The following is a 255,924-nucleotide window of genomic DNA, read 5'->3' on the forward strand; positions in this document are numbered from 1 at the left end:
GTGTATTAAAAGTTCGGCTCGGCCGAACTTAGCTGCTTTTTTACTTGTTTACTATTAGCCTAGTAACATATAAATTGACAAAATTGAATTTTGGGCCAAATTCTGCCACACATTCCATACTTCATTGAAATTTGATATGTATAGCGTGTTTGGTACATCAAATACACAAAATCAAACGAAAAATGTATATAGGAACTATATCCAAATCTGCACCGATTTCCATATATAAAATTTTACACATTTGTTTCCAGATTTTATTAAAATTAGAGACATATAAAATCGACCAAGAATATGTATGTGAGCTATATCCAAACGTCAACCGATTACAATATAATTTGACAAATTTATTTTTGTACCAAATTCCGTCACTTATTCCAAATTTCATTGGAATCAATTATTCATATCGTGTTTGGTGAACAAAATATATGAAGTCGGCAGAAATCGTATATGGGAGCCAAATTTTAAGCGATTTTAATATAATTTGGCAAATTCATTTTAGTTTCGAATCCCAGACGAATTTGGACGGTGTCCAAATTTCATTGAAATTGGGGATACATAGCGCGTTTGGTGCATCAAAAATGTGACATCGGCCGAAGATATGTACTGGACAATTGTATCGTATCGAATTGTATATGTATCGACAATTTGTGTTTGTACCAAATTCTGCCACTCACTCCGAATTTCTTTGGAAGCGAACATACATATCGTGTTTGTGAATCCAAAGCATAAAATCGGCAGAAAATATTTATGGGAGCTATATCCAAATCAGTACCGATTTCAGTATCCGATTTAGTATATGAAGGTAGTTTTGGAAATGTTTACTAAGTGTGCGAACTGTACTAAATGGTTCAACATTTGGGAGGCTGGAGTTTTGTTTTGAGGGTTGATTTGTGATGGGGAGGTATTTTTGGAAATGTGTACCACAAGTGCACGAAAAGTAGTAAATAGTAATATCTGTGGTACAATTTGGTATTGGTGCTTGCAGTTTGTAATTTTGTATTAGGGTCGGTCATCATGTGTAGACTTGACATATGGTGATAGTTTTGGAAGTGTGTATCATAATTGTACGAAAAGTAATAAATGATAATAGATTTGTTCCTGATTTAAGCGATAAATATTGAATCTAAAATTTGATATTTAGATAGCAATTTGTATCTGAGGTTGGGATTTGGAGATGAGTTTGGAAAGCGTTATAAATTTGTACGAAAAGTACTACACTAAATTTGGTCTTGGTTGAAGGAGTAAAGATAAAATTCTGAAATTTTATATTTGGATTTCTTATGGTATTTGCGTTTGAAATTTTGTTGTCGTTTGGAAATCTAGTGTTTACATATGGAGACGCTAAAATAGTTTTGGATTTGAAGTTCGTAATGGGTAGGAAATTATTTATATCGTTCCATGTGAGGGATATATGAAACCCTTATATAACTTTTCTTTTGTACCCTACACCACATATTGGTAAGGGTGTAATGTCTTTGTGCATGTGTTTATAATGTGGAGAAGGAAGCGAGATTGATCTATGGTTATTTTTGAGGATCTTCATAGAATCACTATCTAAGTCGATTTTTGCATGTCAGTCCGTTCGTATGTCTATGTATTTTTGCGAACAAAAATAGGTTGCATTTATTATCCAAAAGATGCAATTTTTCAAACAATATTTGTTTGGGCCAATGGCGAACACTATTGAAATTGGTGAGAATCGGTTCAAATTTAGATATAGCCCCCATACATATATATCTTCTACCGATTTCGGCACAAAAATACGTCTGTCAAATTTAATCGAGAGCGGATGAGATTAGTATATAGGTACCATATACATATATAAATATCAGGTCTGTTGTGCACCAAATAGCTAATATCAGCTCAAACGGACTGAGTTTTGGTAATTCAGACTGAATCCATCCTAGAAACAAGGACTTCAAATTGTATGAAAATCGGTTCAGATATATCTATAGCTGCCATATATATGTTTCTTCCGATTTGGGGGTTTAAGTTTCTCACATGCGTAATATGCACACCACAACAATCGTCTTTAGTACCAGATCGGTTCAAATTTGGGTTTTTGTGCACGATTTTAGGTTTTTTGTGCAGCAAATGGCTAATATCAGCCCAAATGGACTGAATTTGCGCAATTCCGATGGAATTCAGCCTAAAAGCAAGTGCTTCAAACTTGGTGAAAATAGCTTCAGACATAGCTATAGCTTCCATGTATCTGTTTTATCCACAACTGATACTGGGCATCAGATACTGCTCGAAAATACCTCTGCCAAATTTTATCGAGATCAATTCAGATTTTTATATAGCTTCGATATACATCTTCATCCGATTTTACGGTTACGGTTTAATAGATTTTTTCATATTCAACCGATTTTTTCCATTTGGTGAAACTCGTCCGGTATATCTATCGCTCCAATAAATTTCTTCTTTTTAATATAATCCTTATTGAAGTCATATCATGTACTATACAGCAATATTCTTTGATTCATACTTGGTATGATCTACTTCATATAAATTTCCAATATAAACTTTTTTGTTACATGAGCCCTGCTAAATACGCATAGTGGTGTATGGTATTATATAGTCGCCCCGCCCATTCCTTACTGGTTTTTAATTTGGCATCGCAAGTTGCCATTTACACATACCGCTCAAATACTGTACATCGGCCCTTATAGACATCTTTTACAACCCATATCTTCCTTGCCCATGGTCGTCTCTTTGCAAGCTAAAATCCAATGCTATAAGCAATAAGGGAATTAATCAAGGGAATTTTTCACGCAAATCCCAAGCGCTCCCCTCAACCCGATATTTCATTGGCAACCCTATAAAAAGTGCGCTCATATTATGCATGCCTTTGCATAAATTCTTTAAGTTCCGAAAAAATGTTGCAAACTACATTTTTCATTGGCCATTACTAGTGCAACTGGGTGCTTGCACACACACACACACACTCACGTACATTCTCGCATGCATGCACGCGTTTTGTGCAGACCGACCACCAAACACATCTTCCCCGCCGTCACATAAAAATAGCCACCACAATGTTTATATTTTATTTGACAAGCGGACACGTTTTGATCGATTCGTTCATGCGATTGACATTGCACTGTGGTTCAATGCGCCGCAGGTACCTTGGCTATCTTCTTGATTAAATATTTATGAAATAAAACTTCTAAATTCAAGTGCTTAGATAAACAAACAAAAGTTAATTCTTACGTTTGTGACCACCATTGAAGAAACTGCTTTTTTTGGTTGTTTGTAATAATCGGCACGAGTTTATACGATCAACTGATTACAGTTATTTGTGTCGCGCGTGTATTCGCTAAGGTCGAAGACCGCTCAAGAAACACTCTAATTGTTGGTGTTCTTGTGAACTTTTGTGATATGTTTTAACGGGAAGGCAATGCCTCATGGCAATAGATTGGGCGATGCACACGCTTCACTTCTGGCATGAGATAATTAATGGCTACAACAGTACCTTGTGCATAACTTTGTTTGTAGGTACACACGGAGCATAACAGTCGAGTTAGTTTTCCACACAGTCCCTTCTGTAACATTATCAACATTATTTTGAGGTAATTCAAAACCAAAAAAAAAAATAAAAACCAAGTGTAAGGTCGGTTAACTTGTGTCTTGGATCCTAGGCCCTGTGAAAAAGTATACAAAAATTGTTTACATTAAAAAGTGAGGTTGGTGGTAAAAAAATTGTTTAAAAATTTCGAAAAACAAGTTAAATAGTATCATCAGCCGGTATTGCCGACAAATGTATACCCTCAGCCAATGTTCCATTATTTAACTATATTTGGACTTCTGTTATAATTATTCAAATTGTTGAACCTCTATGGAGTAGGTTCCGATGGAATGGGCCAGTATTGTCCATTTCGTATCGGACCTAAATAAATATGATATAAATATTGCGACGTGACAGTTTTGGACAACATCGACTACCTGCTTCACTTTATATGAGATATGTGATAATTTTTAGAAAATGTGACGAAGTATTTCATTTTCAGACTTCATCTGATACAGGTAAAAATATTAGTATCCATTTTATGCGAAATCATTAATTCCGATAAATTCCATGTTCATAGCAAGTTGTGAGGAATATCTGACTTGTCTCGCAAGTTATGGTCGATATAAGTATTGAAAATTGTGGCCCCTTGTGGGTGAGGTACCAAAGGGGATGGCAGATATCCATCATCTTCACAACAGATCTTCTTCAAAATGTTGACCCTTTGTGGGGGATGTACCAGAAGGGGTGGAGCGATACACAGCAGATCTTGCGTTAGTTGAAATAATGGAATGTGTGAAATATGAAGAGAACCGGATGATTATTTCGGATTTTATAATCGTTTCGGTTATTCAAATCTTTGACTTTTTGTATGGGAGGTACCAGAAGGAATTGTCCGATCTCTACCATATTTTTAACAGATCTTGTGTTGATCAATGGATATTCAACATTTCATTATTTTGTGGGGGAGGTACCAGAAGGAGTGGACCCATATATTCCATCTTAACACCAGATCTTGGGTTTATAAAAATATTGGGATATGGACATTTTAAGACAATCGGGTTTTTACATCACATTTTAAAAGGGTTATAATTATTCAAAATTGTTACCCTTTGTGGGGGAGGCTCTTGATGGAGTGGGCCTATATTATCCATTTTTGCAATTGACCTTGAACTGATACAAGTATTAGGATATGCAAAGTTGGAGCAAAGTCGGATTATTACTTCTCTTTCGGTGCAGAAAATATTTTTTTGTTTGTTTTTGATTAATTGCGACCTTTTCGGGGGAGGTGCCACAAAGAGCGGACCGGTATTGCATCTTAATACCAGCCCTTGGGTTAATAAAATTATAGGGATGTGTGAAATTTGAAGACAATCGGACTCTTACATCAAATTTTATAAGAGTTGCAGTTGTTCAAAATTTTGACCGTTTGTGGGTGAGGTACTTGATGGAGTGGACCGATATTGCCCATTTTCGCAACTGACGTAGCACTGATGCAAATATTAAGATTTGCAAAGTTGGAGCAAAATGGGATTATCGTTTCTCTTTCTATGCAAAAAATAAATTTTTTAAAAATTTTCACATTTTCTGGGGGAGGTAGCAGAATGAGTGGACCGACATTGCCCATCTCCGAACTCGATTTAAGTTTGACAAAAATATTACGATATAGGAAGATTGGACCAAATCGGATACTTCCTTCGAGAATTATCGTGCGCACCAGCCAGCCAGACAGACGGACAACGCTAGATCGACTCCAAATGTTCTGAAAGGGATTTGGTCCAAAGAGACCTATGGTCTAAAACCGTTATTTCTACTAGGCACGTTTTGACCGTATCAAATGATATGTACCCTCTGTAGCCATATGCCTGAGGGTATAAATATTGTGATATGTGTAATTTGAAGAGAACCGGATGTTCATTTCGGATTTTATGATCGATTTTCAGTTCAAAACATTCACCCTTTGTGGAGAGGTACCAGAAGGAATGGTCCGATCTCTTCCATCCTTATGATAGATCTTGTTTGGATGGAAATATTGAGATGTGCCAATTCTGAATGGAATCGGATGTTAATTTCGCGTTTTATGTGTTGCATAGATATTAAAATGTTGACCCTTTTTGGAGGAGATATCAGGAGCAGTGGAGCGATAATGCCCATCTCCGAACACGATCTAAGTTTGATAATAATATAACGATATACCAAGATTGGACCAAATCGGATACTCCCTTCGAGAGTTATCGTGCGCACCAGCCAGGCTGACAAATGTCCTGAAACGGATTTGCTCCCAATAGACCTAGGGTATAAAACCGCTATTTCGATGAAACACGTTTCTAGGCTAAGGGTATAACAAGACGAATTTAAACTGACTACATCTACACCTTGCTTAACCACTGTGCGATATGATATTAGTTTTCTTTAACATTCGGAAGTTTTGCATATTTAATGATAACGTTAAAAAAACAGTCGAACGCATCATATCGCCAAAGTAAAGGCATGATGAAATATTTACCATTTCTTCATTATAATTTACTTGCCATACTTCATATTATTTTTTTGTCCAACGTAAATACTGTGTAGCGCACTTTTTTCTCTTTACTTTGCAAACCATTAATTATGCGCATTTAGCAAGTTTATTTTAGTCTTGGTATTCACTTGCTATTACAGCATTGCGGCGCTTAAAATTTGGCGTATATCCACCGGACACATGTACGTACATACACATATGTATGCAAGTGAATGTGTAATAAAAAGAGAATCATACGGACATGTGCATGATAACTAGCAGGTTGCAGATAATTAAATAGCCTCTGCTACAGAGATTTGCTGATGGCGTTTTCACGACACTTCAAACACAAATTGGTCATTGATCGGTCGAGGGATCGATCGATCGGCAATTAACCGGTGTCGATGTCGTTGGCTTTGCGATTTATACATTAGAACAGCATTTGTGTGACGAAAATGCATGAGCGTTGTGTGTGTATGTAAATATGTATAAATCAAAATTACACTTTACAGTGTAGGCTCGTTTACCCTTACAACACATTTCGTGTGCAGATAATACATCGCATCGCACTCGTACTACAAATCGAATTTAAGACAAATAACCCCTCCCGAACCCCAATTGTCGACGTAGGCAAATTAAATGTAATAGGCACGAGCCTGATTCCGGCCATTCAACAAAATGCATAGTTTGAGATTTTTTATCAGTTCGAATCGAACGTAATGCAACTTGTGCCTATACTTTGTAACACTTTTTGTTCGCATAAGCATGTGCAAGATTTACTCTCAGTTCTTATCTACACGTGTAATCATGTAAATATTTTTAATTGTTTGCGACAATAGATTTCCGCAAATATTACAATAGGGATTCATTTGGGGAAATACTGACGTCTTGTCATGTCTTTCCATTCAAATAGCAGCATGTTTACTCAATGAGCCACTGCAATATTTCAAATTCCTTTCTATAGCATCCACCATAAAGTTCGTACTACCGCCTATGACAAAAAAATCGAGCATGCAGTACAACGTCTTCGTATAGCCCCCATATAACGTTACCTTCCAATATTCAGTATTTTTATGAAGATTTTTTTACCGGAATTGTTTTACATTTTATATTTGAAGTTCGTAACAGTTACTACAACCTATAACAAGAAATCGAGTATACAGGTGCTTGTTTTTGTATAGCCCCTATATAACGAAATCTCCCTAAATTCGGCTACAGGCTATGACAAATACTTACTTTTAAAGAAAAAGTCTTCGTATAGCCCCCATATAAGGGGTCTCATTTGAGAGGTAGTTTCCTACGGAATTTCTTTGAAATTTTTCAAGTTCCTTTAAAATGGTGAAGTGTATTGAAAGTTCGCTTTTTTACTTGTTATATTTCACTCCCTATTTTTCAAATTGCACAGAAAAATTGAAAAAAAAAAAAAAAACAGTCACCAAAATTAACCCTTTCTTTGTTCGTATTTCTGTCATATAGGTTATTAGAGTAGAGTAGTCAAAAGGCTTCCGTCGATTCCAACTCGAAAGACATTCAGTTTGGAATTTAAAGAATCCTAATTCCAATTTTACTAGTTACTGCTTTTGTTTCATTTTCACCTCGATATAAATATACATATATATATATATAAGTAAGTATTGCAACCTATGACCGAAAATTCCATACACAGGTATATCCCCATTTAGCGGTACCTCCATATATTCGGTATTTTTCTGATTTTAGCAGTATTTTTCTACGGTTTTTTTTTGGGTGTTTGAAAATTCCATCGAAGTGGTGGAGGGTATTCAAAGTTCGATGCGGCCGTTCAAATGCGCTGCCCGAATGTTGCTTTGCGGTATTTTGGCCCATTCCCGGCGAAGCGCTTGCTTGAGGTGATCGACACTTTGGTATTTTATAGTGCCAACTTTGCTTTCCAAAATACTCCAGACACAATAGTCCAACGGATTGGTATCAGGAGATTTAGGTGGTCATTGTGCGCTGGAAATGAAATCAGGAACCTCATTTTGTAATCATTCTTGGGTGGCGCGTGCTGCGTCCTGTTGGAATGTCCAAGGTATGCGGCCAAAATGTTTGCGTTCCCATGACTTTAATACACCCTCCAGAATATTTTCGCGATAATATTCGGCATTTATTCTGATGCCACGGTCGATTAATATGAGCTGATAGCGGCTGTTGTGGCGGCCCACACCATCGCAATGACCGGCGCTTGAGTTCTGGTGGCCAGCCGCAGGTGCACATTTTTAGCTGACCTCTTTGGCTAACACCAAACTGCTGGACAACGAATGTTTTCTCATCGGAGAAAACCAAATCGGCTAAGCGAAGCAGCTCTTTTCAGTCTATTTCCTTTTGTTGTTCGATCAAGTCGCTTCTTTACTCTTCGAATCATTTCTGCTGATGTTGCTGTTTTCTTCCGTTCACTTCCTTGACGTCGGGCTACGCTATCCGTATCACGGTAGCGAGCGATGGTACTAGACACAAAAGATTTATTAACATTCAAATGCTGAAGTGCTCTAACGATAGCCACTTGTGGTTTTCCAGCCAAATATGAAGAAATCACACTATCACGCTTGAATTCCATCATGAATAACTTCTTTTCTGGAAAATTCTCACCAAAATGCTTTTGTACACTTGTAAACAAAATAATTTTCAGGAATAATTTTAATGATTTTAATAATAATTGTCGGACGAGTGGCTTAGAAATGGCAGCAGTCTGAAGTTGGTTGCAGTTTTTTCATCTCACCCTGTACCTATAAACAAATAGTCGGGCGGACCGATCCTGTATATCCTACTACTCAACTGGATCTCAAATTCCTAAGATATTTGTATACAAATTCGTACTATGTTAAATTCGGTAGTATGTGTCAAAAAGCACCCATTTTGGGTTGATAATTCACATTTAGTGCACAGTAGATGTAAAATCGAATGAATATACATATGAGAGCCACATATTTCCAAATTTTAACCGATGTCGATAAAATATTTCAAAAGGTATTTCTAAACTGTTTCTGATATCCAAATATACCAAATATGTAAAAGTTTCATCCCAATAGAACAATTAATTGGCTCTGTATTTTGATTACAAAAATACATTTGACAAACAGACGGACATGCATTAATCGACTGGTTCAAGGTGTTAAAAATCTTTTGTTGTGGGGTACTGATATTAAAAAATGTAAAAAATACTCATCACCATATATATTAAAATCAGAGTGGTCGAATTCGAGTAGTAAGTAAAACTCGTACGTTCACTCTATTTTTCTATACTACTTGAATAAGAACGAGTTAGCTTTGTCTTACACACAAATCAGCAAATAAATTTATTTTTCTACTCGATTATGCGTTTATTCTATTTCGAGCATTTCAAACCGAACTCTACCACATAAAACAAAATTCGTTCTCTTCGAATTCTCTTAAGTAATTATTAATCGCGATTAAAATTGAGCAAATCGGAGCTCTGAATTTAAACACAAATATTTAAAAATATTTATTTATGTCGGATAAATGTTGGAACGAACATCAAAATATAATTGTTTTTTCCTTGAAAACTGTAAAAGCTTAAAAATAAAGTAAACATATGTAAGAATGTTTTCATATAATGTATGTAAAATATATTTATATGTTATATATGTTACACACATGTACACATTGTCTAATTTTTGCATCGGAAATGTGTTAAAAATATTAGTCCAAATCTCTTATTGTTATATATGAACCATGCAAGCTTATGAAATTTAAGGGAGATTCAACCACTACTGGTAATATATTAAGTTAATTCAAATTTGTGATGAAATGTTATAACAGCACTTTATGAATTTAATAGCCGTTCATGTAGAACGTCATATGACAATCTTCTTTGAAATTGTATTGATATTATAATTCTAAGGGTTGTCAACCTCAATTAGAAAATTTAAAACGTAGAATTAGACAATAGCCAATTATTTAAAAATTATAATTACTTATAACAAAATCATCACTATTTTCTTAAGATTAATGCTGATTCATGATTTAAAGTAAATTGTGACCGAATGTGGCGCAGAAGTTTTTAATGTACGTAATAATTGGTAATCATTCGTCGAAATTTTTGAAATTTTTTAAAATAATTATTTTTAATGAATGTGAATTAGGTGTTAGATTATTTATTGATATTTTATTCTCACATCATTGGAAGTTATATTACTTGTTAGTATATTTAGCACGTTTTCTTTCAGGTCATGTGATGTAAATTATCAGATCAACAAATCATTTACGTACGCTTTGTACTTGCCGTGTCATTGATTAAAAATTATGAATTATCATTGAATTCGTATTTTAAATTTTACAAAAAATACGGAATTATGTAACAATCTATCTAATGTTCCCGGGTTAGTTGCTTTTGCATAAATTGTAAAACATCCGTTAGAAAGGGGTGAGTGATTATGACAATCCGATTGCATCAATAATTGTGATGAACAGTGGTTTTAAATAGATGGAAATGGTGTAATTATTATTCTTAACTTTAAAGTCTTTTCTTGTAAAGGCGAATATCATGGGTTTATATTTTTATTTCTCCTCCGAGATAAAATTGGAAAATTGTAATGAGAAGGAAAGCAAAATATACACTCCTCAATCTGCGACGGGTCTCGGTGTCGGTTATGTGGCTTTTTTGGTATCGATGGCCTTCAAGGACCCTGCTTTGGAAAGTTGTATTTCATTCTTGCACACTTTTTGTGCGTCTAAGTAATGTACTTTAATTTCAGGGACTGACTCTTCTAATGTGGACATGTGATATTAGATAAGGCCATATTTACGAATATTTAAAAGGGTTAAATATTTTACTTTTAGAGCCAAATTTTAAAAAATGCCTAATTAATCTGACTACGCAATACACTGTACTGTCACATTACCCAAACGTTCTTCAATTTATCATGGGATTACTTCTAGTCTGAAATGTCCATAAACTGCAGTATATCTAAATATATAATTTGTTCTAAATACTAAAAATATTAGGTACTAAATACTTAAAGTGGTTTTGGACTCAAAATTCTTCACTTGTAGCGTTTTAATCTCAATATTTAGTTCTTCTAATTTAGTTATAAACTAGCTGAACCCGGTGCGCTTCGCTACCCCTTTTGATTTTATATGCATTCAAAATTTTATTTACGAATATATGTTGGATAAAGAAAAACAAATTTAAAAATTAAAAAAAAAATATTGCACTAATTTAATGCGTTAATAAACAAAATCATTATAAAAGCAGTAACATGACATGAATACACGAAGGGTTTGTCCTTAAGATTTATTTATTTCATAGCAAATACCAAGCGTGCAGTAAACTGCAATTTTTTTAAGTAGAGTGGCATTTCTATTGCAATTAGTGATTTCGAGATAGCAACATACTTCGCCGTAATAAGCGTATTTCAAATAAATTGTTGTGTTGTTTTTTAGTGTTAGCCTAAACCGTTGTGTGAAAATGGTTCTTATTAAAATCATATCCCAATCTGATCCGATTTAAATATAATTATAAAAAAATTACTTTTACACCAAACTCCGCCACACCTTTCATATTTCATTGAAATTGGTGCGTCAAATATGTGAAATCGGCCGAGAATATATATATGGGAGCTATATCCAAATCTTAACTAATTTTCAATTAATTTATCACATTTATTATTATAACCAAATTCCGCCACACATTCTGAATTTCATTGGAATCGGTCATATATATCGTGTTTGGTGCATAATATGTATGAAATCGGCCGAAATATATATGTTAGCTATACCCAAACCTCAGCCGATTTCAATATAATTTGGAAATTTTTTTCTGTTGCCAGATTTCGTCTCTCTCGCTTTGGGTGCGTCAAATATGTGAAATCGTCCGAGAATATGTATGGGAGATATAATCAAATCTGAGCGAATTTGAATATAATTTGTGAAATTTATTTTTGTACCAAATTTAGTCACTCATGGCGAATTTCATTGGAATCGGAAATACGTATCGTGTTTTGTGCATCAAATATGTGAAATCGGCGGAAAATACATATGGGAGCTATATCCAAATCTGAACCGATTTTAATATAATTTGACTAATTTATTCTCGAATCAAAATCCCGTCACATATTCCAAATTTCTTTGGAATTGAACATACATATCGTGTTTGGTGCATCAAATAAATGAAATCGCTCGAAAATATATATTTGAACCTATTTCAATATAATTTTGAAAATGTATGTTCGTTTTAAATTATGTTACACATTCCAAATTACATTGAAATTAGAGATACAAAGCGTGTTTGGTGCATCAAATACTTTAAATCGGCCTTAAATATATATGGGGGCTATATCCAAATCTTAACCGATTTTAATATTTAAATGTTTATAAGTGCGGTTGTAAGATTTAGAAGATTTTCCAAAAGAATTTTAGTTTTCTGTAATTCTTTTGTTCCTCTTCTATTGAGCTTACGATCTCGTCACTTGGGTAAAAAATGTTTTTTGTCATAGAAGTTATTTTTTAAATAACTTCTGGGGAGAATATCCCAGACAAGAAACAAGGGAACTGATGAGGATTGGTGGCTCTTTCCGAAACCTAGGTATTCCCTGCCTTACCCCTGGTAAACATTACCATCGTTCTCCACTCATAAACAAACGTTGTTTTTATAAAAACAACAATAATGGGATTTCGCCTGACGATTTTGCAACAACAAAATACTATGGTATCCCAAACAAGCAAGCCAAACTCTGTTCTATAATTAAGCAAACTAATTTGTTAGACAAATTCCATCACACATTCCAAATTTCATTGAAATACATGAAATCGGCTGAAAATATTTATGGGAGCTATATCCAAATCTGAACCGATTTCAATTTAATTTGACAAATACATTTTGGCTCCCAATTCCGTTACTTATTTTAAATTTCATTACAATTGGAAATACATATCGTGTTCGGTCCACCAAATACATGAAATCGGCCGAAAATGTATATGGGAGCTATATCTAAATCTGAACCGATTTCAATATAATTTGGGAATTAAATTTTTTAGATAAAATCTATCACACGTTTCAAATTTCATTAAAATTGGGGATACATAGCGTGTTTGGTGCATCAAATGCTTGAAATCGGCCGAAAATATATATGGGAGCTGTATCCAAATCTGAACCGATTTTAATATAATTTGACTAATTTATTTTCTAATCTAAATCCCGTTACATATTCCAAATTTCATATCGTGTATGGTGCATAAAATACATGAAATCGGTCGAAAGTATATATGAGAGCTATATCCAAATCTGAACCGATTTTAATATAATTTGACAAATGCATATTTGTTTTAATTTCCGCTACACATTCCAAATTTAATTGCAATTAGAGATACATAGCGTGTTTGGTGCATCAAATACATGAAATCGGTCGAAAATATATATTGGAGCTATATCCAAATCTGAACCGATTTCAATTTAATTTGACAAATTTATTTTGGCTCCCAATTCCGTTACTTATTTTAAATTTCATTACAATTGGAAATACATATCGTGTTTGGTCCACCAAACGCATGAAATCGGCCGAAAATGTATATGGGAGCTATATCCAAATCTGAACCGATTTCAATATAATTTGACAAATTTATTTTCGGATTAAATCCCGTCACACATTCCAAATTTCATTGGAATCGAACATTCATATTGTGTTTGAGGCATCAAATGAACGAAATCGGTCGAAAATATATATGGGAGCTATATCCAAATCTGAACCGATTTCAATATAATTTGACAAATTTATTTTCGGATTAAATCCCGTCACACATTCCAAATTTCATTGGAATCGAACATTCATATTGTGTTTGAGGCATCAAATGAACGAAATCGGTCGAAAATAGATATGGGAGCTATATAAAAATCTGAAGCAATTACAATATAATTTGGCAAACTTATTTTTGTTCCAAATTCCGTTACGTATTCCAAATTTGGAGACTGTATCTTCAACCAATCAATAGATATGTGCATATAAAATCTACATTTTTGGGAGGTACCTCCGATTCTGATGCTATATCTCCAGTTCCAAGTGGAAATTCAAAAATGTATGTAGCCTATGTTACTTTCAGGCGATGTTGCAGTATATATGGAAATTACAAACAAACAAACATACAAACATTTTCCTCTTTTATAGATATAGAAGAAAGATATATTGTACTGTTAGAGCTAAATTTCTGAAATACGGACTACAGATTTGTCAGGCTGTATTACAATAACTGTACCGGTGTTCACCTTGAAAAGGAGGGTATATCAATTTTGTCCTTCCGTTTGTAACATCCCTAAATATTCGTCATAGACCACATAAAGTATATATATCATTATCAGCATAAAAGTCGATTTAACGAAGTCCGTCTGTCTGTTGAAATCACTATACAAACCACATTGTTTGACGCAGAGCCTCAAAATTTGGCAAAACAATTTGTATTGTTTCTAGGATGGTTGATATTGAAAATGAGGTATATCGGTCCATGTTTTGGTTATATAACGGCACCTCCCGATATTCGGCATTTTGATGATTTTGGGCCAAATTTGTTCACTGATTTGTCTAAAAATTGGTATTTTTATGTCATAATGGGTCTAGCTACGGTGGCGGAACATTGTATGTATAGGTCCACGTTTTTGCATAATCCCCATGTAACGGTACCTCCGGATATTTGGCATTCTGATGATTTTTGCCACATTTTTTAAAGGATTTGTCTAAAAATTGGTATTTGTACGTCATAATTGGTGCTAGCTCTAGTGGCTAAACATTGATACATAGGTCCTCTATAAAGGTAAAGGTGATTTTCGCCACATTTTTCACGGATTTGTCTAAAAATTGGAATTTGTTGGTCAGGATGCGTTCTAGCTGGTGGCGAAACATTGTATGTATAGGTCCACGTTGTTGTTTAGCCCCATATAACGGTACCTCCCGATATTCAATATTGTGATAATAATTTTAATTGCAGTTCATAATGAGATCCACGTTTTCCTAAAGCGCACATATAGTCACATTTAACCACATAATTGTTTCAAATTTGGTATTTTAGAAGATTAAATTTAACTACATTATGCAAACGGTCTTATGGTATATGAAGTTTAAAGTGAAACACATTTGAATTCATATACCTTTATATAAAAATATTTCCTTTACCCTAAGGTGAAGGGTATTTTCATACCAAATCTAGAGTTATTTGAAATATTGTGCTCTGCTAAATTTAAATTACAAGAAGAAAAGACTCAATAAATTTGATAATTAGAATTTGACTTCCTTAAAGGGTTTATCAAAGTGGTATTTTGGGAAATTCGTGCTAAAAGTTCACAAATGTACTTCAAATTTAATACTTCATATTAAAACCAGTAAAGAAAGTCTTAAAGTCGCGCGGGGCCGACTTTATGATACCCTACACCACTTTGCTACTTTAGTAGAGCTTCACATAACAATTAAAAGTTTTTATGGGAGAATTTAATCATACACACCATGATTATAATTTAAAGTTCACAAGACTAAATATTCCGAATTGGTGCACAATCTACTGGGATAAAGATATAAATGGGAGCTATATCCAAATCTGAACCGTCCGTCTGGGCCCTTTCGAAATGTCATTCTTTGACATTTGAACTGTTGTTATTGCTTGCTAGTAGAAGGTACGAGCTTGGTAAAAACAAGTAAAACAAGTTAAAAAGCAGTTAGTTCGGCCGGGCCGAACTTTGAATACACTCCACCATTAGGAACGAATTTGGAAACTTCCAAAAAAAATAAAATCTTCATAAATTTCTGTTAACATTTTAAAAATACCAAATATAGCTGTTTTATTGGGGTCTATACGACGTGGACCTACATAGGCATTGTTTATCATAGACATTGCCATATTCAAATTCGAACTTGAAATAAACGTTGAATAATGTAGCTAATATCATCAAAATATCGTATATAGGGAGGTATCGTGATATCGGAGCTGTGCGAAAACCTGGACCAGCATAGACAATTTTCTGCCACAGGCTGTAGCATCCAATACGATATCTCAAACAATTTCGGTGGGTATTGTACCCAAACTCGTCAAAATACCGAATATGCGGAGGTACTGACGTATGGGGCCTATACGAAGACCTGGACCTGCATAGACAATCATCAAAATTCCGAATATCGGGAAGTTCTGTTATGTGGGGGCTATATTAAAACGTGGACCTACATGGCCTATTTACGAACTTAACCTGCCTACTGGAAAAATAAACATGTTTGCAAAATTTAACCTTCTATCTCAATTCGTTCGAAAGATAGCGTGATTTTAACAGACAGACGGACGGACGTCGCTAAATCGACTTAGAATTTTATATATACTTTGTTGGGTCTGACATAAGTATTTCGAGGAGTTACAAACGGAATGACAAAGTTAATATACCATCCATAGTATGGTGGAGGGTATAAAAACATTAAGTTCGGCGGAGTCGAACATTTAATACCATCCACCATTGGGTAAAAAAAATACATTTTTATATAAAATTATCTGAATTCAAACACAAATACCAGTAAGATCGTTTGGAAAATGCTTTGGTGGATAAATATGACTAGGATTATCAATACCGAATTTCGGTGGGTATCGTTATATGTGCGCTATAGGGAAACGTGGACCTATATATTTGTTTTCTCTTTCGAGACGAGCTTAATGATCTGAAATTTGCAGTGAAAAGGAAAGCCAGATAGACACTATCACACACTCACCACTATGCGACGCGTTTCGCCGTTGGTTAAGCGGCTCATCAGGCATATTAGGTGTGGATGATGGCTTACAAGGGCCATTCTCTGGAAAGAAGTATATATTTCGAACTTATTGCAAATTAGCATATGCGAATTATACACTAGAAACTCTCCAGTTTTGTTTTTGTAGTGATATATTTTTATATATTCAATTTTCTGCATCGTAGCTAGAACCCACTATGAACTACAAATACCAATTTTAGATAAATCAGTGGGGTAATGTGGCAAAAATCATCAAAATACGGAATATCCGGAAGTACCTTTATGTAGGGGCTACACGAAAATGTGGACCAATACATACTATATTCCGCCACAGCAGCTAGAACCCATAACGAACTACATGTACCAACTTTTTAGACAAATAAGTGGAGGAATGATAAAATTTACATATAAGATGGGATTTAAGGGTAGGGAGGGATACTCTACGCAAACGAACAACGCATTCATATTGTGAATTTGTTTTACCAAACTATTGAAAGTTTTGCGGAATCCGCTTATTGCGTATTGGAGAGACGCCAGGGAAGACAGGGATTTTGCCGATAAAATCGTCTTCAATAACGAGGCCCATTTCCATCTTGATGGCTTCGTCAATAGGCAGAATAGACGCATTTATGAATCCTCGAGAGATTCACAAGAAGTAAATAAATCCTCAAATTGTCACTGTGGTCTGTTCCTTTTTGGCTGGAGGAATTACTGAAAATGAGGCAGATCGAGCGCAAAAAGTGAATGATGTTCGGTATCGTGAAATGATAACCGTGTTTTCTTGCTTAGAATTGATGAAATTAATGTGGAGGCCATGTGGTTTTAAAGAGACAATGCCACATATCATAGAGCCAGAGAAACGATTCAATTGCGGCATCAGTTATTTCGTGTATGGTCGTGTTATTTCGAGTTACAGCATTTGTGGAAAACTGTCACTGAGAATTTCATTAAAAATTCACATGCCTGCCAGCAAAGCCGTGGCGACCATCTGTACGATATCTAGCTCCATACATAACCTCATTCTGTCTACTTTACGATATAACAAAGTTTCACGATTTCCTCTATTCTTCTGGTAAAGAACACTACAATAGAAATTTTGTCTACTTATTATTGTTTCCAACTACAGTGAAACATTTCTGCATTAGCGATCTAATAGCAATGTTCCGGTATGGAACATATATGTGTATGTATTTTAATTGTATGTAGCTATGCTAGGGGTGAAAAGAACACACGATTATGTCCTAATTAAAATGTTATAATCAGAATTATTGATTAAAATAAAATAAGTGTCCAGCGAAGAATGAAGCAAAAAATATTGCGCAGTTTTTTTCGGTTGATGCAATAACTTTTCTTGGCAAGGTGAACTAAATGTACTGCAGATAAAAATTGAGGTTTTCATATTTTGTAGATTCGGTAAGTCAACGGAAGTTTTGGAAGGAATTGGGTATACGATTCAGAATTCTATTGTGTGGATCACAGAAATCGGCAATTGCTTGTGCTCAGGGTTAATTTTTTTTTCAAAATTTCTAAAGCATCTGTTAGTGCAAAGTTTCTGCATACTTTAGTGTGAGCCAGTCGCTCCAAATTCCAGAATTTTTAAAAATTAATTTTTTTTTCTGATATTTTCACATAGGGTGATATAATTTTCATGGAAGAAAGGCCAATGCAATATTACGACAAATGTACACAAGCATGCCAATTTATGAAACGACGATTTAGTATTAGAATATCAATTTAAAATCTAGGACATTAATCAATATTTTACAACACTGCCAATTTATCTGGGTTTTTACTTGTTCTTATGTATATTTTTACACAAACAATTGCAATAACTACCGTGTCTGTGTGCGTTTAAGAAGAATTTTCGAAAAAAATAAATGCTGACAGTTCAATATAAACAAATAAAATAATTACTGATTGTTTCTTGACCCAAAATGGGGACCTCTCGATGTTTTTGTTTATTCCACACCTTTTCGGCTGTGCAGTTCCATATAGGCGAATACAAAATAAACCAGCTGTAGCTGTTCTTAAAGTCCGTTCAACTCCCATCTGAACAGTCCCCAAGGGAATGTCCACACTGCTGTCACGCAGATGATAACTCGAAACGAATGAAATTGAAATATTTCTTTTTGTTAATTAATTATTAATATTATCACTGAAATAGGGTCCAATGGTCCACCCACAAGAGCAAATGTTGCGGCACAATGCGATAAGATTCACTTCTGTTTATTTAATTTTTTCTTAATTAAATACGTGGTGATTGTCATTAAAAAAAAACAATATGGACCATTATTTTTTTATTTTATTTTCAATAATGAGGTGGTCGTGATACGCAGCGATTTTGGGCACACTTCTGTGCCATATTGCGTTAATAATTATTTGAGTTTAATACTTTTTAAAAGTCTCTCTTTGAAACGAAAATATTTGATAGGGTTTAATACAAATTGAATTGGGAATTTGTAATCAGTCCAAATTTAGTCCACTACGATGAAATATTTTTTGTTATTTTTAAATTGACTTATTTAATATATATAGTCCGAATCCGAGTTTTTATAATTTGCCATTATGTTTTATATAATATTTGTGAAAACAATGATGGGGCTTGATAAAATAGTTTAATGTAAACGTAACATTTGAAGAGAAACACTTTAAAGTATTGTATATATTAATATATCCATAGTAAAAGAGAATCATAAATATACTATAAGTATGTAGCATGGCATTGTGTATTATATATCTTATAAAGTATGGCATTTCGTTTATTTTAAACATTTTTGAGTGCAGTAAAAATATCACTTTTCACATGACTCTAGCACAATGTGGAAACTACCATTTATGTTCTTGTTATACCCGCCACCATAGTATGGAGGGTATATTAAGTTTGTCATTCCGTTTGTAACACCTCGAAATATACATTTAGACCGCACAAAATATATATACATTCTTATTCACCATAAAATTCTATGTCGATTTAGCGATGTCCGTCCGTCTGTGGAAATCATTCTAGCATCCGAAAGAAGTGAAGTACAGTGATAAAATTTTACTCAAATGTATAGTATGTCTGCAGGACTTTTGGTATTTAAAATGGGCCATGTAGGTCCACGTTTTTGTATAGCCCCCATATAACAGTACCTTCCGGTATTCGGCATTTTGACGATTTTGCATTCGGCATTTTGACGATTTATCGGAATTGTTTCAGATTTGGTATTTGAAGTTCGTAACGGATACTACAGCATATGACAGGAGATTGTCTGTGCAGGCCTACGTCTTAGTATAGCCCCCACATAACGGTACCTCCCGATATTCGGTATTTTGATGATTTGAACGACATTATTCACCGGAATCGTTTCAAATTTGGTATTTGAAGTTCGTAGTGGATACTACAGCCTATGACAGAAACTTGTCTGTGAAGGTCCACGTCTTCGTATAGCCCCCATGTAACGGTACCTCCCCATATTCGGAATTTTGATGATTTTAGCGACATTATTCACCGGAATTGTTTCAAATTAGGTATTTGAAGTTCGTAACGGATACCACAGCATATGACAGGAGATTGTTTCAAATTTGAATTTGAAGTTCGTAGTGGATATTACAACATAAGACAGAAAATTATCTGTGCAGGTCGTAGTTTTGGTATAATCCCCATGGTATCTCCATATATTCGGTATTTTGATGATTTTCGCTACATTATTCACCGATTTTTTATGACAGAAGTTGTCGTCATATAAACCCTAATATAACGGCTGCATTCGGTATTTTTAAGATTTTAACAGAATTTTTAACGGATTTTATCTTTTTGAAAATTGTCAAATTCGTTCTAAATGGTGGAGTGTATTTAATGTTCGGCCCGGCCGATCTTTCAGCTTTTTACTTGTTTTTTTTTTCAACAATATTTCCATTGTTCAATAATACAGTAAGGTAGAGCTACCAAATGATTACAATTTTTTTCTAAAGGTGAGGGTAGATGGAACAATTTTTTTGGAATGACTTAATTCAAAGAAGTGCAGGGCCAAAATCGAATTAAGTTAACCTAAAATCCTCTTGTTCCTTTTCGAAGAAGCCAGCCAATGACTTTAGCCAGTCAAAAAAGCCTTTCATTTAATCTCACATTTAAGGTGTTCCTTTGTTATTTTCCGAAGAAGCCAGCCGATGTCTTAAAACACCCAAAAAAGCGTTCTGTAACCTTAAGTGTGCCCGACTTTTAAAATTTTTGTGTACGTATTTATTGTTTTGGAAAAAAAAACTAGATGGGAAATGTTAATACTAATTATCTTAGAGGTTTAACTATTAATTAAATATCGTCTACTCAATTAAATATCGTGACTATGAGAGAAACCATAATTTTTGAACGAAGTATAGTTTTTTCCATCTGAATTATTGTAAGTAATCAAAACTTATCATAACATGAATTTTGTTGGTTGTTTGTTCGGGATACCATAGCAATTTGTTGTACTGATGCGGATTGGTGGCTCTTTCCGAAGCCTAGGTATTCCCTGTCTTACCCCCTGGTAAACGTTACCATCGTTCTCCACTAATAAACAAACGTTGTTTTCATAAAAACAACAATGAAGGGATTAAGCCTGACCATTTTGCAACAACTTATCATAACAATCTAAATCGACGGACCAGCAACAAGCGACGGGTCAGAAGGTATAACACATTAATTCTATCCGATTACAAATTTTAACGACTCTAAAGCCGTTAAATTAAGATAATAGTCGATATGATTTACTTTATGCAAATTCCCAATATATATTTTCTTACACCTACGGTAGGGTGTAGGACATCAAATAGTCAGTCTCGTACGATTTTTATTCTTTCGTTACTTATTCTGTTTACCATAGAAAATATGAAACAAACATCAGTGTTCATTATTGCTTCTTCAGTTTGCATATTTTTTCAATGCTACTCCCACTGAAGGACTAGTTTGTGTAATTTGTCGGCATTCAAACAAAAATGATTTATAAATGCATCCATAGATTAATGTTTTTTAATTTGTTTGATTTGAAATTGAGAGGCAAATTATAGCTCATCTCTTAAAGTGATTTTGAGAAGAGAAAAATACTATGCTCTTCGAAAGATAACAGTCTCATTTTATTTGCTCCCTTTGACAGGCGTCTAAGAGAAAAGTGAAAGAGATTTAAAAACAAGCATTCTGCGGTAATAAAAAATCTATATAATTGTTTAATGGACTGCTGTAGTTAATAACAATAATAAATGTGTTGCTCACACTTCCATTCTGTGATAAGACCAACTCAAATGTTATGATTGGTTAGCACTTTTGGAACTCGTGCTAAAAAGCGGGGCAATTGATATTCTAGACATTAAAACTATATTATTAAAATCATTTTTAATCAGATAAGATGTTAATTATCCAGCAATGTGTTGGATTTGAATTTTGCCATAGGTTTTATCATGGCAACGGTTTGGGAATTACCAGAGACACATGACTCTATTCAATTCTCCCAGGTTCGTCAGCACCATATGTCTTTGTTATTATATTTCAAAGGCACTTTTAACAAGATAGTTCGTATCAGTTGGTTTCGTCAACTGATACATGTCCTCAGCCAATATACATATGTATAAACATAAAAATTTTTATGTTGATTTTATAAATATATGCTTTATACATGCAATGTCTATCTAAAAATTATCACCTGACGTCTTTTTAATATACTATAAAGATAAATATAATATTGAAGGATTAGGACAAATTATTAATGATTAGGTTTCAAATTCAAAATTGATAGAAGTCCCACAGAAATCTTTGGTCTGTTCCAGAACTGCATGAACGTGAATTTTTTACTACGATATCCGATTTTGCCTTTATGATATCGAAAAAAAATGGCAAAACTAGTAGATTCTTGTAGGTTCGGGAACAGAGCTCTTGTGAGCGAAACTTTCACCATACTGGGGTACTCAGCAGAAGATTTGCGATTTAGTTAAATAAGAAATTCTCAATGCCGTACTTATTTCACAAATATCTCTAGTCGAAATGATATTATATCCAGCAAAGATTTCCGATATCAATTAATGAGTTTCCTAAACACTTGTCAGCAATAGTAACTACTTACAAATCCATTTATCAGTCCATTATTCTTAGAAGGACACGCCAACCCAAATTAAGTAGTTTATCGTTAGCCAATAAAAATCGGTCTGCCAAATCATTCAATGTGACGCTTATTGACCATAAGGCTGGGGTATTTACTTACTTCTAATATACTTGTAACTATTTGTTTTGCCAAAACGTACAGGGTGAGATGAAAAAATTTCAACCAACTTCAATTATTTCACTGACAGCTCATTGTATTGTTTACAAGCGTACAAAAGCATTTTGGTGAGAATTTTCCACAAAAAAAGTTATTCGTGATGGAATTCAAGCGTGATAGTGTGATTTATTTATATTTGGCTGGAAAACCACAAGTGGCTATCGTTAGAGCACTCCAGTATTTAAATGTGAATAAATCGTTTGTGTCTCGTATCATCGCTCATTACCGTGTTACTGGTAGCGTGGCCCGACGTCAAGGAAGTGGACGGAAGCAAACAGCAACATCAGCAGAAATGGTTCGAAAAGTAAAGAAGCGACTTGATCGAAACCCCCGTCGCAGTGGTCGAAAAATGGCTCGTGAGCTGAACATATCGCAATATTCCATTCGGCAAATATTCAAAAATGAACTCGGGGTAAAGCCATTGAAATTCCAAAAAGTGCAAAAACTTACAATGCAACAGAAGGAAACCAGACTCAAAAGAGCTAAAGAATTGCTTCGCTTGACCGAAAGTGGTGAACTGCCGAATTTGGTATTCTCCGATGGGAAAACATTCGTTGTCCAGCAATTTGTAATCAAACAAAATGATCGTGTTTACTTGCCAAAGAGGTCAGCTGAAAATGTTGGCCACCAGAACTCAAGCGCTGGTCATGGTGATGGTGTGGGCCGCCATAACAGCCGTGGCATCAGAATAAATGCTGAATATTATCGCGAAAATATTCTGCAGGGTGTATATAAGCCTTGGGCACGCAAATATTTTGGCTGCAGATCTTGGACATTCCAACAGGACTCAGCACCATCACACCACCCAAGAATGGTTACAAAATGAGGTTCCTTGCTTCATTTTTAGCGCACAATGGCCACCAAAATCTTCGGATACCAATCCGTTGGACTATTGTATCTGGAGTAGTTTGGAAAGTAAGGTCGGCACAAAAAAATGCCAAAATGTCGATCACCTCAAGCAAGCGCTTCGCCGGGAATCGGCCAAAATACCGCAGAACAACAGGGCAGCGTATGACGGTTTCATTGGCCATTTGAAGGAAATAATTCGTGCCAAAGGTGACCAATTTGAACAAGTAAACTTATTCTAAAATTTGATGCTATTTCCGACATTTTTGATTTCATTTGAGCCAGTGTTGAGAGGTCCCCAAGAACATCCTAAAAGCGCCGTTCTCAGCAGTTGGGCATGGCTCGGCCCACTTTACAACGGATTATTCGCATTGATTTGCATTTGTTCCCGTACAAAATTCAATTGACGCAAAGAATGTTGTCTGCGGACAAGCCTCGTCGATTGGAATGGGCCGAAGATGACGAGCAATTTTGGAACAAAATCATCATGTCCGATGAAGCCCATTTCACATTGAATGGGACCGAAAAGTGGTGATTTGGACTGGCCACGCGTTCGCCCGATTTGACGCCGCCTGACTTCTTCTTGTGGGGATATTTGAAGTCAAAGGTCAACGTTAACAAGCCAAGGACCGTAGAAGAGCTCAAGGACAACATTCGTGAAGAAATAGCCGCTATTCCGGCCGAATTGTTGGCAAAAACGATGGAAAATGCAGCAAAAAGGGCACAATATGTCATCAACGCCAGAGGCCATTTGAGAGATATCATATTCAAAAATTCATGTAAACAAATCTACTTGGAACAAATTAAATAATTAACATTGCCAACAGCCAAATTTTTATTTTTTTCTTTGATTTAAAAAAAAACATGGGTCCGTCGAATATAAACCCTGTACATTATGGGGTCTACGACGAATGTTTAGATATGTTACAAACGGAATGACAAAGTTAATATACTCTCATTTCCAAGGTGGAGGGTATAAAAATTTTAAAATTATGGCGTTTGACTTTCTTGCAGTCTGCAAGAACGGTGATGTATTAACGTACTCATAATATACTAGCAATTATTTGTTTTGTCGAAACTTATTGGACATGTAGCATTGAAAATGAAAATATTTCAATAAATTATGATAAAAGTTTTTACTGTAAACAGCACGTAACTGTCAAAAATGGACAATTCATTATACAAAACACATACGTTTGCATCGATGTACGTACGTTCTTCTAATTATGTATGCTAAAGCATTTTTGTGCAGTTTCTTAAAAATAATCTCAAGATTGTCAATGGGGTTTAAAAATAAGACACACGATCCTACTATTTTCGCACTATTTTGTTTGCATGAACAGTGATAACGATATGAATGATGAGCTCAATATAAATCGTAAATTTATTCAGTTACTAACCAAAATTTGTCTATGATTTTGAAAGTGTCTGGAAAGGCCTATTGAGACATGTCAAGGGAAACCCTGAAGTTATGATGATTCTTTCTTGTATTTAAAAAATATGATAGAGTAAAACACTGATGCCTTACATTTATTCCCCCCAATATGTAAACTATTCAATTCATTATTCATAAAAGTTACAATATTTCTTAAATCTACTTAGCATAATTTTCGTATTCTAAGTTTATCTATATACTGCATTCTCTTTTTTAAAATACATACCAGTCAATAGTTGTGCTCTTGCCAATGAACCGAACCTGAAGAAATTCTCGTTATGTCGTTTATGAGAAATGAATATGTCAAATGAATTTTTATTTATGTGTGCTTCTGAAAATGTCTCAAATACAGATAAAGAAATCAAACAGTCAGTCCATCAGCCATATGCAAATACCTATAAAGATTAATGTCCATTTAGTTGTTCTAGGTCAACAATGAACTTTCTTTCCGATTGATTAGGAAATCGAAATGCATATCTCCAATCGTTAAAAAAAAAACAATTGCACATTTGTTCGGCTATCGATTGCGCTTGCAGATAGGTTGCACAAACGTTAACTTTGTTAGTCACTCTAATTTCGAAGACTTCAATGTCCAATATTTATTTAACAGCAGCGGCCCATCAAAGTAATCAACGTTTAAAGAAAAGAAAGATAAGAACTCAAGCAAAAATTAATCTCCCACTTTTTTGAATATGTATAAACAGTGAGTGATAGGCCCTATGGAAATTTTTTGTGCCACTGAACTTTGGCTTTTGTCAAATAAAAAGGTATTGTTGTGATGGGACAAAAAGTTGTTATATTTTTATTGACATAGTACAGTCCAACGTAGATATAATTGTTATTTTTGTTTGGATCCCAACTGCTGGGTCTTCAAATTTTTATTCGATATTATGATCCCCATGAGTTCGTTATAACATTGCTTGCCTGTATTATTATGCTTACAGATCTCTAAATCAGGAAGAGTTCCACAGGGAACACATTTTGGTTTCAAAGTTAACAAAAAAATATGAAAAAAATAAACAATTTAAATTAAAAACAAAATATACACAACAATGATTAACTTTATGATTAATTGTTTTTGGGGCGGAGAAAGAGGTGTATAGACATAGACAATTAAAAAAACAAATTCCAAAATTTCAGAAATTAATTATGTAAATAAGTTTAAAACTAATCTACCAATTTGAACACTTAGAAATAAAAATAATAATAAAACTATTTTTAGAAATGACATATCAAAAAAAGCGTGGCTGAATGATTTATATAGGAAAATCAAAAAAATTAAAAATATTAGAAAACAAGTAAAAAATCAGCTAAGTTCGTCCGGGCCGAACTTTTAATACCCTCCATCAATTTAAGAAAACTTGAAAAAAAATCCAAAAAATTCCATCGAATAATGTCGCTCAATCGAAACCCGTTATATGGGAGCTATACGAAGACTTGGTCCTGCATATTTTTTAAACAATTTCGGTAAAAAATATCTCTAATATCATCAAACTGGAAACAATTCTTGTGAATAATGCCGCTAATGTCATCAAATAAACGGAGGTTTTGTGGGCTATATGAAGACGTAGACCTACATAGACAATTTCCCGTCATAGGTTATAGTGGCCATTACGAGCTTCAAACTCGAAACTATTTTGGTGAGTAATGCTCTTAAAATTATCAAAAATCATTAAAAACCTAATCTCGGGGGTACGGCGGCTATACGATATCGTGGACCGATGTAGCCCAACTTCGAACCCGCCTGCAGACAAAAGACTGATCTGTGCAAAATTTTAGCTTCCTAGTTAGTTTTGACACCTGTGTGATTAACACAGACGCACGGACGGCATTAGTGCAGCATTTCATCAAAATCGGACAATAAGGGTTGCATTACTTGTTGTACAAGAATACATGAACAGACCGACATGCATAAATCTACTCAAAATGTGAGATCACCGAAAAAATCAAAGCTTAAAGATTAAAGATCAAAGCTTAAATCATGACTTCATGACATGAGTGACTACAGTGTCTTATTTTCACGCCGAAGTTACGATTAAAGCTTCGATCTATTTTAGCCTTAAGGGTCTATCCATTTGCATGTTACAAACAAATGCCCACTGTAATACAGAGTGGTGTAGGGTTTGAAAATAATTTCCACAAATTTCTGAAATTTCTGTAAATTGGTTTGAAACTAATCTAACCATTTGAACTTTAAGAAAAAAAAATAAGAAACTATTTTTAGAAATGACATATAAAAAGAAGCGTGCTTTTATGATTTACGTAGGAATGTCAAACATATAAAAAACTGAGTTCTAAAAATACGAATAACTGATTCGAAGGCCACAGCCTTTATTTATTCAAAAATCTAAGCGAGCGAAGATTTCGAAGTCTTTCTGTCGATACTGAACGTATTTCTGTGATTATTTTTTTACCGATAATATTAAACGCGTAAAGTGGTTCAACACGTACATTTTCTTTAAATTCGAATTCCTATTACCTTGGAATAGATTGAACATTCTGTCCATACTGCTGTCTTCAATTATAAAGAATAATTTGGTAAATATCCCTGATGCATTTTAGGCGGATGTGAGATCATTTTTCTTTTCTAAATTTGAGACTTAGATTACAAAAAAAGTTTTTTTTTTTCAAATTTGGGAAAAAATTATTGTCATTAAATGTGAAATAATTTAAACAAATGGTAGTTTGACGTTAAATAAGTTAGAGCCCACTATTTACACCCTAACAAAGTATGCAATGTTTTCAATATTTCACAAAGTTTCTTTAATATTTATTCAATATAGAGAGACGGTAGAGATCGGACCATTGCTTCTGGTACCTCTCCCACAAAGGGTCAAAGTTTTGAATAACCAAAACGATTATAAAATCCGGTTTTCTTCATATTTCTCACATCCTATTATATCTACCAACACAAGATCTGCTGTGAAGACGGTCAAACGTCAAACATTTCAATATCCATTAAGCTCATAAAACGCGAAATTAACATACGATTGCATTAGGACTTGGCATATCTCAATATTTCCATCAGCACAAGATATTTTATAAAGATGGGAGGGATAAGACAATTTCTTTTGGTACCTCCCCCACATAGGTTTTAAGATTTTGGAAAACCAAACGCTCAAAGAAAGCGTAATAAGTATCGAACTCTTTTCAAATTTCACATTTACATACATTTTTGCTAGCACAAGATCTGTTGTAAAGATGATATATATCTGAAACCCCCTCTTGTACCTCACCCATAAACAGGGTAACAATTTTCAATACTTTTATTTGTCAAAATTTCCGAAAAAAAAATCAGCGATTCTTTACAACTTGCTATATCAAAATATTTCTCTCAACCGGAAACCTGAGATCTTGTATTGATAGAAATATTGAGATGTGCCAAGTTTAAATGGGGGGGAGGTACCAGAAGGAGTGGACCGATAGTTTCCATCTTCACACCAGACCTTGGGCTAATAAAAACATTGGGATGTTTGAAATTTGAAGGCAATCGGACTCTTACGACACATTTTATAGGAGTTATAATTATTCAAAATGTTGACCTTGTGTGGGGAGGTAATTGATGGATTGGACCATTTTAACACCTGACTTAGAACTGATGCTTATATTAGGATTTGCAAAGTTGGTAAAAATCGAATTGTATTATCTTTATCTGTACAGTAAAAATTTTTCCTTGAGGAGGAGGAGGAGTGTTCCCATATTGCCCATCTCCGATACGATGTACCAAGTTTGGACAATTCGAATACTCCCCTCGAGAGTTATTGTGTGCACCAGCCAGAGACAGACGAACAGACGGATGGACGGATCGACTCCAAATGTCCGGAAACGGTTTTGGCCCAAAGAGACCTCGGGCATAAAACCGCTATTTCGATGAGGCACGTTTTGACCGTGTCAAGTGATATGTACCCTCTCTAGCCATATGGCTAAAAGTATTAAAAATAGTGAAAAATGTAGCTAAAATTATCCATAATAACGAATATCCTGAGGTTCCGTTATATGGGCGCTATAAGAACACGTGGACCTATATATACCTAGAACCCATAACGAACTACAAATACCAAATTTCATAGAAATTCGTTGGAAAATGTGGCTTCAATCGTCAAAATACCGAATACCCGAAGGTACCGTTATATGAGTGCTATAGTAAAACGTTCAGCTACCAAAGGTAGATCAATACCAACCATCCCGGACACAATACACTCAATTGTGCCAAATTTCAAAGCTCTACCTCAAATAATATGGGTTGTATCATGAATTCAAAAGACAGACAGACGGACATCTTTAAATCGACACAGAATTTTATGCCGATCATGATTATATTTATTCTTCATGGGGTCTACGACACATTTCTAGAAGAATAACGAATTTAATATACCCTCCTTTCTAAGGGTGAGGGTTTAAAATGATGAAACGTTATTGTATTGTGAAGTAAACAGAATGAGGTTATATATATATTCCATATTCGGTACCACACATCAGTCAGTCAGTGCAAAAATTTCAGATCTCTCTTAATGATAGTATGCCCTCTACTCTATGATGAAGGGGTATGCACCGTTATCTAGGTTATCTCTTTCAAAATTACTTAAATTCAAAGTACAGTTATATTTCTACAAAATGCCAAAATCCCACTATGCAACAATTTTAATGAGTATCTTAAAATTTTAGCTTTGTCTGTCCCCATGTGTTCTTAACATGTAAGGAATAAATTAAGATATCGCTTCTTTTTTTCTTCTTAGGATCACCGCACATTATTCTTGTTATATGATTCAGCATCCGAACTCATTGGCGATTACATTAAACTATCTCTATTTCCTTTTGGTTTCGTTTCACACACACGCAGACACATGCCATACAAAGCAGAGAGACTGATGCTCTCTTTCCCATTTACACATTGGATATGCTGACGTTGTACCAGATCCAAAGTCCAAAGTACGTCGGAAAGTATCATGCATATTCAGTGTGAATGGGTGCGTATTTTAATCTTGTCCCCCATTACCATTGCTGATTTTTTTTTTTAATTTTTTTATGTGCACATTTGTGCGGAATTTCTTAAATGAAGTACAAACATATGTGTGTCTGTATATATGTGATGGGGGGTTTGAGTTTTTTACTGATTGGATGGAATGTTTGCTTTGGCGTCGGAACAGTGGCACAGCATTAACTATTTCCGAGAATATTTTTCGAAGCGGAATTTCATAAATGTATTAATTTTGTATTTACATAGCAATCTTGATTGTTGCCCTATTTGCGACAAAAGGGTATGAAATATAATTAAGAAATATTAGCATTCACTTGTGTCCCTATTCATCGTCTTAAAACCTCGTTTATTACCACATGGTAAATAATTCACTCTAACATATCAGCAATAAAGTAGAACTGTTGGGGAAGTACCATCTGTAGTGGGATTCTCTAACGCATTTTTTGAGTTACAGACAAATATGGTTAAAATTAAAATGCTTTTAATTTCGGTAATTAACGAACATTTTTCGCAATAAAGAGACCAAAATAAAGTAGCGTACGGATACAAATAGTGCTGTCAACTTTAATTTGAACATTTCATTCATAATTTTTAAGTACATTAAGTACTTTTGGTTCACATATGCCTAGTTCTAAAAAGCCAGATTCAGCTCAAATAAATGTTAGCCCTTTAACTATGTTCACAACGGATAATAGAAGATGTTTTCAATTCATGCACCGAACCTGGTTTTAATCGAGCAACATTTTCTATAAATGAGCCAAACCATTGTCTGAAAAAAAAAATTAAACCGAACCAAAAACCAAATTTCAATTTAAAAGTTGTTCGATTCACTATGTTGTGCCTCCAAATTTTGGAATTTGTGTCGGAACGTAAACAACACTTTATTATTTTGTATTTGTTCCTTATAACATACGGCTAAAATCATATAATTAAATATATTTTTACTATAAAAATGTTGAAAATTTCTTGGAGGGTAGCCACTAATTTAATGAATTTTTACAAGCAGTTTCTGTGCGGAACTTGATGTGTACAGGGTGAGATCAATAAACTGCAACCAACTACAGTCTGCTGTTATTTCTAAGATTTTATATTTGACTGGTTCGAAAAGTAAAGAAACGACTTGATCGAAACCCACGTTGCAGTGGACGAAAAATGGCTCGTTAGCTGAACATATCGCAACATTCCATTCGGCAAACATTGAAAAATGAGCTCGGGGTAAAGCCATTGAAATTCCAAAAAGTGCAAGAACTTAGAAAATAGACTCGAAAGATCCAAAGAGTTGCTTCGCTTGGCCGAAAATGGTGAACTACCGTGGTGTCCAGCTGTTTGTAAACAAACAAAATTATAAATAAAGAGGTCAGCTGAAAATCTGCACCTTCGGTTGGCCATCAGAACTCAAGCGCCGGCCATGGTGATGGTGTGGGCCGCCATAACCGAACGATGGTCGCTCTCCGCTCGTGTTAATCGAACGTGGCATCAGAATAAATGCTGAATATTATCGCGAAAATATTCTGGAGGGTGTATTAAATCCTTAGGCACGCAAACATTTTGACCGCAGACCTTGGACATCCCAACAGGACTCAGCCCCATCGCACTCAGCACGCGCCACCCAAGAATGGTTAAAAAATAAGGCTCTTCGCTTCATTTCCAGTGCACAATGGCCACCAAAATCTACGGGTACCAATCCATTGCACTATTGTGCCTGGAGTATTTAGGAAAGCTAAAAAAATACCAAAGTGTAGTTAACCTCAAGCAAGCGCTTCGCCGGGAATGGCCAAAATACCGCAGAGCAACATTCGGGCAGCGTATGACGGTTTCATTGAACTTTGAATGCCATAATTCGTGCCAAAGATGACCAATTCGAACAAATCTAAAATTGTTCTAAAATTTGATGCTATTTCCGACATTTTTTGCCTTTGTTGCAGTTTTTTTATCTATACCCTGCATGAGAGCTATATCTAAATTATCTCCAATATCAATAGGGGTTTTTGGACCAAACAAATGATTTGTGCAAAATTTCATCTCGTTTTTTACAAAAATACATGGACACACGATCGGACATTCATAAATTGACTCAGAATGTGATTCTCTGCCGTTCCTTTTGATGGAACTATGGGTCTAACTCACTTCCGTCTGTATGTTACGAACAAATGCATAAAGCCTAATACTCTGACCACAGATGGTGTAGGGTATAAAAATGCTACGATGTGCAAAGTTTTGATAAAATCAGATACTCATTTCTAGTGTTATCGTTCGCGCAGATAGGAGGACTAACATGGCTAAATCAAATCCAAATGTCCTGAATGTATGTTATATATTATTTATTATATACATATTATATTTTTTTATATTACTGGTTAGTTAAGCAATGTTTTTATTTCATAATAGGTGAAAATACATTTTTTTAATGTAATTATTGTAGCCAAAACTTACTAGTGCACTGAAAAACTTAATTTCATAACTTCCTTTCCCAAAGTATTTATGGTCTTAACATGTTGGTCACAACGGGAAACAATATAAGTTGATAATAATAGGTGGTTTTTGTGCACCCCCCAGGACAAGGCATAATTGCTGATATTTGATTTCACATAATTCAAGTGTTTATATGTTTTTTGATTTGCAAAATGCGTAAAAGAAGTCTGATATGACTTTTCAAGATAAGTGGCCGCAGAACTGTTGCCAGTCTGTGCGAGTGAAGTTTAATTTTGGAATATTGTCGAATCGTTCAAAGTACACTTCAAAATTATTGGCAATACTTGTTGTTGGTGCCCTATTGAAAATAGTCCGTGTGTGCAAACGATTTAAATCTTTTTTTGTTTCAATTGCTTTCGCCAATATCATATAGCGGTCAATAAAAAAGAAACAGGGCAATAAAAAAACACTTGTTGTTTATTAAACAATAAATCAATGAAATTATTCGAAAAACTCATCGCATTAACTTAAGTGCCCACCCGCTCGAAAGTTTATGAAGAGAAAGCAAAATGCTGTTCTTAATAAAAGGGGCAAAGATCAGTTGAAGTCTAATCGAATTAATGATTCAGCAGCAAATCGAGGAAACAAAATCAATTCATTTCATAGCCATTTCGACGGTGAGATACCAATTATGATTTTTCCCCGAATTTGCTTGAGTTAGGTTGTACCGAAAGCAGCATATTTATTTGAAACATTTTTTTTTTATTTTTGTTCTTATCAGCGGCTAGTTTGTATTTGAAGGGACTACCCACAATGTTTAAACTAAAAAGAAAAATTTTTTATAGTATAAGTATATTTTCTACGGACGGTACAGCCTATGAAAGGAGATTGTCTGTGCAGATCCACGTCTTCGTATAGCCCCCACATAACGGTACCTCCCGATAATCGGTATTTTGATGATTTTAGGGCCATTATTCACCGGAATTGTTTCGAATTTGGTATTTGAAGTTCGCGATGAATACTACAGCCTAAGACAAAAAATTGTCTGTGCAGGTCCACGTCTTCGTATAGGCCCCATAAATCGGTACCTCTCGATATTCCGTATTTTCATGATTTTTGCGACAGTATTCACCGTAATTGTAACAAATTCGTATTTGAAGTTCGTAATGGACACCACAGCCTATGACAAAAAATTTCGTTAGCATGTCCACGTCTTCCTATAGTCCCCATATAACGGTTTTCATTTAAGCGGTTGTTTTCGGTTTTTTTTTTTTAATTTTTCAATTTCCTTCGAAATGGTGGAGGTTATTAAAAGATCGGCCCGGACAAACTTAGATTAGTTTTTACTTGTTAGTACTTAAAATGCAGAATCAGTTTGAAATTTCTTTTTTTATCAAAACTCCATACATCGTACTAAATTTTCAGCCTTTAAAGGTTTTATTTATAATTCTAGTTTTTGGCTTATCGGAATAAATAATAGGAAAAAAAAATGTTTAACTTTTACGCCAAAAAGTTTTCAAAATCTTTCATTTTGAAGTTAAGCGAACATGATATTAGTAAAACCATTGCACAATGGATCCACATCTAATTTTTCTGTTTAAAACTATTTCAATATCTCCATATGTAAACCCTAGATACCAACAGTGATCGTAATATACAATTGCAGAATTTTATCTCTATCGCATAACATATCCGAAACAATCTACATCTCCATCCTAGACATCAACAGCGATCCAAAATTAGTACTATTTTGTGTTTTTCTTTCAATTACAGTAAAAATTTTCAAAACATTTTCTCAACTTAATACCATACGAAATACCAACAGTGACCACAATAACAAATTTCAGCTCTACCTCTTCACCCATTACCAAATGTAGTAGCATTTAGTACGTATATCAATAACAATCTACATATATCCATCCTTGACACCAACAGTGACCCAAATTTGGTGACACATATTGATTTTCGAACAATTATACTACGAATTTTCAAAACAATCTTCATATCTCAACCTTGGATACCAACAGTAGTTACCTTAATATCAAATTTCAGGATTTCAGGTCTTTAATTTCCCCCATTATTAAATTAAATACTATTGGTATAATTATAGTACGCATATCCAAAAACAGTTCTTTCCGCTCGTATTGATCGACTGTGGCATCAGAATAAATGCCGAATATTATAGCGAAAATATTCTGGAGGTTGTATAAAAGCCTTGGGCACGCAAACATTTTGGCCGCAGACCTTGGACAATCCAACAGGACTCAGTACCATCGCACTCAGCACGCACCACCCAAGAATGGTTACAAAATGAGGTTCCTCGCTCCAATTCCAGCACATAATGGCCACCAAAATCTACGAATACCAATTTCATTCATTAAAATTTAAAAAAATGTAAAAAATTGTAGCGTTTGACTTTGTTGCAGTTTTTTTATCTCACCCTGTACGTTATAGCACTTTTCGTTCGCCAATGGTGCGATTTTGGTACATTCATCATACATTTCATCAGTGACACTCATTCTAAAATTAAAATGGTCAAAAAAATTTAAATGTCTTACCACAAGCTGCTGATTCTTTCAACCGCCATTAATGGACGACTGGTACTTTGAAAAAATTAGCATTTCTGCCATATTTCTCATTTGTTCCCTTTTAAAAAAAATTAATTCGATTTCCAATACATTTATTATAACAACTTTGTCAACATTGTCAGAAAAAATTATGTTCATACAGGTTTGACACAACAACAACCAGAAAAATTTGTAATCAGCAGTTACCTATACCCTACCTTGTAAATAATTGTGCCACGCATTCAACTTATTTCAGTCGATTTATGGCGTAGAACACGTAAAATGGTAACGCTCATATTCGGAACTTTAAAAGTTTTTGCAGATGCAGTTAAAATTTGTCCTACATTGTTGCAGCCTTGTTCGATCAGTGAAACCATGCTTAGAATTATCCCGGTGCATATTTACAACTGGCCTATTAGAAAACATGCAAAATGAGAATATCTACCACAGTCTCTGTTAGATAAATAAAAACTGTCTGTTGAATAACTTACATTTTAATCAATTACTCCTTCATTTCAATCCATTAATAATCGTCACCAAGAATTCGGATAACATACATACATATAATCAGTCTTATTTTTGAGTACTACAGTATCAAATGCAGTGCACGTGTCATGTTTGTTTGCTATTGAAAAATCATAGACGACGGCTGGCATTTCGTTGCCTTGTTTGTGGTTTCTTGACCTAGAGAAGAGTACACGTGCCGCAAAATTTGACAGCTAATTAACTTTGTTTAAATTTTAAATAACTGTTATCAGTTATGGAATGCTTCAGCTTAACTAAACATGTAAGGCATTTTGTTTTTCTACACAAAAGCAATTCTTTCCCCAAATATGAGGGTAGTACAATGCTAAATAAAATAGGTCACGTGCGCGTGTTTATGTACAGAGTCTACGTTCTATGGTACCTCAAAATTTTCGGTATTTTGAAGACGCCGGGCGCGATTTTCATGAGATTTATTATTTTTCTTTCTTGCTTTAAGAAAAATTATCAAAATACTGAATATCCGGAGGCTATACAAAAACGTGGACCTATACATACTATGTTCCGCCACTGGAGCTATAAAAAAATCATCAGAATGCCGAATATCGAGAGGTATTTTAATATGGGAGCTAGACAAAAACATGGACCTAAATAATGAATGTTCTGCCACCAAAGCTAGACCCCATTATGAACTACAAATACCAATTTTTGGACAAATCCGTGAAAGTTAATATACCCTCCTTTTCGAGGTGCAGGGTATAAAAATCATGTAAGTTTTGTAAAACGACTATTTCACATTTTATTTTTATCATATTTACTAGCTGGCCCGGTCCGCGTTGCCGGCCCCTACTTTTAGTCTATAATGCATATTTTTTTAAGCATTATAGAATTATGAAAGCGGCACAATTTTTATTATAAGTAAAATAACTCCATAGTAATTTCTAAATAGAAATAAACATTCATGGGAAAAATTATAATAGATAATAATCTACCGTCGGTTTTAGATATTTTGAATAGCCTGATCTTATTTTTCAGCCTAAGGCTATAATTGAGTGTTAAAAACCTGTATGATATAGAACTTCTATAATAGCCCCATGTGAAAACTCAGCTAAATTTTTGGTATTGAATTTCCAATGTTAAGAATACCGTGCTGCGTGGTATTGAGTTTTGTCCACCTCATAATTGAGGGCGGAATGATTTCAAAATAGTCAAAGATAATTGCTTTTTTACACCCATTACCGTGAAATATTAATTAATTTATTTTTGTCATTTAAATTGTGAGTTGGAGAATCCATAAAGTTCATATTTTTCATCATAGTATAATTCAATAACGAACAAAAAAATTAATATTCGTGATTTTTTAATGTTTCTGCCACAATTTGATATTTCGGAGTTTATGGCATGTAGATGTTAATCCCACATCTACGTTCCCAACCAATATTCTCTTTGGAGTTTCAAATTCAATAGTATATCAAATTTTCTTTTCTGACCAAACATTGGTTAGGAAAGCGGATTTGTGGGTACACTAATGTGAGAACTATATTCGAATAAATGCCTATGTGGACAATTATCTGAGGGACGATTCTAAATACAATTTTTTAGCCAAATCAATTGATGAATGTGGTCAAGACCAAGATGGACTCTACTCCGAAAATTGAAAATGTTATGAGAAGAGGTTTTTACACCCTTAGAAACAAAGATGCCAAATAAAGGCCTAAAGATGAAAAAAATGTCGAAGACCCCGAACATGGCTTAAATTATATGATGGTTATACCAAAACATGATCATATTTTGCGAGGATGGTTTCTTATCAAATTAAAATGAGTGTAAGAAAAATGTGGTTAAAATGTAAACAATACTTGAAATAGGGTTGTACCCTTATCCGGGGGTCATATATCATGACCTGCAAAAGCGATTTAAGACATCTTGAAAGTTTAGGAAGAATTTCTTTCTTTTTTCCTAAATGTCCAATTCGCTCTACCATTTTGCACCCTTTATATTCGGTATTTCACTGACTGCAGTTCCAATGAATTGCATTTTGAGTTCTCATTGGGCGGATTATTGCCATATGAAAGATGTAGGTCCACGTAGGTCACTCATTTTATTTTAAATATTATTCATTCAGATTTCAAGGCAATAAAAAATGTTCACTTCAATATAGTATGTCAAATTGAAACAAATCACACCAAAAAGAAATTTTTTATTAATATTTTTATTGGATACCATTCTAAAATTGTATGAATTGTCAAGCCGTTCTTTAGTTATACCTTATGTTATTTTTCCCCGATTTGAGAATTTTTGCAATGAGATCTCTTTTTTCAAGATTTTTAGAAATTTTGACTTAAATTTGGTGTGACCGCGTTAAATTATTTCGATAACATCTATTTCGTTTCGCCACCACATAATTTGGTACTACACTTCAATGTAACCCGGCTTCTATTTCAGATCTCAAGAAATCGAGTCAAAATAAATTGGTATTAATATTCGAATCAAAAAGAAAAAAAAATATTATAAAAAACACTACAAATGTACATTCGAAAAAAGTAAGTCAAAATGAAAAAAAAACATACAAAATAAAACATTACGATTGTACATTTCAGAAGTCAAAATGAAAATGTTAATATATCACATTTTTACGCGATTTTTTTGAATATTATCCTTTTCGGAAAAGAGACAATTCAGAATTTGTATGAATCGTTAAAATCAGATCAGCGGTTCTTGAGTTATAAGCGTAGTAACTAACACAACTTACATTTATATATATAGATTTATTATAAGTTATTTTATTTATAAGGTTAAACACATCTAAATCGATTTGAACTAAACTTGACTGAGTTTATTCCAGTTGGAACTTGATCGTGTTATCCATAATTCTACCTTTCCATTTGGGCAAACGTAGCGTGGTTTGTGTATAATTTACGTTAATTAGAAAGATTAATATATGTGGGTGCTATACTTAAATCTGAACCGATCTCGACAAAAAGGAGGAAAAGTATTTGAAGGATGTATCTTATATTTTTCTTTTGGGGTATTTAAATATTAAATTGCATGAAACCTGAACCGATTTTCATCCAATTACATAATCTTGTTTTTAGACTGAATTCGTTCCTATGCGACAGAATCCATTCAATTTGGGTCGGGTTACCCATTCCATAACAAATAAATTGAAATGGGACAAATGTATATATAAGAGCTATATCCAATCTCGACAAAATCTGGCAAGGGTAAGCTGTACTTGAAATCTGTTATTAGCTATGTGTATAGCTAAACCAATTTTCATCAAAATACACGCTGAATTCGGCCGTATGTGCCAAGATCCCCTCAATTTGGGCTAATATCACACATTCCGGCACAATTAACCCGAAATCGGATTAAGATATACATGGGAACTATATCAAAATCTGATCAAATGCAGCATATGTATTTTTGAACTGTATTTGATGTTCTGTGCCGAATATCGTTGTTATGGAGTACATATTACGGCTTAAATATCAAATCGCATGAAAAAAACCGTGAAAATATTTCAATTTTTTTCCTTGACCTTTTTTGCAGTTGATGCATGAAAGTAATATAAAATTTCGTTTTAGTCCGAAAGTGTTAAATGATAAAATATACTATTTCGCTAGGTATAAGAAGAAAATTACATTTGAGATTTGTCTATTACATTTTTTTTAATTTTAAAAGTTTTTTTTTATCTGAGTCTATATCTCTCGTAATTTTTGGGTGAAAGCTATCATAATTTTTTTTAGGTGGAAAACTGCAAGTGGATTTGAAAGTATTTGGTGTTGAAATCACATTGGGTGTTGAAATCACACTTCAAACTGCAACCAACTTCAGACTGCTGTCATTTCTAAGCCACTCGTCCGACAGCTATTAAAATTATTACAGGGACAGCTCATTATGTTGTTTACAAGCGTACAAAAGCGGTTTGGTGAGAATCTTTATATTTGTGTGATTTCTTTATATTTGGCTGAAAAACCACAAGTGACTATCGCTAGAGCATTCCAGCATTTAAATGTGAATAAATCTTTTGTGTCTCGTACCATCACTCGTTACCGTAATACTGGTAGCGTAGATCGACGTCAAGGAAGTGGGCGGAAGACGAAAGAAAACAGCAAAAATGGTTCGAAAAGTAAAGAAGCGACTTGAACGAGACCCGCGCTGCAGTGGCCGAAAAATTGCTCGTAGGCTGAACATATCGCAATATTCCATTCGGCAAATATTGAAAAATTAAATTCCAAAAAGTGTAAGAACTTACCCCGCAACAGGAAGAAAATAGACTCAATAGAGCTAAAGAGTTGCTTCGCTTGGCCGAAAGTGATGAACTGCCGAATTTGGTTTTCTCCGATGAGAAAACATTCTTTGTCCAGCAGTTTGTAAACAAACAAAATTATCGTGTTTACTTGCCAAAGAGGTCAGCTGAAAATGTGCACCTTCCGTTGGCCACCAGAACTCAAGCGGCGGTCATGGTAATAGTGTGGGCCCCATAACAACCGATGGTCGCTCTCCGCTCGTGTTATTCGACGTGGCATCAGAATAAAGCCGAATATTATCGCGAAAATATTCTGGAGGGTGTATTGAAGCGTTGGGCACGCAAACATTTTGGCCGCAGACCTTGGACAATTCAACAGGACTCAGCACCATCGCACTCACATCACTCCACCCAAGAATGGTTACAAAATGAGGTTCCTCGCTTCATTTCCAGCACATAATGGCCACCAAAATTTCCCAATACCAATCCATTGGACTATTGTGTCGGGAGAATTTTGGAAAGCAAGGTTGGCACTAAAAAATACCAAAGTGTCGATCACCTCAAGCAAGCGCTTTGCCGGGAAAGGGTCAATATACCACAGAGAAACGTTCGGGCAGCGTGTTACGGTTTCATTGGTCGTTTGAAGGCCATAATTCGTATCAAAAGTGATACGTGTTGCGAATTTGGTACATTCATCAGTGACCCTCATTCTAAATTTAACAGTCCTAATTCTACTAGTTCCAGGGTCGTCAAATACAAGGGTTACCATATTTAGTACCTTTTTGTACTTTTAGTATTTTTCGTGCCTTTCTAAACATGGTCAAAAAATGTATATGTATCACCACAAGCTGCTGATTCTTTTAACCGCCATTAATGGACGACTGGTACTTTGAAGAAATTAGAATTTTTGCCACAATTTCTAATTTGTTCCCTTTTTAATAAAATTTAATTTGATCTCAAATACATTTATTATAACAACTTTGTCAACATTGTCAGAAAAAATAATGTTCATACAGGTTTAACATAACAAGACCAAAAATTGCAATCAGCAGTTACCTATACCCTACATTGTAAATAATTGTGCCATACATTCAACTTATTTCAGTCAGTTATTATATACGTTAAAAGAAAAGATCCGATTTATGGTATAGAACTCGTATAATGGTAAAGCTCATATTCGGAACTATAAAAGTTTTTGTGGTATAGGAAAATTTATTCCGGCAGATACAGTTAAAACTTGTCCTACATTGTTGTAGCCTTGTTCGATCAGCGAGACCATGCTTAGAATTATCGTGGTGCATATTTACTACTGGCCTATTAGAAAACATGCAAAATGAAATTCACACAAGGAGTCCCTTGGGAGCACTTTATCCCTTGGAAAAGAATTATCTATATGGGTCCAAGATATCGTATAGCCCCCATGACGGTACCCCCCGATATTCGGTATTTTGATGATTTTAGCCACATTTTTCAATGGAATTGTCTGAAATTCCACACAAAGAATCTCTTGTGAGTATTTCACCCCCTGAAAGAGAATTATATATAGGTCTACGATATCGTATAGCCCCCATATAACGGTACCCCCCGATAATCGGTATTGTGATGATTTTAGCCACATTTTTCAATGGAATTGTCTGAAATTCTACACCAGGAGTTTTTTGTGAGTGCTCCAGACATAGCATTGTCTATATAGGTCCACAATATCGTATAACCCCCATATGTCAGCACCTTCCGATGTTAGGTATTTTAAAACTTTTAACAGAATTTTTAATGGATTTTATTTTTTGAAAATTTTCTAATTCGTTCCAAATGGTGGAGGGTATTCGAGGTTCGGCCCGGCCGAACTTCCCGTTTTTTACTTGTTAAGTACTACAATCGCAAATAAAGTGCACGTGCCATGTTGGCTGGCTATTGAAAAATCATAGACGACCGCTGGCCTTGTTTGTGGTTTCTTGACCTAGAGTAGTGTACACGTGCCGCAATATTTGACAGCAAACTAACTTTGTTTCAATTTTAAATAACTGTTATCAGTTATGAATTGCTTTAGCTTAACAAAACATGCATGGCATTTTGTTTTTCTATACAAAAGTAATTCTTTCCCCAAAAATGAGGGTGGTACAATGTTGAATAAAGTAGATCACGTGCGCGAGTACGTGTAGAAGAGCCTTCGCGCGATCTTTAAATGTTTTATTTATTATTTATATTTTTCTCACTATATCTTCTGCTATCTTCCTGAAAAACTTGTGCCTGTTTCCAGTTTTATCTGGTAAAAATAGATATAGTTCGTAATTCTGTTTTCCATTTTTTGAATTCAAATGTGAGTCTAATTCACTTTGGATATTAAATCGAGAAAAGTTAACATTATTTTTTGAATTTTCTTGACTCTATTGGTGTCGACATTACTTTCCGATAAAACTATACTAATATGATTTTTATACTGTTAGTCATTTGCCAAGTTACTATTTCACATTTATGTTCATCATTCTTATAGCATACTTTTAAGAGCTCCTAATTTTTAAACCTTAAAGCAGGGCAAGACAGAGAGCCTCAATTTTTTTTGTGATTGTATGTGTATTGAAATAACAAAATGTTACAAGTGTATATTTTGCCAAATTCGTTCCAAATGGTGGAAGGTATTCAAAGTTCGGCCAGGCCGAACTTACAGCTTTTTACTTGTTTAATTTTAAAATGAATCATTATTGAAATAATTGTGCAAATATATCTCCGAATTGTCTGATCAAATTGTTTTGAAAACAGAAAATTTGAAACTGAAAATTTAATAGTAACAAATTATTTCTCACTGTGTAAAGAGAGGCAAAAAACACCTGTAATATTTTGTTATTTCAATACACGTACAAACACAAAAAAATTGAGGCTCTATGCCTTGCCCTGCCTTAAACAGAAATTACATTAAAGGTTTCAAAATATCTGAACAGAATTGCACCAAATTTGACTGAGTTTAATTAAATTAGAAAGAAATATATGTGGGACCTATACTTAAATCTTAACCGATCTTGACTAGATCGGTTATGACAATTATATAAACTTGTTTTTAGTCTGAATTCGGTCCTATGCGACAGAATCCATTTAATTTGGATTGGATTACACATTCCGACATAATTAACTTGAATTGGATATCCAATCTCGACAAAAAATGGCAAGAGTATTTATAAGCTGTACCTAAAATCTGTTAACAAACATAATTGTTGTGGATGTGAGGCACTATATATGGAAGCTATGTCTATATCAAAACCAATTTTCATCAAAATACACAGTTGCTTCTAGTCTGAACTCGGCCGCTAAAATCCCCTCAATTTGGTCTAATATCACACATTCCGGCACAATTAACCAGAAATCGGATTAAGATATACGTGAGAACTATATACAAATCTTATGGAACACCTTGAAATATTGGTCTCCGACATAAGAACTATATATGGATCTTCCTATCTCGTTGAGCTGAGTCAATCTAGCTGTTTATATCCGTCCGTCTGTCCATGTTAATTTGTAATCACACTACAGGTCGCAATTATGGCCCGATACTAACGAAATGGAAGATCGGATTAGAAGGCTATTGTTTTTGGATGATCGCAAAATATTTAGGAGACCAATGGACCCAAAACCCAAAAATTTCCGGAATTTCGCATGGAGTTAGAGTTTAGGTCTGGGGAAAAGTATACAAATTTTGACGGTCATCAGAAAATATTTAGCGGGTAAAATAAAGCATAACTTTTATGTTACATCTAAAAAATCGCGTAAAAATTGGAAAATAAACAAGTAAAAAAGCAGGGCCGAACTTTGAATACCCTCCACCATTTGGAACGAATTAGGACATTTTCAAAAAATAAAAATAAAATCCATTAAAAATTCTGTTAAAATCTCGGAAGGTGCCTATATATGGGGGATAGACGATACTGTGGACCTATATAGACAAATCTATGTCTAGGGATAAAGTACTCACAAATAAGTCCTTGTATAGAATTTAAGAAAATTCCGTTTAAAAATTTGGCTAAAATCATCAAAATACCGAATATGGGGGTACCGTAATATGGGAGATATACGATATCATGGACCTATATAGAGAACTCCCTTTCACGAGGGTAAAGTGTTCACAAAGAACCCCTTGTGTAGAATTTGAGACAATTCCGTTGAAAAATGTGGCTAAAATCATCAAAATACCGAATATCGGGGGGTACCATTATATGTGGACTATATGATATCGTAGACCTATATAGATAATTCTCTTTCAATGAATAAAGTGCTCACAAGGAACTCGTTGTGCGGATTTTCAGACCATTCTATTGGAAAATGTGGCTAAAATCATCAAAATCGCGAATATCGGTGGATACCGTTATATGGGGTTTATACGATATTTGGACCTATATAGACAATTCCCTTTCAGGGGGTAAAGTGCTCACAAGTAACCCCTTGTGTAGAATTTTAGACAATTCCTTCAAAAACTGCGACTAAAATCATCGAAATACCGAATATCGGGGGGTACCGTTATACGGGGAATATACGATATCGTGGACCTATACAAATTTTTTTTCATACAATTCCATTGAAAATGTGGCTAAAATCATCAAAATACCGGATATCGGGGGTACCGTTATATGGGGGCTATACGATATCGTGGACCGATATAGCCCATCTTCGAACTTAACCTGCCTGCAGACAAAAGAGAGATCTGGACAAAATTTTAGCTTTGTATCTTAATTCGTTTAGCCTGTAGCGTGATTACAACAGACGGACAGACGGACGGAAAGGGCTAAATCGTCTTAGAATTTTACGCTGATCAAGAATATATATACTTTGTTGGGTCTAAAATTATTATTTCGACGAGTTACAAACGGAATGACGAACTTAATATACCCTCCATACTATGTGGAGGGTATAAAAAGTGAATATATTTTGGTTAATTTACAATTTTGATTTGTAAATGTTGTAATATTTGTTTACCTTATAACACTATGTGTTGTGTGTATTATCTATATATAAAAGGAAGTTGTGTTAGTTACTACGCTTATAAATCAAGAACCGCTGATCTGATTTTAACGATTCAGACAAATTTGGGATTGCCTCTTGGCAGAAAAGTATGAAATCAAAAAAAAAAATCGCGTAAGAATGTGAAATTTTAACATTTTCATTTTGACTTTTGAAATGTACAATAGCAATGTTTTATGTTTCATGATTTTTTCCATTTTGACTTACTTTTTTCGAATGTAATTTTTTTTTTTGTTTTTTGATTTATGCATGATGTGTAGTCTGTTTGGGGAGTATAAAGCGACAACGTACTAATATTATATGATAGATTTTATTGATTTATGTGGAACTAAATCTCTAAAAAAGAAATTTAAAATCTTTTTAGGTTACTTTGCTATGGAAACTTTTCCTGTAATGTCCATCAAATTCCTGTTAGCATACCGGTTGAACATATAGCTAAGACTTTAAAATATATAAAATTCATTATATAAGCTAGTAACCCGTAACCCCAAACATAAAATACAAAATTAATAAGCCATTGGAGATTTAGATATGATCTCCAGCATACCGTTATCATAAATTTCTTGCAAGTATGTGACAAACTATGTGAGAAGGTCAGGTACTGAAGGCTTTTATTCTCTTTAAACCAACCAGATTCCCAAGTAACAGGCAATCCCTTTGGAAATTGTGATTGAGGACTCCAAAAGATTGAAAATCACATACCACCATTTTTTTAAGATGTTCATTAAGATCATCTGCTTTTCTTTAATCTTCACATATTAAATTTCGTCTGGAAAAAATTGAAATGATATGTAATTTTCAATCTTGTATACCTTTATATAGACTTAATTTATAAAAATAAATGCGAAAATTGATTAAGTGAATATATGAAAAGTTATTTTGTTTGGGGAAGTAAATGTTCTTTGCAGAATCATACTTTAAGGACATTACTAAGAACAACATATTTTAGGTGTACTCGCTTTAGTAGTTACTTGTAACATTTTCTTTGCAATTCGAAAATTTAATTTGCCATCACAAACAATTGTACTGCAAATTCGTTCGATTTCAATATGTTGAGCCGACAACTGAAGAATATTAAAACTTGCACTTCACTAGTGGCCAATTGCAAATGAATGAACCATTTCGGAAGAAATACAAAATCTTTCTAGTTTTCGTATTCATTTTATGAGAACTTTTTAATTTCAGTACCGACTCTTACTAACCGAACTTAAGCTGCTTAAAGAGAATAGACAAATTCTCTTAAATTGCGTGCTAATATCAAACTTGGCCTTTCACGAGATCAATATTTTATAATAAATTAAGAGAGATTTAGATCTTGGAAAATTTTGCTTCCGAACGCAAAACAAACAAAAAAAAATAAAACCAACAGTTCACAATGTTGAATTGGTAAGTTTTGAATAATATTGCATCATTTCTTTAGAGGGCTTCCCTCATTCAAATAAAATATGAATTGTCATGTATTATTTAAATATGTATCTGTGACACACAAACTGAATATGCAAAAAATGTTATTATATGAATACTATGAAAACATTTTTAATGGGTAATAAAAAAACATATGCTTAAATCGATCTGCAAATTATTAGAGCTTAGTAAAGTTAACCTCAGCAGCAGGATTTTGTCACTTTCCATTTCGTTAGTACCTAACGATGTCGAAAGTTAAAATAATTTTAATTGCAGAACCAAATGAAGCAATTATCATTGCTTCCATTAGCCTTAAGCTGGTAAGCTGTTACGTTTCATGGATAGAGGGTACTCCAAGAACCACATTCATACAATCCTTTGTAGATCTCCGCAAATAAAAATTGGTAGGCATATTTTTCACACTCAGCATTGCTAGCAAAATCTAGATTAGTAGTAGGATGGAAATAATAATAACAACTGTACCTTCTGCATTCTATAAAATTTAAATTCTACAATATTCTACTTTTATTTTAAGTAGTAATTAATAACAGCGGAGCAGATATTGCCCGTCCGGCTAAAAATCCAAAGGTTCGTGGCTGAAATAGCCGAGAATTAGCGGAATATTCATTCAAAGTTGTTGAAAACAAGCTACTACTAGTTGTGACTATTAGTGTGTTGAGTTGAGATTTGAAGGTGATTTTGAAAATACGAACCAAAAAAATACGAAAAGTATTAAATGATATTAAAAGTGGTATTTGGGAAATGAATAGGCTGTAAATCTGAAATTTGGAATGAGGGTATTGGGGGATGGATAGGATAGACGTAGCAAAGGGTTTTAGGAACTTAATCACATACAAGCTTTTTATGTTTAAGCGAATTTTCCATATCTTTTTTAAGGCATCGCTCTTAGTTTAGCTTTTTTTATGAATTTAATAACGAGTTCCAAAAGTGCGTGGAAGAGGCTGGCACCTTTGGCACACTATTAAGTTTAAGTCGTAAAAAGGTTGAATACATCAAACGATTTGCTCATCCCTACTAATCATTTAAAATCAATTATAAATGCGAACACTTTAATTTCAAAAAAGCAGCTAAGTTCGATCGGGCTGAACTTTAAATACCCTCTCACCATTTTGAAGGATATTGAACAATTTAAAAACAAGTAAAAAACATTAAGTTCGGCCGGGCCGAACTTTTTAATACCCTTCACCTTAGGGTAAAGGAAACATTATTATATACAAGTATCTGAATTCAAGCGTGTTTCACTTTAAACTTCAAATACATACCAGTAAGACCGTTTGCATAATGCAGTTCAATTTATCAAAAAACCATAAAGTGAGTGGGGCTGTTTTATTGGGCCATACCAAAACGGGAACCTCTGTAGGCAATGATATACTTCAAGGATTGTCATCATTTTCAAAATAGGAAAATTAGGAAAACGCGGAACTAAATATTCGATGTTCTGTCATTATATGGGATCTATACCAAAATGTGGATCTATACATACAATGTTTCGCCACCGGAGCAAGAACCCATCATGACCAACAAATTTCAATTTTTAGACAAATCCGTGGAAAAATGTGTCAAAAATCATCAAAATACCGAATATTGGGAAGTACCATTATATGGAGGCTATACCAAAAGGTGGACCTATACATAAAATGTTTCGCCACACGAGCTAGAACTCATTATGACATACAAAGACCAATATTTAAACAAATCCTTGAAAAAAATAGCAAAAATCATCTTAATACCGAATATCGGGAGGTACCCTTATATGGGGTCTATGTTTCAGTGGTTCAATGTTTCGACACACGAGCTAGAACCCATTATACCCTACAAATACCAATTTTTAGACAAATCCGTGTGAAAAATGTGGCAAAAATCATCAAAATACCGAATATCGGCTATACGAAAACGTGAACATACACATGCAATGTTCCGCCTGTGAAACTAGAACCCATTATGGCCTACATATACCAATTTTTAGACAATTTCGTGAAAAAATGTGGCGAAAATTATCAAAATGACGAATATCGGAAGGTACCGTAATATGGCGGCTGTACCAAAACGTTACAAACCATCTTAGATACAATAGAAATTGTTCTGGCAAATTTTGAAGGACTACGTCAAATAATGTGGGCTGTATCGTGATTTCAACATCGTTAAATCGACTTAGAATTTTATGCTGATTATGAATATATATACTTTTTGGTGTCTACGATGAATATTTAGGGATGTTACAAACGAAATGACAAAGTTAATATACCATCCTTTCCAAGGTGGAGGGTAAAAAGTCCGTAGAAAAATACCTCTCAAATGATAATCCTTACAGGGGGCTATACTAAGACGTGTTCCTTCATGGGTATTTTTTTAGTCATAAGCTCTAGTACACATTACGAACTTCAATTACAAAGTTAAAATAATCAAAATACCGCATAGAGTAAGTGTGCCTAAGTTCGGCATGTCCCAGTAGTCGGCAGTTTCGAAATTTAAACTTAAATAACTAAGAATAGAATTGATCATATAATGAAATAATTGCAAAAAATGTCAACGGTGTTCTCTGCTCTCAAAAATATACAAATCAAGCATTTTTCTGTTATATTATTTAAAGCCGACATTAAGGACAGAAAAAAAGAGATTTGCCATTAGTCGGCAGGGGGTGCCGATTACTAGAAAAATATCATTTTTGACCAATTTCACCAAAACTTGAGAAAAGTATTAAAAAAAGTAGGTTTTTACATCAACTATTTGACGTTTTAGATAGCGGTGGCATTAAAAAAAATTGGCTATCTAAAGGAAAAAGATCAATTCACAAATTCCAAATATAAGAAATGTACTTTTTTCTGTTTTTATTAAATCTCATTTTCATTTTAACTGAAAATCCATACGTTACTGAAGGTAATGATAATTAAATAAAACACTATTTAAAAACGAACTTAATTTCAAATTCTGGATTAAACTGTGAATTAGTAATATAGCATTGTTTTATACTATTTAAAATAAAACAAGTTAAAAAGCAGTAAGTTCGGCCGGGCCGAACTTTGAATACCCTCCACCATTTGGAACGAATTTGGAAATAAAATCCTGAAAAAATTTTGGTAAAATTTTAAAAATACCGAATATTGCCGTTATATTTGTGCCTATACGACGTGGACCCACACAGGCATTATTTGTCATGAGTCATTACCAAATTCAAATTCAGAACTTGAAATAAACGCGAATAATGTAGCTAAAATCATCAAAGTATAGAATATAGGGAGGTACCGTTATATCGGAGCTGTGCGAAGACCTGAACCTGCGTAGACAATTTTTTGTCATATTCTGTAGCATCCATTACGAACTTCTGGTATATGGGGCCTATACGAAGACCTGGACCTGCATAGACAATTTTTTGTCACAGACTGGAGTTTCCATTACGAACTCTAAATGCGTAATTTGAAAAAATGTTGGTAAATAAAGACGCTAAAATCACCAAAATACCGAATATAGGGAGGTACCGTTATATGGGGGCTATACGAAGACGTAGACCTGAACAGACAATTTTCTGTCTTAGGCTGTAGTATCCATTGCGAACTTCAAATACAAAATTTTGAACAATTCCGACTACTAATGTCACTAAAATCATGAAAATACCAAATATCGGGAGGTACAGTTATATGGGGGCTATACGAAGACTTGGACCTGCACAGACAATTTTCTGTCTTAGGCTGTAGTATCCATTTCGAACTTCAAATACCAAATTTGAAACAATTCGTGTGAATAATGTCGCTAAAATCATCAAAATATCGAATATCGGGAGGTACCGTTGTAAGGGGGCTATATGAAAACGTGGACCTACATGGCCCATTTACTTAACTTAACCAGCCTACTGTAAAAATAAACCTGTGTGCAACATTTTAGCCTTGTATCTCAATTCATTCGAAAGATAGCGTGATTACAACAGACGGACAGACAGACAGACAGACAGACGGACAGACAGACAGACAGACAGACAGACAGACGGACAGACAGACAGACGGACATCGCTAAATCGACTTAGAATTTTACGCTGATCAAGAATATATATACTTTGTTGTGTCTGACATGAGTATTTCGAGGAGTTACAAACGGAATGACAAAGTTAATATACCCTCCACAGTATGGTGGAGGGTATAAAAATATACAAAATAATATTTTTTTGCTTTTTTTGCTACTGGTACACTTACCCTATATGGATTAATCGTTATATTGGGGTTTTACGAAGACAAGGACCTGAATACGCGATTTTTTGTTAAAGGTTGTAGTTCCCATTACAAACTTTGAATACACAGTTTGATACAATTCTAGTAAAATTGTCCCCACAATCATAAAATTACCGAATATTGGAAGGTACCGTTATATTAGGGATATACGATATCGTGGATCTATATAGATAATTCTCTTTCAGGGGGTAAACCACTTAGAAGGAACTTTTTGTGTGGATTTTCAGACATTCCCATTGAAAATTGAAATTAATTGAATTATTTGAAATTACAACCTAAAATATTTTTTAAAGGAATTTCTAAAAATTCCCAACAGTTCACACTAAAAAATATGAATAAAATAAAAAATAAAATCCAATCAGCAGCACTTTTACATTGCTATCGCTATAAATCTTTGCGAAAATGGGAAACTATTTTCCCTTATCATTGGCCAACGTAAGAAATTAAAATTAACAAAATGTAAGATTAAGCGTTGATAATTTATTGTCGTTTCAATGTAATTTTAATTACTAGTAATTTTTCTAGCAAAAATGATTTTGTAAAACACACGCTCACTTCCACAGAGTTGATATACTGTTAGGCATCACATGTGATTTAATTTACGTTAGCACGGCACTTGCTGTGTCATTCATTAGAAATTGTTATGACAATCAATGAATTTGCAATTCAGATTGAATGAGATGAAAAAATGGTAACTACTGCTGCTATTTACTATCTGCTAACATATGTAAATGTAGTACATGTTCCCGTTAAGGCGCCTTCGCATAAATTAGAAAACTTCCGTTACAATACGGTGTATATTCAAAACAGTGGTTTGAGTTCGAAAAGTGTAAGGGACATGTTCGAGAACTTTCAGATTTGCTTAAAAATTAATGAACTGATTGGAAATTTGGGAATATTATTTTACCATGTAGCTGTTCCCAGACCTACTTGCAAAATTATTTTAAGTTGCCCATACCTTACAGCCTTATACCTACGACAAAAATGTTACTAAAACAAAAGAACTGGTTTTGTCCCCTATGTCTTATATGTTGCAATAATATACCACTCTCATAAAGAATCAAATTTTTCAATAAAAACAGTAGAGAAAGTCTTAAAGTCAAGCTATAATTATAATTTAAAGTTCAAAGGACCAAATATGCCGAAGCATTTGTAACTTTACAATTCGGGTTTGTATTGTCCATTTGGTGCACAATTAAATTGAAATCGGATAAAGATATATGTGGAATCTATATCCAAATCTGAACCAATCTCGATTAAATTTAGCAAAGATATTTCTGAGCTGTATTTGATATATTTCCCTGAATATCGTTGTTACGGAGTATATATTACGGCTGTGGGAAACATATATAACAAATCGGATGAACAATGAGCTTCTAAATTCAATTCATAAGTGCCAAATTCCGTGGAAATCGGATGAAGTTATATATGTGGGATCTAATCCAAATCCGACCCGATCTCGATAAAACTTAGCGAAGGTATTTCTGAGCTGTATATGGTATGTTTCCCCAAACATTGTTGTTACAGAGTGCATATTACGGTTGCGGAAGAAAAAAAGTAACAAATTGGATGAACGACCTTATTTACAAAAATACATGGATAGACGGACGGACATGTATATATCGACTCCGAATGTGACTCTATGCAGATTATCTAAATGAACTATGGGTCTATTTCGTTTCCTTTTGCCCGTTACAAACAAATGCACAAAGAAATACAGCGTGAGATAAAAAAAATTGCAACAAAGTCAAACGAAATAATTTTTATATTTTTTTTAATTTTATTGAATGAAAGCAAAAAATGTCGGAAATACCATCAAATTTAGAACAACTTTAGATTTGTTCGAATTTGTCACCTTTGGCATGAATTAAGGCCTTAAACGGCCAATAAAACCGTCACACGCTGATCGAATTTTGCTCTGCGGTATTTTAGCACATTCCCGGCAAAGTGCTTGCTTGATGTGATCGACACTTCGGTATTTTTTAGTGACAACTTTGCTTTCCAAAATACTCCAGACCGATTTTGACCGATTATCTCTAATTTCAATAGGGTTCGTCCTTGGGCCAAACAAATGATCTGTGCAAAATTTCATCTGGATCGGGCAATAAATGCGACCTGTACTTTGTTTACAAAAATACATGGACAGACGGACGGACGAACATGCATAAATTGACTCAGAATGTGATTCTATGCAGATCATCAAAAGAACTATGGGTCTATCTCGTTTCCTTCTGCCTGTTACAAACAAATACACAAAGACATAATACCCTGACCACCTTGTGGTGTAGGGTATAAAAATATTGGCCCTTTGTGTGGGACGTACTTGGTTGATTGGACCCATGTTGTCCATTTTCGCAATATCGGATTATCTTTTCTCTTTCTGTGCAGTAAAATATTTTTTTACCTTTTGTGGGGAGGTACCAGAAGGAGTTGACCGATAATGCCATCTCCGAACTTGATCGAAGCTTGACAATAATATTCCGATATACCAAGTTTAAATCAAATCGGATTCACCCTTCGATAGTTACAGTTATCTATCCGTCGGTCCGTCTGTAGAAATCATTCTAGCTTCCGAACGAATTGATTAAAATTCTACCCAAATGTATATTATGCCTGCAGGACTTTTGGTATTGGAAATGTATCATGTAGATCCCCGTTTCCTTATAGTTTTCTTATATTATTCGGCATTTTGATAATCCTAGCCACATTTACCCAAATGCTAAAATGACTACCAATTGTTGCTGGGTAGAGTTGTAAAAATAAAAGAATCCATTTATTTGCATATAATACCACTGTGCAACGTCGGAATTAACATAATTTAAATGTTGATAGTGGTCGGAACTATGATGCTGAGGTGAAAAGATCACATGATTATGTCTTAATTAAAATATTATAATGTGAAACATTGATTAATTTGATTGAAACCGCGATCAGCGAAGATTGAAATCCAAAAAAATACTACGCAGTTAATTTTTACTGCAATAATAGCACATACTATCTTCGATCTAAGATATGTGATAGAAATACCGGGTGAGATAAAAAAAAAACTGCAACAAAGTCAAACCCCATAATTTTTATACATTTTTTTTTTTGTTAATGTTATTGAATGAAAGCAAAAAATGTCGGAAATAGCATGAAATTTTAGAATAAGTTTAGATTTGTTTGAATTGGTCACCTTTGGCACAAATTATGGCCTACAAACAGCCAATGAAACCATCACACGCTGCCCGAATGTTGTTCTGCGGTATTTTGGCCCATTCCCGGTGAAGCGCTTGCTTGCGATGATTGACACCTTGATATTCCAAAACCTTGCCTTCTAAAATACTCCAGACACAATGGTCCAACGGATTGGTATCCGGAGATTTTGGTTGCCATTGTGCGCTGGAAATGAAGCGAAGAACCTCATTTTGTAACCATTCTTGGGTGGGGCGTGCTGAGTCCTGTTAGAATGTCCAAGGTCTGTGGCCAAAATGTTTGCGTGCCCAAGGCTTTAATACACCCTTCAGAATATTTTCGCAATAATATTCGGCATTTATTTTGATGCCACGGTCGATTAATACGAGCGGAGAGCGACCATAGGCTGTTATAACAATGTAATGGTTGCAGTTTTTTCATCTCACCCTGTAAAATCAAAAGGGGTAGAGAAGCGCACCAGGTTCAGGTAGTTTTGTATAAAATGAATCGTGAATATTAGTATGAATGTCAGAATTGGCAGCCACTTTATCAAAATATCCGATCGAAGACAGGTAATTGTATTCGCTCACCTATAAGATCTTTGATCATCATATATGATAGATACATAGCTGGATAAATTTAAAAATCAAGTCACATAAATACAAACCAACAAATGTAATGTTGGATTCTTCATAAACTACCCTATTGGAATATCCTGATTCATATAATTTAACATTACAATGTCTGAGAACTTGTGGTTCAAAATTGGATTACTAATGACAGGGGATATGCCAAATCATATGGGAAACCCGTACAGAAATACCGTTCATATACTGGTTTCATATATTAATTTGGTCCTAGTCGGAAGATCCTTATTTACCAAAATTCTAGAAAAAGACGAAGTATACCATAAGCCTCTCCGAGAACCTGCAGAACGTGCTTGTTAAATTTAAACAAGTTATTGTATAAAAAACCTAAATATTTCATAGTATTTTAAAAATGTTAATTGGATTACTAATGACTGCGGATATGCTAAACCAGATGGGAAACCCGTACAGAAATACCGATTATACGTGGTTTCATATATTAATTTGGTCCTATTGGGAAGATATTTATTTACCAAATTCCAAAAAAAAAGTGTAAGTATACCATATGACCATCCTAGAACCGGCCGAGCGTGCTTGTTAAATTTAAACAAATTATTGAAATTATAAAATCTAAAGATCCAAAAGGGATATCTACACCAATTGTTGATAAATCTAATGTTTTACTTTCAGGAGTCACACATTTTTAGCATTTCCCAGACGCATTTCTTATGCAAATGGTCTACGTTTTTTGATTTTTAACTTTTTTATGGTGATTCGTCATGAGCGTATTTTAGGGTATCGTCTGCATATAAGGTCCCACAAGAATATCTTTGTAAATGAGGAAAACCATACATAAATATACCATATAAATGTTGTTAAGAGCGACACAAGAAAGTCGTGGGCAGACAATAAAACTATTTTTGGAACCGCCTAAGAGTTTATAAGACCAAACGAAACAACCACTACAATGTGTATCAAAGTAAAATGAAATAATACCGAAAATCCCGTTATATGAGGGCTATACCAATTTGTGGACCTTAATCGAACAAGTTTCGCAAGGAGAGAACCGTTCTTTTAAGAAATCCAAATGTCAAGTTTCAGCTGATTTGGTTGGAAATTGTGGCAGAAACTTTCAAAATACCGAAAATCGGGAGGTATCGTTATATGGGGCTATACCTAATCGTGAACTAATATAGCCCATTTTCAATTTCAATCAGCCTCTATATAATACTATCTATTGCGTCAAATCTCAAAGCTCTAGATTAAAAAATGTGGACTCTATCGAGATTTCAACATACTACAGGCAGACGGACGCTAAATCGGCTTAAATTTTATTCTGATCACAAATATATATACTTTTTGCGGAACGGATGGATGATATAAAAAATAGAAGACACGTGTGTCGGCGTTTACATCGCATAGTAACTCAAATAGAGAGAAAAGTTCCCTCCTCTTCCTCTTTTCTCGAAATTTTCGGATTACGGTTCCTTAAGATCCTTGCATTTGAAGTATATAGTGTATTTGCAATATTACAGATAACAATATGAGGACTATTTTGGGGAACATTTTACAAGTGCATAACCAAAGGTGTCTTTGAGGTCCTGTTCTAAAAATATGGTTAAAAGAGATTCGTCCATTTTCAATCGAGAGCGAAACTTGCTCGAAAGGGTCTATAAGACGACGTGGACCTGCATAGGCAAATATTTGTCACAAGCTATTACAATATTCAAATGCGAAACTTGAAAAAAAATCTGTTTAGAATGTAGCTAAAATCATCAAAATACCGAATATAGGGAGGTGCCATGGGTGTTATAAAACGTGGACCTGCACAGACAATTTTCTGTCTTAGGGTGTAGTATACATTACGAACTTCAAATACGAAATTTGAGACAATTCCGGAAAGTAATATCGCTAATTTCATCAAAATACCGAATATCGGGTGGCACCGTTATATGGGGGCTATACGAAGACGTGGACCTACATATCATTTTTCTACATTTTCTGTTTTATGCTGTATTATCTATTACGAACGTCAAATACCAAATTTGAAACAATTCCGGTAAATAATGTCGCTAAAATCATCAAAATACCGAATTTGGGGACTATACGAAGTCGTGGACCTGCACAGTCAATTTTCTGTCATATGCTATAGTATCCAGTACGAACTTCATATCCCAAATTTGCAACAATTCCGGTGAATAATGTCGCTAAAATCATCAAAATACTGAATATCGGGAGGTACCGTTTACTGCAAAGTTTTGCAGAACTTTTGTTAAGTAAATTTGCCAAAATCTTACGAACGGCAATCCGTAAAATTCATCAAAAACCTATAACTACTATTGAAGTAATCAATATATTAAATTCATTCGGTGTATACGATAAACCATTAGTTTCAACAAAATATTAAAATAAATATATTACCCAAGCGAGCAGTAAACGAGAGCGAGTATAGAGAGCAAATGCCCAGCAGTCCGCTGGTCATTACAATTCCAAATGTATGCTGTTTTGTCAATAGGAAAAAATGAAATAACAGTGATAGCATACAACTAGCATCCGATTTGGATGAGTCGCATTGCTATTACATTGTGGAACAAAATCCATATTAGAATTAAAGAACAAAACAAAATATAATAAAATGTGTCCATCGCACTTGCATCTGAATCGGATGCCTTTGTATGGTTTTCTAAAGTTTTTTTGTGTGTTGTTGCAGCCGGTGTTGTACCGTTATTAATTTTTGATGCTTCTTTCTTTTTTAAAGCAAAAATAAATTAATAAAATAAGAATATAGTAAGTGTTGTGTGTTAAATAAGTTAAATAAAATGTCAGGATTCAGTAGAAGAAATTTAAGACGATTAAAGAAAGTGGAAGCAGACAATTTAAAAAGAAATGCACAGTTGAGGACGGGCTGTTTGGGAAACAATGATATTGTACTAAATGAGCAGAGCAGAAAATATGTAAGAATATTAAAAACTCTCCGTTATAATCCATTAATAATTTAATTTCTTTCAGGTTAGTATCATAAAAATTATAATTTCACCAGTTGGCCTTATTAAGAACTTCTGCAAGATTATTGACATTTCTATAAACTATGATGGTACCCAAAATAAAAAGGCGTATAAGGAATATAAAGTTTTAAACATGGCCATTTTCGGTAAGTTAATTTTTTTCTTACATATTTATTAAAAAGTGATATTATATTACCTTGAAATCTAGTCCATTAGTCTCTTCTATAGTATAACTGTTTAATATTAAAAAAAAATTCCATATTTCCTATCCTTATTTCAGAAGTTGTCATATGTGAAGGATTCACTGAACAGGATTACGCCAAAAAAATTAGAAATTGTTTCAAATTCCCTAAGGCCAGACACTTCCGAACAATGTCCTACAATAAAAAAAATTGGAAAAATTTTTTTTTTTTTTCCTTTAGTTTAAGCTTTGTTTCTTCCCACGTCTTTTGAATAAGTTTTATGAATTTCGTTTTTATGCATTATTTCTAATTATAATAAGAATATTTTATTGTTGAAAACACTGTTCTATAATACGAATATTTTAATAAAAAGCAGCTGAAATTTAAGTTCCACAATCTAAAATGTTGATGGAATCGGACTCATCCAACTTCGGTTACAATGTTGATGGATTTCGGACCCATCCAACATTCGCTTACGTTGTCGGTCGATTTCGGGCCCATCCAACATTCGCTTACATTGTCGGTAGATTTCGGACTCGTCTGACGGCCTAGGCCATCGCTGTGTAAATGTAAGTAGAAATTGTATACAGGCTTTGGATGGGTCGCATCAACATTGTCTGTGGTCTCAGATGGAAGATGTATGTGCTGTTTTGTGGCCAATCTAAAAATGTTTACAAATTTTAGGCAAAAATTTGATTATTTTGCAGATAATAAAAAGTTCATCAACGTAAAATTGTTCATTTTTATTCTGGTTTTCTCAGTAACGATACATTAAAAAATATCCAATAAATTGTTTACACATTTTTACGCTATTAAACACTCTTATTGACCAAACCATTAACATAAACTCTGTTAAATCATATATGGTTATCTCCGAGAGGTAAGCCGAGCTATAGAAAAATTGTGGATTTTTATTTCTTTCAATACGTTGAACTCTGTATTTGTTTATTAAATCAAATAAAGAACATTGATCTTTATTATGAAAACAATATAAATTCTAATAGGTTCAAATATTAACCTGAGAGATTTTAACATTGGTGTAGACCGATTGATTAAGGCAGGAGTATTCTTAAATTGGCTCAACTTCATGTTACTCTCTATTACAGAAAGTAATGTTTTTCAAAACGAAAGTGGCAGCTTTGTAATATTTGCAAAATTTCATCCGGGCGAAGGTAATTATCCCTTGGCTTTCTTATGACGGCTTTAGTTCAAATTCAAGTTTATTTTTTCATCTATGTATATCTAAATATAGCTATTCAATAACTCATTATCTAACAATAGCTTATAAATTTATGGCTTAAATTTTCATAGCATAATTCTTATTTTTCTAAGGTTATATAATTAGTACAACAAAGGGGGTCACAAAGTTAATGTTACCTAACATTATTTCAGGATTTTATTTACTTTAATAAATTCCCATAAAAAGAAGAGCAAGAAAGGGACTCTAACATTTTTTTATGTTTCTGTTTCTTATATGTTATATTAAAATTAATCTTAAGTCTATTTATATTACTTATACTAATTTACATACTGATACCTTCTTCATCTAGTGTAACTAAGCTACTCGGTGGGCTATAATTGTCCCAAATTAGCCTTTGTATGTCAGTTTCGTGCAATAGGCTCTGTCTAATTAAACTATTGTCCAAAGATGCAGCTCTATCTAGGAATTTTAGAGAGCTTGCAATTAGGAAGTTATCTATAAGGGTGAAGTCGATGATATTGTATACTATCCTATTGGGCGATAGACGCCATATCCCATCTTTCTCTTGTGTGGGCCTTAGGCCCAAGCAGGACCGTCTTTCCCATATGCGAAGTCTTTCCATTTGATGGAAAGAGATCTCAAATCAAATAGGAAAGGCGTATATAATTAGCGGCCTGTTTATAGATTAATAACCTAACTTTCACAGTCAGTCCTTCTCTTCTGCCGATGGCACGTTGATAGGACCAAAATATACCTTTGACTTCTAGGTATAAAATTAATATGCCTAACAAATTCAAATTTGCTATGAAAAATAACACCTAAGAATGACTTGGTCTAAATTTCTAAAAGCTTCCCCTCCAATTGCAAGTGAAGGTTCGTACTGTCTGGCGCTACGGAATAAGTATTTTTTCTTGCCTTAGAAGATTACAGCCTCACACTTACCGACATTAAAAGGCATTTTCCAAGTTTGAAAGTATTCAGAGCGTTGCTCCAAATATGCATGCAGTCTGTTATTAGTATTCCCAGCGTGAGCTCATGTAGGAGCGACAAATATGTCGTCATTTCCAGGCAGCGCCATCGGTCCTCTTTAATACAATATCAGGGATTCCAACTTGTCCTGCGGATTTACGATTAGATCTTCTTTTCAACCCTGCTCCGATATTGGGAGCTTTTAGTCTCTACTACCTTAGCAGTCTTGATTCTCCATGCGCACTTCACGCATCAGCAAGGCATTCCACAATTAGTTAACGGATGGAAGTGCCGTTGGCAGTTATGTGTCAACCCTTTCTTTTTGTCTTTCCGACCGACTATGCCGTCGTGAAAAGACGATTAACCTTATACGTACAGTCCGTTGATGTCCGAGCCCTTGTCGAGGTGTACCAACCACTTGCTACCATCCAACTTCACTAGACGTTTTACCTCTAAATAAATTGGTAAAGCTTTAAGCCCTGCTTCTACGTCCTTAACTTCGTAAGAGTCAGACAACTTCTCGATGACAACCGAATAAATCGATTGTCCCTTTGGTGTAAAGGTATAGAAATGTATACTTTTTTCACCCAAAACTCTCGTACCGAATTATGTTCTTCTATAGTAAGAACTTGAAAGTTCGAAATTGTCCTGTATATTAGGGTAATGTTTCATTGGCCTAATTTTTTCACTAACAAGTCATTCAACATTTTGCGTTATATACTGAGATAACTGGAGGCAAAGACGACTTGCCTCTCGTTTGAGGTGTAATGCTACATTTTAGCTGCTTTGCTGGCTTTATCCTTGGTGGTTGCTGCATTCTTAGATGTTGATGCAGCTTCCTCCTTTATTTCCTCAGGTAGTATGGGCTTCTTGCCTACCTGTGATGGCGCACGGCATGCTACCATCGATACCTGTGGCACTTTATGACGGCTTTAGTAAAGAGCATTCTATTTAAGCAACGAGTATTCTTAAGTAAATGAGAATCATTTCCTTTACAAACACACATTTACATATTATCTCTAATGTAAGTCGAAGCAGAGAAGATGAAGTAAAAATGATTGCTCGTAGATAATCCGAAACTGGAAACTAAAATGGAAGAGAATTTGTGTATTGAAAATAAAAATTTAGTAGGAAACAATTTTTAGTGCCACCCTAATACAACACTTTGCTCTTAATTTAAAAACGAAGGTCGTTATTTCTTACGACGAAATTTCGCAAACAGAAGCAATTGTCTCATAAATATGTATAAGCATACAATACAAAAAATATAAAGAATAATGAACAATTGTTCCTTGACCCAAAACCTCTTCATAGCTTTGTTTGTCAAACAACTTCTTGGCAAAGCGAATATGGAGCAACCCAGCAATATCCGATCCTGGTGTTCGTTGAACTCATACAACACGTATTTTTTAGAATCTGTCATAGCAGATTTATTGAAAGCAATGGAGATAACTCTATTGTTTTGTTAAATAATTGAAATTATCTCTATGTCAGGGTCAAATGGTCCACCCACAAAAACAAATGTTACAGATAAGACTTATTTTTGTTCACAATGTTTTTTACGTGCTGGTAAACATGCTCCTTTCAAGACAAATATTCGAAGGGTATTTGTTGTAAACTTTTATAAAAGAACTTCTTTCCGATTTCATCTTTTGGGCATGATATCTTTCATTTAAATTATTGTACGGTACGGAAAATTTTACTTTTCTTGCATATGTTCAATAAAATAGATTTGAAAGAATTAACGACGCGCATCCTATACCGCTGGTAAATAAAAAACCAATTCGATGGTGACTTTGACCTTAAATCGAGATGGTCGTGGAGAAAATTCATTGGAATGCGTTTACTCAAAAAATGTTGGCTCCAGCCATTTGAAAACATTTGGCTGAGTATTGGAAAAAAATGTCCTGACTCTAGTATTCTATCAATTAACGAAGTATACAATGAACTTGGTGATAGTATCACTTTGTCGATTATTTTATATTTGTTGGTTAGGTTGATAAGTTCCACGAATTTAAATGTTAACAGGGCTGATTTACCATTCGCTCTTCATTCTTTTTCTGTTTGGGTTGCCCGAATCTGGTTACACTTATCTATAGTTTGCAAATTACTGAAATTATCATTACGACAGGATCGGATGGACCACCCACAAGAAAAAAATTTACAGATAAGTTTTATTTTTGTTAATGATGTTTCCTATACCTTATAGAATACGAGGCGATTTGTTATTAAAATATTTCAACTATCTAAAATATTTATTATAAACTTTGTATTACGAATTTCGTTTTGTACTAATTTATTGTGCATTGATATTGATTATTTCCATTTATTGTGAGGTACAGAAAATATTATTACTTTGCAAAGAACGAATTCTTTGGTGAATTTTAGCTTGAATCTGGATAGTTGCGGATAAATATTATTTCAGTGCGCTTTCTTAAAAATGTTGGCTCCAAACAAAGTCATTAAAAAACATCTATTGTATTGCTGGGTATCGGGAAAATTACGCGACCCCGTTATTACACCATGTAACCGACAGAGTATAATCAAGTAGCATCTCCAGCAAATGGTACAGCTCCACAATGTAAGAGTATCTAACATTCATTGGTCCAATTTGAATACATCGACGAACTCCACTGTAGTTTACTAAACAGTCGTAATACAATGTTCCATAATTTCCACCCGAAACATTTCTTCTTGCTCATTTATCTATGTGTTATATTTGTTAGTTCGGTTGTTAAGATCGACGACTTCTCATTGCTTACAAGACTGTCTGGGTTGCACGAAGTTTGATAACATTCATACTTCCCATTTTATGTATTGTCCTAATGAATTGATATTCTACATTTCAAAATATATCATTTTAATTGTGAACCAATGTTATACTCTGGTTCACTTATCTTTGGGCTCCACATTTTTGTCAGGTTAGCCGTACTCATGTACAGAAGATATCCAGCTATGTCCCCAAGAGGTTTTTAATCTATTAATATAAAATTTGTCATAACCACTGCATTGAGTAATGACCACTCCCAAAGATCCTAACACAAATACACTCGATGAGTTCCAAATCAAGCGGGACTCTCCCACTCTTTAGATTTTGCTTGTATAAATTAAGTTTTTAAATGATTAAAGATTAAAAAAAAATATATTTTTTTATGGTTGTTAACACAACCTTTATTTATGAATTTCCAAAACCGACTGCAATGAATTTACAATTTTGATTCTTAATGACAACTACCTAAACTTCCAAACTGCTTAGTCTGCATTTCCCACCATCAGCTCACTCATGCACCTGAGGACACAAATTTCATTTGGACTTCTTGCTGTCTGTGTGGATCATATTTCGTCGGGGAACATCATTCGACAATTTGATGTTGCTAAATCGGCAGATTTAGCATTGGCACGTTTGGTTGGTTTGACTTTGTGTTGTTTGTTAAAAATGCATTATGTTCCGGTTGTTAACTCCTCCCCCTCTAAGTTCATGCCTCCTCGCATGATAAGTCACATATTAGAAGAATGGAAGGTCGTGAATCTTCTTACTGTTAGGACCTCTTGATGGTAATGATAGGTTTGATTTTGAATGGGTGCTTAGTTGAGTATTTTCCAAAATTTCTATTTCCTGCTCTGAATTAGAGGACTCTGGTTTACTTTTGGGTGAATTATTTTCATTTTTGGGAGTTTCATTTCTTTTCCTTCTTTTTGTTAAGTAGATGATGGTAGCCAAAATTATAAAGATTATTAGCAATCCAATGTTGATGGAAAGGTTTATTTTATTTTCGATTTTTAGTCTATCGATTATGTGGGTATTGTTAACATTTACTGCTTCCATTCTTTCCAAAGTTATCACTTGTTCCTGAATACTGGAACTACTTGGCTGCAATAGGGCAGGCAGAGGTTTGGTAAGAGAGACCTGATTTGTTAGATATGTTTGGTTTCCAACTCGAACTGTAGAATTTAGGTGATTGATTATGAAAGTGACATCTATATATTTATTGTTGAATTGTCGATTTCTATTTGGCCTTTGTACTCGTTCAGTAATATCATGCTGTCGTCAATTTCTTGGACTAGTGCCACATGTTCATCGTTGGTTGTTGTGCAGCGGGATGGTTTACTCTTTAGCAAATTTGGAATACATTCAGATTTACTTATGTCTAGGATATTATCAATTTCGCAAATACTTATCTTATTATAATTCTTGCAGTCATTCTTAACACAAACATCTTGTCATTACAACTTAAAATATTTTTAAATATTGTCTTAATTATTTTATTATTTTTTCTTACGGGTTTAATTAGCAAATTGTCACAATTTTCATTATTAGTTGTAGGAATATTAACAATATAAATTATTTCATTATTATTTGAAATTTGTAATTTGGGGTGTCGTTTATTTCAAGAAAAATTTGATTTTTAAATGCATTTATTGGCACTTCAACACTAGGAATAAGTTTTTCTGGTGAGCTGTCGCTACTATGCACTGTTCCCGTTAAAGAGTTAATATTCGTTCCAGGGGGTCTAGAAAGTGCATCAGCCACAACATTACTTTTACCTGGTTTATATTTCATTTCATAATTGTATTCTTCCGGTATTGCTTTCCATCTTTTCATTTTCGCGTTGTTGTTTTTATTGCTCAAAGCATAAGTTAGCGGTTGATGGTCAGTGTAAATTATAACCTTAGCTGATCCATATAAATAGTTTCTTAAATGGGTTAAAGCCCAGATTATAGCTAACATCTCTTTTTCATTTGCCGCATAACTCTCTTCTGCTGTTGTTAGTGTTCTTGAAATGAAGGAAATAGGTCTGTCATCCTGGCTTAACACAGCTCCAATGGCAACATTGGATGCATCTGTCGTCAAATGGAATTCTTCCTGGAAATCGGGATATGACAAAATGACTTCCTGGGATATAAGGGCATTTTTCAAATTGTCAATAGCTTGTTTCGCTTCACTGTCCATTTTTATTTTCCTCTTGCTTGATTCTTTTTTAGATATTAATCCCCCATCTCCTCGTAAGAGTTTCGTAAGTGGCTTTGCTATGTTTGCATATCCTTTTATGAATCTTCGGTAGTATCCCGAAAGACCAAGAAAAGATCGAAGTTCCTTTACATTATTAGGATAAGGGAAATCCACGATAGCCTGAACTTTCTTTGGGTTAGCTTTTATACCGTTATGTGAAACAATAAACCCAAGAAATTCCACTTCTTCTTTGAAAAACTCACATTTGTCGAGTTGTACTTTCATATTTGCACTATTAAGTGTTTCAAAAATGGCTTCTAGATCCTTAAAATGTGAATCTTCGTCTTTGCTAAAGATAATAATATCATCGATATAAACAAAGCATCTCTTACCTATGTGTTCCCTTAAAATGTCGTCTAAAGTACGTTGGAATATCGATGGCGCGTTTTTAAGTCCGAACGGTAACCTCAAGAATTCATATTTTCCATTATTTACAGAAAATGCAGTTTTTTCTACATCTTCCATCCTAAGGGGTATTTGGTGAAAACCACTCTTTAAGTCGATAACTGTAAAATATTTATTTCCTCCCAAATGAGAAAGAACGTCATTTATCTCGGGAATTGGATATCTATCTGCGATAGTTACTGTATTAAGTTTTCTAAAGTCCACAACAACTCTATATTTGTCTTTTCCGGATGCATCTTGTTTTTTTGGAACAATCCATATTGGTGAATTATAGGGAGAACGCGATGGTCGGATTATTTGATCTTTTAGTAACTTAGATATTTCTTCGTCAACAATACTCCTTAAAGCCATTGGATAGGGGTAATTTTTTGAATAAACGGGGGTTTTAGTTGTTGTTCTTATCTCGCCTACGACCCTAGTCGTGTACGTAAGGCTTTCGTCAGGGTCTGCAAATAAACTCTTGTGCCGATTGACGATGTTCTCCAATAACTTCTTCTTATATTCCGAAAGATGGTTTGTCCTAATTTCGATATTGTTTACGCTCTGAGAAGTGTACTGTTTAATTGGGACTTTTCTACCTCCCTTAACGGTGAAATAATCCTCGGCTGTATGAATCACAGCTGAGAATTCTTTTAAGCTATCGTTTCCTAATATTGCATCAAATGTTTCTAATTCTGGAAGAAGAAAAAATTTTATGGGAGTATCATCAAACAATTTTATAAATTTATGCTGTGTTATTTCGATGTCACCCTTAATGGACTTTGCTTTAAAATTTCTTTCGTTTTGTTTCGGACTTTTTATAAATTTTGGGTTAATGTAATTTTTATTGCTGCCAGTGTCTAGCAATATTTTTAATTTTTTGTCGTTCCCCATTTTTGCTTCGAAATATTGTAATGAGGAACAGTTTAATCTAAAAAATTAACAGCAAGCTGAACATCATCAGTTTCTTCTTCCTTCTTTTCGAGCGTTGTTACTTCCTCAGGAATTTGATGAAAGTAATCAGCATCATATTCAAAATCCACATTCTGGTTATGATGGCTCATATTACCATCTTCTGGCCGATAGTAATCATAGAAGGTTTCCTTCGGCATACAATCAGCATTTATATGGAAATTTCGCTGAAATTTACTCGCTGGAATTTTAAAAGATGTTGCTGGTCTTTTTACTGCTAAATTGTTAGGTGGTCTGTTCATGTAATCGACCTGGCGGGTTTGGATTGAATTATCGACATCCATGGGCTCTGGTCGCCGATTTTGAAGACTATTTGTGAAAGCTGAATTCCTTCTAAAGTTTTCAGGAATGTTACGGTTGTGATTGAAACTAGTATTACTATTGAGATTTGGATTAACGTTAGGATGAAAGTTTGGGTTGTGGTTTAAATTTTGATTGCGACTTAAAGTCGGATTAAATTTCAAATGATTGTTTGGGTTACGGTTAAAGTTTGGGATCATATTACGTCTAGGTGGAAGAGGTGGTCTCAAGGACGGTGTTCCACCAACATAGGCAAGTTCGGGATAAAATATTCTCCCATTTGTAAAAGTCGCCGCCCCGATCTTATCCTTTTGTACATTATTTCTGATGGATTGTCCATGGGCATAATTTCTCCTAAATGTCATATTGTCCAACTTTAGACAAATATGTAATGCTTGTGGCAAGGATGTTGGTTCGCGTACGCTTAATAATTTCGGTAAATCTCCATTCAAACCCCTTACAAACGTATCTAATGCTTTTTCTCTGTAGATGTTTGTCATGGCGTGAAGGCTACTTTCTTCCAGGTCTAGGGAAGAGACTTTGTCAAGTAATAGAGAAAGGTGCTGGTAAACAGCTTGATAAAATTCTGTTATACTCCTATTACCTTGACACAATGTCATCATCTGGTATTCCAGCGTTCCAATGTCCCTTTTGTCCGAATAATGCATTAAAAGACACTTTTTAATGCGTGACCAATCTAGTGGTGTCCGATACGACTCTAAGGCGGTATCTGCATCACCTACGATTTTAGTGCGAATTGTATGAAGAATTGCGTAGTATCTTCCAGTTCCTTTTACCGAGTCATAGAGCTTCAAAACTCTTTCTACGGACTTTCGCCAAGAGTTAAACTCTCCCGGCCTACCAGAGAACTCTCTCAAGGACCTAACTATGTCGGGAACCTTATCTAATTCTTCTAACCTTGCAGTGACTGTCCCTATGTCCCTCTTTTGAGATATCTGTTCCATTTGTAATGTGGTAAAACCCGTTGATGATCCTGTTGTTTGTAATGTTGGTTGGGTCATTGTCAGTGTTCTATTTAGTCTGTCCGTAAGATTATTGATCGTTTCGTCAGGCATTGTAATAAAAGGACAATCAGTTTTAAGGAATAAGGAAGCAAAACAATGAATATTTAAGTGTTACAAAAACTTTGTGTGATAAAAAAAATTTGTACAATCTTAATTCTTTCTATTTCTTTTAATTTAAGCAAAATAATAACTTATTATTATGATCTTACGCTAATATCTGGAACATAGCTGGATATTTGTTGATTTCTGAGCGATTCCGATGTTGTTCTGTTTTCTTCTCGTTGATTGTTCAATAATTTTTGCTTCTCAGTGATTTTTTCTTTGTTAGTTGATTGTTTAATTTTTCATTAACAGTTATTTATTTTTTTTGTATTCCTTTTATTTATTTTATAAATGTTCACTATATGGTTCTTTTTTCTTTATATTTTTTTTCTTATTAATATTATTTTTTTAAATTGTAACTGTTTCTTTATTTTTTCTTCAAATTTGATTTATTGTTTCTGTTTATTTTTTCTTATATTATTTTTTAAATTATTAATCACACTCGAATATTTATTATTTCATTTTTTTATCAATTAAGTTTTGATTTACCTTGAAATTTTTCTTTAATTTATTGTTTTCATATATTTTTTCGTCATTTATTTTTTATTATTTGTTATTTTAAAACGTTTCTCTTTTCCCTTTACTTTTGTATGTTTTTTAAAAAATTCTTTTTTTTTCCACTTTAAACAAAACTGTTTCTTTTAATTTTTAATAATTTCTATTTGTTCACTTAAATTTTGTTTTACTGTTATTCACTTTGTAAAAAACTGTTTCTTTTATTTTTTTATAATTCTTTTTTGTTCATTTTTGCCTTTTTAATTTTTTTACTGTTCACTTAAAAATTGTACTTAAAATTTTTTCACTAAGTTCCTTACACTACATCACGACCGCTGATCTATTTTAAGATCTCCGATTTACCTCTTATTTTCCGAAGAGGTTACTAGGGCACGATACGTGATCTATTAATTTTTTTCCGGAAAACCCTTTTCCCAAGGGTTTTTTTACGAATAAGGACCTTTTTTAAGGGTCCCTGCTCGGGCGCCAATTAAGTTTTTAAATGTTTAAAGATTAAAAAAAATATATTTTTTTATGGTTGTTAACACAACCTTTATTTATGAATTTCCAAAACCGACTGCAATGAATTTACAATTTTGATTCTTAATGACAACTACCTAAACTTCCAAACTGCTTAATCTGCATTTCCCACCATCAGCTCACTCATGCACCTGAGGATACAAATTTCATTTGGACTTCTTGCTGTCTGTGTGGATCATATTTCGTCTGGGAACATCATTCGACAATTTGATGTTGCTAAATCGGCAGATTTAGCATTGGCACGTTTGGTTGGTTTGACTTTGTGTTGTTTGTTAAAAATGCATTATGTTCCGGTCGTTAACTTCTCAAATAACCCTTCAAAGGATGACATTAACCTGGCTTGTTTTAATTTAGTAAAGAGCTTTGGGCGAGAAAGGCAATCGCACTACATCGGTACAATTTACGCATTTTAACACGTAATTCGATTTTATGGCAACCTTTTCTGTCACTGAGTCGTTAACAGGTGCCATTGTTGTCTTATAGCCGTCCTTGGGAAATTTGCACTTTACCCAGCAATATGGCCTTTTCTTGATTATTAATTTGCTTGGTCCAGGTAGATTTATTGATTTGGGTTCTATTAAGCTTATGGACCTAAGTTTTGTAAATAAAAAATCCTCTGTATTTCATTGATCCCGACGTTTCGTCAATGTTTGTTGACATCTTCAGGGGATACGTAATAAAATTGGATTAAGTTTACATTAAGTATTTCGTCAAGTTCAACAACACAAAACCTTAATAACAATGCAATGCGATAGCTAACACTTATGTTGTTTGTGTCCTCTTTGAGATTCATCGTCCGTTTTATTTGTTGTTGTATTCGTAAATTTTCTATCGTGTATCCTTTATCGTCTTTGCTTTCTTTGTCTAATATTTTGACATTTTCAAAATTTGCTTTGTGTCCCGTTTTTGAAATATGTTGCGCCAATGCTGTTTTTATACCCTCCACCATACTATGGAGGGTATATTAATTTTGTCATTCCGTTTGTAACTCCTCGAAATATTCATGTCAGACCCAACAAAGTATATATATTCTTGATCAGCGTAAAATTCTAAGACGATTTAGCCATGTCCGTCTGTCTGCCTGTGTGTCTGTCTGTCTGTCTGTCCGTCTGTCTGTCTGTCTGTTGTAATCACGCTATCTTTCGAACAAATTGAGATAGAAGGCTAAAAATTTGCACACATGTATTTTTTTCCAGTAGGCAGGTTAAGTTCGTAAATGGGCCATGTAGGTCCAAGAAATCATATAGCCCCCATATAACGGTACCTCCCGATATTCGGTATTTTGATGATTTTAGGGACATTATTCACCGGAATTATTTAAAATTTGGCATTTGAAGTTCGTAATGGATACTACAGCGTAAGACAGAAAATTATCTCTGCAGGTCCACGTCTTCCTGTAGGCCCCATATAACGGTACCCCCCGATATTCGGTTTTTTGATGATTTTAGCGACATTGTTTACCGGAATCGTTTCAAATTTGGTATTTGAAGTTCGTAATGGATACTACATCCTAAGTCAAAAAATGAGCCATGTAGGTCCACGTCTTCATATAGCCCCCATATACCGTAACCCCCGATATTCGGTATTTTGATGATTTTAGCGACATTATTTAGCGGAATTGTTCCAAATTTGGTATTTGAAGTTCGTAATAGATACTGCAGCACAAAACAGAAAATGGGTCATGTAGGTCCACGTCTTCATATAGCCCCCATATAACGGTACCCCCCGATATTCGGTATTTTAATGATTTTAGCGACGTTATTTACCGGGATTGTTTCAAATTTCGTATGTGAAGTTCGTAATGGATACTTCAGCCCATGCCAGAAAATTGTCTGTGCAAGTCCACGTCTTCGTATAGCCCCCATATAACGGTACCCCCCATATTCGGTATTTTGACGATTTTGCTACATTATAAACAGATTTTTCTTCAAGTTTCGCATTTAAATATTGTAATAATTTATGACAAAAGTTGCCTATGCAGGCCCACGTCGTCGTATAAACAATCGGTATTTTTAAGATTTTAAAAAAAATTTTAACGGGTTTTATTTTTTGGAAATTGCCAAATTTGTACCAAATGGTGGAGGGTATTAAAAGTTCGCCCTGGCCGAACTTACAGCTTTTTTACTTGTTTGTGTTCCATTTTCTTGTTTTACTGAAGTGGACATCACTGTTGAAGTAGTGTCGTATTTTATACGTGCCTTTAATGTCTGATCCCTTGCCGAAGCTCTTCCTTAACATGTTTAGTGTCACACGAGTCCCATAGCCTCTACGATGTTTCCCGTTTATATGATTGGTTCTAAAAGTTGAAAACTTTTTCCTTCGCAAAATACCTCTTTACAAATGTTAAAGTTAATCTGTCATGTCCTAACATTCTAAGTATCTTAAGATTTTACTTAACATAAAGTTGGTATTTAATACCGAGTTTATCCACCAATGACTTGGGTGCTGCTGGTTTTTCAAAGACAGTTGCCGGACCATCTTAGTTTTATGTTTGGCTGTCCTCGCCTTCTGATTTGCGTCAACATCGACATTCTTCTTCCCAAGCAGGGTGGGCTTATAATAGCTACGTGGGCAAATGCTTTCATGTTAATGCTCTTTTATTGTAAAAGTGGTTTTGAATGAATATGATGCCATTATATAGACATTTTTTTAAAAAATTGAAGAATACGATATTCAAACCGGCAATTATTTATTTATTTTTTTTTGGGTGGAATGTATGGTATTACCCTTCGAAACGCCTGCTTGAAACCGGCGGTTAACAACAACCGTTATACTATTGCAAATTTCCAACGAAAATCTGCTGGCATCCCACACTGCTGTATTTCAAATCCGAATGATTGTAATTTTAAGCAAAGCCCTGCAGCTATTACGCTGTTCGTAAATGCAGCTAATACATTCGTTGACTGGTTTGGGCTGGAGTCAAACCGAACATTTCTTATTATATTTGATATTGAGTGGATTTTTATTTATTTTTTTTTTTTTAAAATGCGAAGTACTTAAACAACTTAGAAATGGCATTTCCTTAGAAATGGGATTTCGTTTCTGTTTACATTGCTGTGGGCAATAGTAGAATCCTATTCAAACTGGGCAATATTCCTCTACTCGATGAAAGCTACTGATAGTAATAAACTATACTACTCTACTCAAACCAATTCTAAAAACTAGTCTTTATATGATTAGAATAAGTGTGTTGCATGTGTTACGAAATATCAATTTCATAACACGCGTATTGAGGCCGTAGCCTTAACAGTTATTCGAAAGGTGATTCCTACATATGAGAAAGTATTTCCAAATGATTTTGTTTTTCCTTTTACCCAAAGAAATTTATATAAACTTGCATTTATATTGATGGGTGTATTCAAAATGTTATCTCTTTCAATAGAATTGTTTGTCATTTAGATGACTTGGTCTTTGGCTCGGCTCAAGTCAATGGATTTGATATGCTAACATTTTTGTTGCTAAAAGATTCCCCAAGTACCCAGATTATTCTTTTTGCTGACTTTGGTTTTGTTTATTGAAAATAATCTCATTTCTGACAATTTTGACATTTTAAATGAAATATGGATGATGAAACGGGTCAGCAGCAATACCCATTGCAAAATTCTCTTCATTCTTTCTTTGTAATCTCGAAAGAGAAAATTAATTTATTAATGAAAAGAGAATAAATCGAAGAAAAATAGAAATGTTATTAAATCTTAATCGAAAATCTCATAAATGCTACCGTATACATATAGAAGAGATCAATAGTTACGCACACTTTCATACAAAAAATACGATTTTTGTGATTGGTTGAAATTTTTTGGGCTCGTGCCTTTAACGGAGCTTTAAAACGAAGCGGATCTAAAGACGCGGGAGACAGTGAAACAGTTGTAGCAGATTTTTAATTACTTGTGAATTCGCACTAAACCACTCCTTTCTGCAACAAAATTTGAAAAACGCCTATTTTTACGATAAATATTTAAAAACCAAAGTGTATTTAGATAACGTCAATTTCAGCGGTGAAAAAAGTTGCTCTATTACAACAATGGGCCAACAAAAGTGCGCGCAAGGCATTAGAAATACAAGATATATTCTCAATTAAATATATCCGAAAAAGGCCGATATTATTATCATTAATGTTTTTTTTTTATTATCATATCAGTGTGGTAGTGAATTTGGCATTTACTAAGTATAAAGTGGACTCAATACCTACGAATTCTAAAAACACATTAGCCGTAGTATTAGAAATGTAGGGTTCATAGAAGACAATAGGGCGCAATTTAAATTTTAGCAAGGTAATTATCTCTCTTATAAGTCGCATATGATGCAAATCTTGCTATTATACTACTGGTAAAGTTATTGATACGCCAGCCCGAAGTCCAGATTTGAACCCTATTGAAAATGAAACAAAATAGAGACAAAAAGACGAACAAAAAAATAAGAATTTCCTACAAAATTCTATATTAAAAATTACTTTGTTATCAATATCTGAGTTTTCGCTCATCACAAACATGATTTTATTAAAGATCTCTAAAAATTCAGGGGTCTAATTACCGCATACGATATCGAGAAGTTCCAATATCGCAATCTTATTTTTGGATAACGGCGTTCGATATCGAGTACTTGGCATGGAAGTGTCGAATGCAACCATGCGAGTTTCTGCCCGTGTCTATTTTTGTATCGTATACGACAATTTATAATGTTATAATTCTGAATGGAGCCAATTTGTGCATTAATTCAAAAACAAAATGTAAGTTTCATTAAAAATATTAAATAATTGAATAATTATTATTATTTCAAATTTTACTCCAAGCACGAGTGCACCTCGAAACAAATGTCAAAAGTCACAAAAAGAACACTCTTGGAAAAATGTGAAACAAAATCAGAGATCCGAGCTGAAAGAATTATAAATTTCAATTCGTGAAATAAAAGAGAAGAACTTAAGATTAAGGAGACAGAACATGCTTTGAAAATCCACTTCGTTTAAAATACCATAAAATGAGAGCAGAAGGGCAAGAATAAACGTGAACAAAGTGGATCTGGAAATAAAAACACTAGAACTGGAAATTATTTTTATTTTTATACTTATTATTATACTTCTTCTTCATTTCTTTTAAAAGTCGGTCTGCGGTTTTGCACACAGCACTTTGGCTCAAACCAACCAAAAAGTCCTTCCCGACACAGTGCTGGAAGCTGCCGCTAGCCGCAGGTGATGTAGCTGCTAACTGTAGAGTAGGTGATACCGCTGTTGACATATGGCCAGTAAAGTGCAGTTCTGACAAAATATATTTAAAAGCTTCCTTTGAAACTCGAAAGCGTTGTTCAAACCTTCAATGTGAAGAAAAACTATAACAGCGGTTGTGGTTTATTAAAATGAGTGTACTTACATATTTCCTGGCAAAGATAAAGGATTGCTTTTATCGCGAATTTGTTTTCTTAAGATGTTTACATCGAAATCATCTGCTGAATCCGACGATGACATAAAAAAAACACAGTTCCTCATCCATTTTTGCAAAATTTCACTTTTTCACCAAATAAATAACAACATGTTTTGTTTATTCTTAAAGTTGGCAAATTTGACATTTTCAAATGTAACAAAATCGATAAATTCGATACTAAATTGCAATCGAATGCAATCACCCCACCAATAATAACGAATCGTAGGAGGTCGAGCGGTAGATCCCTTATCGTTTGGTTGAATTTTTTAAGCGCTCTTACATTTTCGTGAAACTATTTAAATCATTTTTGAAAATTAACCTGCCTTAGCAGGTATTCTATCAGATGTCACCCACTCTGATGATACCTGCAACAAATTCAATAGCACCAATGGAACAAGGAAGACCTTTACCACATAATCAGCAGCCAGTTTCAGCCAATGACTTAAACAAAAACAACAATTATGGCAAGCGTCTAAGGTTAGAAGACTCTACACCAAATATCAAATATGATCCTAATAACCAGAACAGGTATGCAATGTTTGCAGATCTGGAATTTGAAAATATTCAACAAGCACCGCAAAACAATAACATCGATCCAGAAAAGTCACCAAAAAAAGAAGAGACGTATTTTTGCTCACCAATATTTTTATATAATATCAATGTCCTACTCCTAATTAAACAATTAGAAGAAAGATCGCCACCAATTAATTTCAAAATCAAAAATTTTGGTACAAATAAATGTAAATTATATCTATCTGATCCCATGTCATTTCCAACAATTATGCTACAGCAGATAAAACATTTGCAAGTCATTTTCATCATACGACGAGCCATAGTAGTAAACCATCAATTATTGACGAATTTTTAAAATTGTCAACTATTTTCTTGCAACCAGAGGAACTAACCCTAGAGCAAGAAATAAACATATTTCTGGCAGAATTCAACAATATGTCAAAGAGTAAAGCTAAAGACGAATTCATGAGTCTTTTAAAAAAAGTTAAGGATACTTATGGTCCATAGGTTCTTAAAATGTTTAACCTTCAATGTCCGGTCTCTTGTGGATCGCAGTCGTCAGATCGAGCGACATAAATATCTCTCCAAAAACAAAATTGATATTGCATTTATCCAAGAATGCCATCTTCGAAGAAATAAAAAAGTTTATATGAAGGGTTACACATTTTTATATGACTACTCAAATATTGGCGTGGCAGTACTTTTAAAAAATGACATCAATTACAAGCGCACTACAGTTGAGGATATAAATTTTAATGCAGTCTTTATTGAGATTGAGACAAAAATGAACAATTCAATGCAGAAATGTTTACTAGGTTCGCTTTATATTTCAACCAATTTCAACACACAACACTTAATCAATGGTCTAAATAATTGTCTGCAGTTTACTAATAATTATGATGGATTCATTTTTGGAGGGGATCTTAATTCTAGACACACGACATGGGGTGATATAATGGACAACACCAATGGAAGGACACTTTACAATTGGTTGCTTGATAATGCCACAGACGTTACTCGAATATGTGACTCTTCTCCTTCATACCCTAATGGTCCATCTTATTTGGATCATTTTTTGGTCAGCTCAAAACTGATAGATACTGATGCAGGCAACTACAAAATAACCAGTATTCCCTCATTTTTTGACCATTACCCTCTCAAATTGGATATTTCGTTCAATACAGGTGGTATTGTCCTCAAAACTCCCAGAGTGGTTGTTTCTTATAAGTCCACGGATTGGAGTATGTTTCGTCGACAGTTTGATTCTGCATTGGAATCCATTTTACCACCTGCAAACAGAAATCTTGTTAATGATGAAGTTGACAATTGCATAAATATCTTTGAAAATACCTTTCATAACATACACAAACAGCACTGCAAAACAATTGAAGTAAAAAATCAGCAAATCCTTTTACCTGAAAATATAAAGAGGTTTTATAAAATAAAAGATCAATGGCAAAAAGACCTAAAAAAATATTTCATCGAAATGGCAACAGAACAAATTTTGAATATAATATATTGTCCAAACAAATACAGCTACTCAAAAACATTATACGGGACCTTCTTTACAAAGAGCAGGCTAAAGTTTTTAACTCTAAATTAAAAAATATAAAACCCAGTCCATCAGCTTTCCAACAAGTCAGCAAACTAATTGGAAAATCTAAAACACAATTTTGCCAACAGCTACAAATAGATAATGTGGCTTTTACTACAGGTGGAGAGATCTCAAACGCCTTCCATGACTATTACAGCGACTTTTTCTGTGAAAATATTCCAGAGTTACCACCACCTAACATTGAATCCCGAATACAAAGTTATTTCACTCCAATTGCTAACCATATATACACATTTGATGATGGATTTAATTCATTACACAATTCAGACAATTACCACTTTTCAAATGTCTCATCTATAAAAAAGCACATTGTAAGTCTGAATAGAAAAAAATCGTCCGGTCTAGATGGAATATCAAACTATGTACTAAAGAATTTTTCTGATGAATCTTTAAAATTCTTAACAATTATATTCAACAACTGTTTGAATAATGGATACTTCCCTAAGTCATGGAAAATTGCAAAAATTATACCAATCAAGAAGAAAATAAACAGTATAACACCTCAAGAGTTCCGTCCAATATCTATGTTATCCAATATTGGAAAAGTTTTTGAGAGAATTCTACGAGAAAAATTAGAGAATGAGTTTGTGATACATCCGATTCCCGACTGGCAATTTGGCTTTAAAGCGGCACACTCAACAAACCATGCATTATTGAAGTTTCGTGAAGACATAACAAGTAACCTGAGAGAAAAGATCTGCACTGTAGCGATTTCCCTTGATATTCAAAAGGCTTTCGACTCTGTGTACCACAAGGGGATAATCTATAAATTAATACAACTTAGTGTGGACCCATTCTTAATCAAAATTCTCCAAAATTTCTTGACAGATAGGAAATTTACTGTCACAATTAATGATTGTCTGTCCAGTTTTGGATCTATATCGAGTGGAGTTCCTCAAGGTAGTGTCCTGTCGCCCCTTCTATTTAATCTTTTCCTTCACGACTTCCCCCATCAAACAGAAAATTCAAAAGCCATATTGTATGCTGACGATTGCTTGGTATATAGTCACCATAACTCACCCACTGAAGCCTTAAAGCAAGCCGCTCTTCACCTTGGCGATATAAGTAAATATTATAAAACATGGGGAATCACAGTAAACGCATCTAAATCGGAAGCAGTATGTATTAGAAACGCATCTGGGAAATGTCATAGAAGCGTTGTTCCCGAAGCGAAGAATCTGCGTCTCTTACTGGATGGCATAGAAATTCCATTCCGAGATTCCTTCAAATATTTGGGAATACATATAAATAAATTATTTAAATTTAATGAACACGTCAGAGCATCATTGAAAAAGGCCAAGATAACTGCTGGACGTTTGTCCACATTAATGTGCAATACTTATCTGCCGCAAAATACTAAGCTGCTACTTTATAAAGTTGCAATCCGGCCAATTATTGGATATGGATTCCCAATTTGGTTCACCATTTCGCCATATGTAGCTAAAGAAATTGAGACGTTTGAGAGGAAGATTCTAAGAAAATGTGTTGGTCAAAACTTTCAAAATCCAACTAAAAGGTTCTCTAACCACCACATTTACAGCACCGCCAATATTGTGCCATTTTGCAGCTATGCCCTAAACCTGCAAAAAAGATTTGTAGAAAACTTAGCTGCACATGACAACATTCTGTTGAATGAATTATTTACTGCTGAAGAAAATACAAATTGGACAGAAGCTGCTTACCTTTCTACTATAGGTATCATAAATGTAAGATTTGACAATGATTCTGGGCAATATTCAACACCAAACTTTTTCACCAAGACAATACCTGGAATGCACAGGGGATAATAGTATTAAATAACAAATCTGTGATATTTACATTACTAGGCTTAAGATCTCCCACAACAGTACTTTATTTTATTGTGTATGTCACTTCCTTTGTCATAAGGTATCGAGAATGTATGATTAGCATACTTTTGCAATCACTGTTTTTATTAGCAAATCGCTTTTCGATGTTATTGCATATTCAATTTTTAATTTGTACGTATGTACTTTATTTTGTTTATTTTAAGTTCATCGTAAGTCAACAATTTAACGATATGTTTTTTATTTATTTTAGCTTTAAGTGTTAATTATTTGTAAGATTTTTGCAGACAATTCGCTCTGCAAGTCAATTGAAAGATTGGGAGCAAATCTTAAAACAAAATTTTCACGTTTGTTTACATCATATTTTTATTACAATTTCTTCAAAACTTCAAATACCACATTTCAAACAATTTCGGTGGGTATTGTACCTAAAATCAGTCAAAATACCGAATATGGGGAGGTACTGATATATGGGGCCTATACGAAGACCTGGACCCGCACAGACAATTTTCTGTCACAGACTGTAGTATTCATTACGAACTTCAAACACTAATTTCGAAACAATTCCGGTGACTAATGTCGCTAAAATCATCAAAATACCGAATATAGGGAGGTACAGTTATATGGGGGCTATACGAAGACGTGGACCTGCACAGGCAATTTTCTGCCTTAGGGTGTAGTATCCATTTTGAGCTTCAAGTACCAAATTTGTAACAATTCCCGTGAATAATGTCGTTAAAATCACCAAAATACCGAATATCAGGAGGTACCGTTATATGGGGGCTATACGAAGACATGGACTTGCACAGACAATTTTCTATCTTAGACTGTAGTATTCATTACGAACTTCAAATACCAATTTTCAAACAATTCCGGTGAATAATGTCACTAAAATCATGAAAATACCGAATATAGGGAGGTACTGATATATGGGGGCTATACGAAGACGTGGACCTACATGACCCATTTACGAACTTAACCTGCCTATTGGAAAAATAAACATGTGTGCAAAATTTTAGCCATCTATCTTAATTCATTCGAAAGATAGCGTGATTACAACAGACAGACAGACGGACATCGCTAAATCGACTTAGAATTTTACGCAGATCAAGAATATATATACTTTGTTGGGCCTGACATGAGTATTTCGAGGAGTCAGAACTTACAGTTTCTTTACTTGTTTTAATTATACCACTATTTGAGTAATTGATCGATATGATAATTTTTGCTTTCGGAAATATTGCGAACAATTAATTAACGTAAAAGTATATAAGGATAAATTGGACAAACGCCTACGAAGAAGGACAATTAACAAGAATGTGTGTTCATAGGTAAAATTTAAATCTAGCTAAATTTCTTTCATTGTATTAGCTTTACTCTATTTCTATTTCTACTACTACTACTACACTATTTTTGACCATCGATTTTATGCATATGCATGTCACCAAATCAGGAAGTACCGAAAGTTCTATTTTCCTTTCATGTGATAACAGAACAATATAATTGAAATACTCGAAAGCAAGAAACAATATAATTAAAAACATAATCATTAGCATTATAATTAATTGTTATGATGCAGATTGTTGACAAAAACATAAATTTAGTAGATAAGAATAAAAAGTAACAATAATTTTAAAATGTTGTTTGTCAATACTTTTTAAGCAGTGATTCTGATTGTTTGATATACTTGGTTAAGAAATGTTTAAACATACAATTTCCAGGTACGTCCTCAGTTCATCCACCGAATATTCAAATATTAAGACCTATTAGGTATATCCAAGGCAAGAGTTTGCATTACTTTCTTTGCTTTTTGTCATAACGTTTTGGGAGATGATGTCGGTAAAATACATATGTCCCAAGTTAAATTTGTTAGAAGAAAATAAGGATGGATTTATAATCCTTGGATTTCCATACACAATTTAATGAGTTTGGTATGAATACATTTTGCTGAAAAATTAACTACATTTTGGCCAGATAAATTTAAATCTAAGTAGAATGCTTTTGATACCCAAAAAGGACTTACAAAAGTGAAAGTTTTTTTTTTTTTTTTTTGGTTTTACAACAATGTATTACATATTACTTTACACACTCCAGAAAATTTATATTTTACAAAATGAGTCTTAATGGAAATAAAAACAAGTAAAGAAACATAAAGTTCGGCCGGGCCGAAATGTGACTAGATTATCAATATATCGTACATCGAAACGGAAAACGTGGACCTAAATATTCAATATATGGCCACCGGAGGTAGAACTAATTTTTAGACAAATCTGTGAAAAATGTGGCAAAAATTATCAAAACGCCAAATATTGGAAGGTACCAATATAGGGAGGATATACGAAAACGTGGATCCACATATGTACTATGTTCCGCCACCGAAGCTAGGACCCATTATGACATACAAATAACAATTTTTAGACAAATCCGTGATAAAGTGTGCCGAAAATTATCAAAATTCCGAACATGGGAACTAATTCCTTGATATGATATTGTTCTGCCAAATGTTGAAGCTCTACGGCAAATATTATTATAAATTATTACGAATATTTAGGGATGTTACAAACGGAATGACAAGGTGGAGAGTATAAAACCGATACATTGTCGATTTGTATTGCTTTGTATTGCTATCTCTATCAGGGACCTCTAATAATGATGTACAATTGTAGCATTGCATTAAATAATTCAAGTGATCGTATAAAATTAAAGAAAAACATTGCACCATTACGGTCGACAGATGTGTACGCATTTCATTACGATAAAAAATAAAAATGGATTATATCGATTTCTACATGGTCTATACTTGTACTTTTTAGGTCCTTTAAGGTTTATCAAACTATAATTTCAAGAAAAACACGCAAAATGTTCGCTACACAGAACTGTGGGGCAATGATACAACTTTGTCGTGTCCATTTTCCACTACTTATTTCGACGAAGCAAACACAGCAGGAAGTCCCATAGTACCCAGACTTTAATTTCATATGATCTCTCTAAGGAGAAATTAGCTTTGGACCACAGTGAGAAAATAGTCAAGGATACATATGGAGATGGTCCATTCTAGAAAAAGTATAGAAAATTATTTTAGACAGACTCAAATTTAATTTGTCTATTATAAAGTGCCTTCTGGAATGGTCTATTTAAGGGAAGAAGCTTTTTCTACATGGAATGACAAAATATTTAACATTCCCTATTATTTATTGATTGCTTCATTGATTTGTAACAAAAAAAAAACATAAATTATTAAAAAAATCGCAATTAGAAATAAATTGTTCCCTTCATAATACTGTATTAAATAATATAATTAACTTCGTTAAATTTAATGATTTATTAATTATTTAATAATATATTCTTTTATTTAATAATTATACCTAGTAATGATAATTATTATTATATTTAATAATTTCTTTTTCGTATTTTAAATACAAAAATAAATTATTGTAAACGTCTAAATGAAATTCAAGAACCTGTGAGAACATGACAAAAACCCGACATTATGTTATCTATATGTGATAATATCGATTTTTTCGGTTGATAGAAAACGTACTCCCAAGCAGTGTTGCCGTTTTGGGCGTTTCCGTCCAAATTTGGGCGGAAAAAAGATAAATTTTGTGGTTTGGGCGGATTTTTTCCATATTGTGTACAAATTTATTTTTCATTGTTTATTTATTTTATATTAGCCGCTGGCTAGTTCTTATTTATTAACGTCGTTGCAAATAACATGGCAGCAATGTACTCTATTATGCTTCATTGCCTGTTTTCATAATTTGTAAACAAAGTGAAAAATTTTGTAAACAAAGTGGACGCAATGGATAGATAATCAAACAATATTTTATAAAATAATTAACAATTATTAATAAATTTTTATTGCAGGTTTATAACAAAAAAAAACGAAACCTAATGAAAAAAATACAGACATACTTTAATAGGGAACAACAAAGGAAAATGGATCAGGTAAAGCATGTGGAATTTACTCTTGTTATGTTTTGGGACACTTTACAATTGGTTGCTTGATAATGCCACAGACGTTACTCGAATATGTGACTCTTCTCCTTCATACCCTAATGGTCCATCTTATTTGGATCATTTTTTGGTCAGCTCAAAACTGATAGATACTGATGCAGGCAACTACAAAATAACCAGTATTCCCTCATTTTTTGACCATTACCCTCTCAAATTGGATATTTCGTTCAATACAGGTGGTATTGTCCTCAAAACTCCCAGAGTGGTTGTTTCTTATAAGTCCACGGATTGGAGTATGTTTCGTCGACAGTTTGATTCTGCATTGGAATCCATTTTACCACCTGCAAACAGAAATCTTGTTAATGATGAAGTTGACAATTGCATAAATATCTTTGAAAATACCTTTCATAACATACACAAACAGCACTGCAAAACAATTGAAGTAAAAAATCAGCAAATCCTTTTACCTGAAAATATAAAGAGGTTTTATAAAATAAAAGATCAATGGCAAAAAGACCTAAAAAAATATTTCATCGAAATGGCAACAGAACAAATTTTGAATATAATATATTGTCCAAACAAATACAGCTACTCAAAAACATTATACGGGACCTTCTTTACAAAGAGCAGGCTAAAGTTTTTAACTCTAAATTAAAAAATATAAAACCCAGTCCATCAGCTTTCCAACAAGTCAGCAAACTAATTGGAAAATCTAAAACACAATTTTGCCAACAGCTACAAATAGATAATGTGGCTTTTACTACAGGTGGAGAGATCTCAAACGCCTTCCATGACTATTACAGCGACTTTTTCTGTGAAAATATTCCAGAGTTACCACCACCTAACATTGAATCCCGAATACAAAGTTATTTCACTCCAATTGCTAACCATATATACACATTTGATGATGGATTTAATTCATTACACAATTCAGACAATTACCACTTTTCAAATGTCTCATCTATAAAAAAGCACATTGTAAGTCTGAATAGAAAAAAATCGTCCGGTCTAGATGGAATATCAAACTATGTACTAAAGAATTTTTCTGATGAATCTTTAAAATTCTTAACAATTATATTCAACAACTGTTTGAATAATGGATACTTCCCTAAGTCATGGAAAATTGCAAAAATTATACCAATCAAGAAGAAAATAAACAGTATAACACCTCAAGAGTTCCGTCCAATATCTATGTTATCCAATATTGGAAAAGTTTTTGAGAGAATTCTACGAGAAAAATTAGAGAATGAGTTTGTGATACATCCGATTCCCGACTGGCAATTTGGCTTTAAAGCGGCACACTCAACAAACCATGCATTATCGAAGTTTCGTGAAGACATAACAAGTAACCTGAGAGAAAAGATCTGCACTGTAGCGATTTCCCTTGATATTCAAAAGGCTTTCGACTCTGTGTACCACAAGGGGATAATCTATAAATTAATACAACTTAGTGTGGACCCATTCTTAATCAAAATTCTCCAAAATTTCTTGACAGATAGGAAATTTACTGTCACAATTAATGATTGTCTGTCCAGTTTTGGATCTATATCGAGTGGAGTTCCTCAAGGTAGTGTCCTGTCGCCCCTTCTATTTAATCTTTTCCTTCACGACTTCCCCCATCAAACAGAAAATTCAAAAGCCATATTGTATGCTGACGATTGCTTGGTATATAGTCACCATAACTCACCCACTGAAGCCTTAAAGCAAGCCGCTCTTCACCTTGGCGATATAAGTAAATATTATAAAACATGGGGAATCACAGTAAACGCATCTAAATCGGAAGCAGTATGTATTAGAAACGCATCTGGGAAATGTCATAGAAGCGTTGTTCCCGAAGCGAAGAATCTGCGTCTCTTACTGGATGGCATAGAAATTCCATTCCGAGATTCCTTCAAATATTTGGGAATACATATAAATAAATTATTTAAATTTAATGAACACGCCAGAGCATCATTGAAAAAGGCCAAGATAACTGCTGGACGTTTGTCCACATTAATGTGCAATACTTATCTGCCGCAAAATACTAAGCTGCTACTTTATAAAGTTGCAATCCGGCCAATTATTGGATATGGATTCCCAATTTGGTTCACCATTTCGCCATATGTAGCTAAAGAAATTGAGACGTTTGAGAGGACGATTCTAAGAAAATGTGTTGGTCAAAACTTTCAAAATCCAACTAAAAGGTTCTCTAACCACCACATTTACAGCACCGCCAATATTGTGCCATTTTGCAGCTATACCCTAAACCTGCAAAAAAGATTTGTAGAAAACTTAGCTGCACATGACAACATTCTGTTGAATGAATTATTTACTGCTGAAGAAAATACAAATTGGACAGAAGCTGCTTACCTTTCTACTATAGGTATCATAAATGTAAGATTTGACAATGATTCTGGGCAATATTCAACACCAAACTTTTTCACCAAGACAATACCTGGAATGCACAGGGGATAATAGTATTAAATAACAAATCTGTGATATTTACATTACTAGGCTTAAGATCTCCCACAACAGTACTTTATTTTATTGTGTATGTCACTTCCTTTGTCATAAGGTATCGAGAATGTATGATTAGCATACTTTTGCAATCACTGTTTTTATTAGCAAATCGCTTTTCGATGTTATTGCATATTCAATTTTTAATTTGTACGTATGTACTTTATTTTGTTTATTTTAAGTTCATCGTAAGTCAACAATTTAACGATATGTTTTTTATTTATTTTAGCTTTAAGTGTTAATTATTTGTAAGATTTTTGCAGACAATTCGCTCTGCAAGTCAATTGAAAGATTGGGAGCAAATCTTAAAACAAAATTTTCACGTTTGTTTACATCATATTTTTATTACAATTTCTTCAAAACTTCAAATACCACATTTCAAACAATTTCGGTGGGTATTGTACCTAAAATCAGTCAAAATACCGAATATGGGGAGGTACTGATATATGGGGCCTATACGAAGACCTGGACCCGCACAGACAATTTTCTGTCACAGACTGTAGTATTCATTACGAACTTCAAACACTAATTTCGAAACAATTCCGGTGACTAATGTCGCTAAAATCATCAAAATACCGAATATAGGGAGGTACAGTTATATGGGGGCTATACGAAGACGTGGACCTGCACAGGCAATTTTCTGCCTTAGGGTGTAGTATCCATTTTGAGCTTCAAGTACCAAATTTGTAACAATTCCCGTGAATAATGTCGTTAAAATCACCAAAATACCGAATATCAGGAGGTACCGTTATATGGGGGCTATACGAAGACATGGACTTGCACAGACAATTTTCTATCTTAGACTGTAGTATTCATTACGAACTTCAAATACCAATTTTCAAACAATTCCGGTGAATAATGTCACTAAAATCATGAAAATACCGAATATAGGGAGGTACTGATATATGGGGGCTATACGAAGACGTGGACCTACATGACCCATTTACGAACTTAACCTGCCTATTGGAAAAATAAACATGTGTGCAAAATTTTAGCCATCTATCTTAATTCATTCGAAAGATAGCGTGATTACAACAGACAGACAGACGGACATCGCTAAATCGACTTAGAATTTTACGCAGATCAAGAATATATATACTTTGTTGGGCCTGACATGAGTATTTCGAGGAGTCAGAACTTACAGTTTCTTTACTTGTTTTAATTATACCACTATTTGAGTAATTGATCGATATGATAATTTTTGCTTTCGGAAATATTGCGAACAATTAATTAACGTAAAAGTATATAAGGATAAATTGGACAAACGCCTACGAAGAAGGACAATTAACAAGAATGTGTGTTCATAGGTAAAATTTAAATCTAGCTAAATTTCTTTCATTGTATTAGCTTTACTCTATTTCTATTTCTACTACTACTACTACACTATTTTTGACCATCGATTTTATGCATATGCATGTCACCAAATCAGGAAGTACCGAAAGTTCTATTTTCCTTTCATGTGATAACAGAACAATATAATTGAAATACTCGAAAGCAAGAAACAATATAATTAAAAACATAATCATTAGCATTATAATTAATTGTTATGATGCAGATTGTTGACAAAAACATAAATTTAGTAGATAAGAATAAAAAGTAACAATAATTTTAAAATGTTGTTTGTCAATACTTTTTAAGCAGTGATTCTGATTGTTTGATATACTTGGTTAAGAAATGTTTAAACATACAATTTCCAGGTACGTCCTCAGTTCATCCACCGAATATTCAAATATTAAGACCTATTAGGTATATCCAAGGCAAGAGTTTGCATTACTTTCTTTGCTTTTTGTCATAACGTTTTGGGAGATGATGTCGGTAAAATACATATGTCCCAAGTTAAATTTGTTAGAAGAAAATAAGGATGGATTTATAATCCTTGGATTTCCATACACAATTTAATGAGTTTGGTATGAATACATTTTGCTGAAAAATTAACTACATTTTGGCCAGATAAATTTAAATCTAAGTAGAATGCTTTTGATACCCAAAAAGGACTTACAAAAGTGAAAGTTTTTTTTTTTTTTTTTTGGTTTTACAACAATGTATTACATATTACTTTACACACTCCAGAAAATTTATATTTTACAAAATGAGTCTTAATGGAAATAAAAACAAGTAAAGAAACATAAAGTTCGGCCGGGCCGAAATGTGACTAGATTATCAATATATCGTACATCGAAACGGAAAACGTGGACCTAAATATTCAATATATGGCCACCGGAGGTAGAACTAATTTTTAGACAAATCTGTGAAAAATGTGGCAAAAATTATCAAAACGCCAAATATTGGAAGGTACCAATATAGGGAGGATATACGAAAACGTGGATCCACATATGTACTATGTTCCGCCACCGAAGCTAGGACCCATTATGACATACAAATAACAATTTTTAGACAAACTGTCACAGAGACTTCCAGGGCCAGGGATCTCAACCCGCCAATCGAATCCAACACACTAACATTGAAAGGGGACTTTACTACAATTGCTCTACTCTACAATACACGAAATAGGAGTCATCATACAGGGATCTCGGTGGATCGATCCCACACTCGCCCACCCTACCTACACACACCCCAGAAATTACAAGCAAATTGAAATCTCGAAGCATCCTCACTAAAATCCCAGGAAAACTGAGCAAATCCATTTGAGAACCAATTATGGGATGCACTACCAACATAATTGGGATAATTTCTGCGGTGGTTGTAGACATATTTTGCCAAAAAACACGGCCCCATATATTTGTTGCCTTTTTGCGCCGTATGTGAACGGCCTGCAACAAAACTTCAACTTCGGCCAGAAAATCGAGGACGGAGGTGATGTGCACGGCCGCATAACTCATTTACGTGGGGACTTCCCACTCCCTGAAGGTCTCATGCCGGGCATAAGCTCCGAACAGCAGGCTGGTCTAACCCCTCCCCCTCATGCTGGTAAGTATCCCCCATCGAAATAGATCCACATAAATTAATTTATTTTTCTAATCTGTCCATCAGATCTGTGAAACAAGTCTTGCTGGTTCGCCTGATAATTCTCGATCGACACCCTGAAAATATCGTGTCACTACCAAACATCGATCGAGTTCGGAGTCCGGGAAACTCGCTGGTAATCCCCCTATAGCAGGTCAACATTTGGGAAGATCAAAAACGCTCATAAATTTTAAAATACGCATTCGGTTATTTATAAAATCCCGCATTCAGTATTTCTACTAAGACAAGCTCAGAGGAACGGATGGGATTTATCGGCCCACTCCTTTGGGACCTTCACTACAAAAAGGTAAACATCCGGAACAACCCAATAATTCTATCAACCCAAGACCTTGTGTGGAGTTGGAATATATTTGTCCTCTCCGGCGGATCCACACTGGTAATACCCAACAGCTCTAAATGAAAAATTCTCCGATTCCATCAAAATTTCACACATTCTTCTTGGTTATGGATATAATCTTCAAAGTTGGAATCTATATGTACTTTGATACACAAATAATTTGATCAAATTATTGAAATCATGGTACAATAAAAAAGTAAGGTAGAGCTAAAAGCTGATTACAATTTCCAAGTGTGTTCGACTTCTGTCATTATTGTGTATGTATTATTTGTTTTGAAAATAAAAAAAAAATATTTTCAAAATCAATGTTTGGAAAAACGAATACTGCGTGGCCGGCGTTAAAAATATTAACCTGTTTTGTCCTGGAATTGAAGGATTAAACAGTTTGGATCACATTTTTGGAAGAAAATCCGTGCATTCAATAACGCATTCAAAAAAATAACAACAAATATCAAAACATTTTGTCGTATACAATTTTGAAGTATTTTGGCAGAATGCGGGCATAGCCCTAGGAATGTATTTCGGTAATTTTCCGAAGCTGTTCTACCTACTTATTGTACTATTATTGAAATCAGTTTAGATCTAGATATAGCTCCACATATATGTTCGCCCAATTTAGGGTTTACATCTGTCGGAAAATCCAACTGGTACTTTTTTTGTTTGTTTTGAACATTTAATAACTTTCATTCCTTAATAGGTGGTGAAACATTTTGCATGCGGAAATATTTGTGCTTATGTCTATCTTGTCGTCGTGGTTGCCGAAGAACGGATTTTGTATGCGGTATATGCTGATGTGATTGATAGGTAAACAAATACCGTAATCGTGGTGTCTACGTGATTGTCTGGTAGAATGTAGTTTTATGTATGTTCGCTTTTTATGTATGGGAATCTTTCATTAATTTATGCCGGAATAAACCAGATCGTGCTTTTTTATCGCCACCGGGGGGTGTTTAAATACATTTTTTCAAATTTGTATGTCGCGTAGGATATTTTGTAAAAGAAATTAGATAGCTGAGATAAACGTGAAACTAGAATCTGATTAATTTGAATTACCAAATTAGGGGAACACATCAGCTGATATTTTTGAACCTTAATACGAATGAATTCTGTACGAAGGTGATTTTACTATCGTATTTAGCTTCCTCAGAAACATTTTCTCTGTTTTGTTTTGATTCATTCGATTTTGAATTAAACAATTGCTGATAAATATGAAATAGAATTGCTAACAAATGTGAAATAGTTTTTGAAACTTATTTTAGAATTCTTTTTATAAAAATTGAATTGGGAAAGGGATTGAAAAGACTTTCTTTTTCACTTATCTTTTAAGATCTATTGCATGACAGATTCCAATCGCCTTTCCATTTAGATCTTCGTGAGAATACATATTATTTCCTATAGGCTTTACTATGCGACACTTCGTAAATTTCCGGGCAAACTTAGCATTAAAATTTTTACCAAAATCGCTAAGAACATAGTTTCTTTTATATACCTCTTGACCCGAAGAGAAAATAATCGTACGAGCCCTTGCGTTATACCTTTTAGCGGTTTGTTGATAAGCCTGATGCATATTCTGTCGTTCCATCTTGTCGTTACGATCTAAATGTATAATTTCATGGTCCGCCAATGAGTGGAGCTTCCGAGCTAATTTATAATCTGAACCATGGGTGTACATACCATGACCAAACAGCGCGAAAAATGGCGTTACACCAGTTGCAGTATGAATCGATGTTCTTAAGGCGCACTCTATGTCTGTTAGATACACGTCCCAATCTCTGTGGTCATTTTCTAGATATGCCCTAATCGCCGCCAATACTGATTGATTGACTCTCTCATATGCATTAGACTGCGGAGCATATGGAGCTGTTTGGATATGATTGATTCCATATGTTTCAATCATGTCTTTGAAAGTTTTAGATACGAACTGTGCCCCATTGTCGGAATGTATCGTCTCGGGTACGCCAAACTTACGAAATATATTCTCAACCATAAATTTTACCACATTGGAAGCTGTTGCTCTCTCTCATTGCCTTAAGAAATGTAAATTTGCTGAAGTGGTCCACCACTATAAATATAAAGGCGTTGCCACTTTTAGACCGGGGGTATTTCCCGAGGAAGTCAACGTAGAGTTTCTGGAAGAGAAGATTTGTCACGACTTCATTTCCGATCTGAGGCTGAGTATTTTCATTGGTAGGCTTTGTCTCTTTGCAAACAGTACATTTAGACACGTATTGCCTAACCTGGGCTACCATTAGAGGCAGGTAATATTTTTCTCTTAAACGAAAAATGGTTTTTGATATGCCTCCGTGAGCTGACGTAGTTTTATCATGGGCTTGCTCTATTAAAGAATGGGTCAAAGACTCTGGTACCCACAATGTCCACTGAAACTCTTGTGTTTCTGCGTTATAGGACTTATGATCTCTTTTAAATACCATATTGTCGACAACCTTTAGATCGGGGAGATTCTCCTTTTTATTTGCTATAATTTCTCTTAGCTGTTTGTACGAATCACTTTCAAACTCGGTGGTCTCGAATTCAAAAACCCGATTCATGTCTATTTCGTCGGCATTGGGTAAGCGGGATAGCATATCGGCGACAACATTTTCCTTTCCTTTTCGGTGCTCGATTTTGAAGTTAAATCCCTGAAGTTGCAATGACCAGCGAGCTAAACTACCGCTGAGGTCCTTTAGACTCATCAGCCATTGTAAACTAGCGTGATCTGTTATCACGGTGAATTCCATTAGCTCCACGTAAGGATGGAAAGTTTTGATAGCCATCACCGCCGCCAAGCATTCCTTCTCTGTCACGCTATAATTTCTCTGACACTTATTGAGTTTTTTCGAATAGAAAGCGATCGGATGCTCATGTCCTTCGGCATTCAGCTGAAATAGAACAGCGCCGATGCCATATTCCGAAGCATCACATTGAATAAAAAAGGGTTTGGGAAAATCTGCGTGGCGTAACACCGGTGCGGAAGTTAAGGCCCTCTTTAAGTTTTCAAATGCCCCCTTTGCCTTTTCCGTAATTACGAATTTGGGCAATTTCTTCAGGGTATCAGTAAGGGGAGCCTAAAGTGATGCGAAGTCTTTAATAAATCTTCGGTACCATCCTGCTGTACCCAGAAAACTTCTCACTTCTCTAGCACTTTTGGGAATTCTAATTTTTCGAATTGCTTCTACTTTTTCGGGGTCAGTACGCAACATGCCTTCTCCAATAATAAATCCCAAATATCTCAACTGACGAAAACAAAATTTTGACTTGGTTAACCCGATTGTCAAATTTGCTCGGTCAAGGCAGTCGGCTTCTTCATTTAATAAACGAAGGTGCTCGTCGAAATCACTTGAAATGATCAACAGGTCGTCCAAGTACACAAAAACATTCTCCTTAAGGCGTTGGGGAATGACTTTGTCCATCAGTCGACATAACCTTTGTGCAGCATTACACAATCCAAACGGAATCACGCGGAATTGATACAATGGACGACCTGGGATCGTAAAAGCGGTGTACGGCTTGCTTTCTTCGTCTAATTCGATCTGCCACACTGCTAATATAATGAGTTTCATTAATGCGGCTTACTATTCTTTCAATGTTTTGCAGGGGATATGCGTCCTTGACCGTGAGCTTATTTAACTTTCGAGCATCCAGACAGAAACGATTTTTTCCGGGCTTTCGCACGATAGTTGTGCGATTGCTCCAGGGGCTTTCACTTTCCTCAATAACTTTAAGGGCTAACATCTTGTCGACTTCTTGGTATGTTATCGTTTGAACAGCTGGAGACATCGGGTAGTGGCGATTTTTAACTGGTTCCGCACCTTCCACAAGCTTAATCGAATGCTTTTCTAAACTAGAACAACCTAGCCCATTTTCTTCAAAGGTCTTGAATTTTTTACTATGCATTTTAATCGATTCTCTTGATCATTTGTTAACTCGTGAGGGTTGAGTTTGTAGTCGGGACCCGTATCAGTCATATCCCTGAAAACTTTCTCTACATTAATTTCAGCAGCTCCTATCACATCTGGGGCTAATTCGAATGTTCCCCAGAAGTCTATCGACTTCGCCGGTGTCTAGGAGCCCATTCATGATTTTTCCTTGCACACTGACTTCCGAGAAAACTCTGGGATCTGAGGCAATACTAGACACTCTCGAAATTGTTTCTATCAAATACCTTCGCTGTTCACGCCACTTCTTGGATTTTCTTGCCTCAATTCCAAATTTTTTTCGGGATTACGGTAAACTCTGAGTTAAAAATTCTCTCCTTGACCTTAACATAATTTCTTTGGCGATCTTCTAATGGAATGTAATGCCTCTGACCTGCAGAAAAATTTTTCGATTCTACACTACTCTTATCTCTAAATATATTATCGTTGTTTTTTATTAAAATTCGGACGTTTTTGGGTGCTAATTCTTCCGATTCACAGGGTTCTCTGACGGGTGTGTTTCCCCTGTCACTTCCACACCCCTTCGGGAGTTTCCCTGTTGACAGACAGGACACTTTGGAGTTACTGTGTCCGGCTTCCCACACCTATAGCAGAACAATTTCCGGACTTCTACTGGACAGTCCATAAAAACATGTCCCTTTTCTCGGCAGTTCCAGCAGATAATTGGAACTCTAATTTGGAGTTGTATCCGAATAGCTGACAGCTCTTCACCAATATTCTCCTCCGGTACTTCTACAGGCTTTTCATAAATTTCATCATATATTTCATTTACTTGGCGGATAGGTCGCTGGGGGAACGTTACAGCTCTATTTTCGCGCCTAGGGAAATTTCTCTCGGCTTCAATACATTCTATTCGTAGCTGTTCAACCGACGAAATGGTCATCTGATATACATGTCGTTTTATATCTTCACGTATATTTCCTCTTAGGATCTTAATCATTTCGTACTCGTAAATAGGTTGAAGTAATCTAGATCGCAAAATTCCCATATCGTGAATATAACTATTGATGCTTTCATTTGGCCTTTGTCTCCTTTCTAACAAATCCCTGAGTATGTCGAATTTGGATTGTGGGGTTTGATACTGGCTTATCAGCGCTTCTTTAAGTCCCACCCAATCGGTGTAAACATTACTTTGTCTATGCAGCCAATACCATTCTCGGGCTTGACCAGAAAGGCGAAATCCCTCAACACTTCAGACCATGGAATGTTATATTGAGCCTGCAAGATCTCTAACCGCTTAATAAAATCCATAACTCTTAAGCCTTTCGGGTCACCACTGAAATTTAAACCAAGTTTATCAACTCGTATTCCTAGTGGTTCCACTCTAAACGTATTCGTTATCGGGCCAGTAAATTGATCTGATAATGGAGTTTGACTAGCACTTGGAAATTGGATAATTGGTGGCATATTCCTATTTACTGCGTCATTATTATTGTTTGACGTCGGATTAGCATTACTATTTGTGATAGAATTAGCGGCTACTGTAGCCGTTGGAGGTACAATTAATTGTTTACGCACAGTGTCTGATAATTCTCTCATGCCTTTTGATAAAGAATCTACCATTCTCTTTACATCAGATATTTCTGTTTCGACCATTTTTTTAACTTTATCTTCTAATGACTTCTGGACAGACGCTGCTTCATCTTGTACCAGTCCATGTAAGTCCGAAGTAGTTGGACCAATTAGACCATTATTATTCACATTATCACTCACTGTTGGCACATGATTGGTGTTCTGATCTCTTCGCATTATCGTGTCTGCTAGATCGATAAATTGCAAAGCACTCATATTCCTATCCTCATTCGCCATTTCGTCCGACCCTATTCGCCTTTGCTTACTCTGCTCTGGAAAATAAGTCGATCGGTTTAGGTCAAAATTTTCGGGTCTGCCTCTCTTATTTCTTTTACTATTGCGGGTATTGTAAATCATGACCTATACCCAAAAATTATCTTCTCATTTGTTATCAATCGAATCTCGGAAGAAACCTTTTCTTGTAAGTATGTTTTTAATTCAATTAACCTTTTTTTAAATATGAAACATCGGCAAAACAAATACTTTTTATAAATACATTCGATTACAATTACGCATACAAATTTTCAAATTTGACAATTACAACATAGATCTACGGGGGAAGTGTAATTTTCAGAAGCAGTGTGTGTGTGTGGTATTTTCTTTTTTTTACACATTAATTTTAGTGCCCTTTATGAGGTGTATGACTTTTCCCTTAGACATTCTTATTCTTCTAATTAATTATAGTGCTTTGTTAACTTCGGACCCATGACATATCTATTACATTTCATAAATGAAAGCTCAGGGTTTTTATATGCAATACTAAGATTTTTGCATCTCTCAGATCAAAATCGCTATTGCTGCTACTCGAAGTACTTATTCCTGTCTATAATTTATTTGGGTTATTTCACAAAAACAAATTTTAACAGTAGGATTTTCAATACAAATTGTTTTATTCCAGCTCGGAATTACAAGCTATTGATTACACCCTACTTAGAACAGTGGAGAAAACGTTCCCATAATATATTTGATATAGTAATATCGCACTTCGTAACCCATCTCTTTAAAGTTCGGATGCATACTAATATCACAGAATATTATTTGTCAAAAACATTTTCTTTTGTCTATTTAAAACCTACTTGCATTATATGGCTGTGTGCGTCAATGTTATTGCATAGAGTTACTAACCTAATATCACAGTTTACAACGGCCATGTTTGAGTCGCCATTTTGTACAGTGGTATCAGGTACAATCAAACTTTATTTTAGAACTTTGGGCACCATCTCTGTTACGTGTGCGCTTGCTCGGCATCCGATTAGGCCATCCGACTGTCACAGAGACTTCCAGGGCCAGGGATCTCAACCCGCCAATCGAATCCAACACAGTAACATTGAAAGGGGACTTTACTACAATTGCTCTACAATACACGAAATAGGAGTCATCATAGAGGGATCTCGGTGGATCGATCCCACACTCGCCCACCCTACCTACACACACCGCAGAAATTACAAGCAAATTGAAATCTCGAAGCATCCTCACCATCCTCACTAAAATCCCAGGAAAACTGAGCAAATCCATTTGAGGACCAATTATGGGATGCACTACCAACATAATTGGGATAATTTCTGCGGTGGTTGTAGACATATTTTGCCAAAAAACACGGCCCCATATATTTGTTGCCTTTTTGCGCCGCATGTGAACGGCCTGCAACAACGGCAGTACGGACATTTCTTCCAATAAATGGTTTGTTCTGATTGCCCGTTTTATTAGCGTTGAATGTAAAATTCAGAATAAATTTTTAACCATGCTGGAAATTACGAAGTCCGATTCCCAATCCATTTTTACCAAAATCAAAAACTATTTTGAACAGTGCAAAATTCCAATGCATAATCTGATTGGGTTGAGAACGGATGGAGAGAATTCTATGTCAGGCGACATTGGTGGTTTAAAAGCAATATTTTTGAAGGAAACAGACTTATTTTACATTAAATGTTCGTGTTACGCTTTACACCATTGTTCGAGTTACGCCACAAAAAAACTACCTAAGGCCATTGAAATTCTGTGTCGGCATATATTAAAGGTATATTGCTCGTAGTCCAAAGCGCATAAATGAACTGAAAGAGTTCCAAGAATATTGTTCTGTTGCACCCCACAAAATACTGGGTATTTACAATACACTCTGGCTTTCACTTGAGGGAGTTATTGCAAGAATAATTGAGCAATGGGATAGCTTAAAATTATATTTCATTTCATGCGCGTACGAAGTTCATGGAATATCAGCTGGAAGCATTGCAGAGGAAATGACTTGTGAAGTAAAAAGTTATTTTTTATTTTTGTCATATGTATTACCAATTATAAATAATCTTAATAAGGAATTCCAATCAGAAAATTCGCGTTTGCCATATTTATATCCAAGTATTAAATCCAACAATTTTTTTGAACAATTTTATTAAAAAAGAAGTTATTAAAATTAAAAAAATAGACACTGACTACAAAAATGAATTAAATTATATCGATATACCTAATATATTTATTGGCATTAAAGCAGATAATTACATTCAAACCTATTTAAGTCCATCAGAAATATTAGAAGTAAAAACAGGAATTTTAAATTTTTATATTGAACTTCTAAATCAAATTAATACAAGAATTGATTTTAAGAGTGACAATATAAAACTTTAAAATATAATAACTCCACAAAAAGTGTTATCAAAAGAAGACTTGCCAATACTACAACTTGTTTTAAAATTTCCTAAACTCGAAGAGTGCGATCCTGATTTAATCGTTACAGAGTGGAATTTGTTACGGCTAAGCGAAACACAACTTTCCTCGAACTTAAATATTAACAACTTTTAGGGAAAAGTCGCCTCGGTTAGTAAAGGTTTGGGTGATACATGTTTTTATAATCTTTCTAAATTCATCTTTAAATTATTGTCTCTACCTCATAGTTCTGCCGCTGCAGAAAGAAAATTTTCAACTCTTTCTTTGTTTAAAAAAAATTTAAGAAATAAACTAGAGATAGACACTGTCAACAATATAATGAATTGTAAGGAACTAATTAAAAACAATATACCACATTATGTTTGGTCCACGAAAAATGATTTGGTCCACGAAAAATGACTTCGTTTGACTAAATACCAAAACGAAGAATACTGAAATGTGTATACATATTTATACATATATTATTTATTTATTTATATACATTTTTTTGTTATTTTATACTGAATTATTTTTTATTACTAGCTGAACTTTAAATTTTTTATAGAGATGAATCGTTATTTATTTTATAGATTTTTGTTAAGTTTTTTAATAATATATATAACACATTAAAAAACCTGAATAATAATAATGACTTTAATGTATTTAATACATTGAATTCTTGTTTTATGCTACTTTTATATATATATATATGTATATATATATATATAAATAAATATATATATATATATATATATATATATATATATATATATATATATATATATATATATATATATATATATATATATATATATATATATATATATATATATATATATATATATATATATATGTATATATATATATATATATATATATATATATATATACTAGCTGAACCCGGTGCGCTTCGCTACCCCTTTTGATTTTATATGCATTCAAAATTTTATTTACGAATATATGTTGGATAAAGAAAAACAAATTTAAAAATTAAAAAAAAATATTGCACTAATTTAATGCGTTAATAAACAAATCTGAACCGATTTCAATATAATTTGAAAAATTCATTTTTGCTCCCAATTCCGTTACTTATTTTAAATTTCATTAAATTTGGACATACATATCTTGTTTGGTCCACCAATCACATGAAATCGGCCGAAAATGTATATGGGAGCTATATCCAAATCTGAACCGATTTCAATATAATTTGGGAAATAAATTTCTTTAGATAAAATCTATCACACGTTTCAAATTTCATTGAAATTGGGGATACATAGCGTGTTTGGTGCATCAAATGCTTGAAATCGGCCGAAAATATATATGGGAGCTATATCCAAATCTGAACCGATTTCAATATAATTTGACAAATTTATTTTCGGATCAAATCCCGTCACATATTCCAAATTTCATTGGAATCGAACATTCATATTGTGTTTGAGGCATCAAATGAACGAAATCGGTCGAAAATATATATGGGAGCTATATCCAAATCTGAACCGATTACAATATAATTTAGCAAACTTATTTTTGTTCCAAATTCCGTTACACATTCCAAATTTGGAGACTGTATCTTTAACCGATCAATAGATATGTGCATATAAAATCTAAATTTTTGAGAGGTACCTCCGATTCTGATGCTATATCTCCAGTTCCAAGTGGAAATTCAAAAATGTATATAGCCTATGTTACTTTCAGGCGATGTTGCAGTATATATGGAAATTTTCAGAAAAATCTATTCAGCAGTTTTCGAGTCCATAAATTACAAAAAAACAAACAAACAAACGTACAAACATTTTCCTCTTTTATAGATATAGAAGATATATGTATATCAATATATATATATATATATATATATATATATATATATATATATATATATATATATATATATATATATATATATATATATATATATATATATATATATTGATATACATATATCTTCTATATCTATAAAAGAGGAAAATGTTTGTACGTTTGTTTGTTTTTTTGTAATTTATGGACTCGAAAACTGCTGAATAGATTTTTCTGAAAATTTCCATATATACTGCAACATCGCCTGAAAGTAACATAGGCTATATACATTTTTGAATTTCCACTTGGAACTGGAGATATAGCATCAGAATCGGAGGTACCTCTCAAAAATTTAGATTTTATATGCACATATCTATTGATCGGTTAAAGATACAGTCTCCAAATTTGGAATGTGTAACGGAATTTGGAACAAAAATAAGTTTGCTAAATTATATTGTAATCGGTTCAGATTTGGATATAGCTCCCATATATATTTTCGACCGATTTCGTTCATTTGATGCCTCAAACACAATATGAATGTTCGATTCCAATGAAATTTGGAATATGTGACGGGATTTGATCCGAAAATAAATTTGTCAAATTATATTGAAATCGGTTCAGATTTGGATATAGCTCCCATATATATTTTCGGCCGATTTCAAGCATTTGATGCACCAAACACGCTATGTATCCCCAATTTCAATGAAATTTGAAACGTGTGATAGATTTTATCTAAAGAAATTTATTTCCCAAATTATATTGAAATCGGTTCAGATTTGGATATAGCTCCCATATACATTTTCGGCCGATTTCATGTGATTGGTGGACCAAACAAGATATGTATGTCCAAATTTAATGAAATTTAAAATAAGTAACGGAATTGGGAGCAAAAATGAATTTTTCAAATTATATTGAAATCGGTTCAGATTTGTTTATTAACGCATTAAATTAGTGCAATATTTTTTTTTAATTTTTAAATTTGTTTTTCTTTATCCAACATATATTCGTAAATAAAATTTTGAATGCATATAAAATCAAAAGGGGTAGCGAAGCGCACCGGGTTCAGCTAGTATATATATATATATATATATATATATACATATATATATATATATATATATATATATATATATATATATATATATATATATATATATTTATTTATTTATATATATATATATACATATATATATATATAAAAGTAGCATAAAACAAGAATTCAATGTATTAAATACATTAAAGTCATTATTATTATTCAGGTTTTTTAATGTGTTATATATATTATTAAAAAACTTAACAAAAATCTATAAAATAAATAACGATTCATCTCTATAAAAAATTTAAAGTTCAGCTAGTAATAAAAAATAATTCAGTATAAAATAACAAAAAAATGTATATAAATAAATAAATAATATATGTATAAATATGTATACACATTTCAGTATTCTTCGTTTTGGTATTTAGTCAAACGAAGTCATTTTTCGTGGACCAAATCATTTTTCGTGGACCAAACATAATGTGGTATATTGTTTTTAATTAGTTCCTTACAATTCATTATATTGTTGACAGTGTCTATCTCTAGTTTATTTCCTAAAACGTACAAACATTTTCCTCTTTTATAGATATAGAAGATATATGTATATCAATATATATATATATATATATATATATATATATATATATATATATATATATATATATATATATATATATATATATATATATATATATATATATATATATATATATATATATATATATATATATATATATATATATATTATATATATATATATATATATAATATATATATATATATATATGTAGTTTGTATTCAAGTAAATTTTATTGAAAATTTTACACTATACATAAAAGAGATACTCAAATTTTTTTACATTTAATGTATTAAATACATCACAGAAAAAAAAATAAAAATTTTATTGTTATATTACTTCAAGTTTTATATATATATATATATATATATAAAAAACTTGAAGTAATATAACAATAAAATTTTTTTTTTTTTTTTCTGTGATGTATTTAATATATTAAATGTAAAAAAAATTGAGTACCTTTTTTATGTATAGTGTAAAATTTTCAATAAAATTTACTTGAATACAAACTAAATATATATTATTCAACTTTTTACAGTTTGGGCGGATATGGTCGATTTTGGGCGGTTTTTAGAAAAAATTTGGGCTGAAATAAAAATTTCAAACGGCAACACTGTGTATATACAGTACGTAAAAATATTATGAAACGTACATCTTTCAGTGCCAATGGAAATTAATTTATATTCTGCAAATTTACCTGATAAAAATAACAGGAATATATATATTTGTTTATGATTAAATAAAGGTACATCGTGACCCATTAAGTGCCCACAGTAATTTATAATATTATTTATAAATATAGCATTGGACAGCCAAATCAACGTTTTGGACTATCGTCATAATTCACATAAAAATGGCGAGGAACCTACTTTATATTCAAATTGTATAAAAGTACTAAACCCGCACTAGGAACAAATGTTTGAAAATAGTTTTGTTCAATACCACAATGAAGACAAATAATTGTCATATCATCATCTAATTTATCCATAGGGGCATACCTCTTATAAAATATCAGTTATTTCTTTATAGTAGTAGCTGTTAGAATTATTTGTTTTTATAAGTTTTTTTATATCACTATAAATATCTAACGTTCGGATGTAAAAAGGACTCTTTTGATAATTATGGCTAAATTGTTCATTAGTTTCTACCTTTTTTATTGACTTTACTATTTTACTGCAAATTTCTGCTCATTCAGCTCATGTCGAAAGAAAAAGTTTTCGATTTAACAATTCGTATACCCATAAAAATAATATATAATTAGTTAATGGGATGACTGTATAATCGCAAACACAATTGTAAAAACATAGAATTCTGTAATTATTAAAATTAATAATAAATTTATGCAACAAATTACCAGGGCACTTAATTGAAAACATTTATCGTGGAACATGCCGCCGTTATTTTATTATTGGCGACTGGGGAGTTCTAGTTTTGTTTTTGATTTGGTTTTCTATCTAAGCGCGAAGAATAAATTGCTATTATTTCGTCTTGTTTTGGAGAAAAGTGCTTGTTCTTTTTTTGAGAGGATATCAAAAATGGTAATTATATTTGTATTACTAATCAATTTTCATCTTTTTTCTTTTTTTTTGGGATCAGCAAAAGCTATACCAAATAACTCAAAATTATTGCACAGTCATTGAATATTATGGGACAAATCCCAATACAAAACATAACTAGCGGAATTTACCAGGAACTGGAAACACAAAATCATACATTCAAAAATTAACTATAAAAGACCACAAAACGTCTAAAGTACAAGACCTGTAATGCCAAAGAAGTGAAAGAAATAGTAGAGTATGGAAGTAGTTCTAGCCCCAAAAACCAATAATCCAGCCACAAAACATTAGACAACCTATGCAGAAAATGATTACATAATTATGTTATTATTATTTTAAATATTATTAATTTATATTAAAGAAAAGAGAAAATTTTTTTAAATATATGAACAAACCAAAAAAATTCTAAATATTTTTTTTTTTTTTTTTTTTTTTTTTTTTTGTAATTTGAATTATACTTTGCAAATTATATTTGTGTAATTGTAACACATATATTCAACTTTTAGATGAAAAACATCGACCACACATAGATTTATCTGAGTTAAGTACTACAACTGTTTATGTATTTTTTTTTTTTATTATGTCTTTGTGCATTTGTTTGTAACAGGCAAAAGGAAACGAGATAGACCCATAGTTCCTTTTGATGATCTGCATAGAATCACATTCTGAGTCGATTTATGCATGTCCGTCCGTCCGTCCTTCTGTCCGTCTGTCCATGTATTTTTGTAAACAAAGTACAGGTCGCATTTATTGCTCGATCCAGATGAAATTTTGCACAGATCATTTGTTTGGTCCAAGGACGAAATTGGATATAATCGGTCAAAATTTAGATATAGCTCCCATATATATCTTCGTCCAATTTGCCTTTTATTGTGCACCAAACGTGTAATATCAGCCTGAATTGTATGGAATTTTGCATATGCACCCAAATTAGCCCTGAAAATAAGTGTGCCAAATTTGATCGAAATCGGTTCAGATATAGCTTTAGCTCCCATATATATTGTTCATCCGATTTGTTATTTTTGCCCTCCGCAGCCGTAATATGCACTCTGCAACAACAATATTTGGGGAAATATATCAAATACAGCTCAGAAATACATTTGCTAAATTTTATCGAGATCGGTTCAGATTTGGATATAGCTCCCATATATAACTTCGTCCGATTTACTTTTATTGTGCACCAAACGTCTAATATTTGTCTAAATGGGACGGAATTTGGCACTTACGACTGAATTGAGTCTAGAAGCTAGTATGTCAAATTTGGTAAAGATCGGTTCAGATATAGCTATAGCTTCCATATATATTATTCATCCGATTTGTTATATTTGTTACCCACAACCGTAATATGCACTCCGTAACAACGATATTCAGGGAAATATATCAAATACAGCTCAGAAATATCTTTGCTAAATTGTATCGAGATCGGTTCAGATTTGGATATAGCTCTCATATATATCTTTATCTGATTTCAAATTAATTTGCACCAAATGTGCAATACAAGTCCGAATTTAAAAGATACAAATGCTTCGGCATATTTAGTCCTTTGAATTTTAAATTATAATTATAATCATTATAATCATATGATTGAATTCTCCCACAAACACTTTTAATTGGAGCCCAACTAAATTAGCAAAGTGGTGTAGGGTATCATAAAGTCGGATCCGGCCGACTTTAAGACTTTCTTTACTGGTTTTAATTTAAATAAGTAAAATTGAACAGTACACCAACAAACAAATCCACAACTTTACATTGTTACGAGACCAATAAGCGTCACATTTGGCAATTCCAATTTGTTTACTTCTAATTTGCAATCCAAACAATGCAAACCACAAAATAAATTTTCATCCAAAATAAACGGTTGATGCCACCGGAAAGTGGCATCAAAGTTGCTGCTGTGAAGAGTGATCTCGCTGCTGCAAAGGCAAAGCAACAAATTCCACAAAATGGGGACGGCTAAAACTAGCTGTCTTTTAAACATTTTGGACACACTCCTAAGGAGTTACGTGATTATTTTCTTGCCATCCAGTTAACATCCACACTGCGAGTAATTGCACATTGCCAAAGCGAATGGGACAGGAAACTCTTGCAGAATCTGCTGACCAAATTACTGAGGTGTGCGCAGCCCTGTTACTGTTTTAATAGTGTCAAATATAGACATCCAGCTTCAGTTCGTGACTGTTCCCACCGTTTGGCAATTTTAACTCGTGATGTAAAGGTAAAGGAAATAAGTCAAATATAAGCGGTAACTTTCCAAGCTGGTAGCGTTGTAGTAACCGTCCGGCCCAGAATGATAAACAGCGTGGCCGGTGTAGACCCCGTCACGTCTACCTGGATGTTGAGGATCGCTGGTAATGCACAGTTTTACGATTATTTTTATAATTGTTAAGTCGATTTCTATATAAAAGTGAAATTAACTTATGTTGTTAGTTGAGGGGAGGAAGCAAGATGTACTACTTTTAACTGAACATTGACCCTCTAAGTCTTAGTGTACGCTGTGATTGTATACCACATTCGATTGGACTGGACGTACATTTCACACTCAGAATGCCCTTCCAATACAAGGCATAAATCAAGTTATTGACTTACAGTACGTTTACATATAAATGGGTTAACCCACTGGATTCGGATTAAAATTGTCATATCCATAACTTATACTTCAAATAAATCGTCTTGAAGTAGGTTAACCTCGCAAAAAGTTCTAACGTAAATATAGCATTAAATAGAACTGGCGAAGTTTTAATAGGTACTGACGTAAACACGAAGCACCCATCGTGGGGAGGTATCATGAGAAATTCTAGTGGTGTTATTCGGGCCAGGATATAAGGGAACTGTAAAGACTACAGTAATTGGGTCGGATATTCGGCCATGCCTAATGAGTTAAAGGACTCATATAGTCATTTTGGAGAGGCAAAATAAATTCGTTGAGAATAACAGTGTGTTGAAGGACGATCAGGGCAACCCTATACACCTCCCATGCTTTAACTGCCCTCTTATTATGATATTTTTACATTGATGGCGCCTTTAGATGCGGAATTTTATCAGTATTCATTGCTTGGGCGGATTTATTCATCCTGGGGTCTAATTAACGCATAAATTACGATTTTGTAATCTTATTTTTGGATGACGGCGTTCGATATCGAGTACTTGACATGGAAGTGTCGAATGCAACCATACGAGCTTTTGCCCGCGTCTAGTTTTGTATTGTATACGACAATTTAAAGTGTTTAATACCGATCGGAGCATAATTTTTGCATTAATTCAAAAATGTAAGTTTCTTTAAAAATATTAAATACTTGAATAATTATTATGATTTCAAATGTTGTAGGTCAAACTCAAACAAAGTAAACTTCCAACAAAAAATTATTTTGTCCGATTTTGTGACAGACCATCCTGATTTGGCCAAGAGTAAACTTTCAAATTGTTCACCAGCGAGAGCGACGGAACAGTTTAACGACTAAGCTGAATGCTTCTGGCCCTCCCGTTAAAACCGCAGCTATGTGGCGAAAGGTATGATTTTCCGATTGAATGTATCAAGATGTTAATTGATTTATTTTTGTTAGGCTTACACTGACCAGAAACATCAGGTGAAGAGAATGCTATCTTTTAACAAAACTTCCAAGAAGGAAACCGGTGGGGGACCTTTCAAGGAAAAACTGTTAAGTAGTTGAGGCTGCTGGATTAACTGCCGCAGTCGAAGGTCTCTCTTCGGTAAAAACGTACGGTACATCAGTGAATGAGTGTACTTACATATTTTCTGCAAAGATAAAATATTGCTTTTATCGCGAATTTGTTTTCTTAAGATGTTTACATTGAAATCATCTTCTGAATCCGACGATGACATAAAAAACACAATTCCCCATCAATTTTTGCAAAATTTCACTTTTTTACCAAATAAATAACAACATGTTTTGTTCATTCATAATTGCCATCTTTATGACATCATTTGACATTTTCAAATGTAATAAAATCGATAAATTCGATACTATATTACGGTCGAATGCAATCATCCCAACAATAAATTCCAGTCGTAATTCATGTCGATACGATTTCGCATTCGATAGCGGATGTCGTAATTATAATTATATCTTATATCTTCTTAAGATCGGATTTATATACTAATGGAAAGAAACACTGGATACAGCATTAATACTGAACAACAGAAGGCCACCAATGTGAATGAAGAGTTGTTTTTAAATATCAATCTTTATATCAAGCTTTTTGGCTATTTTTAACGATAAACCACTGCGTTTAATACTTCAAGAGTGTAAATACTTCTGAGAGGGTATAAATGAGAGTTTATGTATTCATAAATACCGAAAAGATAATTATACCAATTAATAATTCTATCTGTAAAATAAAATAATTAAAATTTTCAATTTTTTTTTTATTTTAATGTTGCCAAATGCAGAAAAGCAGACAACATCAGCAATTTATTAATTTGGAACACAGTTTTTTTTTTGCAAATGGATTCATACCCACATAACTATACATACTTTAATGGTGCGTTCAATGATTGAAGAGAGCCTCAAATATTGCACAAATACAAAAGAACCTAAGGGAAAAAAGGACTCCAGTTTTTTACACATTGTTCTTTAGGAGAATATTATAATTATAATCGTAATTATAAGCATGGTACAATAAGGAGGTCGAACAGCTTCGTAAAACTACATAGATACAGCCCTGAGGCTATGCCCGCTTCCTATCAAATTTGCATATTCTTGTCATTTATACAATATTTTCCTCATTTTTAAAAACAGTTAAACTGCGGGAAAATTAATGAAACGCTTGGATTTTCTTTCAAAAATATCATCTAGACAGTTATATCTTTCAATTCCATTATAAAACTGGTGAATAGCTTTAATACGCGTCTCGCAATGTGCGCGTCTTCCAATTATTGATTTTGAAAATATTTTGTTTTTATTTTTCAAAACAATAAATACATACACAAAAATTGGCAGAAGTCGGGCACACTTAAAAAAAATTTAATCAGCTGATAGCTCTACCTTACCTTTTTATTGTACCATGATTATAAGTATATGTGCATGGCAGAAGAATACAGGTAGATGCATCAACGCTTGGGAGCATTGATATATCAAAAAAAATTAAATGTTTTTTTCAAATATAAGTATGTTTTCTTATACTACGTCATTCGGAGGCTATTATAATTCGCGTTTTCAACAATTTTTACAAATTTAAATAATTTTTCATTCAACATTTTCAATTCCAAAATTGGATTGACAGTTCATTGTCCCAACAGCAGTGTCGATGTGTCTACCTATTACTTCTACCATGGTATATGTGTAGTTATTATAGAGAAAAGCTACAGCTTCACTGTAGCCTCAGTTAAGTAATATGTAGATAAACTTAGAAAAATAAGATTTATGTTAAGTATAGCTACTGATGAAATAAATTGAATTGGGAAAAAAACATTCGTGCTTGTGCATTCGTGAAGTCAACATCTATTAAATAATGGTGTTCAGTGTCTAGTGGTGGTAAAAAATAATTACCTAAAGTGTATTTTGGCATTTGAATAAACAAAAAGAGATAAATTTGGTTATTTTTGCTGCAAAAAGGCAACAAACTGCATCAGATGACGCACCGAATGAGGGGGGCTAATCTATTTGCTCTGATGTGCAACAGCAGCCACGAAAAAACGCTGGCACCGAATTGTAGGCAATTCTACTAGAATGTAAAGTTGGAGGCAATTGTTCGACAAATTTAATTTCTCATTTGGAGCTTAGAAGAGCCGTATGGCAGCAGAGACCGGTTTGGTTATCGAGGCAGCCGACGAACTCGGTATGTTAAGCAGACATCAGAGAAGATGAATGCTGGAAAAAAAGTGCCAGCTTTCAAGATTTTTGACGCTGGCTTATCGTAGATTGCTTGGCGTTCTTCGATGACATCTAAATACAGGTGAATTTTGTATCACTTTGGTCTGTCCTTCTTGTCGTTGAAGATTAAAGGCCTAAACGCTTTCAATGTTGTCAAGGAGACCTTGACTGTACGTGGGTATATATTTTATACCCATACTCCTAAGGAGTCACGCCCTTATTTGCTTATAATTGAGGGCCTAACCAGCGAATATTCACCCGAGGAAGTTAGTGAGTTCCTTACTAAGCAATCAGCCTAAACATTAAGATTCTCGGTCTGACCATTATCTCACATACACTGTGGCTTTTGCGTGTCAGCAACAGTTCTGACATTTTGGGGTTATATAACCTCAAGATGATTTTCGACTGCAATGTCAAAGTCCGTAAGGACAAATGTCGTGGCATGCAGCAATGTTTTAATTGCCAAGGCCACGACCACATCGCGTCCAACCGCACTTTGCTATAGCGCTGCAACAAGTGCAATGGTAATCATGGTCCAAAAGAGTTTCCTGTTCTTCCACAGGGACAGCACACTCTTGTAGAGTATACCACGCATTCGCTGGGGAGGGTGTTAAAAAGGTACACAGCCCTGTTACTGTGTAAATTGTGCTAAGTCCGGACATCCAGCTTCAGCTAAGAATTGTCCCCACCCTCTGGCAATTTTTGCCCGCAAGGCTAAAGCTAAGGCCGACATCCGGCCAAAAACGAAGCGCGTTTTTTGCGCATTGCGGGTTCTAAACCAACACCTGCTCAACCAAATGCTAGCAACATACGTCGTTCTAGCACGCGTCCGAATTTCTCAAGGAGAAAATATAGTTCATTTCTTTGGAACGGACTTCTCTAAAAAATTGAGAAATCTAGGGTTTTTGGTCCTATCTTTCGAACGTTTTTTGGAACTTCAGATATTGCTGTAAATGTCCAGTTTTAAAGTAGTTTTTATCAATATTAACTCTTTGATTCGAGATGGTATTCGCTGTGATCGATTCATTGCTTAGGCCGGATTTATTCATCCAGATTAACTATACAAAAATATATCTTCTCAAGATCGGATTTATTCTAAGTCCGGAGCGGAATCTATATACTAAAGGAAAGAAATACTGGATACAGCAATAATACAGAACAACAGAAAGCCACCAATGTGAATGAAGAGTTATTTTTAATCTATCTATATTTATATCAAGTTTTTTGGCTATTTTTTAACGATTAACCACTGCGTTTAATATTTCTAGAGTGTTAATACTACTGAGAGGGTATAAATGAGAATTTATGTATTCATACAATACCGAAAATAAAATCATTCCAATTAATAATTTTATCTGTTAAAATAGAATAACAAAAATTTTCTTTTTTTTTATTTTATTGTGCTCAAATGCAGAAAAGCAAACAATATCTGCAATTTATTAATGTGGAACACAGTTTCTTTTTTTTTGGAAATGTATACATTCCCACATAACTATACAATATTTAATGCCTTCAATGATTGAAGAGAGCCTCAAATCTATATCTATAAAAGAGGAAAATGTTTGTATGTTTGTTTGTTTGTTTGTTTGTAATTTATGGACTCGAAAACCGCTGAATAGATTTTCCTGAAAATTTCCATATATACTGCAACATCGCCTGAAAGTAACATAGGCTATATACATTTTTGAATTTCCACTTGGAACTGGAGATATAGCATCAGAATCGGAGGTACCTCCCAAAAATTTATATTTTATATGCACATATCTATTGATTGGTTTAAGATACAGTCTCCAAATTTGGAATACGTAACGGAATTTAGAACAAAAATAAGTTTGCCAAATTATATTGTAATCGGTTCAGATTTGGATATAGCTCCCATATACATTTTCCGCCGATTTCATGTATTTGGTGGATCAAACACGACATGTATTTCCAATTGTAATGAAATTTAAAATAAGTAACGGAATTGGGAGCCAAAATGTATTTGTCAAATTAAATTGAAATCGGTTCAGATTTGGATATAGCTCCCATATATATTTTCGACCGATTTCGTTCATTTGATGCCTCAAACACAATATGAATGTTCGATTCCAATGAAATTTGGAATGTGTGACGGGATTTAATCCGAAAATAAATTTGTCAAATTATATTGAAATCGGTTCAGATTTGGATATAGCTCCCATATATATTTTCGGCCGATTTCAAGCATTTGATGCACCAAACACGCTATGTATCCCCAATTTCAATGAAATTTGAAACTTGTGATAGATTTTATCTAAAAAATTTAATTCCCAAATTATATTGAAATCGGTTCAGATTTAGATATAGCTCCCATATACATTTTCGGCCGATTTCATGTATTTGGTGGACCGAACACGATATGTATTTCCAATTGTAATGAAATTTAAAATAAGTAACGGAATTGGGAGCCAAAATGAATTTGTCAAATTAAATTGAAATCGGTTCAGATTTGGATATAGCTCCCATATATATTTTCGACCGATTTCATGTATTTGATGCACCAAACACGCTATGTATCTCTAATTTCAATGAAATTTGGAATGTGTAGCGGAAATTAAAACAAATATACATTTGTCAAATTATATTAAAGTCGGTTCAGATTTGGATATAGCTCTCATATATATTTTCGACCGGTTTCATGTATTTTATGCACCATACACGATATGTATGTTCGATTTCCAAGAATTTTGGAATATGTAACGGGATTTTGATTAGAAAATAAATTAGTCAAATTATATTAAAATCGGTTCAGATTTGGATATAGCTCCCATATATATTATCCGCCGATTTCACATATTTGATGCACATTTGACAAATTATATTCAAATACGCTCAGGTGTGATTATAGCTCCATATATATACTCAGCCGATTTCACATATTTGATGCACCCAAAGCGAGAGAGACAAAATCTGGCACCAGAAAAAATTGCCAAATTACATTGAAATCAGTTGAGGTTTGGATATAGCTAACATATATATTTCGGCCGATTTCATATATGTTATGCACCAAACCGATACCAATGAAATTCAGAATGTGTGGCGGAATTTGGTTACAATAATAAATGTGATAAATTAATTGGAAATTAGTTAAGATTTGGATATAGCTCCCATATATATATTCTCGGCCGATTTCACATATTTGACGCACCAATTTCAATGAAATATGAAAGGTGTGGCGGAATTTGGTGTAAAAGTATTTTTTTTTAAAATTATATTTAAATCGGATCAGATTGGGATATGATTTTAATAAGAACCATTAACCCACAACGCCTTAAGTTAACACTAAAAAACAACACAACAATTGATTTGAAATACGCTTATTACGGCGAAGTATGTTGCTATCTCGAATTCACTAATTGAAATAGAAATGCCACTCAACTTCAAAAGATTGCAGTTTACTGCACGCTTGGTATTTGCTATGAAATAAATAAATCCGAAGGACAAACCCTTCGTGTATGTACTGCTGTCATGTTACTGCTTTTCTAATGGTTTTGGTTATTTCCGCATTAAAGTTTTGCAATAATTTTTTTTTTAATTTTTAAATATGTTTTTATACCCTACACCACATAGTGGTAAGGGTATTATGTCTTTGTGCATTTGTTTGTAACATGGAGAAGGAAACGAGATAGACCCATAGTTACTTTTGAGAACCTTCATAGAATCACTTTCTGAGTCGATTTATGCATGTCAGTCCGTCTGTCCGTCCGTCCGTCCGTCCGTCCGTCTGTCCATGTATTCTTGTGAACAAAATGCAGGTCGCATTTATTATCCGATTGAGATGAAATTTTCCAAACAATATTTTTTTGGCCCAAGGACGAACCCTATTGAAATTTGTGAGAATCGGATCAAATTTAGATATAGCTCCCATATATATCTTCATCCGATTTCGGGTTAAATGTGCACCAAATGGCCAATATCAGCCCAAATGGCCCGAAGTTTGGCACATGTGACCGAGATTAGCCTTAAAGCAAATACAACAAATTTGGAGAAAATCGGTTCAGAAACAGCTATAGCTCCCATATATATATTCATCCGATTTCGGGTTAAATGTGCACCAAATGTCCACTATCAGTCCAAATTACCTGAATTTTGGCACACCCAACCGATTTCGGCCTAGAAGCAAGTATATCAAATTTGGAGAAAATCGGTTCAGATATAGCTATAGCTCCCATATATATCTTTCATCCGATTTGGTGTTTAAGCCTCTCATATTCGTAATATGCACTCCACAAGAATGATATTTGGTACCAGATATAAGATACAGCCCAGAAATAGCTGTTTGTAATTTTATCGAAATCGGTTCACATTTGGATATAGCTCCCATATATATCTTCATCCGATTTCGGGTTAATTGTGCACCAAATGGCCGATATAATTCCAAATGGACTGAATTTTAGTACATCGGACCAAATTCAGCCTAGAAGCAAGTATATCAAATTTAGTGAAAATCGGTTCAGATATAGATATAGCAACCATATATATGTTTCATCCGATTTAGAGTTTTAGTCCCATACATTCGTAATATTCACTCCACAACCGTGATATTTGGTACCAGGTATTAGATGGAGCACAGGAATAGCTGTTTTAAATTTTATCGAAATCGGTCCAGATTTGGATATAGCTCTCATATATATCTTCATCCGATTTCGGGTTAAATGTGCACTAAATGGTCAATATCAGCCCAAATCACCAGTCTAGAAGATAATACGTAAAATTTGGAGAAACCCGGTTCAGAGATAGCTATAGTTCGTAAAATGCACGATAGAATTAGATAGATTTTGATTTTGTACCAAATTTCTCATAGAGCTGTGAAATGCCCTGTATAAACCTTTTTACGAGAGCTCTACTAAATATGCATAGTGGTGTAGGGTATCATATAGTCGGCCGCGCCCGACTTTTGAGCTTTCCTTACTGTTTTTTTTTTTTTTAACCAACATATATTCGTAAATAAAATATTGAATGCATATAAAATCAAAAGGGGTAGCGAAGCGCACCGGGTTCAGCTAGTATTGTATAAATATAAACGAACCTAAGAGGAAAAACATTTAGGGGCTCCAGTTTTTACATATCGTTTTTTAGGAGATCGTTATATAAGTATATGTGTAGTTATTATAGAGAAAGGCTACAGCTTTACTGAGGCTACACAGTTAAGTAATATATAGATAAACTTAGAAAAATAAGATTTATGTTAAGTAAAGATATGAGGAAATATTGTTAGTCGTAAGGCATTTAATGATACTGATGAAATAAATTGAATTGGGGAAAAAACATTCGTGCTTGTGCTTTCGTGAAATGAACATCTGTTAAATAACAGTGATCAGTGTCTAGCGGTGGTAGAAAATAATTGCCTAAAGTGTAGTTTGGCATTTGAAAAAACAAAAAGAGAAAATTTTTGTTATTTTTGCTGTAAAAGGATAAAAGCAGAATATGTTGCATCAGATGACGCACCGAATGAAGGGGCCAATCTATTGGCTCTGATGTGCAAAGGCAGTCACGCAAAAAACGCTGCCACTGCAATTCTACGAAAATGTCAAGTTGGATGCAATTATTCGTCAACTTGAATTGCTCGTTTGGAGCATGAAAAGAGCCGCATGGCAGCAGAGGTAGGTAGGTTAAAGGCCTCAACACTTTCAATGTTGTCAAGGAGACCTTACTCCTAAGGAGTTATGCCCTCATATGCTGGTCATAGAGGGCATAACCAGCGAATATTCGCCGGAGAAAGTAAGTGAGTTCCATAGAAAGTAAGTGAGTTCCAGGCCTATCCACTGTCCATACCGTAACTACTCTCTTATCCTATGTGGTTTCAGGTCTTAACAATAGGCACGGCACCATTGCAATTGGACGTGATTTTTCAAAGGCCTTTGATAAAGTTTGACATGAAGGATTTTTGTTTAAAATGCAACGGTTTGGATTTGATCACCAAACTGTGAGATTAGTAGGTAGTTTTCTATCTGATAGGTATTATAGGGTTAGGGTAGGTGAGTGATTATCTAGTAGCAGACCTATAATGACTGGCGTGCCTCATAGAGCCGATGTTGCTTAACATATATGTCAGTGACATTACTGCACCTCCACATGGAGTTTTAGCTATCAAGGGCTGATGGAGATGCGAGGATGGTTAACACCCGAAGTTATGTTGCTTTTATATAGGCAAATAATGCGACCTATCGTTGTATACGCATTTTCTGTCTGGTTTGGCATCTCGTCCAGACTAATGGAGAGGCTTCGGAAGTAGGAGCGAAGTGTCATGGCTTTATGTTTAGGCCTGAGAGGTCAAAATTTGGACAGGATGGAACTGTCAGGTCCACCAATAGCGCAATCTATGATAGTGCTGGTGATAAGAGAATTGACAGGATCCTGGTATCAGATACACTGTAATTTTTGAACAGATTAGACGGACTTAACACTACTTTCGTCGGGAACGTTCTTTATTGCAATCTGGAAGCAGAAGGTATGAGAGGTCTCATATATCTGCCTCCTGGTGTCTTAAAAAGGCTGTCGGAGGAAGGGATGTTGTGCGTCAATGGGAAAATTGCAATTTTACCATGGGCGCTACAACACCCTTGATATAGAAGACGTCGTGTACAATAGTACAGTAATTGGCCTCAAAGGCCAATTATAAAAATTGTAAATATTATATATAGAAGTATTAGTTCATGGTTTTAGATTTTAAGTCGTAGTTTTTAAGATATTATAAAATTTAAAAGAGTTCGCCCATTTTTTTTTTTAATTTTGGATTTCTTGGGGCACTTATGTTTTCTAAGTTTAGTTTTCTTTTATATAAGTCGAATTCTGTAATTAATAATAGATAGTGAATAGCTATATAGTTAAGTCTGTAGTACAGTTAGCCATTCCTGTTAGGATATAAGAGTATCTTCGAAAGATATATGGCCATTGGAAATATTGAATTGTGAAGTGAAGAGTGTCTTAAAAAGCGAGAATATACCCATAGTGGCAAAGTAAAAGTCTTATATTGCTTGGAGTATAATCTCAAAAAATAGATAAATGTTGCTGTGAACTTCGTGAAGTCACTGCTGACGGGAAAAATCAACCCCGCCAGCACTCCTGAGTTAGGAGAGTTCCTGCCAACACAAAAAATGGTGGGAAAGCTGACACCTGAGCAGGGGAATATTAATTCCACAGCCATTGGCGAAACACAACCATCCCCAAACATAGGGGAATATGTTGCGTCTGATGGTGCAACTAGTGAAGGGGGCCAATCGATTGTCTCTGATGTGGTAAGACAGCGAGAAAAAAAAACGCAGTAAGGCTGTAAGGCTTTAAGCCAGGATTGCTCATTTGGAGTAGGAGAAGAAACATGACAGCATATGTGGCTGATGCCAACGAAGCGCTAACAAAATGCGCGAAGATTACACCCCGGCAAGGAGTCCGTTTTGGCAACCGAGGCTGCCGAAGACCTCGACATGAGGATGACGAAATGGATATCACACCGCCGGTGACTAAGAAGAATTATGTCCCTAAATGTGACAAATTACGGTGTGTCTTGAAGTAGGTTCAAGATATAAAGAAGCTGCTAAAAAATTATAATTTTAATCAAAAAACGTTGCGAACATTAAAGTAGTTGATTAAAACGCCCATGACAATAAGGAAATTCGAAAGTATTATATTCTTTTGATACTTTCCAGCTAGTACATGCTAACTTGTTTGCATATGAAAAGGAAAGAGCTGGAAATACCCAGACCTAGAGAAAGCTTTTTTAAAGAAAGCCTCCCGATGAGCCGAGAATGTTTTAAAATCGTTTGTCAACGACTGCATTGCCTATAAAGGCGTGTTAATACGTTCTGGAAGTATATAGCATTAGAAAAAGGGTTAGCAATAGCTTTTACACTTTGAGGTCTTCCGCCGAATACGCTACAATTGGTCGTCTATCAGGAGTAGCCAAAGCTACGGTCTGCGTCAAATTTATTGCATTTTGCGTAAAGGTGTGGGAAGTTTTATCCTCGGACTATCTGCTTTGCAACATTTTTACAGAGGAAAAGATCGATGCGAGTGTCAAAGGACTCGTAGACAAGGGCATTACTCAATGCTTTGAAGCACTTGGTAAATTTTTCTAAATAAACAATATCTTATCAGAGAACATAAGATACCAAAATTATCCTAGATTTAAATCTTTTTTAAGGAATATAACTATTGATATAATAAGGTAACAATTAGACCAGCTCTTCTTACAATTACCATGTGTATTGAATGAACCAAAATTTAAAATATAAGTTTATGCAAAAAAATTGAAAAAAAACTTGCTCTGCATTTAAATTACTAACCTAAGCCTACTAAAATAAAAATAAAACAAATAAATGTCATTGTACTTAAAATTACTATTTACATGTTTTGATTTCAAGATATTCTTAATATTGATCTGTTACATATACTGTGTCTTCAATATTGTATGAGCCATATTTTGTATTATAAAATAATATATTTTCGTTATTATCAAATAACATATTATTATTTAAATTTAAAAGGCACATTGGAGAAAGGGGCTTGATTCTTGTTTATTAGTTACAATATAATTTCTTAAAAGGGAATTTTCGTAATTAACACACCCTTCAATAGTTTAAATTGCAAGCTTTGTCATAAGTTGTCAACTCAAGGCAAGATGGAAATAGGAAGAAACCATCTGGCAAGCCAAGCTTTTTCTCTCATAAATGGGAATTTCTTCATTCGAACCAAACCAAATTGAAAACGCATATGCTATTCTAGGTCTAATTAGCTGCTTATACAGGCACATTTTTACATTTGTACTAATACCGTTCTTCCGTTAAAGTACTCTATGCTATCAAAACTGCTTTTTACTATTTTTCCATTTCTACACTAGATCCTGTATTGATGGAAATATGAGGGGGTGCCGTTCAATTTGGCTTTTGTGGGAGTCATTGTTATTCAAAATTTTGACTTATGGGGAAAGTACCAGCAGGAGTGGTCCATTCTATTCGTTCTTCATATCCGATCTTTTGTTAGTAGAAAAATTGGAATGCACGAAATCTAAAGACAATTGGAGCTACTGAATTGGAGGATATATATATTAACTTCTTAACTTCTTCAAAATAAATTCTAATATTTGCAGCAACTCTCGGTCAGATGTGACCGTAAAGGTATGTCCGCAAGGTATATTTTATATAGAGCTCCACCAAGAACAGAGCTTTGAGGTACTCCTGCTTTTATTGGTTGCATAATTGTTTTTAATTTTTTTATTTTATTCTTTTTTTTTAATACATATTGAGTAAGTTCTATTTGCCAAATATTTTTTAAGAATTATGACCAATGAATATTAAATCAGAAAGAATCCATCATTATTATTATTAGGCCTTCGAGCCACGCAGTATCAAAGACCTTTTCAAAATCAAGGCTAAAAGCTATTGTAGCACTTCTGTTATTTAATCCTTTAGCAATTTTATTGTAGAATACTAACAGAGAATGAGTTGCAGACAAATCTTTTCAAAAGCCAAATTGAAATTCCTTTGAAATATTATTCTCGCCTAAATTATCGTTATGCTTAGTAATATTAGAAAGTAGCGACTATTACATTTTTTACTTCTCTAAATGTAACATGTAATAATTTTCTACGATTACATTTATTTGATCCTAAATTCATGGGTATCTTCCGTCTTGATCCAGCTTCTAACCATAATTACGGTGCCACAACCGCCGTCACCCACCCTATTTTGATGGAAATATTTATAGTTTTTTATTTGAATGTTATGCCTAGGAGCTAGTTTTTCAGCAAATAAATGCAAGTAATGAATTTTGTGTCGAGATACAATGTAGTTTACATTAATGAATATCGCTTTTAATTTGTTCATTAAGTTCAAGTAGCAGATTAAAATATAGCCTGTGGAGGTTCTTCATCTGATGAGCGATTTATTCTATTTCTGGCATAAACATAAATTTTCTTTAAAATTGTAAGCATATTCTTACCAAAATATTTTTGCAGACTTCATTAAAAATTTGTCATTTGTTGATGTATTATTAGTAGAATTAATTTTGGTGTTATGAAGATTAGGATTTACTAACAAATCGTTTTTTTTTTTCTAGTAGCGGTATTTGATTTAGATTTACCTGTAAGTCTTTCTACAATTTTTATCCTAGTAGGACACTCTTTATAACTTGCCACATGTTCATAATCCTTACAGTTAACACAATATACATTTTATCCAGGACGATGAAAATTCTTACATCGAATGATATCTTCTCTTTTACAACATTCTATAGTTACTCCACACGGTAAATTAAATGTTTGCTTCATGAATGCTTTTATGTGGCTATCCCTGTTTAGCTGTATTATTCAATTACCCCTTTCTTCTATTATTTTATTCAATGCAAGCAATTCTGCCTACAAAAGTCCGTTTTGGCTACCGAGGCAGCCGAAGACCTCGGCATGCGGATGACGAAATGAATATCACACCACCGGTGACTAAGAAGAATGATGTCTCTAAAGGTGCCGTACACAAATTACGGTACATCTTAAAGGACGTTCAAGACATAAAGAAGCTGCGAAAATGAAAATAATTATTTTACTCAAAAAACGTTGCGAAAAAACATTAATTTAAAAACGCCCAGGTGAATATGGAGTATTATATCTTTTGATACTTTTCGGCTGTTACATGCTAACTTGTTTGCATATGCATAATGTAGGAACGAAAAGGAAAATTCTGGGAATTGGATATACCCTGATGCAGAGAAAGCTTTTTTAATAAAATATTTTAAAGCCGAAAATGTTTTAAAATCTTATGTCAACGACTACATTCCTTAGATAAGCTTGATAATACTTTTATGAAGTCCATTCCATTAGAAAAAAGAGTAGCAATAGCTTTGTACTCATTAGGCTCTTCCGCTGAACTACAATAGGATGACTATTTGGCGTATCGAAAGCTACGGTCTGCAAAAAATTTAATGAATATTGCGTAAAGGTGTTGGAAGTTTTATCCTCGGACTACTTGCTTTGCAAAATTGTTACAGAGGAAAAGATTGATGAAAATGTCAAAGGACTCGTAGCCATGGGCTTTCCTCAATGCTTTGGAGCACTTGGTAATTTTTTAAATAAACAATATCTTATTAGAGAACTTAAAGTACCAAAATTACTCAAGATGTAAATCTTTTTCAAGGAATATAATTATTGATATAATAAGGTAACAATTGAGGTTATGATATGCATTTTAGCGAATTTGAATAATATTTCATTGAACATTTTCAATTCCAAAATTGGTTTGACAGTTTATTGTTTATTTTTCTGTTTTTTAACTCTGCAGGAGATAGAGACTAGTGCATTTTATTGTCGATACCAAAATTAGTTCCACTTTTGCTTCCAACATTCTGTGAAAAATACAACTCTTGGACAAATAGCCCACCCTGAATGGGTGAGAAACAAAATTCACATTCATTTGAATGTACATACGCCATTTAACATTACATTTTTCGTTCAAGGTCATACTTCCTGAAAATATTTAAAATTCCAATAAATTTCTCTATATTGGTCACTTTATTGTTAAAAGTATAATTATTATTATATTTATTCTACTATCCATATTGTTCTCACGATATATTATTTTATTATAATTATTTTTTTTTGTGAAAAAGAACGCATGTTTCGATTATATATTAGAAAGAAAAACTAAATATAATTTATTAAAGTAAAAAGGATAGTTTTGGACATTTTCAAATAAATAATTATGAAAAATTCTGAAAAGTATAGGACATAGCCGTTTGAATTTACGAAAATGTCTTACATAAAGACCAAACGCCTCTAAACAGTGGAAATCCAAAATCTACCATATCTAATAACAAATCTTTGGATTTCTTTATAAATGATATGTCTGCAAAACTTATGGTAAACCCCATCAAATATATTATATTAAACACCATCACAAATAAATATGGGACAAGGTGAAATTATGAATCATTCAAATCACGCAATGATGGGTGGTCAGTGATACTACTTATTATCTTTTACTTCCAATGCAGACAACGTCGCAATTTATTAATCTAATCGTATATGATAGGTATTAAAGGCAATACTCATCGACAATTTGGATTAATTAATAAAACTTCGATAAAATTTCAATTGATTTCTAATTACACGGCTGAGGTTTGCTTTATATTTTAATTTGTACCTATTTGGGTTAATGTAAAAAATTTGTGCTCAATTGCGATTCGAATAAAATTCAGATTTTGATTTAGAGATTTAGATTCGATTTACATACGCAGAATCATGGCACAATTACAGAAGGCAGAGCAAAGCTACCCCCTATATACAATTTTTTTTTTTTTTTTTTTGGAGCCCTTAAGGGCTAAGTACATAAGAAGCTTGAAGTCATGGCTAGGTATATTTTGTGACATTTCACAAAGGGATTACAGAGCCGCACTAAAATCCTGCCGTCATTATCCATTATAACTTGACATTACATAATATGCCTAGCCTTGACTTCAAGCCTTTTATGTACTTGCACCCTTATTCTGTCAAAACATATACATATTCTGTGTATGTGTGTGTATTTTTTTTTTTTTTTTTTCAATAATAAAATTAAACAACTTCAAATTTTTTCAAATTCGGTTGCAAAATAAATGCAAATTTTCGATGTTAATGAACAACACATTGTACAATATTGGGATAAAACTGTATTGTCCTACTATTTCAGACTCAATCCCTGTATTGTATTTTTACTTCATACCGGGTTCTACAACCGGTGTCAAAACATTGCCCATATTGGACAACGGTTTGGCACTTGATATTTGATATGTAAACATATATTCGGTATTTTGATAAACCTAGTAACAAAATTTTGTAAAATGTTGGAATGTGCGCGAACATAAATTTAAATTTTATGCGAATAGCTGTCAAAATTTTAACCTTTTGAGGGGGAGGTACCTGAAGAAATTTGAAACAATTCCGGCGAATAATATTGCTAATATCATCAATATACCGAAGGAAGGGAGGTATTGTTATATGGGGTCATGTTATATATGAAGTCATGGCTAGGTATATTTTGTGACATTTCACAAAGGGATTACAGAGCCGCACTAAAATCCTGCCGTCATTATCCATTATAACTTGACATTACATAATATGCCTAGCCTTGACTTCAAGCCTTTTATGTACTTGCACCCTTATTCTGTCAAAACATATACATATTCTGTGTATGTGTGTGTATTTTTTTTTTTTTTTTTCAATAATAAAATTAAACAACTTCAAATTTTTTCAAATTCGGTTGCAAAATAAATGCAAATTTTCGATGTTAATGAACAACACATTGTACAATATTGGGATAAAACTGTATTGTCCTACTATTTCAGACTCAATCCCCAATATTACATTATTGTTTCGCGGTTTTCCCCAATATAAGAATTTTGTAAAAAAGGAAAATAAGCGAAAACTAACTGTTGCATATTTAAAAGTTTATTTGAAACTATAAGACTCCATCACAGATTTGCATATTTCTAGTTTGCTGACCCCTCTCTTCAACAAACTTACAATCGCAGCAATTATACTTTCTTGTGGTAAATCAACAATATTCTACGCGCTGCATGATTTTTTTTTTTCAAAATTGGTGGAGCAGTGAGAAAAATATCATAAAACTCGTAGAATTTTGCTAATTTACCACATTGAAATTACAAAACATAGACACAGTTTTTGGATGTGTATTTATTATTCTGAATGAGCGTGTAATCAATAGTTCATAATAGATAATCACTATTCCACCATTAACACAAATGATTTGAAAACCCTAAGCGGTATAACAAAACGATGTCTTGCTTTGCGTTACATCAAAAACTGTTCCACGTCAAAACTTAATGGCATACCTCAGAGGGTAGTTCTTGTGGATTACCCCAGAAACAATTCCATATACGCCTTTATGCTCCCGATATTCAGTATTTTGGTGGTTTTAGCCACATTTCCCACTAATTTGTCTAGGAATTGGTATTTGTAGTTCGATATGAGTTCTAGCTCCAGTGGAGGAACATTGTATGTATAGGTCCACGTTTTCGTATAGCCCGCATATTAGGGTACATTCCGATATTAGGTATTTTTATGATTTTCCATAGGTTCGTCTAAGAAATGGTATTTGTTTTTTGTAATGGGTTCCAGCTTCGGTGACAGAACATTTGTTATATAGGTCTACTTTTTCGTATAGCCCCCATACAACGGTACCATAGGATATTAGGTATTTGACGATAGAAGTCAAATTTTCTAATAGATTTGTTTGAAATTTAGTATTTTTACTTCATACCGGGTTCTACAACCGGTGTCAAAACATTGCCCATATTGGACAACGGTTTGGCACTTGATATTTGATATGTAAACATATATTCGGTATTTTGATAAACCTAGTAACAAATTTTGTAAAATGTTGGAATGTGCGCGAACATAAATTTAAATTTTATGCGAATAGCTGTCAAAATTTTAACCTTTTGAGGGGGAGGTACCTGAAGAAATTTGAAACAATTCCGGCGAATAATATTGCTAATATCATCAATATACCGAAGGAAGGGAGGTATTGTTATATGGGGGCTATGAGAAGACGTGGGCCGACATGACCCTACTGGCAAAATACACATGTGTCCAAAATTATAGCCTTCTATATCAATTCATTCCAAAGATAGCGTGATCACAATAGACGGACAGACACACAGACAGTAAGGCGGCCATCGCTAAAACAACTTAGGATTCTACGCTGATGAAAGATGAAAATGTTTATAAGTGCGGTTGTAAGATTTAGAAGAAATAGGGCAAAAAATAAATGGAATGCCGGGATTTTCTTTCAAAAATTATGGTCCAAACTTTTAATCTTTCAATGCCGTGGCAAAACTTATTAACATATTTTATGTGCGCCCGCAATGTATGTTTCTTCCAATTAATGATTTGGAAAATATTTTGATTTTATTTTTCAAATAATATGGAATCATAGCCCTACCTTGATGGGCTGTAGCATGGTACAATGATATCAAGGTAGGGCTATGATTCCATACGATTTCAATTTTTTTTATTTTCTTGGCTTAATAGGTCATCTTTATTTGTTTATGTATGTGTTTTCATTTCAATAACAAAAAAATTATTCAAAAAACATTCAAATTCGGATGTTTTCAAAATGTTTATTTCATCGTATGCATCGACAAAATCTAGAGTTTTTGTAGCAAAATAATCCTTTAGAGATATATAGAACCTGGTTTTGAAAAGAAATGTTGACTTTTCATTCAGTTTTCACGGTTTTCAATTATTTATTCAAAGTAAATGCAACAAGTTGTTTGATTTTTTTATTGTTTTGATAGTAATTCTGACATTACAAGCCAAACAGTTAGACCTCTATACTTGCAATTTTTTCAAAGTTGACCTACCTTCTCTTCATTGTACCATGGGCTGTAGTATCCATTAAGACATTCAAATATGAAATTTTAAACAATTTCGGCGAATATTGTCGCAAAAATCATCAAAATACCGAATAACGGGAGATGTCGTTATATGGGGGCTATACAAAGACGTGAACTGCATACGAAATCTTTAGGCATAGGCTGATGTACCCATTACAAACTTCGAATGCGAAATTTAAAACAATTCGGTTGAATAATGTCGCTAAAATCATTAAAATACCGAATATCGGGAGGTACCGTTATATGGTACCTCCTGGAGTTTTTATCGAAGGTAGGTCGTGTTATCCTAATCACTGCAACATACATATTTTTGGAGAAACCAATACATCCATAGATAAGCGTTTCCAAAGTTGCAAAAATACCGCGTTTTTTCTTTGATATTTCTAAACCGATGATCGAAATAAAAACTTCAAACTACAGGTATGTTCTCGTATCCAGATTACAACCACAAAACATTTTCGGGAGGTGGGTCCATACATGGCTCAAATTTGAAAAAACCTCCCTAAACTTTTGTTCACGAAACCGGTCTTGGACATATTACTCTAGCCTCGGCCGAAGGCCCTCCATATAAAATGAACATGTGTTCGCAAAGCCGGTATTGGACATACCCGAGAGGAGAAAATCTCAAAAACCGACCGAAGGCCCTCAATATAAAAAGAGATTAACTCTCAAAATAACTTTTATTGGGAAATTTTAAAAAACAAATTACAGTTGTTACAAAATTTTGGTACTCAATATTTCGGGAAGTATAGACCCGAAATATTTTGTTTTTGTAATCAGGATACAAAAAACAACCGGTAGTGACATTTTGAAGTTTTTATTTCGATTATCGGCTTACAAATTGCAACTTTTGAACCCATTTATCTTGAGAAGTATTGATTTCACCCGAAAAATTGATGTCGCTGTAATTAGGATAACATGACCTACCTTTGGTAAAAATTTCTGAATTTTTCGTCAGCTGGATCTAAATTCGATTTGTTCCATAAGTTCTGTTTTTTCTTCTTGTTTTCTATTTTTATTCACTCCATCATATGATGAAGGCTTATTAACTTCCATGTTTTTATTCCGTTTTTAATGTTAGCGGAACATGTACTTAACTCACCAATGCCCCTACCTGCTGCCGAAATCTGGATTACATCGATATCATCAACTGGTTCTCATATTTAACAGTCGATCTTGTCTGAATGAAGCGTTTACCTCTATATCATTCTTCAAAATATATTTACCCATCGACACTCATCTAAACACAATAATAGTTTTACAATAATTTGGTAATTAAAGATATATTTACGCTGATAAAATCCTTTGATTAGACGCCTAATAAAACACGAATCTGCATAAAATGCCTACGTTATGTGTCGATGTGAAGCAGGCATTAAACAAAATTATATATTTATATGTTTTTGCAAATTAATGTGATTTGAAAATTCGACGAAACCGACATAAACGAATCGAAAATACGTAATCTGAGCCATAGTTTAGTCACCTATGCCGATCCTTTGAAAAGTTAAGAGTGCTTACCACACAGGGTCATATGCAAATCGTCCCAGAGTTTTGCGCTAATTAAAAAGCTTATGGGGTCTGAGCAGATGATACCAATACATATAATGTGGTGTATTTTTGTTGCAATGTCTTTTATAATCAGTAATGAATTTAACTGAAATTGAACATTTTTGTTCGTAAAGAATTTCAAAAAATTATCTTTTTAGTGTTCTATTGAGGCTTAAGAGTGCTTACCACACAGGGTCATATGCAAATCGTCCCAGAGTTTTGCGCTAATTAAAACGCTTATGGTGTCTGAGCAGATGATACCAATAGATTTAATGTGGTGTATTTTTATTCCAATTTCTTTTATAATCAGTAATGAATTTAACTGAAATTGAAAATTTTTGTTCGTAAAGAATTTCAAAAAATTATCTTTTTAGTGTTCTATTGAGGCTAGGAATACATGTTCTCCATTGCCAGAAGTAAAAAAAATTTTTCTCAGCTTTTCAGTCACCGTTATATTATATTTTAAATATTCAAGAATCTTTTTAGTTTAAGTTTCAAACTACTAGAACTACACAAAGAATTGTTCTAAATTGTACTGTCTTAAGTTGGCACAGAATCTGGTTTCGCCGGATTTCGCACACGGCTTCCGACATTTTGCATCATTTTTTGTTGTTTCAGTCGTTCTTCAAATTGAAACTTTAAAATATCTGGCTGGGTGTAAAGCGAGAAGTTTATTTCCGGCATGCCAAATAGGGTAAGTAAATAGTTAACGCGAACTCGTTCCAGGGCTATGGATGTCATGCATTCCTTGACATCGGGCCTAGTTAAATATTCCTCGAAAGTAGCATGAGCTGCATCCGCGCTTGACGGTGGTTTGGGGGCAAGTATTTTTGGTGTTGTTTTTGGAGTCAATCGTGACAGTGGTCTTCCTGAGCTGCTACTCTTCAATAAACTAATGTCTTCTTGTGGATTTGTCTTTTCTTCATCTTCCACGGCAATTGTTTCGAATTGCACTTCAGCATCATCAATTGCATGCAGGACACTCTTTCGAGGGCGCCTTCTTGATTGTCCTGGAGAAGTTTCGTTGGCTGCATTCAAAGATGTCCTAGTCGGCGCGGCATCTTCATCAGAATCAATAATTTCTATAACTTTACTCATATTTTGATGTAAATATAAATTGTTTACAATTGTCTTATCTACAATATTGTCCATTCACAATAAAATATAGGTTTATTTGAAAACACTATTATCGACAGCTAATAAGTCAATCTTTTTTCAATTAAGGCAACTCTGAAAAGGTTAATTAATTGTTTTATTTATATACGGCGTGTTCGTTCACCAACTAGTTTGTAAGAATACGTCTGTGTGTTTAATTTTCTTGCAGAAATAGTCTAATATATTATTTCTGGGAGATGAATGCAGTTGTTTTCCTTTGCAACAAAACTATCCAAAGTAAGCCGACAGAATTCTCGCAAAAACTTGCAAGCAATCACCTGTTGTACCATGTGCAATATTTTGTTATTACAAATATTCATATTTTTCGTATCATTTATTTGTGTTTTTAACAAAAAAAAAGGAAACTGTTCAATTGTAAATGTTGACATTTTTTACGCCCGATGTATTTGGGTAAGCGTAATATAAATATGGCATTTTCAAATTAAAGGAAACATTTTGCTATTGAAATGAAACATTTTGCAACGGAAATTAAATCTTTTGCAGGGAAAATTATACATTTTGCAAATCAAATGAAACTTCTTGATTTATCGATTTGTCGCACAGCTTATGCGACAATGAATTGCCAACCTATTTTTGAAATTATAATTTTTGAAAGAAAAATTATTCAAATTTGTAAAAATTAGTGAAAAATGCATATCATAAAAAACTCGGATTGGTGTCGTATGAGAAAACTTATAAAAATCGACATATTTTGAAAAAAAAAAAAAAAAAAAAACATTTCAAAAATTTTGATATATCTGTGTTCCCAAGCGTTGATTCAGAAAATGCGAAGATGTTTATTTGAAATGATTTTATCTTTTTAATTTTACCATGGTCAAATCCAACGTTTTTTAATTACACAATTTTACATTTTTAACATTTAATAATAGGGAGACCCCTATCTTTCGAAGAGAAATTGGCCGTTTTTTACAGAATGATGGCGAAATTGTATGTTTATATGTTGCCATAGCAACACAATTTCTATTGAGCTAAAACAAATAATTCAGAAAATAATGGTTATGGAAACTGAACTTTTCAGAAATAGACGAATTTTTTCCAGGGGCTGGATTCTTGTTCTATGAAAATATGACATGAAAAATATTTCTTTTATAATATTTTTCATTTGACACTTCTTTCCTCTGTAAAAGTTTTCATTTCACATTTTCATACAACAATGATTGACTCCCAGATTTTTAAACAAATTAAAAACGAATTCGATTTGGGTGAAAGATGTCTTTGAACAGAATACCAAACATTTTATTCTATATTGAATAGTAATTAAATCCTACTTGGGAGTATTATATATTTATTGTTAATACTATTATTGGCCTAGAAGTCTTTAGTGTTACAGCATTACCTAAAATTCGACGTAGAGTATAAGACTTCACCGCTATGGTAAACTGTTTTTATGTCCGTATTACCCAGATACGCTTTGTCCATATCTTAGAAACTACCAGGATTGATACATTTTTAAATTCATAGTGATATTTTCCAATTATAGGTATACTTTTTTTTGTATTATTTGTAATTATTCAACACACAAAAAAATTCAAAAAATGTCAATGTTGAGAATTGTTCTGTTTCAGAACCTGAAGGAATCTACTAGTTTTACAATTTTCTTCGATATCTTAAAGGGAAAATCGGTTATCGTAGTAAAGACTTTTACATTCTATCAGTTCTGGAACAGACCAAATGTTTAACTTTGAAAATTCGTACGCCCGACGTATTTTGGTAACTATCATTTAAATGCCATGTTGGAAGAATATAGGTAGACGCGTCGACACCGCTGCTGGGACAATGAACTGTCAAACCAATTTTGGAATTGAAAATGTTGAATGAAAAATTATTTAAATTTGTAAGAATTGTTGAAAACGCGAATTATAATAGCCTCCGATTGACGTAGTATAAGAAAACATATAAAAATCTAATTATATTTAAAAAAACATTTAATTTTTATACCCTCCACCATACTATGGAGGGTATATTAACTTTGTCATTCCGTTTGTAACTCCTCGAAATACTCATGTCAGACCCAACAAAGAATATATATTCTTGATCAGCGGAAAATTCTAAGTCGATTTAGCGATGTCCGTCTGTCTGTCTGTCTGTCCGTCTGTCTGTCTGTCCGTCTGTCTGTCTGTTGTAATCACGCTATCTTTCGAATAAATTGAGATAGATGGCTAAAATTTTGCACACATGTTTATTTTTCCAGTAGGCAGGTTAAGTTCGTAAATGGGCCATGTAGGTCCACGTTTTCATATAGCTCCCATATAACGGTAACCCCCCTATATTCGGTATTTTGATGATTTTAGCGACGTTATTCACCGGAATTGTTTCAAATTTGGTATTTGAAGTTCCAAATGGATACTACACCCTAAGACAGAAAATTGTCTTTGCAGGTCCACGTCTTCGTATAGCCCCAATATAACGGTACCTCCCTATATTCGGTATTTTGATGATTTTAGCGACATTATTCACGGGAATTGTTTCAAATCTGGTATTTGAAGTTCCAAATGGATACTACACCCTAAGACAGAAAATTGTCTTTGCAGGTCCACGTCTTCGTATAGCCCCAATATAACGGTACCTCCCTATATTCGGTATTTTGATGATTTTAGCGACATTATTCACGGGAATTGTTTCAAATCTGGTATTTGAAGTTCCAAATGGATACTACACCCTAAGACAGAAAATTGTCTTTGCAGGTCCACGTCTTCGCATAGCCCCAATATAACGGTACCTCCCTATATTCGGTATTTTGATGATTTTAGCGACATTATTCACGGGAATTGTTTCAAATCTGGTATTTGAAGTTCCAAATGGATACTACACCTTAAGACAGAAAATTGTCTGTGCAGGTCCACGTCTTCGTATAGCCCCCATATAACGGCACCTCGCTATGTTCGGTATTTTGATGATTTTAGCGACATTATTAACCGGAATTGTTTAAAATTTGGTATTTGAAGTTCGTTATGGGAACTACAGTCTGTGACAGAAAATTGTCGGTGCGGGTCCAGTTTCGAATTTGAATATCGTAATTGCTTATGACAAACAATGACCCCAATAGACCCCAATATAACGGCTATATTCGGTATTTTTATAATTTTAACAGAATTTTTTAAGGATTATATTTTTGGAAAATTTCCAAATTCGTTGCAAATGGTGGAGGGTATTAAAAGTTCGGCCCGGCCGAACTTACTGCTTTATAACTTGCTTTTTTTTTGACATAACAATGCATCTACCTGTATTCTTCTGCCATGTTTAAACATGTGTTTAAATTGTGTGATTCGTACGTCAAATTTTAGGTAACGCTGTTAAAGAATGGATTCAATAAATAAATAAAAACGTTGAAGCCGTACGTCAAGTATTAAGTAGGGATTTTAGTGCAAACAATTCAGAATTTGCATCTAAGGCTGTAATTATTTCGGCAACCCTGACAAATCTCACCATCTCTTTTGAAAGTTTACCAACACTATTTTCCTTTTTTTCTTTTGGCACCAACAAAAAACCCAATTCAACCAATTCAAAGTTGTACTGTTATAAATTGGAAAATAAAATCTTTATTTTTTAATTCTCAAATTGACTGTGTCTTAAAATATGAACAATTTCGTATAAACATGCAACAGTATTAAAGTTATATTCTTGGAAAATATTAATTGATGTGTATGTTTTTATATTACTATATAGAGATGCATAAAAATTGTGTTGTAAAAAACAGTTATTTCCAAGAAATGCATTTGCTATTGGAGTAGTGTGAATACTATAAAAAACACCAAACAACGCGTAAAACAATAACGGAATGGAATCCTCTCATTCATCAAAGGGCAGCAGCGACTCATTTAGCTTCAAAGCTACAGCGACTTCTTCCACTGAAACTTCTCCTCAAAGTAAGGTGAGAAATATAAATTTGTTCAAAATGCCAGAAAACGATTGCAGCATAGTGGTCAAACGCGAACTTTTGGATGAAGGCATAAGGGACGAAGAAGAAAAACGTTTGGAAGCATCGAGAAAACAAAGCGAACAATGCGAGATTTCTAGTATAGTTTTGGATAACATTGAAACCACGAGGTCACAAGTTTTGAAACATGACCAAGATCAAACAGTTACCGAAGAATCTCCTCCCACATTCAAAACATTTGATAATAATATACCCGCAAGCCAAAAGAAAATTGCGAAAGATATCGGTAATGGGAAGAAACTTCACGGCAAAAACAAATCTCTTGAGAGGAATTCAATGGGAACAGAATTTGCAGCATTTGATAACGACTTTAAAAGAATGCGGAACAATGTAAGTAACAAAAAGCCATTTGATAAAGAAAACCTTTATAAATAAAACTATTCAATATTCGAATCTGTTCCGTTTTAAAAGTGCCAGTGAAATCTTCAGAAAACTGCAGTATTAGTCTTTAAAATACAAATCGAATAGAGGGTTCTTTTCCAAAACAGAGACCTTTACTAGCCATGTTCTGCTACTTGATTTATTATCCAATACGAGTTCTAAATTTGAAACCATTCCATTAAAAAAGAATAATATATATAATAAATAATACCGCTGTATGGGGTTATAGGTAATTTGAGACCTGTATAAAAGATGTTCTGTCACTGTAGGTTAAATTCGAAATGGGTACCAATTTGTAAGCCTTTTCGTTGCAAAATCTGGCTAAATGTGGCAAAAATACCGAAAATTGGGAGGTAAAGAAAGTATTTTAAATGAAAAATTATATTCGATTTATGACTGAGTTATTGGTCTCTGCAGTTAAGAGACATTCAAACTAACAATTTAATGGCATTGGCTTCAGTTCCCAGTCTTAACAGAGATATTTCAATGGACTATAATTAGACATTTTATTTATATACGTTTTTAATTGTATTCGACGATATTTCAAACATCTTATGTTATATTACTGTTAAATTCAGTCAAGAACTCATTAATTTTGCATTGCCTTCGAATAAATTATTGTGTCCGTTTATCATATTGTTACACGCGCTTTCATCTTTTTCTTGTCCTTGAAGAGTCTATTTAGGTTTTTAGGATTCATATTTAATCACTTTTTATACCCTAGATAAATTTATTATCCGATTGAGATGAAATTTCCCAAACAACATCAGTTTGGCCAAAGGACGGGTTAATTGTGCACCAAATGGCCAATATCCGTTCAAAAGTCCTGAATTTTGGTACATTCGACGAATTCAGTCTAGAAGCAAGTACACCAATTTTGGAGAAAATCGGTTTTTAGATATAGCTATAACTCCCTTATATAGTTTTCATCTGATTTGGTGTTAAAGTTCCCCACATTATATTGATGATGTTTGGTATCAGATATCAGATACAGCCCAGAAATACCTCTGCTATGTTGTATCAAGATCGGTTCAGATTTGGATATAGCTTCCATATATATCTTCAACCGATTTCGGGTTAATCGTACACCAAATGGATAATATCAGTCTAAATGACCTGAATTTTGGCACATCCGACCGAATTCAGTCTGGAAGAGACAAAGTTGGTGAAAATCGGTTCACATATAGCTATAGCTACCATATATATGTTTCTTCCGATTTGGTGTTTAAGTATTTCACATTTGTAATATCCATTCGACATTCAATGATATTTGGTACCAGATATCTTATAGAGCTCGTAAATACCTTTGAATTTTGTCGGTTCAGATTTGGATATAGCTCCCATATATATTCTTAATCCGTTTTCAGGTTTATTGTGCAAATAATGGCTAATATCAGCCAAAATGGGCCGAAATTTGACTCTTCCGACGAATTTCGGCCTAAAAGCAAGTGCTTCAAATTTGGGTTAAAATGGGTTTAGATATAGCTATAGCTCCTATATATATGTTTCATCCGAATTGGTGTTAAATTCCCTCACATGCGTAATATGCACTCCAAAACAATGATATTTGAAACAGGGCATCAGATACTGCTCGAAAATGTAGCTTTTCGGTATACATCTTCAGCCGATTTTACGTATATTGCTCCCCATATATATAATATCAGCCCAACTTGAATCGATTTTTTTATATTCAACTGAATTTTACCATTTGGTGAAACTCGGTTCGGTATATCTATTGCTGAAATAAATATTTTTTAATATATTCCTTATCGAAGTCATATCATGCACTATAGCAATGTTATACATACATAAATTCCCAATATAAAATGTTTTGTTACGGGAGCTCTACTAAATACGCACAGGATTTTGAACTCTCATTACTGGTTTTTATTTTTTTGCTCCGTATCAAATTTCACCTTAGTGTTAATTTTTGCACTTTCAAATGTCTATTTGATTGGACAACTAATTGTTAACTTTTAAATATTGTGAGTTACGCCTTTGTTTTTTATGAAAGTTACAGAATGGTGCTGAGTCTTTTGCGTCATTTTTTTTAAATAAGATCGCTTTAGAACATTGTTGGCTTGTTTGTTTGGGATACCATTTGTTGTTGACCATTGTCAGGTTTAATCCCATTATTATTGTTTTTATAAAAACAACGTTTTTTTATTAGTGGAGAACGATGGTAATGTTTAATAGGGGGTAAGGCAGGGAATACCTAGGTTTCGGAAAGAGCCAGCAATCCTCATCAGTTATCTTGTTTTATGTCTGGGATATTCTCCCCAGAAGTAATTTTAAAAATAGCTTCTATGACAAAAAAACTTTTTTTACCCACGTGACGAGATCGTAAGCTCAATAGAAGAGGAACCAAAGAATTACATAAAACTAGAATTCTTTGGAAAAACTTCTAAATCAAAAAACCGCACTTATAAACATTTTCATCTTTCTACACTTGTTATGCTTTCGTTTTACATGAACGAAATAGCATAACCATATAAGTTGGTTTTGTCTGTTACAACAAAAACCTTCTCGTCGACCGTGCCTTGTCTTCAGTATCTACTTATCTTACTAAATTGCAACAAGTATTCAATAGATTAACTAGTACAAAATGAACAAAATTCTATGTCCATATTCGTCAGTCTGTGGAAATTAATAATTTTCGGTTCCCATTTAAGGTTTTTTATGTTTAAACGAACCGATCTAACTTATCTGCTTTTTTTAGTTTTTTAAGTTAGTTTGGTAGAGTACGTTCTCAGTCCTCGATCAAGATGTATATAATACCGTTATCTCTAATTGCCATACATAATTATTTATATCCATCCAGATTGAAGAATCATTATGAATATCAAAATATTTAATACGTGATTTTACAATATTTATGTAATTACTAGGTACGGAAAAAGAGTTCCAAATCTCATAAAATACCAGTGTACAAACCGTCACCGTGGAATGATACCGACTCCAACGTCTCAATGCTTAGAGAAATTGAGACCAACGATGAAGTTAAGATATTTGTATACGATGAATCCTTGACAACAACTAACACATGTAATGACCATAACAAAGCTAATAGCTCCATTGGTTCTGTGAAAACAATAAACACTTGCAACAAATCAATATATATTGATGACGATGATGATATCTTAATTGATCTGACCAATTTCGGGGACAATAAAGAGAATTCTTCGCCCATTTCCAAAAAGAGGAATGCGACTAAATTCAGTTCTGTTAATATTTGTTTGAATAGTGATAATGATGCCAGCGATATTGGCATAGTCCCTGAAAATATTACAAAGTCACAGTGGAGAAATAGACCTAAAACTTTTGGAAAACACGAGGACTTATTGTCAGTTGTCAACAGTCATATACAAATTGACAATGGTTTTACATTGATCAATTTGAAACAGTTAGACGAGACTAAAACAAATTTTGATAAAACAATTTATCACACCATAAACATTGTAGATCAACCAACATCATCATTGAACTGCAACTTGCAGAGGAATATTGGTCAGGAATATAAGGATGAGGCTCATTTAGTTATTAAAACATCTCAAACAATAAGAAAAGATAGTAATGATCCAGATGCTAACACCGATGAAATACAAATTGATGATGGTTACACCGTAATTGAACTAGAACAAAAACCAATTTCTCCAACCACATCATTGAACTGCAGCTTAAAAAAGGCATTATGTCAGGATTATGAGGATGATGCTCACTTAGTAAGTGAAACATCTAAGCTAGTAAGAAAAGATCGTAACAACGATGGAACACAAATTCCTGATGGTTCCACCGTAAATCTAAAACGCTAAAACATATATCTTTATATATCACCATTCAAAACAGTAAATCATTCACATAATCGACTTATTTTAATACAATATGCAAAGTAAAAAAGTGCCAACTAACAATTGCTCAAAAATATATTTAATAATAACTTAAATAGATTTTGCACGGTTTAATTGTTTTATAACAAAAAATTATGGTCTTTAAATGAATGTCAAAAGAAAAAAGATATGTATATGAGGGTTTTTGAAGTGTTTGTTTAAATAAATAAAAATCCTAAATTTGAAAATATAGATTGAATTGGTATATTTCTTTTGCTTTCATTTTCTTTCGACATACATAAAGAGGCCCCAAAAATAAAACATTGTAACACGAGTGCAATTTATTACTATTCCATGAATGCCAGACGCTCGGTTTTTTTTTGTAAACGTATATTGTTGAAATTGTAGTTTTTTCTATCTGAAATCTTCTAAACTCTTTGTTTATTTATATATATGACAATTACTTCAATTGGAGATATTATGGATTTCGTGCATAGATTCAGATTTTTGTACCTTTTGTCCCCATAAATAGTCCTTCATAAAATGCCGACATATATATAGACTTTCCTGTCTTACTATTTTTTTATTTTTAATTTTATTTTTTAAATACACAATTTGTTCAAATAAAAAACTTTCTTTCATCAAAATTTCATACATCTTTATAAATTTTTAGACTTTCCGGGTTTTAAATATTAAACAAGTTTTTCCTTTTCGGCCCAAAGGGCCAGAGACGGTCCCAAAAATTCTATACATGACTACACAAACATTATTTATAATATTCTTTATCTTAAAAATCATATTTTAATTAAACATTAAAAAAAATAATAATAATAAATATAACAATTTATATGAATCAGCTATGCAAGGAAAATAGAAAGCAAATTAACACACCAAAGAGACTTCAAAATTTATCATTTATATTAAATTAAATTATTATAATTTGAGGGTTTCAGCCCTATCCTTTCACCCAATACCAAATATAGTACCATTCATTACTTTTTGTACAATTATAGTACATACATGAAGAAAAGAAACGTCAACAAAGTCAAATTTTTACATTTTTTTTTAGTTCTATTGAATGAAAGAAAGAAAATGTCGGAAGTAGCATCAAATTTTAGAATAAGTTTAGATTTGTTCGAATTAGTCACCTTTGGGACGAATTATGGCCTTCAAACGGCCAATGAAACCGTCACACGCTGCCCGAATGTTCCTCTGCGGTATTTTGGCCAATTCCCGCCGAAGCGCTTGCTTGAGTTGATCGACATTTCGGTATTTTTTAGTGCCAACCTTGGTTTCCAAAATACTCCCGACACAATAGTTCAACGGATTGGTATCCGGAGATTTTGGTGGCCATTGTGCGCTGGAAATGAAGTGAGGAACCTCATTTTGTAACCATTCTTGAGTGGCGCGTGCTGAGTGCGATGGTGCTAAGTCCGGCTGTGATGTCCAAGGTCTGCTGTCAAAATCTTTGCGTGCCCAAGGCTTTAATACACCCTGCAGAATATTTTCGCGATAATATTCAGCATTTTTCTGATGCCACGGTCGATTAGTACGAGCGGAGAGCGACCATCGCTGTTATAGCGGCCCACACCATCACCATGGTCGGCGCTTGAGTTTTGGTGGCTAACCGAAGGTGCACATTTTCAGCTGGTCTCTTTGGCAAGTAAACACGATCATTTTGTTTGTTTACAAACTGTTGGACAACGAATGTTTTCTCATCGGAGAAACCCAAATTCGGCAGTTCACCACTTTCGGCCAAGCGAAGCAACTCTTTAGCTCTTTTGAGTCTATTTTCTTTCTGTTGCGGTGTAAGTTCTTGCACTTTTTGGAATTTCAATAGCTTTAACCCGAGCTCATTTTTCAATATTTGCTGAATGGAATATTGCGATATGTTCGGCCCACTAGCCATTTTCCGGCCACTGCGACGCGGTTTTCGATCAAGTCGCTTTTTTACTTTTTGCTGATGGTGCTGTTTTCTTCCGTCCACTTCCTTGACGTCGGGCTAAGCTACCAGTATCACGGTAACGAACGACGGTACGAGACACAAAAGATTTATTCACATTAAAATGCTGCAGTGCTCTAACGATAGCCACTAGTGGTTTTCCAGCCAAATATAAAGAAATCACACTATCCGCTTGAATTTCATCACGAATAACTTTTTATCTGAAAAATTCTAACCAAAATTCTTTTGTACGCTTGTAAACAATATAATGAGCTGTCACTGGAATAATTTTAACAGCTGTCGGACGAATGGCTTAGAATTGAGGTTACTGTTGGAAAAACTATGATATTATACAAAAGCTACGACGCAGACTATGACATTGACGAATACGATACATACTTTATGGATATAGCGCAGTGCCCCGCAGCATGAGGTAAAAACAAAACCTCCCGCTATAGTCTCACAACAGGGATAAATCGAAAATGTTCTCGAAGTGTATCCACTAACTCCATGCATCCATTATACAGCATCAGAACGATTTGTGATGAGTGGTGTTATAACTAATAGAATATATGCCTTCCGGAATATGTTGTTTTCAAAGTCGAAAAAATTAACAAGCACTAACTTATTTTTATTGAGGTGCTTCTATAGCTTTAGATCACGGAAATGATTTTTTTAGCGAATGGTAGTTTTTCTATATTTTTAAACTTAACAAATTTGTCCACCTTGATCTTTTTAGACGACTATTTATCCCTCCAAAAATTACATTGCTTAATTTAAATACTATATAACATACACCATGCAAAGCAATTTTTATTTGTGCCTCTTATTTTATGGGTATCACTCAATTTGTTTTGATCCAAGGGAATATATAGAAAATTTTAAAGTGCTTAATATATCAACATTTGTCAGAAAAGTCTAGTACCCTAGGAAACAGTTTTCAATCCTTATATATTACTCTATATTACGATATTCCGTAATTTATTCACTTAAAATAAATGTTTTATTTTTAAGGATATCCCATACGATGATCGCGACCAATTGATACATTCAAATTTTTCCGATGATAATAAATTTCTCTCATATAATAAATCAATAAATCGCATCAGATTAGATCAAAACCAAGGAAACATTTTAGATTTATCTACCAACAGATTCGCATCAACTGAAAACCGAAGCCATGACGAAAATGCACATGGCAATGATGTAAGTGTTGTAACATAAAACTGAAATGTTTAATCTTTACCAAAACAATTTCTCTTTATTTTTAAGAATCTTGAAGAAGAACTCCATAGTGCGGTCAGTGATGGAGATGGAATTTTAGATTTGTCCAAAGTTGGTGAGGTCTCATTGATAACATACAAAAAATCAAATCAGATTCGCCATCAAACGGAAAAAACCCAGCAGATCCATAAGGTAAGTGTATGTGCATTTATTTAAATTTTGCTATTGCATGTGAAATTATAATTAAACTAATAATATTTTTTTACAGAAATTACCAGGAACTTATATTGCATCATTTAAAACAACTACAGATAATAAGAAAAATGATGAACTTGCAAACAATAATAATAAGAACGCGAAAACTAACAATAATTCAAATTCTGAGGAAAATGTTTTAGATTTATCCGTGCATGGTAAAGTTTATTTAGTTGAAGATGTCACTCCAATAAATTTGCTGTCTCAATTGCGACTTTTTAAAGTAAGTATAAATATTGACTAACAAATGTATAATCAAAGAAAACATTGAGGTGGAGTGAGTCAAACAAAGAAACTCGGAAATATTCAGAGAGGATTTTGGAAGAAATTTAAAGATTTTTATTCAAAGGTGGTCTTTTGGTTATTGAATAGTTAAACAATTTGTATTTATTTGCACTCGAAAATGAGCAGAGCATTCGGCTAACTTAATTAGAACTGTACAAAGCTTTAGAGTAGAATTCGTACATCACCCATTCTTATTATGCCTCCGAAAGGGTAGAAATCCATGCTATATTTCTGTAGGATTCATCTACTATTTATATAATTATGTTCCATCTTTTCTCCTTTTCACTCTGCATTTTTAAATTTCTGTTTCAGGATGGAAACAAAAAAAGTAAAGGTCGCCATGTAGATTAGCAGCTTTACATAGGCAACTACGCCTCCTCTAAACTTCTACCCAATCCAAAAACAGTCTGACTGTGTCTCCGTAGGTCGTAATCACCCTGCTTAGAACCCCAATAATTTTTCCAAAGCTTTCCGTATTGCAATATTGCGTTCTGGAATGCACTATAGAGCGGCTCAGATTCAATCCTTAGTTGGTGGTTGGTTGGTTTAAGGATGCGCAGCTACACGAATTCGGAGACCTTTGGTCCTAGGAAAAAAGGAAAAATATTGTAGATAGAAATTTAGAAGCGAAAAGGAGAAGAAAATATTTATAGAGCGAAGTGTAGTTAGGAGAGTGCTTTACCTTGCCAGGGAAAGCCTTTGGTAAACTTGTAATTGATGATGGGATCTATGTCTAAGAAGAATGTTAGAGTTTCTCACTCCCACCAGCCAAATAACCTATATCCCGTGTTGGTAAAATAGATGTTCAATCCTCTCTATCTCTTCTTCATCCTCACATAGTATACAGTAGTTAGGAACAGTCTTCTCCCATCTTGATGTCAGTATGTCCTAGAAGGGAGTTATTCTCTTCGAGATTACTGGTTAGAGGGTCCTGCAACCGGTATTCAAGTCTCATCGTCTTCCAGCTTTTTCAATGAGAGAAACATCTGAGTAATATGTTGTTGGTGGTTTAACAATCTCTTCAATCGGTATAGCAACCGACTGGGATCCGCCTTGATCTAATCCATCAGTTACTTCATTCCGTACTATATTGATATGTCCTGGAACCCAACAAAGCTAAATGAGTTCGAGTGTTTCAAGGAGCGCTTTCTTCCAGTCCAGAGTGGCTCTCGATTTAATAACAATTGAGACCGTCTCTATCAGATATATTATTAATATCCATTTAAATGAAGTAGCTTGGTGCCGTGTGCATATACGGTCAGACCGTTCAGAGGAAGTTCTCTATTAGCCCATGCATCCCTATCGGCTATATTAATATCAATGTAAATGAAGTCGAAGAAGGTGGTAGTCAGTAATCCTATTACCTTGTGCATGATCACAACGTGAAGACATTCTCCAGCTTCCCGGAGCGCACTCATTGTGCTGGAATTGAGCTAAAATATCCAGTGTCTGGAAGTTTAGCAGTAGAGTTTAAAGATTGTATCGAGGTCTAGCACTGTTAGCGATAATTGGTCTGCGTGCGTCTACTGACCGACCCCTGACATAGGTATCCTGCGATGTGTTTATTATATTTACATATAAATCTGAACGAATTTCCAGGTACAGTTACTTTTCTAAACTCCTCATTAGACAGGAAGAGAGGCTTATCAGTCTGTAGTCCTTGGGTAATGTGTGACTAGGTTTCCCATCTTTGGGAATATAGGAAATGGGTACGAAGCACAACATAAGACAAGCCTTAAAAATCTCTTTATAGCCAACACCGAGTCAGATGCATTTTGCAACATTGCCGGTTTAATGTCATCAGGACCAGGAGTCTTGAAGGGTTGAAATTTGTTGATCGTCCATAAAATTTTCATTCAATACTTAGATACCATCAAAAGACCCGTCCTCTCTTACATCTTTGACCAATTAAGACTGACATATAGAATTCAGAAACGTGTACATGGATCGACTGTAGTTTTAAATAAATAAGATAATATTTGTAGGTAATAAAAAGTTTCTGTAGTATTACTTATCTATTCCAAAGAGTAATAAGCAAAATAGTAGTTTTATGAATATATACGGTGACATTAACTTATTAACTCCTCTATTCTTTCCGAATTTATTTTAGCCTGCAAATTGCAACAACAATATTAAAGAAACATCTGAAGAAAATAATGTAAAATGGCGAATTAACAAAGAAACTTTAAATAACCAAAAATTATCAAAAATGAAATTCGAGGTGACAAAAGAACTCAAAACCCCACTGAAAACGTCAACTTCGCCAACAATTACCAGATCACAAATGGTTAGTATGAATACAATAATTACACAAATAAAATAATTATTCTCCACCATAACCGTTTCAGGAAGCAGATAAAAATAATGAAAAAAATGATCTACAATCAAAAACAAATACGAAAAATGCATTTCCTCAAAAATTGTATAGGGCAAGAAAAAGAGTTATGTCTTTAGATATGGTTCCACGCAAAATATCCCATAAAGTAAGTATAAATTTTAGAGCTAATTTTACTGCCTGCCCCGGTAATTGAAATGTTTGTTTGTTTTAAGGAGGGAAAACCAAACATGGAAATTACATTTAGATGTGATAATATGGAAGAACCACATCAACCAGTGAACATACAGTACAATCAGTCTTTACAAAATAATACGGTATTAAAAATGAAGTATAACCAATCAATAAAGAAAAAAGACGACAATTTAGCGACTGGTGAAAAATCGGCTTTCCGTTCTAAAGTAAATGATATCGTAGAAGGCAATGAACTTCCACAGGAGATGCCACTATCTAATGAACTAATGCCAAAATCTATAAATAAAACTGTAATGGAAAATAAGGATTTACCTTCCGATTGTACTAAGAGTACCAGTGGCGAAATAAGTCCTTTAGAAAGGTCAATTTTAAAACGTTCCGAAGAGGACATTGACATTTATTCACAGAGCTGTGCTCTAAAATGTACAGATGAGTCTAAAGGTAATAGTATAAACGAAAACGATGCCAATAAACAAATTCTAAATATCATTGATGAATTAGATGATATATTGGAAGACGCATTTGATAAGGAACCACACAAAGACTTACCAATAACCAGCAAAGACCAGAAATGTGAATCAAAAGGACCGGTGTCACCATCTAAGAAAGATGAATTGTATGATATATTGGAAGACGCATTTGATAAGGAACCACACAAAGACTTAACAATAACGAAAGAAGGCCAAAAATACGAATCAAAAGGACCCGTGTCACCATCTAAGAAAGATGAATTGTATGACACATTTGATAAAGAACCACACAAAGACTTATCCAGCGAAGACCAGAAATGTGAATCCAATGGAGCCGCGTCACCATCTAAGAAAGATGATGTAGAATTCAAGTCATCGTCTTCATTGACAAAGTGCATATCGTCAATGACAATGTTATCCAGTAATGACAATGTTATCCAAAAAGACTTACAAAGCTCGCAAAATTTAAAAAAATTGAGAGGTTTGCTCGATATTGGAAATGGCACAGATGTTAGCGGCGAAATGCTTACTGATTTAAACGAAAATAATCGCATTGAAACGAAAGTTTCTACTGGTTTCGAAAATGATTTTGCCGACGTAACAAATGACATAAATAAAACATTCGAATGCAAGGTCCAAAATACAATTAGCCTCCTAGATTCGGTGATAAAGTCAGAAAGGGATGCTGATAATTTATTGGTAAATATTTGTATTTACATTCTTAAATTAACTATACAACTAAAAGTGTCGATTTTGAAAACATAAATAACAATAATTAAAAATTGATGCCTATGTGTGTTTAGTAGTATTTTTTCAATCTTGATACCATATAGAGACTTTATTACCACATCCTAATAGCAATATCAATGCCGACACAGAATATCTTTGGACCCAAGGCTATTCTCCGTATTTGATGAGATAATAAAGAGGCTTTCCATTCTAAACGGTTGAAATCATGACAAAGAAAGATTATTGATTAACAATTTTAATCTTGAGGAATTTGGAAATTCCCAAAGAAATATCGGATAGAAAATGTCATTGCTTAAAAACCAACACATTGTCGTAAGAATTAATTCATTTTTCAACCAAGTACAATCGACATTTTTAACTTCAGGGTCTAATATGTTTAAAATGTATTCTTAAATTAATTTCAATGTCTCATTTCTTTTCAAAGATATCGGACAACATCACTACTGAAACCGTTGACGAGGAATCTACAAGCATACAGTCAACACCAAATGTGTGTCCAGATTTGAATAACAACCCTTTCAACTTGAAAATAACATCTGTGGTATCCATTCATCCGTTTCAATGCATCCAAGACGAGAAAAACAGTCATCAAGAAGTTGAAATTAAACATGAGAAGGACAATTTAATAGATCTTCGTGCAAGTCCTACTAAAATTGATGAAGACCCTAAGGTAATTTGAAAATAAAATGCTAACAGTCCGAGGATTTCGGGTAGATCTGTAGACCACCGAAGTCCAAAACACATACATAATGTGTAATTGTTAAGCACTTATGGAATCTACAATTCTACTCGGCATAAAGGCACATACTGCGACCTCAACTCTTATTTTGCTAGAAAAGTTTGCCGACGACTCCATCAAATTTTTTTCTTTCGTAATAATATTATTTACTTTTTTTTCTAAATAGAATCTGATCCCATTTGAAGACGTAAAAGCTGAAAAGGAAGTATTAGACTTGGGAATATTAAAGGAATCAGACGATATCAAAACAGAGGAACATTTAGTAAGTTTATATTAAATAAGAAAATAAAATTAATTATTTAAATTGATTTTGTGGGTGAACCCTCATATACGTAGCATATTGTCATATTTTTAACTGTAGCAAATTTCTAATTTTAGGATGATAAATGCAAATATATTGAATTGCAAAGCGTACCCGTGGCCGATATTAAAGATGATGCCTCGATCAATTTAGATGATGATCATTATATGGATGATGGTTCCTGCGAGTCCGAATCCACCACAGTAGATAATTCAACAATGAGTTATCAGGAAGATGACCTATTGCATCAAATTGAAATCGACACTTCTGAAGGCAATTGCACCTCGAACACAAGTTTGAAAGCCAAAATCAAGAAAAAGGTAAACAAAACTTACTTATAATTATAGCCCGAAATTTCACAAATTTCATTTTCCTAGAAAAAGGATTCGTCTAGCGATTCAGTTTATTTAAAAAAACCACCGAAAAGAAGAAGAATTGAAACAAACGCCGAAAAAAGACATGAACGCAAAAGTGATAGAGCAAATAAGATGCAGCAGAAATCAAAGCCAAAGTTTTTGAAAACATCAAATGCAAATCGCGGGACAAATGACAACAATAAAAAGAATTCCAAGGCGCAGAAACAATCTGTGAGTGTGTCAGGCAAAACCAAAACGTCAGGAAATAATGTTGGAGTTCGCAGACCACCGCCCGTTAATGTTAATTCTAAATCAAGGCAAACTCGAAATGATGAAGAATTTCCGAAGCCATTTAAATTAGAAAACAGTTCTGCAGCAGCAGAATCCCGAACCGAAGGAACTAATATTGAAGCAGATGTGCCACAACCCATCAGGTTAAAATGGGATTGGAAAACAAAAATTGATATAAAAAAGCCTCAAACGTATATGATTCGTTGTCTTCAACCACGTGTAAAGGTGAAGCGTTTGCATCGGAATTTAATACCACCTGTAAAACATAGTACGCCTAGAACAAAAAGCTTGGAAAGTGCTGGTTCCGCACAATACACCCATAGCAATCATAGTGTAATAAGCTCTAACTTGGATTCTGACAGTAACACCTCAACATTAGATGCTGACGTTGCAAGCACGTCACAAGGACTGAGTCCTCATTTCACTATACTTCATAAAATTGCCGCTGAGCGTGCATTTATTAATCATCACTTGATAGCATTTGGATATTCACCCATACAATTTCAATTGTATAATAACCCAGATGACCTGAAAATATTTTTAAAATATTTGTTGGGTGACAAAGGATCTTCCGAACACTAAAATGTATATATATATTTGTATGCAGAATGTACAAACCAAAGAATATTAGTTTTGTTTGTTTTTTTTTATAAAATAATTGAATAAATGTTTTAGTTTTGTTGAGTTTATAAAAAAAACTGTTTATTTGGGGCATGACAATATTTGATGGAGAAGGCAATGGAAAGTTTGCATTAAAATATTTCTCTTAAAATAAATACCATACGCTATCGCGGCCCATTATCGAATTTGAACGACAAGAAGTCAGCAAAATATATGCGCAAATAAAAAGACACATTTCCTTAAATACATTTAGAGAGCATGTCAGTGTCTTCGAATCTATGTGCTAAAAATATTTCTACATGAAGTGCGAAGACACAAACAGAAATACATTTAAGGAATAGTGTTGTCGCGGTTTAAAAAGTTGATATTTGGTAGTAAATTTATTTCGGATTCTTCGGATCTAAAAACAAAAGCCGGACGAGTTACCATATAATCTTAGAGAACTATATCTTTGACATGTGCTTAAGAACGTTTTACTTTCTTAAATCTGCTTTAAATCCAATAACAACACCAATATGAGGCGATATTGATTTTCATTGTATAAAATAGTAATACACTAAACTTGAACGGTATGGTACATTGAAAGAGAAGAGAAAAGAACGTAGATTGTGGTCATTTAACATGCGGATTTTTAAAGCAAATACTTTTGAATCAATTTTTATTAAGTATATCTTTTACTTAATGACAATTTGTGTTGTCGTTGAGACAAAATCAATTCCGTCCAATTTTTTTTAAAAATTTTGTATACGGTTATTGGCAATATTACATGAGAGTTGTTCAACATGAAGCGAGGGAAAAGAACGACATACTATGAATTCGCGTAAGTCGATTTAAATACATTCTGTGATGTATTTATTTAGTTATTGTGTAGCATCAATAAAATAGAGGTCTTATGAGATAAAAACGTGTTTTTTGAAAAAAGTACTAAAGGAAATTACATTTATTTTGTGGATTAAGCCCTTGCATTATATTAACCTATAACAATATATGTCGATCTATCATATCGGTATTTTTATGATTCTTAACATTAATTTCCATCGTATATTTATACCCTCCTCCCATGATACAATAAAAAGGTAAGGTAGAGCTAATAGCTGATTACAATTTTTTTCTAAGTGTGCCCGACTTCTGCCAATTTTGTGTATGCATTTATTGTTTTGAAAAATGAAAAAAAAAAATATTTTCACAACCAATGATTGGAAAGCACATGAATTGCGGCTCGTGTATTAAAGCTATTAACCGGTATAGCCATAAAATTGAAAGATTTAACAGTTAGGATCATATTTTTGAGAGAAAAATCCAGACATTTTATTAATTTTTCGCGCTATTTAACTAATTTTAAAAATGAATAAAAATATGAAAAATGAAAATAATTTTGAATGAGTCTGACAGGAAGCGGGCATAGCCTCAGGGCTGTATTTTTGTAGTTTTACGAAGCTGTTCTACCTCCTTATTGTACCATGCCTCCTCTATAGTATGGAGGGTAGATTAGCTTAAATTCAAAATCGAATAAAAACACTGTGCGACAAAATGCAACTTTTTCAGTTATGAGGGGAAAAATCCAGCAGATTATGAAGGTAGACCAAAAAAGGAAGACACGTGGAGAGTTAACAATATAACTTTAAGAAGGCTTCACCAAATTTGACATACTTGCTTCTAGGTTTAATTCGTTCGTATGTGCCAAAATCTATTCAATATGGTATATCGATATATGTATATGGGAGCTACATCCAAATCTGAACCGAAGAGGTATTTCTGAGTTGCATCTGAAATTTTGTACCTAATATCATTGTTGTAGCGTGTATATTACGAATTTGAGGGATGAAAGGCATATGAAAGCTATAGCTATATCTTAACAGATTTTCCTCAAACTTGACATAATAGCTTAAAGGTTTAATTATGTCGGATTTGGATGGATATTACACACGTGGCGGACAATAACATTGAAAACGAAAGACGATAATTATTGGAGCTATATCTACCTTTACACTTAATATCGCCGATTTCAATATGATTCGTCCTTGAGTCAAACAAATTATTTGTGGAAAATTTCGTTTTAATGGAAAATAAATGCGACTTGTACTTTGTTTACAAAAGTACATGGACAGATGGACGAACGGCCATGCTTAACTCGACTATGGAGATCATCAAAAGGAAGTATTGGACTATCTCGCATATATGAATCGACAAAACCGAATGCTATTTTCTAACTTGCTTTTTATACCCTACACCACAAGGTGGTCAGGGTATTATGTCTTTGTGCATTTGTTTGTAACAGGCAAAAGGAAACGAGATAGACCCATAGTTCCTTTTGATGATCTGCATAGAATCACATTCTGAGTCGATTTATGCATGTCCGTCCGTCTGTCCATGTATTTTTTGTAAACAAAGTACAGTTCGCATTTATTGCATTATCCAGATGAAATTTTGCACAAACCATTTGTTTGGACGAACCCTATTGAAATTGGAGATAATCGGTCAAAATTTAGATATAGCTCCCATATACATCTTCATCCGATTTGCTTTTTATTGTGCACCAAACGTGTAATATAAGCCCGATTAGTATGAAATTTTGCACATACAACCAACAATTAGGCCTGAAAATAAGTATGCCAAATTTTATGGAGATCGATTCAGATTTGGATATAGCTCCATATAAAACTTCGACCGATTTACCTTTTATTGTGCACCAAACGTCTAATATTTGTCCAAATGGGATGGAATTTGCCACTTACGACCGAATTGAGTCTAGAAGCTGGTATGTCAAATTTGGTGAAGATCGGTTGAGATATAGCTATAGCTCCCATATATACTGTTCATCCGATTTGTTATATTCGTTACCCACAGTCGTAATATGCACTTCGTAACAACGATATTCAGGGAAATATATCAAATACAGCTCAGAAATATCTTTGTCAAATTTTTTTGAAATCGGTTCCGACTTGGATATAGCTCCCATATATCTTTCTCCGATTTCAAATTAATTGTGCACCAAATGGGCAATACAAGTCCGAATTTAAAAGATACAAATGTTCCGGCATATATAGTCCTTTGAACTTTAAATTATAATTATATATAATTAAAATTTTGATTATAATTATAGCGTGTATGTTGAATTCTCCTATTAAACCGTTTAATTGTTATGCGGAGCTCTACTAAAGTAGCAAAGTGGTGTAGGGTATCATAAAGTCGGCCCCCGCCCGACTTTCTTTACTGGTTTTCTATTTCAGTTCTGCACATTTTATTTGTGAATTGAGTTATTTCCAATAAAAGCTGCTTTATCTTTAAATTTTTATCAACCCTGTTGACTGTTAACAAAATTTATAACTTGGCACTAACATAACTAATGCGCATACTCTCGAAGACCACATTTATAGGGTGGTAAAATGGACTCCTTTTCCATTCCATACAATTATATATTCTGCAGTAATGAAAACCGCTACTAAATAAAAACAAAGTGTTACACAAAACAATGGATATACTTCCGCTCAATTTGACGCATTTATATGAATTAGAAATAACTCTCAATCGCAATGTTCAAAAGCAGTAAGTATAGATGGTGTATCAAAAGTTGGTAAAAATTAATAAAAAACGGGTTTGTTTTGCAGAATGCGCTTTACCGAACAATGGCTAAGAGACATAAATACCTACCTGGATCCACAAATGGTAATGGACGCTTGGCTGCCATTGTTTGGAGCATTCAGTCACAAATTGTTGGTACGTTTGGCAGTCTCGGCTAGTATCCTTAATGTTGTCACTTCCCTGTTTAAATGGTAATGTAGTTATTTTTATTAACGATAGAGCTTTAATGGATTTCTTTTTTTTTTTTTTTTTTCTTATTTAGGATTTGTCCAGAGTACCGACCAATTTGGTGGCTGCGTGAATTCGAAAGCAAATACAAATTCCGTGGTTTTAACTTGGACGCAAATACCTGTGACACAAGTGCCGGCTTTCCTTCGAGTCATGCGGTTACCTTTACCACCTTTGCCTTTATATTGTTCCATTGGCTGTTGGTAAAACTGGGCAAATGCTGTAACATGAGTAATTTTGAAAAGTATATTTTGATATATGGGTTTGTTTCACTGCCTTTGGGATTGTTGTGGACTGGACGTTTATATTTCCTTACGGAATTCCTGCATCAATGCATTGGTGGTAGCTTATTTGCTTTGCTTGGCGTTCATTTTTTTAATCGATATTCAGCGCTGTTGTTGAAATTGCATAAATGGAGTACTGTTGTGTGGGTGATGGTGCTGGGAATGTTACCTGCGGCAGTATACTTTGCTATGATATATCTGGTGGATATGGATCCGCATTGGTCAGTGAGAATGGTGAGTTGTATGATAAATTTTATTTATATTTATTTATTTTTTCCGTGTTTCTTGTCCTCAGCTAGGAAAATAGATTCACTTTGTTAGGTAATTTGTTATTTTTTTTCGTTTTCACTTTCAGGCTTTCAAGTGGTGTTCGGAGGTGACATTGATGCGTCATGAGGCTGGCCCCATTTATGTACTATTTCGTGATTTTGGATATTTGTTAGGCGTTGCATTATCATGTCCCCTGCTACATAAGTATAAACAATGAGATACTTTATTAATCTCCATTAATATCGAATTTATATTTTTTCAGTTACAAAAACAACAACGGCAGCCTTTACAAACGTCTACCGGCCACTGCCATTGTGATGTTTCTAAATTTTACAGCTCTACGAAATACTCCGAAACATATGGGTCGTTGGATATTTCTCGTTTATGAATTAGTTCGTAATTGCATACATTCGTATACATTGTTAACGATTTTCCCTAAAATTTCCAAGTAAATTTTTTGTTAAATTCAAAGTAGTTAAGTATTTAGAAATATAGAGTACATACTTTTAGCATTGTTTGATAATAAAATTAGCAACATTTAACGTTTACGTGATTGATTCTTGGTTCATTCATCTTCACGCAATACGAGTTCCAGGGACATTATATTTTGAGAAACCCAAAATTCCTTATATCTTTTCATCAGCAATTTTCTACTCACATGTATCTGTGTTCTATATAATCGAAGAGAACCAGATTTTCTGAAAATCAGCAGAATACAAAGCTCCCATAGAAATCATTCAAAAAACCTGGTGATTTTGAAGGACATCCTTTTTCAGAAAAAAGACTTTCACAGAGGAAGATTACCGTGTTTTCCAGCTGAAAAAAGCCATAGATTTACTGGTCATCTGATTTTAAAAATTTGTCGGTGCGGCAACTGCATATGTCAATAGTCTGGCGGCTCTGAAAATTCCCAATCTCCGAGATGGAGCTGGAATTCAGAAATTTGAAATTAACTTTGATGGCGGAGTGTAGGATAAGAATATGGAGGAAGTTTTCGGAATGTAGGTAGTTTTGGAAATTCGTACTTATGTATACTACATGGTACTAAATTTGGTGCAATATACATTTTGGGTGAACCGGTGGTGTTGGAATCCTGAAATTTGAAATTAAGATTTCCATTGGGTGGCATGATATGGATTGTTTTGGAAATTTGTACTAAAATCTACCAAATTAGGCGAACTGATAGAGTTGGAATCCTGACATTTGGAATTAAGATTACTGTTGGAGAGTGGGATTGGGTTATGCAGAAAGTTTTAAAAGTACATACTTATTTGTACGTAAATATGGTACTAAATTTAGTACAAATTGGAATTGTGATGTACCGATGAAGCTGGAATTTGAAATGAGAGTAACTGATGGAGTGCATGATAGATGCAGCAACGGGTTATTGGAAATTCGAACTACAATTTTGGGAAATGTTCTAAAATGTCACTAATCTTCTAAAAAGGTACCATTTGGTATTATGTATACTGATAAAGCTACAAACTCGAAATACTGGATGGAGTTACACTGAACTTTTCTTTGTGCACTAAATACCACGAAGCAATCTTGGACCAACATTTTAACTGGAACGAGAATATCGGGGAGCTTACGAAAAGGGTCTCATTGCGCTCCATCCATGTAGGAACGCCATAGGGAAGAGCTGGAGGGATTGACCACAAGTCGTACGTGTCAGTGATCTTACCTGTTCTGACCTGTGGGTGATTCGTTTGTTGGCATGCGATTTAATCCAGGGCGTGGATGAATCCTTGACATACCAACAAGTCAGAATAACGTAAGCGAAGATAATAGAATTAGTGATTACATGTCCGCCTTTTTTGACTTAAATTAAATTGATGTTACTGTAACTGATTGGGATGCCTGGGATGGTGGCCTCATCTGGGCGGCCTGGACATTCTGTCCTGTAATCATTTAATCTTAATGACAATTGCAACGGGTTCCAGGCGGAGATTCAGCCAAAATTGTAAAATAACTCTGCAATAGCTTAACAGAACCGCTTAATAGTATATGTCGATAGTCAGGCGGCCCTAAAAGCTATCAAGTCATGTGAATGCATTGAGCTTTGTTGGGTTCCAGGACATAGCAACATAATGGGAATGTGATGGCTGATTAATTGGCTCCGACTCATGGGACTATTAAACCACCAAAAAGCAATTATGTCAGCGACTTCAAACAAACTCTCTAGAAGAAGATGTCATTTGAAAAACCGTGCTGGGTTTAGGCCAACTTTTATTGCTTAACTGGCCATACGGCGTTAGTAGAAAAACTTTGTCATTCCATTTGTAACTCCTCGAAATACTCATGTCAGACCCAACAAAGTATATATATTCTTGATCAGCGTAAAATTATATAATAAAGTCGATTTAGCGATGACCTTCTGTCTGTCTGTTGTAATCACGCTGATCCCCCGATCAGGGTACCTCCCGATGTTCGGTATTTTGAAGATTTTAGCGACCTTATTCACGGGAATAGTCAAATTACGCATTTAGAGTTCGTAATGGGAACTACAGTTTGTGACAGAAAATTGTCTATGCAGGTCCAGGTTTTCGTATAGGCCCTACATATTATATTAGTATTTTGACGATTTTAGGTACAATACTCACAGAAGTTGTTGAGATGTCGTATTGTCTGTGCGGTCCACGTCTTCGTATAGCCTCCCTATATTCGGTATTTTGATGATTTTAGCGACATTATTAATCGGAATTGTTTCAAATTTGGCATTTGAAGTTTGTAATGCATACTACAGCTTATAAAAGAAAATTGTCTGTGCAGGATCACGTCTTCGTATAGCCCCCCTATAACGGTATCTCTCAATATTTGGTATTTTTAAGATTTTAGCATCATTATTCACAGGAATAGTTTCAAATTACGTATTTAGAGTTCGTAATGGGAACTACAGTTTGTGACAGAAAATTGTCTATACAGGTCCAGGTCTTCGTATAGGCCATATATATTAGTATCTCCCTATATTCGGTATTTTAACGATTTTTGGTACAATACTCACAGAAGTTGTTTGAGATATCGTATTTGAAGTTCGTAATGGTTGCTACAGCCTGTGACAGAAAATTCTCTATGCAGGTCCAGGTCTTCGTATAGCTTCGATATAACGGTACCTCCCTATATACGATATTTTGATGAGTTTAGCTACATTATTCATCGTTTATTTCAAGTTTCGAACTTGAATATGGTAATGGCTTATAACAAACAATGCCTATGTAGGTCCACGTCGTATAGACCCTAATATAACGGCTATATTCGGTATTTTCAAGATTTTAACAGAATTTTTAACGGATTTTATTTTTTTATTATTTCCAAATTCGTTCCAAATGGTGGAGGGTATTCAAAGTTCGGCCCGTCCGAACTTACTACTTTTTAACTTGTTCATTCTGAAATCCGAAATCTTTTTATATATAACTTCTTAGACTTCTATCTTTAAAGATGAAACTGATGGTGTCTAGCCAGCTCCTGATCTTAATCTCATCAGAGTACATGTTTTTGATATTTTAAAGAATTACAAAAAAGTTAACTCTTATTGAGCCTCTCTGTTCGTGACAAGAAAAAAATTCTAGAGCGCTGGTATATGTGGTAATTTTTTCGTCCTTCCTGTTAATAATATTTCCAAATCTCTAAAAAAATAATAAAAGAAAACATTTATTTGACTTATGGTTTATTTAAAATAATAGAAATAAATAAATTCTAAAGAACATTTTTTGTTGTTGCGAAACACTGACAACAGAACGAGACATTTAGGTAATTATTTCTAATAAAATATTTTATTATATAAAAAATATTAATACACAAAAAATAAATACATGAACTAATTAATTGCATTAGGTTTTGATTTATATGCTTCGATTCAATAAAAACAAGATCTTACTTTCTCAATGATGAACGAATGTTTCTTTCAATTTGACTAAAAAAAATATATTTTACATAACACATAAGATGGGGGAGTAAAACACACACATACTACATACATACATTCATGTGTACTGCGATTACAATTCACATACATATTTACATACAGATAAGACCTTCATTTATGCTTTAAATAGTTAAATGTAATTTTATAAAAAATGTATGATGACAGTGGGCTGGTTTTATATTCAAATTTAAATTATAAAAAAATGGAAGTGCTTTGTTATTCGGATAGCCAGAGTAGATATGTAGTTTAACCGAAATTTTCGAAATGATGTATGAAATAGGGTAGTTTTCGTGTCTTATTAACTTCATCACATGCGGACATAACACTTTTGGTTAGTGGCCTGGGACCACAGGAGAATACGCCTATTTTTGAAACCTACAAATATAAATTTAAAGAGGGGGAGGATAAGTACTGCAGTATAATTTTATAGTTCTGAGTATAACTTACATAGGAATGCTTCTTTTGTACAAATTTCAAGAAACTTGACATATCTGGACGCCCGAAATGATTGACAGCCTTGAGACCCGTAAATATTGAAGTTTTCGAGAGACGTTGGAAGTGATTCTCACAGATGTACTGAAAGAAATAAAAAATAAATAAAATTAAATATCACAAGTATAAGGGTTTTAAATGTTTCTTATGGGAGACATTTAACAAGAAATCATCCTGAGGTAGCAAGGAGATGGGATATGGATAGACTAGAATATGACTGAATAAAATACATCTGAAATAAGTAAAATCTGTGAAAGACCTGTGAGAGGTATTTTATCTAGACAATTCCTGTGGAGGATTTATGTAAGAGAAATTAATAAAATTAAATACAAGAAGTATATGAGTTTTATATGGGAGACATATAACAAAAATCAACCAGAGATCGCCATATTATTAAAAGACATGCGCAATTTTATATTCTTGCAGGGTCTTGCAGGGTTAGAACTCTAAAAAACCTTTAAATTTTAAGATGGCATATACAAATTATGGTATTGCAGGGGATCTTCGAAATGGCTTCTCTCTACAGAAGTTGAAAAGGATACAAGTGTTGTCTTCTGTCTGCAGAAGACCATTGAAAAGTCTATGGCAGACCTATGGAAATTCTTCTGTATATAGAAGACCTGTTAAAGCTTTCTGTCTATAGAAAACGTGTGAAGGGGTTTCGATCTATAGAAGAACTTTGAAATGCATTCTATTTATTGTAAACTTCCTCAATATTTCTTATGTAAATGGAAGACCTGCCTATAGCATTTTTTGAAAGGTATTTTGCCCATAGAACCTGCGTAAAAAGTCTTATCTCTACAGAATAACTGTGAAAGATGCCTGGATATATAAGGTCTGGAAAAAAACTTTTAGAAAACCTCCTCCATCTATAGAAGATCCGCAAAAGACCAGTGGAAAGAGCTCAGTATATAGAAGACCTGCGGGAGGTCTTCTCCTTATATAAGAACTGTGACTTTTTATACCCTCCACCATTGTATGGAGGGTATATTAAGTTTGTCATTCGGTTTATAACACCTTGAAACATACATTCTGGACCCCACAAAGTATATATATTCTTGGCCAGCATAAAATTCTATGTCGATTTAGCGATGTCCATCCGTCTGTCCGTCTGTTGAAACCACTATAGCTTCCGAACGAAATGTAGTAGGTTGATAAAATTTTACTCAAATGTATATTAAATCTGCAGGGCTTTTGATATTAAAAATGGACCACGTAGGTCTACGCCTTCGTATAGCCCCATATAATGGTACCTCCCTATTTTTGGCATCTTGGATACTACAGCCTAAGATAGAAAATTGTTCGTGCAGGTAAACGTCTTCGTATAGCCCCCAAATAACAGCACCTCCCGATATTCGGCATTTTGCTGATTTTAGAGACATTATTCACCGGGATTGTTTCAAATTTGGTAGTTGAAGTTCGTAATAGATACTACAGCCTAAGACAGAAAATTGTCTGTACAGGTCCACGTCTTCGTATAGCCCCCATATAACGGTACCTCCCGATATTTGGTATTTTGATGATTTTAGCGACATTATTCACCGAATTTTTTTTCAAGTTTTACATTTGAATATTGTTATGGCTTATGACAAATGTTGCCTCTGCAGGTCTACGTCTCATATAGACCCTAATATAACGGCTACATTCGGTAATTTTAAGTTTCGCATTTGAATATTGTTATGGCTTATGACAAAAGTTGCCTATGCAGGTCTACGTCGTCGTATAGACCCTAATATAAAGTCTACATTTGGTATTTTTAAGATTTTAACTGAATTTTTATCGGATTTAATATTTTTGAAAATTGCCCAATTCGTTCCAAATGGTGGAGGGTATTCAAAGTTCGGCCCGACCCGGACCAACTTACAGCTTTTTTACTTGTTTTTTTTTTCTACAGAAGGCCTAACGACCTTTCGTCTATAGAGGGTTTTGTGGAATTTCTAGCTATTGACGTGTCAAGTGAATAGAAAAGCTTAAATGAAAAGAAAATTTGAACTGTGAACGTGTTTTTCTTCAAAGAAGTCTCTCTCCTCTGAAAGTCTTTTATAAAGCCTTCTGATTTTTTTGCTATAAATAAAATATCTTCAGCAGGTATTTTTTCAACAGAAACTATAACCATCTTACTACTATATGATATGCATTATATCTCTACTTTCACATCTTCATCTGAAAAATGATTTCCAAAACTCACCAGCATTGTTGTTCTCAAATCAAATTTGTGGAAAAATTGCGTTATGAAAATATGTATCTCCAAAACATTGGTGACATCCTTCTTTTCGACATCTCGCAACACATCAATGAACCACTCAAAGTGTTTGTGCGAGGGACAAATCCATAGGAAATACACCTTTTTACATGCCACTCCCGAATAACGATTCGTGCTCGTACCAAATACCAAATCATTGAGTATTGAAGCATATGGCGTTACACCAATACCACCGCCAACCATTACGGCCACTTCGAATTTATACCAATCTTGATTACCACCGCCAAAGGGTCCTTCAATGCGAATTTTCGGCTGATCTTCGGCATTGTAATTGCAAGGATCAAAATAGTTACGCAGCTTCCATGTCCATGGACCTTGAGCTTTAATATGACAACTGAGAAAATTTTCGTGGGGCGCTGAGGTCAATGTAAAACTGTGCATTTCATGTGGCCGAAAGGCCGTACAGGATAGGCGTACCCATTGGCCGGAAAGATATTTTAGGTTGGGTGGGCGATAGAATTTGATCTTGATAACATCGGAAGGCAGCAACTCGGTTTCTATAACATCCAGGGCCATATACTTGGTGCGTAGTGAAACAATTTTGTCCAGGGTATATATAATACCAGGTCCCAGGAAAAACATCCAGAATCTAGGCGGCCCAGTAAGTCTTGCCAGGCCGTGTATCAAACTCAGCAAATACAAACCAATATAGAGTGTGTGCATGTTCCAAAAGAACTTATAGGCCTTTTTACGTATTGTCGGATGGGCAAAGACAAATATAATGCACATTATAATGAACAACAGTACTCCGGTGGTTCCTAGAAAACGTAAAAGTAAGGTTAGAGATGGTATGTCGTTGTTTTGTGTACTATTTTGCTTACCCGTCACAGTTTGGAATAACCAAAATGTTATGTCTGGCTTATAGTCTGAGGCAAAGTGTACTTCCCGCGTCAAACACTTGAGATTTTCATGCGACTGTGTTGAGACGTGATAGAAGTTTACTATGTGTCCCACTGTATGCAGTACGGAGAAGAATAGGGCAGTGCAGGCAGCAATTTTATGAAACTGAATATGTGAGTCCAATGGTATATATTGCTGAATGGGGAATTCCTTTAATTTGGTTATAAGGTTTCTGAAATGAGATGGAAGAAAGCGGTTTATATATTACAATTTATATATAGATTAAGTGGGACATGTCGGTCCACATTTTTGTATAGACCCCATATAACGATACCTCAAAATATTCGGTATTTTGATGATTTTAGCGACAGTATTTAACAAAATTGTTTTAAATTTCGTATTTGAAGTTTATAATTTGTACTGCAACCTATGACAGAAAATTGTTTATGCAGAACCACCTCTTTGTATAGCCCAAATATAACCTTCCCTCCCTTTATTCGGTATTTTGTTGATATTGGCGACCCTATCCACCGGAATTGATTAAAATTTCGTATTCAAAGTTTGGAATCGGTATTACAGTCTATGACAAAAATTACTTATGCAGATCCCAGTCTTGGTATAGCCCCCACATAACGTTATTTATTGAAGCAGTTCTTTTTTTGACGAAATCTTCTTGAAATTTTTCAATTTCTTTCCGAATGGTGGAGGGTATTAAAAGTTCGGTCCGGCCAAACTTAGATGCCTTTCATTTGTATCATTATAATATTTTTCAATCCTTTTGGTCGCTCGCTATTCACTAGCTGTTCTAATAGAGGAAGTGAAAACGAACTTCCCATCAATGCAGCGCAACAAGATAACTATCAGGTTAGCTTTTGCGGCCCAACACAAACAATTCCAGAAAATAAGAGAAAATGGTATTGAGTTGTTGCAACTAGTTACAAAGCATAAGCATTGAGGAAATGACAAAGTCACTCTTGAATACTCACAAGAATGACGATACGACCTAAGCAACAGTGAAAGAATGAAGCGCGGAGTAATACCTCATCTTCATCGTATCCTGTCGAAAAAGTAAAATCACAGTTTGCGATGGATTATGTTGAAAATCTTCTGAAGTGATAAGTTTGAGAATACATAAGATGATTCTTCTCTGGCATAAGTCATTGGGTGGCTTTTTCGTAAAAGTTCTTTAGGGTAACTATGATTACTAAGTCAACATACGCTCCTCTGATGTATTATGTTTTGTCAACGTAAGTGGTCCAAATACTTGGGACAGTCGAGTTCCTTACTAAAGTCCTTAACCTTTCGCTAGTATTCAAGATATGTTCCAAAGACTGGAAGATGGCAACAAAATTGTGTCATAAGGCTGTGATATCAGTCAGTAGCGAAGACTTTTGTAATAGGCCAAGTTTATAACGTTGACTGATCACTAACGAAGTCTAAGACCCTTAGATTGACCTAAGGTGGATGTCCTCGGAATTGTCGAACCTTTTCCCACTCTCCTGACGATATATATACTTATAGAGATGGTATCTGGTTCATTCTTTAATCACATAGATCTATACTCTCCACTAAATCGTGAAAGGTATACCTAGTTTCTTTAAGACTCAGCAGAGTATATATATATATTTTAATAATAAGCGTACAACTCTAAGACTATTTACACATGTCCTTCTGCCGATATCAATCATAGGGCTAAAAATATGGTCGTATACTACAGGGTCCACCATATAACATTTTCTTTTTAATCTAGTGCTTATTTCCTGTGTGGTAACACTTTGATCTTGTCTGATTTGAGCGATAATCAGTTATATCCTTGCGCTGAATGAATATGGTTGTATATATGCTTGAACAACGCTTGGAAACATTGCGATACTACTTTGAAAATCATGGTAATGTTGCCGGTTGTGTGCAAAAATTGCATACGGATTTTGGAAGAAGGGAAGCACTGTCTGCTTCATATGTAAATAAGCAAAATTGTTGTTTTGGGACCCAAAAATCCCGCACACATGTTCTTAAAAGGCGATGCACCTATACGAATCACTGTGTGGCGTATTTTGATCTAGAGACATAATTGACAAAGAGTGATCGTTACGTTATCCGACCATTTTGAACTAATGTTTGTTCACAAAAATTGAAAGGGGAGACATTGCAACGCCTGGTTTCAATAGGATGACACTACAAGCCAAAACTACACGCGATGTTTTTCGTTCCGTTTTTGAAGATCGAATTATCAACCGCCGAGCTGCGATTTGATACCGTTGTAGGGTGCCATCAAAGATAAGTGTACACACACACACACACACAGTTTTTATCTGCCTACAGGCAAAATACTGATCTGTAAAAAATTTTAGCTTCCTATATGCATTTAGTGTCCTTCCTTAATTCGTTTTGACACTAGCGTGATTACAACAGATGAATATATATAAGTTGTTAGGTCTAAAATTATTATTTCGATGAGTTACAAACGGAATGACGAACTTTATATATCCTCCATACTATGTATGGTGGAAAGTATAAAAATATATATGTGGCGGACACTGTAGTTTTTGAGATTCAAAATGGAATATGAAATGGACCATTTAGTTGAGAAATAGTTTTTCCCCATAGGTCAGTCAGAACATGCCTAGGTTTTACCGTAGGGTGTATCACCACCATCTCATGATTGATACAACTCTCTCGCTGGGCATGTACGAACTGAACAATATAGAGACTAAGGACAACTCTCTCGCTGGGCGTGTACGAACTGAACAATCTAGAGGCTAAGGACCAGAATTATAATAGTTTTAATAGTTCCACAGCCGTTAAAGTTCACTCAAATGTGTATATATAACTTGTCCCTTGAATAATATTATTTAAGCTTCACGCCAATAACAGGTCTCTGAAAAATATATTTTAGAAAATTCACGCCAATAACAGGCCCCTTGGAAAATATTTTTATGAAATTCGTGCCTATTATAGTTCCCTTGAAAAATATTTTTACTAAACCTTCGTCTTGAAAAATACCCTTCAAAATACTTTTTATGAAATTCATGTCTATTATAGGTCTTTTAAAAAATATTTTATAAAATCCATGCTTATAAGAGGTTTCTTAAAAAAATCCAACAACTCTTTAAAAATGCCATGCCAGATATCTTGAAAATTATTTATATCAAATCTCATCTAGAACAGGTCTTTGAAAATATCTTAAAGAAATATGTTCAAGATGTGATTTGATGATAATGTGCAGAGTAGCTGTTTAGCATGAAGAGCAGGCCTACACAAGACCCGCATCTAGTCAATTGCCATGTTAATTCAGAAGATATATGGCTTTACTTTAGGATCGAAAATGTACCATTCACCTTATTAAAATTTTAAAACATCCCACTGGCAAGCAAAGGCCTTGTACGGGCGAGGCGGTCAATACGAGACACTACATCATTAGAATTTAAGGTTACGTTTCTGTAGATTTGAAACCCTTTTGGACGCATCATTCTCGTTGTAATGGAAGTTACCTTCGAAAAAACTAAGGGTCAACCCACAATAGGAACCCTTTAAATAATGGATAAAAAATTAAGAAAAAAAAACCCACCTGGCCATGGTAAGTAAAAGCAGCGAATAACAAAATGACAGCGAAGCGGCAGATCCTCTTGTGATGGCAATACCAACACCCATGATGTGTCTCAAATCCGTGTGTTCGGCCATGAATGAATAATCTGAAATATAGATTTATACACATCTGCCCTCTTAAAATATCTCCAGTTGTCTACTTACGAATAAACCTCTCCACAAATAGAACTATGGTTATAACATAGAACAGAAATAGATAGAATATATTCTGGCGATTTTCTTCCAAGAATGTTATATAACTATCCCATTTCTCTTGCATCCAATGACGTGGCCTCTCCTGCATTGGCTCAATATTAAACGATGTCATACGCGCCACATTTGTCGATGTATCTAAAAAGTTCTGTTTAGCACCCTTACAATCCAAACCGATGGCAACAAAATCTCCCTTGTATTCCTTCATCATCAGTTTGAAATCTTGATAGGTGAGATGATTTTTGTGCTCCAAACCAACGTCCTGGAACATACCATCAATTAACTCAGTGACTTGATCATCTCCCAGGCTAGTGGTTCGGGCAATTTCCACCAGGGATCGCATCATTTCGCTTAGTTCGCCCTTATCGATGACACCGTTGCGATCATTATCGCACATGTCGAAAATAATGCGTAACTTATCATCGGTTTTGCCACGTGAGAACAGAACAACCGTCTCCAGAAATTCTTGGAAACTAATGCGACCATCTTGATCCTTATCGACGATGTTGAACATTTTACGCACAAACATGTCGTTGGGTTTCATGCCAAGGGCGGCGGCAAATTCTGCTTTGGAAAGTGATGTACGCATTACGGTCATAACTTCACCATCCGAGGAGGCATCAGATCGGCGGCGTCGTTCTCCAGGTCTTAGGCCAAATGTTAAGGCATAAGCCTCACGGAAGAAATATTCCAAACGTTTTTGTCTTCTCTCACGGGTCTCGGCACTGGCCAACATAACATCGCGATTCACTTCGACCAAAGTCATTTCTTTTTTATGTAAAATCAGGAAGTCTTCCAGTTTCTTTACGAACTTCCGTCTGGCTCCATACGATTCTAGTTCCAACACCAAATCGTGATCATTGGGAACTCTTAGAAGAATATAGGGTTTCTTTTTAATGTGGTTGTGAGCCGATTCCTCCACATTGACCACATCAACAGATTTCAAACTAAATGTTCGCAACTTCTCCCCTTTGCGATCCACCGTGTAAATCGCAGCTTCAGGGCCAAATTTCACCGTTACCAATCGTTTGTGATTGGCATGAAGCCATTCACGGGCTAACATCTTATCCACTGATCCCTTGTGTTGAGGAGCTCTCAATGCCTCTTGGCGTATTTTCAGTTTCCTCCGCTTGCTGTTCTGCAGCTTTACAACACAATATCCAGCTCCGGCACAAAGAATCGGAACAAAGCCCAAAAACACACAAACATAAATGAACATCAACTCCGAACCGGAGAAATAATCGAATCCTTCGAGATAGGTGCAGGGTTCAAGTTCGGTGGCATTCAATTGCATTGGCTGGGGACATGGATCACCCTCTTGCCAATGGAAGACATTTCTCTGGATATCATCCTCACCGATATCCGTGCTATTCACAATAATGTCATACATAGTAATCTTACGGATCTCTTCAATTTCTTCCCTGGTAAAGATACCATTTTGATCATTCTCAAACCAGAAACGATCTGCATCACGTAAACGTTCAAATTGTTCTTTTATCACCGCTGTGAATAGTTCACCCGGTTGTCCATACGACTCCAACATACCACCAACATAGACATCCACGTCGTCCAGTTGATCATTGTATGCAGAGATTAACATTTCCAAGAGTTCCGGCTGTTTTTCAAATAGCTCTGGATTAATTTCGGTCCAGCTATTACGACGTGGTAAGCCAAAAGCTTCGCGTGCACTATTGTAATCCGGTAGACCATTGTCACGGCCACGCATGATGTTCAAAGCTCCTAAATCGCGTCGTGTAAATTCCATGGGACCAAAGAGTTTATCTCGTACATCAGAACACAATACGGGATCTTCACGTTCCGAAATTTGTGAGGACAGACCCATAAGGATCTCTTCTATGGTTGTGTCTGTCAGGAAGTCCTGGAAATAAAATTCGAGAAAGAATTATTAAAAATATGCTATGGTAGATTATTAATAAAGAAGCTTTGTTGTCATTGGTTTTCATGATTTGATTTAAGCAATTCCTAATGAACATGACTTCTACAAGAGAAGGCACTTGATGTTGACCAGAGTCGTGTCAAATTGTAACGAATTTACAACAGCCTTTGGCCATAAGTTCGCTTTTTGCGACTACTTCGCTCCTGTCGATTCGTTTGCTCCCGGTGTCTCGTCTTACAGTGGGGTGAGATCCTTTAAAACCAAAAATAAATTCAGGTAAACATGTGTTCGGGGTGTATTATAAGTTTGATTGGGCCAAAAATTATGTAACACCTCGAAATATTGGTGTTGAACAAAGAATAATATATATGGAAGTTCCTATTTCGCCGAGCTGAGTCGATCTACATATGTATATGGGTCTGTCCATGTTAAATTGTAATAACGGCACAGGTCGTAATTAACACATAGTGGTAAGGGTATTATGTCTTAGTTTATAACACGGATAAGGAAGCGAGATAGACTCATAGATACTTTTGAGGATCTTTAAAGAATCACTGAGTCCGTCTGGACAGACGTCCATGTATTTTTGTGAACAAAATGCAGGTAGCATTTATTTTCCTTTTGAGATTAAATTTTACAAACAATGACCTGAATTTTGACACATCCGACCGAATTCAGATTAGAAGCAAGTACATCAAATTTGGAGAAAATGGGTTCAAATATTGCTATAGCTCCTATATATATGTTTCATCCGATTTGTACCAGATATTAAATACAGTCCAGAAATATCTCTGTCAATTTTTATCGACATCGGATCAGATTTTGATATATATCATATATATCATTCGAATCAGCCCAAATTAAAATTATTCCAGTGACAGCTCATTACATTGTTTACAAGTGTACAAAAGAATTTTGGTGAGAATTTTCCAGAAAAAAAGTCATTCGTGATGGAATTCAAGCGCGATAGAGTGATTTCTTTATATTTGGTTGGAAAACCACAAGCGACTATCGTTAGAGCACTCCAGCATTTAAATGTGAATAAATCTTTTGTGTCTCGTACCATCGCTCGTTACCGTGATACTGGTAGGTGGAAAATAGCAACATCAGCAGAAATGGTTCGAAAAATAAAGAAGCGAAAACATAAAGAAGCGACTTGATCGAACCCCGCATCGCAATATTCCATTCGGCAAAAATAAAAAAATGAGCTCGGGGTAAAGCCAAAAAGAAAAAAGACTTAAAGGTGGGAATACATAACGTGCTTATCTGGCTGGCTTAAGTCATCGGCTGGCTTCTTCGGAAATATACAAAGGAGCCTAGGGCCAAAGTCGAACTAAGTCAACCAAAAACTCCTTTGCTCATCTACGAAGAAGCCAGCCGATGACTTAAGCCAGCCAAATATGCGCTTTATGTATTTTCACCCTAAAAGAGCTAAAGAGTTGCTTCGCTTGGCAGAAAGTGGTGAACTGCTAAATTGGGTTTTCACTTGCCGAAGAGGTCAGCTGAAAAAGTGCTCCTTCTATTGGCCACCAGAATTAAAGCGCCGGCCATGGTGATGATTTTGTGGGCTGCCATAACAGCAGATGGACGATCTCCGCTCGTATCAATGGACCGTTGCATCAGAATAAATGTCGAATATTATCGCGAAAATATTCAGGAGGGTGGATTTAAGCCTCGGGCACGCAAACATTTTGGCCGCAGACCTTGGATATTCCAACAGGACTCAGCACCATCGCACACAGCACACGCCACTCAAGAGGTTCCCAGCACGCAACACAAAATGAGGTTCTTCGCTGCATTTCCAGCGCACAATGGCCACTAAAATCTCCAGATACCAATCCGTTGGACTATTGTGTCTGGAGTATTTTGCAAAGCAGGTTGGCACTAAAAAATACCAAAGTGTTGATCACCTCAAGCAAGCGCTTCGCGGGAATGGGCCAAAATATCGCAGAGCAACATTCGGGCAGCGTGTGACGGTTTCATTGGCCGTTTGAAGGCCATAATTCGTGCCAAAGGTGGCCAATTTGAACAAATCTAAACTTATTCTAAAATTTGATGCTATTTCCGACATTTAATTGCTTTAATTCAATAAAATTTAAAATAAAATTATGGCGTTTGAATTTGTTGCAGTTTTTTTTATCTCACCCTGTATATAACTACGAAATACACCTCAATTTAAAGGTCAGATGTCGCATTTTTTCGTCGGAAAGTGGAAGTTTTGGAATTGTTCATACAAAAATTATTGTCCATTTTAACCTCTAAATACTATCACCATCCAAAATGGTAGGCTTCTGTCCTGTCCTTACTTCAATCCCCTGCAAAATTACGCTTCGATAGGCCTATACTGCGAAATCAGTAAAAAATAGAGTTCGGTCCATTTCATCCCTTTAATATTTGGCGATCATCTCCTCCAACAACAGACTTCTACTCTGACCCTAACTCTAAGTGTATGTAAAAAAATCGTGCGAATCAAACCATAATTGCGACCTGTAGCGTGATTATAAATTAATATGGACATACTGAAACACATAGCTAGATCGACTCAGCTCGGTAAGAGAGGAAGATCGATATTATAAGTCGTGGGACTAGAACCAATATTTCGAGTTGTAACAAATAGTCTTAACTATATACAAATGGATTCAATGGTTTAAGCTATATTCCGCAAGGTTTAATGTAGAGCTTTAAATTCATGCTACCCCTTTGTAATACTTCGCAAGATTTGATATGGAGTTTTGGATTACATGAAAATGGGTTGAAGGCCCTCGAAACGAGAGCCATATGGACAATCTTCTAAAATACGAATTAAAAGTACTTAAATATAGAAGATACGACCGTTCATAGGGATAAAACCAAAAAATCCATTTTAAACCAATGATTTTTGAAGTAATTCGAAGCTCTAGATCAAATTCAAAGCCAACAATTAAATCTTGCAAAATATTACTCAAAATATTAAGGATTTCGTCCCATTAATTATACTTGCACACCCTACGCTCCTATTTTCTTTTACAAAGAAGCCAGCCGAAGAATTAAGCTGGAAATACATAAAGCTGGAAATACATAAAGCGCTTATCTGGCCGGCTTAAGTCATCGGCTGGCTTCTTCGGAAATGAACAGAGGGCCAAAATCGAACTAAGTCAACCTAAAACTCCTTTGTTCATCTACGAAGAAGCCAGCCGATGACTTAAGCCAGCCAAATATGCTCTTTATGTATTTCCAGCCTAATGGTGGGAATATATAAAGCGCTTATTTGGCTTCTTTGGAAATGAACAAAAGAGCCTAGGGCCAAAGGAACTAAGTCAACCTAAAACTCCTTTGTTCATTTACGAAGAAGCCAGCCGATGACTTAAGCCAGCCAAATATGCTCTTTATGTATTTCCAGCCTTAAGTCAGTTAAAAAAAAAAAAAAAAAACTTTATGTATTCTAACCCTAAAATCTGATGTAAATTAAAACAAAGAATTTTTGGAATATTCAAAATAAAATCAACACTTACACTTGAATCCCACCATGTGGAACATAAACGTATTGCCGGATAACCCATTGGTGTTTTCTTGTAGTTACACTGTGAATCTCGTCTATATATTCCCGGCGGTATCATTGTGTGGCCAAAACGGAAAGCAGCAGCTTGGAATATATGACCAATACCGGGATGCATGTCACGATTGTAACCTTGATAGGGTCTCAATTCGGAACCCAAAAAGGCTGGCAAATATTCATACAAAATTACATTTTGCAAACTGGCAATGACAGTGCGTCGAGCTCGCTGAAAGATCTCCTCATCGGACCAATCGGAGTGAGCACGTTTGATGCGCTGCGCCAAGGTATTGTGCCAACGTAGGAAAAGTATGGCAAAGGCAAGTACAGCGGGATTTTGATTTGTGCGAGGATCGCCGAGTACTAAAATAAAGAAAGAAGAAATAAAATGCTTTCTTGAATATAATCTCCCTACTCACAGAATAAACGTTCAGGACTCAACATTTTCATGACACTCGGCACGGGGTTGTTAAACAGTGGCACTCTCATGGTATTCCTCACTGGCAGTTTACCACTCTTATCCGTCAGCAGTGTGCCATTGTGAAAGGATCGCATTGCATTCAACCAAGCCTCTGAGGTACTGTAAATAAAACTGCCATCTATCCAGGCAGTCATTTGATTGATTTGCTCTCTTGGGGCATTTGGACTTTGACCCGTATTCCGATCATAAGCAGCTCTGTGAAATGGTATGTATTTATCCCCGCGACACTCCTTGTCGTACATTTCATCACATTTCTCGATTTCAATGCGATGCATTTCAATGGGACAGCCCGACTCGGAGGCCATAACAATTTCATTGGCCACGACCTGGCCGAAAAATGCCAACAGCCCCGTACGATTGTATTTCGAACCGAGACCATCACGGCCGCGCATAAACAGACGACTTAGTCGCCGTGTAGATGGCCGATTGGAGCCGGCCATAGCGTAAACGCCATCTGAATAGGATGGTGGTGCTTTGCGCACCAGGTGACTATCTGTAAAAGGAAAACAAAAACGAAATAGAATTAAATTCAGTAACAAAAATGAAACAGAATTAAATAACAAAATGCAACAGAATAAATTATTAAATGCAAACAACTAAATATTACATCACGACATGTAAAAAGTTATCTAAACACGTTGGAATACAAATGTCATCGTGCTTACAGTTTATCTGAATATCATTAAATCGAATGGAATGGAAATAATTTAGCTAAGCCTAAAATATCGAGCTAGTATTTCATGGTCCGGACTATCCCTTTTGGACGATGTGCTAGGTTTGACTGCATTTAAAAACAATTACAATGAATCATCGCTGCAGACTAATGACTGTATCGTTTTACTGGCTCCTCTAAAGGTAAAATGTTTTCAAAATAGCAGCAGGAAATATTTGCATACCTACAGTTTCGCTATCAATTCTACGTTCTAGCGCACAGAGATAACAGAGAAGATCAAAAAACACCAATATTTTTAATCACCAATTTTTACTCAATATGTAGAGTTTTATAGTAAATATATTTAAATTAATTAACCTAAAAAATTAGGTCAAAATATTAAATCCTGCCCGATATATACAAATATCCATTTGTGCTTATGTTGGAAAGTACGTAACTGTAGCAAATTTCCGGGGGGAAAATGTTAATTTCCTTGAAGTGATAATCGATATAGGCAGGTGTCATTAAAAATTAAAATTACTGCAAAGTTTATAAAATATGAGCTTGTTTATTCCTCCTCAGGAACATTATGTTACACCGCAACAGAAAGAACAATAGACTCAAAAGAGCTAAAGAGTTGCTTCGCTTGACCGAAAGTGGTGAACTGTCGAATTTTGGGCTTCTCCGATGAGAAATCATTCGTTTTCCAGCAGTTTGTGAACAATCAAAATGATCGTCTTTACTTGCCAAAGAGGTCAGCTGAAAATGTGTGATTTCGGTTGGCCACCAGAACTTAAGCGCCAGCCATGGTGATGTTGTGGGCCGCCTTACAGCCGATGGTCGCTCTCCGCTCGTATTAATCGACCGTGGCATCAGAATAAATACCGAATATTATCGCGAAAATATTCTGGAGGGTGTAATAAAGCCTTGGGCACGCAAACATTTTGGCCGCAGACCTTGGACATTCCAACAGTATTCAGCACCATAGCACTCAGCACTCGCCACTCAAGAATGGTTACAAAATGAGGTTCCTCGCTTCATTACCAGCTCACAATGGCCACCAAAATCTCCATATACCAATCTTTTGGACTATCGTGTCTGGGGTATTTTGGAAAGCAAGGTTGGCACTAAAAAATACCCAAGTGTCGATCACCTCAAGCAAGCGCTTCGCCGGAAATGGGCCAAAATACCGCAGAGCAGCATTCGGGCAGCGTGTGACGGTTTCATTGCCAATTGAAGGTCATAATTCGTGCCAAAGGTGACCAATTTGAACAAATCTAAACTTATTCTAAAATTTGATGTTGTTTCCGACATTTTTATACCCTTTACCATTCTATGGAGGGTATATTAACTTTGTCATTCCGTTTGTAACTCCTAGAAATATTCATAATAGACCCTACATACATGCATGCATACATGATCAAGTTCTTTACGTTCGTAAATGGGCTATGTCGGCTCACGTTTTCGTTTAGCGCCCATATAACGGTACTTCCCGATATTCGGTATTTTCAAGATTTTAGGGACATTATTTACCGGAAGTATTTAAAATTTCGTATTTGAAGTTCGCAATGGGTACTACAGCCTATGACACAAATTTTTTTATGCAAGTCCAAGTCGTATAGTCCCCATACAACGGTACCTCCCGATATTCGGTATTTTGATTATTTCAGCAACATTTTTCACCGGAATCGTTTCAAATTTCAAATTTCGTTTTTACAGAATTATTTGAAATTTGAACAGAAATCACCATGGTACAATAAAAAGGTTAAAAGTAATCTTTTAACCAGTTTAGCCATGAGATTGAAAGATTGAACAGTGTGGATCACGTTTTTGAGCGAAAATCCGGACATTTCATTCATTTTAAATTGAGGAAAAATATGAAAAAACTGAAAGCAACTTGTTTCATATAATTTTGAATGGGTCTGGCAGGAAGCTGTAGTTTTACGAAGCTGTTCTACCTCCTTATTGTACCATGGAAGTGACGCAATCCCTCGAATACAGGAATTTCGGAAGCAAGTGTACGAATAGAGCTAGAAATATAAATTTTAGAATTAAGATCAACGATAAAGGTGCGGATTTGGATATACATACTAAAACGTGCTCGAAAAGTATTAATTGTGGAAAATCGTACTACATAGTGTACGAAAAGTATAAAAGTTACCATTGGTTGTACGTACACAGAAATAATGATGGCAAAATGGGTTTTATAATGAAATGATACGAAATATATTAAAAGTTTCTAAATATTGTACATAAGATGTCTGGTTATCGTGAAGAGTTAAGCTGGAAATACATAAAGAGCATATTTGGCTGGCTTAAGTCATCGGCTGGCTTCTTCGGAAATGAACAAAGGAGCCAGGGCCAAAATCGAACTAAGTCAACCTAGAACTCCTTTGTTCATCTACGAAGAAGCCAGCTGATGACTTAAGCTAGCCAAATATGCTCTTTATGTATTTCCAGCCTTAGAGCTCTGAAAATTTGTATGTGACTTTGTCAACAATGAACAAACTTCCATGTATCCAACGTTTGTTAATTGAAATTTATGAAATATAGTCGTATATTAGAAATGAAAAAATATAAATATAAAGTTACCCATTTTTAGAAATATATAGATTTAGTTGTTCAGTTTACAATTTGAACTTATGAAATAGTTGTCTTTTATTTAATGGATTCTATTTACTAAATATATTTTTTTCTTTTGCGTACGAAGTCGTGGAAATTTGCTAGTGTGAATAGATAGTTTTCTCAATATTTTGCAATACATAAAACTCAGTTTAAATTTCTTTGGACGAATATAATAGTCACTACTTGATTTATTGCTTATTACCGTTTTTTTAAATTAATTACAATAGCAGATTTTTCTCAATGAATATAGTGTCAGAACTTTAACGCGCAAAAGCCAACTTATTAACGTTAACATATTTGAAATTCTCTAGCCATGTGCCATTGATGCAGCATCAAAAAATTGGCATTTTTTTTAGGAAAACTCAAATAAAAAACAAAAAACGCCGATATACCCTCTCTAGCTATATGGCTAAGGTTAAAGTACGGAAATAACAATAAATAAATGTTGTATTTCAATGGAAAGTAAGATTTTTATATTTTTAGAAACGTGATATTCTAGAAACAGTTTATGTTCAAACCTCGACATAACGAAACAAAAATAAGAACTAAAGGATAACAGTCTGACGAGCTGACTACATGATACTCTACACTACTTTGCACTAGAGTTACCCGTAACAAATGTACGTTATATACGTTATATGGATCATGAAAAAATCTTTTCCTCAACATTTGCAGCAATAAATTGAATGCTAAGCTCATTTTTAAGAAGAGCAATTGTTGGGAGCGTTACTTATAAACATTATTAATTAAATAAGGTTTTCACTATGGGACCAAAATATATTGCAATTTTTTTGTCTTGATGAAAAAGATGTCTATGTGAGATTGAAGGTTGTTTACATTATTATAATTAAGAACGAATGCTATTGATATCTCTTATAATCGGCTCTGAATAAAATATCAAGAAAATGTCTTTAGATAGTTCAGTTAATAAAATCTAATTCAAAAAGTTTTACTACCGAGCTCTTGCGAAATCATAATTTCCATACTCATCTCAGGTTTCTGGTTGAGACAAATGTTTAGATATAGCAAGTTGCAACGAATCACAGACTTGACTCGCAAGTATTGAAAGTTGTGGCCCTTGTGACAGATATCAATCATCTTCACAACATATATTGTGTTAAAAAAAATGTTTGTGTGTGTGAAATTTGAAGAGAGTTGGATGCTTATTTCAATATCTTTGATCGTTTTGTTTCTTAAAATCTTGAACCCTTTGTGGGGTACGTATCAAAAGAAATGGTCCGATCTCTACCATCTTTATAATATATCTTGTGTTGACGGAAATATTGAGGTGTACCAAGCTTGAATGGAATCGAATGTTATTTCGCGTTTCATGAGCTTAATGGCCGAATAGATATATGAGAGGTATATCCAACCGATTTTAATATAATTTGCATAACTTATTTTTGTGCCAAATTTCACTACACATTCTGAATTTTATTGGAATCGGACATACATATCGTGTTTGGTGTATAAAATACATCAGCCGAAATATATGTATATGAGAGCTATATCCGAATATCAACGGATTTCAGTATTATTTTACACATTTATTATTGTACCAAATTCCGTCACTTATTCTGAATTTCATTGGAATCGGCATACATATCTTGTTTGGTGCAGAAAATGCATAGGCCGAAATATATATGTGAGCTATACCCAAACCTCAACTGATTTCAATATAATTTGGGAATTTTTTCTTTGTACTAAATGCCGTCACTTATTTCAAATTTCATTGGAATCAGATATACATATCGGGTTTTTGGAACATCAAATATGTGAAATCAATGGCTGAAATATCCAAATCTTAACCGATTTCAAAATAATTTGCAACAATTATTTTTGTACCAAATTCATTCCGAATTTCATTGGAATCGGACATACATATCGTGTTTGGTGTATCATATATATGAAACCGACTGAAAATATATGGGAGCTATATCGAAATCTGAACCGATTTTGCTCCAAATTCCGTTACGCATTCCAAATTTGGAGAATGTATCTTATCGATCAAAAGAAATGTGCACCTAAAATCTAAGTTTCTGGGAGGTATCTCCGATTCTGATGCTATATTACCAGTTCCATGTGGAATTTCAAAAATTTATATAGCCTATGTTACTTTCAAGCTATGCTGTAATTTATTTGGAAAATTTCAGGAAAATCTGTTCAGCATTTTTTGAGTCAATTAATAGAAAACAAAACAAACAATCAAACGTACAAACATAGAATAACGAAGATGTTTGGAAAATTGAAAGAGTTGTTAATTGGTTTTCAATAAAAGTTAGGAACGTTTCTGAATACGGCTCTTACGTACTCGAAAAAAAAAACGTTTTCCTCATTTAAACCTTTAGTAAGTTTTTATTAATAGTGGGGCATATGTGAACAACTGAGGGAAACTGAGTTGTCAACGCCTTGAAAGCATAAAGTCCGAAATTTTAAATTTCCGAATTCTAGCTATATGAGTTCACATCATGGCAACACATGACACATTTAGTACTACAAAATACTTTTCGTATGTTGAATAAATACATCTATGCATATATCATTTTCGTTCAATTCTACCATCAATACCAACGTCACCATTCCATTTCCAATTCTCGCACATGGAATAACAAACTTAATATACCTTTAGCTGTATAGTATGTCATTACTGCTGTTCCTTCTTAGGACTTTATAATAAAAGAATATTGTCAACAGTTTGAAAGCTAACATCAAACGTGTGTTAAGACATGTACAAATATTTCCGATTTTTTCGGACGACGTAGCGGACATTTGCTGGTTTAGAAATGAAAGTTTACACTTACCCACTGATCCCCAATCGGGATGTGCTAAATTATTATACCATCCATCGTATCTTTGTCTTTCAATTTGACTATAAATTTTTTCTGAAAATAAATAATAAAAAATATTTATATTATTGACATATAGAAGTAATTAAAAATATGTGTATGTAAGTAAATATTTTTATACCCTACAACACTATGTATTGGGGGTATTATTAGTTTGATTGGGCCAAAAGTTATGTAAAACCTCAAAATATTCGTTTCCCACATAGGAAAGAAAATATATGGATCTTCCTATCTCGCCGAGCTGAGTCGATCTAGCTATATATGTCCGTCCGTCTGTACGTCTGTTCATGTTAATTTGTAATCTCTCTACAGGTCGCAATTATGGCCGATCTTCACAAAAATTTAAAATGGAGGTGGGGCTAGAGCCAGAATAGGAGCCTATTGCATAATATTTAGGGGTTGAAATGGCCAAAAACTGAGAATTTTTCTGATTTTGCAGTTGCTCTACAGATCGCAATTATAGACCAATCGAAGTGGAAGTTAGCATGGGACTAGACCTCGAGATCGGGTAATATTATGTGGGTGAAATAGACCATAACATTTGTGTTAAATAAAAGTCAAATTTTCCATTAAATCGCGAACATTTTTAATCCCGGCGATATCATGAATAGACAAACACGTTAATTCTAACCGGTACGTAGATGCCGATGGTAAATAATATATCGGATATATAGCGAAATGTATACAATGTATATAAAAAAGGAAGGGGATGTTAGCTAGAATGCATACACCTCATGAATGGTTGGACCGATTTTGACAAATTTTGTCAATTCAGAATGCTAAAAAAAATATAAAATCTTAAAAAATCGCATACAAATATGAAAATAATGATATTTATATAGATTTTGTAGTATTTTGTGACATTTTTTATTTTTTTTTTCATATTTTTTATCGCATGCGATTTTTTCAATTTAACTTATAATATTGAAGTGTATATTTTGTAATATTTTTTCACCTTACAACACAGGTTAGGGTTATTAAATACAGATTGCAATTATCGTACGATCTTCACGAAAAGTTTCAGAAGGGTAGGGTTAGGCTCAGAAGGGCTAGGTCTATTGTTTTCCAAGATGTCCGCAATATATTAAGGGGTTGAAATGGACCAAAAACTAAAAATGTTCCTGATTTTGCAGCCGTTATAAAGGTCACAAAAAGAAACCAAAGGACACGAAATCTCTCATGAAGTTAGAGTTTAGAACAGCGAGTAGAATGGACAACTATCTTTGTGTGAAAAAATACAAACATTGCTTACAGGCGATACACAAAAGGCGAACTTCTGGCATTTTATACCCTCAATCATACTATGGAGGGTATATTAACTTTGTCATTCGGTTTGTAACTTCTCGAAATACTCATGTCAGTCCCAACAAAGTATATATATTCCTGATCAGCGTAAAATTCTAACTCGATTTAGCAATGTTCGTCTGTCCGTCTGTCTGTCTGTTGTAATCACGCTATCTTTCGAACGAATTGAGATAGAAGGCTAAAATTTTGCACACATGTTTATTTTACGAGTAGGCAGGTTGAGTTCGTAAATGGGCCATGTAGGTCCACGTTTTCATATAGCCCCCACATAACGGTACCTTCCGATATTTGGTATTTTGATGATTTTAGCCACATTATTCACCTGAATTGTTTCAAATTTGGTATTTGATGTTCGTAATGAAAATTGTCTATGCAGGTCCATGTCTTTATACAGCACACATGTAACGGTACCTCCCAATATTCGGTATTTTCTTGATTTTAGCGCCATTACTCACCGGAGTAGTTTCAAATTACGTATTTAGGTTCGTAATGGGAACAACAGTCTGTGACAGAAAATTGTGTATGCAGGTCCAGGTCTTCGTATATCAGTACCTCCCTATATTCGGTATTTTGATGATTTTAGCTATATTATTCGCCGTTTATTTCAAGTTTGGAATTTGAATATGGTAATGGCTTATGACAAACAACGCCTATGTAGGGTCACGTCGTAGAGACCCTAATATAACGGCTATATTCGGTATTTTTAAGATTTTAACAGAATTTTTAATGGATTTTATTTTTTGAAAATTTCCAAATTCGTTCCAAATGGTGGAGGGCATTCAAAGTTCGACCCGGCCGATCTTACTGCTTTTTAACTTGTTTATGCTGATTTCATTGACGAATATAAGCAAATCATATAGATGAGTCTATATTTAGGGATACAGAGGGGCCTCTTGCTTTTAGAAATGGCAGCAAAATATTTAGGGGTTCAAATAAACCAAAAACAGAAAAAAAAATTCCTGATCACACAATTGAAGCCACTCGACACGCCTGAGAAGAGAGTTCAGGACAGGGAAGAATTCTAGCGTTTTGGATGACCATTGGATTATATTTAGCTGTATAAATGGACAACAACAACTAAGAGCACGATGGAGTGCGTAAATATTGGGCAAATGTCCCTGGTCAAAATGCTAAATGCTGGTTCAATTCGGTTTACATTTTTGTATAACCCCCATGTAAAGCTACCTCCCAATTTTCGGAATAGCCCCCATAAAACGATACCCCCAATATTCGAAATTTTTTGATGATTTTAGCGTCATAATTTACCGAAATTGTTTCACAATTCCTATTTGAAAATCTGAATGGGTGCTACAACCTATGATAGAAAATGACATATATAGGACCCTGGCTTAGTATAGACTACATATAACGGCACCTCCCTTTATTCGGTGTTCAGATGAATTGTTTCAAATTTCGTATTTGAAGTTCGGAATCGGTACTACAGCCACTCAGGTCGTCATCTTTGTAAAGCCCCTATATAACGGTTTTCATTTAAGCGGTATTTTTCGATTTTTTTTTTAATTTGCAAAGTTCCTTCCAAATGGTGGAGGGTATTAGAAGTTCGGCCCGGCCGAACTTAGCTGCCTTTTACTCGTTTTGTTTAAAAATACTTCATTTCAATTTTTTTTTTTAAATTCACATTTTTTGTAATAAGTTAAAATTTATGTGTCACAATAATCTGCATCTGTGGCACGTACAATGTATGGTCCACAGAGGTTTATGTTGTTATGTTTGATTTACTAATTTTTACAATTCCATGTAACATACTGCGGTTGTTCTCTTTTCAAACTACATATTTCGGGCGGGTTGCAAAGCATAGGGGTACATTTTGAGTTCATGTCATTAAATGAATTTTTAATTGTACTACGCATTTGGTGACAATTAAATTCATTAAAATTAATGACAACGAAAAACAAATAATTCAAATTGAAAATGAAAAAATGAACTAAAATTGTGAACGATTGGGAATTTCATTTCGAATAAAAGGCGGCATGATCGAATGTTGGCAATGCCCGCCGCACAGTTGGTTTAGTTGGTTGACATGGCCAATATTGATCATTGATCTACATTTTGGAGCAACTTACTCAAAACTTGCTGCATTAATTCTATTCGGACTTTCTGTTTGGAAAATGTAAATTTTATTGAAGTGTTGTTGACGTTTGTTTTTTTTCGGTATTTTTTTTTTGTGATTTTAGAATTTATTGCACATTCTTGGGAGTAAGATTAACTTGTTTTTTCTGCATTACCTTATCGTTTTCTTTGCCAAAAGCCTATTGACATATTAGAGATACTAGTACAAACTTGTAGTGCGTAGTGAATGGTGTCTGATGGTGTGAAGTGTCTAATGGTGTGACAAAAAATAAAATAAAAAAAAATTGGGAGCCGACAAAGTCAACTGTCATGTAAATGCTGGCCACTGAATGATATCTGGTTGTAAGTATTTGAATTTAGCCCAAGGATATTTGAAAATCGTGCGTTATTCTGAACAAGATCAAATGTCGTGGCGTTGCCTTTGGCCAAATGCAAATATTTGCGGCGATGCGATAAAATATCCGCCTACTTACCAAGACCACCTGGCAGTTTTCATAGTTCTTGTGATCTTTCATAGGCAGTGTTTCACGAAACAATATGTATATAGCTTATGAAAATGTTTTCCATTCTCGGCGTTTTTTCTTCAAGACCTAGCTGTTTTTATAAAAATTAATATTTATTGACGAAAATGGGCGTTTTTACTATTTTTACTATTATATCATATCGTTGTAAGTATTCGCTGCATTGGACATAGTTAAAAGTTCGTTCAATAGATCAATCAATAGATAGATTAATAGATTCAAATCATGTTGTTGTCGGAAAATAATATTATTTCATTCACATATGTGAATAAATCTAGTTAAGAAACAAAATATACATATAAATCAAAAAACTTCAATTATTCTCCCAAAAATACAAGCTCTATTTTGATTAACTTTTTGGATATAATTTAAGTCTTAGGGAGAAAACCTGTGAAGGCCAAAGTCAGGCTGGTCTGATTTTATGATACCCTACACCACCTTGCATATATAGTAGAGCTACATATAACAAATACATCATTTTATGAGGAATTAATGAGAATTAAAATATACCAACTATGATCGTTAAAGCAGTTATAATTTAAAGTGGAAAGGAACCAACATATGCCAGGCTTCTATCTAAATATCTTTCTAAATTTGACGAAGTCATTTGTGTTTGGACCGATATTCATCAGGATCAATTCTATTAGAGCTTGCATTCGACTTTTTAGGCACTATAAATCGGATGAAGATATATAAGTGAGCTATATCCAAATCTGAACCGACCTCTTAACAATTTAGCAGAGGTATTTCTATGCTGTATCTGATAGTTGGCACCAAATGCCGTCGTTGTCGAGAATATCTTACGGGTGTGAGGGAGTAAAAAAAAATCGGATGAAACATGTGTGTAGCACCTATAGCTATATATTAACCGATTTTCAGCAAATTACATTACAAATTACAAAATACATTTTCTTCTAGGCTGAATTTGTTCGTATGTGCAAAAATCCATCCAATTCGTGCTCATATGAACCATTTAGTGCACAATAAACTTGAAATCGAGTGAAGATATATATGAGAGCTACATCTAAATCTGAACCGATCTCGATAAAATTTTGCAAAGGTATTTTTGAGCTGTATTTGATATATTTCGCCGAATATCGTTATTACGGAGTGCATATTACGGTTGTGGGGGAGAAAATTAACAATTCGGAACAAATTCCGTCTCATTTGGGCTAATATTACATATTTGCTGCTCAATAAAAAGAAAATCGGACATCGACCCAGAATGTTATTTTATGCAAACCATCAAAAAGAACTTCCTTTTGCCTGTTACAAACAAATGACCAAAGACATAATACCCTGACCACCTTGTGGTGTAGGGTATAAACAGATCACGATACCGTATATCCCCCATATAACGGTACCACCCGATATTCGGTATTTTGATGATTTTAGCCACATTTTCTAATGGAAAAGTCTCAATAGTAGAACTCCACACAAAGAGTTTCCTCTTTACCCTCTGGAAAAGAATTGTCTATATAGGTCTACGTTCTGGTATAGCACCCATATAACGCCGTTTAGAGATATTCAACGCCGTTTAGAGATATGCTAGCTTCTATGCATGTCAGTCCGTCCGTCCGACTCAGAAAGTGATTCTGTGAAGATCCTCAAAAGGAACTATGGGTCTAACTCGCTTTCTTCTCTATGTTACAAACAAATCACAAAGGCATAATATCTTGACCACAGTGTGGTGTAGGGCATACAAATCAAAAAAGTAAATATGGTATTCTTTGTCCTCAAATTGGAAATTCTAAATGAAGGTGATAGTATTCAGTTTTGAAGATCAAAATTCCAAAAGGGTTTAGGGATCCATGTCATTTATTAGTGCTCATTACGTACGTAGCCTTAACCATACTCAAAAGGGCCTCAAATATTTTGCTATATATACTTCGCAAAATTAAAGATAAATTTCATGGGGCCTAGGGGTTATCGTCAGTTGTACAAAATACGGGTCATGTCGGTCCACGTTTCGGTATTAGCCCCATAGAAGGTTGTTCCCCGATTTTAAGTTTTTTTTTTTTACATTTAGTCATATTTTGATAGTGTGATTTCTTTATATTTTGCTGGAAAATCACACGTGGCTATCGTTAGAGTGTTTCGTACCATCGCTCGTTACCGTGACGGAAGAAAACAGCAACATCAGCTGAAATGGTTCGAAAAGTAAGGAATCGACTTGATCGAAACCCGCGTCGCAGTGGCTGAAAAATGGCTCGTGAGCTGAAGATATCGCAATATTCCATTCTGTAAATATTGAAAAATGAGATCGGGGTAAAGCCATTGAAATTCTAAAAGAATGTAAGAACTTTCACTGCGACAGAAAGAAAATAGACTCAAAAGAGTTGCTTGGCCGAAAGTGGTGAACTACCGAATTTAGTTTTCTCCGATGAGAAAACATTCGTTGTCCAGCAGTTTGTAAAGAAACAAAATGGTCGTGTTTACTTGCCAAAGAGGTCAGCTGGAAATGTGCACCTTCGGTTGGCCACAAGAACTCAAGAGCCGGCCATGGTGATGGTGTGGGCAGCCATAACAGCCGATGGTCGCTCTCCGCTCGTATAATCGACCGTGGCATCAGAATAAATGCCGAATATTATCGCGAAAGTATTCTGGAGGGCGTATTTAAGCCTTGGGCACGCAAACATTTTAACCGCCGAACTTGGACATTCCAATAGGACTCCCTCGCACTCAGCACGCGCCAAGAATGGTTACAAAATCGCTCCTCGCTTCATTTCCCACGCACAATGGCCACCAAAATCTCTATTGCGTCTGGAGTATTTTGAAAAGCAATGTTGACACTAAAAATTTCCAAAGTGTCAATCACCTCAAGCAAGCGCTTCTACGGGAATGGGCCAAAATACCGCAGAGCAAAAATCGGGCAGAATGTGACGGTATCATTGGCTGTTTGAAGACCATAATTCATGCCAATTCGAACAAATCTAAACTTATTCTAAAATTTGATGCTATTTCCGATATTTTTTTCATTCCATAAAATGTAAAAAAAATTAAAAATTATGGCGACCGACATTGTTGCAGTTTTTTTGTCTCACGCTGTATATTTCGGACGATTTCATGTAGGTTATGCACCGAATAAGATATGAATGTTCGATTCGAATAAAATTCTAGGCCGATCTCATATATTTGATGCACCAAACACGGTACGTACCTCCAATTTCAATGAAATATGGAAGGTATGACAGAACTTGTTGTAAAACTAAATTTTGTCAAATTATATTGAATCGTTTCAGATTGAGGATACGATTATTACGGGGAAGTATGTTTCTACCTCAAATTCTCTAATTGCAACAGAAATGCCACTAAACGTCAAAAGACTGCAGTTTTCTGCACGCTTGGCATTGCTACGAAACTAATATATCGGAAGAAAAAACCCTTCGTGTATGTGCAGTAAATTTGACATATTCCTGCTTTTCACATGGTCAGCTGTTCCTGTCATATTCACGCGTTGGTAGACCGAGTTATTTGTTTGTTTACGCATTAAAGTATTACAATATTTTTTTAATCTTTGAATTTGTTTAATTTTTTTAACCCATAATATTCCTATAAACATTTTAGAAACCATATAAAATTAAAAGGGGAAGCGAACCGGATTCAGCTAGTCTGCTATAAAGATGGTATCATCCCCCTATAGGGTTAAAATGGACACTTTTTGGGAAAAGATAAAAATTATGTGAATTTCATGTTTAGGATTATTACAATTATTTTAGTCAAGTAAATAATATTCGTGGGAAATTTTTCCTTTTTTAATATATTACTAAACACTGTACAAAAATAGAACTTTAAATACTCTAAAATTTGGTAAAAATTTCAAAAAAAAAAAAATTCCAAAAATACCGCTTAAATGAAAACCGTTATATGACCCTATACGAAGACGTGGACCGACATAAGTCTTAGGTTATAGAACCGAATCCGAACTTCAAGTACAAAATTCGAAACAATTCCGGTGAATAATATCGCTCAAATGATCAAAACACCGAATAAAGGAAAACCCGTCATGTAGGGGCTATAAGAAGATATGGACCTGCATTAGAAATTTTTTTGTCATAGGTTGTAGCACCCAAGCAAACTTTAAATAAGAAATTTTAAACTATTCCGATCTATAATGTCTCTAAAATCATAAAATTATTGAATATTAAGAGGTACCGTTATATAGGGGGCTATACGAATGTGTGGGCCTGTAGACGTATTTTTTTCATATGCCATTAAAATTTTCAAATACGAAATTTTAAAAAATCTCGGTTAATAATGTCGCTAAAATCATGAAAATCCCGAATATCGGGAGGGGCCTATACGAATATGGGGACTGACAAGGCTCACTTACGAAGTTAGACTGTCTACTGGCAAAACACACAGACGGACATCGCTTAATCGACTTAGAATTTTACGCAGATCTAGATCATATTAACATTGTAGGTTCTAATATATTTCGAGGAGTTACAAACAAACAAAATGACTAATTTAATATGCCCTCCATAGAATAGAATAGAATTGGAGGGTATAAAAATGAAATAAATCTTATTTAAAAAATTAACCCTAAATATGTACAGAAATGATGACCCATTTGGGAATTGGGTTAATATCCACGATGCTACTACATGATTAAAACATAATAACCCAGAGAATCACTAAATTTTAAGTTCTTCTCTTTTCTCTTTTAATAAATAACATAGAGAGCTTAGCATCGTTAATTCATTTTGCAATACTTTAAATATACAATGAAAAAGATTTAAAAATACCTATGAAGATTTCATTCACTTTTTATCCACTTTTATGGTCGCCTAAGCTGTTAACAAATGTCTTAATTCGCCAACGTTACTGAGCGAGTGGATTTAAGAAAGAAATTCAATGTTTTGACTAAAACCAAAACACTTTAGCACACAGAATGACGCTTAGTTTGTCACTACTTTTGGCTATGACTGAGTGAATGTCGTCGTCGTCGTCACTTAAACGATCGAGCCGCGCTGATGGTGTTAGACAATGACAACGACGACATGAGCTATATCACGGAATTCCCAAAACTAGCATAGTCATCATTTCAAGTCCAGTCATTCATTCTTCATTCCAACATGCTGTTCGTAAAAAAATACTCAACAGATGTTGGTATTTTTGTTTGTTTTGTTACTGTTGTTGTCGTTGTCGTTGCCATTTGCTTCTTTCGGTACGTTGTTTTTGTTGCGAAAAACTTCCATAAAATACGTCAATGTCCAAATCATACCATCGCATGCGTTCGCTTTACAACAATCCATCTAATGGTTGAAGCTGCGCTTATATCTATAACATACTTAAGTTCATAGGTATGTGCATAGTTTTCACAAAAAAATCTGCTGAAGAACGTCATCAATGGTACGAACATAATTTGAAGTAGTTTCTTGTTGAAAATTTGTGCTACGACAAGAGGTATTGAGTGGAATTTGATTTTCCAAGTAGGAGTAATATATGTTGGTTCAAGGATGTTACTGATACGAACTATGAATAGGTCACTTTGATGGAAGGCAGTTTGGTAACAAAAGGTGTTGTCTGCAGATGTGCCCCTAAAAATAGTTTAGGGTTTGAAATACCAAAATGGATCCCTTGATCCTCGTATGCTGATTTTGTCCCAATCACAAAAGTTACTGGTTTTGTTAAACTAAATGTGCCTTTTTAACCTTTCAATCAAACTTCCCCTATGTATAAATGCTGCTGTTTCGCCGGGCTGTATATCATAGAGTTTGGATAGATAGATAACTTCAATTTTTGAATATTTAGTAAATATTTGGCAAATACTTTTATTTATTTTATTCTATTTTATTTTATTCTATTTTATTCTAATCCACCGCCATAAATAACGTAACTACGTAATTCCAGTCTACATTCACTCTTTTGGAGTGAAAACAAGTAAAAAAAAACATTAAGTTCGGCCGGGCCAAACTTTTTATATCCTGCACCTTAGGGTAAAAGAAACATTAGATGAAATGTGGCAAAAACCATTAAAATGCCGAATATCGGGAGGTACCGTTATATGGGGGCTACACCAAAACGTGGACCTATAATTACAATGTTTCGCTACACGAACTAGGACCCATTATGACCCACAAATACCAATTTTTAGACAAATCAGTGAAAAAATGTGGCAAAAACCATCAAAATACCGAATATCGGGATGTACCGTCATATGGGGACTATACCGGAACGTGGACCGATATATCTCATTGTCAATACCAACCATCCTAGACACAATGCAAATAGCTCTGCTAAATTTTGGTGCTCTACGTCAAATAATGTGGGCTGTGTCGTGATTTTAACAGACGGACAGACAAACAGACAGACGGACATCGTTAAATCGACTTAGAATTTTATGCTGTTATGAATATATAAACTTTATGGGGTCTAAGACGAATATTTAAGGATGTTACAAACGGAGTGACAAAGTTAATATACCCTCCTTTCCAAGGTGGAGGGTATAAAAATGAGAAGAGTGCGTAGAGAAGAGAATATTGCTGTCGTTAAGGCCAGTGCCGGAGAAAACGACAATTTATCGATTCGTCATCGTGCGCAAGAAGTTGAATTTTGTCCATAGACTTTGTGGAAAATTTTGTTTAAGGTTAGTTGCCAAAACATCAACATTATTTCGAGAATTGGGCCTGTGAATTGACCTCCGTGTTAGTGTGATTTGACGCCACTCGATTATTTTTTGTGGGGATAACTGGTTGACTTACGTAGATAAACCAGCAACGATTGACGCTTTAGAAACCAGTATTCAACGTGTCATTGCTCTCAAATGCTTGAAAAGGTGGCCGAATATTAGACCGGCATTAACAATTATAATAAGCTTGAAAATACTCAACCATGACGTTTCTGTCAAAATTTCTTTTTGTTTGTTGGGTTTACGACTATATAGGTCCACTCCTTCTGGTACCTCTCCCACAAAAGGTCAAAATTTTCACAGAAAATAATTAACCCTAAAGAAGTAGAAATAATCAACCCATTTAGTGACAACTTTGCAAATCCCATTATTTATGCTATATCAGGTTCGAAAATGGACAACGTTACAATTTTGAATAACTGTCTCATAAAATGCGAAATGAGCATCCCATTCTCCTCAAACATCGCACGTCCCAATATTTTTTACTAATATAAAAGTCTGATGTGAAGATGGTAAATATCAGTCCAATCCTTCTGGTACCTCCCTCACGAAGGGGTTAATATTTTGAAAAACTCAAAAAAGCGAAATAAGCATCCGATTACTTTCAAACTCGACACATCCAAATATTTCTATTAACACAAGATCTGCTGGGAATATGCAATATGTCAGATCATTCCTTTTGGTACCTTCCCCACGACGAAATTCAAATGTTTAAATTCTTTTAAATTCTCATAAAATGCGGAATTAGCATTGGATTCTCTTAGAATTTCACACATCGTAATATTTTTATGAACACAGGTTCTGGCGTTATGATATATATATATTCTTACCCCTTCCGTCACCTCCTAATAAGCAATACTTATATCTCCCACAACTTGCTAAACCAGTCAGCGATTCCTTTTAAAGATGGCATATCTAAATATTTCTCTCAACCAAAAATCGGATGTGAATATAGAATCCATAGGTCCACTTCTTCTCGTATTTCCCCCCACAAAAAAGTCAAATTATTCCCATAAAATTGATAATAGATATCTGATTTAATTTAAAATTTTCACATCCCAATATTTGTATCAGTATTAGAAAGAGTGGAATACTTAGTCCACTATATCTGGTTCCTCGCGCATTTTTCAAGATTTTTAGAAAATTATATAAAGTAGAGGTATAAATCGGGCAGACGGACGGATGGACGGAAATGCATAGAACGGCTTAGAATGTCAGATCACCAAAAGTCAACCTTGTTTCCTTTTGCATATTACGAACAATTGCACAAAGACATTATGACCTGTACCATAGCGTGGTGCCATAGAATAACTACAACTTTGTAAAAATAATGGTTTAATAAGTTGATGTGTAAGTTGCTGTAGCAGGTCGTACTCTAAGTAGTTGCAACTGCCAAAAATTTGTTAGGAAACCCATTATTTGGCAATGGAAGTTTTTGTTTTGAAATAATGGGGATGCCATAGAAATTTATTTGAACATTTTTTTCCAATATTTTAAAACACCGAAAAAATAATGTCATCAACTGCATAACATCTACGATTGCAAGTTAGTGGTTAGACTGTTTTATTTAATTTATCGTATTCAAAATTATTATTGAATCTTGTTGTTGCAATTTTGTTGTTGAATCTTTTTATTTTTTTTTGGTGATCGACAACGTGATAATATTGTTGTCATACATCATCGAAAGAAAAAGTGAGTGGCAGAAAATGTTGCTCGCTCAAAGTAAACGATCTGCGCTCCAGATGGTACCGAAAAGTAATTGTCGTTTTTTTTTTTTGCATCACATATTTATATGTATTAGGGTGGATCAAATGTTATTCGTATGAAATCGTTTTTATACCATCCATTTTGCCAGTAGGCAGGTTAGGTTCGTAAATGGGACATGTCGGTCCACGTTTTCGTATAGCCATCGTATAACGGTATATCTCAATATTCGCTATATTGATGATTTTAGCAACATTATATACCAGCATTTTTTCAAATTTCGTATTTGAAGTCCATAATTGGTCTGTTCCAGAACTTGTAAAAATCTACTATTTTTGCAAATTTTTTGGACATCATAAAATGGAAATCGATTATTTTAGTAAAATCTTTTTCATACTTCCGGTTCTGAAACAGACAGAACCAAACCTGTTAAGAGGTATTATTCGAATTTTCTTTTTTGAAAATTTTCAAGTTCCTTCCAAATGGTGAAGGGTATGAAAAGTTGGGCTTGTTTAAGTTATAACTGTAATGAAATCGAAGATTTTTAAGAAAGGAACTTCTTTAAATGGATAACTTGTTAAAAATAATGAAGTGATTCTACAAATCCCCTTAAGATTTTGGGTTTGCCAATGCGCTACATTTTCCAGACAATGGTATTGTTAATAAATGATTTTTTTTTTGATTTTCGCAAAATAAAAATTGTAACCAATTTCAGACTGCTGTCATTTCTAAGCCACTCATCCGATAGCTGTTAAAATTCCAGTGACAGCTCATTATATTGTTTACAAGTGTACAAAAGCATTTTGGTGAGAATTTTCCAGAAAAAAAGTTATTCGTGATGGAATTCAAGCGTGATAGTGGGATTTCTTCATATTTGGCTGAAAAATCACAAGTGCCTATCGTTAAAGCACTTCAGCATTTAAATGTGAATAAATCTTTTGTTTCGTACCATCGCTCGTTACCGTGATACTGGTAGCGTAGCCCGACGTCAAGGAAGCGGACTAAAGAAGCGACTTCATCGAAACCCGCGTCGCAGTGGCCGAAAAATGGCTCGTGAGGTGAACATATCGTAATATTCCATTCGGCAAATATTGTAAAATGAGCTTGGGGTAAGCATTGTAATTCCAAAAAGTGCAAGAACTTAAACCGCAATAGAAAGAAAATAGAAAAAATGCGGAATTTGGTTTTCTCCTATGAAAAAACATTCGTTGTCCAGCATTTTGTAAACAAACAAAATTATCGTGTTTACTTGCCAAAGAGGTCAGCTGACAATGTGCACCTTCGGTTGGCAACCAGAACTCGTATTAATCGACCGTGGCATCAGAATAAATGCCGAATATTATTGCGAAAATATTCTGGAGGGTGTATTAAAGCCTTGGGCACGCAAACATTTTGGCTGCAGACCTTGGACATTCCAACAGGACTCAGCAACATTGCGCTCAGCACGCGCCACCCAAGAATGGTTACAAAATGAGGTTCCCCGCTTCATTTCCAGCCCACAATGGCCACCAAAATATCCGGATACCAATCTGTTGGACTTTTCTGCCTGGAGTATTTTTTTTTTATCTCACCCTGTATATGTTTTGAAAAAAAGGACATCAATATAACTGAGGTCTATTCTACCACCTGTTATTGTACCACGGATGTTTGTTATTAAAAATATAGTTTTCTGATCGATATTCCTTCAGAAAACATTCATAAAAATGTTCTACCCTTTGTCGAATAAACAATAGTACCACTCTAATATACATACATATTTATATGGATACTTGTTATCAATAACAAAATAATGCAGCTTTACGACTAGCATCTTCAATTTATTGCCGTTGTGTTGGCCAATGACGTTTTTTTCACTTGATTTTGTTTTTTAGTCTCCACTTCCATACATTATTTCGTTGGTGTGCATTCTTCTTTTTTTAATAGTGGTTAAAGTTTTTGTGTTCTTTTATACAACTTAAGATGTTTTAAATTTAAACTTTGATATAAATCAACTAAGAACAGATGTTTGAGACTAGTAAGGTAAGAGATTTAAAGTTCAAGTAAACTTGCCTGTTTTATTTTAGCTTGAAGTCTTTAAGGCTCTCGCAAGATTTTAGGTAGATTTTATCATTGTTTATCTCCCGCCTGCCTATATTTCGTCATATCTTGTGAATACGGATAAATTTGAATAATATTTATTTCTGTCTCAGTTTTCTTACCAGCTTCATATATTGGATATTTTTATACCCTATGCCTTTTGATGATTGGCGCCAAATTATATTCGGAGACGATATATGCATGTGATATAAGTACAGGTCGTATTTTTTGCTCAACTGATTAAATACTTTGCAAAATTCAGTGATATAGCATCCATATATATCTTTGCCAGATTTCTCCTTTATTGTACACCAACATAATATCGGTTCAGATGAAGCTATAGGTCCCATGTATATATCCGATTTGACATTAAAGCACCTCAAATAGGTAAAATGCGCTCTATACGAATGAAGTTCGGTACAAGATATTAGATGCAGCCAGAAATTACTTTTCCAATTTTTGTCCAGATCGTTTTATATTTAAATGTTCCTCATGTTCGACTAGAATAAAGTCTGGCAAATTTTGATTACAAAAAGTTATATAATGAATCTAAAATTCTAAGACGGTCCATTTGGTATTATGTGATAGAGTCAAAAACTTAAAATTTGGTATTAGAATCGAATTTAGAAAATGAGTTTTATATATGAAGTTTTGGAAATGTGTACTTAGTACTGTACCAAATGGTATAAATTTGGAAAAGTTTGGTTTTAGGGTGAACAGATGAAGCTGAAACTTTGTTTTGGGGTCCCTGTAGGTGGTAGATTTGCCATAAAGTGATGTTTTGCTTACTACAAGTACACAAAAAGTAATAAATAGTACTATATTAGGTATTGTGGGAACATATATTGCTTCAAATTTGGTACTGGGGTCGCTGTTCATGTGTAGCCTGGACATATGGATGTGGCTTGGAAAATGTGTACTACAATTGTACGAAAAGTAATGAATGATACTAAATTTGGTACCGCGTGAAGAGCCTGAACATGGTAAAATTAAGAAGGTAACATCCTGCAGTCATATGTTTGCAATTTTTAAAAATTATATACAGGGTGAGATAAAAAAATGCAACAAATATTAGAATAATTTTAAATATGTTCGAATTGGTCACCTTTGACACGAATTATGGCATTCAAACGGCAAATGAAAACGTCACACGCTGCCCGAATGTTGCACTGCGGTATTTTTGCCCATTCTCGGAGAAGCGCTTGCTTGAGGGGATCGGCACTTTGGTATTTTTTAGTGCCAACCTTGCTTTCCAAAATACTCCAGACGCAATAGTCAAACGGATTGGTATGTGGAGATTTTGGTGGCCACTGTGCTCTGGAAATGAAGCGAGGGACCTCATTTTGTAACCATTCTTGGGTAGCGCGTGCTGAGTTCTGTGGGAATGTCCAAAATGTTTGCGTGCCCAAGGCTTTAATACACCCTTCAGAATATTTTCGCGATAATATTGGTTATTTATTCTGCTGCCACGGTCGATTAATACGAGCGGAGAGCGACCATCGGCTGTTGTGGCGGCCCACACCACCATCATGGCCGACGCTTGAGTTCTGGTGGCCAACCGAAGGTGCACATTTTCCGCTGACCTTTTTGGCAAGTAAACACGATCATTTTGCTTGTTTACAAACTGCTGGGCAACGAATGTTTTCTTGTCGGAGAAAACAAAATTCGACAGTTCACCACTTTCGGCCAAGTGAAGCAACTCTTTAGCTCTTTTAAGTCTAATTTCTTTCAGTTGCGGTGTCAGTTCTTGCACTTTTTGGAATTTCAATGGCTTTGCCCCGAGCTCATTTTTCAATATTTGCCGAATGGAATATTCAGATATGTTCAGATCACAAGCAATTTTTCGGCCACTGCGACGCGGGTTTCGATAAGTCGCTTCTTTTTTTTCGAACCATTTCTGCTGATGTTGCTGTTTTCTTTCGCCCACTTCGTTGACATCGGGCTAAGCTACCAGTATCACGGTAACGAGCGATGATACGAGACACAAAAGATTTCTTCACATTTAAATGCTGGTGTGCTCTAACAATAGCCACTTGTGGTTTTCCAGCCAAATATAAAGAAATAACGGTTAAGATATGGAAAAGTACTAAGTGGTACAACATTTGGTTTTGAATGAGGGAATAGAGCTGGGAACTCGAAGTTTCACATTGAAGTTAAGACATGAAGGTGGTTTCAGAAATGTGTACTGTAATTGTACGAAAAGTACTAAATGGTACTATATTAGGAATTAGATGAAGGAATAGAAATAAAAATCTGAAATTTGATATTTAGATTTCTGATGGTATCTGTAGTTAAGATTTGGAAGTGGGTTAGGAAAATCGAACTAAATTGGGTGTTGGATCATGGGATGGAGCTGAAACCGTGAAATTGTATATTGAGATATGGACCGGTTTTCCAAATGAGTATTAAAATTATACGAAACGTATAGAGATGGAATCCTGAATTTTAATATTGAGGTCTCTGTTGGTATGTGATCATGAGATGCGGAAGTGGTTTTTCCAAAGTTTATTAAAATTACTAAATAGTACTACGCTTGGATCGCTATCGGTGTCTAGGATGGAGGGATGTAGATTGTTTTGTATATGCGTGCTAAATGTTACTAAATTTGATATTGGGTCAAATTCTTAAGTTTGATATTGAGGTCATTGTTGGTTTTCAAGATTTAAGTAGAAGAAGACACTTGCTAGTATGCATATACACGGTTATATATACATCATATACACGGTTATGAAAATTAAGCGTTGTTGTTTGATTTAAAAAAAAAAATAATATTTTAACTAAAATTAAAATGCACACATGCAAAATGCTTCTGTAGAAGAAAAAAATACTTTCAATTTAAATTCATTTGTTTAGATAAATTACATTTAATTTGATACTTCTGAACCGGTTAATGGTAGAATAATTCAAATTATCTTAGCAACGGTAAATATTTTGTCGTCTAAACCAACACCAAACCATATGTTATGTTATGCGAACCTTTTTATGGGAATCTAATTCAGTTGTCAACTTCCTACACCTGCTCAGACTAAAAGCAAATTAAAAATGCGCAGCAGTAATATTTTACAACTATGGTAATTATAATTAACAGTAATAAACATTTTTTCTTGCTCAGATCATTTCCATGAGAGTGGATAATTGTTTTAAACAAAAGTGGAGTCTTTGTCTTAAAAAAGAATTATGGGGACTTTAGTTTCCCAAAAATTTACCATATATATTTGCCCTTTTTAAATGCAGGAATTTGTATCATTTTGAAAAATGTGTAATTTCAATCTTAGTTACGTAAAATCTTTTCTAAAAATAGTAGCTTCTATTTCATATGCGCAAACGCTTTCATGTCTTTTGGGTAATTACATGTAAGTTTATATTAAACTCTGATAGATTGGAATTTGTCATTAAAATGTGAATTTATTTTAAAATCAAACACGTTTGTACAATTTAACGATAATTGTTGGAAATCAAAAAAGGGAATTCAATTCTGCATATAAGTCATCATCATACAAATCATGTGCAGTTTTATTATTTATTTTTTGTAACAGGTGTTCTTAGTAAATTGGAATCAGAGAGTGGGGGAGAATAATTTCGTTAAATGTTCATGATATTGCATCATTGCATTGCATTCAGAGGAACCATATGGACATAAATAGTTTGTACTATGACAAAATATGTCACTTCGTTGAAAGTTTTTTGCAAAGATTGGTTTTGAAGAAAAGCAGTGATTGGGGCAGACGACGTAAATAATTTGTGCAATATTATTCTTAATATTTTGTTATAATTTATAGTCGGGGTGCAGGGTCGTATATGTTTGAGAGAAGAGCTCAAAAAAGGACGAACAAGTTAATTCGTTTAGCCTAAATTAGTAGTGAGATTAGAAGAAAGTTTAAATACCCTCCACCATTTGGAAGATGTTGGACAATTGCACCACAATTGTTCATTGAGAAACTTAAAAATATTTTAATAAGAACTAATTTATGTTACCATGCAAAAATATATTGATCAAAGTTCTCCATATGTTTTTTATGTTACAAAAGTAGGATTTGCTTTTATATGTATTCGTAATAAATTTTATTTTTTTGTTAGTCTATAAACTTTACCTCTGTGGACAAGTTGTCAAATAATAAAAATTGAAAAGCTGAATTGAAAATCCACACAAGAATGTTTTTTAATCAAAGGGGAATATCCTATAGGTTATGGGCCCAGGCTACGCTGAAACTAATTAATAGAAAATGGATATATTAAAATAAAATATTAAACCCTTCGATTGAGAAAGATATTCTGTGTGGAAGTTTAGAGTTAGAGCGCTGTTGGAAGAAATGGACGCATTGAAAGTTATAGATTGTGAATTCCCGAAAGAATTAACCCCAGAATGGATAAGAATTGAAAGAACTGCAAAAAGTGTAATCATCGAATATCTAGGCGATTCTTTTCTTGGTTTTGCAAACACTGAAAGTACAGCAAAGCAATTTTTTAAAGATTTGGATGCAATATATGAACGGAAGAGTTTGGCATCCCAATTGGCGGTGCGAAAAAAAACTGCTGCTAAAAAGTGATACATTGTTAATGAATCATTTCATAATATTCGATGGCCTGATTGCTGAGTTAATGGCTTCCGGAGCTAAAATTGAGGAAATGGACAAAGTATCACACTTGTTGTTGACACTGCCATCAACTTATGATGGCGCCATAGCGGCGATTGAGACATTATCGGAGGATAACTTAACATTGGCATTTGTAAAAACTCGATTACTTGACCATGAGATAAAATTGATAAACGATAACCGAGACACCAGTGGAAAAGTTTTACAAGCCGTTAACAATCAAAGATACAATAACAAGGCCTTTTCACATAATCTTCTAAACTTCTAAATCAAGTGCGAAGTGTCATTTCTGTGGTAAAAAGGACACATTAAAAAAGATTGTTACGGATATAAAAAACAGTTAAATGAAAAAAATTCGATACGCAACCAAGAAAGGAATAGTAAAACTGTTCACTAAAGATCAAGAGCAAATCACACTGGAAAATGTTTTATATTGCAAGAAAGTTTCTCAAAACTTACTATCCGTCAAGAGAATGCAAGATGCTGGTTTGACTATTGAATTTAATCCAGGGGGTGTTATAGTTACCAAAAACCGACAAGTTGTTGTGGATGGTAAATATAAAAATAATATTCCAACTGTAGATTTTGAGCTGTTTTCAAGCATTTACAAATCAAGAACATTAATAAATGAAAATTATCGATTGTGGCATGAAAGATTGGGTATGTATCTAAAGGGAAATTTTTGGAAATAAAAAGCAAGGGCATGTTTAGTGACACAAATCTTTTGGAAAATGCAGAACCTGACCTGATTTATGCGAAGCTTGTGTAGATGGTAAGCAATCTAGGTTGTCATTTAGTAAAAAGAAAGACAAAGAACATTCGGATGTTTGTAGTCCGATTACGCCTTCTACCATTGATGAAAAGAATTATTATGTTATTTTTGTTGACCAATATACACATTATTGTGTGACATACTTAATAGCTCATAAGTCGGATGTATTTTCTGTTTTTAAGGATTTTGTAGCTAAAAGCGAAACTCATTTTAATTTAAATGTTGTTAGCCTCTATGTAGATAATGGTAGAGAATATCTATCTTCTGAAATGAAAGATTATTGTGCCCAAAAAGGAATAAGCTATCATTTAACAGTTCCACAGACATCTCAACTAAACGGTGTGTCCGACGGGTTGTAAGGAAAATAACAGAAAAAGCTCGTGCTATGGTGAGTGGAGCTAAATTTGATAAAGTTTTTTTGGGGTGAAGCCGTTCTAACGGCAACTTATTTAATAAACAGACCTCCCAGTAAAGCGTTGAGTAAAGAAACAAAAACACCTTATGAAAAATGGCACAGTAAAAAGCCGAGTTTAAAATATTTAAAGTTTTTTGGTTCAACGGTGTATGTGCATAACAAAATACGAAAAGGCAAATTTGATGAAAAATCCTCGAAGGGAATATTCGTTGGATATGAATCAAATGGATATAAAGTCTGGGATGTGGAAAGTTTTTGATAACTAGAGATGTTATCACGGATGAAACGAATATGGTAAATTCCAGGAATGTAATTAAAGAGAATGTTGAACCGGAAAATGTGCTAAAAATCCCGAATGACAGTACGGATAGAATTCCAATTGTCCCGAATGATACTACGGACAGAATTTTGACTATCCCGAATGAAAGTACGGAAGTGAGTAAAAATGTCCTGAATGACAGTAAGGAAAAGAAAAAATATAAACAGTCCATGCAACATATATCAAATAAGGCTGATCCAGACGAAACTGGTGTCCCTGTATTTGAAGAATCAAATGAACACAATAATCAGTTGTCCAATTCGGAAACTGAAACAGACATCAGAAGAAGTGGAAGACTTAGGTACAAAACACAAATTTCATACAGAGAAGATGATTGTTTTTTCCTGGAATGTGCGTTAGGTATTCAAACTCATTCTGATGTACCGACATTTTTTAATGAAATTGAAAATAGAAACAAAGGAAAACACTGGGAAAAAGCAATAAACGATGAGCTTAAATCAAATTTTGAAAACGAGACATGGGATCTTATATCAAAACCTTTTGGTAAGAATGTAGTTGATTGTAAATGGGGTTTTTCATTGAAACATGAAGAAAAAGGAAACCCAGTAAGATACAAGACAAGGCTTGTTGCTCGAGGTTTTACCCAAGAGTACTTGGTTGACTACAATGAAACCTTCGCTCCTGTAGCTAGAATTTGCAGCTGTCGCATTCTGAGGGTTTTTTCAAACCAATTCAATTTAAAGGTACATCACATAGATGTAGACAGGCTTTTTGAAAGGAATATTGAAGGAGGAAATCTACTTGAAAATTCCACAGGGATTGGATTGTGGGGATGATAAAATTTGTAGACTAAATAGGTCAATTTATGGACTAAAACAGTCTGCAAGATGTTGGTTTGAAGTTTTTGAAAAAGCCCTGAAGGAAATAGGATTTGTTAACTCGTGAGTGGATCGCTGTTTATACATTCTTGATAAGGGTGATACATTTGAAAACTTGTATGTGGACGATTTGGCTAATGATAAAACAGTCGTTAATTTTAAAAGATATCTAATGAACAGGTTTAAAATGACAGATTTATTCGAAATCAAATATTTTATAGGTTTAAGGATAGATAGAGATGAAAATACAGTATACTTCAGTCAGACGGCATATATTGAGAATATTTTGAGAAAATTTATGTACAGGCCTGATTTAAATACGGCAATTAATATATTAAGTCGCTATGGCAATGTCTTAAACGGGTGTTAAGATACCTCAAGGGTATTTTTAATTCGAAATTGACTTACAAAAGAAACGACAGTCACAGTGAAATATTTATTGGATATGTAGATTCTGATAGGGGTGGAAGTGAGATTGATCCGACCAAGATGGACCTATAAAGCCCATTTTTAATACCAAAAGTACTGCAGTAGAAACAGATCTGAGTACAATTTTATCAATGTGCTTCAATTCGTTCTGAAAGGACGGACGGACATCGCTAAATCGACGTAGAATTATATCTTGATCAAGAACATATGTATATACTTTGTGTGCTCTAAAATGTATATTTCGAGGTGTTACAAACGATTGACAAACTTAAAATACACTCCATATTTGGCGGATGGTATAAAAAAGAACAAAATGTTATCTATCGGCAGGTCTTAGCTACTACTGCATTTCGGTTGCCAATTTACCGATACGTTAGTTATTACTGAAAATATATATAATTCGTCAGCGAAAAGTCCAACTTAAAATTTTATATTCGTTCCAACAGCTCGTGCATTACTCAAAATGTACAATTTGTTCAGTTTGACAAAACATTTTAATCAAAACTTCATACATCGTTCTAAATTTTCAGACTTTCAAGGTTTTTTATGTTATTCAAGTTTTTATACCCTACACCACAAGGTGGTCAGGGTATTATGTCTTTGTGCATTTGTTTGTAACAGGCAAAAGGAAACGAGATAGACCCATAGTTCCTTTTGATGATCTGCATAGAATCACATTCTGAGTCGATTTATGCATGTCCGTCCGTCCGTCCGTCCGTCTGTCCATGTATTTTTGTAAACAAAGTACAGGTCGCATTTATTGCCCGATCCAGATGAAATTTTGCACAGATCATTTGTTTGGCCCAAGGACGAACCCTATTGAAATTGGAGATAATCGGTCAAAATTTAGATATAGCTCCCATATATATCTTCGTCCGATTTGCCTTTTATTGTGCACCAAACGTGTAATATCAGCCCGAATTTTATGGAATTTTGCACATACAACCAAGTTAGGCCTGAAAATATGTATACCAAATTTGATCGAAATCGGTTCAGATATAGCTTTAGCTCCCATATATATTGTTCATCCGATTTGTTATTTTTGTCCACCGCCGCCGTAATATGCACTCTGCAACAGCAATATTTAGGAAATATATCAAATACAGCTCAGAAATACATTTGCAAAATTTTATCGATATCGGTTCAGATTTGGATATAGCTCCTATATATAACTTCGGTCGATTTACTTTTTATTGTGCACCAAACGTCTAATATTTGTCCAAATGGGATGGAATGGCACATACGACCGAATTGAGTCTAGAAGCTAGTATGTCAAATTTGGTAAAGATCGGTTCAGATATAGCTATAGCCTCCATATATATTATTCATCCGATTTGTTATATTTGTTACCCACAACCGTAATATGCACTCCGTAACAACGATATTCAGGGAAATATATCAAATACAGCTCAGAAATATCTTTGCCAAATTTTATCGAGATCGGTTCAGATTTGGATATAGCTCCCAAAAAAAAAAAAAAAAAAAAAAAAAAAAAAATATATATATATATATATATATATATATATATATATATATATATATATATATATATATATATATATATATATATATATATATATATTTTTTTTTTTTTATCCGATTTCAAATTAATTGTGCACCAAATGGTCAATACAAGTCCGAATTTAAAAGATACAAATGCTTCGGCATGTTTAGTCCTTTGAACTTTAAATTATAATTATAATCATAGCGTGTATGATTGAATTCTCCCATAAAAACTTTTAATCGTTATGTGGAGCTCTACTAAATTAGCAAAGTGGTGTAGGGTATCATAAAGTCGGCCCCGCCCGACTTTAAGACTTTCTTTACTGGTTTTCTTTTATCGGAAGGAGCAATAGTAAAATCCAGAAAGTCTTCAAAATTTTTCATTTAGAAGTTTACCTTTAAGGATATTAGTAAATTTGAAAATAAATGGACCCACATAAAATTTTTCTGTGTAAAACTATTTCAACATCTCCATATGTAACCCTAGAAACTAACAGTGACCTCAACATCAAATATCAGAAAAAACAACCTACATCTCTCCCTCCTAGACACCAACACTGATCCAAAATTAGTCTCATTTTATACATTTCGTATAACAGTAGTACTCATTTGCAAAACCGTTCCATATCTCAATCTCAGACACCAGCAGTTATCACGGTTAAAATCTCACGGTGTCAGCTCTATTCCTTTGCTCAATATCAAATTTAGTACTTTTAGAAAGAATATAGTACGCATTTTCAAAACCATCTCCATATATCAAGCCCATACCCAGAGGAGTAAGACACAAGCCGCGGCCGAAGGCCCGCTACTTACAATAAGATTAAAATTTAGAAAACTTTGGTTCGCGTTAGCTGGGCATACCCAGAGGAGGAAAAGTTTAACATTTAGGAAACTTAGGTTCGCATAATTCCATAATTTTAATGTGTATTATGTCCGTGGGAATTGTGCACGGCACAGATATCTAATACCAAATGTAGTTCAATTTTGTACCTTTCGAACAACTAACTCCAAATCTCAACCCCAGATACCATCAGTAATCGAAATATCAAATTTCAGAATGTTATCTCTATCCCTTTACCCAATACCAAATAGATTATAATTACTTTTGATGGTACTTTTCGTACCATTATAGTGTACATTTCCGAGACCGCCTACATATGTCCATGCTAGATATGAACAACGATCAACTACCAAATTTCAGTTTTTAAGCAATATCTGTTGACCCGATACCAAATTATATGAATATAGTACTATTAAGTTGTTTTCGTGCATTTGTTGTACACATTTCCATAACCACCTCTTTATCACGAACCTACCACTAATGCAAAATTTTAACATTTCAGCTTAATCCCTTTAAATAGTACACATTTCCAAATCCACCTCGTAATACATTTCAAGTTTTTAGCACTATCCGTTCACATAATAAGAAATGGTGTAGTAGCATCTTAGAACTTTTCGCAACCTTAAAGTTCGAATTTGCAAAAACCCTTTGTTACACCTATCCTGCACTAGGCCGGCCCGAACTTAGCTGTTTTTTTCCTAGTGAAATATTTAGGATCATATGTGATAGGTTCTTTCGAATATACATTCAAATTGCTATTTGATGTGCTACGTTAATTTAATGCCAACTCTGTATTTCACCCAGATCAACAAATCGTTAAAAAATTCAACATTTTTTTACAACATAAGTCATCAAGAACCCAAGTCAATACACTTTTGCCCAACCCATTTTTTCATATTCATGACGTCAAACATATATTTTAATATCATCAATATTTACCGCTTCCGTTCATGCATGACTGATGATTAGTGTTAGAAGCAAAAAATATACAACAAATAGATATGCAATTAATTATTTAAAACAGACCGAATTGAGCTGGGCATCATGCTTCACCTGAACTGCATTTGCCACAAATTGAGGAAGCATTTGGCTGTGTTCATTAGCTGCAGTTCATGTGTTCACCGCCCCCACTGCCCGCACTCAAGCATGGAGATCTATTTAGTCATTCATTCATTGTTTCGGTCAATAGCTGACTTTGCTAATATTTTTCAATAAAATAATTATTGAAGCGAATATTTTCGAACAAACAAAAAACTGTGCATAAACTAAAGAAAATATCACAAAGTAAAACACGAACAAGTTGAAGATACAAATTAATGCTGAAACAAGTAACGACTAATGATGATCGAGGAATCAATTTGAATACAGTGGCCCCAAGAAGATGGGTGGTTTTATTGATACATGCGATAAAAGAATTAAAATCGATGTTTTGTTCTGCTGAAGCAAACTTTTAATATCCTTTACCAGACGAAAACTTGATTTATCACCATTCCGAAGTGCCTGAAATTGGGATGGGACTATTTAAAAAAGCGGATCTTCACTGTATTTTAAAACAAAAATCAAATGTCCTAGGACCAAATCAAATATCCTAAGACCAATATCAATATCTATGAAATGTATCAAAGCTTTACCTTTAATATGGCGAGGTTTATAGTGACATCAACAGATGGACTGACAGACGGACCTGTCTCATCATAGAATCTTACGGTGATTGGGGAGGGCATAACAAGAAAATGGGTCACTTGACTCCGAACATTTGGTATCCCCTCATTATTCCAGCTAATATGATGGTTCAAAGAAAACAAAAATCGAGAGGTTCTATTATACAGGGGATGTACCTCAACCTGAGGTCGACAAAGTAAATGTTTGAGACCAATTATTGATAGCCTGAAGTCTGTCTTAACTCTAACAGACCTACGGACAGGTTGTTATTTCTAAGTCCAGGGGTCTTTGAGTCCATGGGTGTTACTAAAGACAAGTTAGGTTTATGGAGTAATTTTTATGGAGGATGTTATAAAAACGTCAAGCGAATTTATGTTATCTGAAATTTGGTTGCATTGACCTAATACTGTTCTCTACATAAGATATTGGAGAGCTTGTTATAGATGTGTAACTTCTATGATCTATGTTTTTTTTTTAGGTAATTAAGGCTTCAATAATATTTTTATACCCTCCACCCTAAAAAGGAGGATATATTAAATTTGTCATACCATTTGTAACATCCATAAATATTCGTCGTAGGTCCCATAAAGTATATATATTCATGATCAGCATAAAATTCTAAGTCGATTTAACGATGTCCGTCTGTCTGTTGAAATCACGATGCAGCCCACATTATTTGACGCAGAGCTTCAACATTTCGTAGAACAATTTGTATTATGTCTAGGATGGTTGGCATTGAAAATGAGATATATCGGTCCACGTTTTGGTATAGCCTCCATATAACGGTACCTCCCTATATTCGGTTATTCGATGATTATAGCGACATTATTCACCGGAATTGTTTCAAATTTGGTATTTAAAATTAGTAACAGGTACTACAGCCTGTGACAGAAAATTGTCAGTGCAGGTCCACGTCTTCGTATAGCTCCCATATAACGGTACCTCCCGATATCCGGCATTTTTATGATTTTAGCGATATTATTTACCGGAATTGTTCCAAATTTGGTAATTTAAGTTCGTAACGGATACTACAGATACTACAGCCTATGACAGAAAATTGTCTGTGCAGGTCCACGTTTTGGTATGGAATTTCGCATTTGAATATTATGATAAAAGTTGCCAATGCAGGTCCACGTCGTCGAATTTTTAACGGATTTTATTCTTTGAAAATTGCTAAATTCGTTCCAAATGGTGGAGGATATTCAAGGTTTGACCTGACCGAACTTACAGCTTTTTTTCTCGTTTTAAATTAGTTTTGTTCCACAGTGGCGCACAATTTATGATTACACCTGAAGTAAAAACACATCATTAAACTATTCAAACAATTTGTGTTAAGTAATTGTTTATACATGAATTTGTATTCAAAACCATTACAGATAATCGAAATAGGAAATATCTGTTACATTCGTTTATTTTCTTGTTTTTTTTTTTTTTGCTTTTGAAATATGGGTGCATAGCGTCTTCATTATTCTGACTTCATTTATATTTGAATGTTTAATTGCTGTGTCAGCTGTGGAGTGAATTCAAAGTGATTAAGTCCATTCTGCCTTCTATACGGACATCAGTATAAATAATCATTTATTGTCAGAAAAGATTTTTGGATGCAAATGAGCTATATACACAATTCGTCAGCGAAAAGTCTATCGTAAAATCTAAGGTTCGTTCCAACAGTTGGAATTAGATATTTTTAGTGCTCAAAATACACAATTTGTTCAGTTTGACGACATTTTTTAATCAAAGCTTCATATGTCGTACTAAATTTTCAGACTTTAAAGGTTTTAAATGTTGTCCAAGATTTTCTTTTTTTCGGAAAGAATAAAAGAAAATGTTTACCTTTTACACCAAAAACTCTTTAAAAACTCTCATTTTGAAGTGTACCGAAAATGATATTAGTAAAACCATTGCAGAATGGACCTACATCCAATTTTCTGTCCAAAACTTTTTCAAAGTCTTTTCATAATAAAAAGAGGCCTCCGCCAATCTTAATCCTAGAAAACAATATCACTACCATTCCCTCAACGGTAAATTTAGTACCATTTAGTACTTTTTAAGGTGAGTTGGGAAATGCGTACTATCATTTACCAACTTACCGCCAAATTTCAGCCTCCGATACCAATAGTTATCTTAATGTGAAATTTTAGTATCATTTAGTACTTTTCGTACATTTATAATACACACTTTCAAAACCACCTCCATAACTCAATCCAATATACCAACAGAGACCTCAGTATCAAATTTGAGGATTCCAGCACTATCCCCATATCTAATATAAAATTTAGTTCAATTTAGTACTTCTCAAAAAAACTATAGTACGTATTTACAAACTAACCTTCATATTTTAACCACAGGCACCAAAAGTGGCATCCATATCAAATTTCAGAACTTAACCTAAAATCCTTCAACCAATTCCAAATTTCAGATATCAACAGAGAGCTCACTATCGAATTTGAGGATTTCAGTCCTTCACCCAATACGCAAATTAGTACCATTTAGTTCTTTTCATACAAATATAGGACGAATTTCCAATCCAAATTGAAATTTCTCAATGTTATCTTTATCTCTTCACCCAATATCAAATATAGTACCATTTAGACTTTTCGTACAATTAACAAATTCTAAATCCCAACAGAGATTTCAATATCAAATTTGAAGATTTCACCTCTATTCCTTCACCCAATACCAAATGAAGTACTAAACTCTTAGAATTATAGTACTGATTTTCAAAAACACCTCCATATCTCAATCCCAGATACCAATAGAGACCACAATATCAAATTTTGGAATTCTAGCTCTTTCATTTCACCAAATACGCAAGTTAGTACCACTTAGTACTTTTCGTATAATTAATTCGTTATAATTAACTTCCAAAACCATCAAATTGTAGGATTTCAACTATATTTCTTCACCCAATACCAAATTTTGTACCATTTTGTACTTTTCGTACAATTATAATACTCATTTCTAAAACCACATACATATCCCAGATACCAACAGAGAGCTCAATATTAAATTTTAGGATTACAGCCCTATACTTTTAACCAATACCCTAGAACTTTTTGTACCATTAAATGAAATGAACAAATTTAGTACAATTTATTACAGTTCGCTAACTTGGTACACATTTCCAAAACCACCTCCATATATCAAACTTACTTTCCAACCTTGATTTTCATACCATTACACGCCTGGATTCGAGGAGTCCTGGATTCGAAATGTGAATTTAAGTTCCGCAGAAAGTTAGAAAAAAACTATGCAGCTAGGTACAAACTTAAATTCAAATACCGATTCTTAAAAATGAAAACATTGCCGTCCTTAAGTGGTTGTAAAACAGAAGTTGTTTTCAACGAATCACAGCTTAAAATAACTTTTATATTTTACTGTCTTTGCTTTACCTCAATCGCAGAAAACTGGACCAACTACGCCAGTGCTCTCAAACGTAGTCTCTTTTCGAAGAATTTAATTAAAATGTCGTCTTAAATTTTTCGGCAGTAACTTCAACTTTTAGTGCCGAACATGGAGCTGCTAGAACAACATAAACTAAATTATTTGTTTTAATTAAAAGTAATGATCGAACAAAAAACGCATTTTTCATTTCAATTCATACATTGTTGTTTTTGTTGTTGTTGATTTGTCCACCAACGACAGACGCGAATTGTTCATTATTTGTAATTGTTAATTGGCAACGAAAAGCGATTGCATATTCGTAGTCGTTAGGAACTGATCGATCAGCCGATCGATCGATCAATCTTTGGCAATATGACGCGAACGAATGAAGATAGATTCAATTCATATCGTCTAAACCGAAATCATTCGCATCGGCAAGAGAATACGAATGTTTGAAGTTGAAAATTTGAAAAAGGAAACAAAATAGCCAACGAAACTGAAACTAATTGGATTTGTGAACCAATTTTGGTTGATTTGAATTAAATATAAGACTCAGCCGTTGCAGCTGATTTTTTTTTTGGTCTTTAGTTTGGCCTTTTTTGAAAAGTGCGTCAAAGACTTATTTGCAAATAACACTTGCATGACTGATTTGAGTTGTTGGCCAAACTTGAAATTGAAAAAATAAAACGCCAATGACAAATTTTTTGTTATGTCGCCCTTGAAAATAACAATAAACGTAAATTACTTTTAAGGACATTTTTGTAATTTGCCGTTGCTGATGACAATCCAAAATTTTCTGTCAAACTTTGAAACAATAATGATAACATTATCTCCAGTTTCTACCAACATTGAATCACTTTCTGAGTCGATTTATGTATGTCAGTCCGTCTGTCCATGTATTTTTGTGAATAAAATGCAGATCGCACTTATTATCCGATTGAGATGAAATTTTCCAAACAATATTTGTTTAGCGCAAGGACGAACCCTATTGAGAATCGGTTCAAATTCGGATATAGCTCCAATATATGTCTTCAACCGATTTCGGGTTAATTGTGCACCAAATGGCCAATATCAATCCAAATAAACTGAATTTTGGTACTCCCCAAAAATGATATTTGATACCAGATATCAGATGAAGCCCAGAAATAGTTGTTTCAAATATTATCGCGATCGGTTCAGATTTGGACATAGCTCCCATATATATCTTCGACCGATTTCACGTTTATTGTGCATATGGTTAATATCATTTCAAATGGAGTGAATTTTGGCACTTCCGAACGAATTCAGTATAAAAATAAGTACATCAAATTCAGTCTAGAAACAAGTACTTCAAATTTGGTGAAAATCAGTTCACATATAGCTATAGCTCCCATATATATATATTTTATCCAATTTAGGGCATAAATCCCTCACATTCGTAATATGCAATCTACAACAATGATATTTGGTACCGGATGTCAGATACAGCTCTGAAATACCTCTGCCAAATTTTATCGATAGCGGTTAAGATTTGGATATAGCTCCCATATATATCGTTATCCGATTTCATGTTTATAAGTGTACCAAATTTGGTGAAAATCGGTTCAGCTATAGCTCCAATATATATGTTTTATCCGATTTGGTGTTAAAGTCCCTAACATTCATATTATGCACTCCTTAACAATAATCTTTGATACCAGACATCGTCAGATTTTATCGAGATTTTTATATGCCTTCGATACACATCTTCATCCGATATTACCGTTGTTGTTCACCATATATGTAATATCAGCCAAATTGAATAGTTTTTTTTTTCATATTCAATCGAATTGTACCATTTGGTGAAACTCGATAAATATTTTTTAATATAATCCTTATCAAAGCCATATCATAAAGCAATGTTATTTGGTTCAGAGTTGGTATGATCTACTTCACATAAATTCCCAATATAAATTTTTTTGTTACTAAAATACTAAATACGCACAATGGTGTAGGGAATCATATAAGCAGCCAGCCCGACTTTTGACCTTTCCTTACTGTTTTTATACCCTCCACCGTACTATGGAGGGTATATTAACTTTGTTTGTAGCTCTTCGAAATACTTATGTAAGACCCAATAAAGTATATAATCTTGGTCAGCGTAAAATTCCATGTCGATTTAGCGATGTCCGTCTGTCCGTCTATCTATCTGTCCGTCTGTCTTTAGTAATCACGCTATCTTTCGAACGAATCGAGATAGAAGGCTAAAATTTCGAAGACATGTTTATTTTGCCAGTAGGCAGATTTAGTTCGTAAATGGGCCATGTAGGGCCACGTATTCATATAGCCCATATATAAAGGTACCTCCAGATATTCGGATTTTGATGATTTTAGCGACATTATTCACCGGATTTGTTTCAAATTTGGTATTTGAAGTTCGTAATGGATACTACAGCCTATAACAGAAAATTATCTGTGCAGGTCCACGTCTTCGTATAGCCCCCATATAACGGTACCTCCCGATATTCGGTATTTTGATGATTTTAGCACATTATTCACAGGAATTGTTTCAAATTTGGTATTTGAAGTTCGTAATGGATACTACAGCCTATGACAGAAAATTGTCTATGCAGGTCCAGGACTTTGTATATGCCCCGCATATAACTGCCTTCCTATATTCGGTATTTTGACGATTTTATGTAAAATACTCACAGAAATTGTTTGAGATGTCGTATTTGAAGTTCGTAATGGATGCTTTAGGCTGTAACAGAAAATTGTCTATGCTAGTTCAGGTCTTTGTATAGCTCCGATGTAACGGTACCTATGCTCCCTATGTACGGTTTTGATGATTTTAGCTACATTATTCACCGTTTGTTTAAAGTTTCGAATTTAAATATGGTAATGGCTTATGACAACAATGTAGGTCCACGTCGTATCAACCCCAATATGACGGCTATATTCGGTATTTTTAAGATTTTAACCGAATTTGTAAAGATTTGTATTATTTGTTCAAATGGTGGAGGGTATTCAAAGTTCAGCCTGAACTTACTGCTTTTTAAATTGTTTTTTTTTTCTTCTTAAATTTTGTTCATGATCAATTTGATTTTTGAACACGTTCTTATGCCCTCAAAAAGTCATGAAAATGCCATGTGAATGCCTTAATTTCATAACCGCCCTTAAAAAACCTTTCAGAAGCAATGAAACTGTCATAAAAACTCGGAATTGTCCAATTTTGCGTCGTTTGTTCGTTTGAGGGATCCTTAAAAGTAGTGTGAATAAGAGGTTTAGATTGACGGGCGGACAGATGGATTAGCCTCTCGGTATCCAATGTCCGTGAAAATAAATTTTGATTTAGTTTTCAAAGACGCAAACAACCAAACTTTACTCGGAATTTATAAAGTTATTTTAGAAAATATTTATCACTAATAAGGGTAAAGGCTTTTTAGTTAATAAAAAACGTTCATTAGTCGATTTTCAAGATAATTTATTAGTTTTACTTCTTTTAGTCTCGCATGTAGCTATAAAATGTCTTAACATTATCTCCCGATCATGTCCTGTTATAAAACATCCAGGAACATTTACCTATATATTTTCGAAAAGTTAAAAAATCGGTAAATTTGAAATCTATATTTTTGAAACTTTTGAATAAAGATTTGGACATTTTAGGTATATTGTGTCTTCATATAGTGACTTCACCTAAAGGGGTCTTTTTCATCCTCTTTTTTTAAAGACGATTAAAATCTCCCTTCAAACGGGATCGTAGGCCGATATATTATTTATTATAAATTATTTATAATAATTCATTACATATCCTAATCGTACTATAGCACCTTAACTAAACGTCTATAAGTTACCTAAGGAATGAAATCTCTATTTCCCTTATCTATCAAGGAAATACTTAAGTCAATTTTGGCAAAAAATCTAAGTATTTTAATTTTGTTTTTCAGTTTTTCTAATAAAACAAGTAAGCAAAGGCTACAGTCGAGCGGGGCCGACCGTTGAATACCCTACAACACTATAATAAATGATACAGATTATATAGGCGAGATACTCGAAAGAATTCCACAAGATATTGTGACAAATAATAAAAGAAAACCGTCAGGTTTCGTTCTCTAATTTTCCAATAATAGCAACTTTAACTAATTTGCTCATTTCCAATTTATTGGTAGATGTTGCACGTAAATGGTTTTCCTAGATCTGGAATCAATATTTCCCAAAGTCCTATCTCCCAGAAGTGGCAAAAGATTAACATTTATTATTGGTTTTTGACTGAAACGCATCTATATGAGATACAGACATTTGAAGTCAGAAGTGCGTCTTTCCAGTATTTGTGAATTCTTCAAAAAGTCACTGGAATGGACATTTTCGTATTTTGTCTACAAAAGTTGGCAAACTATTTCACACATTGAATATTTTTCGATGGCCATCCAAAACTGCTTGGCTTTTGCAATGCCCGGTAACCCCCATTCAAATGTGCGTGAGGATCGGGCAATAATTACGACCTGCTGACAATTTTGCAGTTTTTTGGTCCATTTCAACCCCTAAATATATGGCGATCATCTCCAAAAAGAGTAGGCATCTATTCTGACCCTCATCTGATCCCCATGCAAAATTTCGTTAGGATCGGGCCATAAATGCGATCTGTATATGATATCCTGATATCCAAACTACTTAGTTTTGTTAGCTGTAGAAATATTACCAAATGTTTAATTCAAAATGAAAATATGCCAAAAATATGACAAAATTTGAAAAAATATGAGAAAATATTACAAAATCAATATTTTCATCTTTAGAGAGATATTTTTATGAGATTTTTTTAGAGGTTTTTTTCTTTCCTGCAAAGAGGCCATTCTGAATTAATGAGAACTGTCGAAATCAGTTCAGCCGTTCTCGACATATAAGAGTTCTTTTAAGCATATCTTCTTAGATAGACATATATATCGCACATATTTTGCTATATATCCGATTTGTTGGATGTTAACATCAATATAAAGGTCAGAAGTAACCTTGTCATGGCTTTGTGATTTCGCCGGGATTTAAAATATTCGCGGTTTAATAAAAAAATTTGAATTTTTCAACACAGAAGATATGCTCTATTTTACCCGCTTAATATTATCCGATGACCACCCAAATCGGTAGGCTTCTTCCCCGCGCTAAACTCTAGCTACATGCGAAGTTCCAAGTCGATTGGTCTATAATTGCGACCTGTATAGCTACTGCAAAATCCGACATTTTTTCAGTTTTTGGTCCATTTCGACCCCTATATATATATATAATATATTTTACCCGCTTAATATTATCCGATGACCACCCAAATCGGTAGGCTTCTTCCCCGCGCTAAACTCTAGCTACATGCGAAGTTCCAAGTCGATTGGTCTATAATTGCGACCTGTATAGCTACTGCAAAATCCGACATTTTTTCAGTTTTTGGTCCATTTCGACCCCTATATATTATGTGATCATCTCCAAAAGAAATAGGGTTCTATTCTGACCCTAGCCCCACCTCCATTCTAAATTTCGTGAAGATCGGGCCATAATTGCGACCTGTAAAGTGATTACAAATTAACATGGACAGACGGACAGACGGACGGACATACATAGCTAGATCGACTCAACTCGGCGAGATAGGAAGATTCATATATACTTTCCTATGTGAGAAATCAATATTTCGAGGTGTTACATAATTTTTGGCCCAATCAAACTTATAATACCCCCAACACATAGTGTTGTATGGTATAAAAATATGAGAAATCGTTTTGTGCAGAAGAAGAAATATTCTACACTAAATTTCATTATAGTTTCATAGTTTTTAACAAAACTACATGCTGTAAGCAAAAATTACATGTCTAATGCCTTTGGTGGTAATTAAACACATAAGCTAAAATCTCCTTCTGAACTTCATTTTTGAGAGAAAGAGCCAAAGAAAAAAATCTCTAGATTAAATTTTATTTTCGACATATTTGGCATTAGCTTCAAATGTTCTCATAATTTTACTCTCAATAATCAGTCTGGTTTCTGGAAAATTTCAAGTGGATTTGATAGAACTCGGTTTGTAGATCAAATCCACAGAAGACTTTCAGCTTCTTACACAAAAACTTTTTTAATTCTTACATTTCGATATATATTTCGCATTCTTAATATAGAGCATGGATTACAGATTTGGATTACATCAAGGATCGTGGAGTTATAAAATTTTTTTCAAAAAATATAACAATATATGACAACGTTTTGGTACAGCTCTGATTCTATTTATTGCTAGGGTTGTGGCCACATTTTCCAATCATTTTCGTTGACAATTCGTAAGATTAGTTTGGATTGCTACAATCCCGTTTAAAGAGAGATGACATGACTTGAAAAGGCACCAATAAGACCAAAGAGTATTATATTGTTGTCAGTAATATTGTTAATGACACTATGTACCTAAAATGCGAGTATTCCAAATCCGAAGATTTTAAGAAATGCCCCTTCAGTCTGGGTTACTTTGTGATGACGCTTTCATAATCTGATCGTTTTTTACTGTTATTATTTTTCTTGTTGCACAGTGTTATTTTATATCCCCTCTTTCAAAAAGGGACCTTAAGTCTAGACCAATATCAAAGATCCACAATTCCACATAAAAATTGTGAATTTGGGTCATAGATATTTTAATTTTTTTTTAACCTAAAATCCAATTTTCAACTGCCAAAATCAGTTCATCTTCTGAATCACATAAAAAATAATTATTAAAAATTAAATATAGTAAAATAAAAAAAATACTACTTACCATAACAATTGACATCCAACAAAACTAAAATTACTACAGCTAAACTTAACCACACTTTAAGAGCGAACGCCTTGCCATGGTATTGCCTTGGCGAACAGATGTCGAAGAACATATCGCGGTGTGTTGCAGTATTAGTGAGAGGGGGATTTGATGAAACACATTCGTGGCCAGAGCTTAAAATTACAAATTAATATTATCACTTTTATTTCGATTCACACTAGCATGGAAATGGATTTTTTATTTATTATTTAAATTAAACTTTTTCATTAAAAAAAAAACACACACACACAGGCTGGGGTCGTTGAATTTTCTTTGAAATACATATATATTTTTGGTATCACAACATTTTGAATCTGGAAGAAAAGAAACAAAAACAAAGAAAAGTGTTGAATAAATAAAGTCAATACATTTTAGAGAATTTTTTATGTTTTTAAACGAAAAAGTTCGTTTCTGAATGGCATAGCTTCTTTAGTGATTCATATCAGCCAAGAGGTATTGAAAGTGATAGTTGTTGCTGGATTGTGCCAAAATTTGGTTTGGGATTGTTGTCGTCGTTTAATTAATATTCTATGATAGTCACCGTACCGGAATTTGTAGATTAAGCGATGTTGCTGTTGTTGTTTTTTTTTTTTTTTTTCATTTAAAAGATTTAATAATACAAAATTAAATAATATAGAAAAATGTACGAACTGGTGTCTTTAGTTTAGAATGCTCGATTTAAGTGATGTGACGAAGGCAAGTGGAATGTGAGGTGACCGAAGTTTTACCGTGATACAGACCAAACAACGGGTAGTGTAAACTGAAAACAAATAAATTCAGCCCATCCCAAGTTATTTTAATTCAAAGTTAATAGTTTTTTTTACGTTGCGCCCAATGCAACATTATATGTCTCATTTGGTCCTGAGTTTTTGAAAAACCAGCAAGGAAAGGCCAAAAGTCGGGCGGGCCGACGATATGATACCCTAGCTCACGTAAGAAAAATTTTCATATTGGAAATTTATGTGAAGTAGATCATACTATCCCTATATTAAAAAAATATTTATTGAAACAATAAGTATGCCGGACCGAGTTTCACTAAATGCTAAAATTCAGTTGAATATAAAGAAATCTATTTAATTTGGGCTAATAATAAATATATGATGAACAATAGCCGTAAAATCGTATGAAGATCTAGATCTCGATAAAATTTGGCAGAGGTATTTTTGATATGCAACCGATTGTAGTGGAGTGCATATTACGCATGTGAGAGTATTTAACACCAAATCGAAAAAAACATATATATGGGAGCTAAAGCTATGTCTGAACCAGAGGGCTGCAATGAGTATGATTGAGTAGGCTTGATCACACACAGTGGAAATACAATCAAACTCAATCAGTCGGTCAGATGCAACATGTTCATTCGAGTTACTCAAGCCAAACGAAAAAGTTGTGATCAAACATGTATTGATCGAAGTTTTGTGATCGCAATCAAACAGCTCACATGAGTTATTTGTTTACGAACTTATGTTGAATTGTTCATAACGGGTCGATCATCTATGATGAGTCTGATCGGTTTTATTTATCGTAGTTAAGTGAGTGATTTGATTTGATTAAAACACAAATGTTCGAATTTGAGCGAAATCATGATTGTAATTTTACTAAGGATTTCATAACTAAAAGATGTCCCCATTAAAGAAATTGGTACAAATTATATTTAATAAGCATACAATTTTTCATTTTATTTGGGTTTTTGGTATGCTAGACTTCAGTAACTTATTTGAAAAAAATAAATAAATAAATAAAGAAACACATCATTGGTATTTAGAAAACTAAAAATGTTTAAATATTTTTTTATTTTACAATATTGGTCAAGATTATTCACAAACTTCGTCCTTTTCGTTTACCTACACCTGTGTAGTTTCTACTTGCAACAATTTCGGTCGCACTATCACAATATTCTTCCATTTCAAATATTAAAAAAGTCAAAATAAACTGTCCCAACTTGATTAAATGGTTGAATAAACAATGACGCTGAGCGAACTCGATTCAAAGAAGACAATCACGGTTGTGATTGCTCATTTACATTCATGTGTTCGATCAACTCATGTTGCTGAACACATCAAACCGTCTCGAACGCTCATGTTTGATTGTGAGTGAAGTGATTCAAACTGAGCGTTCGATTCGATCAGAAGCGAAAACGGTCATTTCATTCAGATCAAACTAAACGACTGCATCAACAATCATGTAAGAAACCGAGTATGCTTGAATTTTTGCATACTCTTTGCAGCCCTCTGGTCTGAACTGATTTTCACCAAATTTGAAGTACATGCTTCTATGTTGTATTTGGTCGGAAGTGCCACAATTCACTCCATTTGGGCTAATATTAGCCATTTATTGCACAAAATACCTGAAATCGGATAAAGATATATATGGGAGCTATATCCAAATCTGAACCGATCTTGTCAAAATTTGTAACACGTATTTCTGAGCTGTATCTGATATCTTGTACAAAGATTATCCAAATCGGATATTGGAGCTATAGCTATATGTGAACCAATTTTCACCAAATTTTAAGTACTTATTTCTAGAATCATTTCAGTCGTAATTGCCAAAATTCAGTCCATTTGGTGCACAATAAACCTGGTGTTGGATAAAGATATATATGGGAACTATACCCTAATCTTAACCGGTCTTGAGAAAATGTTAAACACTTACTTCTGAGCTATGATATCTAAAGATTATTTTTGTGAAGTGCAAGTCGGATAAAACATATCTATATTGGAGCTATATCTATATCTGAACTGATTTTCACCAAATTTGATACATTTACTTCTAGGCTCGAATCGGAAAACGATATACATGGGAGCTATATCCTAATCTGATCCGATCTCGATGATAGAGGTATTTTTGAGCTAAATAAGTTATGTTGTACCAAATATCATTCTTGTGGAGTCGGAATCGGATGAAACATACATATGGGAGCTATAGCTATATCTGAACCGATTATTTCCAAATTTTATGTACTTGCTTTTAGATTGAATTCGATCAGATGTGCCAAAAAATCAGGTAATTTGGACTGATATTGGTCATTTGGTGCACAATTAACCCGAAATCGGTTGAAACCATATATGGGAGCTATATCTAAATTTGGACCGATTCTCATCAATTTCAATAGAGTTCGTCTTTGGGCCAAACAAATATTTGGAAAATTTCATCTGAATCGGAAAATAAATGCAACCTGCATTTTGTTCACAAAAATACATGGACAGGCGGACGACTGACATGCATAATCACAAAGTCATTTATGAGGATCCTCAAAGGTAAGTATGAGTCGATCTCGCCTCCTTCTCTATGTTACAAACAAATGCACAAAGACATAATACCCTTAACACTACGTGGTGTAGGGTATAATTAAGATTTCGAGAGCCCTTTGAAAATGTATTTTCGAATTTAAAGATATAGCCATATTCAGTTGAAAAGGTTACCAATTTAAAAGGGAATCATTTGTCTGTCCACCTTTAAACTCCATCGGTACTTTCTTAGATGACGTCTAAAGTTGATCGTAGAGAAATGTTGTGCAACGGTCTTTCTTTGTCATCATGGTCTTTCTTTGTCATGGTGTACCCAAATTTTAGGAGGTTTTTGCCGGTTCTAAAGATAGTCTCGGGACAGGTTCCTGTCCCGGATAAGATGAGATACTTAAGGGTAGTATTTCGGGAGAGATTCGACCATATTCGTTACATAGGGCAAAATATCTGTATTTCGGAAAGAAAGGTTGTCTTTCCTACGTTTTCTTTCCCTATGATTTCCACGCCTGGTTCGGCATTTCGTCTCACCATATGGAAAGAATAAGCTTGTGGGAAAGAAAAATAATCTCCTTCTCCTCTTCCGTAGGGCAGATGGCTCTTATAGAGACCATTTCTGGAGGGGTCCATCAAGATAGGATACAAATAGGTAGGATAAACGTCTTTATGACGAAGAGTGGACTGACACTATTAGACAGAAGTCAATTCATAGATAATAGGATCATTAAGGGTATGTTAAGGTTCTTTGAGGATGCAGACCAGCTACGCCAAAGGTCTTCATTTCGCATACAGTCGAATATTGAGGATGAAGAGTGGTCTTTTCCACGATTTCTTTCCCTATGCCTTCCCCGTTTGGCATTTCGTCTCACCCGATGGAAAGGATAATGTTGTGGGAAAGAAAACTAATATCCTCCTCCCTGGGTCTCCTCCCTTTCGTATGGCAGATGACTCTAATCGAGACCATATCTGTAGATCGATCTAAGTAGGGTACAAATAGATAGGATACACGTCTTTATGACGAAGGCTGGCATTCTTAGACGGAAGCCAATTGATAGATAATTGAATCATTGAGGGTATGTTAAGGTGCCTGGAGGATGCGGACCAGTTACGAGCTCGGAAACATTTGCCACCAGCCACCCTTTCCCGTGTAAACGAACTGTTCTTGTTTCTGGGGCATAGGGAATTTATATTCTTTTAGATTTAATTCCCTACTTTAAGAGATTTGTAGCCTCGGATTTAAGTAGCCTGGTGTACAACAGCGCCCAGTGCAAGTCAGCGCTTCGCCGCGAAAGGGCTAAAATACCGCAAAGCAACATTCGGGCAGCATGTGACGGTTTCATTGGCCGTTTGAAGGCCATAATTCGTGCCAAAGGCGACCAATTCGAACAAATCTACACTTATTCCAAAATTTGATGCTATTTCCGACATTTTTTGCTCTCCTTCAATAAAATTTAAAAAAGATGTAAAAATTATGGCGTTTGACTTTGTTGCAGTTTTTTTTTTATCTCACCATGTATAGCCAGTTGTGTCCACAAACATGTTGTGGCACCTTTTTCTAAATGAAAAGTGGGCATTGAAAAAAAAAGTTTAGTTATAGAATAGTTAGGTTTGGGCCATTAAACAACTGGAGCCACAGGTTAAAACTGGAACTGAAACTGTCCACCTTTAATGTGCCACTCTAAAAATATCAAACTTTCAAAGTTAACTAATTTTTTTTAACTTGTCAAAAACATATCGTCTATTTTTTATTAAAACGTAATAATATAGACCTATTTTATAAGTGGCAAAGCCCACTCTATTTTGCCTGCTAATCTAAGTGAAAGGTTATGCTGATTGAAGTTTTTTTTAATCCACCATGAAATCAACATAATTATATTGAAGCCAACAATGTTGGATTCAGGAAATCGTAAATCCCCTATGGCTTCATTTGAAAGCACTTCAAATTGAAATCCGAAATTCCAACGCCCTCTTTTTTATTTAATTCCCAATTTATGCGTAGAATGTATACATGTATGTATATACGTAAATTGAAACACGCACAAAAACATATATATTTTATGTGAGCAAAAAAAAAAAAAAAAAAAAAAAAAAAAGAATGTTATAAGACAATAGAAAAACATAAATAAGAGAAAACTGACAATTACAGTTAACTGGCTCACGAATTTGAAAACATAGACATAAAAACAAAAACGCCAATGTGAATGTCTGGAGAATTATGGTATTTAAAATTTTGAAGTGGAAGCGTTATGCTACTGTGCACAGATTTGGGCATGTTCGTAAGATGACGACGGCCCCACGCAACTTCTGGCTCCATTGTGAAGTTTGCATGTTTTATATTTAGGAATTTTCATGTACGTACTTTTACATTTATGAGAAAATCCCATTGGGAAATCAAGGAATCTATGTTAGTTACTTTAAAATAAACGTTCAAATGATTATAAAAAGTGGCTACAGGAAAATTAAAAAAAAAACTCAGTAGATTATAGCATACCTCCGAAAAACTCGCTCGAATTTTGTGCAATGAGTGAAACTCGCTCAAATTTGAGGAAATAGTGAAATTCGAGCGAGAGCGCTTCTGGAAACAGAAAAAAATGGAGCCAAATTTTTCGATGTCGCTTGAATAAGAGTGAATATGTATTTCTCTTTTTTGAGTGGGAGTAAAAATTATTCAAAATCGAGCAGATTCTACTCTTGCCGAGCACTCTCTTAGTTTTTGTCATACCGTTGTTGTATTTTTATACCCTACAATACTATGTGTTGGGGGTATTATAAGTTTGATTGGGCCAAAAATTATGTAACACCTCGAAGTATTGGTTTCCCACATAGGAGAGTATATATAGAGAGTAACATTATTGTCCAGAAGTTTGTAAACAAACAAAATGATCGTGTTTTCTTGCCAAAGAGGTCAGCTGAAAATGTGCACCTTCGTTGGCCACCAGAACTCAAGCGCAAGTCATGGTGATGGTGTGGGCCGCCATAACATCCGATGGTCGCTCTCCGCTCGTATTAATCGGCCGTGGCATCAGAATAAATGCCGAATATTATCGCAAAAATATTCTGGAGGGTGTATTAAAGGCTTGGGCACGCAAACAGTTTGGCCGCAGACCTTGGACATTCCAACAGGACTCAGCACCATTGCACTCAGAACGCGCCACCCAAGAATGTTTACAAAATGAGGTTCCTCGCTTCATTTCCAGCGCACAATGGCCACCAAATTCTCCGGATACCAATCCGTTGGACTATTGTGTCTGGAGTATTTTAGGAAGCAAGGTTGGCACTAAAGAATACCAAAGTGTCGATCACCTCAAGCAAGCGCTTCGCCGGGAATGGACCAAACCACCGCAGAGCAACATTCGGGCAGCGTGTGATGGCTCCATTGGTAGTTTGAAGGCCATAATTCGTGCCAAAGTTGACCAATTCGAACAAATCTAAACTTATTCTAAAATTTGATGCTATTTCCGACATTTTTTGCTTTAATTCAATAACATTAAAAAAAATGTAAAAAATATGGCGTTTGACTTTGTTGCAGTTTTTTATCTCACCCTGTATGGGAGCTATAGCGATATCTGGGATGAATTCAGTCGGAATTGCCAAAATTCAGTTAATTTGGGCTGATATTATCCATCTGGTGTACAATAAACCTAATATGGGATAAATATATTTATGGGAGGTGTATCCGAATCTTATTCGATCTCGATAAAATTTGACAGAGATATTTTTGAGCTCCATAAGTTATCTGGTACCAAATATCATTCTTGTGGAGTATACATTACGCATGTGAGGGACTTAAACACCAAATCGGATGAAACATATATATGTTATCTTAATCGGATTTATTATCCGACCTGCATTTTGACTGACATGCATAAATCGACTTGGAAAGTGATTCTATGAAGATCCTCAAAAGTAACTATGGGTCTATCTTGCTATATAAATATGGCTTATAAAAAGTGGGGAGTCGTCCCTTATAACAGAGGCATTTTAACACTAAAATACAAAATAGAATATTTCAATAATCCAACATCTTGTTTTCTTATGTTTAATTAATGCCTTAATATCACTTTACATAGGTAATTATGTTGTTAAACTATTCTAACAACCGAAGCTTGTCATGCTGGTGTCACTATTTTCACTCTATAATGTCCTATTTCCATATCCTCAAATCTTCCTTTTTATCTTATATGGATTGTATTCATGTAATCTCATCAAATCACACACACATACGTCCCCGCTTTAAAGCACTTCTAAATGAAATAACAAATCACCTCAGAAAATATAAACCGGCACGGTACCAATTGACACATTTTACTCCCATAAATTAACATTAAAGTCTCATTGTTTTTCGATACCAAAAAAAAAAAAAACGCATGAGACATAACTTAAAAATGTTAATTTAACTTTAATATACATTTTTTCATTTGTTAAAAAGATGAAAATGCCGACAAACAAAATAAAGAGCGAAAAAGAAAACCAACAACCAACAAACACGCTTAAGACTGTTACACAACTGATAATTACAGTGGTGGTTGTTTTGTTTTTCTCAAACGTCTCGCAGTATGCAACGGCTTACATGAAGATAAAAAATGATCACACAACTTCACATCAGGGATGGAACATCATCATTACCAAAATTTAGTTCAATTTAATTTAGAAAGAGACAAATGAAAAAACATTATAAACATTAAACATTCACAGGAAATGTTATTTTTAATTCGATTGCAAAAATTAGCCACAAATATGTTAATTAGTATTCAATATCCGTTTGAAATCAAAATGATCATAAAAATGTTTTGCTTTTGTGAATATTTTCGGATATAGAAGCGATTTGCGGAAGCCATACTCGTGTGTGTGGTTTTGTCTTAGAATAAAATAATGGCAAGTAGAAGTTGTTCTTAGGTCTGTTCATTGACTCTGTTTTGGAAAAAAACTACTCAGTAACGTTGTTTCTGAGGGGAACAAGAATTTTGCCCTTTCAATTGATTTTTGTACCCTTAGGCTTTTGGCTTTGAAACGTATCGAAATCAGTTTCAGGAATTGTAAGGAACCCTTTAAGCTATTAGCTTTGATTTGGTTTGTTCGAAAGTAAGCAATTTTCAATTAGTCAAAACGGGACCTATCACATATCTACAGATGTTTTCACGATTTTCTATTGAAAGACCAACTATTGGGCACCAGAAGTCACCAACAGAAAACTCTATAATTAATATAAAGAATTTGTTCTTTTAAAAACCCATCTATTAGGAGCCAAAAATTGGCTATCCCAAAACGATTGATCTTCACATTTTATCTAAAACTAGCAAGTGTCCGCTACTTCGACAGCGAAAATTCCACCTTAAACTTTTGATTCATACCACCTGTTAATTTTACTACTCAAAATGCACAACTTGCTCATTATTTCTTGGACAATGTTTCCAAACAAAACTTCATACATCGTACTAAGTTTTCAGATTCAGCAGTTTGATAATACTTTATTCATACTCAATTTTTCCTTTATCGATAAGGATAATCGGAAAATGGTTACTTTTTGTACCAAAAATTCCATGTTAGGTCGACCAAGAGGACTACTTTCGACAACAATTTGATAATAAACTTAGTAGTTTCTGACTATTGTGATTTGACTCTCCTTGAATTTCAAATCACAATTATTTATTTTGACAACAAACTTTGTTGTCAAATGGGCTTAATGGCCGACTTTATATAGGCAATGGTTAAACCCTTCCACAATGCTATCACATCCAATCAAAAATATTTCAACTTCTTTTAATAATAAAAAAATCTAAATCCGAGAAACCAATATTAAATATCAGTATTCAAGTTCTATCCATTCACCAAACGGCAAATTAAGTTCCATTTAGTACTTTTCGAACAATCGTAGTACACATTCCCAAATCCACCTTATTTTCTCTAACCTATATACCAACAGTGGCCTATATATACAATTTCAGAATTACAGTTCTACTGAATCCCATTTTTTACTATACTTTTCGTACAGTTATGCTACGCATGTCTAAAACCACCTCCACCATAGATATCAACAGTGTCCTCGATCACTCGAGTGACATTCATATAAAATTTCAGAAATTTAGCTCTATGTCTTCATAGCCAAATTTAGTAACATCCATATCATATTTCGGGATTCCAGCTCTATCCCTTCACCCAATTTACCATTTAAGTACTTTTGTAAAATTGTAGAACACATTACCAAAACCACATTCACATCTTAACTATAGACACCAACAGTAAAATATACATAAATATTTCAGAATTTCATCTCTATTCCTTTAGCTATTTAGTACTATTTAGCACTTTTCGTACAAGTGTGGTACACATTTCCGAAACCATCTTCATATATCAATCTCAGATACCAACAGAGACCTCAATGACAAATTTCGGGATTCCAGCTCTATACATTCACTCAATACCAAATTTAGTACTTTTCGTACAAATATGGGACCCATTTCCAATTATATCTCAAACCAATTTCCGCTATATCTCAAACACAGATACCGTCATCAAATTTCAAAGTTTTATCTCTATACCTTCGCCCAATAAGAAATATCAGTACAATTATAGTATAGTACGAGTACTTTTCGTACAATTATAGTACACATATCCGCAAACACTTCCATATGTCTAGGCTACACATGAATAGCGATCCTAATATGAAATTTCAGATTTTAGCCCTATCTGTCTACCAAATACCAAATTGTACCAATTATAGTACGTTTATATATATGAGGGTTAACCCACCGGATTTGGATTTAAATTGTCATATCCATTACTTTTACTTCAAATAAATCCTCTCAAAGTAGGTTAACCCTGCAAAAAGTTCTAACGTAAACATGGCATTACAGTACAATTTTTAAACTTGTAGTACCTATTTTCAAAACCAAATACAAAATTTTAGCTTCATCCTTTCACAAACTTCCAACAGCATCCTTCATATATCAAACGTACTTTCCAACTTTGATTCCCATACCAAATTTCATTTTACAAGTTTTCGTAACCTTAAAGTTCGAATTTCCAAAAACCCTTTCGTACATCTATCCTGCATTCCATCAGTGACTCTCATTCCAACTTTCATTAATTTGATACATTTTTAGCATCAGTTTCCAAAAACCAAGCCTAATCATACGCTTACACACCAAGACCGGTCTTCGGGGAAAATTTCAAGATTGTAGATTCAGCCGTTTTTTCTGGGCATTGATTCTCGATCTCAGTTATTTCACTACTCTTTTATATAATAATCTTAATATTTAAGATGGCGACAGAATTGTCTCTAAATAGATCGACGATTGGGCGCCACAATTGCCTCCAAAGGTAGAACGATTGGGATTTATAATTGTCTGTTAAAATACCCAAATTTGTTGATTATACGTATCACATTGGGCGCCAGCATACTTCAATTATAAAACCAGCTATTTGTCTTGGCATAATATAATCTCAAAATTATTTTATTTATATTTAAAACATTTCAAAAGGTCAAAATTTTGAATATCAGCAGGAAAAACTAAAAAAATTGAATTGCGAAGCATTGTAGGAATTGTGGGAAAAAAATCCATTGCGGCAAAAACAAGTTTTGGTTTTGAAAATGAGTTGCTCTAAGAACATGAGTCGAACTTGGATTGTTCTAGTGTTTAATTTGCAAATACCTTAAAAGGAATAACTTCGAAACAAATAAAACTTTCCAAAGAACGGTTCTGGTAAGCCATCATGCACACCAAATATGCCTGATTAGCCGCTTAACAAAATGGGAAATGTGTCGCATAGCGTGAGTGTCTGATAGTGTCTCTCTGCCTTCTCTTTTTACTGCAAATTTCAAAATCAACCAAAAATCGTATATTTCATTTAATATAAGATCTTGGAAGGATATATCTGTCAACCCGCTCTGGATAAAATTTTGAGCTCTCATAACATTTGAGATTTGTCTCCGATGATCTTTTAAAATGAATGAATATATAAAATCAAAATCGAATATGTCGGTCCACCAAAAGAACAACAGTTGGACTGGGCCGATGATATGTAAAACTAGCAGAGTTACCAGTAAAAAACGATGTGACCTAAATATTGTATGCAGGCAGAATTCTTGTCAAACGAGAACCCAAACCCTATATGTAGCGACGAAATTGTCAAAATATATAAAGGCTATGAATTTATCTTTTTGTCAAATAAGGAATCCTAACTGTTTTGAGCACTTCCAATACCACTGCTTTTAGAATTTAAATATTGACAAAGTATAGATTCTCAACTTCAAACTTTTCCACAATCTCATTTAAAGTTGTTGATATGGATACTCATATATTTTTTGATTTTGAAATGCAATATTAATTATGAATTTTGTAATTTGCCAAAGGCTTCGAGGGAATTCCGCCCAAAAAACTTTTTCAATTATATTTATTTTGATTTTTAGTTCATTCAACAAGTGCCCTCAGGTCGAAAATGTTCACATATCTGCATACATACATACACATATGTATTATGTATGACACAAATAGGAAACGAAACCATTAAGACCAACATTTGTGCATGCATATTGAAATTAAGTCCAGTTCTCCACCAAAAAAAAAAAAAAAAAAAACGTATCTAATCAATATAACCGTCTCGAATACGAATTAATGATGTTTGCCGCTGGAAGTTTGAAGTTGAAAGTGTTTGCTTATCATGGTATTCGTATGATATTTTTTTTAAAGTTGCCATTTTTTTTCAATCTATTGTTGTTGGCTAAAACGAGCATTTTATCTTCATTAAGCATTTATTTCTTCAGTTAACACCCACTTCTTGTGTGTTGGCTTTGTTGTTTTGTTTCTGTTTTTCATCTGCGTTTTATTTCACATTTTTAGCTGTGTGTTTTTGTTTCTTTCCTCATTGTTTAGGTATTTCTATACAGCTGAGCTTGTGATCATGATGATTTTTGTTTTAGATATTATAATGCATTAATATTTCATGGTTTCTTTTTCTTTTCTCATTTGTTATAAAGAGAAATTATACAATTTCGGGTTAATTTGATTTTTTGCACAATTACCAAGCACCCAGTCACAAACATTTCACATGGCGTCGAAGAGAGTTGTTGTTGGTGATAGTCGATTTGTTGTTGTTGTTATTGTCGTTAAAAACAACACGCATGCGCACCACTCGGTAATTGTTACAAAGAGAAGGAAACAGTGTTACCAGCGTTGAAACTATGGTGTTTTTAGCTTTGTAACTCATCGAGCTAAGCAAATTAACGTCGGTATAATATCTTATCAATTTCAAGTACTTCAGGGAGTGGAACTTAATACTGAGCTTCTGACGATTTTTGTAGGTGCTCCAATAAGGCGCTGCAAACATGCCTGTGCCAAGTTTGAAGAACATTGGAAATTTATATTTATGAGGGTAATTATTACTCAAAATTTTAACCTTTTTGTCGTGAAGATACGAGAAAGAGTTGACTAGTATTTAATTCTCTAATCTGACATAAACGTTATAGTGTTATCATGTTTTGTGGAAGAGGTACCAGAAAGACTGGATCGACAGAAAGACTGGACTAGCTCAAGCTAGAATCTTGAAATTTTGCACGAGGGTCAGACTTGGTGCGTAGGCGTATACATAGGTTGTGTTTTTGGAAATTCTTATTAAAAAGATATGGAAAGTACTAAAAATTGAATACTTTATATTGGTCAAACGGAATGAGCTAGTATTCTGAAATTGGAATGAGAGCCACTGTTAAAGTGAGGGATTTATGGTTTTTGGAAATAGAAAAAACTTTAAATTTGAATATTTCGATTATTGATAGGGATAGAAATGATTTCTTTCTTGGTATCTGAAATAGAGTTATAGAGAAAGATTTGGAAATGTTTATAGTACACATTCCAAATCAAATGAAGGGATAGATACAAAATTCTGAAATTTGATATTTCGATTATTGATAGGGATAGAAATGATTTCTTTCTTGGTATCTGAAATAGAGATCATTTCTATCCCTATCAATAATCGAAATATCAAATCTTGCAAAAGGTACCCTAAAATTATTCATTTTTGGTGTCTGTGGTTAAGACATGTAGGTGGTATTGGAAATGTGTACCATATTCATTGGAAAAACAGTAAGTGGTACTAAATTGGATATTGGGTGAAGGTAATAGAACTGGAATCCCGAAATCCGATATTAAAACCTCTGTTGGTATTTGTAATTGAGATATGGAGGTGGTTTTGGAAATGTGTACTATAATTGTACGAAAAGTACTTAATTTGATATTGGGTAAAGGAATAGATCTGAAATATGGATGTCACTGTTGGTATCTATGGTTGAGAGAAAGTTGAGAAAAGATACTAAATTGGATAATGGGGGATATTACAGAGCTTTATATAAATGTCACTGTCGGTATCTGAAGATGAGATATGGAGATTGTTTGAAAATGCGTACTTTAACTTTACGAAAATAACTTTTAAATATGCAACAGGTGGTTTTGTTTATTTTTAATTTTTTTTTTTTCAAAATTCTTATATTGGGGTTTTCGGGTTTATTCCACAAGACTGAATCTAAAATAGAAGCATAATACGGTTTTATCCCAAAATTGTACAATGCGTTGCCCATAAACGTCGAAAATATGCATTTAGTTTACAACCGAATTTAAAATAATTTCAAATTACGGTATTATTATTTCCAGGCTTAATTATATGCAAATTCCATATTATTTGGGCTGATATTACACGTTGGGTGCACAATAAAAGGCAAATTGGAAGAAGATATATATATATGTATATTGATCTATTATATCCAATTTCAATAGCGTTCGTTGATCGTCAATAAAATCGACCTGCACTTTGAAACTCTGTTCCCATATATCTAGTGCTTCGATATATATTTTTTGATATAATCATTCTAAAAGTCAAAATTGGATATATCTCCAAAATCTTAGTTACCTCTTTTTCCAAATAACAATTGCCCTAAAGCTATAATACACACTCAAAAATGGTTTAGAATTGAGACGTTTAATTTCACGTTAATTCCCAATATAAAAGTTTATCTGTAACGGGTAGCTCTACTAAATATGCATAGTGGAGTGTTATAAAGTCGGTCCCGTCCCATTTTTGATCTTTCTTTACTGTTTTATGCCCTCTACCATAGTATGGAGAGTATTTGGTATTGCAAACGGGCCATATATGTCTGCGTTTTGGTATGACCTCCATATAATGGTACCTATTTTCTATTTTCGGTATTTTGGTAATTTAAGCGACATTATTCATCGGAAATGTTTCAAATTTGGTATTTAAAGTTCGTAATGGATACTACAGCCTATGACAAAAAGTTGTCGGTACAGGCCCACGCCTTCGTATAGTCCCCATATAATGGCACCTCCCGATATTCAGTATTTTGATGATTTAGCTATATTATTCACCGGAATAGTTTCAAATTTGGTATTTGAAGTTCGTAATGGATATTACAGCCTATGACAGACAATTGTCTGTGCAGATCCACGTTTTGGTATAGCCCCCATATAATGGCACCTCCCTATATTCTTATGATTATATTTTTATGATTTTAGCTACATTATACACCATTTTTTCAAGTTTCGCATTTGAATATTGTAATGACTTATGATAAAAGTTGCTCGGGCGAATTTACAGCTTTTTTAATTTTTATTCGAAATTATTAAATATTTTCCGTCTAAAAGCATAATTTAATGTACTGAAAAGTATACAACAACTTTTACATATATGTAGATCCACGTTCCCATGTAAACATGTGTCTCTATTATTAATTTGTTAAGAAGTAACAAAACAATTAATAATTTGATTTCTGAATTCTTAAAAATTTTCTCTTCCCTCGGAAATTTTTTTTCCTATGAGGAACTGTTATACGTTTCCTTCATTTTATCAATCAAATAAATAATGGTAAGCTAACTAATTTGAATATAATATTTAATATTTTTATTAAAATACACTATTTTATGCAGCGTCTTGAAGTCTCCTATTTTTTTTTTCAACTTCTGGCAACACTGTCAAAATAACAATTGTATATTTGGACATTCACTTTTCGATTGAAGAATACGACGACGACGACGGTTAGTTTGTAGGCATTGCTGGTATTTTTCTTCATATGGTTATTGTTGCTGTTGTTGGTAACATATGTATGTTGTATGTACCTACGTCAATTTTATTTTTGGTGAAATTACTTCTTTTGCTTTCAATTGAAGCAGCAACACCAACCATCAACGCTGATCATATCACACCCGGACGCACACACTTGTTTTCGGCACTCTTAAGTATTTTTAGACAAAAATTCCCGCACATACACACACACACACTCGCACGTACATTCATCCAAGCTAAATTATAGAAATTATACGAGCACATCAAACGGAGCATACCACGTCATTATAATATTCGCTCAATAGAAGAAGAAAACAAAAAACGAAAAAAAAGAAAGAAAGATAAATGACGATTTTGTTAATGAATTTAATTTTTGATTTCTTTGGCTGAGCTTTTGTTTTTGTGATTTTCTTCAGAGGCAATTGGCATTAAAAGCCCTTGAAACGCTTGAGCAATGCTGTGAGTAAATCGCTTTGCATTACTGTTGCTGCTGCTGCTGCTGTTGTTGTTGTTGGCAATTACAAGATTTTTTCGTTCGTTTCGTTTTGCATTTTGTTATAAACAGCAAATCTCTTGGCTGATTTGAAATCGTTGCGTTTTTTTTGGTTTCTTTGATTATTTCGATTTTAGTTTTGAAATCTAATGAAAAATACTTTGTTTTATGGGATCTTTGTTTTTTTTATCACATCAAATTAAACAAAAAAACTTAAAAAAGGAACACCAACAAATTTAGCATGTCTTCACTTGGTTTTAACACTTTTTCTGTTGCTATTTTCTTCAAAACTGTAATGAAATCTTCATGGTGGTGTTGTTGTTGGTTTCTCTTTTCATAGTTCGTCTGCTTTGTTCGAGTTTCTTTCTTTATTACTTATGTATATTTTGTTTGTTTGTTTGTTTGTTGTTGTTGCTGCTGTTGCTTTTTTCAACTCTTTAAAACACTTCTTGTATTTATTTACCGCTTCTTATCGTTTCGGTTGGAGGAGAAGAGAGTAGACACTGCTTGTTATTTTATTCCCGCTAATGCCGTCCGCAAGCGCTGAAAGTCCGTTAATAACTGAATCTTTGTTGGGCAACTCATATGCGCTCAGAGCTCCAATACATCCGTTCCAGTGAGCCAGCCACCTAGTATCCACCATCGAACAGCTGAGCTAAAAACTCGGTCTTTGTAATGTCTTAACACGAAAAAATAACAAAAACAACAAAGTGACTTGAAAGAGAAATAAACAAAAAAACAACTTGAATGGTTTGTGTCAATGTTGAATTCGAATCGAAAAAAAACCGGTGTTTATTTTTTGTTTGGGTTTTGTTCATTGGCTCCCAAACTATAGAGATGCAGTTTAAAGTTGTGATATTACAGTTGCATCCCCATAATTGAAATTTGAAAACTATTAATACTAACTTACATAATAGAATGTTAATGTTGTAGTGGATTTAGAAAACCAAGTCGATTTGAATTGTCAATTCCATTGCATATACCTCAAATAAATCTTCATAAAGAAGACTAACCCCGAAAAATGCTCCAATGTAAACATGCTTTAAGAACCTTACAGAATGTTGCAAAGATCAAATATGTACAAAGCACCAACAGGGAGTCATGTATCGAAATATAATTTTCAAAGCTTGAAATAATTTTAAAATGATCAATTCAACAATTTATTAAACTCGACAATCAAATGGGGTGTCAGTAAATCTTCAATTTCTACATACTGAAATAATATTTTTTCATTCAGCTATACTTAATTTCGAACGGGCTAGATGGGACAAAATTGAATCATAGTTTAATTATTTTAAAAGTAGTCGTCATCCGCTTTGGTGGTCCATCTTTTAATGTTTAATGACTTTTTCGATGTTCATTTTTGTTTAAAGTTTAATCTTACAATTGTTCAGTTTGAAAGATCTTTACTTTTTATACCCTCCACCATAATATGGAGGGTATATTAAGTTTGTCATTCCGTTTGTAACACCTCGAAATATACATTTTAGGCCCCACAATGAATATACATTCTTGTTGAGCATAAAATTCAATGTCGATTTAGCGATATCCGTCCGTCTGTGGAAATCACTCTAGCTTCCGAACGAATTGAAGAAAATTCGTATAGCCCCCCTATAACGGTACCTCCCGATATTCGGTATTTTGATGATTTTAGCGACATTATTCACCGGAATTGTTTGTATTTGAAGTTTGTAATGGATGCTAGAGCCTATGATATGAGATATTCTATGCAGGTCCACGTCTTCGTATAGCCCCCATATAACGGTACCTCCCGATATTCAGTATTTTGATTATTTTAGCGACATTATTTACCAGAATTGTTTCATATTTGGTATTTGAAGTTCGTAATGGATACTACAGCCTAAGACAGAAAATTGTTTATGCAGGTCCACGCCTTCGTATAGCCCTCATATAACGGTACCTCCCGATATCACCGATTTTTTTAAAGTTTCTTATTTGAATATTGTAATGGCTTATGATAAAATTTACCTATGCAGGTCCATGTCATCGTATAGACCCTAATATAACAGCTACATTCGGTATTTTTAAGATTTCAACAGAATTTTTAGCGGATTTTATTGTTTTTGAGAATTGCAAAATTCGTTCCAAATGGTGGAGGGTATTCAAAGATCGGCCCGGCCGAACTTACAGCTTTTTTACTTGTTATACTACTAGGAATGCCAAATTCTGGCAACAAAATTATTCTATAAATTTCTGCCTAAGCTGAGCTCCCCTAGACGATTTCGGGCATTCTAACTTTTGTCCCAAAAAAGAAAATAAAATGGTCTAGTTGTAAATTCGAGACAACCCTACACTCACGAACATAAAAAAATAACTGGACATTACTTATCTTCACAATTATCTTTTACTTACTATTTAACTAGCTACGAACAACACAATTTAACTTATATACTGAACACAACACCAACAAGCAGTTATTTTATAATCGTATTTAGTTTTTTTTTTTTTGGTCAAACAAATATAAAAATGTAGATTATCATCAATTGACGAATTTTATTTTGTTACTCATTCCAGTGGAGCTTCCAGGATCGGTATTACCGCCTGTTCTACAAGTTTTTATTCCAGGACTTTCAGTATTTGCCTCATCTGGCATTATTCGCCCTTCATCTACGCCATATGATGTTTTTTTTTTCCTAAATAAAACACACAAACTAAACACAACATATCCAACATAACACCACTTACAAATCACCGTTATTTCTTGAACAACATTTCCTAACGAAATTTCATACATGGTTCTAACTTTTTGAACAATCATAGTACGCATTCCCATATCCACCTCCTTCTCCAAAAAACTATATACCAAGCGTGGCCTCCATATCAAATTTCAGATTTCCAGCTCTATCGTAAGACTTCATCCCAAATTTAGTACCATACTTTTCGTGCTTACGACTATTTTTGAAGATTGTCCACATAATATAAAAATAAAACATAATAATAAGGCAAAACTCTAAAACAAACAAAATTGGCATCAAGTGCATATCATATAGAGATTGCCAAACAAAAAATTTATCGTAGTTTGGGAGTCACTGGTCGGTATCATATCAATGTACATACACACATGAGTGCACTAATACTCCAACGTCTTGAAGTATAAGAAAAAGAATTCAATCGAGAGAGTATCATTGCTGTCATTTGTGTGCATGTTTTACTCTCCACTCTGTTGTGTATAAAAAAGTTTGTGTCTTAAGTCTTTTGTTTTGATAGTGGGGCACAATCTCTCGTTCATTCTCATTTCATACTCACTAAATTTTTAAATGCACCAACTCTCGCATTCACTACAACTGGCCTGACATTTGTACTCAAAATTAAACAAACCATTAAATATGTTTGACTTTCCATGCATGGCGCACAGTGGGGGTGTGGGAAACGAATTCAAAACACAATAATAGCACGGAATTTTGTTTGCTATAGAATAGAAAACTTTTCTTTGTCTAATGGTTAGTCAAAAGAGAAATTGCATCACTTTGAGAGAATAGCGTGCTATAAGAAGTCAGTTTTTTTGCTGTTGGCGACAGTTTTAAAAATTGCAAACAAAGATTTAGTGTTACACTTGTTGTTATTGCATCATTACCATCAACAAGGCATTTCCCAGATCCCGGAGATACGATACGTTTTGTTGTTGTATGTCGTTGTCTCGTGCAATAAAAACCCAATTACCAGCAATTTTTGAAACAGAAACTTGTAAACAAATTCAAATGGGATTTTTAAGAGGGCGCCATAGTATTGTAATCAAATATATTGTTTTATAACATAAATAATCTATTTAAGATCATATATATATATATATATATATATATATATATATATATATATATATATATATATATATATATATATATATTCTTGATCAGCGTAAAATTCTAAGACGATTTAGCCCTGCCAGTCCGTCTGTTGTAATTACGCTAGAGTCAAAACAAATGAGGATAGAAAGCTAAAATTTTGCATAGATCAGACTTTTGACAGGACAAGTTCAAAAATCGGTCCTCCCATAAAACGGTACCACCAATATTCGGTATTTTAATTTATAACAGTATTGTCTATATAGGTTCGTAATTTATAACATGGAACTATTAACATATTACATGTTTTTTTAAGTGTCAGCCAATTTTTTTTTAAATTTTTCCCGACTTGTGTCGAAATTTTCAAAAATACCATGACATGGTAGAAAAACAATGCTGCAACATAGACGAAAATGTGAACAAAGGCATATCCAATCGGTAGTGGTATCGGCGAGCTAAGAAAATGTTTTAAATGATTGGTAAAGAAAACCCAGTAAAGAAAGATATCCTACATCACTTTGCATATTTAGTACAGCTTCACATAACAATTAAAAGTTTTTAGGAGAGAATTAAATCATACAAGGACTAAATATCATACAAAGAACTAAATATGTCAAAGCATTTGTATCTTTCCAATTTGGAATTATATTGCCAATTTGGTGCACAAATAACTTAAAATCGGATAAATATATATGGGAGCTATATCCAAATCTGAACCGATCTCGATAAAATTTGTTACGGAGTGCATATTACGGCTGTAGGCAACAAATATAACAAATCGGATGAAGAGTATATATGGGAGCTATAGCTATATCTGAACCGATGTTCACCAAATTTGACATACTAGCTTCTAGACTCAATTCTCTCGTAAGTGCTAAATTTCATACCATTTTGGCTAATATTAGCCGTTTGGTGCACAATAATAGGCAAAACGGACGAAGTCATTTATGGGAGCTATAGTCAAATCTGAACCGATCTCGATAAAATTTAGCAAAGGTATTTTTGAGCTGTATTTGATATATTTCTCCAAATATTTTTGTTACAGAGTGCATATTACGTCTGTCGGGAACAAATATATCAATTTAGATGATAACAATTTCGATCAAATTTGGCATACTTATTTTCAGCCATAATCTGGTCGTATGTGCAGAATTCCATAATATTTGGGCTAACACGTTTGGTGAACAATAAAAGGCAAAGTAGACGAAGATATATATATATCTCCAATTATCTCCAATTTCAAAATTGCAAAATTTCATCTGGATCGGACAATAAATGCGATCTGTATTTTGTTTACAAAAATTCATGGACAAACGGACGGAGGGTCATGCATAAATCTACTCATAATGTGAATCTAAGCAGATCATCAAAAGGAACTATGGGTTTATCTCGTTTTCCTGCCATTTGCAGAAGAAATGTGGAATAAAGCGTATAACCAAAGTTACTGAAGGGATAACACGCCAAAGAATTGTTTTTAAATAGAAACACACAAGCAATATGCAAAGGTACGCGCGACAGGGACTCCTAAGAACGATCGAACACTATTAATTTATCTGTAGTAATTATAGCATTTTTAGACCATTTAATTTAAAAATCTCATTTAGAAGTTTCTTTTTTAAATACCGGAGTGCCTGCAAAGAGTGAAAAAATGTCCACTTTTTTGTGAAGTACTTATAATGAAAAGTAGAGGATCAATGTAGCAGTATTTTAATCTAATTACTTGATCGACCCTCATATAATAATATCAAGTGTTTTAAAAAAGTAATTTAAAGACATTGACATCGTGGTGATTATAGCGAATTATAATTTCGTTAATGCTTGTTTCAATTGGTGCAATGTAAATAGGCATTCGTGTACTTAATTACTTTATTAATCCACGAAATATCAGCAATGACCAAATTAATACAGTGAAATTTCAAAATGCGCTACTCAAAATGGCAACAAAGTGCAAAATAATGACTAAATTTGTTTCGTAAATACCTCACGGCGGAAAAAATTAATGTGCTTAATATGCAAATGTTTGGTTAGATTAAAATAGGATGTTGTAGGATTATAAATCGAAAGTCACGTTTTGTCAAAGGAAACAGGTGGTTATACACAAAATCATTTTAATTAGAAAATTTATTTTGAGGAAAATCCATGTTGGCTTTCCTGCTACTGGATGATGATAGTTACATCATCATTCTTAATAGCTGATTTCTGTTATAAGAGCACGTTATCAACCCTTTACTGCAATTTTGTATCCAATTTTCGCAATAAATACTAATTATTATCGCAGACATTTGTTTACATAGATCCTCGTTATACCCTCCAACTTGGAAAGAGGTTATATTAACTTTGTTATTCCATTTGTAACATCCCTAAATATTCGTCACAGACCCCATATTCGTAATCAGCATAAAATTGTAAGTCGGTATAACGATGTCCGTCTGTCTGTTGAAATCACGATACAGCTCACATTATATGACGTAGAGCGTAAAAATGTATTTATAATTTGTATTGTGTCTAGGATTGTTGGCATTGAAAATGAGATATATTGGCCCTCACTTTGGTATAGTCCCTCTATAACGGTACCTTCCGATATTCGGCATTTTGATGATTTTTGACACATTTTTTTTTTCACGAATTTGTCTGAAAATTTGTATTTGTAGGTCATAATGGGTCCTAGTTTGTGTTGCGAAACATTGTATGTATAGGTCCACACTTTGGTATGGCCCCCATATAATGGTACCTCCCGATATTCGGTATTTTGATGATTTTTGCCACATTTTCCCACAGATTTTTCTAAAAAGGGGTATCTGTTGGTCATAATGGGTTTTAGTTCCGGTGGCAAAACATTTAATGTATAGGTCCACGTTTTGGTATAACTCCCATATAACGTTACCTCCCGATATTCGGTATTTTGATGATTTTTGCCACATTTTTTCACGGATTTGTCTGGAAATTGGTATTTTTAGGTCATTATAGTATAGCCCCCATATAACGGTACCTCCCTATATTCGATATTTTGATACAGTTTGTTTGTCATATACAGTTCGTTAAATCTTTGAAAGAATATTCATGTTTGTATGTACAGTATGCCACATATTACTCTAAACACTGTAACAAAATCATATTTTTCAAATTATTTCCTAGACTTCACATTTTATGACGTAAACTTGTCTGGAATGCAAACAAAATTTCAAATGTATGTAAATTAGATAGTAAATGACAACAGAAATAAAAACTACTGCAATTTTAAGGTGTCACATAATGTTACTATGGTGGGTACTAGCTACTATGGAGGGTATATTAACTTTGTCATTCCGTTTGTAACTCCTCGAAATACTCATGTCAAACCCAACAAAGTATATATATATTCTTGATCAGCGTAAAATTCTAAGTCGATTTAGCCATGTCCGTCTGTCTGTCTGTCTGTCCGTCTGTCTGTCTGTTGTAATCACGCTATATTTCGAACGAATTGAGATAGAAGGCTAAAATTTTGCGCACGTGTTTATTTTTCCAGTAGGCAGGTTAAGTTCGTAAATGGGCCATGTAGGTCCACGTTTTCATATAGCCCCCATATAACGGTACCTCCCGATATTCGGTATTTTGATGATTTTAGCGACATTATTCACCGGAATTGTTTCAACTTTGGTATTTGAAGTTCGAAATGGATACTACACCCTATGACAGAAAATTGTCTGTACAGGTCCACGTCTTCGTATAGCCCCCATATAACGGTACCTCCCGATATTCGGTATTGTGATGATTTTTGTGCAGGTTCACGTCTTCGTATAGCCCCCATATAACGGTACCTCCCTATATTCGGTATTTTGATGATTTTAGCGACATTATTTAACCGGAATTGTTTCAAATTTAGTATTTGAGATTCGTAATGGATAATTGTCTGTGCAGGTTCACGTATAGCCCCCATATAACGGTACCTCCCAAAATTCGGTATTTTGAGGATTTTAGCGTCATTATTCACCGGAATTGTTTCAACCAACGTATTAAGAGTTCGTAATGGGAACTACAGTCTGTGACAGAAATTTGCCTATGCAGGTCCAGGTCTTCGTAAAGGCCCCATATATCAGTACATTCCTATATTCGGTATTTTGACGAGTTTAGGTACAATACCCACCGAAATTGTTTGAGATATCGTATTTGACGTTAGTAATGGATGCTATAGCCTGTGACAGAAAATTGTCTATGCTGGGCCAGGTCTTCGCACAGCTCCGGTATAATGGTACCTCCCTATATACGATATTTTGATGATTTTAGCTACATTATTCACCGTTTATTTCAATTTTCGAATTTGAATATGGTAATGGCTAATGGCAAACAATGCCTATGTAGGCCCACGTCGTATAGACCCCAATATAACGGCTATATTCGGTATTTTTAAAATTTTAAAGGAATGTTTTAAGGATTTTATTTTTTGAAAATTTCCAAATACGTTCCAAATGGTGGAGGGTATTCAAAGTTCGGCCCGGCCGAACTTACTGCTTTTTAACTTGTCATTTATTTGGCTATAAATTCCTCGAATAATGGTAGTTTACCGTTGGTTAGGCTATTACTCATTTATAGTTTTACAATAAAATATGTTGTCAATTTTTCCGTAGTATGTGTGAAACTCGGGTGCGGGACAATATATTATGCTTTTGAGGAGTTTACCAAACATTTCTGCAACCTAGGGAGGAAATTTAGGTAAATAGGTCCAAAATTAATTTACATCATTTTTTTACATCATGAAATGTGATATCTTAAGAAATAAATTGGAAAATATACATATTAAGAGTATGTAAAGTAATGTGTGACATACGGTGTTTGAAAGATTTGGTCGTAAAAACTACTATACACTTCTCGACACATTTGTTGGGCGTTTATTTCCTATTTTGTTTGGAAAACTCTTCCAAGGAATAAGATTTAGTATCGCTACGTGCAGCACCCTATTTTTACCCTACAGCACATTATAATTTGTAAAATAGAGAAGGAAGCGAGATGGACTCATTGTTACTTCGGCGGATCTTCATAAGATCACTTTCTGAGTCTATTTATGCATGTTAGTCCGTCTGTCCATGTATTTTTCTGAATAAAATGCAGGTCGTACTTATTATCCGATTGAGATGATTTAAAAAAAAAAAAACATATTTATTTGGTCCAAGGATGAATTCTTTCAAAATTGGTGGGAATCGGTTCAAATTTATATATAGCTCCCACACATATCTTCAACAAATTTTGGGTTAATTGTGCACCGAATGGCCAATATCAGTGCAAAGAAGCTGCATTTTGGCACATCTGACCGAATTCAGTCTAGAAGTAAGCACAACAAATTTGGTTCAGATACAGCTATAGCTCCAATATATATGTTTCATCCGATTTGGTGTTTAAGTCCCTCACATGCGTAATATGCACTTCACAAGAATGATATCAGATACAGCTAAGAAATAAGTGTTTAAAATGTTGTCAAGATCGATTCTTCAGATAAAGCTATAGGTCCCATATATATTTTAATCCGATTTCAGGTTTATTTTGCACTAAATTGCTAATATTAGCCCAAATGGGCTCAATTTTGGCACTTCCGACGGAATTCAGCCTAGAATTAAATATTTAAAGTTTTCGTGAAAATCGGTTCAGAAATAGTTATTGCTCCTTAGAACCGCATACCGAATGAAACATATATCTAAGTCCCTCACATGCGTAATATACACTCCATAACAAGTATATTTGATACCGGACATCAGATACGGCTCGAAAATACCTCTACCAATTTTGAGGTCGGTAGAGATCGGTTCAGATTTATATATACCTTCGACATACGTCTTCATCCGATTTTACGGTTATTGTCAACCATATATGTAATATCAGCCCAAATTGGATAGATTTTTCATATTCAACTGAATTTTTCATTTGGTGAAACTTGGTCCGGTACATCTATTGCTTTAATAAATATTTTTTAACATAATGCTTAATGCAAAAAAAGCCTACGTCAAATTTGTTGAAAATCGTTTCAGAGTTGGTTCTCAAATTGTCACTACTCTAAAGCCATGACAGGCATTCAAATAGGGTTTATAGTTGGTATGATCTGCGTCACATAAAATCCCAATATAAAATTTCTTGTTTCGGGAGCTTTACTAAATACGCATAGTGGATGATACGTTACATATAGTCGGCACCGCCCCACTTTTGACCTTTCCTTACTGGTTTTATTCTTACAAAGACATCGCTAAATCGACTTAAAATTTTGCTCATAAAGAATATATAAATATCCGTTGCTGGGTCTGACATGAGTATTTCGAGGAGTTACAAACGGAATGACAAAGTTAATATACCCTCCATACCATGGTGGGGGTGTAAAAATTATTATAGAGAACTTTAAAGATTATGGCGCAGTCTATGTTCACACGTGTTAAGAATAATTTTTTCAACAAAAATAATCATTGCGTTAGTCAATTACATTAAGTCCTTTTCAGGTATCTTTAAATACATTTCACTTTAAGTTACTTATTCTAGGGAATTAATTTCACCTTATAATAGACAATTGAAATCAAAGTCTATTCACTGCGCGGTTTTCCGATGAGATTATTTGCTCTTTCCCAAAATGGACAAAGTTGGAAACGGTTGTCTTCTCTGACAGTTTGTCCCTTGGAAATTTGGAACGAACGCCCGGCTGAACTTAATACATTTTACACTTGTTTCTCTTATGTTTATACCCTCCACCATTCTATGGAGAGTATATTAGCTTTGTCCTTCTTTTTGTAACTCCTCGAAATATTCATAATATACCCTACAAAGTATATATATATATTCTGGATCCTCGTAAAATTCTAAGACGATCCAGCGATGTACGTTTGTATTTTTGTCCGTCTGTCTGTTTTAGCTAAATTTTTAATCTAAAATAGTTTGCCAGTAGACAAGTTTAGTTCGTAAATGAGCCATGTCGGTCCACGTTTTCGTATTACACCTATAGCCATTTTGATGATTTCAGCATCATTATTCACCGGAATCGTCCCATTTTCCCATTCCATATTGGAAGATCATAATGGCTACCTATGGCAAAAAATGTCGTATGCAGATCCACGTCTTCTTATAGCCGCCACATAACGGTTTTCAATTAAGTGGTAGTTTTCGGAATTTGTTTTTGAAAATGTTCATGTTCCTTGCAAACAGTGGAGGGTATTATAAGTTCGGTCCGGCCGAATTTAGCTGCCTTTTTACTTGCATTTTCATAGAATAAGAGTTATTTTTAGAATGCCTTCATAAGGAAACCATTTCATGAAAAAAAACTTTTTCAGCTACTTTATGTATATACCCTCGTATTGTGCGATTATAGCAAATGAATTAAATAAGCTATTTGAATACGTTGACATCGTGGTGATTATTACGAATTATAATTTCGCTGATGCTTGTTTCAACTGGTGCAATGTACATAGATATTCGTGCATTTAATTACTTTATTAATCCATGAAATAACAACAATGACCAATGAAGTGACATACCAAAATGTGTTACTCAAAATGGAAGCAAACCTCAAAATAATGAGTAACTATATCAGCAGCCATATGGCTAGAGAGGGTATGTATCATTTGATACGATCAAAATGTGCTTAGTCGAAATAACGGTATTAGACCCTACGTCTCTTTGGACCAAATCCGTTTCAGGACATTTAGAGTCGATCTAGCGATGTCCGTTCGTCTGTCTAGCTTGCTGGCTGGTGCGCACGATAGCTCTTGAAGGGAGCATCCGATTTGGTCCAAACTTGGTACATCGTAATATTTTTGTGAAACTTATATCGAGTTCGGAGATAGGCAATATCGGTCCTCTCCTTTTGGTACGTCCCCCACAAAAGGTAGAAATTTTCAAAATATATATTTTCTGCACAGATAGAGACACGATAACCCGAGTTTGATCCAAATTTGCCAATTCTAATATTTGCATCAGTGCTAGGTCAGGTGCCAAAATGACAATATCGGCCTACTCCATCAAGTACCTTCCCCACAAAGAGTCAACATTTTGAATAATTACAACTCTTATAAAACGTGATGTAAGGGTCCGATTGTCTTCAAATTTCACACATCCCCATAATTTTATTAAAACAAGGTCTGGTGTTAAGTTGGAATATATCGGTCCACCCCTTCTGATACCTCCCCCGCAAAATGTCGAAATTCTGAATATCCATTAAGCTCACAAAACGCGAAATTAACACTCGATTGCATACAGACTGGGTAAATCTCAATATTTTCATCAACATGTCCATGTTCTTGTAATTTTGCCCTTACCATCATTTTTATCTGTATACATGAATTATGAAAATTGAATACTTCGGTCGACTATATCTGGTACCTCACGCACATTCTAATTGTTTAATGATCATAAATCCCATATAAAGTTAAGGAAGTAAAGTCTAAACGTGTGATGTCGCAATATTTATATAATTTTTATTTAGGTCCGATACGAAATGGACCATATTGGTCCATTCCTTCGAAACCTACTCCATAAAGGGTAAACAATCTGAAAAATCATAACAGAAGTCAAAATATATTTAAATAATCAAACATTGGCCGAGGGTATACATCTGTCGGCAAGCCCAACGGATACATTTTAACATTTAGATAAGGAATCCTTGTATTTTGTGATTTTTAACATTTTCCCATCGAAATACTTTTAACATTTCCAATCGAAAAACCATACTTTTTGGAATTTCACATTTTGATTAGATGCATTCTTCTTCTTTTCAACAGTTTTAATTTTTTTCCAGGCATAGAAATCATTATTAGAGACAATTACTTACACATTTTATATTTTTTGGTTGAATTGAATGCTCTATCACCAGTTTTTGAATTACCAATCCAAAATATTTATATATTTTCAACTTATCATTGATTCTCAACATTAATTGTTTTAACTAATATCGCTGTAAAACTTAACCGCAACTCCATGAAATAAAAACCTTTTCCACAAAATATTTGTGTCAATTATCCGAAACTATGATTACGAAACGCCAAATACTAAAATACCGAAAAATCGAATAAAACTTAAAAAATAAATACGCTGTTCATGTTTAAAGTGTTTTTTGTTTATTTTCAAAATAAATAAATTACTAACTTAAATGAAATCGATAAATGGTTAATCAAAATTCTTTACAGATCGTTAAGATATTTCTCTGTGTCAATGTCAATGTTGTCAATATTGTAATTGACGAATATTGAAGGAAAACGTCATACATAAATATTAAGTGTAAATTGTTTTCATAGAATTTTAGAGTTTCAATAATAGCTCAGTTCCTTTACATTTTCAATAGTAAAACCAGAGGGTTTGACGACAAAAATCGTCCGTCAATTTTACTTACAAAATACAATAAAAACCAGTAAAGAAAGTCTTAAAGTCGGGCGGGCCGACTTTATGATACCCTATACCACGTTGTTAATTTAGTTGAGCTCCGCATAACAATTAAAATTTTTTATGGGAGAATTCAACCGTACACACCATGATTATAATTATAATTTAAAGTTCAAAGGACTAAATATGCCGAAGCATTTGTATCTTTTAAATTCGGACTTGTATTGCCCATTTGGTGCACAATTAATTTGAAATCAGATAAAGATATATATGGGAGCTATATCCAAATCGGAACCGATCTCGATAAAATTTTGCAAAGATATTTTTGAGCTGTATTTGATATATTTCCCTGAATATCGTTGTTACGGAGTGCATATTACGGCTGTGGGTAACAAATATAACAAATCGGATGAGCAGTATATATGGGAGCTATAGCTATATCTGAACCGATCTTTACCAAATTTGACATACTAGCTTCTAGACTCAATTCGGTCCAAATTCCACTCCATTTGGACAAATATTAGACGTTTGGTGCACAATAAAAAGTAAATCAGACGAAGTTATATATGGGAGCTATATCCAAATCTGAACCAATCTCGATAAAGTTAGCAAATGTATTTCTGAGCTGTATTTGATATATTTCCCCAAATATTTTTGTTACAGAGTGCATATTACGGTTGCGGAGGATAAAAATAACATATCTGCTGAACAATATATATGGGAGCTATAGCTATATCTGAACCGATTTCGATAAATTTTGGCATACTTATTTTCAGGCCTAATTTGGTTGTATGTGCAAAATTCCATACCATTCGGACTGATATTGCATGTTTGGTGCACAATAAAAGGCAAATCGGACGAAGATATATATATGGGAGCTATATCTAAATTTTGACCGATTATCTCCAATTTCAATAGGGCTCGTCCTTGGGCCAAACAAATGTTGTTTGGAAAATTTCATTTCAATGGAATAATAAATGCGACCTGCGTTTTGTTCACAAGAATACATGGACAGACGGACGGACTGACATGCATAAATCAACTCAGAAAGTGATTCTATGGAGATCCTAAAAAGTAACCATGGGTCTATCTCGCTTCCTTCACCATGTTACAAACAAATGCACAAAGTCATAATACTCTTACCACTATGTGGTGTAGGGTATAAAAATGTCTGCATTTTTGCACGTATTTTTTCTGGCGGGCCTCAGTACTCATGGCAGGTGAACCGTTATCACAACAACAGATCAATGTCCACTCATCACCACCATTGGCGGTTGAGCACATGTGATGTTGTTGTGATAACCAAATCTTTGTTAACAAATTCCCGTTACTCCACCACGTGTTCGTCGTTTATAAAAAAGGCTGTCGATGGCATAAACGTGACAGTCACTGCGAGGCATTGAACGTGACAACACCAGTGACATCCTTCCTTTGAGTACTTATTAAGATTTCTTGCAACCGTATCCTTGAATACCCTGTAGTGCTTGAGTTCTTATTAAGGTCTCTTGCAACCGTATCCCAGATCCTCGTAGTGCTTGAGTACTTATTGAGGTCTCTTGCAACCGTATCCTAGATCCTTGTAGCCTACTTGAGTACTTTCAACCGTATCCTTGAATTTCCTGTAACCTGCTTGAGTACCTTTCAAGTCTCTCGCATTGAGTCCATCCTGTATCCTGGTCGCCCTAATCCTGTGTTACTGTCCCGTTTCTCGAGTACATATCCAGGTCTCGAGTTGAAGAAGCACTTCCAATTCGGGAGCGAAGACGATTACGATCATTTTTATTTACAGTTAAATGAACTTGGTATGAATTTCCTTCTCAATAAAAACGTAATATCAAACCACTGTCTTTCTCTTTCTGTCTCAACAAATTGAATTTCTGTACGAACCCCTGGAGCTATTCCAACCTAAGGGGAAAAATCCTGTCGTTACGAAATCCGATATAGGAGAACCGTTTATACTAGAATGGATAGCAGTGGTCCATTACATAGAATTATGTTATTCCCATGGTAGAAGAACACATCTACCTGTATTCTCGCTCGGGAACATTGACATGTCAAAAAATTTAATTTTTTCACAAATAAGTAGATTTTTATATGATTTTTCATACTACGTGAATCGGAGGGTCATCCTTGGGCTGAACAAATATTGTTTGGAAAATTTCAATCTCAATCGGATAAATGTGACCTGCATTTGGTTCACAGAAATACATGGGACGGATGCATAAATCGACTCAGAAAGTGATTCTATGAAAATCCTTAAAGGTAACTATAGATCTATCTCGTTTTCTTCTCCATGTTACCAACAAAAGCACAAATACATAAAACCCTTACCACTATGTAGTGTAGAGTATAAAAATTTGTAAAGAAGAAGTCCATATTTTTTCTTAATCTCTTTAATTTTCCTGAATCTTTTACTAAAGGAATGCTTATGTATCAAAATATTGAAAAAAATTGTAAAACCTTAGTATTTCTAAATATAAATGAACAAAGCTATTGTAGTCACGATTTCTTTAAAAAAATTTAAAAATGACAGAAAGATTGTTTTTTTAAGTTTTCGCTAGTTACATCGGATATACCTAAGTGTTATGGGAACATGTTCTATTTACAAAATTTCAGTGAAAATATTCAAAACTTACATTTTAAATATAAGAGTACACATATCTTTGCTACAAGTTCTCATAAAACCGCAAATCTTCTAATTGCTTTGAAACAAAACTATTTCAAATCTAAAGCAAACGGATTATGTTGACAAATGATGGAATATCGTTATTGGCAAAAATCAATTGGAATGGATTATTTTTAACTGGTGTTTGGTCACAAATCATATCAGGTGTTCAATAGAACCAGTTAAAAATCAATTATGAAAACAAAAAATTTCTTAGAATCACAATGACATTCGATGACGTTGCTTTTGAGTGGAAATTCCCCCATTATTGAGTTTATGTTATGACTGTTGCTATTTCAAACGGCAACACAAAAACAAAATGCCCCTGAATTGCCAGACCAATCAATACAAGAAAAAAAGAAGCGAAATACTAACTAAGCATGAGCGTTCAAATCAATTTATTCGCAGTTTTTTTCATGATACGCATCAAATCCTAACAGGTCGCCTGATTTTGTGCTCTTTGGATTATTCAATATTGTGACGACAGAAATACTTACATACATATGTATATGTGGATACATGGTTGACAAGAGCTTGCACCCTGTCGATTAGATGGATAGTCGGAGTTGCCTGTCCGGCTCAAATGCAACTCCTTTCATAAATTGTCTTCAATGAATTTGACAAGAAAAATACCAACAACAATGTTGTTGTGCTGCAGATAAATTATTGACAGTAGCATTTAGTTATGTGGCGTTGGACGGACAGGCAGGCAGACCGACGTTCGATGTACGTGCAATCGCAAGCAATCACTTAACTTGGCACAGCCGCTAAATAAGAACCGTCAACATCGTAATAGATCAAACAATAAATGACACTAACTGCAGCGATTACTACGCTTTGAAATGTTAAGCTTGAAAATAACTTTGGTTACAGAGGTGGCCAACTTCAGCGTTGTGATGCAAGTTAATTAATAGAGTAACTAAAACACTTGCAACAATCTACTAGTTATACCCTCAGCCATATGGCCACAGAGGGTATATATCATTTGATACGGTCAAAACGTGCCTCATCGAAATAACGGTTTTAGACCCTAGGTCTCTTTGGAACAAATCCGTTTCTGGACATTTGGAGTCGATCTAGCGATATCCGTCCGTCCGTCTGTCTCTCTGGTTGGCTGGTGCGCACGATAACTCTCGAAGGGAGTATCCGATTTGATCCAAAGTTGGTACATCGTAATATTATTGTCAAACTTAGATCGAGTTGGGAGATGGACAATATCGGTACACTCCTTCTGGTTCCTCCTACACAAAATGTCAAAATTTTCAAAGAAAATAATTTTTTGCACAGAAAGAGAAAGGATAATCCGATTTTACTCCAACTTTGCGAATCCTGATATTTTCATCAGTCCTAGGTAAGTCAGGTGCAAAAATGAATAATATCGTTCCACTCCCTCAAGTATCTCCCCCACAAGAGGTAAAAGTTTTGAATAATTGTAACTCTTATAAAATGTGATATCTGAATCCGATTGTCTTAAAATTTCACACATCCCAATATTTTTATAAACCTAAGATCTGGTGTTAATATTTTCTAAAAATTATCATACATGTCATGTAAAATGAAGGAAGTTACCAATATAGTCCAAACCTGACACGTCGTAATATTTATATCATATTTATTTAGGTCCGATACAAAATGGCCAATATTAGCCCATTCCTTCTGGGCTGAGTATACATCTGTCGGCAAAACCGACTGATACTATTTTACTTGTTTTGCAATTCTTTCGATATCATAAAGGACAAGTAAAAAAAGTAGTATTAATAAAATCCGTTAAAATCTTAAAAATACCGAATATATCCGTTATAGTGGGGTCTATACGAAGACGTGGACCTGCATAGGCAACTTTTGTCATAAGCCATTACAATATCCAAATACGAAACTATAAAAAAATCCGGTTAATAATGTCGCTATTAAACAGACAATCTCCTGTCATAGGCTGTAGCATCCATTACGAACATCAAATACCAAATTTGAAACAATTCCGGCGAATAACGTCGCTAAAATCATCAAAATACCGAATATGAGGAGGTACCGTTATATGGGGGCTATAAGAAGACGTGGACCTGCACAGACAATCTTCTGTCATAGGCTGTAGTATCCATTACGAACTTCAAATACCAAATTTGAAACAATTCCGGCGAATAACGTCGCTAAAATCATCAAATACCGAATATGTAGTATGGGGGCTATATCAAAACGTGGACCTACATGGCCCATTTTCAATACCAAAAGTCCTGCAGACATAATATACATTTGAGTAAAATTTTATCAATATCCTTCAATTCGTTCGGAAGCTAGAGTGATTTCCCCAGACGAATAGGCGGACGGACATCGCTAAATGGACATGGAATTTTATCCTGATCAAGAATATATATACCTTGTGGGGTCTAAAATGTATATTTCGAGGTATCACAAACCGTATGACAAACTTAATATACCCTCCATTATTTGCAGAATAAACCTGCCATTATTTACAGAATAAACCTGAAATCGGATTAAGGATATACATATATGGGAGCTACATCGAAATCTTAGCAGTTCTCGATCAAATTTGGCAAAGGTATTTCCGAGCTCTATGGGATATCTGGTACAAAATATCATTCTTGTTGGGTGCATATTACGAATGTGAGGGGCTTAAATGCCAAATGGAATATATAAACCAATTTTCACCAAATTTGATATACTTGCTTCAATACTGAATTCGGTCAGATGTATCAAAATTCAGAACATTTGGGCAGATACTGGCAATTTGGTACATAATTAACCCGAAATCGGTAGAAGATATATATGGGAGTTATATCTAAATTTGGGCCAGACAAATATTGTTTGGAAAATTTTATCTCTATTGGATAATAAATGCGACCTGCATTTTGTTCACAAGAATACATTGACGGACGGACAGACTAACATATATAGATCGACTCAGAAAGTAATTCTATGAAGATCCTCAAAAGTAACTATGGCTATATCTCGCTTCCTTCTCCGTGTTACAAACAAATATACATAGACATAATACCCTTACAACTATATGGTGTAGGGTATAAAAAGTGTATACCTATTGTATATCAAGAAATCGGAATAAATCACAAAATGTCATATCGAATTTGACACTAGTATTATCATAGAGTCAAATCACCTAGGGTTTACCGCTAATAATTATACTATGTATCGTGCCGAAGGCATGCCACCCCAGTTGCTGCACTACCAAATACAAGGCGCTCTCATGCCATAAATTTTAATTAAATTAATTGAACATATATTTTCTTATCACCTATGTTCCCTCACCATTCAAGAGCGTTAAAGAAGCTTTTGATTTGAAATATATACACATAAATATATATTTATATATTTAAACATCTTGATATTAACACCACATCCTTTACATCGCTTATTAGCATCCGTTTTATCTAGGTATGAATGCAGCCATTAGCATTGGTTTTTCTTGATACAAATATATGTATGCATGTGTGTGTGTGCGCCTGCGTGTTGACAAACATTAAGCCAAATTGGTTTATAGAAAAAATCTCGTTTTAGCCATTTCTGAAATCAGTCATGCCACAAGCGTTTAGCTTGACTTCTCAACTAATTTGAGTATTCTCTCAACAATGGTCAGTTTTGTTTATTTTCAATTCCCCAGAGAATTATATGAATCGCAACAGATATGAATGAAAGAATGAATGGAATTTAATGGTGTAAGCAATTTGCTTAAATGCATAAGTGAATATTTCGTAATGAAATCAATGTGACGCACACACAGAAAAAAACCGAAACACTTTGGAAACCTGCTATCAAACCATGCCATGAAAAGCCAATCCATAAAAAATGTCTTAAATTCAAAATAAGCTGCGTTTGGAGATTGTAAAATATTTCAAATAATTCCTCAGTTTTGGTCATTGGCAAAGACAGCTTTGCTACACACATATAGTTATGGCAATATACAAATTGAATGGAAAGATATGAAAATTATGTTGTTAAAATTATGACTTTGTCCGCCTTTTATTTCATTGTACAACGTCAATCCATCACTCACTCATACCTGCATCCCACACAAAATTGTTGTAAATAATTTTGGCGCGATTCTTGACTTCATTATCTACACTTTATGAATATTGATGGCGTTTAGAATGTACTTTTATCGTTAAATCTTGAAAATTGTCAAAAAAAGTCATAATCCAAATACAATGGTCTGGATTTACGTACAAGAGAGCCAGCACCAAATTTTAAGGGCTACTGAAAAGATTTGTCCAATATACAGGGTGAGATAAAAAAAATGCAACCAACTTCAGACTGCTGTCATTTCTAAGCTACTCGTGCGACAGCTGTTAAAATTATTCCAGTGACAGGTCATTATATTGTTTACAAGCGTACAAAAGCATTTTGGTGAGAATTTTCTAGGAAAAATGTTATTCGTGATGGAATTCAAGCGTGATAGTGTGATTTCTTTATATTTGGCTGGAAAACCACAAGTGGCTATCGTAGAGCACTCCATTATTTAAATGTGAATAAGTCGTTTATGTCACGTTCCATCGCTCGTTACCGTGATACTGATAGCGTAGCCCGACGTCAAGGAAGTGGACGGAAGAAAACAGCTATATCAGCATAAATGGTTCGAAAAGTAAAGAAGCTACTCCACATCGCAGTGGCCGAAAAATGGCTCGTGAGCTGAACATATCGCAACATTCCATTCGGCAAATATTGAAAAATGAGCTCGGGGTAAAGCCATTGAAATTTCAAAAAGTGCAAGAACTTACACCGCAACAGCAAGAAAATAGATTCAAAAGTGCTTGGCCGAAAGTGGTGAACTGCCGAATTTTGTTTTCTCCCTCTCCGATGAGAAAACATTCGTTGTCCAGCAGTTTGTAAACAAATAAAATGATAGTGTCTACTTACCAAAGAGGTCAGCTGAAAATGTTCACCTTCGGTTGGCCACCAGAACTCAAGCGCCGGCCTTGGTGATGGTGTGGGCCGCCATAACAGCCGATGGTCGCTCTCCGCTCGTATTAATCGATCGAGGCATCAGAATAAATGCCGAATATTATCGCGAAAATATTCTGGAGGATGTATTAAGGCCTTGGACATGCAAACATTTTGCCCGCAGACCTTGGACATTCCAACAGGACTCAGCATCATCGCACTCAGCACGCGCACCCAAGAATGTTTACAAAATGAGGTTCCTCGTTTCATTTCCAGCGCACAATGGCCACCAAAATCTCAGAATAACAATCCGTTGGACTATTTATTGTGTCTGGAGTATTTTGGAAAGCAAGGTTGGCACTAAAAAATACCAAAGTGTCGACTACCTCAAGCAAGCGCTTCACCGGGAATGGGCCATAATACCGCAGAGCAACATTCGGGCAGCGTGTGACTGTTTCATTGGCCGTTTGAAGACCATAATTCGTGCCTAAGGCGACCAATTCGAACAAATCTAAACTTATTCTAAAATTTGATGCTATTTCCGACATTTTTTGCTTTCATTCAATAAAAATTAAAAAAAATGTAAAAATAATGGCGTTTGACTTATCGTATCATCCAATCAAATCTATAATTTAAAATATAAACCCCATCAAATTGGTCCGGTCCAAGATATCATGGTTATTTACAAGTGTTTGCAGTTAAATTAAAAACAAAATAAATTTAAAAGAAAAACAAAACAACAATTTTCAGCACATAATTAATGATAGTTTTAAATCAAAGTGATTGTCTATAAAAATTCGTATTTGTAACGAGCGAACAACTTGAGTCAAAATGCGGTGCAGTTTCATGTTACGCATAAATTAATAATTTACAAAAAAAAAAAAAAAAAAAAAAAAAACGAAATAAAACACAAGAATATTATGTATAAACACTACAATAAAACTGGGTCAATTAATTGTGAATCACAGAGCAACTATCGCAAATTAGAAGTTGTTTTAAAATCGCTATGTGTGATGTAACATGTTGACGGGGTTGCATAGGAAATGACTTAATGCGGTAAAGGGGTTGGATCAAATGTTTTCATGCAAAACACAAGGGAATAAAGGTTGGAATTAAGTGTTAGACAAGATTTATGATACCCTATCTCAGGCCTTACAGCAATTGTTCGGTGTCTTGTACTAAAATTAGGACTCGTTAACCCTCCAAACGATCCTAGTGGTGAGACTAGGCGTCCTTTCAATACCCAGCCCGTTGTACCTCTCAAAAGCTGTCTTCTGTCTACTGGAAAACCAATGATCAAGCATCAGAGGAATGATGTGCATAACTAAATTAAGAATGAGTGTATGAGCTTAACTGAGAATTGACCATCGAAACTCACTGACGAAAAAGGAGAAAAGAGAATAGACGTATAACCAGTACCGCTAACGTACATTTTTGGAAAGTCTCCGAAGGACACAATAAATTTTCGAAATAAATTCTAAACCAATTGGAGAACATTTGGAAGACTAATATAAGAAACGCTATAGTAAGACAATGATATATATTTGTATACCCTACACCACAGGTGATCATGTCTTTCTGCATTTGTTTGTAACAGGCAAAAGGAAACGAGATAGATCCAAACGTCTAATATTTGCCCAAATCGGATGAAATTTGGCAATTACGACCGAATTGAGTCTAGAAGCTAGTATGTCAAATTTGGTGAAGATCGGTTCAGATATAGCTATAGCTCCTATATATATTGTTCATCCGATATGTTATATTTATTACCTACAGCCGTAATATGCACTCCGTAACAACGATATTCAGGGAAATATATGAAATACAGCTCAGAAATATATTTGCCAAATTTAATCAAGATCAGTTCAGATTTGGATATAGCTCCCATATATATATATATATATATATATATATATATATATATATATATATATATATATATATATATATATATATATATATATATATATATATATATATCCCAAACGATCCCCAAACTTTTCGAACAATTATAGTACACATTTCCAAAACCACCTTCATGTCTCAATCAGAGATACCAATAGAGAGCTCAATATCAAATTTCGGGCATAATTTATTTATTTATTAATTTTTTTTTTTGGCATAATTTATTTATTTTCCTACAAATATAGCACGCATTTCCAAAACCACCTCCAAATCTCAACCTTACACATTAACAATGATCCTAACGCCAAATTTCAATCTGTTACGACATACCAAACTTATTGCCATTTAGTACCTTTTGTACGCTTGCTGAACGGATTTCCAAACCCAACTCCTTATTTTAACCCTAGCCTCCATCAGAGACTCCAATACAAACATTACAAATGTCCAGATCGGTCCGTTCAACTAAAAACAAATTGTACCGAATTTAATACCAAAAAATCCCCTTTTATCAACACTACTTAATTTTTATACCAAATGTCAAGATTTTAGCTGTATCCCTTCACAAAATACCAAACGGTATGAAATGTAGTCTTCTTTATTAGTACTTTTAGTGCATTCGGCAGTAAAGTAAAGTGTGGAAGATCACACCAATGAAAGAGCAAGCAAAATAAACATATGTTAGTCAATCTGTAGAAGGACAATATGTATAAAGTGGGGAAAGAATCCTAAAATTGTGCACTGGCAGTAACACTGTATATGTCGATAGCCAAGCGTCCATGAAAGTACTAAATTCATATACCATTAAATCTATGGAGTTTTGGAGTATAGGAATACTTTGGGAAAATCTAAGTCGTCTATTAAGCTTTGTTAGGTTCCAGACAATTGGAACATCACTGGTTATGATTCAGTAGATAAATTGGCAAGAAGCGGATCCGAGTCAATCGATTTGGAGATCAACAACACGGTGAAGCCGCTCTAACATATATGAACATTACTTCGGGAGATATCAACAAAACTGGGTAAATGAAGGGAGGATGTGATGTCTCTAAGAAAATTTGGCTGGTACTCCCTGGGAAGAGATTAAGGTCGCTCTTTTTGTGGTGGAAATAATCACAGATCATGGTAACATATAGGGTCATGCCTTCTAAGTGGTGTGATGACCGCACCGAGTACTAGAGGCTCTGCCAGGGTAAGGAGGAAATTGAAACGGTAGAGTACTAACTATACCATATGGAAAACCCAAATTATGTACGGTCTTTTTTCATTATCTGATTGGGAGTGATTCTGACGATACGTTAACTTCTTCGAGGGTCACAGATCTTTTTTCTTTCTTTTTTTTCTCTCTTTTCAGATTCCCTCTCTCTATTTTTCTTAAATTTAGGCATCCTTTAACCTAACTTATACTAACCTAAGTATATAGTATCTTTGGCAATATTACTGATGACAATTTGAGAATTATCTTCGACGATAATTTTAATACTTAGTAAAACCTTTATTCAAAATAGTTAAAAATTCCTTTTAAGCCGGATCGTAGGCAATAAAATTTATTTTTCATATATCATAATCGCCAGGAATTAATAAATATTTAAAAAAAAAAAGACATTTTAGAGCTAAAGTCGTCAAAGGAACAAATATTGTTATAAAATTTTATTATGAGTCTATGAACGAAAGAAATGTATAAACTAAATATGTACCACACCCTCCAGCATAGTATGGAGAGTATATTAAGTTTGCCATTCCGTTTGTAGCACCTCTAAATATACATTTTAGATCCCACAAATTAATGTCAATATAGGTCTGAGTTTTCCTATAGTCGCCATATAAGTGTTCCTCTTGATATTTGATATTTTGGTGATCTGAATCATACTTTTCCCCCGAAATATTTCAAATTTCGAATTTTAAGTTCCTAATGAATACTACAGCCTATGACAGGTCCAAGTCTTCGTATAGCCCCCATACAACAGTACCTCCCTATATATTTTGATGATTTTAGCGACATTAATCACCGTATTTTTTAAATTTTATATTGTAAGTTCGGAATGGTTACTACAGACTGTGACAAGTCCCAATATGATTTTAACAATTTTTTCAACGGAATTTTTTGGGAATTTGTAAATTACTTCCAAATAAAAGTTCGTCCCAGCCGAAATTTTTGTTTATAAAAACCTTTTTCATTTTCGATCAAATTTTGAACTCTTTCTTAATTCGCTTTAAATTTTCTAAGAATTTCTCTCTGCAATAACAAATTTGATAATAAACGGTGTGTAGATCAAAGCCCCAAAATAGATTTAGGTTTTCTGGCCAAATTAAATTTATAAAGCGTTAACCATAAACAAGGAGAACCTCGAAAGGTTGAACTTTTTTTCGCAACACTTAATATAGAGATTTGAATTTTTATAGTCAGTTTTGGATTACTCCAAGAATCATTGGTTTGGTGATTTTTTTGTATTTTTTACGTTTCGCCAAATTTTGGTATTTTGAGTTCTTATTACAAAAATATGTCAATATATAACTCTTATATACGGCGATGATAAAAACCACACATTGGTACCTTTTGCATTTGTTTTTAAGAGGCAAAAGGAGGCAGTATAGATCCATATTTTTTGATAATCTATATAAAATCTATTTTAAGACAAATAAAATACATACAGATAGAATTTATTGTTTAATTAAGATGAACTATTGTACAGTTTGTTTGTGAGGCCCAAATATATAACCCCATTGAACCTTGTGATAATCGGTTCAGACTTTGAAAAAACTGCCACATATATATTCGGCCGATTCTTTTGTTTAAAAAATGCCTAAATTCTGACCAAATAGATTATATTTCGGCACACACGATCATATTTCGCCCAGAAGTAATTTTATGAAATTTGTAGAAAATCAGTTCAGAATGTATCAAAGCTTAGATTTTGGCTGTAATATAATCTAAAAATTAAATATTTATGAACAATTGCAAATAAAAGTGTTCCATAGTCGTTGCCAGCTTTCTGTCAAACACCTCGTTGAAGTGTTTTCGTGTCTACCACTTTGGCAACATGCAACTTGTTCTTGTCCATACCGGCTGACAGAGTGCCGTCTGACGGGCAATCGACAACAACAGCAAGTGGTGTTCATTAAAACACAATTCCTTGAATATTAAATATCTGTTGCATGAAGGGTAAACATTGAATAACGCACGAAGAATTCATTGCCAAAGTCAATGTTAGACTAGCTGTGGTAATCATTCCATGACTCTAAGGTAATACCATCATGTGTTTTCGAACAACATTCAAAGAATATTTACAAGACTTTTACATAGGCATGAATGCATTCATCCATACAAATCCGTCCATACATATCACGGTTGGTCCGAACCAATTGGCAACTGGACATGAAATTTCACTCGTTATTATGATAAGTATTATTACATCTATGAAGACATTGATTGATTGAAGTCTTTGTGGTCCAGGTGGAGTTAAAATCGCCCCCGGGGAAATGTGTTTTAAACGTGCACAAACCGTTGGCATGTTCCATGTTCACAATACCGTTCATATCCCACTGTGCCATACAAGCATGCATCAAACAGATCATTTATCTGGTTTCATTTTTTATCTTTCAGTACTTTGTTGTATCGTTTAAATTGTTATGAATTTGATAAGTTGTGCCATATTATATATCATTGTTTCCAAGTGCATTCAGTTGCGGGCAAAACTATTTCATACTTTAATATTTAGACAAAAGAGAAATGAAATGCAAACATGACCTTAAATATTATAATAGTTTGTGGATTGCTCCTTTGTGGGATGTAATAAAATTGAAACATTGAAATTATTAAATGATCACAAAAATAAGATTCCAAACTTCCAATTGAGATTGCAAATCGGTCAATGTACTTGTAGAATTCATTTATCCTTGTGAATTTAATATTGATATTCTACTGAAAGTTTCACACTTAAAAAGAAGATAACATCCAAAATCTCAAAAATCAGAGGTCAAATCAAGGGGTCCATAATAAATAGTGTTATCGATAGCAAATATATAGAAGTAAAAAGATGGGACAAGACAGAGTCATGTTTTAACAGCTTAGTCAATTTTCAGTTAATTGCTGACCTTACTAGAATACAATACTGGGTCCACATTTTCGATGCACTGTATATTTTATTTGTCATGCTGCTCTATTGAAAGGGAGAGAAAAACATACACATAAATAAAATTACAAAAAAACGGTATGACAACAAGTTAAAAAGCAATAAGTTCGGCCGAGCCGAACTTTGAATACCCTCCACTATTTGAACGAATTTGGAAATTTTCAAAAAATATAATCCATTAAAAATTCTGTTAAAATCTTAATAATACCAAATATAGCACTTATATTGGGGTCTATAAGACGTGGACCTACATAGGCATTGTTTGTTATAAGCCATTACCATATTCAAATTCGAAACTTGAAATAAACAGTGAATAATGTCACTAAAATCATCAAAATACCGAATATCAGGAGGTATAAATATACCGAAAAAAACCAACATGGCCCATTTTCAATACCAAAAGTCCTGCTGACATAATACACATTTAAGTAAAATTCTATCAACCTACTTCATTTCGTTCGGAAGCAAGAGTGATTTCCATAGACGTACAGACGGATAGACGGACGGACATCTTTAAAGCGACATAGAATTGACAAACTTAATATACCCTCCATACTATGGCGGAGGGTATAAAAAGATGGGACAGGACAGAGTCAAGTTTTAACAGCTTAGTCAATTTTCAATTAATTGCCGACCTTACTAGAATACAATACTGGGTCCACATTTTCTTTGTACTGTACACTTTATTTGTCATGCTGCTCTAATGAAAGGTAAAGAAAACAAGTAAAAAAACATTAAGTTCGGCCGGGCCAAACTTTTAATACCCTCCACCTTAGGGTAAAGGAAACATTAGAAGAAATGTGGCAAAAACCATTAAAATGCCGAATATCGGGAGGTACCGTTATATGGAGGCTCTACCAAATCGTGGACCTACACATGCAAGGTTCCGCCAACGGAGCTAGAACCCATTATGACCTACAAATACCAATTTTCAGACAAATACGTTAAAAAAAGGGGCAAAAATCATCAAATTACCGAATATCGGGAGGTACCGTTATATGGGGGCTATACCAAAACGTGGACCTATACTTACAATGACTCGCCACACGAACTGGGACCCATTATGATCTACAACTACCAAATTTTCAGTGAAATTCGTGAAAAAATCAGTCAAAAATCATCAAAATACCGAATATTGGGAGCTACCGTTATATGGGGACTATACCAAAACGTGGACCTATACATACAATGTTTCGCCACACGAACTAGGACCCATTATGACTCACAAATACCAATTTTTACACAAATCAAATACCGAAAATCGGGAGGTACCGTTATATGGGGGCTATACCAAATCATGGACCCATACATGCAATGTTTCGCCACCGGAGCTGGAACTCATTATGACCTACAAATACCAATTTTCAGACAAATACGTTAAAAAAAGGGGCAAAAATCATCAAATTACCGAATATCGGGAGGTACCGTTATATGGGGGCTATACCAAAACGTGGACCTATACTTACAATGACTCGCCACACGAACTGGGACCCATTATGATCTACAACTACCAAATTTTCAGTGAAATTCGTGAAAAAATCAGTCAAAAATCATCAAAATACCGAATATTGGGAGCTACCGTTATATGGGGACTATACCAAAACGTGGACCTATACATACAATGTTTCGCCACACGAACTAGGACCCATTATGACTCACAAATACCAATTTTTACACAAATCAAATACCGAAAATCGGGAGGTACCGTTATATGGGGGCTATACCAAATCATGGACCCATACATGCAATGTTTCGCCACCGGAGCTGGAACTCATTATGACCAACAAATACCAATTTTTAGACAAATCCGTTAAAAACTGTGGCAAAAATAATCAAAATATCGAATATCGGGAGGTACCATTATATGAAGGCTATACCAAAACGTGGACCTATATATGCTATGTTTTGCCACACATACAGGGACCTGTTATGACCTACAAATACCAATTTTCAGACAAATCCGTTAAATAATGTGGCATAAATCATCAAAATACCGAATATCGGGAGGTACCGTTATATGGGGACTATACCAGAACGTGGACCGATATATCTCATTTTCAATACCAACCATCCTAGACACAATACCAATTGCTCTGCTAAATTTTGGCGCTCTACGTCAAATAATGTGGGCTGTATCGTGATTTCAACAGACAGACAGACGGACAGACGGACATCGTTAAATCGACTTAGAATTTTATGCTGATTATGAATATATATACTTTATGGGGTCTACGACGAATATTTAAGGATGTTAGAAACGGAATGACAAAGTTAATATACCCTCCTTTCCAAGGTGGAGGGTATAAAAATACATAAATAAAATTAGAAAAAAAAACGGTATAACAAAAACTAATAATTCATTTGGCCAAAGGACGAATGCTATTGAAATTAGAGATGATCGTCTAGATTTAGATGTGGCTGCGATATACATCTTCGTCCGTTTTGCCTTTTATTGTGCACCAAATGTGTAATATTAGGCTGAATTGAGTTAAAAAAGTATATCAAATGTTATGGAAATCGGTTCGGATATAGCAATAGCTCCCAAATTGGGGTAGGGTATCCATTTGTTCAGACATACCTCGTATCAGTCTTACATAGTATTATAGTTCTCATTGTAACGTTATCACTCGTATTTATTACTACTTTTCCCTTTGTTGTCTACATGCAAAGACACAGAAGTATAAGGATGGGACAAAACAGAGACAAAATATTGTCACCAGCTTTAAATACATCTGTTGTTACGATATCATAACAAGATAATTACCAATGTTACGTTATTTAAACTACTAAGGCGGTATACTATTTTTTGGGAAGATTTATGTAATCGAATATTAAAACCAAAATTTTCGAATTATTCAAAATTTTATTAGTCATTCTTTTCCTTAATTTTGTTTTTATACCCTCCACCTTGGAAAGGAGGGTATATTAACTTTGTCATTCCGTTTGTAACATCCTTAAATATTCGTCTTAGACCCCATAAAGTATATATATTCATAATCAGCATAAAATTCTAAGTCGATTTAACGATGTCCGTCTGTCTGTCTGTCCGTCTGTCTGTCTGTCTGTCTGTCTGTCCGTCTGTCTGTCTGTTGAAATCACGATACAGCCCACATTATTTGACGTAGAGCTCCAAAATTTAGCAGAGCTATTTGCATTGTGTCTAGGATGGTTGGTATTGAAAATGAGATATATCGGTCCACGTTCTGGTATAGTCCCCATATAACGGTACCTCCCGATATTCGGTATTTTGATGATTTATGCCACGTTTTTTCACGGATTTGTCTTAAAATTGGTATTTGTAGGTCATAGCAGGTCCTTGAGCGTGTGGCAAAACATTGCATGTATGGGTCCAAAATTTGGTATAGCCCCCATATAACGGTACCTCCAGATATCCGGTAATTTGATGATTTTTGCAACATTTTTTCACGGATTTGTCTGAAAATCGGTATTTGTTGGTCATAATGGGTTCCAGCTCCGGTGGCGAAACATTGCATGTATGGGTCCATGATTTGGTATAGCCCTCATATAACGGTACCTCCCGATATTCGGTATTTTGGTGGTTTTTGCCACATTTTTTCACTGATTTGCCTAAAAATTGGTATTTGTGGGTCATAATGGGTCCTAGTTCGTGTGGCGAAACATTGTAATTATAGGTCCACGTTTTGGTATAGCCCCCATATAACGGGACCTCCCGATATTCGGTAATTTGATGATTTTTGCCACATTTTTTCACGGATTTGTCTGAAATTTGGTATTTGTTGGTCATAATTGGTTCCAGCTTCGGTAGCGAAACATTGCATGCATGGGTCCATTATTTGATATAGCCCCCATATAAAGGTACCTCCCGATATTCGGTATTTTGATGGTTTTTGCCACATTTTTTCACTGATTTGTCTAAAAATTGGTATTTGTGGGCCATAATGGGTCCTAGTTCGTGTGGCGAAACATTGTAATTATAGGTCCACGTTTTGGTGTAGCCCCCATATTACGGTACCTCCCCATAATCGGCATTTTAATGGTTTTTGCCACATTTCTTCTAATGTTTATTTTACCCTAAGGTGGAGGGTATTAAAAGTTTGGCCCGGCCGAACTTAATGTTTTTTTACTTGTTTATATTAACATGCATCAGTCATGAGCTGTTTGCTAGATAGTATTGCCACAAACCATTTGCTCAAAATGCATTTTGTATAGGCCATGGTAGAAGAATATAGGTAGACGCATCGACACAGGTGCTGGGGCAATGAACCGTCAAACCAATTTCGGAATTGAAAATGTTGAATGAAAAATTATTTAAATTTGTAAAAATGTTAATGATCCCAAACGTTGATGCATCTACTTGTATTCTTTTACCATCGTATAGGCTTTACCATATTATGGCTCTGTTACATGCTTTTTTTGTGTAAAAATACGAGTGAGTACCAGGCCAGTCAGTCGGTTAGCAAAGAGGGAGTTGTCAGAGTTTAAAGCAAAAATGTGTGAGAATTATTACATACGGCACTATATTACTGGTAATCCAAACGAACCCGCGTTTTATTTTGTTTAACTCGTATCGGCGAATAAACAGCGTTTACACTGGGTTAAGTGAAATCTAAATTACGTAACAGCATCAATCTAGACTGAAACTCACGTTTTACGTTACTCTTGCAAAATATGCTTTCAAAATTTTCCTTAAGCTTTACAGATTACTTTGGATTAAAAAAAAATAATAAAACAAGTTAAAAAAGCAATAAGTTCGGCCGGGCCGAACTTTGAATACCCTCCACCATTTGGAACGAATTTGGGAATTTTCAAAAAATAAAATCCTGTTAAAATCTTAAAAATACCAAATATAGCCGGTATATTGGGGTCTCTACGACGTGAATCTACATAGGCTTTATTTGTCATAAGCCATTACCATATTCAAATTCGAAACTTGAAATAAACGGTAAATAATGTACCTAAAATCATCAAAATACCGTACATAGGGAGGTACCGTTATATCAGAGCTATACGAAGACCTGGACATGCATAGACAATTTTCTGTTACAGCCTGTAGCATCCATTACGAACTTCAAATACGGCATCTCAAACAATTTCGGTGAGTATTGTACATAAAATCGTACCGTTATATGGGGGCTGTACGTGGACCTGCACAGACAATTTTCTGTTTTGAGGATGTAGTATTCATTTCGAACTTCAAATACCAAATTTGAAACAATTCCGGTGTCGCTAAAACCAACAAAATACCGAATATCGGGAGGTACCGTTATTATATGAAAACGTGGACCTACATGGGCCATTTACATTTGCCTACTGGCAAAATAAACATGTCTGCAAAATTTTAGCCTTCTATCCCGATTCGTTCGAAAGTTCGTAATTACAACAGACAGACAGACAGACGGACATCGCTATTTTTATGCTGATCAAGAATATATATATTTTGTTGGGTCTTACATGAGTATTTCGAGGAGTTACAAACGGAATGACAAACGTAATATACCCTCCATAGTATGGTGGAGGGTATAAAAATCATATATTAAGTTGTAATGAGTGCCACGTATTCGACCTTTATGGGGGAAGTTCCGAAGCAGTTGGACGATATTGACCAATTCGTATCTGGCCTATCTTGTGTTGATGGAAATATTGAGATGTACCAAGACTGAATGGAATTGGGTGTTAATTTCACGTTTTCCTGGGCTTCCAGGTTCAAAATTTTAAATTTGTGTGGACCGATGTATTCCGTCTTTACACCAAACATTGAGTTAATAAAAATATTGTCATGACTGTAGTTTGAAGACAATCGGACACTTACATCACATTTTATAAGAGTTATAATTATTCAAAATTTTGAATAAATAGAGTGGACCGATATTGTTCATTTCGCACCTGACCTAAGAATGGTGCTAATATTAGTATGTGCAAAGTTAGGGCAAAATCGCATGGTCCATTCTCTTTCTGCGGAGTAAATTTTTTTTTGAAAAATCGAATACTCTCTTGGAGAATTATCGTGCGCAACAGCCAGACAGACGGGCGGACGGACGAACGTCGCTAGATCGATTCCAAATGTTCTGAAACGGATTTGGTCCAAAGAGACCTAGGTCTAAAACCTTTATTTCGCCTAGGCACGATATACACCCTCTCTAGCCATATGGATGAGGGTATAAAAATCACAAATTAGATACATTTTAGTACACACAATCGATAGATATGGTTCCCATATATATCTTCAACTCATTTCGGGTTAATTGTGCACCAAATGGCCTATATCAGTGTAAATGAAAAGCAAGCAATTTCTTCAAATTTGGTGGAAATCGGTTCAGATATAGCTATAGCTCCCATATATAAGTTTCATCCGATTTTGTGCGCAAGTCTCTCACATGCGTAATATGCACTCCACAAGAAAATATTTGGTTCCATATATCAGATACAGCCCAGAAATACCTCTGTCAAATTTTATTGAGATCGGACCAGATTTGGATATAGCTCCCATATATATCTTTTTTGTGCACCTAATGGCTGATGTCAGCCCAAATAAACTTAATCTTAGAAATTTCGATTAGAAACAAGTACTTCAAATTTGGTGAAAATCGGTTCAGATATAGCAAAAGCTCTCATATATACGTTTCGCCCGATTAGGATTTTTAAGTCCCTCGCGTGCGTAATATCCACTTCACAACAATGACCCTTGGTACCAGATATCAGATATATATCTTGTTCCGATTTGACGTTTATTGTGACCAAATATGTAATATTGGATGTACAGGGTGAGATGAAAAAACTGCAACAAAATCAAACGCCATAATCTTTACATTTTTTTAAATTTTATTGAATGAAAGCAAAATATATCGGAAACAGCATTAAATTTTAGAATAAGTTTAGATTTATTCGAATTGGTCATCTTTGTTACGAATTATGGCCAATGAAAACGTCAAACGCTGCCCGAATGTTGCTCTGCGGTATTTTGGGCCATTCCCGTCGAAGCGCTTGCTTGAGGTGATCGATACTTAGGTATTTTTAGTGCCAACCTTACTCTAGACACAATAGTCCAACGGATTGGTATCCGGAGATTTTGGTGGCTATTGTGCGTTGGAAATGATATGAGGAACCTCATTTTGTAACCATTCTTGGGTGGGGGGCGCTGAGTGCGATGGTGATGATTCCTGTGGG

The 255,924-nt window shown here is 34.2% G+C and overlaps 4 protein-coding genes and 3 long non-coding RNA genes across 12 annotated transcripts; 3 read left to right on the plus strand and 4 right to left on the minus strand.

The window, feature by feature from the left end:
* Positions 1–75,635: 75,635 nt before the first annotated feature.
* Positions 75,636–78,860, minus strand: LOC101892644 (uncharacterized). Of its 3 annotated transcripts, XR_009343957.1 has the most exons (6): positions 78,107–78,860; positions 77,798–77,882; positions 77,642–77,695; positions 77,136–77,555; positions 75,851–75,874; positions 75,636–75,789 (listed from the first exon to the last, which is right to left on the minus strand). It is a non-coding gene; the product is annotated as an uncharacterized LOC101892644 (long non-coding RNA). The 3 variants fall into 3 exon arrangements; XR_009343956.1 differs by having other exon boundaries at positions 77,136–77,695; XR_009343958.1 differs by having other exon boundaries at positions 75,851–75,915; positions 77,136–77,695.
* Positions 78,861–82,064: 3,204 nt separating this feature from the next.
* Positions 82,065–84,874, minus strand: LOC131806105 (uncharacterized). Its single transcript, XR_009343970.1, has 4 exons — positions 84,536–84,874; positions 84,227–84,311; positions 82,280–82,303; positions 82,065–82,218 (listed from the first exon to the last, which is right to left on the minus strand). It is a non-coding gene; the product is annotated as an uncharacterized LOC131806105 (long non-coding RNA).
* Positions 84,875–86,790: 1,916 nt separating this feature from the next.
* LOC101892719 (uncharacterized) lies at positions 86,791–88,638 on the plus strand. Of its 2 annotated transcripts, none has more exons than XR_009343942.1 (3): positions 86,791–87,301; positions 87,365–87,896; positions 88,393–88,638. It is a non-coding gene; the product is annotated as an uncharacterized LOC101892719 (long non-coding RNA). The 2 variants fall into 2 exon arrangements; XR_009343943.1 differs by having other exon boundaries at positions 87,365–87,891.
* A 35,193-nt stretch (positions 88,639–123,831) lies between these two features.
* Positions 123,832–124,759, minus strand: LOC101888677 (uncharacterized). Its single transcript, XM_005191189.4, has one exon. It carries the CDS (start codon positions 124,736–124,738, stop codon positions 124,127–124,129), a length of 612 nt encoding a protein of 203 aa, XP_005191246.2. The 5' UTR covers positions 124,739–124,759; the 3' UTR covers positions 123,832–124,126.
* A 3,462-nt stretch (positions 124,760–128,221) lies between these two features.
* LOC101888852 (protein PFC0760c) lies at positions 128,222–142,688 on the plus strand. 3 transcript variants are annotated; one of them, XM_011297463.3, is made up of 13 exons: positions 128,223–129,029; positions 131,969–132,802; positions 135,864–136,055; positions 136,122–136,265; positions 136,342–136,551; positions 138,724–138,900; positions 138,962–139,096; positions 139,164–139,584; positions 139,645–140,312; positions 140,788–141,033; positions 141,269–141,364; positions 141,481–141,723; positions 141,781–142,688. In XM_011297463.3, the coding sequence occupies exons 1-13, from the start codon at positions 128,541–128,543 to the stop codon at positions 142,630–142,632; spliced, it is 4,707 nt and encodes a 1,568-aa protein (XP_011295765.2). In that variant the 5' UTR covers positions 128,223–128,540; the 3' UTR covers positions 142,633–142,688. The 3 variants fall into 3 exon arrangements, with proteins under 3 accessions (XP_019895072.1, XP_011295765.2, XP_011295764.2); XM_020039513.2 differs by having other exon boundaries at positions 128,222–129,029; positions 139,164–140,312; XM_011297462.3 differs by lacking the exon at positions 131,969–132,802 and having other exon boundaries at positions 128,224–129,029; positions 139,164–140,312.
* Positions 142,689–146,003: 3,315 nt separating this feature from the next.
* On the plus strand, positions 146,004–147,583 carry LOC101889030 (glucose-6-phosphatase 2). The gene is made up of 5 exons (XM_005191191.4): positions 146,004–146,217; positions 146,280–146,444; positions 146,516–146,999; positions 147,121–147,239; positions 147,298–147,583. The coding sequence occupies exons 1-5, from the start codon at positions 146,144–146,146 to the stop codon at positions 147,485–147,487; spliced, it is 1,032 nt and encodes a 343-aa protein (XP_005191248.1). The 5' UTR covers positions 146,004–146,143; the 3' UTR covers positions 147,488–147,583.
* Positions 147,584–150,685: 3,102 nt separating this feature from the next.
* Positions 150,686–222,647, minus strand: LOC101898456 (dual oxidase). The gene is made up of 11 exons (XM_005191157.4): positions 222,507–222,647; positions 206,198–206,550; positions 170,342–170,422; positions 164,202–164,756; positions 163,742–164,145; positions 158,306–160,232; positions 158,124–158,247; positions 154,537–154,787; positions 153,641–154,473; positions 151,408–151,536; positions 150,686–151,335 (listed from the first exon to the last, which is right to left on the minus strand). Exons 2-11 carry the CDS (start codon positions 206,307–206,309, stop codon positions 151,207–151,209), a joined length of 4,545 nt encoding a protein of 1,514 aa, XP_005191214.1. The 5' UTR covers positions 206,310–206,550; positions 222,507–222,647; the 3' UTR covers positions 150,686–151,206.
* Positions 222,648–255,924: the final 33,277 nt, after the last annotated feature.

Source organism: Musca domestica, unplaced genomic scaffold (assembly GCF_030504385.1).
Source record: "Musca domestica strain aabys unplaced genomic scaffold, Musca_domestica.polishedcontigs.V.1.1 7, whole genome shotgun sequence".
Classification (NCBI taxonomy): domain Eukaryota; kingdom Metazoa; phylum Arthropoda; class Insecta; order Diptera; family Muscidae; genus Musca; species Musca domestica.

What these genes read in the sequence shown, in the direction of transcription:
- LOC101888852 (XM_020039513.2), top strand. Translation starts at nt 128,541, where the DNA reads ATGGAATCCTCTCATTCATCAAAGGGCAGCAGCGACTCATTTAGCTTC. An exon ending in CACGCAAAATATCCCATAAA is followed by an intron (nt 139,097 to 139,163) that starts GTAAGTATAAAT and finishes GTTTGTTTTAAG; the next exon opens with GAGGGAAAACCAAACATGGA. An exon ending in GGGATGCTGATAATTTATTG is followed by an intron (nt 140,313 to 140,787) that starts GTAAATATTTGT and finishes TTCTTTTCAAAG; the next exon opens with ATATCGGACAACATCACTAC.
- LOC101889030 (XM_005191191.4), top strand. Translation starts at nt 146,144, where the DNA reads ATGGATATACTTCCGCTCAATTTGACGCATTTATATGAATTAGAAATA. An exon ending in AATCGCAATGTTCAAAAGCA is followed by an intron (nt 146,218 to 146,279) that starts GTAAGTATAGAT and finishes TTTGTTTTGCAG; the next exon opens with AATGCGCTTTACCGAACAAT. An exon ending in GTCACTTCCCTGTTTAAATG is followed by an intron (nt 146,445 to 146,515) that starts GTAATGTAGTTA and finishes TTTCTTATTTAG; the next exon opens with GATTTGTCCAGAGTACCGAC.
- LOC101898456 (XM_005191157.4), bottom strand. Translation starts at nt 206,309, where the DNA reads ATGTTCTTCGACATCTGTTCGCCAAGGCAATACCATGGCAAGGCGTTC. An exon ending in TCCCGATTGGGGATCAGTGG is followed by an intron (nt 164,757 to 170,341) that starts GTAAGTGTAAAC and finishes TTCCTTTTACAG; the next exon opens with ATAGTCACCTGGTGCGCAAA. An exon ending in CTTTTACTTACCATGGCCAG is followed by an intron (nt 154,788 to 158,123) that starts GTGGGTTTTTTT and finishes ATCTCATTTCAG; the next exon opens with AAACCTTATAACCAAATTAA.
- LOC101888677 (XM_005191189.4), bottom strand. Translation starts at nt 124,738, where the DNA reads ATGGACAATATTGTAGATAAGACAATTGTAAACAATTTATATTTACAT.